This window comes from Plecotus auritus, assembly GCF_963455305.1.
Source record: "Plecotus auritus genome assembly, chromosome: 2".
NCBI classification, from domain to species: Eukaryota; Metazoa; Chordata; class Mammalia; order Chiroptera; family Vespertilionidae; genus Plecotus; species Plecotus auritus.
Window position 1 is genome coordinate 66,442,990 of NC_137771.1, and position 277,470 is coordinate 66,720,459.

Here is a 277,470-nt window from a genome sequence, read left to right on the forward strand (position 1 = left end):
GATATAGAATTCAAAACTACGGTTATAAGATTTTTCAAGAATTTTCTAGAAACTGCCGATAAATTTAGTGAGACCCTCGAGGATATGAAAAAGGACCAATTAGAAATTAAGCATACACTGACTAACATAAAGAATAATATACAGAGATCCAACAGCAGAGTAGAGGATCGCAAGAATCAAGTCAAAGATTTGAAATACAAAGAAGCAAAAAATACTCAACTGGAAAAGCACAAAGAAAAAAGAATCCAAATATGAAGATAGTATAAGGAGCCTCTGGGACAACTTCAAGCTTACCAACATCCGAATTATGGGGGTGCCAGAAAAAGAGAGAGAGCAAGATATTGAAAACCTATTTGAAGAAATAATGACCGAAAACTTCCCCCACCTGGTGAAAGAAATAGACTTATAAGTCCAGGAAGTGCAGAGAACCCCAAACAAAAGGAATCCAAAGAGGACCACACCAAGACACATCATAATTAAAATGCCAGGAGCAAAAGACAAAGAGAGAATATTAAAAGCAGCAAGAGAAAAACAGTTAGTTACCTACAAGAGAGTACCCATACGATTGTCAGCTGATTTCTCAACAGAAACTATGCAGGCCAGATGGGAGTGGCAAGAAATATTCAAAGTGATGAATAGCAAGAACCTACAACAAAGATTACTCTACCTAGCAAAGCTATCATTCAGAATTGAAGGTCAGATAAAGAGCTTCACAGATAAGAAAAAGCTAAAGGAGTTCATCACCACCAAACCAGTATTATATGAAATGCTGAAAGGCATTCTTTAAGAAGAGGAAGAAGAAGAAGAAAAAGGTAAATATAAAAATTATGGACAACAAATACTTATCTATCAACAAGTGAATCTAAAAATCAAGTGAATAAAAAATCTGATGAACAGAATAAACTGGTGAATATAATAGAATCAGGAGCATAGAAAGGGAGTGGACTGACAATCCTCCAGGGGAAAAGGGTATGGGGGCTGCAGGAAGAGACTGGACAATAATCGTACACCTATGGATGAGGACAGTGGGGGGGGGGGGGGGTAAGGGCATGGGGTCGGGTGGGAACCGGGTGGAGGGGAGCTATGGAGGGAAAAAAGAGGAACAACTGTAATAATCTGAACAATAAAGATTTATTTAAAAAATAAAAATTTAAAAATAAATAAAGCTTTATAATCTACCAGTCAAAATGCATTTGCTTGGCATGAACAGGAATTATTTGCATTGATATGAGTTTCTCTTAAGAGCTACTATCCTTTCAGAGTTGTAAAATATAGTCAATAGAAAGTCAATTAAAGGTGTACATTCTGGAATTAGACTATCACTGGAGGGTCTGTTGGACAATTACCAAGACTCCACAGAAAGACACTAGTAATCTTTGTCCATTCCCAAGCCCTCACATGTAGATAAAGCACACGGCAGAAAACACCTGCCACATAGTACATCCTAATTAAATGGTGGTTCCAGTTCTTGTTATTCTTGGGTAACATGATTATTTACCTAGAAAACTCAAGCAAATCTACTAAACGTATCAAGACAGATGTATCATTACTAGGACACTATGCATCCATGGTCTACATTCCTCCCTCTACTGTAAACATAGCAATGATAGATTTTTAATATAAATAAAAATCATAATCATATTCAAAAGCAGAATAATATGCAGGAGCTGAAGACTCAGACAGCCCAGAGCTGGACTCGTGTGGGATGACAGAGCAAGGTGTCCTCCCTAAAGTTGGACACAAGGACAGTGTTACCCTTTGCCAGATCAATGACTGCTTCTCCTATCTCCAGGCAACAAGGGACAGGAGCCCCAAGCCACCAACTAAAACCATGCCCTGGACTAGAAATGGTGAGGGGAGGGACAGTAGCAGCAACCAAAAAACTGATAGAGAGGAAGATTTGAAGGGGAGGAGGATGGAAATTCCCATATAACATTAAAATTTCAAAGAAAGTGAGGAAAATTAATACCAAGACAACAGATAAACTTAAAAATCAGAGATTAATAATAGAGTATAATGCAGTCATTAATTGTGGAAGAATAGAGACATAGAAAATGTATAAAGGAAGGAAAACATTTCAAGGGAAGGTAAATGTTCTGAAGACTGGTTTGTTCCCTGGCCATTTGTTCTCAGCTCCATTTCCACCCTTCTGCACTATCTATTCCCCTTTAGGTAAACACACCTTCCCTTTTTGGCTCCTCCAATTATATTCGTAGCACTTTTCTGTACTACATCCCCTGAATTGGTTCTGATTGCCTGAGTGGACACTGATAAGAGTTGGCTACACGAGCAGAATATGGATGACATTCAGCATTCTCATATAGGCTGAAATTCAGAGGAGCAATTAAGGAAATGTGAATGCCAGCAGGAACTGACCAATTATACTAAGAGATTAAACCACTTATCTATAGAAAGGAGGCCAGTTTTCTGTTTCGTATGATTGCAGGTGATTTTAATGTGGTGAGAGGATCACAAATGCTCGAGCCAGCCTAACTACGCTCGAATCTCAGCTCTGCCACCTCATAAGTGTCCTTGGGCAGAATTTTTTAACTTCTCTGCCTCAGTTTCTACAACTGCAAAGTGGTTGTAATACCATCTCAAAATGTCATTTGAAGAAAAAAACATGAGCTAATGAAGTAAAGAAACATAACGAGAACCTGGTATATATTTTCTAATTTTAATAAAGGATATATACTTTACCAGGAAACATGTCAAGATGAAAAAGAAAAATTTGACAATCTATAAAAAAGAAATATAAATGATCTTAAAGTTGTTACATTTGTAATTTTTACAGTGTCACAGGGCTTTAAAAGCCATGTTCTATTGGTCACACAAACTGACAAGGGTGTGAATGAGGTGGGGATCATTGTGGGCTATCTTGGAGACTAGCCAACAACATTGGGAATATGAAGATCATTGTCATACTTATTGCCAAATTAATTTTTCCCTGAGTCAGTTAGTAATGCATGCAGAAAGAGTAACAGGGGCCCTAGCAAATGGTGATTTAAACAAGAATCCTGGAGTAGGATGTCCACACTAGTATGGTGGTCAAGGACACCTACAATGACCCAGGCTCCATCCGGCTTTCGGCTTTACAGCCAGCCATAACAGCGGCCCTTCTAGAGCCCCCAGGAGACACCATGTGGCACCAGCGACCCTCGCTTTACAACTCATTGGCCAGAATCTCCACATGCAACTTCTAGCTGAAAGGCAATTAAGCTTTTAGACTTTATAGCACCTGCAGTAGATGAAGGCAAGAAAACAAAAAAAAAAAAACAAAACAAAACAAAACAAAAAAAAAACCACAAGGAAAACTGTTGATTGAGCCTACAGTTCCTGTCACATTTCCTAAGTGCTGATTTTGAACAGTGCATTTTCCTGAGGAGGATCATGAGTCAATAAATTATTGGAGCTACATTATAACATAAAAGAAGTACAGAGCCTTAAAAGTAACAGATTCTCATTAATTATTTCTTGAATGAATCCATTATATCGTATTAGGTATTTAGCTTCTCTTATAAGCATTAATCTGTACAAACATTTCTTAAAATGACTTGGTATTGTATTTGGGGAAAAATTTTTGCCACTACTTGGAAGTAAAAGGATTATAAAACAACACAATTCTATGTAGTTTACTTTTCTCTTAATGTCAGTGTTTGTATTACAGTTTTGATCTGTGCATGAGATGCTGAGCCCAGCTACACTTCAGCTCTCTGCTTCCTCTGCCACCCTCTGTGCCCCCAACCTTTCCCCTACATTCTTGCTCTCACACATAAGTTCTTGTTCTATCATTTTTCTTCTTGGTTCAGATTTTTCTTTTTTAAGGAACTTAAAAAAAGTAATAGAGCAAGCTGACTAAATATATTCCCTTTAAAAAAAAAAATGATGTTATAAGAAACTTTGTGAAAGAGACAACCTAAAAAACAAACTGCATTCTGAAAATACCATGAAATGCCAACATAGCATTTCTGTACTTCAAAAAAAGGTCCAACTTTTATGCCAAAATTGACTTTAAAATTGAAGCTGTTAAAAATACACACTTAATTTAGTAGCTTTTAATTCACAGGGCTTTTTCATGGGTGGGGTTGCAAAGTGGTGAGTTGAAATCTGCCACAGAGGAATATACTGCCTCTGTAAAAGTCAGACTTTTTACTAAGAATAGACTTGTGGGCTGCAAGATAATTAAAAAGTGCTTGGCATAATTGAAGTTCTGGTGAGGAAATGATTAAAGTCATGGCATTGCCTGTTGGGTGTATACAAACTACTTTAAAACTTGGATACTGGAATGTATGGCTTTAAAAGTACTAAATTAAGATGAAAAATATATAAAATGCCACCAATACACCATACTTTCATTTTCCAATAGAACTAGAATCACTAAAATATTATATTGATTTTACATGAATAATGAAACTTGCTATACCTATTATAAATATAGAAAAACATCTCTCTCTCTTTTTTTTAGGATAGCTTATTCTTTTACTCAAAAGAGACAATGGAAAATAAATTTCAGAAAAATGTTTACTTTGCCATTTTAGCATTAACAAACATTTTTGATATTATTCAGTTTTCCTACCTAGCTTTGTGAGACACTAACATTTAAAAGTACTGAACAGTAATTCTTATTAGTATAAGAACCAGATACTATTTCTTCCTTGGACTAAATTATTTGAAGTTAAAGAATTAATCTTTCTTTTAAAGATTAAGCAATATGCTTAGGTAACTATTACCATGACTACTTTGGAGAGTGGGATCTGGGGTGAGAAGCAGCTGAAGTAATACTTTTCACATCACATTTTTTAGTATCATTTGAAATTGTTTTAAAATAAATATTTATTAACTTAATAATTAAATTATTAATTATAAAATTAGGGTGAAACTTTATAAGATCAAAAATCACAAAGAAACTGAAACATAAGTTGTGAAAAAAGAATTACCTTGACTGAAACTTGAAAAGTAACTTTATATATATGAACAAGTTTCAAAACAGTAAGATTCAACCTACACCTAGAATTATCATCTTAAAACCAAACAGGGAAACTGAAATGATTACATGTTTTTGTGTTCTAGTGTTTTTAAAAAAATCTATCCTAAAAAGCAAGAAACCACAAATTCCTTCTCATTACCAGGTAACTTGTTAACAAAAGGAAAGACCACCTTCCTTATCTTTCTATTAGTAATTACGAAGTCTCATTAACATGTTTTTATTTTTAGTCTCAGGGTTCCCAGGCTAGGTGTGAACTCCATGAAATCAGTTAAAGATAAATATATAAATTTAAATGATTATGTTATACATAGTTACAACATTAACTTTCATTTTAAAGTAATATTTATATTGCACTTTATAAAACCAATAAATGATAGGACTTACAATCCCAGACTAACTTATTAAGGACTTGGAAGCGGAGAGGATGGGAAAGTAGCAAATTCCTTATCTCCACGAAAAGGCACCAAAACAAAATAAAAACAGTGAAATAGGCACAATTTATCAGGCAAATGTGAAGAAAAAAGTATGCAGAATGGGTAATATTTATACCATCCAATTATAATTCAAGGCAAAAAGCATAAAATAAGACAATAAAATCTATTTAAATAGCATAATTTGTAATAAAAACAGAAGGAAACTTTGTGGCTACCCACAAAGGATTAAAAGTTCAATAGCCTTGGATAGCTTTATGACAAAGTAGATAATATCTAAATAATAACACATCAAATTCTGTAGAATAAAAGTACTGCACGTAGAGGGGGAAATGGGCAGAAACACACATACAGTGGGAAACTTTATATATACCAGCATTCATCCATGACAGAAAAAATGGACAAAATAAGGAAGGTTTACGAAATTAAAAATGGAGTAGACAATGATACTCAATAAATTCCCAACAGCAAGAATTTACAAAGACCATATTTTTACTATAACATAAAAATTAAAGCAAGAAAATCTTTGAAAACAAAAATACAAACCACACACACACACACACACACACACACACACACACACACCTCACTAGTATTATGGGAAGTGGTCAGATATAAGCTGAACACATCAGAGTCTCTCATTATCTAAACGGGATAAAAGTAAATTACCTCAATGGGTTAAAATAGACATACAGATATGTATCATCTATGTGTCAGTAAAGATATACCAAAAAACCCAAACAACCTTGTTTGTTACTTTGGAGACTGTTAAGCACTCACTCATTATTCTAAAAATTGAATCGAGCATTTCAGCATTTTATGTCAGGATAATCAAACAGTTAATGAAGTAAAGTGTTTTTTTTTAATAGAGAAGTAGTAATGAATAAATGCAGAAGAATAAGAATTAGAAAACCATTTTAAGATTCCCAAATAAAATAATGGATCTTGGCAAAGAGCACCAATGGTTGCTTAGAAAGAACCATTCAGTAAGAAGTTGACGTGATTCTTTTTAATGGATAAATCAGTCTGACATCCACTGATCTGTTTTAATGTTAAAAGATAAAGTCTGTGGCCCCCATAATGAAACCTTATGAGATTTCATAACATATGTGATACCTTTAAGAATAAAGAATTAAAATAAAAATTTTAAAAAAGAACCAATGAATGTATAAATAAGTGGAAAAAAAAAAAGGACAACCAGCCATTATATTAGCTCCTAATGTGATGCTATTGAATATACAAAGCAACACTTGTGCAGTATTCTCACCAAAAAGATTAAAAACTTAATTCAATCAAGATTTTTAACTTAACTACTGGTTTAGAGAAAATATGATAGAGAAACATGTTAAACAATGCCATAAAGATATAATCATCTAAATACAGACTGTATGAAATTCGATAGGGCAAATTATATGATTTGTTCTATAAATAAATGTCATGATAAGCTAGGGCCGTGGTCAGCAAACTGTGGCTCGCGAGCCACATGCGGCTCTTTGGCCCCTTGAGTGTGGCTCTTCCACAAAATACCACGGCCTGGGCGAGTCTCTTTTGAAGAAGTGGCATTAGAAGAAGTTTAAGTTTAAAAAATTTGGCTCTCAAAAAAAATTTCAATCGTTGTACTGCTGATATTTGGCTCTGTTGACTAATGAGTTTGCCGACCACTGAGCTAGGGGAACTGTTATAGATGTAGGAGACATGTCCACCAAATGCAATGTGTGGATTTTGTTTGAATCCTGATTTGTAAATATCATTTGTAAAAATATATTTTAAACACAAATGATATTTAATAAAAGTACAATGTTAACTATTAATATTTATAATTATAATCTGATACTGCCTATTTAGATAAGTCAAGAGAATCAACTGGAAAGCTAACAGAATTACTTAATAATGTTATTCAATATAAGATTAAAAATTATAGTATTCATATACACTGAGTGGCCAGATTATTATGATTTCTGAATGCATAATAATCTGGCCACTCAGTGTATATATTAGAGGCCCATTGCATGAATACATGCATGGGTGGGGTCTGGCCAGCTGGCCAGGGGGAGGGGACATGGGCAGTTGGCTGGCCTGCCTGCTGGTTGAACTCTGGGTCAAGGGGACAATTTGCATATTAGCTTTTTATTATATAGGATATACACTGAGTGGCTAGATTATTATGCGTTCAGAGACCATAATAATCTGGCCACTCAGTGTATACTCTTAACCACTAGTAGAAGCTAACAATTCTAGATAGCTACACAAAAAAATCCAAAATACTTAGAAATAAATTTACAAAGAAATATTTATAAACAGTTGAAGAATAATAGAACTTATATAGATAGATACCAATACTTAAATTGAGAACTAGGGTTAATAAACTCTATTTTATAACTGTCCCCCATTGCTTTAATAATTATTAAACTTTAAATGTGCTTTCACCCACTTATAATAAACCTCATTCTTTACTCTCTTATCAATCTATTTATCAATAACATATGATAGGTAACTTGATTATTTGTTAATATTAGCAAAAATGTCTCTACTGGGCAATCCCAAAATCATTAGCTGAAGTATGTGGTTATAGAATCGCCCCATCAACAGTTAGAGAATTAAAACTGGATCTTTGTTTTAATAATTTGGGGTTTGCTAATTCATTTCTAAACTATTTGGGAACAGAAAGTTGTTACAGCCTCATAAGGTTTCATTATGGGGGCCACAGACTTTATCATTTCCTATGGCCTAGCCTCATTAAACAAAGTTCTGCAGTCACTACTAACATACATACAGCACCACCAGCAGCAACCTGATGATTATAAAACAGCTTAGGGAATCTTGTTGTCCTGGCCATTCCAGTTTCCCTAATCTGAGCATTCAGTGATTAAACTGTCCAATTAAAATCTAATCCTAGCAGGAATTAGTGCCATAATCATAGGCTACTGCTCTCGCTGCGTATTTATCATACCATCAAAGGATATCACGTTGAATCAATTAAACTCTAATGTGTGAACACATTCTAATAATCTTCCACATCATCCCTCAGCTAAGTATCACAGTAAACTCTCAATTTATTATTGGTTCAACTATTCTGTAATAAATAAAACATGTCAGTAAACTAGACCAGACATAAGTTTACATGTTTAATAAACAAAGAAATTTTCTGAGAACTGTAGAGAACCTGCACTTATCAACTGAAATATACTAAGAAAGTTATCCACAGACTTAGAATTTTTAAAAGTCCGTAAAATTACAAATAAACCACTCAACCACAGATATCATTTTGCTTTAGTCATATTCCCACTGCAAATGACATTATCTCAACTATTGCAAAACCAAACACTGCACCACACACAGTGTAAATTATGTGTCCCTTTCTATGAGAAAAAATATGTGATGCACAGAGAACAGAAGAGAAACTGGGGTGCTAAACAGGCTAAAAATACTACTTTCTGCTCCCATAGAACTGATTATGAGTAGTCTAGGTGAGCCACCCAAGAGATCAGATGGAGGAAGGTATGGGGATTCTGGCTCACATACATGTTATCTCAAGAGCCAAAGGCATCTGGAGTTAGTACCACTTCTCTCCCCAGGGCTGTGAGAAGATATTCAGAGTCTTTCACAAGTGATATGCTAAAACATAGTAGATATGCTACCATACTACGAATTGCTTAAGGCAAAGGTTCCCAATCAGTGCCATGAATGGGTTACAAATACGAAGATGCCGATCTCAAATTGTAAAGTGAAGTGATTTCGTCAAGACCTATGTGGCTAGAGCTCTGGGCCAGACATTTCTGGCTATGAAGTAAGCATCCGCCTACATTTAGTATAGTTTAGCATTAAAAAATGTATTTTCTATGTGCCATGGTTTTTAAAAGGTTAGGAAGCACTGTTGTCAGGGACGGAAATAGGTCTTAATCATCTTGGTATACTCAGCATCTAGCAGCTGCATTTTCTGAGGGAGCAGGTGCCAATGCTAGACATGGCTAAAAGCTGAGAATTCAGGCTTGGCACCTGGTAGAAGTCTGCTTCTGTGGGTCAGAGAAACGGAGCCTTTGGTGGCTTGTAAGAAATGGAGGGAAAAATAGGAGACTGAGCATCTCAAACACTGAGCATCTGTCCTCATCAAGCTATTTTCTGAACTCTGACGCCTGTGTTAGGCAACTGTCCAAAATCTTAATCTATAAACCTGTGAAAAGCAGAATTACTTGCAATCAGTGCTGAAGAGCAAAAGACCCAGACTCAGTTCCAAGTTCAAAAGAGAAATGCCATGGAAAAGAGGTGACCAGAAGTAGACTGAGTCTTACCTAAACCATAACAAAGCCTTAAATCCCTAACTGGATTAACCAAACCAGCCCACCCTTAACCTGCTTAAAGGCAAAAGGGTAGACCCTCTCTGTCAAAAAGTAAGTCATATTTAGCTTCGACAGCCTTTTAATAGAAGGAAATTTGCAATAAAAATATTTGATTGACTTAGATGAATCAAAAGAGAGAAAAAGGAGCATAAAACAAGTGGATTATTTCTGACACTCATTTTTTTAGATCCATTTTTCTAGCACACTTGCACTGAAAAACATTTTAAGACTTTCATATATAAGGAGTATGAAAAATGAATCTAAAGTAAATAAATAAAGAGTTCCAGAAACGGTAAGAATGGGAGTAGTCCAGCCAGTGTGGCTCAGTGATTGAGCACTGACCCCTGAACCAGGAGGTCACGGTTCAAAATAGGGTACATATCTGGGTTGCAGGCTCAATCCCCAGTGTTGGGGTGTGCAGGAGGTGGCTGATCAATTATTCTCTCATCCTTGATGTTTCTATCTCTCCATCTCCCTTCCTTCTGAAATCAATATATATATTTTAAAAAGGGGGCAAACATAAAAGACTTTTTTCTTATTTTTAATCAATTTGAAAGACAAGCATCAAAGCAAAAATAGTAACAATGTATTGTAAAGTTTATAAAATATGTAGGAATAAAATCTTGTAACAACAGCAAAAAAGATGGGAGAGAGACAGTGAAATTATACCAATTGTAAGTTTCCTAGAATATATGTGAGGTGGTATGCTATTACTTGAAGGTAGACTATGATGACTAAATATGTATTTTTAAACCCTAGAGAAGTCACTAAAAAATAAAAATTAAAGGAAAACATAACTAATAAGCCAATAATGGAGATAAAAATTAAATAAAATGATATTTAATTAATCAAAAATAGGCAGGAACTGAGGTAAAAGTGAAAATAAAGTAACAAATGGGAATATTAGAAAACAATTAGCAAAATAGATTTCAATTCAATCGTATTATTAATTACATTAAATGTAAATGGTCTAAACACCCCAATAAAAAGCAGAGATTGCCCTAGCCAGTTTGGCTCAGTGGATAGAGCATCAGCCTGCAGACTGAAGGATCCCAGGTTCAATTCCAGTCAAGGGCATGTACCTTGGTTGCAGAATCCTCCCCAGTCAGGCCCTGGTTGGGGCGCATGCAGGAGACAACCAATCTATGTGTTTCTCTCACATTGATGTTTCTATCTTTCCCTCGCTCTTCCACTATCTCTAAAAATCAATGGGAAAATATCCTTGGGTGAAGATTAAAAAAACAAAAACAAAATAGAGATTGTCAGATTAGTTTCTACAAGAAAATTATTTTAAATATAAAGGCATAGATAGGTAAAATAAAAGTATTAAAAGTAAAAGTCATTGCATAGAATAATTAAAATAAAGCTGGAATGACTCTATTAATATGAAATAAGTAGACTTCAGAGCAAGGAATATTACTAGAGATACAGAGGGACATTATATAATGTTGAAGTGTCAATTCACCAAGTCATAACAAACCTAATTGTAAATACACCTAATAATAGAGCTTCAAAATATATAAAGCAAAAATTGATCCAACTGAAAGGGAAACTAGACAAATTCCCAATGATAGTTCAGCTCTACTCTTTCAGTTACTGAAACAAGTTGGTAAAAATAGAAAAACCTGAAAAATACAATCAACAAATTTGTACTAAAACAAATCTCAACAAATTTCAAAGGAATGAAATAATATAATGCATATTCTCTGATGACAAAAGAAACTAGAAACCAATTACAGAAAGATATATATATGAAAAATCTCCAAGTGTCAGGAAATTAGAAAGATAATTAGAAAATCCCCAACTGCCTCAGAATTAAAAATAAATTGATATGTAATGCATGAATTAAATATTAAATCAAAATAGAAAGCTAAAAATATTTGAACTAAAATATAATGTAGATGTGATATACCAAACCGTAGATAACCAGTGCTTAAAGGGAAATTTCATATATATATACTAGAGGCCCGGTGCACGAAATTCATGCACGGGGGCGGGGGTGTCCCTCAGCCCAGTCTGCACCCTCTCCAATCTGGGACCCTTTGAGGGATGTCCGACTGCCCGTTTAGGTCCGATCTACGGGGATCGGACCTAAACGGGCAGTCGGACATCCCTCTCACAATCCAGGACTGCTGGCTCCCAACTGCTTGCCTGCCTGCCTTCCTGATTGCCCCTAACCGCTTCTGCCTGCCAGCCTGATCAACCCCTAATCACTCCCCTGCCAGCCTGATTGATGCCTAACTGCTCCTCTGCCAACCTGATTGCCCCTAACTGCCCTCCCCTTCAGGCCTGGTCACCCCTAACTGCTCTCCTCTGCAGGCCTGGTCCCCCTCAACTGCTCTCCCCTACAGGCCTGGGTCCCCCCCAACTACCCTTCCCTGCAGGCCCGGTCACCCCCAACTTCACTCCTCTGCCGACCTGGTCACCCCTAACTGCCCTCCCCTGCAGGCTTGATTGCCCACAACTGCCCTCCCTTGCAGGCCTGGTCCCTCCCAACTGCCCTCCCCTGCTGGCCTTCTTGTGGCGGCCATCTTGTGTCCACATGGGGACAACCATCTTTGACCACATGGGGGCAGCCATCTTGTGTGGAGTGATGGTCAATTTGCATATTACTCTTTTATTAAATAGGATATAAAGAAAAAATGCTGAAAATCAATGACCTGAGACAACAATAGCTGCTCTCACTATTTCTATTTAAAATTATATGGGATTTCCTATTCAATGCCATAAGAAAAAGAAAAGAAAGGTATAAAAATTGGAAAGGAGAATAAGAGTGTCTTTATTTGCATATGATATAATTATGTACATAGAAAATCCAAAAAGACATATAAACAATTAGAATTAAATGATTTCATCAATACTGAATACAAAATGAGTACAAAAAATTAATTCTACTATTACAGTATCACAGCAACAAACTGAAAATGAAACTTAAAATTAAATAATGCTGATGATAAGAGTATAAAAAAATCAAAATATGTGCAAGGCACTTAATTAAATAGTATAAAACATGATTAAGAGAAAATTTGTAACAAAATATGTGCAAGGCACTTAATTAAAAAGTATAAAACATGATTAAGAGAAAATTTTCTAAGAATTCTAAATAAATTGAAGGATATAGAATATTCATGAGTAAAGATGTTGATCCGTCCATCATCGCTCCCAAACTGATCTATAAAGACCTATAAATTCAACACAATCCCAGTTAAAAGCCCCAATATTTAATTTTTTTAGATGGACAATGACAAACTGAATCTAAAATTTACATTGAGATAAAAAGAACAAAAAAATGGCTAACGTGATCTTAAAGAACAAAGCTTGGAGACAGAGTGGTATTGGTGCAAAGACAGAAAAATTGAACAATGCAACAGAATGGAGAGTTCAAAAAGAACCCACACATCTGATTTATGACATCTGATCTGCCTCATGACAAAGATAACTCATGGGGAATGAATTTGATTTCCACATGAATTTGTATATCCACATGAAAAAACAAACAAACATATGCCCTAGTTTGAACTATACACAAAATATATTGAAGGTGGATTGCAAATTGAAATGTGAAAGGTAAAAAAACAATAAAGCTTCTTAGAAAAAAGCATAGACCATCTTCATTAGCTTGGAGTAGGCAAAGATTTCTGAAATGGAACACAAAAGGTATCAACATAAAGGAAGCAACTACTGAACTATATTTGTGATAGTTAATGTTATGTATTAATTTGGCTGGATTACCATATGCTGTGATATCTGAGTAAACATTAATTCTGGGTGTGTCTGTGAAGGTTTCTGGAAGATTAGCGTTTGAATAGATAGACTGAGTAAAGCAGATTTCTCTCCCAAAGTGGGTGGGCTTCAGGCAATCCACTGAAGGCTTAAATAGAACAAAAAAGGTGGAAGAAAGGAGAATTCTCTGGCTTCTGCCTTTCCAGATGAACTGTGACATCAGTCTTCTCCTACCCTCAGCACTTCTGGCTTTCAGGCCTCGGACTCACACTATAATCTATACCATTGACTCTCAGGCCTTCAAAGACCACCACAGGCTTTTCTGGGACTCCAGCTGGCAGACAGTAGATCATGGAACTTCTCAGGCTCCATAATCATGTAAACCAATACCATATACATACTGTTTCTCAGGAGAATCCAGACTAATACAATATTAAAATTAAGAACTATGGTCATCAAAAATTACAATTAAGAAAATGAAAAGGCTATTCACCAATAAGTTTTTAAATATTTTATACATCTATCTCTAATAATTCATTTTATACTAACTATGACCTAACTTGACTTTTAACAACATAAGATAATTTTAATACAAATGGATAATCAAATAAACAGAGATGTAGGAAAACAAACATCAGCTTTAGGTACTACTTGAACTGCCATCAACTAAATATTAATCAGAATTAAAAATACAGGGTTTCTAAAATTAGGAACAATTATTTATATTACAATTTCAGAACTTCCAATTTTCAAGGTATGTTCACATTTCTACTTTAGAATTATAACTACAATTGAGAGATGACTTGACCAAATTGATATTCATCTGTAGATTAATAAGATTTAATTGTTCTTACTAGGTGCCAGACATTGGCTAAACAATGGAATGACATAACACAAGTATTTCCTGTGAGCATCTAATTATTACTTTAGGAAAAATGCTTAAGTTGAAAATTATTGTAGCAGTGGCATCAACAATTCTGTGTTTCAAGAACTTGAAATTTTTCATGGCATTTGGTAGAATAATTCACATCTAGGCATTTGTTGTAAAGTAATAATTAGAGGCAGACAAGGAATTGTGCATGATGATATTCATTGAAGAAAAATATATAACAGAAAACATGGAAACAACATAACTATCCAACAATGGAGCAATAATCAATATATTATAGTGTATTCAGAGATAATAGGATAATAGGTCCCACTGGTAGTGTGTGAAAATTCTTATTCTACCCCACCTTTTCAAAAGTAGGAATTACTTTTTTAAAATTATTGTAGGAAAATTAACAGAGATTAGTTTATTTACATTTTTTCATTATTTTATTTATATTTCTTTGCTAATAAGTCTGATTATCTTTTTTTTTAAAATAAATCTTTATTGTTCAGATTATTACAGGTGTTCAAGTCTGATTATCTTGTAAAATTGTTTATTGGGCATTAGTGATTCCTGAGTTGTCTTTTTTTATTCTTTGGCTCTTTTATCTGATGGACATTCATATTATATTAATTTGTAAGAGCTTCTTTACATGTCAGGCAGGAAAAAAAAGTCTATCATTGTGTCTATTATACTCCCAAGAATTATCCCAAGAGTTATGCTTGGTAGTTTATTGTAGAGAGCACCTGGGAAGGCACATGAGCATTTCTTTAATTATTGTCAGCTGAATTCAGTGGCATTGGCAGAGCCACATCCTGGAAACACACCTTGCCAGAGGCAGGTGTGTTGTCAGCCTGACCTTCAGCTCAGGCGCCAGGGGGTGGGTTTCATTATTTACATCCAGCCAAGCACCAGGAACAAACATGATTATCCGGGCCCACCCAGAAGTGATGGTTACAAAGAAGCCACAAGAATGCACATAATCTCCTTTGTCTTGGGCTTTAGTAAAACTTCCTGGTATTTTGCTATATAAAATAAATGTGCTGTATTGGCTATGGGTCACTGTCTCTCCATCAGAAGACAACTGTCCCACCCAGCCCCAGCTTTTTCCTTCTATCTCTGTGTCTGTCTCTTTCATTTTCTCAATCCCCAGCAGCCCCTACTCTGGAACCAGACTGTTCTCTAGCCACACTGGATGCAAAAAAGAGAAATATTTACAGTTTATGTCAGCTAATTTAAAATTAAAATTCTTATTTCTTGAAATGCTTCAAGGTCTGATAGTGTTCAAGCTAAAATATCATTTTCCAAGTAATAAAGGATCAAAATAAAAACCAAATTAGACTTGTAGTGTAGAAATAATTTTTTTAAAGTTTTAAGGTAATTGTGCTTATTTGTAGAAGTAAACACAAATCTTTTAAAAATAAAAAAAGCTTTAGATAGTATTATATTCAGGTGACATTAATAAGTTTTATTACCATTAATTATTAAAATAAAATCACTATTTTTAAAATATTTACATATACCTAACTGCCTTGGGTTTTGATGCCCTTTTTACTTAGTTCTTTTAAAAAAATTTGAGCATTTTTTTTAAATGATAAGAAAAGATATCTACTTTACAAAAAATGTTGCAAAAAATAAACTTTAAGCTTGCAAAAAAATTGATTACAGTATATAATTACAATGTTTCTAATCAAATAATGTGTGATAGTTAATCACAGGTTTAATTTTTATAGTTTAAACCACAATCTGTTGTCAATATTAACTTCATCTTATAACAACAAACTATATATAGAGGTTCCTAACAGTTCTTCCTCCCTTCAAGCCCCACCCCAAACTATGCAAAAGAAGAAAAGGAAGATACTTGAGTTATTTTTTAAAAGTAAAACTAAACACAATTTTAAGGTCTCTTAAAATTTTTATTTGTCTTTTGTGGAAGTGTTAAATCTTAAAGTACCACAACAAACTGTAATCTTATATAAGAAAGAGGTGATATGCAAATTGACCCTCATGCCCTCATAAGATGGCTGCCTATGACCAGGCTGGCAGGGGGATTAGTGAGGGATGACCAAACGACTGAACAAGCAGGCTGTGTGGGGCAACCAGGCCAGCAGCAGGGTTAGTGAGGGACGACCAAACGACTGAACAAGCAGGCTGCATGGGGCAAATAGGCCGGCAGGGGGGGTTAGTGAGGGATGACCAAACAACTGAACAGCAGGCTGCGGGGGGCAAACAGGCCGGAAGGGGGGTTAGTGAGGGACAACCAAATGACTGAACAAGCAGGCTGCGTGGGGCGACCAGGCCGGCAGAGGGGGCAATTTGGGGTGACCAGGCCAGCAGGGGGGCAGTTGGGGGCAACCAGGCCAGCAGGGGGGGCAGTTGGAGGTGACCTGGCTGGCAGCCAGGGGCAGTTAGGGGTGACCAGGCTGGCGGGGGGGGGGGGGGGCGAGGCAATTAGGGGCCATCAGGCCAGCACACAGAGGCAGTGAGGGGCAATCAGGCCAGTGGGGGCGGGGGGCGGCTGTTAGGGGTGACCAGGCAGGCAGGCAGGTGAGCGATTAGGAGCCAACAGTCCAGGATTGTGAGAGGGATGTCTGAGATCACCCAAGGGGTCCTGGGTTGGAGAGGGTGCAGGCTGGGCTGAGAGGACCCTCCCCCCATGCACAAATTTTGTGCACTGGGCCTGTAGTGTTAAATAAATCAAAACCACTGCCTTATACTTAGGATTTAAGCAACTGTCCCAATGCATAGTATCAAAAGAAAAGACAACACATGTGATTTGATTTAATTCTTAGAGAAGGAAAAGAAGAGAAATTCCTCCAACTATCTGAAGCAAGAGCCCACTCTACCTTCCTGACTCTCTCCTAGTACCGACTCCCTCCCATTTCCACTGTGGCCTCTAGAACATGTCTGATAAATAAGGTGCACCCTGAATCTCCTCAGTCTCTACCTCTGTTGGAAAGGAAACCCAACTCCTCACCTAGGAAACTGCCTCCTTGCAGCCCTCAAGAGTGAAAGATAGTCACTCTCCCAGACTGTATAATTTCCCTGCCTTTTTTAGGTGAGTACCCTGGTCCTGCTTTGAAGCTCAGAACTAAAGGCAATATCACCATTCCTCCATCTATGTATCCATTCAACACATATGTACTAGTGCCTGCTATGCACCAGACTACAGAACTGAAAATCCTCAGAGAGATCAAAACCTACTGAGATAATCACACTCAAAATATAATTGCCAATTATGAAAGAAAAGAATAAGAAGGTATATGAATAGTACAATTTAGTCAGGCCAAGAGTGGGGGGAGTGGGGAGCATTTCAGGATGAGAAAAGGAAGGAAAGAATGAACTGTTTTCAAGGAAGGAAGTACAACTGGACCTAGTGGGTGAGGAAGAGAATGGTATGAGGGTGAAGAGGTTTGGAGGGCCTGGAGGCCATGAATGTGAGGGCCAGAATGTGCAGAGTGTCGAGGGTCACGTTGAGGACTTTGGATTTTATTCTAAATGCAATCAGAAACCACCGTTAGTTTTTAGAACTTAATTCCTTATCACAGTCATCTACTTATCTGCTCACATTTAATCAGGATGCTTTTTCTTCAGCTCCACCCCAAATCCTTCCAAATCCTAGACAGTTTCAACATCTAAGACTTTTCAGTTACTCAACATCCTGGACTCCAGTGACTCATCTCCACCTCAAGCAGGCATCTCCTCATTTTTTCCTAGTCCAATACTACTCCACCTCTGAAATCAAATTCCAATACTATTTCATTCTCAGACCAAACCTTCACCAATCCTACACTTCCATTCCCACACCTTTCAGGTCTGTCATTCAAACTTTAAAATTTTATCTGAATAGGAAAAAAAAATGGAAAAGTAACAATTTCATTAGGACAAAAAGTTATTAGTATTTCTCCCATCCCCACCAAGGAATTTAGCATTTAGGCTTCTTTGTACCTACCTCCATGCTGATACCCACATATGTGAACTTATATACACAGATGCTTGTTTTGATTACAAAAAGTGAGGCATGCCCTAGCCCAGCCATGGGCAAACTACGGCCTGCGGGCCAGATCCGGCCCATTCGGCTGTTCTATCCGGCCCTCGGAGCCGAAAGAGTGGAGGGTTCTCTTGCTCTCCCCTCCGCTCCTTCACCAGCAGCAGTGTTAACATGGCAACATCGGGAAACACGGCCGCAGCTCCTTCTTCTGAGTGGGCGGATTTATATCCGCCCATTCAGTAGAAGGAACAACCTCTCAATCTTCCAGAGGCCCCTTGTAATGCCCGCGGACACGTCCCCCGACATCACCCTGGGAATGCGTAGACACGTTATCGTGGTGATGTAGGGAGACACGCCCCTGGAGAGCACAGTATCAGAGCATTAGCTAAAAAGGAGACCAACAACACTGTTCCCACTGAAGTTGATGTTTTAAAGACCAAAAACCTTTCAACCCAGTCTACATTGCCATCTACATCTACGTCCTGGGCATAATTTGGAAGTTGCACTAAAGAAAATGTTTCATTTACTGTTTATACATTTTGTTCTTTTCTATTTGTTTTAGTTTTAAATTATTTTATTATATTTAAGTTTAATTTGAAAGGCTTTTGTACCTTTCCTTTGTTAGGCAATTTTATTTTGCCTTTGCCATCTTCAATATAAGGTATGTTATTGTGCTATGATTCCTCCATTTTTTGAAGTTTCAAATTATAATAATTAGTGTTTCCATTCTTGTTAAAATGTTTGAAATGAATAAAACTATTGAAATAAATAAAAAAGGACCATACCCTTTTATGTAATGATGTTTACTTTGAATTTATATTAGTTCACACAAACACTCCATCCATGCTTTTGTTCCGGCCCTCTGGTCCAGTTTAAGAACCCATTGTGGCCCTCGAGTCAAAAAGTTTGCCCACACCTGCCCTAGCCAGTTTAGCTCAGTGGATAGAGCATTGGCCTGTGAACTGAAAGGTCCCAGGTTTGATTCCAGTCAAAGGTACATGCCTGGGTTGTGGGCTTGATCCCCAGTGGGGGACTTGCAGGAGGCAGCCAATCCATGATTCTCTCTCATTGTGGATGTTTCTATCTCTTCCTTCCTCTCTGAAATCAATAAAAATATTTTTTTTAAAAATGAATCATGCTGAATACATAATTCTGACTTGTCTTCACCTAAAAATAAAAATCATGAACAAATCTCAAGCCAGCAAATATACAGACTGAATTCATTCTTTAAATTGCTGCACATTGTTCAAGGTACAGTTGCTGCCTGTAGTTCCCCTCCCAAAGGGACTTCTCTTACTTGCTGCAAAAAAACTTGCTGATCCAGAAAAACCTTGCAGTGCCCTCTTCAGTGGAGCAAAGTGCTTCCAGTTTTTATAGGTGAAAAAAAACCCTCATGCTTGCAGCTGCAAGTCTGGGGACAGAATGGTTTCTCCTAGCACTTCAGTGGAGGATAATAGGTCTCAGGCCCATGAGAATGAAAGCCATCATGCATTTCACCACTTGGTTTGCTGTTGCCCAAGAAATACACAAGGCAGCCTGCTGGCAGGTACTGAGGGAACCACAAGCATGAGTGTGCAAGGAAAATGAAAACTCACTTATGGGGCTTGGAAGGAAAAGATGGCTAGCAGAAGAGAAACTGGAGATGCCTACTGACGTAGAACTAATGGAAGGAAGAAACAGGAGAGAATTTTAATGAAAATATAATGGAATTACAGCACTAAAAATGAACACTTTCAGGAACTAAAAAACAACAACATGATTTAATTATAAATTCAATATCTAACAGAAAAAGAGAACAACTGCCCTTGAGAAGCATATTCATGACACATACCATGAGAAAAAAGACAAGTTGCATAGAAGTCAGATCCAGCAGATTAAAGGAGAAAAGGAACATGTGGAGAGGTAATCTATATATATAAAGAGCCAGGATCATAACATCCACAATGACCGGAGGCTCGACCAAAAGCCAAGCAGTGTGCGCAGCAGGTGAGCGGGCTGAAGTGCTGACCTCTCGGAGAGAGAGAGAGGTGGAGTTGATCAGCAGTGGCAGTCGCTGCTGGCGAGGCTGAAGAGAGAAGCAGGGTGATCAGACCCTGCTTCTCTCTTCCAGCCTCGCTAGCAGCCAAGCCTCTCTCTCTCTCTCCCCAGAGGTCAGCAGTTCAGCCCACTTGCAGCTGCTGATCAGCCCCACCTCCATGATCAGGCCCAGAGATAGACCTGGAGATGCTGACTGGCATAGAAACTGACCAATCAGAACCAAATCTGGGTGAATTGTGAGGAGCCAATGGCGGCCTAGGAGGCAGAGCTTTTGATGCTGACTGGCATAGAAACCAACCAATCAGAACCAAATCTGGGTGAACTGTGAAGGCAGAACCTAAGGTCAGGGCTGAGGAGGGTTTTAAGGGCAACAGCTGTTTGGTGTAAGGTGTTAAGAGTGATTCAATTTTTTAATGACCAGTTTGGCAGTATAGTGCATATGGCTGGCTATCATTCCAGATACAGGGATTATGTGTTTTTGTCTGCCAAGAGCATCTCCTCCTGCTGAAAAAGGCTCCCCCCCAACTCCGCCCCATTTAAGCAATCCTATCCTATATAATCTATCTATACTAATGATCTATACTAATAAAAGGGTAATATGCTAATTACACCGGGTCGACCAGCCATCTTCCGGACGTCCGACTTCCTTACGGACAAAGCCATGGTGGTGGGGTCCGAGGCAGAGGTAGTTAGGGGCGATCAGGCCGGCACGGGAGGGCAGTTGGGGGTGAGATCAGGCCAGCAGGGGAGGCAGTTAGGGGTGATCAGGCAGGCAGGCAGAAAGGTTAGGGGCGATCAGGCAGGCAGGGGGGCAAGGTAGGTGCGATCAGGTCAGCAGGGGGGCATGGTAGGGGTGATCAGGCCAGCAGGCAGAGGGGTTAGGGGCGATCAGGCAGGCAGGCAGAGGGGTTAGGAGCCAGTCATCCCGGATTGCGAGAAAAATGTCCGTCGGACATCCCCTGAGGGGTCCCAGATTGGAGAGGGTGCAGGCTGGGCTAAGCAACCCCCTCTGTGCACGAATTTCGTGCACCAGGCCTCTAGTCTATAATAAAAAAAAGGTGATATGCTAATTAGACCAGATGTCATTCCAGATGTCCTTCCTGACAAAGCCAGGGCTAGAGGGAAGCCGGCCTGGGTCCCGGGTGCCTGCGGGCGGCCCGTGGAAAGCTGGTGCAGGAGGGAAGCCAGTGCTCGCAGCCGGGGGAAGGAAGGCCTACTCTTGCACGAATTTTCGTGCATCAGGCCTCTAGTAATCACATAAACAATAGAAGAAAACTTTTAGGACTTAAGAAAGTCATGAGATGTCGACTATCAAGGATGAAGAGAAAATCCTGCCAGCCAATAGCGGGAAACTGGAAGCAAAGACACTGCTTAGGGACACCAGGCACTGATTTGGGGCCTCCGTGACACTGAGTTTCATTCATACACGAGAGCCCAATGTCTGCTTAACGCTTCACATAAAAATATTAAGCACAGATATTGTTGAAGTTCTTCTAGGGTCTTTGTCATCCGTGTCGCTAGTGTCTGAGTACCAGCCTTAGGGACTTTGCAGTAGTCTTCTTCCTTCTAGCCTGTCTAAAACATTGCAGGTACCAATTTTTAAATGCCATATGCACAAATTACTTTGATACAAATTAAAAATATAAAAAAGAGAATGTATTCATAGGTGAGGTAAATGCATGACTGTTGGGCAAAAACATTACCTTTATTTATGAAATACACTAGAGGCCCATGCACGAAATTCATGCACGGGGGAGGGGGGTGTCCTTCAGCCCAGCCTGTACCCTCTCCAATCTGGGATCCCTCTCACAATCCAGGACTGCTGGCTCCCAACTGCTTGTCTGCCAGCCTTCCTGATTGCCCCTAACCGCTTCTGCCTGCCAGCCTGGTCACCCCCTAACCACTCCCCTGCCAGCCTGATTGATGCCTAACTGCTCCCTTGCCAGCCTGTTTTCCCCTAACTGCCCTCCCCTGCAGGCCTGGTCCCCCCCAACTGCTCTCCCCTGCAGGCCTGGGTCCCTACCAATTGCCTTTCCCTGCAGGCTTGGTACCCCCTAACTGCCCTCCCCTGCAGGCCTGGTCACCCCTAACTGCCCTCCCCTGATCGCCCACAACTGCCCTCCCTTACAAGCCTGGTCCCCCCCAACTGCCCTCCCTTGCTGGCCATCTTGTGGTGGCCATCTTGTGTCCACATGGGGGCAGGATCTTTGACCACATGGGGGCAGCCATCTTGTGTTGGAGTGATGGTCAATCTGCATATTACTTTTATTAGATAGGATAGAGGCCTGGTGCACGGGTGGGGGCCAGCTAGTTTGCCCTGAAGGGTGTCCCAGATCAGGGTGGGGGTTCCCTTGGAGCGTGAGGCGGCCTGGGCGAGGGGCCTGTGGTGGTGTGCAGGCCGGCCACACCCCCCGGCGACCCAAGCAGAGGCCCTGGTATCTGGGGTTTATTTATCTTCTACAATTGAAACTTTGTAGCCTGGAGCGGAGCCAAGCCTTATGCTTGCTCCGTGGCAGCAGCCATTTTTTGGGGGTTTATGTATCTTCTATAATTGAAACTTTGTAGCCTTAAGCAGAGGCCTGGGCCGGCCAGGGTGCATGGAAAGCTTGGCTTCCTCCATCTCCGGGGGCAACCCTAGCCTCCTGCTCTTTCCAGCTCCGTGGCTGCCGCCATTTCTGTTTGGATTTATGTATCTTCTATCATTGAAACTTTGTAGCCTAGGCCGGCAAGGGCAGGCGGAAAGCTTGGCTTCCTCCATTGCTAGGGAAACCCAAGCCTCCCTCCTGCTCTCTGTGGTGTAGCCATCTTGGTTGTGTTTATTTGCATATCCGCTCCTGATTGGCTGGTGGGCGTGGCTGGTGGGCATGGCTTTGTGGGTGTAGCGGAGTGATGGTTAATTTGCATATTACTCTTTTATTAGATAGGATACTGTGTGTCTTTTGATAAGTTACTTAACCTTTTTATGTTTGGGTTTCCTGAAAAGTAAATGGGAAAAAAAGTTAATAGCACTCATCTCAATCAGGCATAAAGATTAAATGTACCACACCTAGAATTTTGGCACGTATAAATACTCAATAAATTAGAGCAACGTTGCTGATGGACAGCTGCTCTTCCACTGCTCCCAACAGTAAAAGAGAACTTTAATTTTAGAATCAGAAGACTTGAGTTCACATGTGGACTTTAAAATGTAAAAGTTTTATACCACAACCATGGTGGTAACCCCTCTATGCTTGTATTTTTTCATACCTAAAACAGGAATATGAACAACTCCTCAGCTCAACATCTATCCATCTAGCTATCCACAAATATCAACTGAGTACCTACTATATTCCAAATATTGTGTAATGGCTGAAACAGAATTATGAATAAGATAGACTTCTACCCTAAGGAGCTCACAGTCTAGTGAACAATACTCAAGAACCTTAGTTCCTTTCACCTGAGTATTTCTTAAGGCTCACTTTGCCTTAGGAGATGAAAAAAGGACAACAAGGGTCAAGCATGTGTTTTAGTACATGTACTATGATTTTTTTCTTTTTTAAAAGCAACACTAACATTGTCAGCAAATGTTGGGAAATAAAATTACTATATTTTGCTATTTTCAGAAAAATACTATGAAGCAGTTGGGTCATTGGGAAGAAAGCCCCTGCAGATGATATGGCATTCTTAGGAGGGAGGGGACCGGAGAAAAGCAGGCCCCCATTTCTGATGGGAGAAGATGAAACATCTTGGGGAGATTGAGCTTTGTTCATAGGCTGGACTGCGTAGTACTTAGAATGATCTTTTGAGACCCAAGTGCCCTTTGAATAAACAGCTCCACTGTTTGAGAGGAATCACTATTATGTGATCCCTTCTCAACTACATCCATCCCCTTTTAGAGCATCCTGTTTTGGCACTTGTGGGAAGCAAGTTCTTGGTATCTCTATGTCATCTCAAAAATAGAGACCTTATCCTAAAGCTTCTTATTAGGGTGCTTATTTTGATCATCTCATGTAACTTGGCCTTGGGACAACGTTTTCAAATGTCAGTTTGCATTTAATAGCTATGACTTAAAATTGTATATTTAAACCTCACATAAATTATAATGGTATCTTAGCATATACCTGAAGCAATTTAAGTACATCAAGACATGAGGTATCTTTAGAAAGTACATAACTATCCATTATTAAAAATTCATATCCAGAGTATTTTCCTTTATTATATTAAAACATTTTTAGCTACACAATGTAAAACGATGATCTACATTATTTAAAATCATGTATTTAGCTCATAATTAACAGAGATTTCTTACAAATTCACTTGGATGGTGGCTACAGACACACAAAGAATGATTCTGGCTTCTTTTGTGTATGTATAAAAAACATTCGAAAAACCAATATAACTTAACTCGAAATTAAACCAGAGCTAAGTAAAAATTATCCAGCAAAAAAGAATGCTAACATCTCGTTTAAGTTTCAATTGGATAATAACATTTTTAAAAATCTTTACATAAAAATTCTAATACCACCACCCACAAATCATAAAGTATAACAACAGATAGTGTATTTTTTACTTAATCACTTTTTTGACTCACAATAAAAACCTGTTGCTTATAGAAAATCAATTCAACAATCTATCCAAACATTGTTACATAAGAAGTTTTAAGAAACTGTAAATAATTCTTAATACTCTCATTTTGATTCTCCGACTTTTCAAGACTATGTTGTATTTCTTTCAAACATACTTCCTGATGTTGTGTTTTCTAAATAAAAAAGAAATAGGTAATCAATAATGACATTCATATCAAAGGATAGTCATAATATAACATTTATATATACAATAATTGACTACATGAATTTTAATTTTTTTAAGACTCCTAACCATCTGATGTGTTTGTTAATAACTTATCTTAGAGCTCACTTTTCTTTAAAATACAGAAAAAGTAAATGGATGATATTTACTATGATATACTTTTTTGTACTACATATTCATTTAGCCCCAAATTATTACACATTTAACATGATTAACTTAATAAGTGGGTTTTATTTAAAGCTGTCCTAATTTCTCACATCTAACATGACATTTTAATACTAGTTTTTGCCATTTTCTCTACCTAAAAATTCGTATTTTATAACATTAAAATGACTTTTGCTGTCTTAAAAATGACAGAATTCCAGCTTTGATAATATAAACATTTTATTTTTAGAATCTTTAATAAATAAAATGAACTCTTAATATTATAGGTATTCTTTATTTAAAGAAAAAATTAAAAACATAATAAAGTTTTAAAATAATCAGTTGCATATAAATTTCCAAGATATCATTTAGCTTCCAACTAAAATGTAGACACGTTGAGAAGAAAAATCTTTTATCTCCCTCCCATAAGGTGTTCAATAATACCTGACATCTTCTGAAACTGAGCAATGCTCAATGTCTCTCAAGTGAAGTAGGTGGGATGAAGAAATGTGCTAGTCTAGGCTATACAAAGTCACAGAATGAATATAATGCATCTTTGTAGAACATCAATTTTACTCAACAATTTAGAGGAAAAGATACTAATACAAACCACATATTGTGAGGCATAATGCAAAATGTGCATACATTTTAGGATAACACATAAAGACTCCAAAGTCATTTCAGGCTTCAGGAAGGTTGGCCTGAGTTAAGCTGCTGAAGACACCCTTAAGTCTGTGCACCCACTCTGCCCCCCAATGGAACACTTGGGCAAAAAATCTATGAAGGCCTGCTACATGGGCAGGGCACTGTGGCAGACACCAGATACAATCAATTATGAGACAGGCTCTCTGGGTGTTTATGATTCAGTTGGAGGTAAGGTATGTATATAAAATAAATACTGAACTGCCCACTGAAAGGGACAGAATACATAAACTTTTTTAGCAATGTCTAAATCTATGCTTCGAATTCTAGATTTTTACTACTGTAAAAATGTTCAGGTTTAATAGAGTATCAAATATTAAATCTATTTATTTTGGCAGCTTTAGCCAAGTACTGGGAGCATTAAAGCAAAACCCATCTCATCTTAGTGTACTTATTTTATTTTTTCAGAAGCTTTAACTATACGAAGGACTTGACATTTTACAATATCAGCAATTCTGATGGTGGGTTAAAAAAATTAGAAATAAAGGGAAGGCCTATGCTAAATTCAAAGTGAAAAATGTTTTGTTCTATGGCAGGCCCGTCCCCCTGGGTCTCTCATGTGCCCCATGCCAGAGCAAGCTGCAGCCTTGAACCATTGCCCGGCCTCTGCTCATAGGCTGCAGGCACTGAAGCAGGTTGCACAGTGGAAAGGAAAAAAAATGTTTTGTTCTGATTAAAACTGCCATGGAACTTTTGATGGCAATACAATTAAAGTAATATTACATGCCAAAAAGTCATTTAACTTTTTAACCTTTCAGGTTTTCAACTTTTTAGACACTTGGGAATAAAAAATTAGTTTTCATGGAGTCTCCAGCTCCTGGAATAAATTAAGTATCATTATTTTATGTGTCATTGTTAAGTAGACAGTTTTCAAGTAATTTAGTCATGGCTAGTGCTAGCTTTCATAATATCTTATGCCAGTTGGCTATTTCAGGAATATTTAGGAAAAAACATTAGAAGATTAATTAAACACAGACAACTTGGTAATCTCATTTCATGGCTGAGTGGACCAAAGCAGCCATCTCCTATGCAGATATAACAATAGTGAATATTTACTTAATGCCAACTTATAACTTTCTAAGGTAGAATATTCATTATTCAAGACAAGTATCAAAATCTAACTCATAATAATTGTTTAAATTGTGAAATGAAATGAAAAATTCATAACAGAAAGAAAGTAGAATATCTGTAACTTTCATTAAGCAGCTGTCATGCTAAAATAATATGTACGGAAAGGGCCCAATGAAACTTCGGGAAAAAAGGTAACAGAAGCTACTGAGGATGAGGATAATAATTCTTTGGCATAACCCTGACATTTTTAATTTGTGTGATTTAAATTATTTGTTATTTGTAATATTATCAATAAAGAAATGGCCCTGATTTCCCTCACTTTATACTTTAACTGTTTAAGTAAACTAACTTGGTAAGAATGTTAAATGCTAATTTATTTTTTATGAAAATACATAAGCTATACTAATACTTACACTGTTTATTTTACAAACAAGTTGATTTTGTTCTTCATTTTTCTTCCTAAGTTCAGTTTCCAGATCTAATATTTTAATTTGTAAAGCCCTCTCTCGAGATGACATTTTCTCTATTTCTTCAGAAACCTGTAATTTTCATTAAAAAAGTAAAGTAACTAAATGTACTTTCTTTGAAGTATAATGTCCTGACATAGTTATATTATAGCTCTTTTTTCCAAGTAGATTATTAATTGGATGCTAGACAATTTAATTAGAAAGTGTTTAAAGTTGTTGTATGTTAAGGAAGCACATGTAGTATAGTATCTGAAAAATGGCTTAAGATACAAGAGGTATATGCATTTGCACTATTCTGTAACTTCAGTAGGTTTTCTCCCCAATACTATATTTTTATATCTTACTGAGACCAATTTCCGCTTTACAGTATTTATATTCACCGGGGTGTCAGGACTGGTGCTGGAATCTAGGAAGTTCTCATTAAATGCTTGGATGGATAGAATTAGGAGAGGGCAGGTGATATATACACTTCATACACAAACAAAAGAGATTGAGTTTTCATTCATTCACTTTCCAAGTGGTCTGAACTTGAGTTCTCACATTTCTCTAACTGCTTATTTAGTAGAAAGTCTAACTTAGCTATGTTCTTCCAAGGATTCAGATATGTGGGAGCCTATTTGCAAAAAGGTAGGGCTGGAGCCACAAAAATGAGAGTGGAGGCAGGGACTACTTAAGGAGCAAGGAACAATGGGAAGAGCTATCCTCTAATTTAATTCCTATGGACTAAGTTCTAAGTTATTGTAAAGTGATCTACCAAGATGACTTGTGCACAAATTCTGAGGGCAATTGTGCCTGAGGCATGCTGGCAGTTATGGGAGAAAGCTGTGAGAGAAAGAGCCTTCAGAACGAATATCCATGTCCATGACCATGTCCTGCAGTGTGGACAATGGTGACAGTGCAGTGACAGCATGCCTCATGAAGCAGGAACTAGAGACAGACCCACAGTCCACTGCAGTGGAGGGAAAGGAAAGAGCACACACATCTCTGGGGACTCTGAACACTATGAGCAGGAATCTGAGGTCATCTAGCATTTCCAAAGTCCACTTAGGCTGAACCCAAGATAAAGTCACTTCTTGTTTTCCTCCTACAGGTTGGTTGCGCTGAGAAACCTGGCTTACAATTCTACCAATGGCAATACATTTTATTACTTAGCTTTTATTCAATGATGTGTCCTTCAATATCCATTTAAATTGGTTTCCCAGAGTTAAAAAAAAAATAAAGTATGTGATATAAGAGCCACATATCAAGGATACTGGATTTTATCTGACTCTTGTGGAACTGCCATTAACACACTTTGGAAAGACCATGGGTGGAAGAGAGTTTAGAGGGAATGATTCAGAATCTGGTTTTGGACAGGTTAAGTTTGAGATGCCTCTGTTAAGTGGAGATATCAAATAAGTACCAGAATATCTGAGTCTAGATTTCAGGAGACAAAGAAGTCTGGAGTAGAGAGAGGTATCTGAGAATCAGCAAGGTGTAGATGATCTCTTTTTAGCATCATACAATCCTATGAGGAAACTCATGACCCCCATTTTATCAATTAAGAAACTCAAGTTTAGGGAAGTAACTTGTCCTGGGTCAGGGTATAATGTACCAGAGACAGAATTCAAATATGATGGACACCAGAGCCCACCACATGTCTTTTCAAATCATTTCATAAATTTACCTCTTTTTTGAGATCTTCCTGAATCATTTCTCCTCACCCCTTGAATTACCTTGTACCCGCCCCCTCTACTGTAGCACCTACATGCTGGATGGCATGTTTGTTCACCTGTCATCTCTCTCCTGGACTGTGAGTGTCCTGAGAGCTGAAGCCAGGTCTTACTCATCTTTGCATCTCAGGACTAGTAGAGACACACAGTGAGATATTTACTAAATGCTAACCAAATGAATTTAACTAGAATTTACTTGTTGCATGTATTTATGCATGCAACAATGTTTGCCCAAAGAAAAGGGAGTTGAGCTTTGCAGCTCACTAGATCCTGATCAAAAACAAAATGTTCAATAATTTGCACATTTGTTTTGTTTGTTTGTTTGTTTGTTTTTTAATGGGAGGGTAAAGGTGAGAGGAGGAGAATACTCCTTCAAAGTGTTTTCCATCTCTGCCCTTTACCCTGCCACATCATCATTATCTGGTAAAGAAATTCTGGTCCAGTAAGATATCTGTTTAGATCCAAAAGGCAAAAGTAGGTAAAAAATAAAAATGTACTTGCTCTCTTCACCCTGTCATCAGGATAAAAACAATAACTAACTGTAGGTTTGGCAAGATGAGATATTGTCTGTTTAAAGAGGACTCTTTGGTAAACTAATTAAAAAGTTTCTAAATAAAGGCCATCTGTACCTTTTGTCTTCCTTCTTCTAAAGCAGCTTCCAGCTGTCTAGCCAATGCTGTATATTCTGCAGACTTCTCTTTAAACTTAAGATTGCTGTGCTTAAGACATTCTTCTTGGTTTTCCAGCTTCTTTTCAAGCTCTTTATTTTCTGCATCCATCTGTTCTAATTTTCTTTTTACAGAAAACATATATTTTAAAATTAAAGTGTATAGAGAAAAATGTAACACCAATTATAAGTCAATTTAGTACTTACTGTTTAAGGTTTTCGCACTTTAACTGAATAAGATAATTTTCCTCTTCCAGAGAAAGCTCTGTCAGAAGATTGTGATTTCCATCAAACTAAAAGAGAAAAAAAATTTTCTTGGTTATTTTCTTTATACTCAATTTCTAAAGAAATCTGCAATTTTTATTGTTAGAAAAATCATTTTTAAAAGTATAAATACTATTATTACTCCTACACAGAGAGACACCAAGAAATATTACATTGGTTAAGTTTTTAAAAACTATGCTGCCTTATGAAAAATCATTTACTACAAATTTTTCAAAAGATGGCTATTAAAACATTCTGAAAAAATGTTTCATTGCAAAGGTCATTTATTTTATTAAGTCAGTGTGAAGATTTTAAAAACTGTAGAATACTTAGACTTACTCTTATAGTTTTTGTTTCACTTAAATAGTGATTGATAATTGAATATCTGTGAAGTAACTATGAATAAAAAACATATTTGTGAAAAGCAAATTAAATTAACAAGGAAATTAATGAAAATACACTTGCCTACACCAAGACAGAATGTTCTTCCCAATGCTTAAAAAAGCTGTATTTAAATTGTTTCAGAATCTTTGAAATAAATACAAAAATTTTCATAATTTCAATTAGTAATTTAGGTTATCTGTGTAATTTGACATTTTCTTAGAAATCTCTTATCAGGAATTTAAATTCAGCAACGTTTGTTTGCATGTTTTTAAAAACAGGATGCATTTCAAAATTAAAATCCAAACTACATTTGGAAGATAGGGAATCATTCCTAAAATTATTCTGCAAATACGGAAAAACACTAACATCCTTGGACATGCTTCTTTGAAAAAAAAAGTACTTAATTAAAAAATATATTTATTAAGTGCTTACTATATGTGGTAGGCATTGTCTTAGAACAGTGGTCGGCAAACTGTGGCTCGTGAGCCACATGTGGCTCTTTGGCCCCTTGAGTGTGGCTCTTCCACAAAATACCACATGCGGGCACACACGTACAGTGCGATTGAAACTTCGTGGCCCATGCGCAGAAGTCGGTTTTCGGCTCTCAAAAGAAATTTCAATCGTACTGTTGATATTTGGTTCTGTTGACTAATGAGTTTGCCAACCACTGTCTTAGAAGATGGCTATGTGGTGCTAACAGGGCATCCTTGATCCCTGCTCTAATGAAGTGAAAAAGTATATGTTCAAAAAAAATTAGAAATAATCCAAGTAAACTTGATGCACAATTCTAATTAAAATACACTCTAAGTTTTGTGAGGTAAATGACAATAATTAACCTTATCCTGACATCAAAAATTATATATGTAAACATAGCATTGCTCCTTCTCTTATGCTATTACCATGCCCTCAAATATCTAAATATAGATTTATATGAATAAAACAAGCAATTAATTCTGATTACAAATTTTTTACTATAAAATACTAGCAGAATAGCTTGCAAAATAATAGTACTGTATCTGCATAAACTGGTATTTTATTAACTGATATAGATTCGAGTAAAATAAATCAACCCCTGACATGAGTGCCCTCAACTGGTGAAAACATTCATAAGTGTTCTTCAACACAGGTAGCAAAAGTGAGAATGACGGCTGGACACCTGGCCCTGAAGCTCCCTAATGGTGTGCGCCTGGTCCGCACATGTCCCCTTGTAGTGCTGCAGACTCTCCTGACACTCCTGAAGCCTCCATTCCGCCGCCTTCAGGGAATCGCCAGCGTGTTCTAACTCCTTCAGATGAGACTCCATCTGGCCTCTCATCTGAGGTGTGGCATTAGGGAAATAAGTTTAAGATCACACAGCATTACTGCTTTCACTACCTTAAAATACTAGATACGCTTATAACATAATATGTATTTTAGGAATAATGGTTTTAAACAAAAAGATTCCATCAAATAAATGTGAATTAACATTAAGTTAGACTCTGCTAAGTAAGAACATATAATTCAAAAGTGGGTTATACTTTAGTTTTCAAAAAGTTTGTTGAATAAATGAATATAGTAATACTCGAGGCCCGGTGAATGAAATTCGTGCACGCGGGGCGGGGGCGGGGAGGTTGTCCCTCAGCCCAGCCTGCACCCTCTCCAATCTGGGACCCCTCGAGGGATTTCCGACTGCCCGTTTAGGCTCGATCCCAGTGGGTTCGGGCCTAAATGGGCAGTTGGACATCCCTCTCACAATCCAGGACTGCTGGCTCCCAACTGTTCACCTGCTTGCCTTCCTGATTGCCCCTAACTGCTTCTGCCTGCCAGCCTGATCATGCCCTAACCACTCCCCTGCCAGCCTGATTGATGCCTAACTGCTCCCCTGCCAGCCTGTTTACCCCTAACTGCCCTCCCCTGCTGACCTGGTCACCCCTAACTGCCCTCCCCTGCATGCTTGGTCACCCCTAACTGCCCTCCCCTGCAGGCCTGGAACCCCCCAACTGCTTTCCCCTGCAGGCCTGGGTCCCCCCCAACTGCCCTTCCCTGCAGACCCAGTCACCCCCAACTTCCCTCCTCTGCTGGCCAGGTCACCCCTAACTGCCCTCCCCAGCAGGCTTGATCGCCCCCAACTGCCCTCCCTTGCAGGCCTGGTCCCTCCCAACTGCCCTCCCCTGCTGGCCATATTGTGGTGGCCATCTTGTGTCCACATGGGGGCAGGATCTTTGACCACATGGGGGCAGCCATCTTGTGTGTTGGAGTGATGGTCAATCTGCATATTACTCTTTTATTAGATAGGATTAGTGTGGAGGGAGAATGTTTAACCTCCTTAGGAAAAGAAACTTTTGAATCTTGTAATTTATATTCCAGCGTAGATAATACTGATAAAGCTGGCATGGTAATTTTCCAGCCCTCAGTCTAAAATAACTGTCACTTTTTGTCATTCCATCTTCTAATTCAGATATTTCAATTAGAGTAGCCTTGCTGCACTCATCTTAGTCCAAATCGGTGGGCTTTACTGTGTATTATTTTAAAATAGCTAATATCATCAGTCCTCAGTAGACTATTTGATCATTAATGGTACTATGAAGTAAATCTCTCTAATTTTATCTATGTTAATCTATCTGACTACTGCAGTTACTTATAATAGCACTTTTGTAGAGTTTTGACAAGAAGGTGTTAATTAAGGAAAAATAACCATTTAGGATGTTCATAGGGAGGAAAAGCAAGCACCACCTGTTTCCCTGACAGAGCGACCACCTAGAGCTACTATGCAACATCTGGCATTCTTAATCACAAAAGGTAAAAGTAGAACAAAGCACATCTTCCAAACATCTAAAAGCCCATGAGAAAACCAGGAGACTTAAAACTGTGGAAAAATAAAATGAAGAAATTCACTTAAAAACAAAGAATTTTCTGGTTTAATACAAGTAAGAAACCACTGTGACCTCACAGTATCTGAAAAACTCAGGCTCCTGCTCCATCTGCCTTTTGAACAGGTTTTTAAAATGGGCTTTTATTCACAGTGCTGCCTAGCAAAAACAGAATACAGTTGCATTGGTATGTCTCATGAGAAAAGGAGACCAAGAGATATGAAATGATTTTTTCTCTAGGGTGCTAAAAATAGGAAGAGTAATTCTAGGAAAGTAGTAAGCTGCACATTTGGTGGGTTATCTATCTCTGTCTAAACAGTAGAATGCCTGTGCTGGCTGAACTCTCACACTGATGCCTCATTTGAACTTCTCAGTCCCAAGATATGGAGAAAATCCAGAAACAGAGACTGTGTTACACTCAGTTGGAACTGAACAGTAACATTCCATGACCTCTCCAGCCAGGAGCTAGCGTCCCATGGCTTTCACTGCTGCCTTACCAAAAAAAACATGAAAAGACCCAAAAAGGGATGTGGTTTCATTTAAAATTTTAAAAATATTCACAAAAACATCATAACTTGCCAACATTGGCCTTCCTCTCATTCTGTTGCAATAGGGTGAAAAAAAGGAAATGATGTGGGGTTTTTTTCTATGATATCATTTTTCTTCCAACAAAGCATTTGGCAGAAAATATTTACTTTGCTTTTTTAGACACAAAAGCTTTACTGTCAGAAAAACAAGGTGAGATTAAAAATAAGAGGTACTCAAGTTTGCATACTTATGGTTGGTGAAGCTCAGTGATAACCATTTATTTAGCTATTTAAGTCTGCTCTTGAGTAAAAATAATTAAGTATTATGCGATTTTCCAAATATTAAAGAAAAAGTGAAAAAACATTCATACAAACAAACATGATTTCAAGTCTGGAAGAAACATTATTTCCTCAGAAAGTAAACTCCTACAGAGACTGAGAACATAATTCCTAGGTCTAAAATAGAGAAAATAACCACAGTGAAAGACATTTGTATAATATTCATAAAATCTAAAGCATAAATATTATTTTATTATTTAAAATGTCAAGCTTACCTTCTCTAATTTTTTATTTTTGTTTTTTGTTATAAGGTTATTTTCACTTAGCAAATTTTCACATCTGCTTTTCACCATTTCAGCTGCTTCTTGTAATTTTTGTATCTGGTAATAGAGTATTATTAGAGTAACATCTATTATTTTATTATTAGGGCCATAATATGAAATTGAAAGCCAAAGTTTGAATTTTCAATTTTAAACAAATAATTATTTCCCTGTTAATATCTCAGTAGGTTTATCTAATGTTACTCCTTCTTTAAATATAGGACTCACTCAGTGCTCTCCTCTAATTCACAATCCTTTTCTGATTTACCCATCTTTTCCCATCAATACTTCTAGACTCTTCCCTTGAGCTCTGAATATTAGAGAGATCTTCATTTGCAGGTCAATGTCACTTTAAAGAATCAGCCTCTGGTTCAAACTAGTTCCCATACCAATTATTTTACCCTCCAAATCAAAACCTGCTAAAAAAAATAACTGACTGAGCACTTTGTACAGGGCCCAGAGCCTAGAATAAGGTAACTCACCCATAATATTCCTACAAAGGAAGTAAACCCAAACAACCAGTTGGGATGACATTCTTAGTAACATGTGCCACCAACTACCACAGCCTCCATTTCTACCTCTGGCCTGGATGACTAACTGGATATCTCAACTCCATTTTCCCATCTAAGCCATCCAGAGGCAGCCCCTTCCTACTTACCTACAATATGCCCCCTTTAAGCTTTTATTTTTTGTTCATTACTCTTTAATTCAAATGTTCTCTTCCCATAAAATCAAACCCTTTATTAACCATTGTGTTAACCATCATTCACAGACCTGCATAAATCCCATCTTTCTCATGAAGTTTTTCTTGAATACTACATTTCCCAAACCTAAGATTTTATATAAGTTACAATTCAGCACATGCTCTACTCCATATATAATGTCATATGTACTTTCCAGGCATTTCATAGGAGTAAGTCTGAATGAAACTTTGTTTATTGGGAAAAAGGGAGTCTTGGGCTTTAATGACCCTAGAAAGGAGTCATATTCCAAATCAATACCATTAAATATACAAGATGACAAATACTGTATAAATAAACTAGATTAGTAAGATTATACATAAGGTTTACATTACATCTATATAATTAATTTTAGATCTACTTTTAAGAATATCCAACACATACATAGACAATGAATGTTTGAATCAGGAATCAGCAGAGTCATCTATTAATAAAAATATTTGGGACTTTAAGAAACACTTGGGACATGTCATGTTCTATCACAAATAATAGCTCCACCTTTCTTCAGTTCTATTTATTTAGATCATAAACAAATGCAGTGTTTTAAATTGTCTACCAACAAACATTAAAGTAACTGCAGTGGTCACCTGAGTTTTATACACTTCAATAAGATTTTTCTGTTGTTTTTCTACTTCTTGCAGTTCTGAGAGTTCATTTTCAACGGAAACAACCTCATCCTTCAAAGCAGCAAATGTAGTCTAACAAGAAATATATAAATAGGAATTATAAATTATTAAAATTCATTTGTCCTCCAATGCTATATGATTATAAAAACATAACTCATTTATTAACCAAGCTAATAAAATATTTTTGATTGAATATAATTATCATCTAAAAATTCAGAAGTTTAAAAAAGTTAGTAATACTTATAAACAACTTTAAAAGACTTTTGCAAGACAAATTTTTAAAACTTTCAAAATTTACTGACAAAAAAGACTTGGAAAATAGACGAGGTTCCTAGATGGGAAGACGCATACCAGTTTTTTCCAAATCAATAAAACTTTAATGCAATTTCAAACAAAAGTACTAGGATAACAATTTGGGGAAGGTAAATATGACAAAAATAATTTAAAATTCATATAGAAAAATAAATAGGAAAGACTAATGAAATTTTGAAAGAAATACTAAGTGGAAAATCTCAGTACTTATTAGATATTAAAATGTATAAAGAACTAATATTAAGATGCTAATATAAGAAATATACAGGTTGGTTGAACAGAAAAATGCACTAAAATTATATTTAGTATACGATAAAAATTAGATTTTTAAATCAATAGGGAAAATATGGATCAGTAAATAATGGTAGTTACACGATTGTTTAACTATTAGAAAAAATAGATTACTTACCTCCACCCAACACTATTTTTTATATGTACTAAAAATAAAAAAACAGCACTGGCCAGTGTGGCTCAGTTGGTTGGAGCATTGGCCCGTAAACCAAAAGGTCTAGGGTTCCATCTCTGGTCAGGGCACATATCCAGGGTGCAGGTTCCTCCCGGTTGAGGCTTGTGCAGAGGTAACATATCAATGTTTTGCACATTGATGTTTCTCTCTCTGTTTCTCTCCCTCTCTCTCTCAAATCAATAAAAACATATCCTCAGGTGAGGATTAAAAACCAAAAAAACCCCACAAAGCTATAAAAATTTTCACAAAAAATTTTATTGAATCTGAGGATAGCAAAAACCCACTAAACATAAAATCAAAGGAAGATATCAAAAACTATAAGGATCTGAGATTTTACCCTCCAGGTTAACTTGTGCTATTTTACAAGTTAACCTAGCACAGTTTCATGGATGCCAGCAAAAAGCATGACATTCCTAGGTTAGAGATACAGGACTTTATTACTCCCAGCAATAGCAGTGGCCATATATCCGCATTTGTGTTAGTTTCCTAAGCCCCAGTTCCCACAGGGCAACATAAAGAAGGCTGCATGACACCTGTACATATAGTGGAATGCATTACAGAGGAGCAATGCTGAATTCAGGGAACTCAAATCTCTTATAACAGGCAGCCATCACGCCTGCCCTTTGGTAGAAGGAAACAATGCTATCTTCCAAGCATTTGCAAGCAAGCATTGCTATTTTTCTTTATACTAACTGAATGCTTATTGAAGGATCAAAGACAGAAGCAAAGAGAAGAGTTAGGAAGTCAGTGTAGCAACCAGATGATGGTGGCTTGAACCAGGATAATGGCAGTGGTGCTGGTAAGAAGAGACCAAATTCAGGGTATATATGAAGTAGATTTGCTGACACACTGGAAGCAAATGTGAGAGAAAGGAGTCAAGGAGAACACCAAGTAATATAAAGTATGATTGGCATTAACTGAGCTGAGGAAAGTGTAGGAGGAACTATTTTGAGGAATGCAGGAGGTCTGTTTTGGACATAATTTTGAAATACCTGTTAAACATCCTAGTGGAGATTTCAAGTAGGCAGTAGAATACATGTACGGAATTTAGGGTCAAGGTCTAGGCTAGGGACATAAATCTGAAGCCTTAGGATGTAGATGGTATTTAAAGACACAACACTAGATGAGATCACCTATCAAATCTGGAGAAATTTGTTTTAAAATTGCCTAATATTACCAGAAATATCTGTTTTAACCAAACCCCTGTTTCCAGGCATAATTCTGCACATAAATCTGATCTACATAGAGCAGTAACAAATCCCAAATTTTAATCTGGAATGTATTACTCTCTTTGAAAGGTAACTCTAACACTGTGATACAGGGTGGCATCCATTCAGATCATCAAAGGATAAGGTCAGTTGAACTTATGTTGAACTTCTGAGGAACTAGTATGTTTTTAAATAGAGAGAAAGAATAATAGACATTATATGTTGAAATGGGGTAATCTCTAGAAGGATAGACATGAAACTGTGAGCAGTGGTTATCTCCCAGGGGGTGGGACTTAGTACTATCTATGTTTCTGTATTGTAGGAATTTTTACAATGAAGCATGCATTGCTTCTATAATCAGAAAATGTAAGAAAGATATTTCTACTTTGAACAAAACTAAATAAAAGGAACAGTTATGATTTTCAAAAGCAAAAATAAATAAATAAATAAATATATAGATACATACATACATAAATACATAAATAAATAAATCAAATTACCTAATACTGGAAAAAGTATAGGGACCCATTATGGCTGATAATTTAGAAAAGTAAAACACCAACATTAAAAATGGGCCTCCCTTTGACCACGTAATTCCAATTCTAGAAATTTATCCTAAGAAAATAGATATACTAAAAGACTAAAAGAAACTTTTAAAATTTATAACTGCAAAAAAATGGAAGGAGTCCAAAATCCCAAAAATTATATATATGCTAAAATAGTAACTTTAGTTATATTTGTTCTGAGGTTACAGGTGATTTTTAAATGTTTTCCTTTTGTGCTTTTCTGTTTTTCCAACTTTCTGTAATAAATAAAAAAACTGTATAACCCTCTAAATAAACTTGTGTTCTTTTCAATAGAGGGCTTGGAAGCATTAGAAACTTTAAAATATAAAATTATTCTAAAGTAATTAAAAGTAACAAAACATAGACTTTTAGGCAAGTATACATTATAAATAACATATGCCAAACATACCTAGATTTTTTTCTTAAGTAAAATTCAAAGACTAATGCATTAAAAATACATGTTTCTGCATTATTGATAAAATATAATGAGATATAAACTTCAACTCAATGACTTTATACCTATGTAATATAAAATAGAATTTCCATGTAATTCAAAACTAGATCTATAATTAAGGAAATATTCATCTAATCCTTTCTCTCTGAAAGATATCAAGGAAATTAAGAAAATAAACATAATAAATAAAATTTCCTGTTCCTGGATGAAACATTTAAAGCATTCTTCAATAAATATTCACTGATAGGTAAGTATATGCCACACCTTCCCTGGGCATCCTATGCTGACAAAGATAAGAGTTTATAAGGAGAGATTCTTCCTAAATGAGAAAGTTTGGGAGTGGGGGAAAGATTTTGAGCGGACCTGTAAAGAAAAGGTTAGATTTAGATACTGAGAAAAATAGAATTCTAAACTGTAAAGCTAATCTATACTAATAAAAGGGTAATATGCTAATTAAACTGGACATCTTCTGGACATCCTTCCAGACAAAGCCACGGTGGCGGGGGCCAAGGCAGGGGCGGTTAGGGGCAACCAGCCCGGCAAGTGAGGGCAGTTAGGGGCGACCAGACTGGCAGGGAAGGGCAGTTAGGGGTGACCAGGCTGGCAGGGGAGGGCAGTTAGGGGAAACCAGGCCTGCGAATGTTCCACGTCCCACATGGTTCAGGGTTCAGGTTCAGGGTTCGGGTTCGGGCTATGGAGGAGGCTGAGTGCAAATGAAAGAGACAAGAAATAATAATTTGGAAATTGGGGGCCAGGCAGAAGCCCAAGGACCAGCCTCACCATCCTTTTATTCAATTTGGGATCCACCCATAGCCCTTAGGCAGGCAATTTCCAATAACAGGCAGACTATCTTGTCAGTAAGAATTTACATGACTGTCTGGTGGGGAAGTTGCTTCAGCTACCATTGTCTGGACTAAACAGTGGGTATACAGCCCTGACCTTTGCCAGAGCTCAAAGGAAAACGGCCTTCTCGGTTCCTTGTCCACACCTCTCTGCTAGTGAAGACAATAGGCAGCTTCCCGCACAGGCCGGCAGGGGAGGGCAGTTAGGGGCGACCAGGCCAGCAGGGGAGGGCAGTTAGGGGCGACCAGGCCAGCAGGGGAGGGCAGTTAGGGGTGACCGACCAGGCAGGCAGGCAGAGTGGTTAGGGGCGATCAGGCAGGCAGGCATGTGAGCAGTTAGGAGCCAGAGGTCCTGGATTACGAGAGGTCTATCCAAGGGGTCCCGAAATGGAGAGGGTGCAGGCTGTGCTGAGGGACTCTCCGCTCCGTGCACGAATTTCATGCACCGGGCCTCTAGTAAACTATAGGAAAAGATACAGAAAAACTTGAACAAATTGCAGACTATAATGAGTATTCAAATTTGGCTAGAGCTAAGAAGAACCAGTATAATACATCCCCTAGTTTCCTTTGCAGCTATGTGGGACCATATGTCTAAATAAGTAGAAAAGTCGAGTGATATATAGCTTGAAACTTGACTACATGGCTGGAGCTCCAGTAACGATTTTAACTATGAGGATGAGCTCCACAACCTCTGAATGGCAAAAAAGTAATACCTAACAGAGACTAGCTTATCTGATGCCATATCAGCTTTGAACTGCCAACACTGGCTTTGTTTTACATAAACAGATTATTTTCTGTTTTCTACTTACTGTCCTCCAAAAATAACATTATGAAATTGAAAATTATACCATCATTTTTAGTCAAGTCTCATCTGGTTACATGTATCTCTGATTGAGAACTCAAATATCCTTTTTCTCAGAAAACATAAAAGCTTCTTCCTCATCTTTTCTCTGGTACACATACAAACCAATCACCCGTTGGATTTGATTAAGTTGGAAAATTCTTTCTGGTTATGAAGCAGCCAAGAACATACTTTCTGGTTTCAAACAGACCACAGCAGAGGTTATATCATATCGTAACCATGACACCTAGAAATAATCTTATGCATTAAAGTTCATGTAATTTTGGATGGTTCACTTAACAGCTAAAATTGGAGAATAAGTAAAATGTTTAGGCTGAGACAAAGAGATAGTCATTCAACTTCTTAAATCTTGTTTAATACTGCTAAAACCAATTTTAACATGTATCTTTGCATACAACTATAAAACTTAATACCTATGTACAAATATGTGTATATAAATATGTATATACAGACATGTAGATAGATGTAGATTTTTAGAAGTTTCTTATTATAATACACTTTAATACTCTGAGAAACATAAAGGACAAAATGATATAACAGCATTATTCTAAACATACTGTTCTTTTAAGTTACTTGTACTAAGTAGACTAAGTTGTCATCACACAAAACACAAACAGACACACACAAACACACAGTACCTTTAATTTTGTATTCTCGAGATTCAGAGTTTCATTTTCATATTCAATTGATTTAAGTTTTCTAAGAATTTCTTCACATGAATTTTTTCCCTGGTCCTCCATTTTCTTCAGGTCTTCCAAAAGATTATTGATTTGCCTTTATAAAATAAATTATATATTTTATAAAAGCTATTAAAATTTCAAAGAATACATTTTAAGTGTTTCTGAAATTATTTTGGTAGGGTTTATTGTTTCAAAAATTAATAGAAGTCATAGAACAAGGGAAATAGGAAGCATTCATCTATATAAAGTTACTACTAAGTAACCTTGAAAATAACAATGAAAAATTATACAACATTCTCTTTGCTATTCAATAAAACAACTAAACTGTCATCCACAGATATGTCTATCTCTCTCATTCACACACATACAATTTCAGGACAAGATTAAATAAAAGGATCAAGTCAGGCAATAACTAATCTTTAGAAGCAAGTTATATATGATAGTTTTCAATGATAATACTGAAGAGAATATACAGAAAATAAGACATTTAAAAGCAAATATTCAGGGTTTATTTTCTTACTTTTTCATTGTTTCGATCTGAACTTCCAATTCGGTTTTTTCTATTACGATTTTCTCATAATGACTTTTCCAGGCATTGGAAGCTGAAATTGCTTCAGACAACTTGGCTTCCTAAAAAATACATAAAGTACTCATCTTGTAATTTAGTAACACTCTGGTTTTGTACAGGGCCCTAAACACAAATACGTTATAAACAAGGAAAAATCCTATAAAGCATGGAACTATTGTTATAGGAAATTTCAGTATACAACTCTGCATACAGAAAAGAATAATATCTTTATGTTACTATTATTTTATATGCACGTAGTGGCAGTTCTAACTTAACATTTTAAGGATGTTGTTGAAACTATTTTCAAACATTGTTTCCTAACTAAACAAGATAATTCTCTTTCTATTTACTGTAGTTTTCATTTTGCATTCTATATACAGAAGACACCAGCAACCACATCAACATCAGAGGAGAAAGAAACTACTGTAATTCCATAATTCCATAGCATTTAATAATGCAGCCTTATTTTATAATGATGCCAAGATGTTTTGTAGAGGTCACCCCCACTGGCCTTCAAACACTGTTACTATCAGCAAAGAGATGAAAGTGGTAGTGGTGGCTTATTCACTTTGAATGTGAGTTCCCAGAGGTAGAGATTTTTGTTTTATTCATTGCTAGGGCCTTGAACAGTGCCTGGCATAAAGCAGACTCTTAATGTCAAATGAATCCACTCTTTACAAATCCAGTGAACTGTATAGCCATTGTACCCCATCTACATTCTATAGAAAATCAAATTCACTGGAATGACAACAGTGCCAGTAATCACTAATCAGAAGAACCAGAAGTAAGTAGTCCCTCCTTAGTTGCAGGGGATCCGTTCCAAGACCCTGAATGAATGCCTGAAAACACAGATAGTACCAAACCCTACATAGACTATGTTTTTCCCAACATACATATCTCTGATTAATTAAATTATATTTAACTTATAAATTAGGCACAGTAAGAGATTAACAACAACAATAATAAAACAGAACAATTAAAACAATGTCCTATATAATAAAAGGGTAATATGCAAATAGACCAAACAGTGGAGCGACCAGTTGCCATGACGTGCACTGACCACCAGGGGGCAGACGCTCAATACAGGAGCTGCACCCAGCCCACAGGCCCTGATCACCCAATCGGGGCCTGCCGGCCAACCTCTCGGTTCCTTCCCCTGGCCAGCAGGCTCCAATTGCCCAATGGGGAATGGGGAACCGGGGGGGGGGGGGGGGGGGAGGGTGGCAGTGGACGCGGGCAGTGCCAGGCCAAGGCCCCCGCCCCGCCAGTTGCCCAACACACACAGGGCAACCAGCATTGGGGGACAGGGCTGGCAAGCGGGCAGGAACAGCCAACCTCTTGGTCCCTGCCCCTAGCCAGCAGGTTCTGATCACCTGATGGTGAACGGGGAACTGGGGGGAGGGTGGTGGCGGGGGGCGGGGCCGGCTGCCAGCATTCAGGGAAGATGGCCCAGATCTCAGGCCAGGCCTAGGGACTGTACCTGTGCACGAATTTCGTGCGCTGGGCCTTTAGTACTGTAATAAAAGTTATATGAATGTGGTCTCTCTCAAAATATCTTATTGGACCATACTCACTCATCCTTCTTGTGATGATGGGAGATAATAAAATGCCTTACTGAGTTGAGAATTTCACCTTTTCATTTAAAGGAAGCACTTTATGGTTTCTCTTTGGAGTACCAGAATTGCTAGCATCACTCCTCTTACACTTAGGGGTCATTATTAAGTAAAATAAGGGTTACTTGAACACAAGCACTGCGATACCACAACAGTCAATCCAATAACCAGGGCTAAATTAGTGACTAAAAGGCAGGGAGTGTTTACAGTGTGGATATGCTAGACAAAAGGATGATTCATATCCCAGGTGAGACAAAGCTGGACAGCACAAGATTTCAGAATGGCATGCAACTTAAAATTTAAGAATTGTTTATTTCTGGAATTTTCCATTTAATATTTATAGACCACAGTTGACTAAGGGTAACAAACTGTGGAAAGTGAATCAACAGGTAAGAGGGGGATGACTATAGTAATGGTAACAGTTAACACTTATTGGGTGCTTACTCTTTTCCTTCCATCATTCATCCAATCACTGAATAAATACTTATTGAGCATCTACTGTGCACAAGACATTTTTTGTTTATATTCTTACAGTTATATTTTTGCTATATTGAAGATGAGTATTCTGTTTTCAAATTCTATGTAAATAAATTTTAATATGCACTGTGAAGTATAAGTTGGGTAATTATGTTATATTATAAAGATACTTAGAAATTTTACATATAAAATAAATGCTATGGAAAATTTAAGACATGATATGATTAATTGTTGTAGGGCTACTTCAAAAGAAGTAGTCAAGGAAGGCTCCTCTGAAGAGATGTCAATTTAAAAGATACCTGAATAAAGCTGCAATGAACATAGGGGTGCATATATATCTTTGCTTATAAATGATTTAGAGTTTTTCAGGGTGGGGTTGTTGGGTCATACGGTAGCTCTGATAGAGGACTGGATAAAGAAGATGTGATAATATACACAATAGAATACTACTCAGCCATAAGAAAGGATGAAATAGCATCATTTACAACATGGATGGACCTTAAGAGCATTATGCTAAGTGAAATAAGTCAGACAGAAAAAGCTAAGAACCATATGATTTCACTCATATGTGGGATATAAAACTGAAACTTATGAAACCACAGTGTGGTGGTTTTTGGGGAGTGGGGGGAGGGGGTCTTAATATAAGGTGACAGGAGAAGACTTGACTTTGAGTGATTTTGTAACTTAGAAATCCACACATGAAACCTATATGTTCATGTTGATTAATGTCACCCCAATAAAATTTATTAAAAACGATAAATTAATTTTTAAAAAAAGGATACCTGAATGATTAAAAAAAAAAAAGAACCAGTTAGTGTAAACCAGAGAGGAACATTATAGCCAAAGGCAACAGCAAACAAAACAGTGAAACAAACCAACTCCACACATTGGAGGGGTAGAAAGGAGGCTAACACTGCAAATTATAGTATGGCCACACACTGTGTTTTGACATATATTTTCTCATTGTTTTCCTCCCTATAATCATATGATAGGCAAAATTATTATCCCCTATTTTACAGATAAGAAAAGTAAAGCCTAGAGAGATTAAGTACCTTACCCAAAGTCATAAGGTTAACAAGCAGAGGAGCCTTCCTATATTATTACCTGGGGCCTGGGTGATATGACACTAGTTAAATAGGAAATCCCAAGAATGTTAATGACTTGATTGGTTTGGTTTTTATCACTCAAGAATATTTTCAGGCTTTCAATTAGGTCTAGAATCATTTAGATTTTGAACCTAGTCTTCAGTTCTTTCAATTAGTTAAATTCTTCTGAATGTAGGTAGGTTAACTATTAGTCTTAAAATGTTAATACTTTAGTTTATAAAATATTGTTTTGTTTACATAAGTGTTTGTGCAAGTCTGTTTTCATTTCGAAAAACCTCTAATATTCTGTAAGTCTTAACATAAGGTTCTAAGAGGTGGGATACCAATGAGACATTAAAAAGTAAATATTTTATTAATTGGTATCTGAGTAAATATAATAATTTGTTAAAAACAACAAAGCACTAAGTCCATTTGCAACTCTGTACCTCACGCAAAGATAACTTTCACATGGTGCTGTTTACGTCAGAGAATGGTTTTAAATGCATTACAGAGGTTAAATGAATTACTGAATAAAGACATATGGTCAAATAACATAAATCAGCATTTCCCAAACTTGTGTTCCTCAGAAGCAGTTCCAAGAGTTGTTTTGTGGGTAAAAGAAGAGTTCTGTGGTTAAATAAGTGGTGGGAAATTCTGAGTTCAATACCCTTCATTCCACTGCTTCACTCTTACTGAGTCTTCTCAGGGCCTCTAATATGCTAATGGGCACTGTAAGTTTCCAAAGGGAAATATGTATGAAATGTTACCCTTAGTTGGACATAGAAGCTCTGGGACACACTTAACATAGCCTTTAAGTTCCCAAGGAAACGCTGATATAGTTCCATGTGTAAATTTGACATTTTATGTAATCTTTCAAAAGAAAGACTACAGCAAAAAAACTATGAGTACAGTTTTTCTAGTATCAGTAACCTTAAGAGAAGAATAAAATTATTATATTAAGCATCATGACATTAACTGCATAAACTAAGTACATAAAATAGTTCAGTAAGAAAGAATCTAGTATATACTAACCTGGTTTCTAATCTGGGAACTAAGGTTTTCAATGTCTCCAGTAAAATGTTCAAGCCTTTGTTTGTAAATTTTAGATGCCTTTTTCAGGGCCATGGCTTTTTGCCTACTTGATTCTTTCATTGCTGCTGTCTCATGCTTATTCTTTTTCAATTGCAAGTTCCATTGGACTATCTTGGTCTCTAAGCTCTAAAAAAATATCAGCAACAATTAAACTTTTAAAACTCCAATGTTTATGTAAACATTGCAATAGTATGTAAATAATGTACCACATGAGATTAAAGGATTCATCACACGATTAATAAAAAACAAAAGATTAAAGATAGATGATTTCACCAGTGTTTATCTCTAACCAGTTATAGAATGCAAATTTAAAATACACAATCTACATAAAACAAATGCTACTCTCACTATGGATAACAATATTGCTGATTACAGTACAAACACTAACTTCCTTGAAACTGTTGTGATTAACTAGAACTTCACATCTAGACTATTACACATAGGACTAGTTACCTTGAATAAAAAACAATAGTTGAGCTAGAGACAACTCAAACAATAGGTATACAAAACTCAAAGGAATTAGTAGTTCACCAAAAATATGATCAAAATCTATAGATCATGAAGGGTATGGATGAGATAAACATACAGGTATTTACCAAACTTAAATTTAGTAGAATTAAGGGGCATGCCTTGACACTTAAAAGAGTTCATCAAAGACAATAAAAGTACTGCTTTACCCAATGAGTAGTAGTGGAAGTTATTATCCCAAGACTGAATGAGGTTACATAAAGGAATGACTACTAGTTCTAAAGAGTGAGGGTAAAAAGATGTCTGAAGGCATGTTTCAGTCTATTGAGTTTGATGGTGTTAAACAGCATGACTGTTTTCTTGACATATCTCTTGATGACATAAGGAGAGAGGCTACTAGGCTGGGTTAATGATGAATATGATTTAGTGTGACTACTCTCATGTTTTTCCCCCAAAATTATTTTAAGAGTTTGTATGTAAAGTATTTGAGTACTAAGCATCTAAGAATTTAAAGACCTAAGATTTTAATGCTTTTACATTTTCAGAAAGTTGTGTAATACTTAAAAGAATGTAAAATTATTACAGAATTTAAGTTTTCATCTCAATAAGACAATCATTTTAATTTTTTAAAAAGCAAAGAAGTCACAGTAGATAATGGGGCTTTACTACTTAACTCTACGACCAATAACTAACTACTTTATAACTTCTAATAAAATTGAGATCTTAAATAAGATTTAAAGGCTTTATTTCTTTGAAGAGTGACTAGGTAGATAGGAGAAGCAAAATATTCTTAAGCTGTCTTTAAAAATCTATCTTAAACTAAAGACCCCAGGGAATGTTTTAATAAGTAGTTGGGGGGAAACATGTAAGAGCAGTACGGTGTCTCCTTAAGAGAAACAGACACCATAGGAAATACAGCTGTCATTCCTCTATGAGACCACAGGATGTCATCATCACACCATGAATAACTGCTATACTATTAACCTTTTAAAACACCAAAGGTGAAGCACATTTTCTTTTAATAAGGTTCCAGTCAAAACTTTCTCACTAGATTTATCAAATCCTACACTTAAACACTATTATGGAGTATAATGAAACTATCGAATTATTTTTAGTTTCAGAAAAAACTAACCCCTCACAGTCATTTGCCAAATGAATAGACACATATTTAAAATCAACTATTTGCCTTTTCACAATTCCAAAGAACTATTAACACTGCATATTATAAAGATAATTATTCTGTCTCTTCTAAAATATGAAAATATTCTAATTGTTATAATAAAGATCTAGAAAAAAAATGAGTTCAAAGAATCTTTGGGGTAGTTCTCAGAGAATTATAATGTAATTTATATTTTTAAAAGGCTCAATATAATGAATTGCATCAACAATACTAAAAAAAACTGAGATTTATGTTGCCAGAGTTCATTTAGAGTTGTTATTCTAAAATAAGAACTTGTTAAACCTAAATCAAAGAACTGAATTCTGACATGCAATTACTTCTTAATGTCTTAAATTCCAAAAGTGTAAGATGGAATGTAGAAAAATCAGTAACCAAATGCAACTTCTTTTAATCATTTATAAACAGTTTAATTTTTAAAAAGTAAATTGAACTTCAAATATTAGACAGGAGGCTCTCATTGCAAAATCTTAGGAGTTTGGCCTTATATTTTTTCCTCAAATTATCAGGAATATAAAAAGTAACTGTTAACTTTTAAAAATCACTTAATAGTTCATTTCTGAATTGAAGAAAATAATTTCAAAAACTTCCCCAACTGCTATTTGAGGACATAATTAAAAATTGTGTAAGTAAGGTAAATTATAGTAGATGATTACTTGAGATATTAAATCACATGTAGTCCCTTGTATTTACCATCATGAGCAGAGCAATGCAATAACAACTCTTAATTCATAGGCAGTGCCCCAAGACACTGATGCAGAGGACACAGGGCATCTATGCGGAAAGTGCTTAAAAGCACATGTTGGGGGAGAGAGGACAAAGTTTTACATCCCCTATAAGCCTGTTAATGTCCCTTAAATGGGCGAAAGCTCATTGAAGGGAAAAAAAGAAACACACCAAGTGTCCTCTTGAAACATGTGCCACAGATTGCAGATGTCTGCTAAGATTCAGGAGTGCAAAAGCAAACTAATTTAACCCAGAAGTCCTCACACTCAGTAGGGGTTGTCTTTGTACACTTCTCTTCTGAAATTGAGAATACTACTTAGTTTCCTTTGGCAAAAATAATGGCAGCAAATCCAGATAGCTAGTGTCATATCATAGCAACCTCAACTTCTTATAGCAAGTGACTGTGAGGCTTCCTAAACAATATTTAAACCATCCAGTTTAAACAAAAAAATGTCTCTTATTTATACTGCTAAAAAACTATATAACAAGGAGATTACTTGATTATCTAAACACCAAACCTAGGGTAACTGATTTTATATTTTAAAATATATTTTATTGATTCTACAGAGAGGAAGGGAAAGGGATAGAGAGTTAGAAAAATCGATGAGAGAGAAACATCGATCAGCTGCCTCCTGCACACTCCCCACCAGGGATGTGCCCTTGACCGGAATCAAACCTGGGACCCCTCAGTCCACAGGCTGACGCTCTATCCACTGAGCCAAACCGGTTAGGGCAGGGTAACTGATTTTAAAGTTATTAACATTAGTAAACACAAAAATAATAAACATTTATTGGCTGCTTACTAAATATGTGTGAAAGTATGTATGCATGCATAGATGTGCCCCCCACCCAATAAAGACCAGAATACTATATACCAAAATATAAACAATTGTTTCAGTTTTTGAATTATTTTAATTTTTTTCTCTTTAATGTTACAAATGAATCACAATAAACATAAATCAACTATATAATGGGAAAGGATTTTTAAGTAATTCAAGCTCTACAACCCTTCCTAGAGTGGTACTAAAAAGAGATAGCATTTTAATATGAAGGCAAGTCTTTAGGCAGCCCAGAAATCTTAAGATTCAGATTTGCCTCAAATATACATTTCCCGTAGCAACACTTAAGTTGAATTCTTTCAAAACCACCAAATTCCAGAATTAAGGAAAGGCTTTAGAATAGATCATTAATTTAATCACAAACTATAAAAATGGATGAATATTTATAACCTTTATGTATTCTCTTAATTTATCATTTTCTGCTTCCTTTTTATGTATTTGGAGCTGTAGTCGTTCATGAACTACTTTAACTGATTGTGAAAAACGGCTGGCTTTCAAAGCATTTTCCTAAAACAGAGAAAAGAAATGTGTTATTTGATCTATTTCTCCACAATCTTTAACTTTACCTGTAGTTAAACATGAACTAAAAAACTGATAAAAAGCAAAGTAACACTTTACATAAACCATATTACACACACCCCATTACATATGTATTTTATGTACAGCTATTAGGGATGTTTTCTCCTGCCTCCTTTTATTTAATTATCTCTTTTTAAAAATTCCCATATATGCTCCTAAGTAAAATTATGGGTATACCTAAAATGCTCTATAATACAAATTTATACAAAGTTCCTAACATACAGTAATTTAAGCCAAGTACCCCGACAAAACACCATAAAAATCTAACAGAAAAAAATTTTAAAAATTAAGATAGGCTATTTGCTATGTAAAATATCCAAATAATCTAAAAATCTTTTTGTGTCTATTTCTGAGGATATGAGAGCCAGGATGGAAAGAAGGGAAAGGAGTCAATTTTAAGAAAATAAATGAATTGAGCTCAAAATCTGCTTACCTTTTCATTCTGAAACAAACATAAAAGTTCTTGGATATAGGTCTCCTTTTCACGTACCTTCTTCTTAAGATCCTTCAGCAAATATAATGTTAGAGTTAGGAATATCATAACTTAACATTAGCTAATTTTATAAAGCCGAGCAGCATATAAACAAAAATGTCAGGAGAATAGACACAAGTGTAAAAGACTTACAGTATTTTCACTTTCATTATCAGTTAGCTCCTCTAATATGCTGGATAAACTGTCACCTATCTGTGAAAAAAAGGCTATAATCAGTGTTCACAAATTACATTTCTCCATATAAAAAGTAGAAAGTGGAATAAGCATCAACTAAGAAATTAATATGAACAACAACAATGCAGTGCTGATTTTTAAAAATGTTAACATCAGAAGAATTTTTGCCTAAGTGTTCCAAATCATGTTTTGTCCACAATTCATGAAATTAATTTACTAAATTAATCTCTAAATAATGTCTCAGAAAGTACAAGCCAATGACATAAAAATCACAAAAAATCTTGAATGCAGAGGAAGCTCACAGTGCTATTAATAAATAGGTAAAAAGTATTAAAAACTAATTTTACCAATAAGAATTATTTTTAATTATGGTAAATCATAACAGAATCCTATGTAGACATCTGAAATGAGAACAAAGAATGTTTATTCATTTGAGTATTATATTCCTGCTGGAGAATGTGAAAAAGCTATGTATTCCTTGCACCTATAAGCACATATGCTTTGTAACTGTAATGCAAACTGTATACACAATTTCAGAGAGTTCATGGACGTTCATGAAACCCTCCATATGCTCTATAAAGTCACACAGTGGAATTGCTTGGTACACGTTTTCATTCTCTGGGTGTACACAATTTATAAATGAACTAGAGGCCCGGTGCACGAAATTCGTGCACGGGGCAGGGGGTTGTCCATCAGCTCAGCCTGCACCCTCTCCAATCTGGGACCCCTTGAGGGAGGTCGGACATCCCTCTCACAATCCAGGACTGCTGGTTCCCAACCGCTCACTTGCCTCTGCCTGATTGCCCTTAACCACTTCTGCCTGCCAGCCTAATCACCCCCTAACCACTCCACTGCCAGCCTGATCGACACCTAACTGCTCCCCTGCCAGCCCGACTGCCCCTAATTGCCCTCCCCTGCTGGCCTGGTCACCCCTAACTGCCCTCCCTTGCCAGTCTGGTCGACCCCAACTGGCATCCCCTGCAGGCCTGGTCACCCCTAACTGCTCTCTCCTGCCAATTTGGTCGCCCCCAACTGCCCTCCCCTGCTGGCCCAATCACCCCTAAATGCCCTCCCCTGCTGGCCTGGTCACCCCTAACTGCCCTCCATGCAGGCCTGATCGCCCACAACTGCCCTCCCCTGAAGGCCTGGTCCCCCCCAACTGCCCTCCCCTGCAGGCCTGGGTCCCTCCAACTGCCATTCCCTGCTGGCCTGGTCCCCTCCCCCAACTGCTCTGACCTGCAGGCCTGGGTCCCACCCCCCCAACTGTCCTCCCCTGCAAGCCTGGTCACCCCCAACTGCTCCCCTGCAGGCCTGGTCCCCCCCAAACTGCCCTCACTTGCAGGCCTGGTCCCCCTCAACTGCCCTCCTCTGCTGGCCCAGTAACCTCTAACTGCCCTCCCTGCTGGCCTGGTCCCCCCCAACTGCCCTCCCCTGCAGGCCTGGGTCCCTCCAACTGCCATCCCCTGCTGGCCTGGTCCCCCACCCCAACTGCTCTCCCCTGCAGGCATGGGTCCCGCCCCCCCCCAACTGTCTTCCCCTGCAGGCCTGGTCCCCCCCAACTGTGCTCCCCTGCAGGGCTGGTCCCCCCCAACTGCCCTCACCCGCAGGCCTGGTCACCCCCAACTGCCCTACCCTGCAGGCCTGGTTGCCCCTAACTGCCCTCCCCAGCAGGCCTAGTCACTCCTAACTGTCCTCCCCTGCAAGCCTGGTCCCCCCAAATGCGCTCCCCTGCAGGCCTGGTCCCCCCCAACTGCCTTCCCCTGCAGGCCTGGTCCCCCTCAACTGCCCTCCTCTGCTGGCCCGGTAACCTCTAACTGCCCTCCCTGCTGGCCTGATCACGCACAACTGCCCTCCCCTGCAGGCCTGGTCCCTCCCAACTGCCTTCCTCTGCAGGCCTGGGACCCCCAACTGCGCCCCCCCCCCCTGCAGGCCTGGGTTCCCGCCAACTATCCTCCCATGCAGTTCTGGTACCCCTAAACTGCCCTCCCCTGCAGGCTTGGTCCTCCCCCAACTGCCCCCCCTGCAGGCCTGGTCCCCCCAACTGCCCTCCCCTGCAGTCCTGGTCCCCCCTAAACTGCTCTCCCCTGCAGGCCTGGTCCCCCTCAACTGCCCTCCCCTGCAGTCCTGCCCCCCCCCCCCAAATGCCCTCCACTGCAGGCCTGGTCCCCCCACAACTGCTCTCCTCTGCAGGCCTGGTCCCTCCCAACTGTCCTCCCCTGCAGGTCTGGTTTCCCCCAACTGTCCTCCCTTGCTGGCCTGGTCACCCCCAACTGCCCACAACTGCCCTCCTCTGCCAGCCATCTTGTGGTGGCCATCTTGTGTCCACATGGGGGCAGCCATCTTTGGCCACATGGGGGCGGCCATCTTGTGTCTTGGAGTGATGGTCAATTTGCATATTACTCTTTTATTAGATAGGATGTTCACAGCAGCTTTATTCATGACAGCAAAAAAGTAAAAGCAACCTAAATGGCCATCAACTGAGGAATGGGTAAATAAAAATGGTGTATCATAAGCACTGATACATGCTCTAACATGGATGAAACTTGAAAACACTATTGGATGAAACTTGGAAACACTGTTAAATGAAAGAATGCAGTTATGAAAAACCACATATTAAATGATTACATTTGTATGAAATATCCAGAATCAACAAATCCATAGAAACAGAAAGTAGATCATAGGCTAAGGAGGGCTGGGAGGTGAACTTCTAAAGGGCATGAGTTTTGTAGTGATGAGATGCTCTAAAATTGTGGTGATAGCTACACAATTCTGTGAATATACTAAAAGTCATTGAGTTGTATATTTTAAATGGGTGAACTGTATGGAATGTGACTGTTATCATAAAAAGAATACATGAATGTATAAATGTAATGTACACGAAGCTTAAATTCTATGAGTACTTTATTATAATTGGCTGAAATGAATTATAACATAACAAAGTTTTTGAGAGAATGAAAATATATTTCTACAAAAATATGCTGCTCTCACATAGAACTATTTATGAAACATTAAAAGGGTTAGTTTAATGATTGTCATTTCAAACAAAAATTCAAAAATTCCATCTCAAATATACCAACATTTTAATTCCTACAGTTTGAAAAATAATATAGCCTTCAAGTGAGAAATATCACTTTTAAATTAGTGATTAACGTTCCTTACTTGTTGGTATTCAGTCTTTCTAAGAAGGTGTTCTAAAGCTTGTTTCACACGTTTAAATGTATCTAATTCTTTTGTTAATATTTCCTTCTGTTTAAAAGTCTTCTTCATATTGGATGCAGAAAGATTAGCCCGACAAAATATAAGAACCACATACGTAGTTAAGACATAGTATTAAGACACTCTAAAATATATTACTGTTATCAAAGAATACACTTTTTCTTAGTAATAAAATCACTATTTTGTACACAGTAATAGTAAATACTGCCAAGTTTATTAAGACTAATAGACTCTATTACATAGTACATTAAAGTAAAATGAAATCAAAATAAGAGCTTAAACTATAAAGTATTTTTGGCATTTATTTTGATAAAATTAATATTATACAATCTATTTTTTGTCCCTAACTCAAACTTTAGTGCACTGAAATTTTAGAGATTTCTATTCCACAAAACATTATAGAAAATAGATATATTTCATCTTTCAGAATATTTTGGTTTTAAATTCACTCGTGAGAAAAGCTGACTCTCTAATTTAACTCCAGGTAAATTAAGCACCAAGGTAAACAGTTTCTAGCTTAGCCTCTTATCACATGCATGCCTGATACTATCTTTGAGGAGAAGAATTGTGGAATAAAGAACACTGGTAAGACTACATTTTTTGATGTCAAATACCAGTATATGAGCATAACTACTTTAAGATATGAGACCTCAGTTAGTGCAATCTGAATATTATGCTAACTTTTCATTTTTTTAGATGTTCACAAGTCAAGTACTCACATTTTCAAAACTAATTTCTTCAATGGTGTCCTTACATGGTAGAAGTGATTCTACAGAATAGGTTGCCAACTCAGCTTCCTTAAATGTTGCTTCCAACTCAGTCTTTTCATTTAGGATGTCCTGCTTTAGACTAATTAGATATGCACAAACAAAATTTAAGTTAAATGTGTCACATAAATGACGTATATTTTTATGCATATATAACATAGCTTACCTAAATATTACAGTTCCATAAATTGCTCTGCAAAGTGTAACAGTAAATTATCACTGGAAATGTAATGAACTTTTCAATACTCCCATATTTTTTCTACATTTACTATAAACAGAAAGACAGCTTTTTAAATGATCTACACTAATAAAAGAGTAACATGCTAATTGACCGTACCTTTGTGACACCCACCAGCCAATCAGGAGTATGCAAATTAAACCAACAAAGATGGCGGGTTAATTTGCATACACAGGTGCCAAGTGGCCGGGGGCGGGGCGGGGCGGGGCGCTTGCATCATCGCCATGGCAAATGACGCAGGTGTTCCGCACCACCCCAGCCGCTCCGGGCCTCTGGGCAGTGTGGGAAGGCGGAAAGGCAGCTCCGGCCAGAGCGAAGGCAGTGCTGGCAGCCAGGGGAAGGAAGGCCCATTCTTGCATGAATCTTTGTGCATCGGGCCTCTAGTAAGATATATAAAACATAAAGAGCAACAACAGCAGTGTTTTCACTGTACCATTTGATCATTACTCAACACCCCTTTTCTGGTTTGTAAAACCATTTGTGGGAGTGTTTGTCTTTTTTTTCTTCCCTTCCTTCTCCTTTATTTCAAACCCAAAATATTTCTCTTTCTTGACCTTATGCCCAAACACTTTCTTGAAACTTAGTACGCATCAAAAAAAAAAAAAAAATTCCCGAGAATGAATAATCTAAACAAGTAGAAAACAAAGAACTAAAGCTCTCCATATACCTAAAAATCCTTTACATTTGGCTTTATAATAATTATCATTCAGGACAAAACTGATAGTATTTGCCTTCTTCATTATGTTTTACCTAAACACTACTGTGTATCACTCTAAATTTTTTTGGTGGGGGATGTCACATTGTTATATTCTGAAATCAGGATGCTTTTTACAATCTCTGTCACTCAAGAGGAAGTCTTTAGCTGTCTATCCTGCACGTGCCTCATACTTATAGAATAAGTGTCTAATGCTTTGCTGAAATATCCCAGAGATGGGTTGCATCACTTTTTTAACCCGTAGGAATGAAGGGTCATGGAAAAGGGCTGAGGGAGCTGGTGAACTAGGAATCTAGGAATGTTTAGCAACATTCCAGAAGCAAGACTCCAATGTAGGCTTGCTGTATATTGTAATTAAGAGTCCAGCAGCAAGAAATTTTATTTCAGTTAGAGATGCTCCTAAAAATGCCATTATCACCAATAATCTTATTAGCAAGAACAACTCTTGAGTCAAAAAGTGACCTAGAAGAGTTAGGCTTAAGTATAGAGAAATTTTGAGAATACTTTACCTCGTTTATTATACGTAAATTTATTTTTATGTAAGCACAGTTATTTGAAATAAAAATCTATGTATAATTAAGGAGCTTTTTCAATATTTATAAATAAAATTCCAAGTCCTTCTTTAATTGGCAGCTTTTCTCTTTCTTTATAGAACACATAATGGCTCATCAGCATTTGATGGCATCTTAGAGACTATGTCAAAAAGCAAATTGTGTTCTTAAAGCACCACTGGCTTAAAGTGATGGGCCTAAGAACATGCTGGCTATGAATGACAATTGTCCATTATTAAAAACCATGGGCAGAAAGTCAAGAATGATTATATATGACTGAATATTTTCATTTATAACAAGTTAAACTAGATGCTGGTCCATACCATCCATACTAACAATATTGGTATTTTAAGATTGTCATTTTGGGGAGCAATAAGTCATATAAATAATGAGTATATGCCTCATTCTAAAAAAGCAAAATATGGCAGGTATTTGTTAAATAACAATATAGCAAGTGACAGCGAACTGGTGCTCATGAACTACATTTCCAATATTTCAGAATTTATATCTCCACTTACCTTAGTTAAAACACTTTATACCTTATAAATTCTTAATAAGTAAGGTTTTCGTTTTTAATTTTATTCCCTGAGATTCCAAAAAACTAGTCAAATTCTGCTAAATGAGTATATTGTAATAAGATTAAATAAATATGTTAACTATAAGAGTTGAAGAAGATATTCTAGAAAGAATGCTGTATTTGATTCAAATAATTTACAATATAGGCAAAACATGAAACCCTGAAATCAGAAAATTAGATATCCCCTATTGTTGAGAATACCAGCTGAGATGATTTTCACTGATGTGCTGTGGTAAATGTTCTTTCTCTGGTATACTTTTAAAATGGGAAATCAGTTCTGAATGACTTCCATCATTTGCAGGCTTCTCCATAAATTCGGTCAATGAATTTATAGGTGGCATCCACAACAACTTCTCCACATAAGCTGAAAGTTAGGAAATAATTTAGTTATTAAGCTTATCATTTCATTAGATTCTTTTTATGTCATTACCCTAAAATAAAAATCTAAAGATGTGTAAAAAAAATATTTCACAGACGAAACTCAACAAATAGGGATTTTAACTGCTACTAATTGTGATACTAATTCAAAATAGTATCAAGATTGCACAACACAACCATTCAACAATTGTCAATATCCATACACAGTTTCCAAAAGGTCCACTATTTGCTATATGATCACAGAATGTAGAAACTTTTAATTAATTGACTTCTTGAAGTATTATAATATCTTAATCCAGTCAGATTAGAAAACAGATATAAAAAACATGGGTTACATACCACACAAGTTACCACACATTAATGAAACTCTAAAAAAATATCTTTGGAGCATATTTATATTTATAAAAAACATTTATTAAAAAAAAATCCACCATGGGTTAATGATAGTTCTGTATCATTAGATCCATGCAATAAGAAATGTATGTTATTTATGCCTAGGACAGTAAAATCAACATACTTTTGAAAGTATTTGACAATAATAGCTACAAAAAAAGGTAAGTCATTCCTTTGAAAGTAGACCTTTCAAAATTAAATTCATTTACTCCTATTTCCAAGCTCAATCTAGGATAGTCTTTGGAGATAATGATTAGAGAGTTGTCATTACTTCTAAATTTTACTAATCTAATTGTTTCACCCAAACTTGGAAATGTCATTTTTAAAAGTGAATATTAATTCCTTTAAAATTGTTTCAGTTTAAGTAATGTGTTAGTATTTCAGCAATCATTAAGGCTGTGTTTTCAAGAGAACCAAAATGGCGGTGGAAGAGAAAGACCTGTCCCGAGCCTTGTCCCGGAGCAGATAGAAAGAACAGCTGAGGGTCGCACAAGGAGTGTCTGTTGGAGAGTTAAGGGACAGCTATACTCCAGGAGAAGGTGGGGGACTGCTGGACGGGGTTCCCCTAACCGGGCAGCCCCCACTGCTGCTGGGTTCCCTCCTGGAGCCACCAGCTCGGATGCGGAGACCGCGCCATCTTGAAGGGGACAGTGGATGTTATTGGAAGCCTGAAAATCTACAACTGTGGCACCCACCAAACAGCTGCGAACCCCAGAACACTGGTCCCCAATTGGCGCAAACACACAGATTCAGAGGAGCTCTACACTCCACCACGGAAAGGTCAGATTTCGCCTGGGATAAGGTGAGGTCTCTGGTCCCGGTGGGACAGAGAAACGCGCGCACTGCGGAAGCTGGAGGACCAGGGGAAGTCTGAGCCTAGAAAAATCCATGGCTGTTGGGGCTGGCATGATCTGTGAATGTGGAAGGGGGTCCTCAGAGCTGCTAACAGAAGGGATCTCTTAAAAACAATCCATTTTGATCTGACGCAGAAGGACAGCCTAAAAACTCTGGGAGTGTGCCAGCTGTTTGGACACAAGGGAGGAAAGGGGATTGCGCAGGCTTAGCAGCAAACCCGGAGTTTGCACACTTGCGCTTTCTCCTCTTTGAATCCTTGTTTCTGATTACTGAGTCCAATACATAGGATCACCCAGTTGGGGACACCCTAAAAGACTGCAGGGGAAAGTTGTGTTTCTGGAACCTGGGGATCAGAGCAGGGAGTGACCATCAGAGAACCAGCTCTGGGGCAGCCCACTCCCACAAACCGGTACTGAGTGCCATAGGGAAAGCAGGATCTAAAGCAGGGGCTAGAAAGAACCCATAGAACCAGAAGTCAACCCAGAAACACTGCCACCCAGGGGCTGAATCACAAATTGACTTCTGTGTAATCACAAATTAAGGAATACCAGAAAGTAAGACACACCACCTACTTAAAAATCAGGACTGCCTTACAACACCGAGGAGCAGTGGAACGCAGGGAACTGCAATACTGTCCTGACTGGGAAACATGTGTGCCAAACAGAATAGAGGAAGTGAATGACCTTCACTACTGCACATTTTATTTTTATATTTTTTATTTATTATTTTTTTCTTTTTCATCTTTTACTTAAACTAATTTTTTCTTTTTTCATCACTTGATTTTACCTTTTTAATTATTACATTTTTATTTTCAATCAGTATTATTACTACTACTATTTTACTTTTTTTAAAAAAAAGTGTCATTTTATTTTCCCTTTATTTGACTTTGAGATTAGTGTTCTACATTCTACTTTCATCTTTCCTTTAGCATCATTCTACTCTATCTCAACTCTATCTTTATGCCATCACTCTCTTCCTAACTTTTGCCCTTTGTTGTCCTGTTTCTCTTACCCTTTTCCTGCCTTAGATTTTCCTGATTCCTTCTTTTTACCCCCTGTTAAAATTTCACCCTACTTATATATCTAATTTCCAATCCCCTACTCCAAGTTTATGCACACCTCTCTCTTCTCTGTCATCACTATCCAAAAATTTTCTCTCTGTCCTTTTGTTGTTGTTTGCTCGAATGTTGACTATATCATTTTTTATGCTTGTTTGTGAGATTGTTTTGCTTATTTTTTGTTTTTTGTTCTTGTTTGCTTTGTTTTTGTTTGTTTTTTTGCATCTGTTTTACCTTGCCTCACTTGATATTAATTGTTGTTTGTAGTTTGTATTCATCTCCAGGTACTTGTTGCTGGCATTTGCTGGGATTAGTGGCTGTTCTATTGGAGTTTTCCCACCATATAGACAGTTTGTTCCCCTTTTCTTCTTATTCTTTTTCTTTTCTCTTTTACTTTTTTTTTTCCTTTACCCAATTTCATTTTGGCACTCCTTTCCTTTTTCTTTTCCCCTCTCCTCTTCTTTCTCTCCTATCCCCTAATTTGCCTTTCTCTGGTGGTCACCTTAATTTGGGGTTATTAATATTGTGAATACATTTCTGTTCAGTGCCTTGTGTGTGGAACTTGGTTGTGTTGTATTGTGTGCCTTTATATCAACACAGGAGAGAGAGAGCTACATAACCAGACACCCGGAGAAGCAGAGACCATGGGGAGACAAAGAAACAGCCCACATATGAAAGAAAAGCAGGCATCACCAGAAAAGGAAGTAAATGAAACGGAGGCACAACCTGCCAGAGAAAGAATTGAGAGAAATGGTCATAAGGTGGCTGAAAAGAATGGAAGACAAATTTGACAATATGAGTAAGAACCAAGAGGAAATGAAGAAGAACCAAGAAGAAATGAAAAATGACATCACTGCTGTAAAGAACTCAATAGAAAGCATCAAGAGTAGACTAGAAGAAGCAGAGGACCGCATCAGTGAGCTAGAAGAAAAGGTAGGAAAAAATACCCAAGTAGACCAGCTTCTAGAAAAAAAAAAATTAAAAAGCAGGAGGAGAGCCTAAGAGAACTTTGGGACAACACGAAACAAAACAGCATCTGCATAACAGGGTGCCAGAAGGAAAGGAAACAGAGCAAGGAATAGAAAACTTGTTTGAAGAAATAATGACAGAAAATTTGCCTGATATAGGGAAGAAAAGACCCACACAAATCCAAGAAGCTCACAGAGTCCCAAGCAAAATGAACCCCAAAAGACCGATGCCAAGGCACATTTTTTTAATAACTCTTTTTTCAGATTATTACAATTGTTTCTCCTTTTTTCCCCCATAGCTCCCCTCCACCCGGTTCCCACCCCACCTTCTGCCCTTACCTCCCCCCACCCCACTGTCCTCATCCATAGTTGTATGATTTTTGTCCAGTCTCTTCCTGAACGCCCCCATACCCGTCTCCCCCTGAGAATTATCAGTCCACTCCCTTTCTATGCCCCTGATTCTATTATATTCACCAGATTATTCTGTTCCTCAGGTTTTTAATTCACTTGATTTTTAGGTTCAGTTGTTGATAGATATGTATTTCCTGTTCATAATTTTTATCTTTACTTTTTTCTTCTTCCTCTTCTTTAAGAATACCTTTCAGCATTTCATATAATACTGGTTTGGTGGTGATGAACTCCTTTAGCTTTTTCTTATCTGTGAAGCTCTTTATCTGCCCTTCAATTCTGAATGATAGCTTTGCTGGGTAGAGTAATCTTTGTTGTAGGTTCTTGCTATTCATCACTTTGAATATTTCTTGCCACTCCCATCTGGCCTGCATAGTTTCTGTTGAGAAATCAGCTGACAATCCTATGGGTACTCTCTTGTAGGTAACTAACTGTTTTTCTCTTGCTGCTTTTAATATTCTCTTTGTCTTTTGCTCTTGGCATTTTAATTATGATGTGTCTTGGTGTGGTCCTCTTTGGATTCCTTTTGTTTGGAGTTCTGTGCGCTTCCTGGACTTGTAAGACTATTTCTTCCACCAGGTGGGGGAAGTTTTCAGTCATTATTTCTTCAAATAGATTTTCAGTATCTTGCTCTCTCTCTTTTTCTGACACCCCCAAAATTCTTATGTTGTTACGCTTGAAGTTGTCCCAGAGTCTTCTTACACTATCTTCAACTTTTTGGATTTTTTTTTCTTTTTGCCTTTGGTTGAGTGTTTTTTACTTCTTTGTATTTCAATTCTTTGACTTGATTCTTGTGTTTCTCTAGTCTTTTTTTGGGTCTCTGTATAATATTTTTTATTTCCGTCAGTGTATGTTTAATTTCTAGTTGGTCCTTTTTCATATCTTCGAGGGTCTCGTTATATTTATCGGCCTTTTCTAGGATATTCCTGAAAAGCCTTATAACCATGGTTTTGAATTCTATATCCAGTAGTTTGTTTTCCTCCATTTCTTTCGTTTGTGATCTGTTTCTTTGTCGCCGCATTTTCACTGCTTCCCTGAGTTGGTAGGGTAGCTTTCTGTGCTAGGTATCTTATATGGCCCAGTGGGTTGGCCTCCCCAGTTAACCTGAGGTGGATACTCTTGGTGCACACCTTTGTGGACTGTGTGTACAGCTTTGTTGTACTTAAGTCTTGATTGTTGTTGGTATGACTGGGAGGAATTGACATCCAGGCCAGTTCGCTGTGAGGATCAGCTGTGTCTACACTGGGAGAAGTTCGGTGCTGGAGACTGCCTTATAGGATTAGACTTGCCAAATTGCAAAAGCCTCTGTGCTCAGCTTGGATGGGGTGGAGTCTCAGGGCGGAGCAGACAGTCTTGGCTTCTTGTCAGCCTTTCCTTGCACACGCGCCTCCTGACCTCTGTCTTCCCCAGCACCCGAGTCTCCGCCTGAGAGTCCAGATTCCCCCCACAAGAGCGTGGGTCCCCAGGGGCTCACCTGGAAATGGGGTTCAGTGCAGTAAGAACTGGGGCTCAGTGCAGTCAGGAGCTTCCGATTCCCTTCCACTAGGGAAAGCTTGTGGCAACCACTGCAGTCTTTGTGCGCACTGCCACGCACGCCTCCAGACCCTGCCTTCCCCGGCTCCCGAGCTTCCGCCCAAGAGTCCAGATTCCCCCCCGTAAGAGCCTGGGTCCACAGGGTCTCGCCTCAAACTGGGGTTCAGTGCAGTCAGAATTGGGGCTCAGTGCAGTCAGGAGCTTCCAACTCCCTTCTGCTAGGGAAAGCCTGTGGCAACCTCTGCAGTCTTTGTGCACACTGGCGCACTCGCCTCCAGACCCCTGCTCGCCGGGGCTCCCCCGGGTCTCCGAGTCTTCGTGTGCCTTTCTACCTGACAGTCCAGACTCCCCCTGTATGAGCCTGGGTCCACGGGGTTTCGCCCAGAACTGGGGTTCAGTGCAGTCGGAACTGGGGTTCAGTGCAGTTGGGGGCTTCCTTCCCCCTCCCGCCAGAGAAAGTCAGCCAGGATCTCAGCCGCCATTCTTCTCTGCGCACACAAAGACCCTTTGCCATACCTCCAATTCTCCGTGAGCTTTCCTCTTTCCTTCTAGTTGTAGAATTTCCACTCAGCCAGCTTTTCTGTGGTTCTGGATGGTGTCCGTTCTTTTAGCTGTAGTTTTGAAATTGTTGTGCGAGGCAGCAGTTTAGGTGCTTACCTATGCCACCATCTTGGTTTCTCCCCCACCAAGGCACATTATAATTAAATTGGCAAACACCAATGACAAAGTAAGAATCTTAAAAGCAGCCAGAGAGACAGAAAGATACCTACAAAGGATCCCCCATCAGACTAGCAACTGATTTCTCAACAGAAACTCATCAGGCCAGAAGGGAATGGAATGACATACACAAAGTCATGCAAAGGAAGGGTCTGAATCCAAGAATACTGTACCCAGCAAGGATATCAATCAAAATTGAAGGTGAAATCAGGACCTTCACAGACAAAAAAGGACTAGGGAATTTATTACCACCAAACCAGTGATGCAAGAAATGCTAAAAGGTCTGCTCTAAAAAAAAAGAAATAGGAAGCGAAGAAGGAACACAGGGGTAAAGAATAAAAATGGCGACAAGTAAGTACCTACCAATAATAATTTTAAATGTAAATGGATTAAATGCCCCAATCAAAAGACATAGGGTAACGGATTGGATTAGAAAAAAGACCCATATATCTGCTGTCTACAAGAAACCAACCTCAGAAAAAAAGATGCACACAGACCGAGTGTGAAGGGATGGAAAAAGGTTTTCAGGCGAATGGAAATGAAAAAAAAGCTGGGGTAGCAATACTTGTATCTGAAAAATTAGATCTCAAAGTGAAGGACATAACAAGAGATAAGAAAGGCCACTTCATAATAGTAAATAGGGAGCAATCCAAGAAGAAGAAATAACTCTGGTAAACATACGGACCCAATACAGGAGCACCCAAATACATAAAAAAAAACTCATGGAGGATATCAAAGGAGAAATTGACAGCAATACAATCATAGTAGGAGACTTTAATACCCCACTATCACCATTGGACAAATCCTCTAAACAAAAAATCAGCAAAGAAACATCAATCCTAAATGACTCACTAGACCAGATGGAATTAATTGACATCTTCAGAACATTTCACCCCAAAGCCACAGAATATACATTCTTCTCAAGTGTACATGGGTCATTTTCAAAGATAGGCCATATGCTGGGTCATAGGCAAAGTCTCTTCAAATTCAAGAAGATAGAAATCATATCAAGCATCTTCTCAGATCACAGTGGCATAAAACTAGAAATCAACTACAATAAAAACAATCCAAAAAAATCAAACACATGGAGACTAAACAGCATGCTATTAAAAAATGACTGGGTTACCAGAGAGATCAAGGAAGAAATAAAAAATATCATGGCAACAAATGACAATGAAAACACAACAATCCAAAACCTATGGGACACAGCAAAAGCAGTCTTGAGAGGGAAGTTCATAGCTGTACAAGCCTACTGCAAAAAAACAAGAAACAATGGTAATAAATTACCTAACCCTACAACTCAAAGAGTTAGAAATAAAGCAACAAGAAAAGCCCAGTGTACGCAGAAGGAAGGAAATAATAAAGATCAGAGCGGAGATAAATGACATTGAGACCAAAAAAACAATACAAAAGATCAACAAAACCAAGAGCTGGTTCTTTGAAAGGATAAACAAGATTGATGAAACTCTAGCGAGGCTCACCAAGAAGCAAAGCAAGAGGACCCAAATAAACAAAATCAGAAATGAAAGAGGTGAAATAACAACAGACTCCACCGAAATACAAAGGATTGTAAAAAAGTACTATGAACAACTCTATTCCAACAAACTGGACAACCTGGAGGAAATAGACATATCCCTAGAAAACTACAACCTTCCACACTCAATCAGGAAGAATCTAAACATCTCAATAGGCCAATAACTATGGAAGAAATTGAAGCAGTTGTCAAAAAGCTTCCAGCCAACAAAAGCCCAGGGCCAGACGGCTTCACAGGGGAGTTTTACCAAACATTCAAGGAAGAACTAAAACCTATCCTCTTCAGACTATTCCAAAAAATTCAAGAGGAAGGAACACTTCCAATCTCATTCTATGAAGCCAGCATCACCCTAATACCAAAACCAAATAAAGACAACACAATGAAAGAGAATTACAGGCCAATATCCCTCATGAACATAGATGCCAAAATCCTCAACAGAATTCTAGCAAATTGAATCCAGCAGTACATCAGAAAGATCATAAACCATGACCAAGTAGGATTTATCCCAGGAATGCAAGGATGGTATAATATCTGCAAATCAATAAACTTCATACATCACATAAACAAATTGAGAGATAAAAATCACATAGTCATATCAATTGATGCAGGAAAAGCATTTGACAAAATCCAACACCCTTTCTTGATAAAAACTCTCAACAAGGTGGAAATAGAAGGATCATACCTCAACATAATAAAAGCTATATATGATAAGCCCACAGCTAACATCATACTCAATGGGCAAACCTAAAACCATTTCCCCTAAGAACAGGAACAAGACAGGGGTGCCCACTCTCACCACTCCTGTTCAACATAGTATTGGAAGTATTAACCATTGCAATTAGACAAGAAAAAGAAATAAAAGGCATCCAAATTGGAAAAGAAGAAGTAAAGCTGTTCTTATTTGCAGATGACATGATATTGTACATAAAAAAAACCCGAAAGACTCCATCAAAAACTAATAGACTTAATAAATGAATTTGGCAATGTAGCAGGATACAAAATTAACACCAAGAAATCTATGGCATTTCTATACACCAATAGTGAACATACAGAAACACTAAAAAAGCAATCCCAGCCCTAACTGGTTTGGCTCAGTGGATAGAGCATCAGCCTGTGGACTGAGGGGTCCCGGGTTCGATTCCAGTCAAGGGCATGTACCTTGGTTGCGGGCAATTCCCAGTAGGAGGTGTGCAGGAGGCAGCTAATCGATGTTTCTCTCTCATCGATGTTTCTAACTCTCTATCCCTCTCCCTTCCTCTCTGTAAAAAATCAATAAAATATATTTAAAAAATAAATAAATAAATAAATAAATAAATAATAAAATAAAAAAGCAATCCCATTTACCATCGCACCAAAAAAATTAAGATACCTAGGAATAAACGTAACTAAGGAGGTAAAAGACCTATACGTGGAAAACTACACGACACTGAACAAAGAGATAGAGGAAGACATAAACAGATGGAAGAACATACCATGTTCATGGATTGGTAGAATCAACATCATCAAAATGTCCATATTACCCAAAGCAATCTATAAGTTCAATGCAATTCCCATTAAAATACCAATGACATATTTCACAGACCTAGAATGAACCTTCAAAAAATTCATCTGGAATAAAAAGAGACCCCGAATAGCTGCAGCAATCCTGAGAAAGAAGAACAAAGTAGGTGGGATCTCAATACCAGATATCAAGCTGTATTACAAAGCCACGGTTCTTAAAACAGCCTGGTACTGGCACAAGAACAGACATATAGATCAATGGAATAGAATAGAGAACCCAGAAATCGACCCAAACCACTATGCCCAATTAATATTTGACAAAGGAGGCATGAACATACAATGGAGTCAAGACAGTCTATTCAACAAATGGTGTTGGGAAAAGTGGGCAGATACATGCAAAAAAAATGAAACTAGATCACCAACTTTCACCATACACAAAAATAAACTCAAAATGGATAAAGGACTTAAACATAAGACGGAAACCATAAAAATACTAGAGGAATCCACAGGCAGAAAAATCTCAGACATATGCCTAAGGAACTTCTTCACTGATACTGCCCCTAGGGCAATGGAAACTAAAGAGAAAATAAACAAATGGGACTACATCAAAATAAAAAGCTTTTGCACAGCAAAGGAAACCATCAATAAAACAACAAGAAAGCCCACTGCATGGGAGAACATATTTGCCAATGATATCAATGATAAGGGTTTAATCTCCAACATTTACAGAGAACTCATACAACTTAACAAAAAGAAGATAAACAACCCAATCAAAAAAATGGGCAACTGATCTAAATAGACACTTTTCAAAAGAAGACAGAAGGCCAAGAGACATATGAAAACCTGTTCAAAGTCACTAATCATCAGAGAGATGCAAATCAAAACAACAATGCGTTACCATCTCACACCTGTCAGAATGGCTATTATCAACAAATCAACAAACGACAAGTGTTGGCTAGGATGCGGAGAAAAAGGAACTCTTTTGCACTGCTGGTGGGAATGCAGACTGGTGCAGCCACTGTGGAGAACAGTATGGAGTTTCCTCAAAAAACTAAAAATGGAACTCCCATTTGACCCAGTGATCCCACATCTAGGAATATATCCCAAGAAACTAGAAACATGAATCAGAAAGGATATATGCACCCCTATGTTCTTAGCAGCACAATTCACCATAGCTAAGATTTGGAAACAGCCTAAATACCCACCAGCAGATGAGTGGATTAAAATACTGTGGTATATCTACACAATGGAATACTATGCTGCGGTAAAAAAAAGGAGTTCCTACCATTTGAAACAACATGGATGGAGATGGAGAGTATTATGTTAAGTGAAATAAGCCAGGCAGAGAAAATAAATATCACATGATCTCACTCATTTGTGGAATATAATGAACTGCATAGACTGATGAACAAGAACAGAACCAGAGACTGAGAAACGTTGATCAGAACCTCAAACCTCAGGGAAGGAGGGGGTCAGTGGGAGTAAGGGGGAGAGATCAACCAAGGGACTTGTGTGTATGCATATGAGCCTAATCAATGGACACAGACAACAGGTGGGTGCGGCATGAGTGGGGGTTGGGGGGTAATGGGGGAATAAGGACACACATATATAAAAATAATAAAATAATAAAATAAAATAAAATAAAATAAAATGGCTGTGTTTTCACAACTCTTACCACACATATATATTTGACTTCAGTTTATACAAAATCAAATATTATATTTAAGACTTTCTGCATTTCTTCAGAAATAGCTCTTTGTAATTTATTTTTATATATTTGTGTTATAAAATACGTATGTTCAAGAATTTTCAATACTTTCGGTAAATGGAAGATTACAGGTTAAGAGTTATTCACAATATTTTATTAGCAATTCATAAAACTTCCAAAGTGTCTGTAAAAATGTACCTACTTTTGTGTGAAGATTCTATATATATCAGAAAGGCAAATATTTAGGATGTAGACCAATGAAAAACATGATCATATTTTGGAAATACCAGAAATGCATGTCCAAATTGAACTGCTGAATAAACCTACAGATAGTCTAAGATGATCTACTGGAATGCTGCAAACATGCAACATCCATTATTAGGGAGTAACAATATTTGAGCTATCTATAGTTTAGAAGAATTAAAAATATACACATACACAAAATTAAATAAACCAATTTAAGGATGAAGAAGAGTATGCTCTGGATAAGTCACTGCAATCAAGAGAATTTTATCATCTACTGCTTTGTTCAGATGCAATAGTTACTCCACTCAGAGAGGAACTATACATTTCAGTCATTAAGTATTTGCTTCTCTGTACACTAGAATATAAAGAAAGAATGTCTTATTTATATTTGAATCCTCAGCACCAATAAGCCTTGTACAAGTTAAGCAGTAACTGAAGGAGAGGACACAAAGCTTAAAGCAATTAATGAATAGGATGAATAAAGACTTTTTACTTATTCACCCTTTGATTCATCTTTTGGGGGAATCATTAAAAAAATGGTTCCTATATTTGGAATAAAATTTTTAAAATCATTGTGAGGGGTTAGGGATCTTCAATTTGTAGGAAATATTTTATGAGGTAAGATTCAGTTTGGTATCTGTACTAGGTGTACTGGTTAATAATGGTGGATTTTGTAATCAAAGAGAACATGATAATTTCAAGAGAAACATCAAAAATGCTTTATTTAAAGTAATGTCCACCGCTAGCTACACATTTCCCCCAACTTTCGGGTAATTTGTGAATACCGTCCCAAAAGAACTTTTCTTGTTTTGAGGCAAACCATTCAGAGACCCAATTTTCCACTTCTTCGTACGTTTTGAAGTGCTGCTCAGAAAGTGTGTGTGCCATCCATCAGAACAAGTGGTAATCTGAAGGAGAAAGGTCTGGTGAATACAGCGGGTGGGTTAATATTTCCCAGGCAAGATCTTTTAACGTGTCTTTAACTGGTTTTGAAGTGTGTAATGGTGCGTCATCATGAAGCAAAATTACTTTGCCATGTCTTCTGGCACATTCTGGTCGTTTCACAATCAAAGTGTGGTTCAAATTGATTATTTATTGTCAGTAGCAATCAGTACTAATGGTTTCACCTGGTTTCTAAAAGCTCATAATACACCATACCTCCTGATCCCACCAAACGCAGAGCACTGTCTTCTTTCTGAAGTGATTTGGCCTTGCAGTCGATGTTGATGGTTGACCTGGATCAACCCATGATTTTGTGCGTTTGGGATTCTCAAAATAAATCCACTTTTCATCCCCAGTCACAATTTGATGCAAAAAAAGATTTTCTTTTGTGCCACTGAAGCAACATTTTACTGATGACTTTTCGGTTTTCCATTTGTCTTTCATTCAGTTGATGTGGCACCCATTTTCCTTCCTTTAAAATCTTTCCCATTGCTTGTAAATGATCAAAAATTGTTTGCTGAGCAACGTTTTATCTTTCTGCAAGTTGTTTTGAGTTTGACACACATCTTCATCCAATAATGCTTGTAATTGTTGGTCTTCAAACTTTTTCGGTTGACCTGGATGTTCTTTGTCTTTCTCATCAAAATCATCACTTTTAAAGCGTTTAAACCAGCATTCACAAGTATCTTGAGATGGAGCATGTTCACCATAAGCTTCCCGAAGTATATGACAACTTTCAGCAGCACTTTTTTTCAAAATAATGAATTAAAACTTCCTACAAATGCTCTTTTTTTGGGCACAAAATTCATTTTTAAGCGTAAAAATACCTACGTTAACACCTTCAGTAAATTTGACATATGAAGTTTTGAAACTCACTGTCAATACACAAAATAGCATACATATCAAATCGCATATATATCAACATATGTGTAACTCCATCTAATGAAAAAAAATCCGCATTATTACACCTAGTATTTTTAATGAGTTTTTACATGGTTTTGTTGGCTACTGACAGCTACTTACACAATTTTTCTAAGTTTTATCACAAGATAAAATAATACAACATTTTTCTGCTTTATCACTTATAAAAGTAATTGTGTCTTATTTTAAAGGGTAAACAAATAAAATTAAAATACTGTAAAAATAGGGATTTTAGAATGACTTTTAGCCCAACATTAAAATGGTTATCTTCATTACTAATTCCTCAAAACATGAAAAATATAAATCAAATCTCAGATATTTCCACTGAAATCATCAACAATCACAGTCTTACAATCTAGAAGTATTTTCCAGGATAAAAATTGTTCAGAGGTTCCAAGGCACTCCACTATTTTTGTGTTGTGACAATACTATAACCAAAAACATATGTGTGCTGAACAACAATGTAGTAATTTTCTTTAGCATAAAAAGTCCTATCTTCATTAAAAATGCTATCATCATAGTGGCCCAAATATATTCTTGTATGGAAAAGCAGATGTTTCAAAAGAAAATGTAGAATATACTGCCAATTATGTAGAATATACTGCCAATTGACAAATGTATAAAGAATACTTTTGAACAACTTATGGTGAAACAAAGACACATATTCTGCACATATACTTAATGATCAAATCCCTAAAGATTAGTAATTTTAAAATATTTTTCATGTTTAAAGAATTAAATTTCCTATACAGAAATGAGTTTACCAGTCCTCTACCAAAAAGGCATGTTCTTAAAGCTTTTTCCAGGAGTGGTCATGGATTTATGCTGATCCAGCTACACTCACTAAACTATGTTCCATTTTGGCCAGTAACAAACATTTGAGGGATGGCTGTTCAGGGACTGTGAGGCTGGCCATGGTCAGAAAAAAGCAAGATCACAGTCCATGAGACCTTCCTTAGCACCTAGATTGTTCTAACTAAACTAACCATCTGCAGACAAATATGCATTTAAAACTAATCCCCCTGGTGAAAAAAGCGTATTAATCTTGCAGATTTTTTCTTCCAAACATTAATTCTTGGAAATTTAGCTCCCATTGGCTTCAAACAAAGGCATACAAAGCTTCTACAGAAAATTCATTATGAAATATTCAACAAGGAACACTAAGTAGATCCAGGAAAGGTTCTCCTTTCTCTCACTATTCTAGACACTAGTCAAAAGCTTACTAGAGAAATAATTGTAGGGCTTTTTAGACTCTATAATGAAAAAAAAAAAAGGAAAAGAAATTTGAAAATAGGCAAAGAGTAAAAAATAACGCAAAGTAGAAAATTGATCTTATGAGTAAAGGCTACTATAAATAGAAAAAACACTTCCTGATACAGAGAATTTAACTTAGATACGTTCATGCACCACTTAATGATGGGGATACATTCTGAGAAATGCATTAGGTAATTTTATTGTTGTGTGGACATCATAGAGTGCACTTATACAAACCTAGATGGTATAGCCTACTACACATCTAGACGATATGGTATAGCCCATTGCTCTTAGGCTACAAACCTGTACAGCATGTTACTGTACAAAACAACATGAGATTATACCAGACACAAGAGAACTGATATAATCAAGAAACATGATAAATAGATGTATGAGGCTGCTGCTGGCATAACATGGCATACTGTTTTACAGCAAATTTTTTTATAAGTAGAAAGAGTACACTCTAAAATAACAAAAGTTGTAGTACAGTGAATATATAAACCAGTAACATAGTCATTTATTATCACATATTGTGTACTGTGCAACATTGTATGTGCTATACTTTTATGTAAATGACTAGAGGCCCGGTGCACGAAATTCGTGCATGGGGGAGGGGAGTGTCCCTCAGCCCAGCCTGCACCCTCTCCAATCTGGGATCCCTCTCACAATCCAGGACTGCTGGATCCCAACTGCTCGCCTGCCTGCCTTCCTGATTGCCCCTAACCACTTCTGCCTGCCAGCCTGATCACCCCCTAAGCACTCCCCTGCCAGCCTGATTTATGCCTAACTGCTCCCCTGCCAGCCTGTTTGCCCCTAACTGCCCTCCCCTGCAGGCCTGGTCCCCCAACTGCTCTCCCCTGCAGGCCTGGGTCCCCCCCAACTGCCCTCGCCTGCAGGCCTGGTCCCCCCCAACTGCTCTCCCCTGCAGGCCTGGGTCCCTCCCAACTGCCTTTCCCTGCAGGCCTGGTCACCGCCAACTTCCCTCCTCTGCCAGCTTGGTCACCCCTAACTGCCCTCCCCTGCAGGCTTGATCGCCCCCAACTGCCCTCCCTTGCAGGCCTGGTCCCTCCCAACTGCCCTCCCCTGCTGGCCATCTTGTGGTGGCCATCTTGTGTCCACATGGGGGCAGCTATCTTGTGTGTTGGAGTGATGGTCAATCTGCATATTACTCTTTTATTAGATAGGATAGAGGTCTGGTGCATGGGTGGGGGCCAGCTGGTTTGCCCTGAAGGGTGTCCTGGATCAGGGTGGGGTTTCCGTGGGGCGTGAGGTGGCCTGGGTGAGGAGCCTGTGGTGGTTTGCAGGCCGGCCATGCCCCCTGGCGACCCAAGCGGAGGCCCTGGTATCTGGGGTTTATTTATCTTCTACAACTGAAACTTTGTAGCATGGAGCGGAGCCAAGCCTTCTGCTTGCTCCGTGGCGGCAGCCATTTTTTTTTTGGATTTATGTATCTTCTATAATTGACACTTTGTAGCCTTAAGCAGAGGCCTGGGCCGGCCAGGGCTACAGAAGCTTGGCTTCCTCCATCACTGCGGGCAACCCTAGCCTCCTGCTCTTTCCAGCTCTGTGGCTGCCACCATTTCTGTTTGGGTTTATGTATCGTCTATCATTGAAACTTTGTAGCCTTGAATGGTGGCCTAGGCCGGCAAGGGCAGGCGGAAAGCTTGGCTTCCTCCATTGCTGGGGAAACCCAAGCCTCCTTCCTACTCTCTGTGGCCGTAGCCATCTTGGTTGGGTTTATTTGCATATTTGCTCTTGATTGGCTTGTGGGCGTGGCTTGTGGGCGTGGCTTGTGAGTGTAGCAGAGTGATGGTTAATTTGCATATTACTCTTATATTAGATAGGACAGCACAGCAGGTTCGTTTCACCAGCATTATCACAAACATGTAATGTGTTGTGCTCCAACATTAGGATGGCTATAACATTACTAGATGACAGAAAATTTTCAGCTCCATTATAATCTCACTAGGGGCCCGGTGCACGAAATTCGTGCACTGGGGAGGGGTCCCTCAGCACAGCCTGCCCCCTCTCACAAACTGGGAGCCCTCAGGGGATGTCCTACTGACGGACGTCCTTCTCCCTTTGCGGGAGGCTACCGGGCTGATCAGGGGAAGGTGCCAGCCCCATAATCCCACCAGCCACTGCCAGTCACCGCAGCCACCAAGATATTTTTATCAACACGGACTCCAGTACATTCACCATGAAAAAATGACAACTTTCTTTAGGCATTTTCAAGATGTGTCTTTCATAGGATATGACATTTCTTTCTTTCTTTTTTTTTTTTTTTATCCTCACCTGAGGATGTTTCCATTGATTTTTTCCCCTTCCCTCCAATTGCAGGTTCGGCCCCTGCCCAAGCCTAAAGCCTTGGCCCGAGGCTTTAGGCTTGAGTAGGGGGCTCCCGCCCCTCCAATTGCCAGCTTGGCCCGAGGCTTTAGGCTTGAGCAGAGGGCCCCTGCCCCTCCAATTGCCAGCTCGGAGTGACCTGGGTGCCAAGGATGTTCCTGGGACCCACGTACATATGCAAATTAACCACCATCTTTGGCTGGTGGTTAATACTCACTCTGATTGGCTGTGGGCATAGTGGAGGTATGGTCAATTTACATGTTTGTCTATTATTAGGTAAGATGAGACCAACATTGTATCTGGGGTCCAATATTGACTGAAATTTCATTATGTTGAACATGACTGTAAATAATTACCTAACTCCTCTGTCCAATAAATAAAGGAATCTATATATATAAAAAGCCAGCAACCAGAACCATCTGTTGCTATGACGCCCACTGCCAGCCCAATCGGGGGGTGGGGCCAGCCAGCCAACCTCCCATGGCCCCTCTCCCCAGCCGGCCCTGCCCCTGCTGGGCCCCCACCACCCCAATTGGCCTGCGGCCCCTTCCCCAAGCCAGCTCTGCCCCCGATCGTCCCCCCACTCCGATCAGGGGCAGGGCCTGCCAACCAACCACCCATGGCCCCTTCCCCAGGCCACTTGCCCCCAATTAACCCCCTACCCCATTCAGGGGTGGGGCCGGCTGGCCCACTGCCCACAGCCCACCCCACAGCCAGCCCCACCCTGATCAGCTTCCACCACCCCAATCAGCCCTCGGCCCCTTCCCCCAGTCATTTCTGCCCCTGATCGGCCCCCCCACCAATCGGGGATGGGGCCCGCCAGCCAATCGCCCACGGCCCCTCCCCCCAGCCAACCTGGCCCTGATCAGCCAATCGGGGTGGGCTGGCCAGCTAACCTCCCGTTGTCTCCTCCTCCCGACAGGCCCAGCTCCGATCTGCCCTGATTGGGGCCGGGCCAGCCAGATCCCACCCATGCACAAATTTGCGCACTGGGTCTCTAGTTTAAATATAAAAGGGTTGCAGACTTGATAATATAGGGAAAAAGTTGACATCAAGAGAGACTGATTTGTAAATACTGGATTATTCCTTCAAGGCCCGACCCTTCTCCTTCCCAAAATATCCCTGATTGCTCCAAACCACCAAGAATCCTAAACATCTATTAGTATTTCAGAATCATACAGTTTAGAATTTAATTGCTCCATAAATGCTCATATTATTGTTTTCTTTTAACTTGCAACTAAGTCTGTAGGAACAAATGTCATATCCATCACCTTCTGCCCTAAAAAATTACCTAACACACTGAAGGACATAGGTTAGGATCTAATATATGTTAGGTGATCAAAAAATTTAGTACTCCAATGGGAACACTTTTGAAAAGAAAGAAGCCCCATATAAAACCCAATTATCTGGTAGAATACTGGCCCAAAGTTGTTCAGGACATTGTCTAATACCAAGTAAAGTCAGCATCCTTTACCAGATAAACAGAAAGCATTTTCCATTTCTTCAACACGAGGACAACTTCTGTCATTTATTAATGGAGCACTGACTGACCTTTTACACATCATCTCACAAAAATCCTAATCAGGTTGCTATTAATTTCTAAAAGCTACAGATGAAAAAAAAAAAAAAAGTTTTAGGAAAGTTAAATAGCTTGCCCAAGATACAAATAAGGAAGTGGGAGAACTTGGTTTTCAACCAAAGCCATAACATACTAAAATATTAATAAATGTAAGAATCTACACAGCAGAAAATAACATACAAACTTGCCTTAATCCAGTCAGGTTTTAACAACACTAGTATTATAAATTCTGTTTATATTAAAAAATAAAACATGGTCTGTACAAGGAAATGAAGGATGATTAAGACTGGGCTCCTTGAAGGCAGAGAATACAATCTAAAGAGAGTGCAGACAGTGAGCATACCACTAAACTCCAGTGTGCTAAAGGCTGTGACAGGGAACTCATGGGATACCATAAAAACATGTAGGAGGATACCTAGCACCAGCTGGCAGGATCCTGGGAAACTTCCCGGTAGAGGTGGAACCCAGTTGAGTCCTGCAAACCAGTTTGAGGTTGGCAAAACAGAACAGCAAAAGTCATTCCAGGTAGAGGGTAAAGTACCAACAAAAGCAAGGAATCGTGAGGGAACATGAATTGCAAGGGCAAGTGGCAAAAGATGAGACTGGACACACGGAAAACAGTAACTGCATACCAAACTCAAGAGCTTGAATTTCTTCCTAAAGGTTAAAACAAACCATCAAATAATTTCAAGCAGGGGAATGACAGATCAGAAGTGCATCTTTAAAAGACAAATACAGTGGTATTTTGGAGAATGGAATTAGGCATATGAAAGGGAGGAGAACAGAAGCAGTGAAACTGGTTATTAGGGTCTCAGAGAGATGAAATTTCAACATTCTTTCTCTATAAAAATTTTTGAAGAAATCAAAAGTTGTTTCCACTGGTGATAAAAATATGAACAGCAGAGGGATTAGAATGAGAATGCCAGAATAGCAAGAGATCAGTACAGAAAGAAGTGATCAAATGTAACACCTCATTTACCCATAACTATCTGAATCAATTGCTCCACTTTTAGAAAATGATAGCTTATCCCTTTAAGTACCAAAATTAACTTAGACCAGACTGAAGAAAATCTTTTAAAAGTATTATTTCTTCCTTTTCAGAGTACAGGACAGAATGTAATTTAACCATTCCTTGATGACCCAGATGCAGCATACTAGTATTAAAATGAAAACATATTGAGCAAGATTCATCAGTTTTTTTGTCCTTGTGAGCCACCTGACATGGGCAATCCTTAGCGACAATGTGCCTTGGTATTTTTCTTCTATAAAATGAGACTAACCTTTGCCAGCCAAAGCTGTGGTGAGGTTCAAACAAAATGAAGTTGAAGCACTTACAGGCGAGGGTTTTTGTGTTTGTTTTATTTAGGACCTCTTCGGCTCATTCTGTTGGGGCTGCTTTCCCACCCAGTCTTCCCTTTAAATGTTTTCTTTTTATATATAAATATAATCATCCCGAGTCAATCAATAACCATTCCTGAAATTACTTGCAGGCCTGAATCATCTGTATAGAACCAACTCTATCTTTAAAACCATTTTTGAAACCTATTCTTCGCAGAATTATTACAAATCATCTTCAACGTAGTCATAAACTGACTGACTACTACTAAACCAGAGCCCAGGGGAAAACAATTATTGACTTCCCAAAGAATTGTGTCCAGTGGGTAGATGTTATGTCACCCTCATTGCTATACCCAGATTTTTGGGTTTCATCATTTGTACAGACCAAGCACAATGATTAATAATAATACAAACAAAGCCATTTTCTCATACCTTTGGGTGTTTGGGATACAAAACCACATTATTAATACACTTCAATTGCAAAATCAAAGGAAAGAGAGAAAAAAAAATGGACACCAAAATGTTAAAGAATTACAAACATGACCATGGCATTTTTATCGCAAGCAGAAGGGAACCAAACTAATTTTACAAGCAAACAGGCTCTCTGAGGTTTGTTCCTTTAACCACAATGAACCCAGTGGTGCTTTAAACTACTCCAAGTACTTCATTCAAAACCACCTGAAACCTTACTAAGCATGAGGCTATAGGGAAACTTTGTCTCCTCAACAGACTTGGATTCCCAGCACCAGCCACCTCTGGTTTCTCAGTCAACAAGCAGCACCACTTACTAACCACCTGCTCTCAAAACCTGGCACTGGTTTAATCTCTTGTATTACAACCACTCCAAAGCGGCTGTTTTTCCTCATTCTACAGAAGAGGAAACTGAAGCAGGGACCGTTAAAGACCTGCCCTAAGCCTGGGACCCTGTTGAAGGAATTATTTCCCGAGGCTTCCAGGAGTATTTCTCACGCACAGAGCCCAGGGCCTTCTATGCACGTACGGTCTGCTACATCATAAGGCGGGCGCTTAAAAATCAGCCGCAAGACTACGAGCGCTGTTCCATAAAGAAATCCCACCGTGGCCGGCCGGCCAGGCCAGGGCTTCGTTCTCAAGGCCGCTCCGCTGTCCCAGGGACCACACCCTTCCTAAGACAAGCCTCCCGGCCCTTCTCCCAGCACAGGCAGCCAGTCTCGGGGAGCGGAGGGCGTGGGCCCAAGGGGCTGAGGTCTAGCCCTGGGTGAACGCGAGGGCCTTCCACTTCCAGGAACCACCACTGCCCTTGGCCCTTGGCCCTTGGCCCCAGCTCCCCCGACCCCCCAGCCCCCCGGCCCCCCAGCCCCCCGGCCCGAGCAATCGCCCACCCGCCTCGCAAACTCAAGCTTCCCTCCCGGACAAGCGCGCCTACGCCCCCACCGCTGCGTCAGCACGTCGCTGTGACGTCAGCCCGCCGCCCCGCTATGAAAGGGGTCCCAGAGGGTGGCACCGCGAGTGTTGGGGAAACCGGACCAGAGTACCTGTGCTCTCCAGCCCCGGGTCGACTGGGAGGGGGCAGGTCGCAGGGGGCAGTGGAGCTGGTGAAAGCTAGGAAGGAAGGCAAGGCACCTGAGCGGAAGCAGGCGAGCTCCTAGAACCGCTTGCGGTGGAACTGTGCCCGCTAAGGTTCAGAGAGACCAAAGCCCAGCTAGTAACCAGCCTGTGGCTTCTCTGGCAACCGCCGCCCCGCCCCGCCCCGCCCCGCCCCGCCCCTTCCGTCGGGCCCGCTGCCGGCGCAGCCCATTGGCCGGGCTCAGGAAAATGGGCTCCGGCGCCTGTTGCTATTGGCAGGAGTGAGGGGCGGGGCCTGGGAGCGGCTCTTTGTCTCTTTGTTGCTTCTCAGCTTAAACACTCTGCTCCTCCTTCTCCCCCACCCCCGCCCCGCTCCCCAGTCTTTTGTCTTAGGGAAGGAGTTCAGGTAAGACTTTCAATAACAAATTACTGAACTCAGCCAGAATGCGAAATAAGGCTGACAGATTCCGAATTTTCTGCTTGGCCTCGAAGTGTCCTGCTTTTGCTTGTTAAAGGGAAGATTTGGAAAAGCCAAAGCAACCACCACTGGAAGACATCTCATCTTAAACATGTGGAATTGTTAACTGAGACAAAGAGCCACTCTTTGGGCCTCTGTTTTCTTCAGTTAAGTGAGAAAACAGGGCTGTTATCTCCAAGACGCCTTCACGTCTCAAATTCTTTCTATCTGTGCAACAATCAGCTGCTATGGTTTATAAACACCAGAACAAGCAAGCTAGATTTTATTTGGAAAAGTATAAAACTTTATCCAACACTTCAACTTAAAATTTATGTTAAGGATGTATGCCATCATATTCACAAATAGAACACTATCAGCTGAGCAGTTTAACTGTGGTATTGCTCATTACTGATTTTACTAAAAAATATTTTCCATTATTCCAGCAACACATTTTTCCCCAGCAGCCAAAAATTCATGAGAATTACCAGTTCATTCACAACACAACTTTCATATATGCAACTGGTAAAAGCACTAGGGACTGGCGATATAAGAATCTACTCTCTCACTAATGAGAAGTTAACTAACTTCTCTGGGCCGAATTTATCACAAAAAAATAAAATAAAAATAAAGACAATGGCGTTGGGGCAAAATATATAATTCTGAGGGCCTTTCCACCACTAACCTAGGATTCTAGCTAACCTTGCTAATTCGTCGCAATTAGAAAAATAATTATATGTCTCTGGATATATTTTGTTCATTAGTTTATTTTGTTCATTAGATTCCACATATGAATAAAATCATGTGATACTGATATAGAGACATAGAAGCATGGAATAGACTGTCGCATCACAGAGGGAAGGTGGAGGTGGGAAGAGATTAACCTAAGAATTTGTATACGTATATGCATAACCCCAGGACACAGACAATAGTGTGGCAAAGGCCTGGGGGTGGGCTAGAAGGGGCAGTGGGGAAAAAAGGGGGACATAAGTAACACTTTCAACAATAAAGTTAAAAAATAATAAATGTAAATATAAGTTAGGCTAATCTTATGAAAACTACTTATTTTAAAATGGCATTAGAGGAAACATTCACAAAATCTCAAAAAGATTCCATAGGATTCACAAATTAACTATTTTAACCAAATTGTCCAAGTAAATATGGGATTCCTCATCCTCTAAATCTAATCTTTTCCTGAGAGCTGATTGGATATGAATTTTTCTAAAGACCCCTTTTTCTATTGTTATTTAAATGAGCAATAATTCATTTCAGCCCATCCAAAAACCCCAATGAAGAGACTTAGCAGGTTCTGCTTTCCTTTTGGAATCCAGGTACCATATAAGAAATCATCTGATTATCTTGCTGTAGAGCAAAATGCAGCCAGATCCCAGCTATTTAAGCCACTCACCTGAGGTGCCAGACATGGGAGCCATTAACTTTCCAGACCCAGCCATGTTCCCATCGAATGTACCTGTGTTGAGTGACCCTAGCCAAAGCCATGAGCTAAGGGGATGACAAGTGAAATAGCTTTCATTTTGAAAGGACAAACTAATATGTCCCAGACCACTGAACCCAAGAAAATTAATTAAGGTACCAGAACCCTAAATTTTCATAGGGTTAATCCCCCATTATCTGAATTACATGTGTTTTTCCAATATGTTTTCATTTTATTTTAACAAACTTAGTGGTGTAAAACAACAAATTTTATTTATGCTTCTGTGGGTCGGAAATTCAGGCAGGGTTCAGCTGGGTGGTTTTTTTCCTCCATGTGGCAATAGCTGGGTTCTCTCATCAGGTTGCAATAGATTGCTGCTGAGCCTGGAGTAGCAGAAAATAACACTGCCTTATCCTTATATTTTAAGCTCAGTATTCAATTCTCTAGATATTTACTTGGCTGACAAAAAAAAAAAAAAAAAAAAAAAAAAGATGCATGGGTATGAAAATTCCTTTTTTAAATATATTATTGTTTGGCTCTGATTAGGTATTAAAGGCCTTAAGAATATAATGTAAGAGATTTAAGTCTCATGGCATAAAGATACTATGTGGTCAGAGAGTATAGACACTATTTTATTCTTGTATTGTTTGAAAATCGACTAATGTAACTAGAAATTAATTTGAGAATTAGTTAACCATTTAAAGAAAACTCAGAAAATGATGGCCTCCCAAGTGTCAAATATGAAGAAAAAATATTCATTAGAAGATAGAATATGGTTCCTTGGGGACAGAAGATTAACAAGGCAGGGACACAAATATAAAATTGACATTATGGTCTAGTATATCTTCCAAAAAAATCTTAAGAAAGATAAAGCATTCACTTTGTTGTCTGCTTTCTAAAATTTTATGTTAGACTTGTCTACTTTGGATAGGCATTGTTCAATAGGTCTTTCTCCCCTGCATTATTGAAGCTAAGCATGATTCTTTTGTCTGGAAGAAAATCTCTTGGTCATTTCTCAAAATATCATGTCTACCTAATAAAAGAGTAACATGTAAATTGACCATACCTTCGCGACGCCCACCAGCCAATCAGGAGTGAGTATGCAAATTAACCCAACAAAGATGGACGGTTAATTTGCATATGCAGGCACTGAGCGGCTGGGGACAGGGAGGGATGCTTGCGTCATTGCCATGGTGATGACGCAGGCATTCCTCACCACCCCAGCCGCTCAGGGCCTCTGGGCAGCGTGGGAAGGCAGAAGAGTGGTGGCTCCGGGCCAGAGTGGAAAGGCTGCTCCAGCCAGAGTGAAGGCAGTGCCAGCTTCCAGGGGAACGAAGGCCCATTCTTGCACAAATCTTCATTGGTGCATTGGGCCACTACCGTAGTAGTTTATATATTAAACCACTTTATGTACATTCCCAAACATTGATTAGCACTTTTTAGAAATGTCAATGCTATTTTCTGAAGTGCTTTTATCAGTTGTAACAGTTTTGGAAGTAACCAGATACCTAATGATGGCTTAAAGAGGTGAGGCTTTCATTACTTCACACAGTGAGAAGCCTGGAATGAGGCACTGCCAGATTGGCTCAGCTGTCACCAGTGTCACCAGGGACGCAGGTTCTTTATAGCTCTACTACCTTCACTCTTTGATTGCCCTCCTCACCTTCCATAGCCTTCACAGAGGCTCTCTCAGCTTTTGACACCCTTATTGAAGAGCAGTGTGGGGTTTTTCTAGACATTTCCTTTTTTTTCATGGAGGAAAATGTTTTCCATAAATCAGGGGTGGGGGACCTTTTTTCTCAAGGACCATTTGGATATTGATAACATCATTCGCTTAATATAATTCACTTAATATAAATCTATGTCGCTATTCTAAAAAAGCCCCTAGATTTATTGAATTTTGGAGTCCCACCTGTGGTTGCCTTGGCAGGGCCAGACCAAATGATTTCACAGGCCTTATTGGGGGAGCGGGGGGAGAAAGACAGTCCCCACCCCTGCTATAAAGGATCCCAACAGCACCGCCTCCTTCTCCTCCATCTGCCCACTGCTAGCAAACTACTCCTTGGATTACTGGCTGGAGTCAGGATCACATAGTCATACCCCAGTATGAGGGAGGCTTGGAAAAATGTGCATCAGACATGTTTGATCCCTGTCATAAGATGGGTTCTGCCAGCATGAAAGAGGAAGGCTGAGTATTGGGTAGGAAACTAACAGTGCTCAAGCAGGAGCCACACACACAGGAGAAAGGCCATAATTAATAGGGATTAATATTTATTAAACTGTTACTCTGACCTTGATGCTGTTTCAATCACTATGTGCTCTTTAAACTTTACATCAATTTTACAGATGTAGAAACTGAGGCATGGAGATATTTAATAACTTACCTCAGGGGCATGCAGTCATTAAAAAGCAGAGCTGGGATTTCAATCCAGGCCATCTAACTTCAAAGCTCAATCATTTAACCACTGCTTCTACATGATTATTATAACACAGGATTAAAGGTGAATGCCAGTAAAAATTTATATAATTCAAAGCAAAAGTGGCAGAAAATGTTAACATATTCTTAGACTCTGACATTTTAATATTTTGACTTTATCCCCTGCTTAGTAAGTAATCTACAATGTGTGACATATTGCTATAATCTGTGATAACTCATACATGGGGAGATAAAACATCTATGTGATTTAAAGGCATTTAGGATAAATCATGACACACACAAAATTCATTTATTTATTCTTGGCTGAAAAAGGCCAAATGCTCCTTGAAAAGTTTCTTTTTCTTTTTATTTATTTATTTTTAATACTAGAGGCCTGGTGCATGAAATTCATGCATGGGGGGGTGTCCCTCAGCCCAGCCTGCATGCACCCTCTCCAATCTGGGACCACTCGAGGGATGTCCGACTGCCCGTTTAGAGATCGGGCCTAAATGGGCAGTTGGACATCCCTCTCACAATCCAGGAATGCTGGCTACCAACTACTCACCTGCCTGCCTGCCTGCCTGATTGCCCCTAACTGCTTCTGCCTGCCAGCCTGATCACCTCCTAAGCACTCCCCTGCCAGCCTGATTGATGCCTAACTGCTCCCCTGCAGGCCCGATTGCCCCTAACTGCCCTCTCCTGCCAGCCTGGTCACCCATAACTACCCTCCCCTGCTAGCCTGGTTGCCCCTAACTATCCTCCCCTGCAGGCCTGGTCCCCCCCAACTGCCCTACCCTGCAGGCCTGGTCCCCCACAACTGTCCTCCCCTGCAAGCCTGGGTGTCCCCCAACTGCCCTCCCCTGCAGGCCTGGTCACCCCCAACTTCCCTTCCCTGCAGGCCTAGGTCCCCTCCAACTGCCCTCCCCTGCTGGCCTGATCACCCACAACTGCCCTCCCCTGCTGGCCATCTTGTGGCGACCATCTTGTGTCCACATGGGGGCAGCCATCTTTGACCACATGGGGGGCAACCATCTTGACCGTGTTGGAGTGACAGTCAATTTGCATATTACTCTTTTATTAGATAGGACTAGAGGCCCGGTGCACAAAATTCATGCACGGGGGGGGGTGTCCCTCAGCCCAGCCTACACCCTCTCCAATCTGGGACCTCTCGAAGGATGTCCGACTGCCCGTTTAGCTCCAATCTAGGATCAGGGCTGAACGGGCAGTCGGACATCCCTCTCACAATCCAGGACTGCTGGCTCCCAACTGCCCTCCCCTGCCGGCCATCTTGTGGTGGCCATCTTGTGTCCACATGGGGGCAGCCATCTTTGACCACATGGGGTCAGCCATCTTGTGTGTTGAAGTGACAGTCAATTTGCATATTACTCTTTTATTAGATAGGATAGAGGCCTGGTGCACGGGTGGGGGCCAGCTGGTTTGCCCTGAAGGGTGTCCCGGATCAGGGTGGGGGTTCCTTTGGGGCATGGGGCGGCCTGGGCAAAGGGCCTGTGGTGGTTTGCAGGCTGGCCACGCCCCCCGGTGACCCAAGCGGAGGCCCTGGTATCTGGGATTTATTTATCTTCTACAATTGAAACTTTGTAGCCTTGAGCAGAGGCCAGGATCAGCCAGGAAGCTTGGCTTCCTCCATCGCTGGGGAAACCCAAGCCTCCTGCTCTCTCCAGCTCCATGGCTGCTGCCATTTTTGTTAGGATTTATTTATCTTCTATAATTGAAACTTTGTAGCCTTGAGCAGAGGCCAGGGCCGGCCAGAGTGGGTGGGAAGCTTGGTTTCCTCCATTGCCGGGGAAACCCAAGTCTCCTGCTTGCTCTGTGGCTGCAGCCATCTTGTTTGGGTTAATTTGCATACTCGCTCCTGATTGGCTGGTGGGCGTGGCTTGTGGGCGTAGCTGAGGTATGGTCAATTTGCATGTTTCTCTTTTATTAGTATAGATATTTTTATTGATTTCAGAGAGGAAGGGAAAGGGAGAGAAACATCAATGACAAGAGAGAATCATTGATTGGTTGCCTCCTGCACGTCCCCCACTGGGGATTGAGCCTGCAATCCCGGCATATGCACCAACCGGAGTGGAACCCGGGACCCTTCAATACGCAGGCCGATGTCCTACCCGCTGAACCAAACCAGCTAGGGTGAAAAGTTTCTTTTTAAAAATTTGTCAGTTGCTTAAAATTATTGGTTTTTAAAATACTCTTTAATACTTTTAGAATACAAACCTTTGATCTTGGCTACAATGTATCATCCATTGTATACTTTTTGTCGTTAAAATTATTATCTTATAGGAACCAATTCTAGCATTATATTACAAAATTTATTTATTTTTTTTCTACCTTTGTGACCTGAAAGAATCCTTACTCAGAAACATCCCATTACTTTTTTTAAAAAAATTCTTTATTGTTGAAAGTATTACATATGTCTCCTTTCCCCCTCATTGACCTCTCCCAGCCTGCCCCTGCCCCCACCCCCCAGCACAGGCCCTCACCCCCCTACTGTCTGTGTCCTTTGGTTATGCTCATATGCATGCATGCAAGTCCTTTGGTTGATTTCTTAATCCCCGCTCCCCGCCCTTCCCCCCCATCACCACCCTCTCATGCTTTCCCTCTGAGGTTTGACGGTCTGACTTGGAATTTAGAGGAGAAGAAATAGAGAGGAGCTGGAGTGGCTTTTGAAGCCATCCAGGAAAACGAGTGCCTAAGCCAGATGGTCTTTAAAAACTCTCATGGGCCAGATCCCTCTTGGGGAGAACACTTTAGAAATGTTTGAGGTTGGGGGGTGCGGGCTGGGGAAGGGGGGTCCATCTAATCCTCTCACCCTGCCTGCGTGGTGTGCAGGATTGAGAGGAGCAGGGACCTGGCTCTGTCTGAGGACAGGCATGGATTTTGTTGGTGATAGCTGGTTGATTATTCTCCTGAAGGGAAGGGAAAGAGAGAAAGAAGGAGATGAAGATCCCTCAAGATAGAAAGGTGCTGAGGTAATTTGGAGTCCAGAGCCGGGGAGGGGGGGGGGGGCGGTGCACAATCGTAGAAAATTATTTAAAGAATGCTGATACCTTCAGTGATGTAAAAGCTTTGTTTTATTTTTCTGTCACAAACACCTCTTTAGCTTTCCCTATGAACTCTTCAATGAAGTCTAAATTTCTCACAAACAAAATTTGTACATGTTTCTTTGGAAAACTCTAAACAATACCTTTGAAACAATGTGAAGCACAGAAGCAGCACATGTGGATCTAGGAAACAGAAGTTTTAATATATCAGGTGTCCAGATAGTTGCAGGAATCTGGGAGGGGGACTTGGTCTTCCACAGGCCATGGAACCAACATGGGTAAAAGCCAAGTATATGTAGGTCTCTGAGGAGCAAGGGGACCCCAGCTGACAGTAACTGATAATTATATTGATAATATTAACTATAGCTACCATTTATGGAGCACCATGCCTTATCCTCTTGGACTACAGTATATTTTTTACATCATTTTGTTATTGGTGAAAGTGAAGGATACCCTTCCCCATTGGGTGCTAGTGGTTGGGTCCTTATGATATCTTGAGAAAAATAATTTTCTGAGACTCACACAGGAGGATGAGTCATTTTTATTAGCATGGAATTACATCTCTGGGTCTCCAAAATACAATTTTCCTTAATCCAGTCTGGGGATTCAGCAGTGCTAGAAGCGAAGCCAGTGTCCAAAGTTTCCTCTCCATGATGGAGCTGGGTCCGATGCAGCATTAGGCTAGTTGTAGTCCATCAGTCCATTGTGTGGGGTCCACATGGCTCTGAGCCATGTGGGTGAATGCAGGGAAGCCAGAGCAACGCCTTTGTTTAGTAGATTAAATATCTTAAATCTTCTGGTGCTTGCAGTGGCCACTCCTACTCTGGCCAATGACCTGTTCCCAGGTGTGACTGACAGACAAGTTCCTTTCTTATGTCACCCAGACTTTACTGGGCATGCATCTAAACAGTTTCCTGGCAAAGCTGCACAAATGAATGCCTATAATATCTGGCCTTCCCTTTGCTCCTTTCCAGTTATTAATAACTAGGTTAAATTACGTGGTATTGCTCAGTGTGGCTCAGTAGTTGAGCATTGACCTATGTCCCAGGAGGTCACGGTTCAATTCCCAGTCAGGGCACATGCCCAGGTTGCAAGCTCAGTCCCTAGTAGGGGCTGTGCAGGAGGCAGCCAATTAATGATTCTCATCATTGATGTTTCTATCTCTCTCTCTCTCCCTCTTCTCTCCTCTCTGAAATCAATAAAAATATATTATTTTTAAAAATTGCAATGGTATCAATTTGACTACAGATAACTACAAATTTCAGATTATTTTCCTGTCATTGTTTCTAATTTTATCTCTGTTGTCAACATTATACCAGGCACCTTTGGGCAGTCAAATAAATACTTAATGATTTTTCTCTTATTAAGCTTATGAGCTGAAAGGTTTTTATTTCACGTCCACAGCAAAATTAGTTAGTGCAGATGGAAAAGAAACTCCTAGAAAGCTGAAGAAAAGCTAAATGAAGATAATCAAAACTGTTTGCTGAGCTCTGAACATCTTCGCTGAGCTCTGAACATCTTCACTGTCTCACCTGCATCCAACAATAAGCCCCTCACTGGCCCCTGCTTCTAACCTTGGCCTCCTCGCAAAAAATTGGAAGTCTGAAAGTCAGATCAAATCTATTGTGTCACTCCACTGTGCACTAGACAGGACCTCCATGCCATTGCTCCCTCCAGTCCCAGGACCCTCTCTTAGGCAACTCTCAGGGCTCTCTCCTGTGCTGACTCCCCTCCAGAAACCCTCCAGCCTCAGGGCCTTCCCACTTGCTCTTCCCTCTTCCTGAATTATTTCTCTCTCAGATATATGTATGGTTCCTTCCTTCACTCCAATAATCTTATCTGTGAGGCCTACCAGACCACCTGATACAAAATAGCAACCCCCAACTTCCACTCTCTCATTTCCTCCTGCCCATTACCTGATTTCTTATTCTCCACAACACTTTCACTACATATTCCATTATATTTGTTTGTTGTCTCTCTCCCTTCTCTGGGAAGTAAACTTCACCAGAACAAGGAGTTGGCCCATTTCATTCACTCTTATATCCAGCACTTAAAACAGTGCCTGGCATCAAGTAGAAACACAGTTTTATCTTTTTAACAGCTTTCTTTGGGTAGATTGGACACAATTTAATTTTTGAATAAATGAATGAATGAATAAAAAAAAGAGAGAAATAAAAGTTAAGGAAGCATTCCCCAGTTGTGTAATATACAACCTTGGGAATTACTTGCTTGAGGCTACAAACTGGAGGTCATTAAAATAATCTTATCATGGCTCACATATGATCAATATTAGCAAGAAAAAAGCTTGAATTTGAGGCAGAAGCTTTAATAATAGTGATTGTGACTTTTGAGATTTAAAACCTATATGTGTTGTTGGGTGTTGTTTTTTTAAGTCTACTCTGTAGTTGTTTCTTTACAAAGAATAAACACTGGGGTCACCATATGATGCATAAGTAATAGAATATTTTTTCCCTGAGTTCTAAAGAAAACACAGGCCTTTCCCATCAGATAAAAAAAATATACTTAAAGACTACAAAGACTGCCACTTTTTGGTGAAAGTGCTGTGATCACCAAGTACATCCCTGAATGTTCCCTGGGAGCCCTTCTGATAGAGACACTCCAACTGTGTGGTTCAAGGACCAGCAGCCTGAGCAGCACCTGGGAGTTTGGTAAACCTGCACTATATTGGCCTCACCTTAACCTACAGAGTCAAAATCTGCATCTGAACAGGTGATTCTTAGATACTTTAAAACTCGACTCAAGTATAAGCCCTGACCTGGTTGCTCAGTTGGTTAGGGCGTTGTCCCCATACACCAAGGTTGCAGGTTTGATCTCTGAAAGCAACCAATGAATGCATAAATAAGTGGAACAACAAATCAATGTTTCTCTTTCTCTCTCTCTCCCTTCCTCTCCCTAAAAATCAATTTTAAAAATACTTTAAAAACACTACTCTAAATAGCACTCTTGAAGGGAAGCTCCTGCAGATTAATTTTGTCTGGAGTTTTTTCTGGAAATTCAGAGCCCCAGGTACCTGCACCCCAAGAACAGAAGGGGGAGCCCTAATGCCCCAATTGCCAGATCTTTCAACTGGTTGCTGTTGCTTTCTGCTTTGTGTGGTTAAATGGAGTATCAGAAGTAGCAGAGGAGAGGAAGGAAAACCAAAAGACCTGATGCCCTTTGGGGGTGGAGTTGGGGCAGCGGGGAATTCTGGCAGAACCCGTGGGCTTCAGAGACTTACTGAGGTCAGAATCAGAGCAGGAAGAAAACAGGAGGGGAGACTAGGAAAACAGTTCAAATTCTGTGCTTCTGCTTTCATTTATTGATCTCTGAGTCTCCCTGGTTATTTTTCATCTCTTTAAAAAAGTTCCCTTACATTTCTACTTTCTCTTTCTTTTTTTCTCTGCAACATGATGATAGGAATAATGATAACATCTTATCTCGACATGATGCTATTACAATCCGATGTAACAGATAAAGGATTTTATAGGAGGCAGTTTTATGCCCATTTGGCAAATGAGGAATATTCCACATTTTCTTTATTGGCTTATCATTAAAAGTAGTTCTTGTTTCCCATTTATTTTGGCAAACTTTGGAGGGTTTTTTTTAATGTACAAAGTCATCTGCAGAGTTATTGCCACAGTGAGGGTGAGGAGGAGGCTTCATAGCAAAGGCCTGGAGGTAAAAGGCTGCATGGGGAGAATTCAAGAAACTAGAAAGGAAGTGTAAGAGCTCCATGCTTTGGCATTGTGGTGAGTGAGGAAACACAAAACACTTCCTGAATCCCATCTGGACCATGCACTTCACTCCTTTGCTTTGAAAATGAGTACAGTAGTCCCCTCTACCCACAGGGTGCAGCCAAGCCCTCCCTCCAGTGGATGTCTGAAACTGGGAACAGTACTGAACCCTAAGTATACTGTGTGTTTTTTTCCTATCCATGCATATCTGTGATAAAGTTTAACTTATAAATTAGACATTGTAAGAGATTAACAATAACAATAAAATAGAATAAGTATAACACTGTACTGTAATAAAAATTAGGTGAATGTGGTCTCTCTCAAGATACCTTACTGTACTGTGCTCACCTTTTCATTTAAAGGAAGCACTTTATGGCTTCTCTTTGGCATATCCAGATTGCCAGAATCACTACTCTTGCCATTGTGGGACCATTCTTAAGTAAAATACGGATTACTTGAACACAAGCACAGTGATACTCTGACAATCAACCTGAAACCAAGATGACTCCTAAGTGACTGGAGGGTAGGTAGTGTACACAGCATGGAAACACTGGACAAAGGGATGATTCACCATCTGGGCAGGCTGAAGCGGGACGGCATGAGATTTCATTACGCTCCTCAGAACGGAGCACAATTTAAAAGGTATCAATTTATTATTTTTGCAATTTTTCATTTAACGTTTTCAGACCAAAGCTGACTGCAGGTAACTGAAACCGCATAAAATGAAACCATGGATGAAGAAAACGGGTAAGGAAGGTATGAAATGTGTCTTCTGGGTCCTTGGCAAACTTCAGTTTTTAGATTCTTAGTCTTAACAGTTTGTCTCACTTCCATTTTCATTTCTTTCAAAAACTAAAGTGGCCATAAATCTTGTAGCCCAGCTACACAAGTCCAGCCTCTCCTCTCCTCTTCTGAGTGGGATTGCTGCAAGAACTGTAACAAAAGCCTGAGAGGTAAAAATCCACAGCTTTTTTTGGATTCCTCAGGACGTGAAATTGCCTGACTTCCCTGACACCGGATACATATTTTACTCACTTTGGTTGTGGGTCTCCCCCAGCAGACTCTATAAAAAGAAACAGACAGAGAGGCCTTTTGGGAACAGGTTGAACTGCGCCATCAGAGAATGAACAAAGATGTGCTTTAGATTCTTTAGTTACTGAAACTGAATAACTTATTTTCTTAAAATCAGATAAGAACAGAGCAAATGCCTATAGTTTCTACAACATTGAATAAATGCTTAACATTGTATTCCCATTTTTTTCACTTCAAGCATATTTCATTTCTTCGATATAAAATCTAAGGACATGAGCATTCAGATCTAAGGGCGTGAATGTTTTTTGAATGAAAGGATAAGTTGTTCTTTCTGTTCTCAAAGTCACACTTTATCAGAAGTGGATACTCTGCTCAGGAATGACGCTTAAGTCACTTAGTCAAGTCAGTTTTCCCCTGCAGGGTCAGCCTGGCCAAAGGAGAAGGCAGTAAGAAGAGATCTTCAATAGGCCTGGTTGCTGACAGCAAAGAAGGGTTCTGAGGGTAGGTCAGAACAGAGGTGGTGGGAACAGGCTTTCAGGAGTGAACGTGACTCTCCCAGGGAATAGGTCAGTGACTGGGAATCTTGTAAGGGACAGATGATGAAAGTGGAATACAGTCAAGTGGCCAGACCTGGGGATTGGGTTCCAGAACCAAGGAAGCAAAAAGCAGATAGACAGGAATGAATGTCTCCACCCAGGATAAGCAAGGCCTGAGTAGCTTGTTTAGGTTTCAATGCAGGTGGAGTTGAACAAGATTGTTCACTTATGTCTGTTCCTTTTAAAGCTGCATGCACTCTATAGCCAATATTCTCACACCCACATTTTAGGGGAGCCATTATAACTGTCAATAAGTGAAGAGCCCAGGTGACATGGCTCAGTGTTTGAGCCTCTCAACCTATGAACCAGGAGGTCAGGGCACATGCCTGGGTTACAGGTTCAATCCCCAGGGGGGACGTGCAGGAGACAGCCAATCAGTGATTCTCTGTCATCATTGATGCTGCTATCTCTCCCTCGCCGTTCCTCTCTGAAATCAATAAAAAAAATATTTTTTAAAAGAGAATAAGTGAAGAGGACTCAGTCCTCAATGACTCCTCAACCAGTTAACTACTTACACAAGTTGTCATGGTGGCAAGAAGGAACTCTTCCCTTATTCTTGGCCAAAAGCTACTTTCACAGTGTGGCTTACGAGTTGAATATTTAAGCATATTTCTTAATAATAATGTTTTCTTAAAGTCACAAGAGATTGGCATAAGAAAATAAACTGCCAAGGAAAGTTGAAAATAAAGAGCGTTGTTCCATTCATTGAGTCACAGTTATAGGTAAAGCCTTTGGACTTGCCACACCTGTGGATTTCCATTCTGCAGACACAGTGAGTGAGCAGGAAAAACCCACAGCTGGGAATTAGCCACTGAAAACAAGACAGCTAAGCTGACTTCTGAGCTGCAGAGTGAGCAACTTTGGCAGCAAGTGATGACCAGCGACATTCCATTCTCCTCCACACCCAGGGGAGCACCAGTACCAAAGAGCTTCTGCCAAGAGGGAGCAAGAGAAAAGGTCCAGAACAGAAACACCTTCTGGAAGGGATACCATCAAATAAGGGCAGGGGGAGTATTGTCACACTATAATTCATGGCTCCTTCATAATCTGGCTTTTATTTACTTCTCCTGACTCCATTTATTCAGTCAACACATATTTACTGCGAGTTTACTGAGCTAGGTGCTGAGGAGGTAGCGATCAAAACAGAGTCTCCTCTCTCACATGCCCTTCAGCAGGAAGCAGACAACCAACTGCACAGTATAAATGTGACATCATAACCATAAACATGCTTCAAAGAAGAGGGGTCTGATGCTATGAAAGAAGGGGTTTGAAAGTTAGGGAGTTCCGGGCCAGAACTGGAATTTGAATGAAAGCAGGTGAGAAGCGCTGAGAGAAGAGGTTCTAAACAGAGGGACAGCAAGAGAAAAATAGCCTTCAATACCCGTCAACATTACAGCTCTTAACATTTCATTTTTAGTTTCTTGAGAACATGAGTGAACCATGATATAGTAAAAAAACAATGGAATTTAAAGTCAGTTGGTCTCATTCTTGCACTATGGCAACACTTTTACAACCTTGCACAAGTTACTTAGATTTTCTGAGCCTGAGTTTTGTCATAAAATTGGAGCAATAAGACCCATCACACAATAAATGCTAGTCCTGCTCCCATTGGCTAATTTTCATAATCCCCATGAGACGGTGCCTTCATTGAAAAAGTAAAAACTATACCTGCATCAGGGAATTTACATTGAAGTGTGTTCATTTGTAAACTCTAAAGCATTATGTAATGATCAGGCATTATTGATCACTCATAAAATAGTTGAGAGGCCTACTTCAATCCAGAACCTGTAATAGGTACTGGAGAAATGGAGGGCTGACTGAGGCAGAGTCTCGCCCTCAGGAGAGAGTTGCTGAAGGAGAAATTCATTCTTTTCCCAGCTTCAGAGGAAAGAAGGCAGCCAGGGCAGAGGGACAGGCCTCTGCGGTCTGCTCAGGCATCCAAGTTCCCGGCACTTGGCGCTCCCTGGGGGGATACCTGATACCCTCCCCCAGACATTAGCTGAGAGCTTGCCCAGACTATCTGACCCAAGGCCCTGGGCACAGGGCTGCAGAATGGATTTCTAAATCTTCAAAATAACCAGACAAAGGAATCTTAACAACAAACAAAATATGGCTCGAGTGCAGCGGTGAAGTAGTTGCGCTGACGGATGGAGAAGGCTGTCAAGGATAAGGAGAGGAAAATCATTATAGATTTTTGTGTTTCTAGAGAAAGTGGATTGAACAATCCAGATTCTCTCATTTCCAGCCCAGCCACCCAGGCCTCTCTCTTTCAAGCTCCTTTTGTCTTATTTTCCTCTTCCTTCAGAGAAATATAAAACAAGTATGAGGTGGAAGACTTATTGCCCAACTATGATTCAGGAGAAAGCTCAGCCACAGAACAGGCACGTGTGGCATTGCCTAGAGAAAAATGACTTGTAGAGGCAGGTCTCAGATCCACCCCTGATTTGGCATAGAAGGCACCTCCTTCACTACAAGTTCTAGGACCTTCAAGTTCAGAAGGAAACTATTTTGCCCTGTCATCTGGCACAATGCATCTAGCAGGACCAGTGTGAGTAAACCAGTTGGAGGCTTCTCTACAACATGACGCACAGGGACAAAGCAGATACTGTTTGCCGCCTAAAGATTGCGGCTCTCCTGGTGGCTCTAAGTCCAAAACTCCTATTCCTGGGAGCTGGAGTGCAGCTTCGAGACAACGGATATGACGGGTTACTCATTGCAATCAATCCTCAGGTGTCTGAGGATCAGAACCTCATCCAAAATATCAAGGTGAGTGGCAAATATGAAGTCAAATTCATTATCTCATTAGAACAGACCTGTAGCCTTCTGTAAGGAGCTAACAACTTTGTCTAATTTGTAATTTGAGCCGTAAAGAGAGCAGTGTTTCTGAAAGATTGCACCAAACGTTATAATTATGGGCACGCCAGTGTGTTCACCTAATTCTGTGCAGTCTCAGTTCACACACTGTTGATCTAGTCCTCTTTTATTTTTTGTTGTTGATTACTACTAATTTTAGTGTTTTTGTGTTCCTGCATGACTGTTTTGGGGAGCAACTTAAGAAATAATGTACTGTGACAACAACGACCAGATGTTTGATGAATAAGCATGGTTTCGTGCTTATTAAAATCATGTGGTTGGATTCCCTCCTGAGGGTGAGAATTCTCAGACAGAAAGAGTGGTAGTCTGGATAGAGTGCCAAAGAGCAAAGTTCTTTCTTTTTACCTGAATGTTCTCTAATTGACTATTTTCACCTTGCAATCAGGAAGGATCACAACTCCATTACTCATGAGCCTCCTTTCGTTAATGCTTTAGTGAAATTAGTAACATTTATAAGGTGTGGTCTTGAACATGTCCACAGGTGTAACATGAAAAGGATTTGTTTGGTAAAAGCTTAAAAACCTTTCACAAAGTTGGAAAATTATATAGGCAAGCCCAGACACCTAATTACTGTCCTAAAAATCTCTTCCAGACAACCATTTAAGTTTAGTTTGTTCCTAAGCTTGCACAGTCTAATGCTGTCTCTAATAGAAACAGGCTCCTTCAAAATATTTCCATTATTTGTTACTATTACTTTATTCAAGTATGACCAGCAAACTCAAACATAAAGGACTTACAATGATAAAGGATAAAACAAGCTTTTCTTTTATTTGGTTATAGGAAATGTCAACTGAAGCTTCTTTTTACCTGTTCAATGCTACCAAGAGAAGAGTGTTTTTCAGAAATGTAAAGATTTTAATACCTGCCACATGGAAAGCTAATAATTATAGCAAAGTTAAACAAGAATCATATGAAAAGGTAAGAATTCAGTTTCATTAAATGAGCTTCAATCAAGGGTGGGAGGGTGAAACAACCAAAATATACTGTGTTCAAACTTTAAAAGTGAGAACTTAAGCAAAAACAAATCATTGATATTAATATGCAAATAACATTTTGGGAAGATTGTTAACCACAAAATATATAGATATATAATAAAGGAGTACAAATTTTGCACTAAAAGGTAAGCAAAATGCCATTGCTCAGGTAGCCTCTCAGATTTCCTTACTTTGTAACCTACAGGATATTTCCTGAAATTTCTGGTTAAGGACCCAAAACTACCTTTGAGCTGTAAAGGGAACAATTCCAATTATGGCTATCTTTATAATATGTTAGGGCAGTAAACATGCATGTCCATAGAGAAACATTGGCCACCCATGCACATAAAAATATGACCGTCTTCTGCCAGAGTGTAAATTAGGAAAATTTCACATTACCTCATATCTAGGACAGCTTTCAAGGAGTATGTTGATAAGAAGGAAGGCAGAAAGTGGGGAGAGGTGGGATGGCTATTTTCTCTTTTCCAACCAAAAAAGGACTCTGATAAGCTATAAATTATAGTTAAACATCCATGATGATGACTGGCATATACTGGTGTGCATGCTATAAATAAATGGTAAGTAAATCTGGTAAATCACTGAAGTTATTGTGAACAAGAGCCATGGCAACTGCCAGTAGGCGCAGAAGCGGAGGCATTGAAAACATAGCTCAGGGCTCCAGCAATGGAGTGGGTTCGAGATCTGTAACTACAGCTCAAACAGAAGGACTGGGACATATGCCACCATTTCCCCTCTGCTCATTTGTGTCATTGGTATGAAACTTCCTAAGCCTGTTTTAATTCTTAGCCCTCCTTTGAAGTTACTCTCTCCGTAATGGAATGTTATAGCAATCTAGATAGGCACCTCAGCGTCCTGAAGAGGTTACAGAGGCTCTGAGAAGCATTTGATTTATGACCAGAGGAAAGCATTTTGCAATTCTTGAGCATGAATGTACGAGAGATGGAGGACCTGGGATAAACTAGAAAGAGAGCTACTGTTTTTTAAGCTGCAACTAAGTGCCAGGAATTCTACACATACATATTGTTTAATTCCCCCACACCCTAAAATTGGTTGCTGTTATCACAAATTGGGAAATTGAGGCTCAAATAAATTAAGGATTTTGTTTCAAGTCAAACAGCTAGTAAATTTCAGAGCCACAATTTGGATCCATGTCTATTTGATTCCCAAACCCATGTTCTTCGCACTAAGCTATGTTGTCTCTAGCTTTCTATACAGATGGCATTAACCAGTTTGGCCACCTGTGGAACAAAGAAGTATTGGAGATAATCAACCCCTAAACCAGGTAGTATTCCTGATCCCAATGAAGAAATAAATAACGAAAGCAAAAATGAGAATATGATTGAACAGAAAGATAAAGAAAATAATAGTCATTGAAGGCTGTTCATATATCTGTTGGATACCAATTTCTTTAACCTCATAATATCAGTTAAGGCAACACTTAGTGGATAATAATTATGCGCAGTATCCGTTCTAGGCACGATGGAGGACTCAAGGACAAGCAAGGTGATTCCTGTGAATCTAGTTTCATGTAGGTAGGAAGGAGGGGAGGAGAGAAAGGGTTAGGAATAGTAGGGAGGCGCTGGGTTACTATGGTCTACAAGGTAGAAAGTTAATCCTGAACAGCCTGAGTATTCCATCCTATGCAAAGCACTTTCTCTTTTGCTTCAGGACAAATTTCAGGAAATAGGAATGAGATTTTGTCCAAATGACAAGGGCATGACATCTGTTGCTTTTTTGTAGGTGTTGCCTTGCATCCCCATGACATGTTTTATATTTGAAAGTTTACACCTTGATCCCCTTTATCCATTTCCACATCCCAACCCCCCTGTCCTCTGACAACCACTAATCTGTTCTCTGTGAGTCTAGTTTTGTTTTTTAGATTCCACATATAAGTGAAATCATGCAGCATTTGTCTTTCTTTCTGACTTCTTTCACTTAGCATAATGCCTTCCAGGTCTATCCATGTTGTCGCAATGGCAAGATTACATTCTTTGTTATTTCACTGTGTGTGTGTGTGTGTGTGTGTGTGTGTGTGTATTATATATATATACTAGAGGCCCAGTGCATGAAAATTCATGCACTGGAGAGGAGGTCCCTCAGCCTGGCCTGCCCCCTCTCACAGTCCAGGAGCCCTCAGGGGCGGGAGGTGATCTGGCGATGAGGGGAAGGCGATGCCCCATCACACCTCTGCTGCTGTAATAACATCTATAATAACAAAAGCCTAATGCATGTCCTTTCTTCCAGACAAAGCCACGATGGCGGTGGGGGCCAAGGCAGAGGCAGCCCCCACATCAGCGGGGGCCAAGGCCCTTGCACGAGTTGGGCCTCTAGTATATATATAATATCTTCTTTATCCATTCATCCTTTGATTGACACTCAGGTTTTCCCCCCATATGTTGGCTATCCTATCTAACAAAGAGGGAATATGCTAATTGACCCTCAAGCCATCCAAAGATGGTGGCCCCCACAGCCAATAAGGAGGGAATTGCTAATTGACTGCCATGCCCTCAAAGATGGCAGTGCCCACAGCCACAAGATGGCAGCACCCATTCCCCTCAGCCCTGCCAGGGTGGCAAGCATGTGGCAAGGCTGGGCCCACCCCCAGGCAGGCCTGGCCACTCCACATGCCTACCTCTGGAGTCCCTCAGTCCCCCCTCAGTCCCCCAGCCGGCTCAAGGCTCAGGCAAGCTTCGGATGGCGGCTACCCGGCTGCCCAGGCCTGCCTGAGGCTCAGGTAACCAGGGCTGGCCGAGGCTTGCGCTGCCAGCAGTGGCGGCAGCAGAGGTGTGATGGGGCATTGTCTTCCCCTGATCGCTAGGTCACCTCCTGCCCCTGAGGGCTCCCGGACTGTGAGGGGGGCAGGCCAGGCTGAGGGACCGCCCCCCCTCCAGTGCATGAATTTTCATGCACCAGGCCTCTAGTTGTAAATAATGCTGAAATGAACTTACAGTTCATCTTTCAATTTAATTAGTGTTTTCATTTTCTTCAGATAAATATCTAGAATTGGAATTGTTTGATCATATGCCAGTTTTAGTTCTCATTTTATGAGGAAACTTAATACTGTTTTCCATAGTGATTCCACCAATTTATATTCCTACCAACAGTGCATAAAAGATCCCAGGTTTTTAGAGCCGCATCAATTGTTATTTCTTGTCTTATTTTATAACTAGAGGCCTGATGAATGAAAATTCATGCACTCAGGAAGAGGTCCCTTAGCCTGGCCTGTGCACGCTCACAGACCAGGAGCCCTCAGGAGTGGGTCTAAGCCGCAGTCTGGCCTCACTCTGTAGGAGGCGACTTGTGGGCCAATCGGGGGACAGGCGCGGCTGGCGAGTGGCCAGCCTCATTCCCTGATCACCTCTCTGCCACCGCTAGTTGCTGCTGCCCGCTCCCCCGATTGACATCCCCTCCCTTTGCCGCTGGCACCTGCCTTGGTTGGCCTGGAGCCACCTGTTTGCTGGCCCCATCCCCCGCTGACTGGTCATTCTGCCGTTTGGTCAATTTGCATATTAGGCTTTTATTATATAGGATGACCATCTGACAGGTATGAGGTGATATCTCATTGTGGTTTTGAATTGCATTTTTCTGATAATTAGTTATGCTGAGCATTTTTCATGTGCCTATTGGCCATCAGTATGTCTATGGGAAAATGTTTATTCAGATCCTTTGCATATTTTTAATCAGATTTTTTTTGTTATGGAGTTGTATGAGTTATTTATATATTTTTATATTAACCACTTATTGGATATACTAGAGGCCCGGTGCACGAAATTTGTGCATGGGAGGTGTCCCTCAGCCCAGCCTGCACCCTCTCCAATTTGGGATCCCTCTCACAATCCAGGACTGCTGGCTCCCAACTACTCGCCTGCCTGCCTTCCTGATTGCCCCTAACCGCTTCTGCCTGCCAGCCTGATCACCCCCTAACCACTCCCCTGCCAGCCTGATTGATGCCTAACTGCTCCCTTGCCAGCCTGTTTTCACCTAACTGCCCTCCCCTGCAGGCCTGGTCACCCCTAACTGCCCTCCCCTGCAGGTCTGGTCACCCCTAACTGCCCTCCCCTGCAGGCCTGGTCCCCCCCACCTGCTCTCCCCTGCAGGCTTGGGTCCCTCCCAACTGCCCTCCCCTGCAGGCCTGGGTCCCTCCCAACTGCCTTTCCCTGCGGGCCTGGTCCCTCCCAACTGCCCTCCCCTGCTGGCCATCTTGTGGTGGCCATCTTGTGTCCACATGGGGGCAGGATCTTTGACCACATGGGGGCAGCCATCTTGTGTGTTGGAGTGATGGTCAATCTGCATATTACTCTTTTATTACATAGGATAGAGGCCTGGTGCACGGGTGGGGGCCAGCTGGTTTGCCCTGAAGGGTGTCCCAGATCAGGGTGGGGGTTCCCTTGGGGCGTGGGGCGGCCTGGGCGAGGGGCCTGTGGTGGTTTGCAGGCTGGCCACACCCCCTGGCGACCCAAGCAGAGGCCCTGGTATCAGGGGTTTATTTATCTTCTACAATTGAAACTTTGTAGCCTGGAGTGGAGCCAAGCCTTCTGCTTGCTCTGTGGCGGCAGCCATTTTTTTTTGGATTTATGTATCTTCTATAATTGAAACTTTGTAGCCTTAAGCAGAGGCCTGGGCCGGCCAGTGTGTGCGGAAAGCTTGGCTTCCTCCATCTCCGGGGGCAACCCTAGCCTCCTGCTCTTTCCAGCTCCGTGGCTGCTGCCATTTCTGTTTGGATTTATGTGTCTTCTATCATTGAAACTTTGTAGCATTGAGTGGAGGCCTAGGCCGGCAAGGGCAGGCGGAAAGCTTGACTTCCTCCATTGCCAGGGAAACCCAAGCCTCCCTCCTGCTCTCTGTGGCCGTAGCCATCTTGGTTGGGTTTATTTGCATATTCGCTCCTGATTGGCTGGTGGGCCTGGCTTGTGGGCATGGCTTGTGGGTGTAGCGGAGTGATGGTTAATTTGCATATTACTCTTTTATTAGATAGGATGGTTTGCAAATATTTTCTCCCATCTTGTAGGTTGCCTTTTGTTTAACTGACGGTTTCTTTCCTTCACTGTGCAGAAGCCTTTCAGTTTGATATAATTTATTTTTGCCCTTGTCTTTAGAGTGAGATGTCCCCTCCAAAAAAAACACCCAAAACTACTATGTATTACATTCAAGTCATTAATCAATGTTGAGTTAATTTTTCTATGTGGTGTAAGATAATAATTCAGTTTCATTCTTTTGCAGGTAGCTGTCCAATTTTCCAACACCATTATTGAGAGATTGTCCTTTCCATTGTATATTTTTGCCTCCATTATCAAAAATTTATTGACCATATATGCATGAATTAATTATGGGCTCTTTATTCTGTTCCATGGATCTATGCGTCGATTTTTATACTGATACTATTTTGATTATTACTATATCTTTGTAGCATAGTTAGAAATCAGGATGCATACCTTCACCTTTGTTCTTTCTCAAGACTGCCTTAGCTATTCAGGGTCTTTAGTGATTCCATACAAATGTTAAAATTATTTGTTCTAGTTCTGTGAAAAATGCTATTGGAATTTTTATAGGGATTGCATTGAATTTATAGATTGCTTTAGAGAGTATGGACATTTTAACAATATTAATTGTTCCAAAGTATGAGCACAAAATAGCTCTGCATTTATTTGTGTCTTCAGTTTTTTTTGTTTGTTTGTTTGTTTGTTTGTTTGTTTTTATCATTGTCTTATAGTTTTCAGTGTACATGTTGTTATCCTCTTTGGCTACTTTATTCCTAGGTATTTTATTCTTTTTGATGTATTTGTAAACGGATTATTTTCTTAATTTATCTGATAGTTTGATAGTATATAGAAATGCAATCAATTCTTACAGTAATTTTGTATCATGCAACTTTATTGAATTCATTTATTCGTTCTAACAATTTTTGGTGGAATCTTTAGGATATATATATATATATATATATATATATATATATATATAGTATCATGTCATCCACACATAGTGCTAGTTTTACGTTTTCCTTTACAATGTGGATGCCTTTATTTCTTTTTCTTGCCTAATTGCTCTGGCTGGGACCTGTAATAGTACTAGTATGTGGACTAAAAATCGTGAGTGCAAGAATTCTTATCTTGTTCCTGATCTTAAAGCAAAAGCTTTTAACTTTTCACCACTGAGTATGATGTTAGTTGTGAGAGCTTATTGTATGTGGCCTTTATTATGTTGAGGTACATTTCCTCTATACCAACTTTATTGAGAGTTAATGTTTATCATAAATTGACGTTGAATGTTGTTAAACATATTCTTTGCATTTATTGATCATGTTATGATCATACGATTTTTATCTTTCATTTTGTTTTATTGTGGTGTCTTACATTGATTTGTGGATGTTGAGAAATCCTTGTATCCCTGGAATAAGTCCCACTTGATCATGGTGTGTAGTCCTTTTAATATATTGTTAAATTTGGTTTGCTGATATTTTGTTGAGGATTTTTGCATCTATGTTTATTAGGTATATTTTCTTTTTTTGTGGAGTCCTTGTCTGGTTCTGTTATCAGGGTAATGCTGGCTTTGTAAAGTGTTTCCCCCATTTCAATTTTTTTTTGGTAGTGTTTGAGAAGAATAGTTATTAAATCTTCTTTGAATGTTTGGTTGAATTGATCCATTAAGCCATCTGGCCCTGGATTTTTCTTTGTTTGGAGGGTTTTGCCTACTTATTCAATCTTCTTACTAGTAATTTGTCTATTCAGATTTTCTATTTCTTCATTGTTCAATCTTGAGAGATTGTATGTATCTAAGAATTTATCCATTTCTTCTAGGTTGTCTAATTTGTTGGAGTATAATTGTTCATAGTAGTCTCTTATGATCCTTTGTATTGTATTTCTGTGGTATCATTTGTAACTTCTCTTACATTTCTTATTTTATTTGAGCTTTTTCTCCCCTCTTGCTATCTTTCTCTCTCATCTCCATCTCTCTTTCTCTGGTAAGTCTAGTTTAAGGTTTGTTAATTTGGTGTATCTTCTCAAAGAATCAGCACTTAGTTTTATTGATTTGTTTTTATTTTTATTTCATTTCCATCTTATCTTTAATATTTCCTTTCTTCTAACTTTGGATTTTGTTTGTCCTTCTTTTCTATTTCTTTTAGGTGTAAACTTAGAATATTTATTTGAGGTTTTTCTTGTTTCTTAAAGTAGGCTTGTATTGCTGTGAACTTCCCTCTTAGAAATGCTTTTGCTGCATCCATAGATTACGGGATGTTGTATTTCTGTTTTCACTTTCTAGGTATTTTTTCATTTTTCCATTGAGTTCTTCAATGACCAAGTAATGCTTCAGTAGCATGTTGTTTAACCTCCACATGCTTTTTCCAATTTTCTTCTTATAATTGATTCCTATATTTATACCATTGTATTTAGAAAAGATGCTTGTCGTGATTTCAGTATTCTTGAATTTATTGAGAATCGTTTTGTGGCCTAACATGATCTATCCTAGAAAATGTTCCATGTGTATTCTGCTTCTTTTGGATCAAAAGTTCTGCACATATTTATTAAATCCATCTTAATAGATCTAAAATTTTCTTTAAGACTGATGTTTCCTTATTGATTTCTATATGGATGATCTCTCCATTGATAAAAATGGGGTGCTAAAGTCTCTACTATTATTGAATGCTGTCAATTTCTCCCTTTAGGTATGTTAATATTCACTTCATATATTTTGGTACTCCTATGTTGAATGCATATATATTCACAAATGTTATATCTTCTTGCTGGATTGGCCTCTTTATCATTATGTAATGCCCTTTGTCTTGTATTACAGTCTTTGTCTTTTTAAAGTCTTTGTCTTTTTAAAGTCTTTGTCTTATATGATTTGATTTTTAAATTTCTATTTATATGAAACATTTTTCCCATCTCTTCACTCTCAGTCTGTGTGTCTCCTTACATCTGAAGTAAGTCTCTTGTAGGGAGCAAATAGACACATTTTATTTATTTACCCATTTATCCATTCTATGTCTTTTGAATGGATAATTTAGTCCATTTACATTTAAGTAATTATTGATAGATATGTAATTACTGACATTTTGTTAATTTTTTATTAGCTTTTTTATAGTTTCTCTGTGTTCTTTTTCTCTTCTCTTGCTCTCTTCCCTGTGGATTGATCACTTTATTTGATATTATGCTTACACTAGAGGCCCGGTGCATGAAATTCATGCACAGCCGGTGGGGGGTGTCCCTCGGCCCAGCCTGCACGTTCTCCAATCTGGTACCACTCGAGGGATGTCCAACTGCCCGTTTAGGCCCAATCCCGATCGGGCCTAAACAGGCAGTCGGACATCCCTCTCACAATCCAGGACTGCTGGCTCCCAACTACTCACCTGCCTGCCTTCCTGATTGCCCCTAACTGCTTCTGCCTGCCAGCCTGATCACCCCCTAACCACTCCCCTGCCAGCCTGATTGATGCCTAACTGCTCCCCTGCCAGCCTGCTTGGCCCTAACTGCCCTCCCCTGCAGGCCTGGTCACCCCTAACTGCCCTCCCCTGCAGGCCTGGTCCCCCCCCCCAACTGCTCTCCCCTGCAGGCTTGATTGCCCCCAACTGCTCTCCCTTGCTGGCCTGGTCCCTCCCAACTGCCCTCCCTTGCTGGCCATCTTGTGGTGGCCATCTTGTGTCCACATGGGGGCAGGATCTTTGACCACATGGGGGCAGCCATCTTGTGTGTTGGAGTGATGGTCAATCTGCATATTACTCTTTTATTAGATAGGATGGAGGCCTGGTGCATGGGTGGGGGCCAGCTGGTTTGCCCTGAAGGGTGTTCTGGATCAGGGTGGGGGTCCCCTTGGGGCGTTGGACGGCCTGGGCGAGGGGCCTGTGGTAGTTTGCAGGCCGGCCACGCCCCCCCGCAATCCAAGTGGAGGCCCTGGTATCTGGGGTTTATTTATCTTCTACAATTGAAACTTTGTAGCCTTGAGTGGAGGCCTGGGCCTGCCAGGGTGTGCGGAAAGCTTGGCTTTCTCCATTGCCGGATAAACCCAAGCCTCCTGCTCTCTCCGTGGCTGCAGCCATCTTGGTTGGGTTAATTTGCATACGCGCTCCTGATTGGCTGGTGGGCGTTGCTTGTGGTGTAACAGAGTGATGGTTAATTTGCATATTACTCTTTTATTAGATAGGATTCCTTTCTCATTATCTTTTGTGTATCTGCTATGGGTTTTTGTTTTGTGGTTACTATTAAGCTCACATAGAGCAGGCTATATCCATAAAACAGTCTGCTTTAAATTCATAGCAAGTCATATTTGAGCGCATTCTAAAACTCTACTACCCTTGCCACATTTTATATTTTTGATGTCACATTTTATATCTTTTTATTTTATGCATACCTTAACTAATTACTATAATTTTAGTTAATTTTACTACCTTTTTCTTTTAACTTCATAATACCTTTATAAGTGATGACTCCATTGCTTCAAGTATATATTTACCTTTATCAGTAGGATTTTTACTTTCATGTGTTTTCTTGTTATTAATTAGTGCCATTTCTTTTCAGCTTAAAGAAATCCCTTAACATTTCTTATAAAGATAAATTAGTGGTGACAAACTTCTTTGGATTTGCTTTCCTGGAAGACTTTATTTCTTCTTGAATTCTGAATGATAACCTTGCCGATAGAGTATTCTTGGTTGAAAATTAATTTTTTTCAGCACTTTGAATATGTCTTGCTGCTCCCTTCTGGCCCATAAAATTTCTGCTAAAATATCTTCTGATAGCCTTATGGAGTTTCCCTTGTATGAAATAAGTTGTTTTCTTTTACTGCTTTCAAAATTGTCTTTATCTTTTGCCACTTTAATTACAATGTGTCTTGGTGTGTATGTCTTTGGGTTTACCTTATTTGGAACTCTATGGGCTTTCTGGACCTAGATGTCTGTTCACTTTCCCAGGTTAGGAAGTTTTCAGCCATTATTTCTTCAAATACTTTTCTGACCCATTTCTCTCTCTCTTTGCCTTCTGTTTTAATGCAAATGTTATTCCTCTCAATGTTGTCCTATGGGTCTTTTAAGCCATATTGACTTTTTAAAAATTATCTTCTCTTTGTGTTGCTCTGCTTGTGTGAGTTCCAATGCTTTATCTTACAGATCATTGATCTGTCATTCTGCTTTATCCAATCTGTTTTTGAACCTCTCTAGTATATTCTTCAGTTCAGTTATATATGCTTCAGTGCTATATCTTCTGTTTGATACTTTCTTTTATTTTCTCTTTCTTTGTTGAAGTTCTCACTATGTTAATTCATTCTTTTCCCAAGTTTGTTAAACAACTTTATGACCATTCATTTGAATTCTTTATCAGGTAGATTACTTATTTATATCATTAAGATTTTTCTGAGGTTTTGTCTTATTCTTTTATGTGGAATATATTACTTTGTTTCCTCACTTTGTTTAACTCTCTGTTTCTGTGTATTAGGCAAGACAGCTACTTCTCTCAGTATGGAATGAGTGGCCTTGTATAGGTGATGAACCTTATTATTTAACTTTGCCCTAGCTCTTGGTTGTCTCTTAAACCTTTGTGATGTTTACACAGACTGATTTATTCTTAATAGGTCCCCATTGTTGAGGGGGTGGCAAGACCTGTCAGTATCTCAAAGATAGGAATCTTATTTAGCACCTAGTTTCAAGTCCATTGGAAGCCAGACTCTCAGGCAGCAGCTTTTAAAGTACTTGAATATATCCACAATCATTAGCCCTGTTGGTCTCCAGATCAGGAGATCTGGAAGTGTTTCCTAGGTGATGCTGGCTGTCTTCAGTAAGGCAGCAAGAAACCCTTAACTGTCATGCCTGGGCTTCAGTGATGCCTCGAGAAAATGTCTTGTCTGTGTGTGCACATACACACATGCTGCCTTTAGGGAGGGAGCAGGAGGATGCTGTGATTGCTAGTGCCTGCAGGCCCCAGCCAGGGAGTGGGAGAGTGTTGCAACTGGCTTTGCTGGTGACTCTCTGCTCATTTTCCCCAGCCAGGGAGTGGTTGAAGGTTGCAACCCCACTCTCCCATTTCAGCAAGGTGGTGGGACAGTGTGGAAACTACTCACCCTGCCTGTCCTAGCAATGCAGTATGTATGTGTGTTGGGGGGTGGGTAGGGGGTAGGGTGCAACACCCATTCTCACCACTTGTGCTAGTAGGGCAGGTGGAGAATGCAAAAATAGGATCTTCCAGTGCCTCCATCTCCAGAGAGAGTTTCAATTATTCTCTGCTCCATCAGCAGGTGCTTTAAGATTAGTAAATGACTCTCCTTCTCATATAGTCTAGGCACTTTTCAAACTTCTTCTTTTGCACTGGGTCCCCAGACAAATGAGACCTCACGTGAGCCCTTTAAAAGAAGAATCTCAGTTCCCTAAAGCCCTTTGGGCCCCTTGGACATCATCCCCGTTGGTTTTCTAAGCCAGACATATGTGGGGCTTGTCTCTCCAGTGCAGATCCCAGGTGCTGGGGGTGTGATGTGAAGCTCTTGCCTCCAGGGGAAGTACCAGATTGGTGAGATCTTCCCTATCGTGTGTCACTACATTAGAGATGCTTGTCTCTGCTTCCCTACCCAGATCAACGTGATCCTTTTATCTTTTCTTCATGGAGGAGCAGTTTAGTTTGCAGATCTTTTTGGAGGAAAATGGCCCATATGTAGCTATGATTCTATGTGTCCATGTCCAAGGGAGGAGGCTAGTTCTGCATCTTCCTGTGCTGCCATCTTGGACCCCCATCTGAAGGTGGCACAGCTCAGTGCAATTTCAGAAAATTTTAATCTGGGAAACTGGGAGGGCAAATGGAAGAAATTAAACTCTCTGGAAATTTGATAAACTTTTAAAATGTAGATTTTAAAAAAATTTTATAGGGGTGACATTACTCAACATGAACATATAGTTTTCATGTGCATGTTGATTTTTAATTTACAAAATCTGTATATAGGACCATGTGCCCACCACCCAAAATCAAATCTTCTCCTGTTACCACATATTAGGACCCCTTTCTTCCTCCACCCCCCTCTCCCGCTGGCAACCACCACAATGCTGTTTATGTTTATAAGTTTCAGTTTTATATTCCACATATGAGTTAAATCATATAGTTCTTAGCTTTTTCTGTCTGACTTATTTCACTTCGCATAATGTTCTCAAGGTCCATCCATGTTGTAAATGATGCTATTTCATCCTTTCTTATGGCAGTGTAGTACTCCATTGTGTATATATACCACATCTTTTTTATCTAGTCCTCCATTGTAGGATACTTTGGCTATTTCCAACTTTTGGCCACCATGAATAATGCTGCAATGAACAAGGGATGCATGTATCTTTGCATATAAATTATTTCGAGTATTTTGGCTATATACCCAGGAGTGGGATTGTTGGGATATATGGTAGCTCTATTTTTAATTTTTTGAGAAATCGCCAGAGTGCATTCCCTAGTGGTTGTACCAGTCTACATTCCCACCAGCAGTGAATGAGGGTTCCCTTTTTCTCACAACCTCTCCAACACTTGTTGTTGCTTGTCTTGTTGATAATGGCCACTCTAGCTGGTGTAAGGTAGTTGAACATTTTATGGACTTGACCCCAAAGGCAAGGGAGGTAAAGGCAAAAATAAATGAATGAGACTATATCAAACTGAAGAGCTTCTGCACAACAAAGAAATGGACAACTAAACAAATAGGCAGCCAACCAGATGGGAGATGATATTTGCAAACAGTATCTCTGACAAAGGTTTAATTTCCAAAATATGTAAAGAACTCATAAAACTCAACACCAAACAAATAAGCAATCCAATCAAAAAATGGGCTGAGGACCTGAAAATACACATCTCTTAAGAAGACATACCAGGAGAAACCAAGATGGCGGCATAGGTAAACATGTAAACTGCTGCCTCGCACAACAATTTCAAAACTACAGCTAAAAGACAAAACGGACATCATCCAGAACCATAGGAAGGCTGGCTGAGTGGAAATTCTACAACTAGAAGGAAAGAGAAAAGCACACGGAGACTCACAGGAGCTGCAGAAGGCAGAGGTACAGAGGCATGCGTACAAGGAGAGGGCTAGCAACTAAGTACAAGGCTGGCTTTCTCAATCGGGCGGGAGACAAAAGCTCCCGACTGCGCTGAACTCCAGTTCCGGGCGAGACTCTGGGGACCCAGACTCATTCGGGGAGAAACTGGACTGTCTGGCAGTGGGTGAAACTCGAGGGTGGCTTTCTCTCAGAGGTACTTGCAGTGATTACTGTGGGACACTGAGACCCAGGGGCCTCCTACAGCAGGGCAGATGGGAAGCCATTGATGTTTGCTCTGCCCTGAGACTCCGCCCCATCCAAGCTGAGCACATAGGCTTTTGCAAGTCTTGTCTCATAAGGGTGTCTCCAGCACAGAAGTTCTCCCATCATAGACACAGCTGATCCTCACAGCCAATTGGCCTGGAAGTAATTTCCTCCCAGTGATACCAACAACAATCAAGGCTTAACTACAACAAGACTGTGCACACAGCCCACAAAGCGGTGCACCAAGAGTGTCCACCTCAGGTAACTGGGGAGGTTGAGCCACTGGGCCCTATAGAACACCTAGCATACAAAGCCACTCTATCAACTCAGGGAAGCAGCCAAAATGCAGAGACAAAGAAACAGGTCACAAATGAAAGAAATGGAGGAAAACAAACGACTGGATATAGAGTTCAAAACCATGGTTATAAAGTTTTTCAAGAATTTTCTAGAAAAGGCCGATAAATTTAGCAAGAACCTGAAGGATATGAAAAAGGACCAACTAGAAATTAATACACTGACTGAAATAAAAAATAATATACAGAGATCCAACAGCAGACTAGAGGATCGCAAGAATCAAATCAAAGATTTGAAATACAAAGAAGCAAAAAACACCCAACCAGAAAAGAAAAAAGAATCCAAAAATACGAAGATAGTGTAAGGAGCCTCTGGGACAACTTCAAGCATACCAACTTCCGAATTATGGGGGTGCCAGAAGAAGAGAGAGAGCAAGATACTGAAAACCTATTTGAAGAAATAATGACAGAAAACATTCCCCACCTGGTGAAAGAAATAGACTTACAAGTCCAGGAAGCGTAGAGAACCCCAAACAAAAGGAATCCAAAGAGGACCACACCAAGACACATCATAATTAAAATGCCAAGAGCAAAAGACAAAAAGAGAGAATATTAAAAGCAGCAAAAGAAAAACAGTTAGTTACCTACAAGGGAGCACCCATACGATTGTCAGCTGATTTCTCCACAGAAACTATGGAGGCCAGATGGGAGTGGCAAGAAATATTCAAAGTGATGAATAGCAAGAACCTACAACCAAGATTTCTCTACCCAGCAAAGCTATCATTCAGAATTGAAGGTTAGATAAAGAGCTTCACAGATAAGAAAAAGCTAAAGGAATTCATCACCACCAAACAAGTATTATATGAAATGCTGAAAGGTATTCTTTAAGAAGAGGAGGAGGAAAAAAAAGGTAAAGATAAAAATTATGAACTGCTATTACAAATACATATCTATCAACAAGTGAATCTAAAAATCAAGTGAATAAAAAATCTGATGAACAGAATAAACTGGTGAATAGAATAGAATCAGGGGCATAGAAAGGTATGGACTGACAATTCTCAGGAGGAAAGGTGTGTGGGGGGTGTGGGAAGAGACTGGACAAAAATTGTACACCTATGGATGAGGTCAGTGGGGGGCGGTGTAAGGGCAGAGCGTGGGATGGGAACCAGATGGAGGGGAACAATGGGGGGAAAAAAGAGGAACAATTGTAATAATCTGAACAATAAAGATTTATTTTTTTTAAAAAAAGAAGACATACCAACAGCCAATCTATACTAATAATAGAGGAATAAGCAAATTGTCCAGGATGCCGTCACATAACGACCAAGCAGGACGGGGGTGGGGCCGCGACAGCAAGCTCTCAGCATGCCTGTGCCGGGGGTCCCAAGGGCACGGAGAGGAAGGGAGAGCAGATAGGCAGTTAGTGGGATCAGTCCAGGAGGGGAGTGCAGATAGGCAGTTAGAGGGATCAGTCCAGGAGGGGAGTGCAGATAGGCAGTTAGGGGGATCAGGCCAGGAGGGGAGCGCAGATAGGCAGTTAGGGGGATCAGGCCAGGAGGGGAGCACAGATTGGCAGTTAGGGGAATCAGGCCAGAAGGGGAGTGCAGATAGGCAGTTAGGGGGATCAGGCTGGCAGGGGAGAACAAATAGGCAGTTAGGGGGATCAGGCCAGGAGGGGAGAGCAATTAGGCAGTTAGGGGAATCAGGTCAGCAGGGGAGCAGTTAGGGGGCATCAGGCAGGTGAGCGGTTAGGAGCCAGTGGTTCCAGATTGCTAGAAGGATCCCAGATTGGAGAGGGTGCAGGACGGGCTGAGCCCGCCCCACTCTGTCATGAATTTTATGCACCGGCCCTCTAGCAGATATATGAAAAGATGTTCAACCTCACTGGCAGTCAGAAAAATGTAGATGGTTTTTAAAGTGCCAGATAATTTTGTTGATATTTAGTTATGAATGCATTTTAAATTCCATCTATAAGGCACTTAAAAATATATTTTTAAATTTGAATATACTTCATACAGTAAAATGTACTGTTAAAAGTATTTTAATGTGTATATGTTTATGTCACCAACATCACAGTTGAGCTATAGAGTGTTACAAGGCATTTCTTTTAATTTAGGCAAATGTTATAGTGACTGCTTGGTCTGGGGCACATGGAGGTGATCCATATACCCTACAATATAGAGGTTGTGGAAAAGAGGGAAAACACATCTATTTCACACCTGAATTTCTACTGAATGATGACTTAACAGCTGGCTATGGACCACGAGGTAAGAAATAGACATTTGCCATTACTTTTTACAATATTCTGGGCTTAGTGCTGAAAATGACTCAGAGAACCTGAAATTTGCTGAAGATTTACCCTATGGTTGGGAGATAGATCACACACTCATGAAAAAATGAGGAACAAAGTGGGCCAGAAAGAATTAAGCACCAGGTTAATGCCCCCGACAGTTAGTACTGTAAAAAATTAGTGAAAGGAGAAAACATTTTGAACTAAGGATGGTCAGAAATGGCTTCATTGAGCAGAGGATCTTCAAGGTTGAATGTCATTTTGATAAAAGGAAAAGGGGGAGAGAACAGTGGAAATAGTATGGATAAATTTGTTCTAGCAGAAGAATCCATGGCATATTTAGACATGTGAACAGCAGATCCTATTAATGGGGCAGAGTGACTGTGGCAGTGAAGTAGCAGGTGGAAATGCTGAAATACACATGGGAGTTAGTGATGGAGAGCTTCAAGTGCCCAAATTAGTAAGTCACCACTGAAAGCTTATACTAGTAAATACAGGAGTGCCAACATCAAAGCAGTGTTTTAGGATGATGAACCGGGCTGTGAGGATAATCTGTCTTCCTCATGTCAATGAGGGAAAACTGGATAAAAGGAGAACAACTAGAGAAGTTCAGGTACAAGGCCATGAGACTGGAATGTGGAGGCAGTGAGATGGGAAGGACAGGAAAGGTAGTAATAACAACAATGAGAATTTTCCATGTTCTAGGTGCTGTGCTGTTTGCTTTTCAAATGTTATCGTGTTTAATCCTAACAACTCTACATGATGAGAGATGTTCCAGCAGGGAAAAGGAGAAATAGAGGTCTGGAGTGCTATAGTATGAAAGATAAGGGGGATGTATGTGAGCAGCATTAGGAACACACCATGTTTTGGGCAGAAATGGAAGGATCCAACTTACAAAGGAGCAAATCCATAAGTATGGATTAAGGCAAGGTGATTGTGAGGAACAGTGAACTATCCTGGTGGAAAAAAAAACAGCCTGTGGTTGAATGTGTGTGGCTGGAGTTTGGGAGAGTAGTCAGGTTTGGAGACTGGCATTTAGTGGGTGAGATCTGAGGGAGAAACTATGGTGAGAAAAGATCAGCAGGTCAAGAACTAACCATCCCAGTCTTAATTTTTTGTTTTTTATTTTAACATATAGTATTTCCTTCCAATGATGCTACTATGATTACCCCCATTTAAATCTAAATAGATTCTGTTATCCTCTATATAGCTAGCAGGAGTTGGGGCAACACACTCTATAAAACACATTTTATAAGACACTTAAAACTTTGTAAGAGTTTTTTCTGGTAACTATGTGTTGCTGATAATCTCTGCATAAACATATAATTTTATCAGCACTTCTAAATTCCATGAGTAGGCACAAACTTTTCCTTAACATTTTCAGCTTACACTATTCCCCTCCCTTCCTTTGTCCCAAGGTAAAAAAAAAAAATGCACAATATGCCACAGCTTGAGTCAACTGAGCAAACACTTCCTGGGTTTCCATAACTTGAACAATTTTTTAAAAGTGCACTTTGAAAGGGGAGTTAAACTGGAAAGCATCATGGAGGGAGAAGTCAGTTTTGATCTGAATGTTGAAGAAAATGCAATATTTAGAGAGGTAGAGAAAAAGTTATAAAGGATTGCATGCTAAGGATAAGGGTTTCCATGAGCTAAGAGTTGCAAATAAATATAAATGTGAAGAATCAGGGATTTTAAAAAAAGAAAAGAAAAAGAACCATCTATGTTAAAGAGGAGGGTCTATGATTTCTTTGCTCCTTCCTCCCTCCCTGGCCCCAATGTTTTGTTCATGGTTCTGGATAGTAGAATTATTTCCAAGGAAAAAAAAGCAGGCATGTTTGGATAACACAGACTGAAGAATAAGAAAGGTTTATTTGCTTATTTGGTATCTTAGTCTGTCTGGGCTGCTATAACAGAATATCATAGACTGGGTGGCTTTTAAACAGCAGAAATTTATTTCTCACAGTTCTGGAGTCTGGAAGTCCAAGATCAAGGTACCAGCAGATTCAGTGTCTGCTGACACAGAATATACCCTTCCTGGTACATAAACAGCCATCTTCTCATTGTGTCCTCACCTGGCAGAAACAGGAAAGGAGCACTCTGGATTCTCTCTCTCTTATTTATTTACTAGTGGCCCAGTGCACGAAATTTGTGCACATTAAAAGGGGATTAATTAGAGAAAATATTTTAATATTGCTATTTGCCCCTTCTCTATAATAGAAGTGTCAGAGATGAAAGAAAATTAGTAAAATGTATATGAAAATCTTTCTCCTGTCAGAGTCTGGGGTGCACCACGGGATCCAGAGTCAAGTCCCCGCCCACCCACGTGCGCCTCAAAATCGTGCGAGACCCACACCCAGCCAGCCCCCCCTCATTAAACTAGATTCAGACCTGGCCAGTTCCACCCTTGTCAAGCCCCGCCAAGTGGGGGGCACAGCCTCAGGTCCCCTGGCCCGGTGCCGGGGCTGGGGGCACGGCCTGAGGTCCCCCAGCCCGGGCCGGGGTGAGGAGCGCACCTTGAGGTCCCCGGTCAAGCCCTGCCGGGTGGGGGACATGGCCTGAGATCCCCTGTCAAGCCCCGCTGGGTAGGGGTGTGGCCTGAGGTCCCCCAGCCTGGTGCCAGGGCAGGGGGCATGGCCTGAGGTCCCCCATCAAGCTCTGCCAGGTGGGGCACCCGGCCTGAGGTCCCCTGTCAAGCCCCACGGGGGTTGGGGGACATGCAGCTTCAGGTCTCTGCTGATTGCTCATTAAGGCTCGTCATAGGAACTCGGCCTCTGCTGTGGGTGCAGCCATCTTTGTGGCGGAGTGATGGTCAATTTGCATATTCCCTCTTCATTATATAGGATTCTTTTTGTTAATCCTCACCCATGGATATCTCTTGTATTGATTTTTTTTTTTTTTTTAGAGAGAGTGGAAGGGAGGGAGTGGGAGAAGAGAAAGAGAGAGAGAGAGAGAGAGAGAGAGAGAGAGAGAGAGAGAGAGAGAGACATTGATGTGAGAGAGTCATATCAACTGGTTGCCTCCCTCACATGCCCCAACTGATTCAGGGGATGGAATCTGCAATCCAGGTACATGCCCTTAACTGGGAATCAAACCCGTGAACCTTCTGTGTGCAGGCCAACACTCTAACCAAAAGGCCCCTACCTCCTAATACCATCTCACTGGGGATTAGGATTTCAACATCTGAATTTTGTGGGCATGTAAACGTTCAGTTCATTGCACTTAAATATGCTTCTTTTCTTTTCCCCAAATCCTGATGTTATAGGCCTATATGAAGCTAAATAGAAGCCTGTTAGGCAGCTTCATTGAGGAAATGAGAAGATGTAGGACTGCTCACTAGTTTCAAATAGATGTACAAGTAATCACCAGTTTGCATTTATGGGACTAGACATATGGGACTCTGCCTCTTTTATGATGGTAGGGTGTAAAGGAGAGGTGATGAAAATGGGGTGAGAAAGATGAAAGTGGAAGAGAGAATTGTACTTCAACCCTTTGGAATGAGTATATATAGTCAAGTACTGTTACATCTTCACTGATTAGCAAGTCTATTGCTGAGATTTTAGGAACTCAAAACAAAAGCTCTCTCATCCACAGGCAGAGTGTTTGTCCATGAATGGGCTCATCTCCGTTGGGGTGTGTTTGATGAATATAACAATGAAAAACCTTTCTACATAAATGGGCAAAATCAAATTAAAGTAACAAGGTTAGTAATTTTCTCATGCTAAAAATTCAGTTTATTTTTTTACTCTACAGTTAAGTTTATAATGGCAGCTAAAACTTAATTGACAATTTTCAGTTTTGTAATGTTATTACATTTTTAAAATGCTTACGTGACTCAAATATCCAAAAGTTATATTCTTAGATATCTCATGCCCACCATTGTCTTTACCCTGTGCTCTCTCATTCCCTCTAGATAACCATTTTTATTAGGTTCTTATTTTTTCAGGATTTCTCCAGAAGATTTTTTAAAAATGTGTATTTTCCTTCATTCTTTTTTTTTATAATTATGTAGTGTTTTATTATGTGGATGTAACATAATTTTTCAGTCACTCTCCTTTTTACAAGTGAATTGTTCCCAATCTTTTACTACCAACATTACTACAGGTGAAAGTGCTATATATGTGCCATTTCTCATGGACGCAGGCCGATCTGTATATCTATTAAATAATCCCCAAGAATTACTGACTCAAAAGGTACAACGAACTGTAATTTTGGTAGGTGTTGACTGATTCCTCTCCTAAAGGTTATATTGTTTTTCACTCCCTTCAACGATTTGAGATTACTTATTTAGGAAGGAATCCTTTTACATATCATCATTACGTGTCCATTCTCTTCTTCCTCCGATGTCCAATGGCAATGAGCTCAAAGGAGCCTTGACTCGGAATACTGCCTCTCATGCTCTTCTATTGACCTCCAAAAGTTCACATTGATTCCTGGTAACTTTTGCTTTGACCTTGCTTAGTTGGTAAAGCCCTTGGCAATACAAAACCTCTCATCAAGATCAAATTCTTTAAAATAAAGTGGAGTCCATTTCTAAATTGAACTTTAACAGAGTAGTTTTTAAAATATTTTATGTGTTTTTAGCAAGCTACAGTCTTTGCAACTCATTATTATATGAGCTAGTGAAGAGGAAATACAAGTATTTCTAAAATAGACCTAATTTTTCTTTCTATTTTCAGATGCTCATCTGACATCACAGGCATATTTGTGTGTGAAAAAGGCCCTTGCCCCCAAGAGAACTGTATTACTAGTAAGCTTTTCCAAGAAGGTTGCATGTTTTTATACAATAGCACGCAAAATGCAACAGCATCAATAATGTTCATGCAAAGTTTATCTTCTGTAAGTATGGCCTTGGAATAACAAACTTCTACAAGATCTCATCTCTTCCCAAGACAGATTGCTATGTTTTAAATATTTAAGCAAAAATATAAGATTCACTATTTTTTAGAGCTTGGGGGACCTTAGAGTTCATCTACTTTTTATTTTACAGGTTATAAAGTAACTGAGACCCCAAAGGTGATCACCAAAAATAGCTTCCTTAAGAAAAGTGATTATTTGCTTTCCAGAGAAGGTGTTTTAACAATGAGAGCCCTATAAGCCTAAAAATAAATTGCTCATATGGTGGTGTCCCTGTATCTTTTCACAGGAAAGTGAACTGGGTTAATGAGGGATATAACACAGGATCGCTGCTCTCATTTGAGGTAGCAATCCACTCTTATTTTAATTGCACTAATTCTCTTTTCATTGTTTTGCATAGTCTAGAACTTAAAAAGAAAATTCAGGTTCTACCAAGGGAAGTCAACTAACCCCTGGCTTCTTGTCATCATTACACACCAATTGGCATTACACTAGTGCCGTGGTCGGCAAACTGTGGCTCACGAGCCACATGCAGCTCTTTGGCCCCTTGAGTGTAGCTCTTCCACAAAATACCACGGCTTGGGTGAGTCTATTTTGAAGAAGTGGCGTTAGAAGAAGTTTAAGTTTAAAAAATTTGGCTCTCAAAAGAAATTTCAATCATTGTACTGTTGATATTTGGCTCTGTTGACTAATGAGTTTGCTGACCACTGGACTAGTGTATAAATCCAGAATACCATTTTAAAAATTATTTAAAAAGAGTACTCTGCCATGGGCATCCAATCCTTGCCTCCTTAGTCCAGTCCATTTTCTCTCTGAAGGAAGCAGCATGGAACAGTCAAGTTCTCACCAGAAGCCTGCTCTCAGAGCATGGAATCTCTCAGAAAGGAGATACAGGGTTCAGTGGCATCAGCCTTCCTGACCAGATGTATCTATCCATCTTCACAAAAACCTGAAGGTCAAGTCTGTGAGTCCTCTCTGCTCCACGGAGCTTAAAGCCCTGTGGGCATGTGTCTCTGTGAAGTTGTCTGTTCCCACAGCCGACCAATACTCCTTGGATTGACACACTGTTTTTTTAGATAACTTTTTTCTTCAGTCTGGTTTTAGTCAAGACTGAGTCATTCCTTAAATCTGAAGTGATATTTCTTAGTTTCTTGTCCAATCCATTATGTTTTTAATTTATAGCTTTAGTGTATGAAGCCAACCTAATTCCATGTATTTCACCCACATTGATGTGACTAGATATTCCATGTATTTCACCCACATTGATGTGACCAGATACTGTCCTTATGATCCTTTGGAAGACCAACTCCTTAATACCCAGTCAGATAAGCTTCACAATCATCTAACCACAGTCATGAAACAGAGAGTTAAAAACAAATAACAACAAAGAAAGTAGGTTCTACTCCTGTCTCCCCATTCCACTAAGAAACTTGTGTTCTTAAGCAGTCATTAACCCTCTGAAACTTCCGTTTCTTCTTCTATGAATTAGAACTGGGACTAAGAGATTCTTCTAGCTCTAAGTGCCCCTGGTTCCATTAACAGGAAGCAGCCATTCTTTGTAGGAATATAGCCATTGGGAATAGTTGGTAATACATTACCTTAAAATGCAAACCCTTTAAAAGGGTTGTTAACACAGGTCTAGTATTATTAAATGAATTCTACCTATATTTCCAAATAAGGAGAAAGATCAGGAAGTAGATTTAAGTTGATTTTCTCCTTATCCTGTTCTTACAGAGATCAATATTTGAACTAGGTCAATATATGTTGACTGATCAATAAAGGAGCAGTTGTCACTAAATATGATTTCAAGAAATAAGCTGACCAAGATCTCATCTCCAGGGGTGTTTTCTTTAACACAATATCATGCTAAGGAAGGTGGGAGATAGTTTTGTGTGTTTTTTTTAGATTAAGATATATATATGTGATCTGCTCTCTGTTATCCAAGTGCAAATAAACTATAACAGAGCTTGATCTCAGCACCACAGGGGTGCCAGTATTTCAAACAAAGGGTGGCAAAGGTTAGGTCTATTTGATGTCAGCTTTGAAGGAAAGAAGGACGTTGCTGTGGCACTTATTTCCCATGTTTCAGCTTGCCTTCCCTTTTACCTTTAGTTGCTTGAGCACGAGGTAAAGCTCTTCTAGCATGACAGAAGAGCTTCAGTCTCTCACAGTCTTTGCTCCTCTTCCAGGTGGTTGAATTCTGCAACGCAAGTACCCACAACCAAGAAGCTCCAAACCGACAGAACCAGATGTGCAGCCTCAGAAGTACGTGGGATGTAATCTCAGACTCCACTGACTTTCATCACAGCTCACCCATGAACGGGACTGAGCTTCCGCCTCCTCCCACCTTCTCCCTTGTCCAGGCGGGAGACAAAGTGGTCTGTTTAGTGCTGGATGTGTCCAGCAAGATGGCAGAGGTAACATTTTTGAACCACAATGGTTGTAAAACATCCATCATTTTTTTCTATCAGTTTTTAATTCTTTTTTTTTTTCCAAAGGCTAAGGGCAGAGGAGGGAGAGGCCAAAAGTTTAGAATAGTCATAGACATCATCTTTTCTTGGGGACAAGAGGAACAAATTCAGAATGTATCCCAGAAATTGAGATAATGTAGATAAATGAAATATATAGATAATTCCTAACCTTTATTTTTATTACTAATAGCAACATTTTCCAACCAAGACCTTTTCTAAAACTCTTACATGTAACGAAAGGCTCTGATCTGTCCACATTCCACTCACTAGTAAAGATCCTTGGTGGAGGCAAGAGACTGTGAATTGGCAGTGAACGTGCATATCCATTATGTGTACATTTTCCATGTCACTGTGGACAGAATACCGTATCTCAGTTGTCTGACTATATAGCAGCCCTCCAGAAACCCACTCTCTAAAGCGCCAAAACTCTCAGATACTGGCTTACGTCTTAGTCTCTGAAACCAAGCCTAAAACATCTACTCCCTACCCTTTTGCAAAAAAATGTCAATTGACCCCTGATCTATGCTCCTGAGGTAATTTCTGCTCTATTAAATATCTGTATGGGTCTGCCACACATCTCTTCCAACTGTGCATTCAGTGACATCACATGGACAGCTTGACATCAGCCTCAGTGGTAGTATTTACTCCACAGAAATTGTCAACTGCAACAAATCAGGGTTTTCCATTTTCTCTCTCTCCTTCTCTCTCTTCTCTCTCTTACACACACACACCAGAAAGCCAGTTTTTAAACATTTACCAGCACACCACTATCTACTTCATAGGGTTGTTGAGGTGAAATAAATGAAATAATATTAAATTTTTGGTTCATAATTGGTAGCTATTATTTTATTATAATATTTGTCCTAAGGGAGAGTTTGTCCTTTTTTATTGTCTGAATCAGTAGTCCTAGAAAATTTGCCTTTCCTGGCTGGTCTCTGAAATATTAGGAACACCACTAATACATTAAGCTTCAAGGTAATTTTGCAATCTTGCCTACCTGTAGTTTGACAAGGGCACAATCTTCTCAAATATGGTCTCAGGGTAATTTATATCAGCTATCTGCCTGTGTTACGTAAGCATGGATTTAGTGAAAGGGTAAGATAGTTGTACTTGAAAGAAGCAGATGAGAAATAAGCCTAAAGTAACAAACTCATGGGAAAGCCAGCTTCCCTTCCTTTTCCTGATAATACTGTCATTGATATTAATTTACTTACCATGCTGGCTTGGGAGATACAGAAATGACAGAATAGGGTCTCTGCTTTGAAATACAATGTAGTGAGGGAGCTGTGACACGTGGGAATAAATACAATTGAGTGTGAAGAAGCTCCACAGAGTTGTGAAGCAGCACCTAGTTCTGTAGAAGAAAGGGACTGAGGAAGACTTCACTGAGCAAGGGAACTTAGCGTTGAACCTTGAAGGATGTGAAAGTACCTGCTAGGTTGGGTGAAGTGAGGGAGGTGAGGGAGGAGGACATTCCAAGGTAGGGAAGAGTATGTGCAATGACTGAGAGGCGAAATTAGAAGGATTTGTTCAGGGAAGGGGAACCAACTGGTATGGTTATAACTGACATTGGGTGGCCCTGAGGAATTGGCTCTGAGGAACTGGCAGATAAGATGGAGATATGGTATGAATTTGAGAGAAACTGAAGACATCGAGTTGATAGGACATGGTCAAGGATGTGGGGGCTGGCTGGTAACAAGGGACAATAAAAGAGAGTTCCAGCTTGCTAGTTTAACTTGTTAGGAGTAGAGGCCATAATTGAGAATAATGAGATGATGACTGTGTGGTGAGCAAGGGCAAATTTACTAAGTGGTTACTATGTATCCATTTTGCAGATAGAAAACTGAAGCTAGCCGAAACCGGTTTGGCTCAGTGGATAGAGCGTCGGCCTGCGGACTGAAGGGTCCCAGGTTCGATTCCGGTCAAGGGCATGTACCTTGGTTGCGGGCACATCCCCAGTGGGAGGTGTGCAGGAGGCAGCTGATCGATGTTTCTCTCTCATCGATGTTTCTAGCTCTCTATCTCTCTCCTCTCTCTTCCTCTCTGTAAAAAATTAACAAAATATATTTAAAAAAAAAGAAAACTGAGACTTATAGTGTGGGGGGGAGAATAATGGCGGCGGAATAGACAGACGTGTTCCGAGCCTTGTCCCGGAGCAGAAAGAAAGAACAGCTGAGGGTCGCGCAAGGAGTGTTTGTTGGCTGGTTGGGAGACAGCTGAATTCCAGAAGGAGGTGGGGGACTGCTGAACGGGGTTCCCCTGACCTGGCAGCAAGAACTGCGGCTGGGTCCCCTCCCGGAGCTGCGGGCTTGGACGCGGAGTCTGCGCCATCTTGATCCGGAAAGTGGAGCTTATCTGAAGCCTGAGAATCCACAACGGCGGCACCCCAGGAACAGCTGCGAGCCCCAGAACAACGCTCCCCAACTGGCGCAAGCACACGGGTTCAGAGAAGCTCTACACTCCACCACGGAAAGGTCAGATTTCGCCTGGGATAAGGTGAGGTCTCTGGTCCCGGCGGGAGAGAGGAACGCGCGTTTTGCGGGAGCTGGAGGACCAGGGAAGTCTGTGCCTAGAAAAATCCGTGGCTGTAGGGGCTGGCGTGATCTGTGACTGTGGAAAGGGGTCCTCAGAGCTGCTAAGAGAAGGGCACTCTAAAAAGCAACCCATTTTGATCTGAAGTGCAGGGACACCCTAAGAATTTCAGGCAGTCCAGACTTACGCGCAGCCCGTGCGCTCCCTGGGTGCCTGGGCTCACTCGCAGTCCCGGAGTTCGCACACTTGGGCTTTTTCCTCTTCAAATCCTTGCTTCTGATTACTAAGCCCAATACATAGGATCACCCAGTTGGGGACACCCTGGGAGACTGCAGGGGAAGGTTGTTTTTCTGGAACCTGGGGATCGGAGCGGGGAGTGACCATCAGAGAGCCAGCTCTGAGGCAGACCACTCCCACAGGCCCGAGTGCCACAGGGAAAGAAGGCTCTAACACTCCCTAGAGAGGCCATAGATAGACCCGGAAGTCAATCCAGAAACACTGCCACCCAGGGGCTGAATCACAAATTGACTCTTGTGTAATCAAAAATAAAGGAATACGAGAAATTAAGACACACCGCCTGCTTAAAATCAGGACTGGCTTACAACACCGAAGAGCAGTGGATCGCAGGGAACTGCAATACTGTCTGGACTGAGAAACAGGCGTGCCAAACAGAAAAACAGAGGAAGTGAATGACCTTCACTACTCCACATTTTATTTTTACCTTTTATTTTTTTTATTTTTTTATTTTTTTTTAATTTTCATTTTTTGCATCTTTTAATCAAGAAACTTTTTTTTTCTTTTTTCATCACTTGATTTTGCCTTTTTAATGATTACATTTTTATTTTCAATCCGTATTATTACTACTGCTATTTTATCTTTTTTTTTTTTTTTTTTTTTTTTAAAGTGTCATTTTATTTTCTCTTCATTTTATTTTGGGATTAGGGTTCTACATTCTATTTTTTATCTTTCCTTTAGCATCGTTTTACTCTATCTCAACTCTACCTTTAGGCCATCACTCTCTTCCTAACCTCCCCCTTTTCAGTGTCCTGTTTGTCTTACCCTTTTACTGCTTTAGATTTTCCCTATTCTTTCTGTTTACCCCTTGTTAAAATTTCACCCTACTTACATATCTAATCTCCAATCCCCTGCTCCAAGTCCACATACACCTCTCCCTTCGCTGTCTGAGTTATCCATAAACTTGTCCTTATCTCTGTCCTTTTGTTGTTGTTTGCTTGAATGTAGATTATATCCAATTTTTATGCTTTTTTTGTGAGATTGTTTTGCTTATTCTTCTTTTGTTTATTCTTTTGTTTGTTTTGTGCTTCAGCTTAACCTTGCCTCACTCCATATTAGTTGGTGTTGTAGTTTGTACTAATCCCCAGGCACTTGTTGCTGGCATTTGCTGGGATTAGTGATTGTTCTATTGGAGTTTTATCCCCAATATATATATAGTCTGTTCCCCTTTCTCTCTTAGTCAATTTCTTGTCTCTTACTTTTTTTTTTTCTCTTTACTTTCCCTTTTCCCAATTTCATTTTCACACTCCTTTTTTCTTTTTTTCTTTCTTTCTTTCTTTTTTCCTCTTCTTCTTTCTCTCCTATCACCTAATTTGCCTTTCTCTGGTGGTCACCTTTATTGGAGTTTATTAATATCGTGAATACATTCCTGTTCAGTGCCTTGTGAGTTGTACCTGGTAGTGCTGTATTTTGTGCCTTTAAATCAACCCAGGAGAGAGAGAACTACATAACCAGACACCCAGAGAAGAGAGACCATGGGGAGACAAAGAAGCAGCCCGCATATGAAAGAAAAGCAGGCATCACCAGAAAAGGAAGTAAACGAAATGGAGGCAAGCAACCTTCCAGAAAAAGAATTCAGAGAAATGGTCATAAGGTGGCTGAAAAGAATGGAAGACAAATTCGACAATATGAGCAAGAACCAAGAGGAAATGAAGAAGAACCAAGAAGAAATGAAAAATGACATCGCTGCTGTAAAGAACTCAATAGAAAGCATCAAGAGTAGACTAGAAGAAGCAGAGGACCGCATCAGTGAGCTAGAAGACAAGATGGAAAAAAATACCCAAGAAAAGCAACTTCTAGAAAAAAAAATTAAAAGGCAGGAGGAGAGTCTAAGGGAACTTTGGGACAACACGAAACAAAACAACATCCGCATAATAGGGGTTCCAGAAGGAAAGGAAGCTGAGCAAGGAATAGAAAACCTCTTTGAAGAAATAATGACAGAAAATTTCCCAGATATAGGGAAGAAAAAACCCACACAAATCCAAGAAGCTCACAGAGTCCCAAGCAAAATGAACCCCAAAAGACCGACGCCAAGGCACATTATAATTAAATTGGCAAACACCAACGACAAAGTAAGAATCTTAAAAGCGGCAAGAGAGAGACAGAAAGTTACATACAAAGGAACCCCCATCAGACTAGCAACTGATTTCTCAACAGAAACTCATCAGGCCAGAAGGGAATGGAATGAAATATACAAAGTCATGCAAAGGAAGGGGCTGAATCCAAGAATACTGTACCCAGCAAGGCTGTCAATCAAAACTGAAGGTGAAATCAGGAGCTTCACAGACAAAAAAGGACTAAGGGAATTTATTACCACCAAACCAGCAATGCAAGAAATGCTAAAGGGTCTACTGTAAAAAAAAAAAAAAAAGAAAGAAAGAAAGAAAGAAAGAAAGAAACAGGAAGCGAAGAAGTAACACAGGTGTAAAGAATAGGAATGGCGACAAATAAGTACCTATCAATAATAACTTTAAATGTAAATGGATTAAATGCCCCAATCAAAAGACATAGGGTAACAGATTGGATAAGAAAACACGACCCATATATCTGCTGTCTACAAGAAACCCACCTCAGAAAAAAAGACGCACACAGACTGAGGGTGAAGGGATGGAAAAAGGTTTTCCAGGCAAATGGAACTGAAAAAAAAGCTGGGGTAGCAATACTTATTTCTGACAAATTAGATCTCAAACTGAAGGACATAACAAGAGATAAGGAAGGCCATTTCATAATACTAAAGGGAGCAATCCAACAAGAAGAAATAACTCTGGTAAACATATATGCACCCAATACAGGAGCACCCAAATACATAAAAAAACTCCTGGAGGATATCAAGGGAGACATTGACAGCAATACAATCATAGTAGGAGACTTTAATACCCCACTATCACCATTGGACAAATCCTCTAAACAAAACATCAGCAAAGAAACATCAATCCTAAATGACTCACTAGACCAGATGGAATTAATTGACATCTTCAGAACATTTCACCCCAAAGCCACAGAATATACATTCTTCTCAAGCGCACATGGGTCATTTTCAAAGATAGACCATATGTTGGGACATAGGCAAAGTCTCTTCAAATTCAAGAAGATAGAAATCATATCAAGCATCTTCTCAGACCACAGTGGCATAAAACTGGAAATCAACTACAATAAAAACAACCCAAAGAAATCAAACACATGGAGACTAAACAGCATGCTATTAAACCATGACTGGGTTACCAGAGAGATCAAAGAAGAAATAAAAAACATCATGGCAACAAATGACAATGAAAACACTACAATCCAAAATCTATGGGACACAGCGAAAGCAGTCTTGAGAGGGAAGTTCATAGCTCTACAAGCCTACTGCAAAAAACAAGAAACAGGGGTAATAAATTACCTAACCCAACAACTCAAAGAGTTAGAAAAAGAGCAACAAGAAAAGCCCAGTGTAAGCAGAAGGAAGGAAATAATAAAGATCAGAGCACAGATAAACGACATAGAGACCAAAGAAACAATACAAAAGATCAACAAAACCAAGAGCTGGTTCTTTGAAAGGATAAACAAGATTGATGAACCTCTAGCCAGGCTCACCAAGAAGCAAAGGGAGAGGACCCAAATAAACAAGATCAGAAATGAAAGAGGTGAAATAACAACAGATCCCGCCGAAATACAAAGGATTGTTAAAAAATACTACGAACAACTCTATTCCAACAAACTGGACAACCTGGAGGAAATGGACATATTCCTAGAAAAATATAACCTTCCAAAACTCAATCAGGAAGAATCTAAACAGCTCAACATGCCAGTAACTATGGAAGAAATTGAAGCAGTCATCAAAGAGCTTCCGGCAAACAAAAGCCCGGGGCCAGATGGCTTCACAGGAGAGTTCTACCAAACATTCAAGGAAGAACTAAAACCTATCCTCCTCAGACTATTCCAAAAAATTCAAGAGGAAGGAACACTTCCAAGCTCCTTCTATGAAGCCAGCATCACCCTAATACCAAAACCAGATAAAGACAACACAATGAAAGAGAATTACAGGCCAATATCCCTCATGAATGTAGATGCCAAAATCCTCAACAAAATTCTAGCAAATAGGATCCAGCAGTACATCAGAAAGATCATACACCATGACCAAGTAGGGTTTATCCCAGGAATGCAAGGATGGTTCAATATCCGCAAATCAATAAATGTGATACATCACATAAACAAATTGAGAGATAAAAATCACATAGTCATATCAATTGATGCAGAAAAAGCATTTGACAAAATCCAACACCCTTTCTTGATAAAAACTCTCAACAAGGTGGGAATAGAAGGATCATACCTCAACATCATAAAAGCTATATATGATAAACCCACAGCTAACATCATACTCAATGGGCAAAAACTAAAACCATTTCCCCTAAGAACAGGAACAAGACAGGGATGCCCACTCTCACCACTCCTGTTTGACATAGTACTGGAAGTATTAGCCACTGCAATTAGACAAGAAGAAGAAATAAAAGGCATCCAAATTGGAAAAGAAGAAGTAAAGCTGTCCTTATTTGCAGATGACATGATATTGTACATAAAAAACCCGAAAGACTCCATCAAAAAACTAACAGACTTAATAAATGAATTTGGCAATGTAGCAGGATACAAAATTAACACCAAGAAATCTATGGCATTTCTATACACCAACAATGAACTTACAGAAAGAGAGACTAAAAAAGCAATCCCATTTTCCATCGCACCAAAAAAATTAAGATACTTAGGAATAAACCTAACCAAGGAGGTAAAAGACCTATATGCGGAAAACTACAGGACACTGAAAAAAGAGATAGAGGAAGATGTAAACAGATGGAAGAACATACCATGTTCATGGATTGGTAGAATCAACATCATTAAAATGTCCATACTACCCAAAGCAATCTATAGATTCAATGGACTCCCCATTAAAATACCAACGGCGTATTTCACAGACCTAGAAAGAACTCTCCAAAAATTCATCTGGAATAAAAAAAGACCCCGAATAGCCACAGCAATCCTGAGAAAGAAGAATAAAGTAGGAGGGATCTCAATACCAGATTTCAAGCTGTATTACAAAGCCACTGTCATCAAAACAGCCTGGTACTGGCACAAGAACAGACATATAGATCAATGGAACAGAATAGAGAATCCAGATATCGACCCAAACCAATATGCGCACTTAATATTTGACAAAGGAGGCATGAGCATACAATGGAGTCAAGACAGTCTCTTTAATAAATGGTGTTGGGAAAATTGGACAGATACATGCAAAAAAATGAAACTAGATCACCAACTTACACCATACACAAAAATAAACTCAAAATGGGTACAGGACTTAAATATAAGACGGGAAACCATAAAAATACTAGAGGAATCCACAGGCAGCAAAATCTCAGACATTTGCCAAAAGAACTTTTTCAGTGATACTGCCCCTAGGGCAATGGAAGCCAAACAGAAAATAAACAAATGGGACTACATCAAAATAAAAAGCTTTTGCACAGCAAAAGAAACCATCAACAAAACAACAAGAAACCCCACTGTATGGGAGAACATATTTGCAAATGGTATCACTGATAAAGGTTTAATTTCCAACATCTACAGGCAGCTTATACAACTTAATAAAAGGAAGATAAATGATCCAATAAAAAAATGGGCAACGGACCTAAATAGAAACTTTTCGAAAGAAGACAGAAGGAAGGCCAAGAGACACATGAAAACATGCTCAAAGTCACTAATTATCCGAGAGATGCAAATCAAAACAACAATGCGATACCATCTCACACCTGTCAGAATGGCTATCATCAACAAATCAACAAACGACAAGTGTTGGCGAGGATGCGGAGAAAAAGGAACCCTCGTGCACTGCTGGTGGGAATGCAGACTGGTGCAGCCACTGTGGAGAACAGTATGGAGTTTCCTCAAAAAACTGAAAATGGAACTCCCATTTGACCCAGTAATCCCACTCCTAGGAATATATCCTAAGAAACCAGAAACACCAATCAGAAAGGATATATGCACCCCTATGTTCATAGCAGCACAATTTACAATAGCTAAGATTTGGAAACAGCCTAGGTGCCCATCAGCAGATGACTGGATCAGAAAACTATGGTACATCTACACAATGGAATACTATGCTGCCGTAAAAAAGAAGGAATTACTACCATTTGTAGGCACTTGGATGGAATTAGAGAACATTATGCTAAGTGAAATAAGCCAGTCAATGAAAGAAAAATACCACATGATCCCACTCATTTGGGGATAATGAAAAACATTATAAACTGATGAACAAAAAGATAGTTACAGAGGCAGTAAAGCATCAAACAGACTGTCAAATTACAGTGGTAAGGTTAGGGAGAGGTGGGGGTAATAAGAGATCAACTGAAGGACTTATATGCATGTATATAAGAGTAACCAACGGATGCAAAACATTGGGGGGTGAGGGCATGTATGGGAGTGGGGTGGGGGTGGGGGGCAATGGTAAGATATGTACACATATAATACCTTAATAAAAATTTGAAAAAAAAAAAAATAAAAAAATAAAAAAAAAAAAAAAAAAAAAGAAAACTGAAGCTAAAAAAAAATAAGTAATTTCTCTCTGGTCACATAGTTAGCAAAAGTGGAAGGCAAGTCCTTGTTTTATCCACTCTACCAACTTACCTCTCAATATTGTAAGAGAAATAATTGTTGGGAAAGAAGGCAATGAAGTCACAGTGTGTAGAGTTTGAGATACCTGTGGGACATTAAATTGGTGACGTTTCCTAAGCGGTGCGAAGTGCAGGTACAGATGTTGAGAGAGATGCCTGGATTGTAGATGGAGACCACGGTTATCTCTGAGCAGGTGGTTACTGAAGCTCAGCTTCTGGTTCACGGCCATCAAAACAAGTGACCCTAATGAATTAATCAGCATCATCACCTGCCCCAGACGGGACACTAATATTGCTTTATACTTGGTTAGTAGTCCAAGGAGTAACGGTACAGTCGTACATATATCTCAGTTGGTCCTCACAGCAATTCTATTTCAGTAAGTAAGAAATACATTATTATTCCCACTTTACGGATGATGTGCCCAGCCTAAGATGAACATCATAACAGAAGTCAGTGCCAGGATAGATACTTCTGAGTACCACTCTCCACTTCTTTGCAATATTTTCTCTTACCCAGATTGAATTTTAAAAGAAACAGCTGAGTTTTAAAAGAATTCTGTGTTGGAGAGAAATAGTGAGGATGTATATTCTGAGAGAGTGGTAACTATGAACAGCTTGTCAGGGACAGAATTCCAAACCACTGCCTCCTCCCAGAAAAGCATTCATTTTTGAGTCTGCAGTTAACCTAATGATATTCTAGCATAGTGTCACTCTTTACAACTCAAAAAACTTGCAAATCAAAACCCTAAAGAATTAGCAGAGATCTGTGCTCATTAGGTAACTTAATCATACTTTTGTTTACCAAGCAAATGTTGTTCCCTTTTTTTCTTTTGGGGACACAGGCTGACAGACTCCTTCGACTGCAACAAGCGGCAGAATTTTACTTGATGCAGATTGTTGAAAGTCATACCTTTGTGGGCATTGTCAGTTTCAACAGCAAAGGTGAAATCAGAGCCCAGCTACACCAAATTAACAATGATGACGACCGAAAGCTGCTGGTTTCACATCTGCCTGCCACTGTGTCAGCTGACGCAGAAACCAGCATCTGCTCAGGGCTTAAGAGGGGATTTGAGGTACAGAACCCCAAGTCTGGGATCACTATCACATTTCTTTCCTTCGTTTTTTTTATCCGATTTGGGCTAATCTGTTACAATGTGGTCATACAGCCTCACTATAGGAGAGCAATGATGGATCATTGTTAAGGTCAGGAACCATATCTTGTTCATCATTGCATTCCCTGTGCCTAACAAAGTACCTGACATGTAATAGTTGCTTAATAACTGCCTGTTGAAGGAAGGAGTAAATAAATGAAAAGAATGGCCCAGGCGGGGAGACTTCAGCATCATCTGGACACTTGCTGAAACTGTCCCTGTCAATTCTGGGACTATCCTAGCTGTGGCCATTGTTACCCTTGGGTTTTCCCGTCAAAATCAGCATATCTGGCTCCTGCCTGCAGTCATACCAGTCCTCAAGCATATAAGACTCAAGACCAGAGATACGTTTCAGGAATGTTAGAGTTCATCTAAGTTAGCATAAGTTTGGATTCAGCATCTGAGATGCAGCGATCAATCAAACATCTGGTATCAAGCAAAACACATCAATTGCCATTGTTGCTGCCTACAGGCAAATGTTGCTCAACTTTGGCTGCCCATTGAAATCACCTGGGAATTTAAAAAATCCTGATGCCTAGGTCTCATCTCCAGAGAGTCTGATTTAATCGATCAGGGTTGTGGTCTGGCCACTAAAAATTTTAAAGCTCCCCATCTGATTCTAATGTGAGCCATAGCTGAGAACCACTGTTCTCGGGCCCTTCGATCTCACACGGTCAAGTTCCCTCACATCCTCCATGGGAGACTCTATTCTGAACTAGTGGCACATCATGGTGATTGGAACAGAAAGAGTCCCTGTGCACAACAAGCAAACGGGCAAGGGTGTGTAGGATGACCAGTGCTGGTGGGGTGGTGAGGACTACATGGGGATGGGCATGGAGTGCAGGTGCTCCAGAGGACCTCAGAGAGGCACGTGCCCACTGGTGGGGAATTTCAGAATGAATTTTTCTGCTCAATAAGACAATTTGAATTACATTTCCTTCCGAATGACCGATGCTCCCTGTTCAGGTGGCTGAAAAACTGAATGGAAAAGCCTACGGCTCTGTGTTGATATTGGTGACCAGTGGGCATGATGAGCATATCAGCAACTGCTTGCTCACCGTGCCCAGCAGGGGTTCAACCGTTCACACCATTGCCCTGGGTGCATCTGCGGACAAAAACCTGGAGGAACTTTCACATCGTACAGGTAAATGAATTCCTAGAAACTTACGTTTTAGAGCATTTCCGTTCAATTTGAATATTCAAAGCACAACAGTGAAACCAGATTATGTCCACAGAATACATGGCTGAATTGAAAAAAATACAAACCGCTTTCTTAAGGAAAAATACACACGAATCGTTGCTAAAAGTTGCCTAAATTTTGCTGAATATTTTTTTTCCATTTACTTAGAAGGAGATAATTATACTCAACCAATGAAAATATTTTTTATAATTTCTTTGTTAAACTAGCCTGAGCATGTATGATCATGGAACTAAAAATATGTTTAAGATGAAATGCACTAACTTCCATGATAAAGACACATATAATATTGTAAGCCACATGTCTTTTTCTAAATGAGGCACAGAGTAATCTTATCTTATATTCTTATATTCAGTAAAAATGGGTATGCTGACTTGAAAACTGAAAGTTAAGTCTTACTGAATTACTTTTGAAAATGATGTTTTCAAAATGTAAATATAAATATATAGCAGTATAGATCACAATTAACCTAGATTATCCAGGAATTATATTAGACTAATAAACATGTATTTATTGAGTTTTTACCATGTACGGAGTATAGTTCTAGACCCTCACGTTACATCTGTGGACAGAAGAGACAAAACCACCCCTTTGTGCTGCTCACTATGTGATTGTGAGGGCGCCATGCAAACAAATCAAGCACTGCTCCTAGTTCTCCCGAACCAACCCTCTTATGCAAAGAAAAGTTGTTGGAAACGGCCTAGATTTTATTTTTGTATTCTGTTATACATTTTAAGAGTTAACATCCAAATCATGTATTTCAGGAGGTTTAAAGTTCTTTGTTCCAGATAAATCAACCTCCAATAGCATGATTGATGCTTTCGGTAGAATTTCCTCGGGAACTGGAGACATTTTTCAACAATGTATTCAGGTCAGAATCTCCTATATGTTATAGTTACAGCTGGCGGAAGAGGGGGAGGGAGACAAGGAAAATAGATGAATTGGGTTAATTGCCTCATTCACCTTATTTGAATATGTGATGAGCTTCCTGGCATCACCAGAGCCAGGCTTCATTTCTACCTGAGGTCTGTACTTCTCAGCCCTGGGAGTCATTTTCTGTAATTGCTTTTCAAGCTCTATAAGCAGAGCTTGCTCCTTCCTCATGGCTCAAAATGAAGGTGGGGTGGGGATGCAGTGGAGGGAAGGCCCAGAAGAAAAATTAAAAACTATGTATTTAGTTTCAGTTCCATAATAACTTTCCATAAATCAGAATCCATTTTACTTTAGCTTATCCAAAAACTTTTTTTGAAGCTCCTCTCGAATATGAAAAGTATCAAGCCCTAGCCAGTTTGGCTCAGTGGATAGAGCGTCTGCCTGTGGACTGAGGGGTCCCAGGTTCGATTCCGGTCAAGGGCATGTACCTTGGTTGTGGGCACGTCCCCAGTAGAAGGTGTGCAGGAGGCAGCTGATCGATGTTTCTCTCTCATCGATGTTTCTAACTCTCTATCCCTCTCCCTTCCTCTCTGTAAAAAATCAATAAAATATATTAAAAAAATAATAAATAAATAAATACATAAAAAGTATCAACTATTCCATTAAATTCTAAAAATTCCTAAATATCTTTTTAACAACTACAGTTTATTTGACTTTGCTCACAAAAGCATCCTCTAATCAAGCTAATTTTTAAAAGGGTCCAAATTTTTCTTCTAATTAGTTTAAAGATATTTTGAACATAACTGAACAAAATTTCATCTGCTGTTTCCTCACAGATGGTAAGTGAACTTGCCAAGTTAATGGCTTCACATGAAGTCAGTAAATTATTCCTAGGAAATTTTTAACATAATTATATGTACACAGTAGAGGCAATAACCATCATTCCATGATTAGAAGTGAAGAAGGGAGGGGAGGTTGGGGGTTATCTGTAATACTGTCAACAATAAAAAAAAATTAAAAAGAAATGAAGAAAGGTGAATTATAAATGACAATATATACTAGACTGCAATTGGCTTTCTGAATGATCTTTCTACCTGTGATTTCCTCTTTGATAATCCTATCTAATAAAGAGGTGATATGCAAATTGACTGTCACTCCAACACACAAGATGGCTGCCCCCATGTGGTGAAGGATGGCCGTGCCCATGTGGACACAAGATGGCCAGCAGGGGAGGGCAGTTGTGGGTGATCAGGTCAGCAGGGGAGGGCAGTTGAGAGGGACCAGGCCTGCAGGGGAGGGCAGTTAGGGATGACCAGGACAGCAGGGGAGGGCAGTTAGGGGCAACCAGGCTGGCAAGGGAGGGCAGTTAGGGGTGACTGGGCCAGCAGGAGAGGGCAGTGGGGGTGACCAGGCTGGCAGGGGAGGGCAGTTAGGGGTGACCAGGCCAGCAGGGGAGGGTAGTTAGTGGCAATTGGGCCGGCAGGAGAGCAGTTAGGCATCAGTCAGGCTGGCAGGGGAGTGGTTAGGGGGTGATCAGGCTGGAAGGCAGAAGCGGATAGGGGCAATCAGGCAGGCAGGCGAACGGTTGAGAGCCAGCAGTCCTGGATTGTGAGAGGGATGTTGGACATCCCTCGAGGGGGTCCCAGATTGGAGAGGGTGCTGGCTGGGCTGAGGGACACCCCCCCCCCGTACACAATTTCATGCACTGGGCCTTTAGTTCTACATAATAAAAGGGTAATATGCAAATTGTCCTCTCCACTGGGAGTTCTACCAGAGTTCGACCAGGGGGCGGGGCCAGCCCACCAACCACGCAGGTCCCCTCCCCCTGACCTGCCGCACCCCCAATCACCCCCCAAACCCAATTGGGGCGAGGCCGGCCAGCCAACCTCCCATGTGCCCTCCCCCCGGCTTGCCCAGCCCTATTGGCCCCGATCAGTGCTGGTCGGCTGGATCCCACCTATGCACGAATTTGTGCACCAGGCCTCTAGTATGAAATAAAAACAAATGTGTTAAAAAGTAACAAAATATTATTTATATGGCTCAAATCAAACTTATGTTCCCAAATTTGGCCACCTCTCCCCACTTGCTTTTGTCATTAGCCCCACTAGATTGTGAGCAGAAACCACATCTAACCTCCTCCAAGAGCTCAGGGCCCAGCACAGAATGTGGTATAGAGGTCAGCAGTTCACAAACACTTGTTAAACTGATTTTAGCAAATAGTCCACAATGTCTCTGCTGTCATCCACCAAAAAAAGTTTATATGCTTTCCAAGTTTGAGAATTTTACAGTGTTACTAATGTATTTATTGAATAAATATAATTTTTCAAAGTTATTTATAAACTTGTATCCATTGTGACTACACAATTATTAAATGCTGTTGAGCGACACTTGTATTAACTGTAACAAAATATTTTATATCTACTGCACTTATATAATACACTATATTTTGCTTTGGCAACAGATTTTTACATGAAAAATGATTTATGTAGATATAATACATGTTAGCATTAAGTGATTATTGTTTACTATTCATTTTTGTCACAAAAGAAAAAGATGGAATGATTATGTATACACTAGAAACCTTCATATATATATATATATATATATATATGTATTCTTTTGAACAGCTTGAAAGTATGGGTGAGAATGTTAAACCTCACCATCAATTGAAAAACACTGTGATTGTGGATAGCAGTATGGGCAATGATACTACCTTTCTAGTCACATGGCAGACCAGTGGGCCCCCTGAGATTGAACTGTTTGAACCTAATGGGAGAAAATACTACACACATAACTTTATCGTCAATCAAGCTTTGAGGTCTGCTCGCCTCTGGATTCCAGGAACTGCTAAGGTAGGTGTCCTGAGCTTGTTCATAATGACACCATTTAGTCAAATAAATACTTTCCGTTGAATCACATAATTAAATGCATTGTGTAAAGGAAATCCTATTCTGATGTAGCAAAATTTTACTTTAAATTTTATGAGGGCATTTTGTGAATGCTAAAATTTTAAGGGGAACAATTAATGTATGTTCAAAACTTTAACAAAGGAAATTAGTATGTATGCAGTAAAAATAATTTATTTTTGCTTACTTCCTTCTTTACAAAACCTACATAGACATACTTATCTGTACACTTAGAAAAAACCCTCTACTTAGAATTTATAATATGAATACATGCAATACATACTTTTTGAGCACCTACTATATGTTGAGTCTTGTTTTAGGTGCTTCATAATAAAATGCCATGATATGAATAAGAACAGGGTTTCAGAGCATACAGGAGGGATATGCAGATGGGATGGGATGTGGGGGTGGGGAGAATGCTTCCCGAAGTGAAAATATAAAACTGGAAATATGGAGGATAAAGGGGGCAAAGGTGTGAATGACATTTTGAGCAGAGGGAAGAGCACACAGAAAGGCTCAGAGAAAAGGAATATAGCTCTTCATGGAATTACAAGTTGTTTAATATGGATGAGCTACTGAGGAGCATGTAAGGTGGGGATTTAGGGGAAGGAAAGTGGAGGGAGTGATGAGGCTACAGATAGATACACAGGAGCTACGTCAGCAAGGGCTCTGCAGGACGGTAAAGGGAGTAGGAGTTTGAAGGGAATAGAAGTTTGAATTCTAAAGGTAAAGGGAAACCACTCAAGGTCTAAGCAGGGTGGTGAATTGACCAGATTTACGCTTGCACTACCTGGATGCCGTCCCGCCTCATCCTTCCCTTCCCCCCAGCCTCTGCTCTGCCTGCCTGCCTCTGGGCTAGCCTTCGTCATCTCTATCGGGTGATTCTTCTGAAGCACTACCCAGGTCAAACCTGCCTCCTATTCAAAACTCTTTGGTGGTCTCAGGATAAAACCCATGTGGTTACTTTTATATACCAAGCCCTTCATATTCCGGCTTCTGCTCAAGTTTATCTCTTAACCCTTCTCCCAAACCTCCTGTGCTCTGTTCCTACTTAACTTTTCTTCAAACTCATCATGTTCTTTACACACCTGTGCACAAGGGCCAGGAATACTTTACCTCCTTCTCGCTGCCTTTGCCCAACCTCTTCGTCTGGATTAGGTGCCCTATAAGGCCTATATGAACACACTTATTACACCCAAAGAGAAGTTTTTGATGTGGAGTTTCCTGCTATGTATCTGTTACTAATTTTATGGTTACAATAAAGATAGGTAGATAGATATAGATGATCTTGATGCCTAAAATGTGACTTCACTGGAAAGTGGTAAAGCACATGGATCTCACAAAGAAGGCTGGATAAGGTGTGGTGGCATCTTACCTTTCCACACTGAGTCACAGTCACACCCCAAGCCATTGTTTCCTCTCCTGTTCCTTCTGCTCGATTGTGTTCCTCCTCTTAACTTCCAGGGTTTAAGGAGCAGCAGCAGGAAAGAGAGGAAAAGGAGCATTTATGTACAGTTTAATCAAAAGAACAAATTTCTGCTACATTGCAGTTTAAGCTTTTTTCCCCAGACATTATTTTGTACATCTCCCCTGCCCCCCCAACCCCCATAGTTTAGATAAGCAAAAGAGGATGACATTTAGCAATATTTTATAAAGTACTCAACAAAGATGTTATAGAATCCTGACCAATTAAAAAAGAGTATTCCTTTTCTTCATCCCTAATAGTGTATGTGAGTTTTGCTGCTTGAGATTTTGGGGTATGTTGAGGGTTTGGGGGAAGTGGAGGAAAGGTAGGATACTATTGCCTTTAGGAAAGGTTATCCATGTAAATCACAATTGTCTGCTTAATTTACTGTACTTTTCTCCTTTACATAAAAGGAATAAAAACATTGACTATCCTTTTGGGTGAAGGGGCTCAGATTAATAGTTGCAAAGTACTTTAAAGCTTTGAAAAACTGTTATCATCTTCTAAAATGTGACTCAAGATGTATTCTCCTCCACAGATAAATTTCAGGGCATAATTCCTTAAAGAGGTACCGAATGATGTAAATGGGTTGTGCTGTCAGAGCCATGTAAATACTGAATTTTAAGCAGTTTCACTATTCCTGACATCCTTTTGTAGTATTTTAGAAAATGCAACATCAATAAGATAGGAACAAAAAACTCTAGGATCCTAGGTTTATGATTTAAAATTAAGGGTTTACCTTTTTCTTCACACCTGACGAAGCAGAACCCCTTTGTTTTGCAGCCTGGGCTCTGGACTTACACACTGAACAATACCCACCATACTCTTCAGTGCTTGAAAGTGACAGTGACCTCTCGTGCCTCCCATTCAGCCGAGCCTCCTGCTACTGTGGAGGCCTTTGTAGAAAACGACAGCACCTCTTTTCCCCACCCCGTGACGATTTATGCCAATGTGAGAAAGGGGTTTTACCCCATTCTCAATGCCACTGTAACTGCTACTATTGAGCCAGAGACTGAAGATCCTGTTATGCTGACGCTTTTTGATGATGGAGCAGGTAACAAGCAATGTCATGTCACTTTTCATGTGCTCAAGAGCTGCTGTGATGCTGCAGTATCCTTATCAAGCTTATCTTTAACATTCTTTCAATTCAATCGTTTTGCTCACCCAATCTTGTGAGGTTCTCAAATTCTCATAGAATCACTGATCTACAAAGTAGCTACAGGTTACATTTGCACAAGGAAAGCGAATGTGAACTTGGAAAGGGGGAGTATCCATGAAGCTCTGAAGAGTGTCTGTGCGTGAGCAAACTGGTGGAGAGTCGCTAGGTCTCGGCTTCCACCTGCCCAGTGGAGCTGGCCACACTCAGTGAGGTCACACGGGAGCAGGTCCTGTGTTCTTGGGACATGCCCACATTCTGCCAAGACTCACCAGCTTCACTATTCACTGAACTCATCAGACTGCACAATTAAAAGAGCAAATGAAAACCTAAGAAGGTGGATGCAATGACAGTGAATCCATTTTTCTCTCCTTGAACCCAATAGCGAAGAGAAAATTCCAAGTTGAACTTGTGACCCACAAGATGACCCTCGACTTTCTTTAGCCCAGTAGCTGGGTCAATAAGAGGGCATGGCCAGTGACTTTTGCACATGTGATTTGTCACAAGAAGGCCAAACCAGCAAGTCTCCTGGAATCCAGATAGAGATTTTGCCACTGCTGGGAAAATACAGTAAAGCAAAACAAAAGCCTACTTTAAAGCACTCCCTCCGCACAGGGAGAGTTCAGAGCTTCCTCCTCACACACAGACAGCACAACATCTAGCTGGCAAATGGCAGCCTCTGGGGCTCTTCCTGATGAACTTTTCTGACTTCTAAAAACAAACTCCTTGGCTGTTTTATCTTTCCTGTTCTGTTTTTCCCCCTAAACTAAATTCTCAGAATGACAATAGACCTCAAGTCTTTGTTAGCAACACCAAGTGTATGATCTACTGATAAAATCATGTTCCTTCCCTCTATTGTTTCAGAGAAAACCCATTAAAATGTTGCCATGGCAATCTTGTATGCCACTTATGAAACAAACATCCATTTAAGGGATTTTAGTTCAAGTCTGCCTCAGAGGGATACCAGAGAAGTCCTCCTGTTTTGTCTGTTTGGAATGGATCCAAATGACCTTGCATACCCTTGATTGCTTACCCTTGGCCCCACCTTTCATTTTTTTGTATAGAGTCCAAAAATGCACTTTGCAGAATGTTCCCACTTTGCCTAGCCTGCAGGCTGGCCTCCAGGAGGACGTTATCTTAGGAAAGATCACTTGAATAGACTCAATAGGCTTTAATATTTATTCCCTGGAACCATTTTATTTGGTGTCTAAATTTATACGCTAATAAAAGAAACAATGAAAAAAGATTGTTTAGGCATTAAAGTGTCAATTTAGATTTTTTTCCTTAGCACACATGTATTGTTTAATACTTATTTTTATATTGGAAGTGGTATTTATCTGCTAAATAAAATGGATAAATAAACCAAGGCTTAGAGAAATTTTCCATTATCGTTTCTCAACAAAGATAGACCTTATTCATCATTAAATCACTAGTCAGTACACAAAACAATTTCTAAACCTACTATGATCACAAGTTGCTTAGCACTTTCTATTTTAATTAAATATAACCTTACTTTTCTCGGGCTAAGGAGCAGCCCTCCCTCTGCTGTAGGGACTCTAGAACACTTACTTCAGTGAAGATGCAATGTCAGAGTGCGGGCTGGGTGTGTGGTATGGGGACAGAACAAGCTGCTTGGCCAGTGTGGCCACTACACTTGCACAGGGAATGTGATCTGCACTTGGGCTGAGCTGTACCTCCCTGCTGCCCTGGAGTCTAGGCCTTCCTGCCATTCAGTCCTGGACTTGGTTTGGAACTGAACTGCTCTCTGAAGTTCCATGCAAAAGGAGAGAAGTCTAGCACGGGCCAAGCTTTCAGCGTGTCTCCTGAAGCAAGGCAGCATTGGGCGGAACCAAACCCTGTCAAACGCCAAGTCAGTGAGCCCCTTCAAATCAGAACAGCAGTTCCATGTACCCTCTAATGAAAAAGTTAAATGATTTCACACTTTTTAAAATCAACCACAAATATTTTTTTCATCAGGAATATTTTTCTTTTTTTTTTTTAATCAGGGCTTCAAGGACATTCATAAACTCCTTGAAATTATGTGAAAATATACATATGTGCATGTATATTAATTTCCTGGGTACACATCACTTTTATCTTAAAAGGATCTATGACTGGTAAACAAGCTTTAAAATATGCTTGGTTTCTGTGGGGAACTAGTATTATTCAGGGATAGGAAAAAGAGCTCTAAAGGTGATAATTAAATGCTTTCTTAACACTGAAGCAGGTACAACTCATTTACCTTTAGAAAATAATTTTTCATAGGTTAAGGAACCACAGGGAGAAATTATGGAGCCATTAGATTTTTAATCACCTGAAGATATCAAAAATAGTTGTGACCATTACATCATAAGCTAAATTGAGAAGAATAAGGGGAGTGAATCTTATTTCCTTTTTTTAACATATTTTTATTTATTTCAGAGAGGAAGGGAGAGGGAGAGAGAGAGATAGAAACATCAATGATGAGAGAGAATCATCGATCAGGGCTTCCTGTTGTATGCCCCCCCACTGGGGATCTAGTCCGCAACCTGGACATGTGCCTTGACCCAAATCATTCAGTCCGCAGGCCGACGCTCTATCCATTGAGCCAAACCAGCTAGGGCATGACTCTTATTTCTTAATGATTTAATTAAATATTAGTATTCAGCTGTGATGACATGTTGACATTGAGTTTTTTTATATACCTACAGGTGCTGATGTTATAAAAAATGATGGAATTTACTCGAGGTATTTTTTCTCCTTTGCTGTAAATGGTAGATATAGCTTGAAAGTGCATGTCAATCACTCTCCCAGCATAAGTGCCCTAGGCCACCACACTTTTCCAGGGAGTCATGCTATGTATGTACCAGGTTACATAACGAATGGTAAGAATCATTAGCACTGCTATTTGAATACCATCATGTAATGTGTATATAACTGATAAGTGCGTGTGTGTGTGTGTGTATACTTGAGAGAGGGGGGGAAAGAAGTGAAAGAAAAAGAGAGATGGAATTTCAAACTTCATACTTAAGTCAGTGCGTAAGTTGTTGACTATCTCTTTATTCTTCAAAGAGTCATGGTAGTAGATTACAGGAAGGGAATAGGTAATTACCACAGATGTCTCCTACCTCCATTTTAGTCATTATTTTGACCCCCTTCTTGTGACTGTTTCATCAGAATTACTAAGAGGTAAAGAGATTTATTGAGTTTTCTCAGTTTCAGCTCCTGCATTTCCTCTACAGAGGTTTAGGCAGGGGAAAGAGGCACTTAGTAGTTAGCAGTTAAAAGAGGGAAGCAAATAACCCAAACAATCCACACAGGAAATGAGTTCCTGAAAAAATAAGAGTTTGGATATTACAAACAACTGAGTGCTTCCTGACGATGCTATGTCTTCCTTCAAGATAAAAGGGCCAAATAAATAGAAGATCCACATCTTTTCAACACCATTATTATAGTTCCTGATAGGAAACAGTGAATAAAGTATTACAAACAGAAATATGCTACATTATTTTATAAAATAAATCTCAGAAACATTTCTAAGTGTTTTTATTTTCAAAACTGCAGAATGTTTACGAATACTTTTCATGTATTTTATCAGCTATAATGAATTATTTTGTGTCTAAATATAATACTTCATTTGTAAGTAGATATTCCCTCTTTCATTTATAAACCAAAGATTTTTGAAGGCCTACCAGGTGACAGGCTCAGTCCTAGGATCTTGGGATACCAGGTAGAATAAGACTTGATTCCACTCAAGGAGTTTACAGGTTACTGTCTGGTCTGAGAATCTTTTTAAAACTCATACGCTTAAAGGATAAAAATATCATCATCTCGTGTACAGTGAAATTAGAAAAGTAATATTCATCTGTGTTTTTATCTGTGTCCTTCTTATGGGCCCTTGATAGCATAGAAAGAAAAGTTAGGGTTCCCTAGGCATGGCTGCCATACACAATATTCACTTTATCAGCGAATTTTCAGATGATGTCCTTGAGCACACACTTCACTGAAGAGTGAGAGCTGCTGTTTACACCACCAAATCTCCAGACAGCAGCATCTACTCCTTTCCTCCTCCCCAAGGGCTGGCTCTGCCTCGTGTATGCTCCACGCATCCCTCTGAGCAGCAGTCAAGCATGATTTGTTACTTCCCATAATAAAATACTTTTTATTGGTCCCTCTTCAGCTACTGTACACCTTTCTAGTCCCCATCGTCAGGTTCCTTGAAGTAAACCTGCTGTCTATACTTTCTCACCTCCAATTTACTACTCTGTTCACTGCAATGACTTCCATTCAAATCACTCTTCTATTCAAATCACTCAACTGGACTAGCTCTGGCCCTAGTCACCAATAACCTTCCTACTGTTAAGTTCAAAGGACACAGTTCAATCTCTTTTTACCTGACTTTAGTGGTATCTGACACAACTGATCGATTTTTCCTTTGTCATTTCCTGGTTTCTCTGATAGGACACTCTCTTGATTACCTCTTATGCGCCTGAATTCTTAGCTGTGTGACTTTGGGCACATTACTATGCTTCTGTGTACTTCAGTTTCATCATTGGTAAAAATGGGGATAATAATTATAGCCTCCTCATAGCATTGCTAGGAAAATTAAATATTTGATATACATCAGATACTTAGAAAAGTGCCTGGCACATGGTAAGCCAGGCACTCAATAAATGCAATTTGTCATTATAGTTGAAATTCTTATTAGATAATCTCATTAATCTATATAGCTTTAATAATATCTATATGACTATAACTTCCAAATTCATAACTTCTAAATTATTAAGTCCAGCTAAAACTTCTTTGGGAGATTAAAATCCATCTCTAACTGAATGACATTTCAATTAGATGTTTTTCAGGAATCACAAACCTTGTAAAACTTACAGTTTTAGTCTCCTTCACTTTATTTAGCCTGCTTCTCCTCCCAAGTAGCTCACTCTTTTTGTTGTTTTGTTAATCCTCACATGAGTGCATTTTTTCCTTTTTTTTTTTTTTAAGAGAGAATAGAAGGGAGGGAGGAGGGAAGAGGGGAGAGAGAGAGAAACATGATGTAAGAGAGACACACCGATGGTTATCTCCCACACATGCCCCTACCAGAGTCGGGGATTGAACCTGCAACCAGGTACATGCCCCAAACTGAAGTGAACCTACAACCCGTGGGTGTGTGGGCCGATGCTGCAACCACTGAGCAACACTGGCCAGGGCCCAAGTAGCTCACTTTAAAAACCTGGGAGCTACTTTTTTGTTGTTGTTGTTCACCAGTTTTCTCTTTTGACATATTCAAATCCACTACCAGCTTTTGCTGATTTCATCTCCAAAATACACCTCAAACTGCCTACTTCTTGCCTCCTCTCCACGGCTCTCGTCCAGCCCGACCTGCCATCTTTTCTCGTCTGGACTGTTGGCAATGGCTATCTCTGTGGCCTCTTTACTTGCTGTGCTTGAATCCATTCTCGCCCGAGAGAAGCCAGAGGGACCTGTCAGAGGACAGCTGTGATCGTGTTACTGCTCTGCTTCTGCAGCATGGAAGATTAAACTCTAAAACCACTGCATGGCCCACAGGTCCTACATGAACTTTTCTCCTGTCTCATCTCAAACTACTATCCTCCTCACCTTAAGTTTTTCTAATCTGCATATCTCTTCTTCACCTCAGTCTTTTATACAACCCCTTCCCTCAGCCTAGGATATTCTTACCTCCACTCTTTACCCAGCTGACACATACTCATACTTTAGAAAACCTTTAAACATAACTTCCTTGATAACACTCTAAATTATATACTTGTTTTATTTTATTTTATAGTACCCTGCCTTTTTTCCTTCTTACCTTTATCACAATTTATAAACATATGTTTATTAATATGACTATAAATTCCATATGGTGCTGTTTTGTCCATGATTACTGGCACAGGATATGCCCTCAAAAAAGTTACTGAATGAATGGATGAAAGAATGAATTGTGGAATAAACAAACTCAGTTGTTCTAAAAATGTAGTAAAGAAAAAAAGTTTTAAAATATCAACAATCTGTCAAAAACAAGCTATTCAGGAGGTTGTAATTTGTTGTTTTGTCTCTTCTTTTCTTCGTTGTCCCAGGTAATATTCAGATGAATATCGCAACAAAATCACTGGGCAGGAGTGAGGAGGAGCAAAAGTCGGGCTTTAGCCGAACAAGCTCAGGGGGCTCCTTTTCTGTGCTGGGAGTTCCGGCTGGCCCCCACCTTGACACGCTTCCACCATGCACAATTATCGACCTGGAAGCTGTACAGGTGGAAGAGGAGATGACTTTGTCTTGGACAGCGCCTGGAGAAGACTTCGATCAGGGCCAGGGTAGGTTTCTTGGTTTCATTACCTATTTTTCTACCAGGAGGCATTTCTAATAATCACATCAGGTGTTAATTGAATAAGAATAACTTTGGGAGTTTAGAGTGACAAAGTGACAGAGGATTGTCATGAAAAACTTTTTATTGCTAAAGCTTCACATCGTGGAGTCCAGGAATGAGTGTGTGCCAGCTCCCCCCGGATTGAAGAGGCCTTCGTACACTGACCAGCGCTAATCAAACAGAAACCTTGACTGGAAACATGAATACCACATGCAATGGTGGTCTTAATCAGCAGAAACAGAATCTGTATCGCAGAGCATGGACCACAGGAAATTAGTTTTCTGAAGATTGGATAGTGACTACTTGTTCAGAGTTAGAAGATGGGTTTAAGACAATGATTTCCCTAAGTCATGTAAACTTGGCACATTTTCCTCTCCCACTTCTGGCCATCGTTTTGTTGGGAAGGCTGGGACCAGTTCCCTGGCTTGGGGCTTTCTTCCCTTGCTTGGGCGAATGTTGATGAAGTTCCTTTTTAACTTTCTAGCATTCAGGCTCCAACCTACCTCATCTTTTGATCTCCATGGTAATTCAACAGAATAACTTTTCTCAAAAAATAATCTTTCCAATAATTTTCCCATCACACACACACAAAAGGTTATCATTGATTACACATTAAATGGTTTATTTCCTGATGCCTCTGATTGGAAGCCTAGAGGAGCCAATTTTATTGACTGCTGGTGTGTTGTTGTTTTTTTTCAATATCTGACAATAATAGTGACCACCTTGGACCTTTGCCAGTCTTGCTTCCAACTTGGACCATCTTTCTTTGGCTTATAAGTCTCTGTTTACTACACTGCTGAAAAGTCTCAATTACAAATAATTCTGTGCCACTGAAACAGTCAATATTGTTGGTTTATCCTCTATTCTTTTATCAAAATCTCTGTTCTTGCCAGAGAAGAAAGGAGTGAAACTGTAGGAGGGACATGCCCCTTACATAGTGGAAATAGCTATAACTTAGATGTAAAGGAAAAAAATCATTCCCACTCTGGCTTTAAGTTCAGCTGTTTCGTCTTTGGCAGGTTGCTTAAATTCTATTGGCCTCGGTTACCTTATGTGGAAAAGAGGACTAAAGCTATCTATTTCGTAAGGCATTGCGTATAAGAAATGAAATGATACATATGAAATCAGAAAAGGAAGAGAAAGTGTGCCCAGTAAGTTCCCTGGGCTTCTAGTTTGCATTGCTAGAGACTTCTCTAGTTTCTTATTTGGAGTAAGGGCCACAAACACTCAATCCCATTTCTATTTAAAGATAAGAGTGAGCCCAGCTGGTGTGGCTTAGTGGTTGAGCATTAACCTATGAATCAGTAGGTTATGGTTCAATGCCCAGTCAGGGCACATGCCCGGGTTGCGGGCCAGATACCCAGTGTGGGGCATGCAGGAAGCAGCCAATCAGTAATTCTTTCTCATCATTGATATTTCTATCTCTCTCTCCCTCCCCCTTCCTCTCTGAAATCAATAAAAATATATTAAAAATAAATAAAGGGAAGAGTGATGCCTGCTATCTACTATTTCCCCTTTTTCTCCCTGCCCTCAGAAGCATGGTAGTGTGTCAAAAGAGACACACAGAAGCTCAGACTCCCATTACTTAATAGGAACCTTTTTTTTTTTTCAAAACCCCCAACAGTTTAGACTACACCACTGAAAAGAGAAGAAAGAAAGTGAAGATGTGGAATTAGTGGTTATTAATGGCTTGAAAAGAATAACTACAACCAAATCGGAATTTAGTATATAATTGATATCATAAAAGACATTAGAAGGGAATAGAGAGAACTTCGCTCCAATAGAGAGACCTCATTGATGAACATGATGATTCAAACTTGTTATGCAAAACCTCAGAACACAAAAGATAGTTGGGGGAATGGCTGGATTAAGTTGCTGAGATCACTCAGCTATAACTGATTTAATGATCAACAATTCTAAAATTAACCAACTAGCCATGAGTAGACCAACTAGCAAGAAGGTATCCATTTAACTCATAAATATGTGCTTTTGTCGCCTCTTTCTTTTTTTCACTAATTGTTGGCTAGTACTTTTTTGGTCTATATTGGACATGTGGTTTCAAATTATAGACTCTGGAATCCGATATTTTTCTAAAGAGTTTTGCAATTTTTCTAACTTGGCAAGACTCATACTCCAAACTCCGTATCTCCCCTGTTGTGGGCATTAGCATAAAACTCTGCTCAGTTCTCAGCCTTCCAGCTATTGCTTTTCCCTTGAGCCCTTGATATTTCACCCACACATGCATAATATTGAGTCTTCAAATGATTTGCGAGAAGTTAGTACACATATTTTGAACTTGTCCTTCTCGGCCTCCTTCCATTTTCAACCAGTCTGGTCATCCCATACTTGGTTCTCTGACTTCTTAGCCCAATAAGATAGTGGCTTTTTCTATCAGTGTCAGTTATATGTGCTGACATGGTAAGTGCCCTCAGAAGAAAAGCTACATAAATAGAAATCATTTCCGGTCTGGTTCCCTTCTTTTAAAGGTTATCTTTCCTCTGGTTTCTATCTGCTTTTTATGCAAGTCCAGTGCTTCAATAGATTTTTTCTTTTCTTCAGAGTTTATGCCTGTTATCTGCTGGACAGTTAGTCCAAGAGAAGCCACTCAGCTGTTACCAGAATTAAGCTTTAGATTTAAGTTGTAAATATTTTTGTGACTTAACATTTATGTTTATATTTTGCTTAGGAGGTAGGAATTTTTCCCCATGCAGAAGTTTTTCATTTTATATACTCAAATTTATCAATTTTTTGTTTATGGCTTCTGAATTTTGAGTTTTAATTAGAATATACTTTCCCATTTCAAGAATTACTGGAATTCATCTATGTCATCTACTAAATACTTAATATTTTTATATTTTTAATCAAACTCTTTGATCACTTCAGAATTTATCCTGGAAAAAAATAGTTTATAGTATAGGTCATATTGTTTTTCCAGCTTTTTATCCAGTTATCACACCACTATTATCAAGAAATTTGTATTTCTCCCATTAATGAATTCTATCTCTATTATTTATATACTAAATTCCTGAATGCATTTGGCCTGTTTTTTGGTATGTCTACTCATGTACCAGTATGACAATTTTTTAGTTATTAAAGCATTACAGTGTTTTTATATCTGATAAGGTTAGTTCTTCAACATTGCTATTTTTTAGACTTTATATGGCCCATCTTGATTATTTATTTTCCATTTAAACTTTACAATAAGCTTGTTAAAATAGAAACTAGAGGCACTATTAATAGAATCATATAAAATTCAAAAAATAAAAGAAAAATATCTTTATTATGCTGAATCTTACCATTCAAAAAAACAATGCCTTTCCTCTTGTTTAGGTTTTAATCTGAGTTTTTAGATAATGCATTAAAGTTTTGTTCATGTGCATATTTCTTGTTATGTTTGTTCTTAGGTATTTTGACTTGTTGTTGCTATTCTCATTAGTCATTTGTACCAAATTAAAAAAATGTACTCAAAGTGACTTAACCTTCCCATTTATATTTTTAATTTCAGCTAACAGCTATGAAATAAGAATGAGTAAAAGTCTACAGAATATTCAAGATGATTTTAACAATGCCATTGTAGTGAATACATCAAAGCTAAATCCCCAACCAGCTGGCACCAAGGAGATATTTACATTTTCACCAAAGTTTTTCATAAACGGACCTGAACATCAACCTGATGGAGAGACGCAAGAAAGCCACAGAATTTATGTGGCAATACGAACCATAGATAAGAACTCCTTAAAATCTGCAGTATCTAACATTGCCCAGGCATCATTGTTTATTCCTCCAAAGTCTGCTCCTATACTTGCCAGAGATTATCTTATATTGAAAGGAGTTTTAATAGCAATGGGTTTGATAGGAATCATTTGCCTCACTATAGTTATAACACATTGTATTCTAAACAAGAAAAGGAGAGCAGACAGAAAGGAGCATGGAATAGAACTACTATGAACAAAATTACCTTGGTTCTTAGATGTAAAACCCATGCCCTTTGCACTTTACGAAAACACACCAATAAAAACAAATTGACATCAAAACTGTTAAAAGTGCTTTGAATTTTGCATACTACAGATACCGATTTTACATAATAAAAAGACAAAAATTCTTTTATAACCTCATTTTGAGGGTAAAGTAGAAAGCCCTTAAGCTTAAGCTATGAATAAAATAATAAAAAGTATTTTCCAAGATAATTCTTTAAAGACAGACAAGGCAAGGTCAAAGTCAAATCAGAGTCAAGAAAAAGCTCCTTTTATTGGAGAGAAAACATAGCCCAACGTAGAGAAAGGAGGTTACATCTGAATGATATAACTGTCTCTATGAAGCAATTGTTTAGTTACTTTAATTTTTCATTCTCTTTATCTCTTCAGAACAGATTGCTTGTTTATGACTAAAGATCAATGTGCATTTTATATATGGTGCCTCTTGTAAAATTCTTTATCTCTAACCATTTTGTTAACTATACTACAGATCACTATAAAAATTAACCTTAAAATGTGGGTATTATCCTTTTCCCCTGACACTGGTTTTGTAACAGAGGTCTATTGAATTTATTGTTTATCAGTTTCTACTCTCATCAAAGTAGCTTTCCAAGTTATTGTCTTAGGTGTTATTCAAAGCAAAAGGTTATAATTTTCATAAGGCTTTAAGTAAAAAATAAAAGACATAGTTCTAAACTTATTTTAATACATACATAGGCTACATAGTTTTGTTCAATTTCAACCCAAGAAGAGGTCACAGGAGAAAGGCCTTTGGAAATGACTAACTGACTCTGTTTTTTGTTTAACTAAGACTCCAGGAATCCTTTCTTGATCAGGGGTTATTTATATTGATCAAGGGGATGGGGAACAAATTGAGAGAGGGAAGCATAGGTCAGAAGGAATTGAAAATCATCTTTCATTTAATCTTATTTCTCTTATTTTTTTTAAAAAAGATTATTGAACAATAGAATCACTTGCTTTATATACTAAAGAACTGAAAACTTTGTTGGGTAAATACAGACAACAATGTAGAATAGATATTTTACAATCAGGACCAAATAAAAGAAAAAATTAGATTAAGTTTTGGGGATGGGGAAGAAATTGTGGTGAATTGGGACAAGAAAAAGCAACAGAAAAGGTGAAGCCTTGAGTTAAGAGCCTCAAAGCAGCACTGGCGGAAAAACAACCAACAATTCTCTCTACCTAAGCTGCCTCCTTGCAGTTCATACTACATCCCAGGTCTGGCCTTTCACATTCTAAGTCTGTAGTGCCTGCATTATTGCAGATGGGAGAGTTTTAAGTACCCACTTGGCAGTCAGTCTCTCCTCCCTCTAACTTGGGATTTGCTTCTCTGTAATCAATAGGCTGGTAAAATATTGAGATGGGGTGTGGTAGGTTTTATGTCCCCAAATGTTTTCCTTATTTCACAGACAGGAAAATGAAGGCTTAAGTGAGTAATCCAAAATATTGTGCTGATTAATGGCAGAGCTATATAAGAGTACTGCCAGGTTCTCATACTGCTCCTTCACTCCTGTATATTTAAGAAGGTGTGGGCCCGGCCTATGTGGCTCAGTGGTTGAGCATTGACCCAGGAACCAAAAAGTCACTGTTTTGATTCCTGGGCAGGGCACATGCCTGAGTTATGGGCTCGATCCCCAGTAGGGGGAGTGCAGGAGGCAGCCGATCCATGATGTTCCCCTTATCCAGGTTTATCTGTCTCCCTTCCTCTCTCTCTCTCTCAAAAAAAAAACAAAAACAAAACAATAAAAATATATTTTAAAAACAGAAATTGTGGGAAGATGCCGGGAATTATGACTAGAAATATTTAACCTTTTCAAGATCAATTACTAGGGGAACGGGTCTGGCTTTAAGGAACTAGGTTGTTGTTGTTTTTCTTTTCCATCTTGGTGTCGGAATGAAAAAAAAATGAACTTAAGTCTATGAATTAGTGATTTGGAAGAGGCAAAACAAAGTAAAGGATGCTAAGTGACAAACTAAAGTATATTACAGCAGGATAGAAAGGGGATTGTACCAAATGCATAGGCCAAACAATATTCAGTAGTTGTGAGGGAATGAAGCATTATAGAACAAAATAAATATATGGTAAATGTGGAAAGCTATTGATTTAGAGAAAAAGGAAGTTAACTTTCAATGAGAGGGAGATGGAAGCAGGAGATACGAGATTTTTTTGGGGATGAGTTAATATAGCCTATGCACTGAGCAGATTGCTGTTTATGGGTGCACTGTTGACTGTTTTAAAATTACCTTTCCATCTGCATGTTAGTACAAGAAAGCCTACAAAAAATATATATTATTTGCTTTTGGCTTTGCCTTCTGCTATAATGTATTTTTTTAATTTAATAAATCTTTATTGTTCAGATTATTACAATTGTTCCTCTTTTTTCCCCCATAGCTCCCCTCCACCCGGTTCCCACTCCACCCTCTGCCCTTACATCCCCCTCCACTGTCCTCATTCATAGGTGTACGATTTTTGTCCAGTTTCTTCCCGCACCCCCCACACCCCTTCCCACCCAAGAATTGTCAGTCCATACCTTTCTATGCCCCTGATTCTATTATATTCACCAGTTTATTCTGTTCATCAGATTTTTTTTATTCACTTGATTTTTAGATTCACTTGTTGATAGATATGTATTTGTTGTTCATAATTTTTATCTTTACCTTTTTCTTCTTCTTCCTCTTCTTAAAGAATACCTTTCAGCATTTCATATAATACTGGTTTGGTGGTGATGAACTCCTTTAGCTTTTTCTTATCTGTGAAGCTCTTTATCTGACCTTCAATTCTGATTGATAGCTTTGCTGGGTAATCTTGGTTGTAGGTTCTTGCTATTCATCACTTTGAATATTTTTTGCCACTCCCGTCTGGCCTGCATAGTTTCTGTTGAGAAATCCTCTGACAGTCCTATGGGTGCTCCCTTGTAGGTAACTACCTGTTTTTCTCATGCTGCTTTTAATATTCTCTCTTTTTGTCTTTTGCTCTTGGCATTTTAATTATGATATATGTCTTGGTGTTGTCCTCTTTGGATTCCTTTTGTTTGGGGTTCTCTGCGCTTCCTGGACTTGTAAGTCTATTTCTTTCACCAGGTGGGGGAAGTTTTCGGTCATTATTTCTTCAAATAGGTTTTCAGTATCTTGCTCTCTCTCTTCTTCTGGCACCCCCATAATTCAGATGTTGGTATGCTTGAAGTCTTCCCAGAGGCTCCTTACACTATCTTTATATTTATGGATTCTTTTTTCTTTGTGCTTTTCCAGTTGAGTATTTTTTGCTTCTTCATACTTCAAATCTTTGACTTGATACTTGCGATCCTCTAGTCTGCTGTTGGATCTCTGTATAATATTTTTTATTTCAGTTAGTGTATGCTTAATTTCTAGTTGGTCCTTTTTCATATCCTTGAGGGTCTTGCTAAATTTATCGGCCTTTTCTAGAAAATTCTTGAAAAACCTTATAACCGTGGTTTTGAACTCTATATCCAGTCATTTGCTTTCCTCCATTTCTTTCATTTGTGACCTGTTTCTTTGTCTCCACATTTTGGCTGCTTCCCTGAGTTGATAGAGTGGCTTTGTGTACTAGGTGTCCTATAGGGCCCAGTGGCTCAGCCTCCCAAATTACCTGAGGTGGACACTCTTGGTGCACCCCTTTGTGGGCTGTGTGCACAGTCTTGCTGTAGTTAAGCCTTGATTGTTGTTGGTATCACTGGGAGGAATTGACCTCCAGGCCAGTTGGCTGTGAGGATCAGCTGTGTCTACCATGGGAGAACTTCTGTGCTGAAGACACCCTTATGAGACAAGACTTGCAAAAGCCTCTGTGCTCAGCTTGGATAGGGCGGAGTCTCAGGGCAGAACAGACAGCAATGGCTTCGTGTCAGCCCTGCCCTAATAAGCCCCTGTGTCTCAGTGTCCTGTGGTAATCGCTGCAAGAACCTCTGAGAGAAAGCTGCCCTCAAGTTCCGCCCGCTGCCAGACAGTCCAGTTTCTCCCCGAATGAGTCTGGGTCCCCAGAGTCTCGCCTGGAACTGGAGTTCAGTGCAGTCGGGAGCTTTTGTATCCCTCCCGATTGAAAGTCAGCTGCACATTCAGTTGCCAGTCCTCGCGCGCGCACGTGGGTTCGCGTCTCAGTACCTCTGCCTCCTGCAGCTTCTGTGAGTCTCAGTGAGCTTTTCTCTTTCCTTCTAGTTGTAGAATTTCCACTCAGCCAGCCTTCCTGTGGTTCTGGATGGTGTCCGTTTTGTCTTTTAGTTGTAGTTTTGAAATTGTTGTGCGAGGCAGCAGTTTAGGTGTTTACCTATGCTTCCATCTTGGTTTCTCCTATAATGTAATTATTCTTAAAATAGCATTCATTTGAAATTTAATGTGACAAATAATGATAGCATTCATTTAAAACATAATGTGACAAATCCAATTGCAATAATGGCAGAGTTGCTCATATCAAACTAATCCTTTTGCTGGTAACAGTTATAACTCTCGAAAAAATATAAAACATACTCTTGGAAGGCACTGGACACCAACAAAAGCAGGTAGAAACTGAAGGCAATATGGCCCTTGAAAAAAGGCAAGCAATCTCAGTGAGATCCACATTTAATCAGCTTTCCACTTAAAGGCATTCCCAGTTTACTTAGAACATCTGGATAAGCTCAAGCGGAGTACAGCAGTCTTACAGGGTTGACAAGACAAAAGTAAGAGTTCTGGGGCACCAAAGCACTTGGAAATCCCAGAAAGAAAGCAACTGCCAAGGGGAAACTTCCCTAATTATGTTTGCTCAATCCTTGGGTGAGTCCTAAATTGCAAATGAATCTAAAGGAAAACAAGAGATTGGGGGCTAAAATTGCTGAACAGTGATTTCAGCAACTGCCTAGTTCTGGAGAGAAAAAGTTTATTTTTTAATCCTCACCCGAGGATATTTTTTCATTGCTTTTTAGAGAGATTGGAAGAGAGAGGAAAAGACAGCGAGAAATATTGATGTGAGAGAAACACATTAATTGGTTGCCTTCTGAACGAGTCCTGACCAGGGCCCAGGCCAGGGAGGAGCCTGCAACTGAGGTATGTGCCCTTGATCGGAATCGAACCTGGCACCCTTCAGTCCGCAAGCCAATGCTCTATGCATTGAGTCAAACCAGCCAGGGTGAGAAAAAGTTTAAGGTTTAATTTCACCAAAGTTAGAGAGCTTGATAAGCATCTTGTGTTTCCACTGAAACTCCATAAGGGTCACATTAGGGGTAAGAACCATGTACCCAGTCTAAGAATTATACCCTAGAGTAGGGGTGGGCAAACTTTTTGACTCGAGGGCCACAATGGGTTCTTAAACTGGACCGGAGAGCCGGAACAAAAGCATGGATGGAGTGTTTGTGTGAACTAATATAAATTCAAAGTAAAGGAGCGGAGGGGAGAGCAAGAGAACCCTCCGCTCTTTCGGCTCCGTGGGCCGGATAGAACAGCCGAACGGGCCGGATCCGGCCCACGGGCCGTAGTTTGCCCACGGCTGCCCTAGAGCCAATGGCAAAACTGAAATAGATTTGCTTTGACAAAATCTAAAACCACATCTCCACAAAATCAAGATGATTTACCAATAATTTAACTACTACTATAACATAACTCAGGGAAGATAAAATAATACAGTCTCTATAACATATCATCTAGTATATAATAAAAATTTAATAGACATGCCAACAAGAAGGAAATGAGTCACATTATTTAAAAGAATAACCTAATTAACACAAAGGAGGTAGGTAAAAAGCAATAAAGGCACACAAAAAAAATAGAGGGAAATAAGAGAAATCAAATAGCAAGATGGTAGACTAAAGCCAGCTAATCCTATATAATAAAAGTGTAATATGCAAATCAACCGAACAGAACGATCAGTCGGCGGAGGGAGGGGACGGCAATATGGCGGGGGGAGGCGGCAGCAACCAGCAGAGGCAGAGGGGCGAAGTCGGGGCGGCGGGGGGGGACCGTGCCTGTCGGTGCCATCTCCTAATTGGCCCACCTGGTCGCCTCCCGCAGAGGGAAGACAGACTGTGGCTTAGGCCTGCTCTCTGGGCCTAAGCCGTCAGTAGGACATCCCCTGAGGGTTCCTGGACTGTGAGAGGGCCCAGGCCAGGCTAAGGGACCTCCCCTCGAGTGCACAAATTTTCATGCACCAGGCCTCTAATATAAATGAATTAAACACTTCAAATGAAAAGCAGAGATTTTCAGATTTAGTAAAAAGCAAGACTCCAAATATGGAATTTATTACAGATGCATTTTAAATATACAAAGACATATAAGTTGTGCCCTATCCAGTTTGGCTCAATGGATAGAGCGTCAGCCTGCGGACCGAAGGGTCCCAGGTTCAATTCCAGTCAAGGGCACATGCATGGGTTGTGGGCTCCCTCCCCAGTAGGGGGTGTGCAGGAGTCAGCCAATCAATGGTTCTCTCTCATTGTTAATGTTTAAATCTCTCTCCCTCTCCCTTCCTCTCTCTGAAATAAAATTAAAAAAAAGACATATAAATTGAAAGTGAAAAAAAATAAAAATGGTATGATATGCAAAAACTAAGGATAAGAAACCTGGTGTTAGTGTATTGTTATGAAATAAAATAGACTTTGAGAAAGAAGAGACAAAGAGGTCATTCCATAATGATAAAAATAAATTCATCAAAAAGATATAACAAACCTAAATGTGCATATACCTATTAACAGAGTTTTAAAATGCCAAAAACAAACGAACAAAAATCCATAACTAGAGAGAAATAGACAAATGAACAATTGAAGTTGGAGATTTAACCCTCCCACTGTCAATAATTGTAGACCATCCAGATGGAAAAACTCATTAAGATTGGAAAATATTTTAACAATATTATCAACCTATTGACCTTGACATTTACAAAATACCACACCCAATTAGTGCAGAATACACATTCTTTTTAAGTCCTCATGTAACATTTACCAAATTAGATTGTGTGCATAAAATACATCTTAGAATATAAAGTCCAGAAACAGACCTGCACACCTATGGTCAATAGATTTTCTATAAAGGCATGTGCAAGTCAGTGGGGAAATGCAACCCATTGACAGAAAGAGTTCTTTTGAATAAATTATATTGGAACAACTAGACATATATTTGGGAAAACAATTTTATTCCAACCTTAATAAAATATGAATTCACGGTAGATCATAGAAATAAATGAGTTAAGATATAAATTTCTAAAAAATATAAAATAATATCTTCACAGTTATAGTGTAGAAAGACTTCTTAGAACAGAGGAAACACAAAGCATAAAAGAAAAAATTAATTTGACTGCATTAAAACTAAATATTTGTGCTCATCAAAGGGCAGCATTAATGCCTGGCCAGCCTGGCTCAGTGGTTGAGCATCGACCTATGAATCAGGAAGTCACAGTTTGATTCCCAGTCAGGAACACATGTGGGCTTGATCCCCATTAGGGGTCATTCAGGAGGCAACCAATCAATGATTCTCTTTCATCATTGATGTTTCTATCTCTCTCTCTCTCTCCCTCTCTGAAATCAATAAAGAAGTATTTTTTTAAAGGGCAACATATATAAATGAACAAGGCAAGCTACAGAGTGGAAGAAAATATTTACAACACACATATCTGACAAATAAGTCATAACCAGAATATATAAAACTATTATAAATCAGTAATAAAAAGACAAAGAAGCCAATAAAAACAGGCAAAAGATATAAACATCATACTAGTGGCTATCTCAGAGCAAGAGTGTGAAAGTTGACTAGAAGGGGCACAAAAAACTTTCTGGATCAATAAAAATGTTATATTTATTGATTGGGATGTTGATTACATGGATGTATATATTTTTCAAAATTAATTTATCTATGTATACTTGCTAAGTGCATTTTATTATATGTAAATTTCACTCCAAGAGAAACTTAATATGAACAAATTTATTGTATCCTTATCTGTTAGCAAGGTTTATAGCAATGGTTGACTTTATTTTCCAAGGGGACATTTGGCAATGTCCGCACACCTACAGTGGTTATCTAGTGAGTAGAGGCCAGGGATGATGATAAATATCCCACAATCACAGTAGGGTCCCAACAAAGAATTACTTGGACAAAAATGTCAATAGTGCCAAGATTGAGAAATCTTGCTTTATAAAGAGGAAGAACAAGGGGTCATTTATAAGGATATTTGATTCATGAAAATAAAGTGGCCTTAGTGAAAGGAACAAAGGTCTCACAATACTGAGCCTGATTTAAATGAAGATGAGAATACAAGAAAGAAGAGAAAGAAAATATTTAGGTAAAATGAAGATGGTCCATGTTAAAGAATTGGATTCATAAGGCTGGTAGAAATTCCAACTGATGAAAAAATAAAGACAGGGAATGGATATAAAGTTGGGTTGATGCTGCATTATGTGTTAAGATCCGTGTTATGGCCCAACCAGAGTGGCTCAGTTGATTGAGTGTAGTCCCTGCAGCAAAGGGTTGTGGTTCGATTCCTGGTCAGGGCACATACCTGGGTTGCTGATTTGATCCCTGGTTAGGGAGCATGTGGAGGATGGCTGATCAATGTTTCTCTCTCACATCCATGTTTCTCTCTCTCCCTTCCTCCCTCTAAGCATGTCCTCAGGTGAGGATTATAATAGTAGTAGTAGTAATAATAATAATAATAATAATAATAATTAATAATAGATCTGTGAATGTAAAATTCAGGGAAACGGGAATAGAAGCAGAGAGGAAGTCAGATGAGTAGTGGGCTCTGAAGAATTGAGAATCTGATTTACTGTGTATGTATCATAGGAAGTGGAAAAGGCATAGATCAGGCACAAAGAAAAAGACAAAATAAAACATGATACAGATGATGGTAGAGTGAGAAGCAGTCAAGGACACAGAAACAGATGATCATACCCAGGAAGGTAATTAGAGCTTGTCCCCAAAGGTCAAAAGGAATGGCACCCTCTATAAATCCCTCCTGTGCGTAAATGCCTAGCTCTTATCAGCAAGAGGGTTTCTGGGATGGGTGGGGAGTGACCCAGATGGTGGCCAATTTCATTTCCCACTCCCTCTCAGCTACAAGCTGATGAGTCTTATCAAAACACTGCTTTCTGAGATCAATTGCCTCAAAGCAATTGACTCAATTGCACAAAAAGGAGAAAGCTATCCAGTACAGTGGGCAATTGCTTTCTATCTCCTTGACACTGGGGAACAAAAGCAATATAAATGAACAAACATCCAAAAGAAACATTTCTTAAAATTGACATGACCTTATTATTCACCAATATAGGAAAGAAGAAGCAAGAGCCCAAAGAAGATAAAAGGAAAAGAAGAGAATAAAATGGAAAAGAAGGAAAAAAAAAAGATTAGAAATTAAAAGTAGAGAAGACAGGACCACCACTCTTACGTTAATATGTTAGGATTTCAAAATGATGGCCATCAGCCCACTATTTTTATTTTTATGTATAAATTTATTTCCATTATAAAAGTAATAAATGCTATTATAAAAAGTACAGGTGTTTAAGTAAGATGTGACAAACAAAATAGATATGAAATAAATAAGCTTACTTATTATTTTATTAATGGACATTTGGTAATTCAGTTTCTTATTATTATAAAGTAGGCTTTGAGAGACAAATTATATTACCTTTTTACATATAATTGTATGTTCCTATGTTGTCCCTTGTATATGTAATCTTGTGTACCTGTGTGAGTATTATCTGCGGGGTAAATTCCTACGAGTAGCATTGCTATGCTAAAAGATACACATCCTTGCCTGACTGGTGTTGCTCAGTGGTTGAGCATTGACCTATGAACCAGGAGTTCATGGTTCAATTCCTGGTCAGGATACATGCTCAGGTTGCAGGCTCAGTCCCTACTAGGGGGCATGCAGGAGGCAACTGATCAATGATTCTCTCTCATCTTTGATGTTTCTATCTCTCTCTCCCTCTCCATTCCTCTCTGAAATTAATAAAAATATAGTTAAAAAAGATACTCATCCTTAAATATTGATAAGTATTTCCCTCTAAAACATCTATACCAATTTTTCTTCCATCAGTAATTATGAATACCTGTTTCCTCATGGCCTGAAACACGTAATGAACTGAGGGTTGAACATCAATGTCCTTAAAATATACCTTGGTCATCCTTACATGTTGCCAACTAATGTAAAGTCCCAGCTTTCTCCATTTTGATGGATTCTCTCCTATCTCTCCCTTCAAGGCTAAGACTTGGATAATTGGGAAAGAAGGGGAAGTGTAAAAATGTTTTGGTTACTGAATGAATTCTGTGTGTCAGGCATTGTATTAGCTGAGCTGTATTTGTTTTGTTTTAAATTTTCAACCTTCAAAATACCAGTATGCCATAGCTAATATCCTAAAAACTAGATTTTGATACAAGTGATATTATTGGAGATAGAAAGACATTTTGCAATGCAATCAAAAATTTGCATGCACCAAAAACAAAGCTTTAAAATATATAAAGCAAAAGTTGATGGAACTAAAAAAAAAAAAAAAAAAGAAATGAACAAATTCACAATCATAATTGGAGATTTTAACACACCTCTCAGAACAGAATAGGGAGTCCAGAAAGACTTGAACATCTGTGGTCACATCGTTCACAACAAAAGCACAACTGCAATTCAGTGGAGGAAAGGGTTGTCTTTTCAATAAACTATCTGGGTCTATTGCTGTCCATAAAGGAAAACAAAACAAGACACAAATCCTGAATTTACATAATACACACAAAAATAATTTGAGGTAGATCACAGACCTGAAAGTGAAAGGTAAAACAATAAAGCATCTAGTACAGAATATTGTATAATATCTTTATGGCCCTAACTGGTTTGGCTCAGTGGATGGAGCGTCGGCCTGTGGACTGAAGGGTCCCAGGTTCGATTCCAGTCAAGGACATGTACCTTGGTTGTGGCACATCCCCAGTGGGGGGTGTGCAGGAGGCAACTGATCGATGTTTCTAGCTCTCTATCCCTCTCCCTTCCTCTCTGTGAAAAATCAATAAAATATATTTAAAAAAATACATCTTTATGAACTTGGGAAAGCTATCTTAAATATGACCGCATAAAACATTACCCATAAAAGAAAAGATTAAATTGGACTCCATTAAAGTTAAGAATCTCTGCTCATTCAAGGGTACCATTAAGGCAAGACACAAATTTGAAAAAGATATTTGCAATACATATATCCAATTAAGGACTCAATACTAAGAATGTATAAAGAACTTCTATAAATCAATAAGATAAAGACAACCTGATTAAAAGTTGGGCAAAAAAACTTGAACAGTCACTTCACAATAGAGGATATCAAAATGAAAATAAGTATATGGAAAGGTATGTAACATCTATAATAATAAAAACGTAATATGCTAATTAAACTGGACGTCTTTCCGGACAACCTTCCAGACGAAGCCACTGTGGCGGGGGCCAAGGCAGAGGCCAGCGGCCACTGCGGTGGGTGGGGGTTGAGCCCCTTGCACGAATTTCATGCATCGGGCCTCTAGTTAGTTATAAAGGAAAATGTAAATTAAAACCACAGTAAAATATGATTGCACTTGTACCAGAGTAGCTAAAATAATAAAGACTGGCAGTACCATGTACTGGTAGAAATGTGGAACAACTGGTACAATCACTTTGAAAAGAATTTGGCAGATCAACTAAAGTTAGGCATAGATACAACCTGTAACCCAGCAATTCCACTCTTGGTACATACCCAACTAAAATCAATGCTTGCACCTATGGCAGTTTTATTTATAATAGCCCAAACAGGAAATAATACACATGTTCACGAACAGGAATTGGTAAGTAAATTGTGGTATATTTTTACGACGAGGTACAATGAAAAAATAACATATTACTGCTACCTAAAATAACATGGCTGAACTTTATGCAAAAAATGTTATGTGAAAGTAGCCAGACACAAGAAGACGTACAGTATATTTCTGTTTATATGAAATACAAAAACAAATAAAATTAATCTATGTGGCAATGGAAGTCAGAATAGTGATTACCATTTGGGGGTTTTCACTAGAAGGAAACATAAGAGAGATCCGGCATATCTTTGGTGAAAGTTTGTCTTTCAGGTTGTTACCTGCCTTTTCCTCAAGTTTCCTCCCTGTCACCTGGCCCATCTGAACTGCCTCCAAGAAAGCCAGATTCCAGGTGCCATGGTGCAATGCTTTATGTGAGCGAAAGCCTCCGAGAATCTGTTTAAGCTGGACTTGGGCACCAGAGATTGTGGCGCTGCCACCACAGCCTGCCCAGTGGAGGCCATGCCAAACTAGGCCCTCTCCCCGGGGAAAAAGAGACAAGCCCATGGTGTTACAAGACGAAGCAACTGTGGCAGCAGCCAGGACTCTCCATTGAGCAAGCAGCAAAGGCCTAGCCAGCAGGGAAGGCCAAGCAAAGTTGAGGAGGCACCTAAACTGGTCCATCACACCAGGTGACCCCTGCCACAGGCAACTGCAGCAGTTACAGCCCAACAAGGTTCAGAGTCCTCAGAAATGAAGGGTTGAGTTATAGCAACAGGCAAACAAACAACACAGATCAGCCAAAATGCTGACTAAAAGAGGGAGATTGGTGATGAAGATGAAGGAAAGAGGTAATAAATATCTGTAATGGCCTTGATTCATGCTGTAGCATTAGGCACTATAATTTATTTCAGTAATTCTTGCTCTAGGTTTCTCAGGAGATTGCAGTTAGCCACCACCTGGCAGGATATTCTATGAATGATTGGACCTGTACTTTCTCTCAGAGTATAAGTGAAACTGCTTGTACACACACACACACACACCCACACACACACACACACACACACACACACACACACACTAACCCAAACTCTACATTACAATATTGGAGCTAGACATGAAGGAAGGGTATGAGTGGATCTGAGCAGTTCAAGCAATGGGTTATATTGGACTCATCTCCTGGAACTTCCCTAGGCTTGGCTTCCTCTACTGGATACTCAGTCACTTGCTCCACCTCTGTCACTACACACTCCTTGCAGTTCTGAGTGGTTCCACTGCCAGAGATCAACCAGGCACCACTTGGAATCCTTGACTCCTCATACACCACAGGGCATGGAATTTGTCTGTACAGTAGCTATTTGAAGGACTGGATGACACAGCCAGTAAGTTCAGGGGAATTGATCACCTGTAGGATATGAGAAGGAGCCAAACTCTTTCCCTTCCTCCCTCCAATGGACTGTCCCAAGGCATGGTTTCTTTGTATAGCCTGTTAGGAGACATCCCAGATGGTAGGGCAGGTTCACCAGCAGCTTGACTGCATTGTACCCCAATAGTCAGCTTAGTAACACTTAATCTTTCATTGCTTCTCAGCCTTCCCTGACTCATTTCCCCTTTCCCTCATTCTCACTGCTCTGGGATCAAACTCTCAAAACATTAACACATAAGCTTGCCTTATGTTTTTTAGAGAACCCAGGAAAGATACCTGTGGTTGGGGGTTTGAGATATTTTGGAATCTAAAAATTTTATATCATCCTAATATATAAAAAGCCAGGGGCCGTCATGACCAAAACAACCGATGGATGACTGAACAGCAGGCTGCGTGGGGCGACCAGGCCAGCAGGGGAGAGCAGTAAGGGGCAACCAGGCTGGTGAAGGGGGCAGTTGGGGGCAACCAGGCCGGCAGGGGGGGCAGTAAGGGGTGACCAGGCCAGCGGGGGGGGGGGCAGTTAAGGGCAACCAGGCCGGCAGGGGGGGGCAGTTGGGGGCGACCAGGCCAGCAGGCAGGTGAGCAGTTAGGAGCCAGCAGTCCTGGATTTTGAGAGGGATGTCTGATTGCTGGTTTAGGCCCGATCCCGAGGATCGGGCCTAAACCAGCAGGTGGAAATCCCACAAGGGGTCCCAAATTGGAGAAGGTGCAGGCTGGGCTGAGGGGACAGCCCGCCGTGCACAAATTTCATGCACTGGGCCTATAGTATGCATAATAAATGCATGCATTTATTGAATAAGCATTGAATAAATTGTTTTTATATAAAAGCATTTTAAGATTATCAGGACAACCACTTTAAAATTTAATACATCTACTCTATTAAATGCTTCACTTTTGATTGCTTAAATATTAGATACTTAAGCAATAAGTATTAATTATTAGTGATAAGTAATAATTTATTTTTTATGAGCCAATGTCAACAAAAAGGGACAGACAAGTTGAAACTGATGCTTAGCATCATGTGAAGACCAAATAAAGTGATGGGATGAAGGGCTATTTCAAGTAATCTGAATACTACAGGAAAGTGGTGAACCAATTTGAGTTTTCATCTGAAGATTGTATACATTTATTGATTGTGGATTATTCCACTAAGGCAAAAAAATGCATCTAGGTAGTAGCTAGCAGCCCATAGTTCATGTTCTGAGAGACATTTAGTTTCAGTAAAATAATGGTGTTAATTTGAATTGCAGTAAAATAATGCAATATCGCTAATTTGAATTTTATTGAGCAATAGAGGTCTGATGAGGAAACTTGAGTTTGCTTTGCACAGTGATATATAAATTTTTATCTATTTTCACAAATAGGAAATATTCAATAACATCTATGATGTTTGCTAATGCTTTTGGTACAAGTGGATTATCTAAGGAAGCACCAAGAAGTGCTAAGGTTATGTCAAGATCAATGAGGATAAAAATAATGACCACCTTGAGGGATAACTGGATATATGACTTACACTTAATGAACAGTTATTGAATGCATAAAACAGCCAGGCCTCCCCTGGGCAGGCAGGGGTTGGAGGGTGACCTTGTGTGGCCAGTATCCCTGATTGGGCAATCATTTATAAGAAGTAAACATCTTTCAGTGGCTAAGCCGCTTGACACCTGTGAATCCCTCTAAGGAACCGGATGTGGGCTTCCCACCCTCTTTCCCAGCATCTGGCAAAGGTGAAGGCAAGGCTAATGATTCTTTCAAAGAAAATATTTAAAGTACACAAAATTTAAGACTAAGGTATTGTTCCTCATAATGGAGACAAGTGCAAAAGTGAAACAATTCTGGGTCAAGGGGTTAAAGTCCTGTGATAAAGCACCTCTGATAACTTGGAAAAATGTGTGTCTCTATAGTCATATAAATAGGGGTAAAGAAAGATGCCTCAAAAACCAAAATTTTTCCAAGAGAATAATCAAAGGGAGATGTATAGTAATGGGGTCGTTTAAGACTTCTGTTTTCATCTTGGTCCTTCACCTTCTGGAAGGGGCCCTGAGCAATTCACTCATTCAGCTGAATAACAATGGCTATGAAGGTATTGTCATTGCAATTGACCCCAATGTGCGGGAAGATGAAACACTCATTCAAAAAATAAAGGTAAGTTGGAAACGGTAACTACCCATGCTTTAAAAAAATTAAATATAATGTGTGGAAGGGCAAACATGAGTTCTCTAACTCCATCTGTGTGATATTGGCAAATTATTTTTATGTCTAAGTCTCAGTATCTTCAGTTGCAAAATGAAAATAGAATAGTTAACTATTGGGATTTTTCTGAGGGAGAAGATAATAAATGTAATGCACTTAACTAAGAGTTTCATACATTGTTGGTGCTTCATAAATGATTGTCTACATTGATTGATTGTGGATGATTCCACTAAGGCAGAGCCAGCTGTATTTGGTAGATATTGTGAGATGTACAGAGAATAATTCCTTTGCCTGGCTCGTATTAGATTCTCCTTTTATTCTTCTAATTATAACTCTTTTCTCTGTGATCCTAATAGAGAAGCCCAGGATGCAAATCTCAAACTTAAGAACAACCCTGATCCTTTCAATGGGAGGAATCTCTGCATTTTACCAGCCCCAATGCAAGGGATCCTCTTACATTGCTGAGCGGCCTTGCCTTACTTATTACTTCTTCTGTGTGGGAAGGAAGAATTAGGGAGGAAGACACTTCCTGTCCAGGGCAGAGGTGTCTAACTGTTGTAAGGTGGAGAGGTCATGTACAACAGGAAACAACTAAGAAAAAGAGGGAAATGCCTTATAAATAACCACCCCGGGGAACTGGCTGTAGCACATCCAGAGGCAGTAGTGTGTAATGAGGAAAAGTACCTGTGTGTAAAATGGGACAATAAGTACTTCCCCATAGGATTTTGTGAGGATTAAATTTAACAAGGCATGCACACAAGGGAAGCTTGGTGAATGGTATATGGGAACTTTGTACAATGTTTGCATGTTTTATAAGTCTAAAATTAGCTTGAAAATTTTTAAAGAACTTTAAAAATGCATGCATAGTGTCTGGCACATAGTAAGAGCTCAATTAATGGTAGGCATAACCATAATCCTTCTAGATGGAAAGGGTTCAATTTTTTAACCAAGCCCAAGTTCCTGAGTGTGAGCCCAAAAGTTAATATCACAAGAGTCCCATTGGTTGTCCCCAAGTGTTCCTTGCTCTGAGCAGAAACAAACCCAGAAAGATGGAGTTTGGAGAGAGAACCAGAGGAGGAGTTTGGGGCTGGAGAAGTGCAGTGGTTGAGGAAGGAGGGGAATCTTACCTGTTTAACCTATCAGATATTACTGCCACTGGTGAAAGGGAAAGCTTTACCTTTTGAAATCTCTCAACGATCAGAGAGCTTGGGTAAGCTTTTGATTGCATCTAACCTTAGAAATGGCATCAGCAAACATGGAAGTGCCCCTTGGAGCAACAGACAAGGAAAGTGTGGGAGAAAAATGTAGCCAACATGTTTCTGTTTCTGGCTAGACAGTCAGGAATGTGCCAGAAGAACATAAATTCCTTATCCAGAATGGCATGCTAATTCACATTTACATGGTGCTTTAGAGCTTCCAGATGCTTACACCTCACTCTTGGGGGTTTTCCCTCTGAGAAATCTACTTCTTACCACAATTATTAAATTGGCTTTCTGGTATGGGTCCTACTAAATGAGTTGGGTTTGAGATAAGTTGGTTTCCACATATTGTAAAGTATGATTGTCTAACCACTGTGCTATACATCTTGAATGTACAAAACAACATTGAATGTACACTATAATTGAAAAATAAAATTAAAAAGTTAAGGGCAATAGTGTACTCAGAACCGCTAACTAAGTAGTTAATAAAAGTGAGTTCCTCACTACAAAGGTTCAGATCTGCAGAGTTAAGGACCTTAATTGTGAGCTTGTCTGCCTTTCCTGGCCACCCCTCACTCTTTTCTGAGGGGATACTCTCCCCTGGTGCTCTTGTGGGAACAGAAGCCTTTACATCAGCTCTTAAATACTTGCTTCTGTTCAGGGCATTATGCTAAGTGAAATAAGCCAGTCGGAGAAAGACAGATACCATATAATTTCACTCACATGTGGAATCTAATGAACAAAATAGAAACAGATTCATAGATGCAGAGAACAGACTGACAGCTGTCAGAGGGAGGGGGGTTAGGGGACTGTGTGAAATAAGTGAAGAAATTAAGCAAAAAACCCACATAGACACAGACAACAGTACAGTGATTACCAGAGGTAAGGGGGGATGGGAGCAGAGATGTACACTTGAAACCTACATAGTTTTGTTGACTAATGCTGCCCCAATAAATTTAATTTTAAAAAATTGAATGACAGTCCCTAAGGTTTCATCCACTGCAATTGCCCTGTCAGTGTGAGCTGTAGAGGCAGAGAGAGCACACGCCATAAAATGAGGGAGTGAGAGTCAGGAAGAGACACTCTCTGTCTCTAAAACTCTCTCTTCTCTCTCTCTCTCTCTCTCTCTCTCTCTCTCTCTCTCTCTCTCTCTCTCTCTCTCTCTCTCTCATACACACACACACACACACACACACACACACACACACACACACACTCACACACACACACACACACTCACACAATACACAATGGGAGCAGTGTATCTTGGAGGTATCCTCAATGTATGCGAGTCCAGGAACCTCTTGTCTTGGCACTCCTGGACAATTTGCCATTCATCACAACCATTTCATTCATTCATTCATTCATTCATTCATCCATCCATCCAACAAATATTTACAAAGCTGGTACCAGAGGAAAAAAGGACCATTTATTTACCATTATGTCAGGTACCAGAAATCCAGTGATGAACAATATACCATCCTTATCACTAAGGAATTTCCAGCCAACCCTATAAGCTGTCATCCTTGACCTCTCCAGGCCTCAAAAATTTAAATGTCTATTTGGATATGAGGTTGCCTTCTCAAAATCAGCAACAGAGGCCAAAGCAAAAAAACCATTATTGATGTTTATGTTAAACCATGGAAGACAAGAGCATTTCATGCTGCTGCTTCTTCTTCGTAGGAGACACTGAAAATTCACGTTTCACTAGTCAGATTCTAATATAATATTCTAACACAGAGAGCTTTATACCCATTTTTTTTAACTTTTTGGTGATTTTGACTCCGTGTTTTTATTTTAAAAATGATACATTGTTAAATCTTCCAGTGGTTGATAAAAATCTCGCTTTTTGGAATAATGAAATGTAAATCATTATAAGAAGATTTTTTAGAAGGAACAAGGCAACCATTATTACTATCTGAAAAGAGGGAAACTGAAGCTCGGAAAAATAATACAAATTCCCCAAGTTTATCCCCTTGGGAAGTGGTAGAGAGGGGTTCACCCAGCATCAATACCCACGTGCTGCTTCCTCCTGTGAAGGGGAACTGATTCTGTGCCTCATGCCCACCTCATGTATAAGTGAAACTGCTTGTGCACACACACACACACACACACACACACACTAACCCGAACTCTACATTATAATATTGGAGTCTAGGCACTCTGGTCTGCTCCGGGAAGGACTTCCCTCCTGCAATGGTCCCTTTTTTCTCTGGCTTTACCAGCGTGTTTTTCCCCCCAATTATCACATGCTCATGTTATAATACTTCCCATTAAAAAAAAAAATTCCCTGGCCCTGAAGTGCTCCTTCAGCTACTTCATCATGTCTCCATTCTCCTTTAATTTACAAAAAAAAACATGCTTGAGCTGTTGATATTCACTGCCTCCATTTCGCCTCCCATTCTCTTGAATTTACTCATGTGGAGCTGTCATCTCCATTCCACTAAAATGACTCATCCAAGTTGTCAAATACTTTGGTCAGTTCTTATCCTCGCCTTTCTTTTTTATTATTATTAAATTTATTGGGGTGACATTGGTTAATAATATTACATATGTTTCAAGTGTATATTTCTATGGTGTATGATTTGTATATTGTATTGTGTGCTCACCATCCAAAGTTAAATCTTCTTGTCACCATATATGCAGTCCCCCCACCCCCTTTCCCTCGTAACTACCATACTGTTGTCTGTGTCTACGAGTTTTTGTTTGTTTGTTTTTCCTTTCTTAATTGCTCAGCATCATTTGACACCGATAATCACTCTCTTCTCCCTGAAACACCTTTACCCCATGCCTGCTGATTTCCTTCCCATGCACCAGCTGCTCCTGAGTCTCCTTGGCTGACTCCTCCTCTTCCTATCACTAAATGCTAAACGCCTATGGCTCCCAGGACTCAGTCTTCAGCCCTCCTTTTTCCTCCATCCACACTCACTTTTGAGAGCAGTGATTTTCAGTCTTAATAGACTCCATGCCCTTTTCAATAGTAAATCTCCTATAATACCCTCTCTACTGTCTTCATGATGCAGGGCATTTATAATTTAACACTACAGCTCCTTCATTTTAGAGAAATAAAGTTGTGTGTAATTTGAAAATAAATTATATAATTGTGCCACTTCCTTATATCTGACACTTAGTACTATACTAAAAATAAATACTACCATAACATTTAGCTAGTCCTAAAGTAACTGCAGGAGCCAGCAGGTGAAGTCATATTCATTTTAATTTGAGTTTCTCTTCAGTATTAGTTGGTGTGAGACCTTGATACTTACACTCTCTAATTCTCAGTTTCTCCCTTAAAGGTTTATTTATCCTCATAGGATCAAATGAGATGACACTCACAGCTAACATTTCACAAGCATTTGTGCTAAGTAAACATGGTTCCCAGGACTTTCTTGACTTCATTTGATCCCCACAATATCTTATGAGCTAATCACCATAATATTTTCCGTTTTATAAATGGGATAACTGAGGCTCAGGAGGGCTCAAGGAAATTGCCAGATGACACACCATATAAGTGTTGGAGCCAGGATTAGTGTCAGCCTCTGAAGTCTGCATTGTCATTCATCACACTCTGATGAGTGACAATGTAGACTTCTGACACAGAGCATGTGATAAGTGCTCAAAAAAGGTTAGCTAGACTAGACTAGGGACCCAGTGCATGAATTTGTGCACCTTGAAAGGAACTGTGGGCCTCGAGGCTGTGGTGGGCACAGGGGTGGGTCTGGCCCATCCTCTGCGCCCACGCCTGGCTCCTCCTGCCATGGCCCTTGGTCCCCTGTCTGCTGGCAGCCCCGCTCCCGCCGCCACCACTCCCACATGCTGACAGTACCAGCCCTGCTCACACCCGCTGATGGTGTGGAGCAATTGTGGCCGGCGCTGTCAGTGGGTGCAAGCGGTGGCTGCAGCCCCAATTGTCCCTCAGGAGCAGGGAGAAGTGGAGAAGCCCTCAGGGGCGATTGGGGCCGGCAGCCACCGCTCACACCCGCTGATGGCGCTGAGTGATCAGGACAGGCGCCAGGCGCCAGCAGCGGGTGCAAGAGGCAACTGTTGGTCCTGATCACCCCTCAGGAGCAGGAGGAGGTGGAGAAGCCCTGAGGGGTAATTGGGGCCAGCAGCTGCCACTCACACCTGCTGCCAGTGCCCAGCACCAGCCCCGATCGCTTGGCACCATCAGTGGGTGCGAGTGGTGGCTCTAGTGCCATTAGCTGGTGTGAGCGGGGCCGGCACCCGTCAGCCCGTGGGAGTGGCAGTGGGAGCAGGGCTGCTGGCAGACAGGGACCGAGGGCCGCAGCGGGAGGGGCAGGTTGGGGGTGCAGAGGATGGGCTGAGAACTGCCCCTGTGCGCACCGCAGCCTCACAGCCCACAGTTCCTTTCAAGGTGCATGAATTCGTGCACTGGGTGCCTAGTATAGATAATAAAAGGCTAATATGCAAACTGACCGAATGGCAGATCCACCGGTAGCTATGACGCACACTGACCATCAGGGGGCAGATGCTCAATGCCAGGAGCTGCCCCCTGATGGTCAGTGTGCTCCCACAGGTGGAGCGCCGCTCAGCCAGAAGCCGGGCTTATGGCTGGTGAGCACAGTGGCGGTGGTGAGAGCCTCTCCCCGCTCCGTGACAGTGCTAAGGATGACCTACTGCCAGCTTAGGCCCGCTCCCTGCAGACATCCCCTGAGGGCTCCCGGACTGTGAGAGGGTGCAGGCCAGGCTGAGGGACCCCCTCAAGTGCATGAATTTCGTGCACTGGCCTCTAGTTATCAATAAAAGGTATTTCTACATCTCCCCTTCCAGTCTTGATAAATAACTGGTCTTTACTAACTAGTTTTTCTAATGTGAAATACAAATGTAAATTTGAATGATTGGTAATTTAGTCTACAGTCCTAATTGTGCTTGCTAGATATGTTTTCTTTTTTCCACCCCAGGACATGGTGACTCAGGCATCTCCGTATCTGTTTGAAGCTACAGAAAAAAGATTCTACTTCAAAAATGTTGCTATTTTGATTCCTGAGAAATGGAAGACAAAACCTGAGTATATGAGACCAAAACTGGAGACCTACAAAAATGTGAGATTATCAAGTTCTTTTTTCAAGTTCAATTTCCTTCAGTGATTTAGATTTTTTTTTCATCATAATATTCTAGAACCAAATGAAATTGTTTCACAATACTCCAGTGTGAATAAGGTCAATTCATTTGTTAAAATTTTGTAATGATGAAAACATTTTCTTGAATTTCAGGCTGATGTTCTAGTCGCTGAACCTAATCCTCTAGGAAACGATGAACCCTATACTGAGCAGATGGGAAATTGTGGAGAAAAGGGTGAAAGGATTCATTTCACTCCTGACTTCATAGCAGGAAAAAAGTTGTTTCAATATGGACCACAAGGTATGGGTAGAGAAGAAACATTCCGCTGTGTTCCTCATAACTTAATCATTTTATATTCACAGTAGATCAAAATAGCATTATCTTTCTGAGTTAAGCACATATAAGCCAAATAACGTACAGCATTCATTTTCACTTAAAGCAGGGTTCAGAATAGTGTGTTTCTCAGTTAGAAATTTAATTTATTCATATTCTGCAAAAAATATGTAACTATAGTGTTTTTAATTTTAGAAATTATTAATAACAGAAAATAGCTGTAATCATTTATTGAAATGTTATTAGGTTTCTATGGATCTGTTAAGGAGACTGCTGAACGAATTAAACCTCCTGCCTGTAATTCACATAGTAGCCAGCAGATGGCGGAGACTCACAGTGCTCTCAGACTTACGTTCAAGCAAATTGACAAGGAGGACTGTTAATCTGATTCAGTAGGTGTGGGGTGGGACTCAACAATTTGCATTTTTAACAAGCTCCCAGGTGATGCTGATACTGCTGGACTATGGACCACACTTTAAGTAGCACAGAGAATATCCTTGCAGTTCAGCTCGCAAAAAAACTGTAACTAAAGAAAAACATCCATTTTTCCTTCACAAAATGAACTCTTTATCATGCCCATGGGCTACATAGAACAATCTTTGGAGAAAAATATTAAAACAAACAAGCAAGGAAGTATATATAAAATATGTACTCTCCAGGTATAATCAAATGTGATTAGTATTAGCTAGTTAGCTTACTTAATAACTGCTCCAGGTATCTTTATTATCTTCAAAGTATTAGAACCAGCTAGATTTTCTTCACTTAAACAAAAGAGCCATGGTACCTCCATGCCCCACCCTGCATTCACTGGAGCACTACAGACTTATCAGAAAGATGTATCAAACATATCTCTTGTGCTTCTACAACCCTTTATTTCACCTCCATAACAGGACCAGAAAATTCCCAATGTATGGCTCAATCAATATGTGCTGAATTGATATACTAATTGCCCCATCTCACTTCTGGGCCCACTCCAGCCATCTTAGTCACCACAGAGAATGGCATTCCTTCATAATCTCTCCTTTCTATTCTGTGACTCTACTTATGCTCTCTCCCAGTCTTCCCTTACCTCTAAGAGGCCATCCTCTGCTCCCAGCACCTCCAGAATAGGGTCCAAACCCTCAGTGTGAGATACTAGCATTTCCTCAGGTGTACCCCCTCACCTAACCCTCCAAATTCAGCCTATCTAGGAATTTACATTCCAGGAAAACTGAGCTGTACATAAGTCACTAATTCCTCTAAATTTAACAAATACTTGTGAGTGCCTATTAAGTTCTGGGCACTATGCCCCCAGGCATAACAATGACGAAGTTATGGAGCCTGTCCTCATGGAGACAAGTGGTTAGTGTGGGAGACGGGCAAGAAAGCAGCAACTATAATAGAATGGAAGTGCCATAATGGAACATAATGAAAGAGTAAAGGAGGGGTACTGGGCCTAGTCTGGGGATGTCAGAGAAGGCTTCTAGGTGGATATAAGCTTGATTTTGAATGAAGAGAAGCAGCTATCCAGACAGAGCTAGGGAAAGTATCCCAAGCAGAGAAAGAATACATGAAAAGCACCAGAGATGAGAAGGGGCCGCGAGTGGCTCTGGAAAGTAAAAGCAGTGCAGGAATTCATCGTGATTATAGAGTTCTGGAAGTAGGTGGAGAACAGCAAGACACATGGCTGCAGGGAAGAGCAGAGCTGGGGTCATCAGGGACCCCATATTAAGGAGCGAACTTAACCCTGAACACCATAAGGTAGCCACTGAAGACTGGAGACATGGAGGGCAGCTGGGTGGCTACGGTAGTAATTCAGGAGTAAGTGGCAATAAGACTGGAAAGATGGGAATAGAGCAGGGGTGAAGTAGGCAGACCTTGGGGTTTGAGCCCCTGGGGGAGCTGCCTGGCTGCCCTACCAATGCTCCAGACCCCACAGCAGCATGTGCCGCCCTCCATCACTGCACTTGCACCAGTAAGGATTTTAGTTATCTGATTGGCATGTCATCCACTAGGCTGTAAGCTATGCCAAGGACAGAGCAGTTGTTCTTTCTTTGTATAAAAACTCTGGCACTTCCTGTGTTCCTAATTACCATTTGGTGAGCTAAAATAAGTAGTTATATTTTTCAGAAATGTGGAGTTGTCATATTAGAGTTTTCTTTCTAAGGAAATCAAAACGTTGAAAAATTAACATAGCAAAGCATAATAAAAGTCAGGAGAATTACTTCCTCCCAGCATTAGAAAGTAATTTTACCATTCTTACTGTAACCGGGTATTTAAAACATTTTATCACAGGAAGGGTATTTGTCCATGAATGGGCACATCTACGATGGGGAGTATTTGATGAATACAATAAAGACCAGAAATTCTACTTATCTAATGGAAGAAATAAAGCAATAAGGTAAGGATATGTTGACTTTTCTCAAACAATTTTAAATCACAACCCATTTTTTCTTGATTACTTTAAAAATGTCCATTTTTTTGCCTTGTTTTCTGTCTCTCATTCTCTGTTAGTGCCTCCTGTTGCAGAGTTCCACAAAACTACCACTTTTGCTCAGCTTACAAGCATTTCAATTAGTTGAGTTCTCTATTCTTCAGTTACAAACCATTTGCCTTTGTGAGTGTGCATATACAATTATAAGAAATTCACAGGTGCTATGTTCAGTGACTCCATCTTCCTGTATGTGAGTCAGTGAAATAAACAAAGCTATGGGGGCTATTCAATGCCTTGAAAGCAGAATGATATCTGTGTGGACTTTGTCAGTATGAATGGGCCTGGGAGAGATTGTGGAACTTACCTGAAAGACAATCCAAATATTAAAAGAAAGCAGAAAACTTCTCCCAGTTTAATTAACTATGTGATGTCAATAGAAAGCAAACTGAACACTTGGAAAGTACCCTTGGCTGCCATGATTGTATGGGTGAATTCTTGCAACCAACAGTTCCAGTGAACTGTATCAGTACAAACATAAAAGATAGGGAACTTCACAATTTATTTAAAAGAGCTAGCACAATTCAGATACTAAAACCTGACAGAAGACATGAAAAAGAATTCTGCAGATCAGATACAGCTTTCTAAAAATATTTCAAATAAAAGAACAGTAAGTTATATCTGGCAGAATCAAAGGAATAACAAACATACCGAGCCCACATAAGAAGTCTTCCAGAAATCCCAAAATGCTGTGATATTAGGTAAGTAATTAATATAGTATATTGAGTCAAGAATACAAATAAACATTTTTTCCAATAGATTCTCAGGAGGACCTTGAACACTTATGCCTGAGTCAGGAAATAACAACCTCTTTTTAAAGACTGGAAATTGGTACAACACCCTTCTCCACTTTTGCTTCCAGTTATCTTGCCTGAAGACCCCGTAAGGAGATGTGCTCGGCTTTGGTTTGGTCACTCTTTTTTTTTTTTTTTTTTTTTTTAATATATTTTATTGATATTTTACAGAGAGGAAGGAAGAGGGATAGAGAGTTAGAAACATCGATGAGAGAGAAACATCCATCAGCTGCCTCTTGCACACCCCCTACTGGGGATGTGCCCGCAACCAAGGTACATGCCCTTGACCGGAATCAAACCTGGGACCTTTCAGTCCGCAGGCTGACGCTCTATCCACTGAGCCAAACCGGTTTTGGCAAGGTTTGGTCACTCTTTATTTGGTGCTTGCTTCCACGCAGAGCGCAGCCTTGGCTTAGAGCTCAGCCTTGGCTTCCCATTCTCCCAGAGCCGTGGTCGGCAAACTGCGGCTCGCGAGCCACATGCGGCTCTTTGGCCCCTTGAGTGTGGCTCTTCCACAAAATACCACGGCCTGGGCGAGTCAATTTTGAAGAAGTGGCGTTAGAAGAAGTTTACGTTTAAAAAATTTGGCTCTCAAAAGAAATTTCAATCGTTGTCCTGTTGATATTTGGCTCTGTTGACTAATGAGTTTGCCGACAACTGTCCCAGAGGGACATTACTGCTCTCCACTTTTCCCTTTCTTCATTACATTCAGACTCTGTCAGCTTGGTCCAATTCCATTACATTTTCCCTCATGGTTATATCACCTCAGGCATAAATAGACTAAGGGCCACGTAGTGCCATGCACAGTGTACCAGATTCCTTGAGCTGTTCCCTCCGCTATGTAAACTCCAACCCAGGGTGACTTCCCTGATGTGATCATTCATTGGATTAACCTCTCAAATCTCAGCCAATGGATGTTACTCCACATCTGACACGTACCTTTCCCACTTCTCTTTTCTAAATTTCTATTCAGTTAGACGCTATAGATTCCTTCAAGAGAAAAGCGGATTAATACATATTCCTTCCTAGAGATATTCTAGAAATATCTACATCTGTAACATGTTCTTCCTTCCACAGACAACATTAGCAAATTTGGCTAATTACCATGTCCCCTGAAAAGGAAATTTTATTGTAACATATTAATAATTTATTCATTATTATCTTCTAAATTTAAAAAATTATTTTAAGGCCTAGAAGCAATTACAAAATGACAGTACTGCCCACAATAGAAGGCTATTTCCTTAATATGACACAAAACAGTAATTGAAAGCCAACAGCCTACATCATATTTAATAGGAAAATACTAGAAACATTACCAGGGATAACATAGGATGGCCACTACTAGCACAGTTATTGAACCTTTTTTAGAAAGTTGTATCCAATGCAATAACACATGAAACTGGGGTGGTTAAAAATGGGAGGGTGGGGGAAAGCTATGAGAAAGAGAGAAAACTGCTTTTATGCAGATGCTATGTGGTCCACTTAGAAAATCCTGGGGAATAAATAGAAATAAAAGACAGGGGAAGTCAATAGGGTGACCAGATACAAAATGAAAATTCAAATTTTCTTCCCAAATATTAACAATAACCAGTTCAAAAATATAATGGACAGAATACTCTATTCAAGATAGCAATTAAAGGTATAATGAAGTGTAAAACTCTAATGGTAGATGTCATATTTTAAGAAAACAATAAAATCCTTCTAAAGGCTTTAAAAGAAAATCAGGAAAAATTGAGAGATTTTTCCATTCATGAATGATTTAAATTCAACCCAAATTAATATATAGGTTTTATAAAACTAGTCAAAAGCACATCAATTTTACCTCATTTTAAAAACTATCAGAATTCACTCAATAGATAGTACCTAAGGACATTTAAAAAAAAAAGTAATAAAGGGAACTTTTACTTACTGAATTTTAGATACATATAATAAACTATATTAACTAAAGCAATGTGAATTGACAGACACATATATAATAATTTACTCTTTAATACAGCTAGAATTATAGATGTATGAGAAAAACAGAATTTCTTAAGATATCAGGACAATTTGAACTGTGTGGGAAAAGCATTAACATATTCTTCCAATTGAATAAACTCATTAAATATAACTATCATAATCATAATGACAATTAAAGAAATATTAATAAAAATCATACTTCTATGTGGTGAAGGTCTTTCTATGCATTCAAGAATTATAGAAAGATATAACTAAGAGAATAATAAATTTGGCTACATAGTCATTAAAAATTTTGTTGCATATAAATTAAACAAACTAAATAAAAAGGTAAAAAAATTTAAAAAACATTATTTGCAAAAATTAATAAAAAACACTTTTTAAAAACAGTATTGTAACACATGAAGAACCTTTGAAAACCAGTAGGAAAACAATAACATCATAATATAGAAATAGATACAGGAGGAGAATAAATAATCCACAGAAGAAGAAATAAAAATGGTGAATAAACATATAAAAAATGTTCAGACTTACTAGCGATCACAGTGGTGCAAATTTGACAAAGATGAGAATCATTTATTACCTAGTAAGTAACTGTCAGTGGGTGAGAGCTCCCACAGATGGTTGTTAGAGACATAAATTGGCACAAGTATGGAAAACAATTTGGTGACACATATCAAATCTCCAAAGTATTTCCTTTTTCTTGATCCAGTAATTTCATGTTTAAAACCCATTATATGGAAAATGGTAGAATAAGCTGTATCAGCAATCTATAAAATATTCACACTTTTGATCTGATAATTTAGTCTGTGAACCAATCACGTTGCAAACTTGGAAATAGAGTCAAAATTTTATGTGAAATTTTATTTATTCATTGAAGTTTTATTTTTAGTTCTGACAAGTTGGGGGAAATCAAATGAAATAAATTAAGCTAAACTTATTTTATAGTATGAGAACATGCGATTTTTAAAATCACAGTTTGAAAGAATTTTATAAATTATAATAAGGTATTAAATTTTTAATTATACTAACATACTAAGTTTTTTAAAAGCCTGAAGCAAAACTCTAGGTGCCATGTATGCTGATACAGAGAGAGGAAAGGCTTCAACAGGTTAACAGTAGTTTATTTCTGATGTGGAACATGATGTGTGTTTTTTTTTTCTTCTTTGTACTTTTTTATAATTTTCCAAATTTTCTATAGTGTTCATATATTATTTATATACTAAAATAATAAGATGTTAGAGAAAAGCATTCCACTTATGATAGCAACAAGACTCACAAGCATCTATATATATAAAGAGGTAATATGCAAATTAGACCGGGACACCGTAATGGTTCACGACCGGACAGCAGGAGGTTGCGTGCACAGGTGAGGCCCTGAGCAGAGACGGAGACAGAGACAGGGGGGCCTGCCCAAGCCAGTGCAGCAGCTTGGGCAGCCCCAGAGCAGACACAGGCAGGGTGGCCAGGGGACACTGCGAGTCAGGCGTGTGTCCCGGCCCACCGTGGTGCCGGTCCGGCCCCCCCGCGGCACTGGTCCGGCTTGACTCCCACGGTGGCCGGCGCTGCGCAAGTCAGGTGTGGGTCCCAGCCCCTCGTGGCGCAGGTCCGGCCTGAACTCCTGAGGCGGCCGATGCTGCCCGAGTCAGGCATGGGTCCCGGCCGCCTGCGGGGTACCTCCTCATGTGATTTCAATCGCGCACTGGGCCTCTAGTATAACATAAAGGAAAATCTAAAATACTTAGGAACATATAAGAGCTATGTAAAAACTGTATGACATAAACTAATTAGAAACACAAAACCCAGGAAATGTCCACAAGCCTTTTGAGCAAAACAGAGGCCAGATTTTCTAGGAAGGTGGGGACTACATTAGGCAGTGCCTCAGGTCTGCAACCCTTGTTCATTCTAACAGCAACCATAAACCAGACTTAGCTTTTCTGCTGCATAGAAACAATTTCTGATACCATTTTGGTACCCCCTCAGATACATTCTGGCAAACAGAAATAATTTTTCTATTTAAGGATATATTTGTCTCTTGAATTATGAGAGGATATCGTGGACAAGGTCATCTGTAGAACTCGACCATAGAGTCTAGCCCTTTGAAATAATTACATCACTTAAATATCCAACCTTACTATATTTTCAGGTGTTCGGCAGATATTACTGGTAGAAATGTAGTAAAGAAGTGTCAGGGAGGCAGCTGTGTGACCAAAACCTGCAAAATCGACAGGGTAACAGGGCTGTTTGAAAAAGGATGTGAGTTCATACCTGATGGTGAGCAGACGGAGAAGGCTTCCATAATGTTTTCACAAAATGTTAATTCTGTAAGTATCTTTTTTTCCCCCAACACTGTGAATTCAATAAGGTTTTTATCCCAGATGCTGCAGGAGAGGATCAGATTTTAGGAAGGCATCACTGAGTAGCTGATTCTCTGTGGGACCAGCCAAGAGTGCACAATCAGGGTAAAGTCCTGTCTCCCACTTCCTCTTCTTCAGGTCCGTTCTTGCTTCTCCATTCTCTCTCTCCCACTAGCTTTTAGTTTCAGTGTTTGGAATGACTTCAAATATCCTTAAAGGCAGACAAACACAATTTTTTTTCATTAAATAAGAAACTTACCCAGGGGGATTCTTTTAATTAGTTAATAAGGACAAGACCAGTAGCCTTTAATTTAATTTTCAGAGATCTCTTTCAGCCTGCCTATTTACTTTTAATTGTTAAGTAAAATTTTCTCTCTTGTTGTTGGTTTTTTGTGTTGTTTATTGTTGTTGTCATTGTTTTTTATGAGTTTACTAGAGGCCTGGTGCATGAAATTCGTGCACGGGGAGGGTGTCCCTCAGCCGAGCCTGCACCCTCTCCAATCTGAGACCCCTTGAGGGATGTCCGACTCCTTGTTTAAGCCCGATCCCGGTGGGATTGGGCCTAAACAGGGAGTCGGACATCCCTCCCACAATCCAGGACTGCTGACTATCAACTGCTCGCCTGCCGGCCTTCCTGATTGCCCCTAAACCGCTTCTGCCTGCCAGCCTGATCACCCCCTAACCACTCCCCTGCCAGCCTGATTGATGCCTAACTGCCCTCCCCTGCCAGCCTGCTCACCCCTAACTGCCCTCCCCTGCAGGCCTGGTCCCCCCCAACTGCTCTCCCCTGCAGGCCTGGTCACCACTAACTTCCCTCCCCTGCAGGCCTGGTCCCCCCCAACTGCCCTCCCCTGCAGGCCTGAGTTCCCCCCAACTGCCCTCCCCTGCAGGCTTGGTCACCCTTAACTGCCCTCCCCAACTGCTCTCCCCTGCAGGCCTGGGTCCCTCCCAACTGCCTTTCCCTGCAGGCCTGGTCACCCCCAACTTCCCTCCTCTGCCGGCCTGGTCACCTTTAACTGCCCTCCCCTGCAGGCTTGATCGCCCCCAACTGCCCTCCCTTGCAGGCCTGGTTCCTCCCAAATGCCTCCCCTCCTGGCCATCTTCTGGTGGCCATCTTGTGTCTACATGGGGGCAGGATCTTTGACCACATGGGGGCAGCCATCTTGTGTGTTGGAGTGATGGTCAAGCTGCATATTACTCTTTTATTAGATAGGATAGAGGCCTGGTGCACGGGTGGGGGCCAGCTGGTTTGCCCTGAAGGGTGTCCCGGATCCGGGTGGAGGCTCCCTTGGGGCATGGGGCGGCCTGGGTGAGGGGCCTGTGGTGGTTTGCAGGCCGGCCATGCCCCCTGGCGACCCAAGTGGAGGCCCTGGTATCTGGGGTTTATTTATCTTCTACAATTGAAACTTTGTAGCCTTAAGCAGAGGCCTGGGCCGACCAGGGTGTGTGGAAAGCTTGGCTTCCTCCATCACCGGGGGCAACCCTAGCCTCCTGCTCTTTCCAGCTCCGTGGCTGCCCCCATTTCTGTTTGGGTTTATGTATTTTCTATCATTGAAACTTTGTAGCCTTGAGTGGAGGCCTAGGCCGGCAAGGGCAGGCAGAAAGCTTGGCTTCCTCCATTGCCTGGGAAACCCAAGCCTTCCTCCTGCTCTCTGTGGCCGTAGCCATCTTGGTTGGGTTTATTTGCATATTCCCTCCTGATTGGCTGGTGGGCCTGGCTTGTGGGCATGGCTTGTGGGTATAGCAGAGTGATGGTTAATTTGCATATTACTCTTTTATTAGATAGGATCTGAGCCAAGCTGACAACATATGCAAGGGAGCAAGATCTTAAATGCCCCTGAAATTTTCTCTTTTTAAGAGTGTCAGTGCCCTTATGGAATTTGTACATAGTTTTAATAGCTTTAAATAGTTTACAAATATTTCTCAGTGGTTTTTTAATGACCAATTGGCCATAAGATATACTTGAAAAATTATCCTTATTAAAATGCTAAATATATACATCCATGAATTTGCACAAACTAAGATTAAATGCATCAGTTAACTGACTTTAGTGAGGAGTCCCTCTTATCTTCCAATCTCTTACATAAAGTGATGTTTTCCTTTTGGAATAGAGGGTGAAGTAACTTGTCAATAACAACGTGATGCACCATGGTTCCTAGGCCCATCCTTCACTCTGGTTTCGCAGTCCACTTCCAGACTTGCTCAGGATTTTCCCAGAGGCTCCCAGAGTATATGTTCTAAATTAACCAAGCTGGAGTTGAAGTTGATGCACAGTGAAGTCTGGGAACCTCTGCCTGGGGTTTAAGCAGGAGTTTTTCAGATTCCCTTGCTAAAAAATAAACAGAATGATAACATGGAAACACTACCAAAACAATCTGAAAAATGCAAAGAGAAAATTGTTTTACAGCTAATGATTACATTCTAAATTATAGAATCCCAGGTATTTAAGATTTTTAATAGAATGATAATACTATAAAATCACTGAGAAGGAGGACCTAAATTATACCTACTTTAGGTATACTATGCCTCCTTTTTTAATCCCCCAAATGCTAGGAATGTAAATCCTATCTAATAAAAGAGTAATATGCAAATTAACCATCACTCCACTACAACCAACAGTCACGCCCACCAGCCACACCCACCAGCCAATCAGGAGCGAATATGCAAATAAACCCAACCAAGATGGCTACGGCCACAGAGAGCAGGAAGGAGGCTTGGGTTTCCCCGGTGATGGAGGAAGCCAAGCTTTCCACCTGCCCTTGCCGGCCTAGGCCTCCACTCAAGGCTACAAAGTTTCAATGATAGAAGACACATAAAACCAAACAGAAATGGCGGCAGCCACAGAGCTGGAAAGAGCAGGAGGCTAGGGTTGCCCGCAGTGATGGAGGAAGCCAAGCTTTCCACACACCCTGGCCAGCCCAGGCCTCTGCTTAAGGCTACAAAGTTTCAATTATAAAAGATACATAAATCCCAACAGAAATGGCTGCCGCCACGGAGCAAGCAGAAGGCTTGGCTCCACTCCAGGCTACAAAGTTTCAATTGTAGAAGATAAATAAACCCCAGATACCAGGGCCTCTGCTTGGGTCGCCAGGGGGCGTGGCCGGCCTGCAAACCACCACAGGCCCCTCGCCCAGGCCGCCCCACGCCCCAAGGGAACCCCCACCCTGATCCGGGACACCCTTCAGGGCAAACCAGCTGGCCCCCACCCCTGCACCAGGCCTCTATCCTATCTAATAAAAGAGTAATATGCAGCTTGACCATCACTCCAACACACAAGATGGCTGCCCCCATGTGGTCAAAGATCCTGCCCCCATGTGGACACAAGATGGCCACCACAAGATGGCCAGCAGGGGAGGGCAGTTGGGAGGGACCAGGCCTGCAGGGGAGGGCAGTTAGGGGTGACCAAGCCGGCAGAGGAGGGAAGTTGGGGGCGACCAGGCCTGCAGGGAAAGGCAGTTGGGAGGGACCCAGGCCTGCAGGGGAGAGCAGTTGGGGGGAACCAGGCCTGAAAGGGAGGGCAGTTGTGGGTGATCAGGCCAGCAGGGGAGGGCAGTTGGGAGGGACCAGGCCTGTAAGGGAGGGTAGTTGGGGGCAATCATGCCTGCAGGGGAGGGCAGTTAGGGGTGACCAGGCCTGCAGGGGAGGGCAGTTAGGAGGGACCAGGCCTGCAGGGGAGGGAAGTTAGGGGGGACCAGGCCTGCAGGGGAGGGCAGTTAGGGGCAAACAGGCTAGTAGGGGAGCAGTTAAGCATCAATCAGGCTGGCAGGGGAGTGGTTAGGGGGTGATCAGGCTGGCAGGCAGAAGCAGTTAGGGGCAATCAGGAAGGCAGGCAGGCGAGCAGTTGGGAGCCAGCAGTCCTAGATTGTGAGAGGGATGTCCGACTGCCTGTTTAGGCCCGATCCTACTGGGATCGGACCTAAACGGGCAGTTGGACATCCCTCGAGGGGTTCCAGATTGGAGAGGGTGCTGGGCTGAGGGACACCCCTCTCCCCCATGCACGAATTTCGTGCACCGGGCCTCTAGTATATAATAAAAAGAAGAGAAAAAAAAAAACCCATCACTTATTGGCTGTGTTAGTAGTGACCCTATTGCATATGTTTTTATGTAATTCTTACATAGTAACTACTGCCATTTTGTAGATTAAAAAACTACAAAATATTGAGCTTTTATATGTGTCAGATATAGGACTAGGTTTTGAGGAAGCAAAATTTAATAAGACAGGTTTCTGTCATAGAAAGATTTACAGCTCAGTAAATGCACTACAGTGTTGAAGGGGCCTTACTAAAGTTTCTATAGAGCACTGTGAGGCCACAAGGTTGAGTGAAAATTCCCCTTTTCTTTGGTGGAAAGGTAGAAAATGAGAAACTATTTTGAAAATGAACTTATGGCTGAAACATGAAGGTGAGGTTCACAATGCAGGGGACGGAAGAAGAGGCACTCCTTTACAGATGGGGATCATGAGCCAAGTCAAGATATACAACAGCCTGGCAAGGCTACAGTGGGGGAAATCAAAGACTTGGACTGCACAGCCAGAGTGAAGTGGAGAGTGAAGGAAAAATGCATTTTATAGAGATTGCTGTTTGCTATGTGAAGTAGTACAGACTATCTTGAGACCAATTAAGAGCCACCAAAAGGTCTTAAATACAGGAGTTAGAAGGAAGATGCCTCTGGCAGCTGTGGAGTGGACCAATTGGAAGGGGAGCAAGGGAGAAAAGTCAGATAGGAGACTGCAGTAGTGTGAGGAGGGACTGTGAGGGCTTGAATGATGGAGAGTCCATTGGAAAAGGAGAAAAGATAAACTGGAAAGACAGTGAACTGTGTTGATCTTGGCTATTTTGTAGGGGGCGGGCAGCTAGGAAAACTCTCAGGTTGCTGAGTTAGGGGACTGGGTGAATAGTGGCGGCATCAAGCTAGGAAATACATGCGGAGGAAGAACAAAGTTGGAGGAAAGGTGATGAGTTCCATTATGAACATGTGCGGTTTGAGGAACTGGTGGAACACCTAAGTGGATTTGGAGAGAGCTGAATGTTGGGTGTTAAAAGTTGGAATGTGAGGTGTTGGCAAGTGATTGGGAAGGAAAGAAGTGAGTGGTAAGTGAAAGGATGGAAAGGTAAGATGGTACCAAGAGAGAAATGTTGAAATGCAGGTGTCTTGGTGATAGTGGTGATGGCCCAAAATAGAAAAGTAGGATAGAAGCCAAAAGCAAGCAGAGGATTGCTGTGAAGCCCTAAGGTGTCCACAAGGTTGAGCGCATGTTTGGAGACAGGAATTCTAATTATGACTGTGATTTTCTCCCGCAGTGCTCTGCAGTGATTTGGAGATTGGGCCAAGATTAGGAGTTAACAAAGCAGACTGGGGAGGAGGGCAAGGAATTAACATATTTTAAATTAATCAAATCATTAAAGATTTTAACCAGTAGTTTATTGTTATCTATGTCATTTTTATTGACAATTTCAGGTGGTCGAATTCTGTACAGAAATAAACCACAACAAAGAAGCCCCAAACCGGCAGAACCAAAAATGCAACCTCCGAAGCACCTGGGAAGTGATTCGCGGCTCTGAGGACTTTAAGAAAACCACTCCTCTGAGGACACCACCACCCAAACCCACCTTCTCATTGCTGCAGATCGGACAGAGAATTGTGTGCTTGGTCCTAGATAAGTCTGGAAGCATGAAGGTATGTGCAATGACTCTCAATCTCTGGATGCAGATCTCACATTTGCATACAATATAATCTAGACAGCCCAGAGGGTCCGATGTTACAGTGCTAACACTGCCATCAGGAATGCCTATGGCCACTTTATTCAACAAACATTCAGCATCAAGTGTCTCATTGGCCAAATTAAATTAGCTTTCGATTTATGAATTACACAGCCTTAACATATATGTTTCACTGACAGTGCGTAGGTCTACAGACCTGTTTCTAAAGCCTCATGATTGAACTAAAGCTTAATCTGGTTTTGTCTTTTAGGGCTATTTTTACAAAGGCCCTAAACTTCTAATCCAAAATACTACTAAATATAAAGGAGAAAATTTCTCCCATAAAAGGATATGCCTTGAGTAAGCTTGCTGCCACTTACTCTCTGTTGAGACAATCCTGTTCAAATTCCCTCTGGCCTGTTCTGTTATTAGTCTGACCACCTAACCACAACCTGACTGCCTGTCTTCTGCTTCTCCATTCAGGTTGGTGACCGCCTAAAACGAATGAATCAAGCAGGCAAACTTTTCCTGCTGCAGACGATTGAGCAAAGGTCCTGGGTAGGCATGGTGATGTTTGACAAGGCTGCCCATGTCCAAAGTGAACTTGTACAGATAAACGGTGGTGCAGAAAGGGATGCGCTCATCAGAAAGTTACCCACAACGGCCGGAGGAGGAACATCCATCTGCACTGGACTTCGATCAGCATTTACTGTGAGACAAGTTCCTCTGTTGTAGTTCGTCAGTGTTTACAATTTATGGTTAAAAAATTCTTCCTTTCCAGTGTTTCCATACATGCCTCATACCTGGTTGAATTAGACCATTAAGGGTAGAGCAGTGGTTCAAATGATACAAAGACACAGCCCTGCAAAACTATTGTTAACTAATTCATTCATGCTTTTGTGTTTTTCTACATCAATGCATTCCTGCTTTTCTACATGCATGCCTGCATTCAAAATATTCATGTGTGCCTGCTACAAGCAAGGCACTGTGTTGGGCATTAAGAACACCATAAGGGCCAAAGAGAGATCACACATCCTCCTGTCACAGAGCTTATAATTAGAGGCCCATTGCAGGAAGATTCCTGCAAGAATAGGGCTTCCTGTGGCTGTCTCTGTCACCCCGCCTGCTTCCCTCCCTTCTCCACCACCCCACTTGCTTCTCCGCAGCTTCGCTCCCTTCTGCAGCACTTGGCTTCCTACTACACTGTCTTCAGTCTTCGCTCTGGGCCTGGATATGCAAATTAACCGCCATCTTGGCTGGGTTAATTTGCATACATGCTCCTGATTGGCTGGTGGGCGTAGTGGAGGTACAGTCAATTTGCATGTTTCTCTTTTATTAGATAGGATTGGGCAGATACATTAACCACATAGTCACACAAATAAGTTAATATGCATAAACTATAATGATTGCTATGAAGGAAGGTACACAGGGACATAACAGAGTACCTTCTATGAGAAAAAAAACATGAGCTCTGAGTTATGGTTAAACTTTGAGGTAGCTTAACACTCCAAACTTCTGGGTACAGAAGGACCTCCTTTTGTGCAAGCAAATGGTTTATTTATGGAAGCAGGAGACCTTAGGAAGTATAACTATAAATGTATTAGGGGTATACCCAAAGGTCCCATCTGACCACATCATCCCTCTACTTAGATATCAATATCTCACCATTTTTAATAAATTTAAGTAAAAATTTCTCCATCTAATATTTAAGGCATTCATAAAATAACCCCTAATTCCCTCACCAGTCTTAAGTACCAGGGACTCTCTTCCAGATATCCTATGTTTAAGCAAGTTAGACCACCTGTCCTTCAGAGCTCCTACACCTTTGCCAGGCTAGCTCCCTACTTAGAGTACTTTCTCCTCCCTCCTGTGCACCTCAAAGCACTCTTGTTCTTCAGAGAACCATAGTTCTTGCCATCTTTCCTGATCCTTCTAACTGTGTAGAATTTCTCTTTCTGAATCCTATGACCTTTAAAAAAAATAGTTTTTATGACTTCAGGCTCTTCTCTCTCTTATTTTCTAATCACGTGCTTCACTTAAGCAAACTTTAGGCATAAGATTTCTCTTTTTACCTCCGAGGAAGATGGCACAATATCTTGTATGCAGGAGGTTCTCAAGAAATAAAACTGAATTGAGTTATTTGATTGCTCTAAATATAGAATATAAAATTCTGTATTATTTAGAGGCTATTTAGCTCCATGAAACAAAGCTGGCAGGCCTAAGGGCTGAGAGTCTCAGCAACGTCTCAGGCAGGTCTGCCTTGTGCCTGCTGTGGACACAACATATCATTGGGGCTGTTCCAGATTCCCAGGCAGCAGCAGAAACATTGAATTTCATGTGGACAATGGATCAAACATTCCCTCAAATGCAGTCTGTCCCTCTGGCCTTTTTATTCTACCTTGAAGGCCGGTTCCCTGAGAATAGTTTCTATTGTGTACACAGTCAGCTGGAAAACCCTTTGCCAGATGCCTATGTGCATCTGGGTTCTCTTGCCCTGCCACTCATTCAAGCTTTGATTAAAGAAGTAAACAGGGAGGGAAACTGACAGTGAAATCACTGACATACACTGAACTCCTGTTATGCAAACCCTGAGGGAGATGACTAATGCCAGATGGCCTGGCAATGAGGAGAGAATGTCTGGTTCTGCATTTTCCACTCAGATGGGTGAGAGAGTGTGAGGGGTACAGTTGGAGTTTAAATGCTTCTCTTGCCCTATGGAATCTGAATGGAGCGTCAGAAGGAGCTTGTGGGTGACTTCAGGGTGATGAGGTAAAGGGCCTTGGATCCTACACTGTCCTCAAGATCCCCCCTGGTCTTTGCTAGAGGACCCTGGATAGGTCTGTCCTGGGCTCCTGGTAGTGGTGTCTGGTGAGGTGTGGCCACTGTGCTTTGCTTGTTTTCTTGGCTTGATCAGGGCCCAGTGGTCCTCCCTAGCTAACTCAGCCCTACCCTGACTCTCACTGTCCTCCCTACCTATGTCCTCCATTCAGCCTCTAAGGAAGGCTGTGCACCTTTTTTCTCCCCTTTATTGATTAAGGTATTACATATGTGTCCTTATCCCCACATTGTCCCCCGACCCCACCCCCACTCATGCCCTCAGCCTCTAAGGCAAGATAACCTGTTCTCTTGCTTGCCGACTCTTACGTCAGCTGTCTTCTATCTCCCCAATAGTGTGTGTGGGAATGTCTGCATGTTTTCCGTGACCTGTAGTAGTGATGGGGAGTGTTGACAAGGGAATCCAAGTTAAGCTCTTTCTCTAGCTTCTAAGATCCTGCAGCTCAGGCAGACCAAGGCCATGGCCATGGCCGATAGGCTCCTGGGCTCTGGGCTCCTTCACATGACAGCAGTCACAGTTCTGCTCTCTCCCCTTGTGTGGCTGCCCCTCTCAGAGTTCAAACAGAGTGGGGTGAAAGTCTTCTCTGCTCCCAGCTTTCCTTTCAACCTACTTAAGACGCCTTCCCTTTCTGAGAGTCTGATTCAGAGAAGGGAGGCTTGATTGCTTGTTTCCCCTCCTTCTGGGTCTTCCTTCCACTCTTTTTAGAAGAGTGGGACTCATGCCTTCCTCTTCTTAAGTGGACAACACTGTTCTTTTATGTTATTTTCCTTCCATCATCATCTGATTCAATATTGCCCTCTCTACACCACATAAAAAACTATAGTCCTAGTTACAATATAGGTGTCATAGGACAAATAGGAATTGGGATTACTAGGAATAAAATGTTTTGCTTTAATCACAGGATACTTTAATTTTTTATGGCTACAATTTCCTTTCTTTCCTTTTATTGATTAAGTTATTACATATGTGTCCTTATCCTCCATTGCCCCCCCACCCCACCCCACTCATGCCCTCACCGCCCCCCCTCCCCGGTGTCTGTGTCCATTGGTTATGCCTTGCATGCATACAAGTCCTTTGGTTGCTCTCCCCTAACCCCCGTCCTCCCCTACCTTCCCTCTGAGGTTTGATGGTCTGATCGATGCTTCTCTGTCTCTGGATCTGTTTTTGCTCATCAGTTTATGTTGTTCATTATATTCCACAAATAAGTGAGATCATGTTATATTTATCTTTCTCTGCCTGGCTTATTTCACTCAGCATGCTCTCCAGTTCCATCCATGCTGTTGCAAGTTCCTTCTTTTTTACCATAGCATAGTATTCCATTGTGTAGATGTACCACAGTTTTTTAATCTACTCATCTGCTGATGGGCACTTAGGCTGTTTCCAAATCTTAGCTATTGTAAATTATGCTGGTATGAACATAGGGATGCATATATCATTTCTGATTGGTGTTTCTAGTTTCTTGGGATACACCCTGAGTGGCACAAAGGATACATTAAATTTTTTAACAGCTCATGTGAGCTGGGTATTGACCAATGTCAGAACCAATGTCGGCCATAAACCATTGGTATGGTCAGACAGGTTAATACCATACAAGCTAAAATCTAACCCTAGGTCTAATATTCCCCCCAATATTATCCCCATTAAATGAGGATGGTTTCTGAGGGTTTCTTGGAACCCCTGAAAGCTCTTGAGGAGAGATTATGGGAAGGAAACTTCTTTCCTGCTTCCCCAGGGCTGCTCACCCCTGGAACTGCCCTGAGCCACACTTTATAAAGCTCTCACCGCAGCAGGTTACTCAAGAGGAAAGAGCACAGCCAGTCCCATGAATGTTTCCCATTTAAGGGTGTTTCATTTCAAAGCAGAGAGACATTTGACCATCCCTAGACACTTTTGTTTGTTCTCTCTGGAATTTCTTTTCTTGTTCTCTATACATGCAGTTTTCACAAACACTTTGGCAGCCCTGAGTTTGGTAACTCACACTCTTAATTATGTCCTTAGGTGATTAGGAGGAAATACCCAACAGATGGATCTGAAATTGTGCTGCTGACTGATGGGGAGGACACCTCCATAAGCACATGCTTTACTGAGGTGAAACAGAGCAGAGCCATCATCCACACAGTTGCCCTGGGGCCCGATGCCGCGAAAGAACTGGAGGAGCTGTCTAAAATGACAGGTGAGGGGCAATCTGCTGAGCCCCACCGTGTGGTTGCTTCCACTGGACTGCGAGCTCCAGTGAACTGGGGAAGAGGGGAAAGGTGGGATAGGGAGAAAAGGAGTCATTTTACTGGCCATGTGACTGACTTATCCCCAAATAACCACTATAACCTACTCCACCCGTTTATTGTAAGGCCTTGGTCCTAGGATTAGGGCAGTCTGGAGAAGATGGAACCAGCATGGCACCCTACTGAGGACCTGGGACTCTCTTCCCAGGAACTTTGTAGGAGCTGGAAGGAGTCTACTAGGTTAGCCAGGAACCACTCACTTCCAGCTGGCAGCTGCCAAGAGACCCATGGGAGACACCCATTACATTATACCATGATACATGCTCTGCTGGCAATAGAAAGTACAACGAGGCACAAAGAAGGGAAGGAGAGGGTCCAGAAAGATGACATCTGAGCTGGGACTTTTAACAAGGAGTAGCAGGGGGAGAGCAAAGGGTCTGCTCAGCCACATGGAAGGTCACTCTGAAAATGTGGAACACAATGCACTTCTCTGTAAAACATTAATCAATTGTGCTTCTAACACAACAGATGGTAAAAATAGATCCCATATGCCCCTGGCTTCTTTAGCAGAATGGATGGGCACGATTTATTTTTATGTATTTATTTTACTTAGGACCAGCATTATGGATAGCAATTATTATGCTGCGTTTCCTTCTGAGGCAGCTAAAATGACAGGGCAGTTTGCTCCTAATACCAGCTGTCTTCGGCTGGGTTTCCTAGAGGCAGAGACTGAGGCAGGGATTTAGGTGCATGTAATTTACAGAGGGAGAGCTCTCATGAGAGGGAGCGGAGAACATAGGGTAGGACAGGGGAAGGAGCTAGGTATGGATCCGACTGGACTTGGAGTCCAGCTGAAGCCTGACTCCACAGAAGACTCGGAGCTGGAACTGCATTGCAAGCTTGATCCAATTTTAAAGCAAGGACACTGGCCTTTTGTGCACTGTGTCCATCAGTCCATGGCTGTGGACTGTCAGGGCAGAGCAGGGGTGAGAGGGCAGGTTATTTCCTAGCTTGGGGCTTGGGTCTCTCCTTTTGGTAAGGCCATTCTCTGGAAAATGGGGCAGCTATATGCCATTAGCAGCTACCAGAGCAGCTGAGAAGGGATGCACTCACCCAGATAAAGGATCTAGGTAGGGCACCAATTGTATTATCAACACGATTATCAAAACACTTTCCTTAGACTGGATGACATTAATAGTTTAAAAGTACTTTTAGATCAACTATCGTAGTTACACCTATTCTAAATAGCCCAAAACTGCTTGGTGTAGAATAGTATCATTTTTATTACATATTGTACTTTTCTATAACTGTTCCTTGCCAGTTGTTATTTCTTCCTTTGTCACATGCACAGCTTTCCTGACTTAGGAGAAAACTCAGAAGTCATCCTTCTTAGGATTATGTCTAAAAAAATAATAAATCAATAGGCTTAGAGTAAGGCTTCATGGATTCTCTCCCATGAAAGTGCATGGTCCATAGGTCAATGCTCAACCACCAAGCCACACCCGCTGGGCAAAACATGAATTTTATAATATCAGTTTGGGCTTGTCAGATTCATGGTTGCTTGCATATAGTTGAAGTAGCCATACAACTAAGATGTTGCTGGAGTTATTATTTAGTATGATTAAAAAGCTAGTATCAACTTCTGAGTTAATCTGGATACTTATTCGATGCTTATCTGATAATACGTAATAACACAGTAGAATATTTATTTTGTGTATTCTGTTACCTTAAGAAGAGCAAAAATGTTGCACATACTTGATTTCTACCAAGTAACTTCTGACAATGTAATTTCTTCTCAGGAGGTTTGCAGACATATGCTTCAGATCAGGCTCAGAACAACGGCCTCATTGACGCTTTTGGGGCCCTCTCATCAGGAAATGGAGTTCTCTCCCAGCGCTCCATCCAGGTCAGACTTCTTCCTCTGTGATTTTTTCATGTTTATAAATAATGCTAGCCAAGATGGAGAGTTTACTGGTTAAAAGTTTTAAGTTCTACTTTCTTCTACTAGTGACTTAAAATTAAAATACATGTTTCAGGCTAAAACATTATTCCTAAAATGCAACACTACTCATTTAAACAAAGCAGCAGTGTTTACTTGTTTGGAAATAGTACTAAGTGACTCCTCATAAAAACCAGCAACATAAAATATAATGGGTCCAAGAATTCTTTTTTTAACATCTGTTAACAAGCACCCATAGCAATATAATTGGCTCAGAATTTTCTTCAGAGTAGATCATCTCAATACAAATTTTCCAGGAAAAGTGTTCAGGGATTACTTGCTCTATTTTTCCATTACTGCAAAGTCTCTGATATTGGCCAAGATTTTCATATAATGGATGGAAAGTGCTTTGTTCTGTGAAAAGCCCATGCCGTCAGTCCAGACACCTGGAGTCTTATCCAGGGTCAGTCATTAACTCTATGACCACGGGCAATGAACTTCATCCATCTGGGCCTCAGCTTCTCGTCAGATCTGAACCAGAAAACTCCTGGTTTTCTGAAAAATCAGGCCCTTCTGATTCTAAAATTTCAAGAAAACAAAGTTTTCTTTTAAAAATCATGGTACTATTTTAAAAAAAAACTGGACAACCATATTTTAAAATGCTCTTCTCTAATAGTGCAAAAATTACTCACATGGTTGTTTTTTTAACTAGAGAGAGTAAACAATCAGTACTCATACCTGTGTGAATTATAACTTTTATTGTGAAAGTTTGGATAAAAGTAAAGGAATGCCTGATGTCAAAGCCAAATAATGATAAGAGCACAAAACAACAGGCTTTCTGGCCTACCAATATAGCAATTATTCAGTCAAAGAAAAAAGCAATTATACTCCTTTGGGTTATCCTAGTTCAAATTTAGAAAATTAAACTTGAGAGCCTGGTTTAGAAATGGGAGGAACGTGTCTTAGAAAAGTAATTAAACTGATGAAAGGGCAAGTTCACAATCAGGCCATTTCTGCCCATTCGTATTTTATTTAAGAAACCTAACAGGAAGAGTGATGAAGAAATGAGTGTGATTCATTTACCCATCTGTCATAAGAATCAGATCCAAGATCATAATCTTTCTATGGAACTACAAATTCTGGCTCCATGACTAGGCCACCCTATCTTCTAATAAGAGTTCAATTTAAGGACAATAAGTAATAAACTAGGCCATAATCCTCAAAATCACACTTTTTACAAAAGTCTTTCTAACCCTTCCCCATCTTAATCCCATCTTCTCAGCTCCATTCTACTCCAAGAAACAGACAGCCTTGGCAATTGACTTACTTATTTTCACACGGACTGCAATAATACTCAACCTAACACTTAGTTATTTGCAATCCAAACTATCCATATATGGATGAAAATAAGTCCCAGTCATGGTTATAGTGTATGTAGTAAATAAGATGAGCTCTGTGTACCAGTAGGTATAACGCAAAACACAATGTGAGAATATCGAAGGACTGACAGAAACAGTCCTCTGTGGGAGCTCACAGGAGGGAGCAGTTACTCTCAGCTGGTAAGTCAGAGAAAGCTTCTTGGGAAAAGTGACGTTTGAAGTGAAATTTGAAGGATAGGTAAGGTTTAGACAAATAGAGATGAGCACACATACTTCCGGGAGAAGTGAGAGTGTGATAGTCGTAGAGTCGCTTAGGGAAGTGGTCTGGTTTGGGTGCAGGAATCAACATTGTGGAAGCTAAAGCTGGAGAGGTAATTTAGAATTAGATCATAATAGCAAAATACCAAACCAAGGATGTAAGCACTCAGGGCTTTTTAATGGGACAACTGAATGTTGGGGGGCAGAATGGAAGAGACCCTGTGATGGGAGCTGTAGTCTCCAGAAAGTAAAGAGTTATTTTTTTCTGAACAGCTTGAGAGTACAGGAGTAACTCTCCAGGCCAGTCAGTGGATGAATGGCACAGTGATTGTGGACAGCACTGTGGGAAACGACACCTTGTTTCTCATCACCTGGACAGTACAGCCTCCCCACATCCTTCTCTGGGATCCCAGCGGAAAGAAACAAGATGGCTTCGTAGTGGACACAGATACCAAAATGGCCTACCTCCCAATCCCAGGCACTGCCAAGGTATGGACTCAGCATGTCCCTTTCTCACAATTTGACAAGGTAAAGTTTTTATAGAATAACCATAGCTCTTTAAATGTGGTTAGTTGCTAAAAGGAAAGTCAGTATTCAGTGAAAGAGAGAACCAGGAAGAATCTCCATCCAAAGGAAATCACTCAGTATGACAGCAAGTCAAAAGAAAGGAAAGCGGTGTTGTTTTCAAGTACTAAAAGGAGACCCTTCAAATTACAAGGTGGACAAGATGCAACATCACCCTTGAAGAGTCAGGTTCATGAAAACTGTTTCTTCTACCCCAGGAACCCCGCCATTTGATGCTGCCCTTGAGAAACCAAGGCAAAGATAAGAACAAAGTTTTCAGACTTCATTTTCCCCAATTAGGGCTTTCTTGACAATTAGAACCTTGTAGTTAGCTCAAGCATACCGAAGTTTCCCTTGGCTGCGAGTAGCAAAAACCATTTCAGATAGCTTTACCATGCTTGTATCAGACAGGCTCCTCACAGAAGTCAGGTCTGTGTCACCTAGACCCTAACTGGAAGTGTCTCCATTTGTTTTGGTCAGGTTGGCATTTGGAGTTACAGTCTGCAAGCAAGCTCCCAGACCCTGACTTTGACGGTCACCACCCGCGCATCAAGTGCTACCTTGCCTCCAGTTACAGTGACCTCTAAAATGAACAAAGACAAAAGCAAATTCCCTAGCCCTATGGTAGTTTATGCAAAGGTTCACCAAGGAGCCTTGCCAATTCTGGGGGCCAGTGTCACAGCCCTGATAGAATCAGCGAATGGAAAAACAGTTACCTTGGAACTATTGGACAATGGAGCAGGTAACCACCCAAGAAATTGCAAAACACATCTTCCTTTTCCAAGAAGCAACAACAGGAGGGCATGGCCTGCTGAGGACCCTTAGAAACAAGGAGTGCAGCACTGAGGGTCTGGTTGGGAGAGCTTTCTGTTCCTCCCACCAATTCCTGTATTTCTAAATGTTGGACAACATGAAAAAGGGCCTGCTTTTAGCTTTTGCAAAGCCCAAACATAGTGGTGGCTCAAGCTCAATAGCTCAGAGATTCTAGGGAGTTATCAGAGGGTATTCATATGCTCCAAAAAATTAATACCTATCTTACATTAGGGTTTTGTGTGACCAAATATATATACATTTTTATCTGTACCCCACACAGTTGAGATTTCACTATCCCTACATTACAAATGAAGAAACTGAGGCTTTTGGAAAGCAGCGGAGATAAATTCAAGTACAGGTATATGTGACTCCTATATCTATGCAGACTCTATATTATCTTGTTCCCAAAGTGAAAATCTTGCCCATTATTTTTTATTTAAGAAATATAACAGGAAGAAAATAAGAAAAAATTCTACATTTCTTTTTAGGAGGAACTTTGCTGCTTACTGTGGTGCAAGTAATCTTTTTAGGACAAAATCTATAAATGAATTTCCTTCCTAAATCCACCCTGGGAGAAGCCATGAATTTTTGAAAAATAAGCATATAACATTTTTTCTCCTCAGTAACATACAGCGATTCAATTCAATACAACAGATACCTATCGAGTAGTTAGCCTGCACTGTGTTGGATGTAACAGAGACACATGACATGATCTCTGATTTCAAAAAGAAAGACAACAAACAGTTCAGGAAGAAAAGGTGTACACACATGAAACTATACACACATACACATCACACCCACGTGAAAAAGAAGTAGACCTCATCCTTAACATAGTCAAATCCTAAACTCTCTTGAAGATCATGCTGGGTTCTCTTTACTTTGAAAAATTTAACCCACCTTTGATTTGGAAATATACAAATGCCCAGATACTTTTAGGATATTCATTAATTCCTTCATCTCCCTATCAGGTGCTGATGCTACTAAGGATGATGGTATCTATTCGAGGTATTTTACAGCTTATGACACAAATGGTAGATACAGTGTAAAGGTGCGGGCTCTGGGAGGATTGAACACAGCCAGACGGAGAGTTATGCCCCAGCAGAATGGAGCCATGTACATACCTGGCTGGATTGAGAATGGTAAGTAATCTGTAACAATACACCTGACTTGAGTAAAAGGCTTGCGATCAAGAGGAAACCATTAAGCCTGCGGGGAGAATGGCCCAGGATTAAATTAGGGTTTCTCGGCCTTGGTACTATTGATCTTTTGGGCCACATAATTATTTGTTGTGGGGGGTTGTCCTGTGCTTTGTAGGATGTTTAGCAGCATTCCTGGCCTCTACTCACGAGAAAAGAAAAACAACCCGCACAGTCATAACAATCAAAAATGTCTCCAGACATCATCCACTGTCCCCTGGGGGCAAAATAGCCCCAGTTAAAGACACTAGATTGAATGTATTTTTTCACTGCCTCAGTTCAAATTCCAGCCCTCTATCAAGTCAATTATTTTAGTTCATCTCTTTATTCTTCATTTTCCTCAGTTGTAAAATAGGGATAACAATGGTTACTACCACATAGAATGGTTATGGTTATAAGGAATAAACAAGGAACTATATACCTAATAAGCTATTGCCAGTAAACAGTAAGTATTCAATAAATGTTTATTATATCTAATAAGTTTAAAAACATTTTGTAATGAAGCTCTTTCCACTGACATAGGCATTCCCAAAGAATAGAAAAAATAATAACAATTTAAGGCTTGTTATCTACATCAATGTTTTCATAAACCCATCTTCTCCCTTTCTTCTTCTCTTCTGTTCAGACCAGCAAGAATAGTAGATGAATGTATGCTTCTCTTCACTTGGATGTATGCTTAGGAAAGGGAGAATTCTGAGCCATGTGGTGTCTCCTTATGCAAATGTGATCATAGGAAAAAATGCTCTAAAAGATACCGCTGCTTGAAAAGCTCTGTCTAAAATGTTAGCTTATTTTATTCCCATGTGTCCTTCTTTTTGAGTTAGGAGAAGGCAGGAAGCGACTGATTTAGTGCCTGTATCTGACCTAGGCTCAGTATCTTAATTACATTATTACATTTCATTCTCCTAATCATCCCATTTTACAGATAGAGAAACAGAGGCTAGAGAAGTTATTGATTCACGTAACTAGTAGTAATAGCACCGGGCTTGGCATTGGGAAGCCATGTTCTTCCCTCCATACCTTGATGAGCCTTAATAACAAGAGAGATGGTCTCTACTGGTGAATCCAATACTAACCCTTCACCTGCCAAGGTACCTACTTCATGTTTGCCCAAGACCAGATTAATGGGTATGAAGATCAATTTGTCTTTACAGGCAAAATTTTTAAGGGTTGAAAGTAGAGTTTATGAAAAGTGAATTTGCTTCAAGAACTAGGTTTCCATGCATTCATTGAGAAAACCAGAAGTCGTTCAAATGCATAAAATTTTAGAATCCCTAACACAGAACATTTCATGCACAGAACAAATAATCAAGGCAATTCTTAAAGGTCCAGGTGATTAATTACCAAATAAATAGAAAAGATAATGGAACCCACAGTATTGTTTAGGTGGAAGAGACTTCTTGAGGCAATCTGAGGAGGTTTAAAACAGAACTAGTATTTATACCACTTGTGGAAGGGTACAATCAGGATAGGCTAAAAGTTGGAAAAAGAAACAATTCCAGGACAAATGTCATGAAAATAAATTATGAACGTTATTCCACTAAATATCTGTGAGATAAAGAACTGGGACTCACTCTTTGCTTCTTTCTCTCTGATCTGGTATCTTTACACCAAATAATTAAAATGAATTTTGTGTGTGGGAGAAAAGAAGGGGAAGGGTAAAGTAGGAAGAGGGTAATCCAATAACAAAACAGAAAAAAGTATAGCCAGTTTGTGCAGCTTACCATGTATTGAGGAATATTTTAATGCAGGTGAAGTAAAATGGAATCCACCAAGACCTGAAATTAATAAGAATGATCTTCAAGGCAAGCACATATGTTTCAGCAGAACATCCTCAGGAGGTTCTTTTGTGGCCTCTAATGTCCCAAAGGCTCCCATACCTGATCTCTTTCCACCTTGCCAAATCACTGACCTGAAGGCAAAAATCCAAGGGGACAATCGTATTAATCTGACATGGACAGCTCCTGGGGACGATTATGATCACGGAAGAGGTAAGCGGAATGCGGTGTGGACCCTGTGAAGGAGTTTAGCAGCCCAGCAGAGGTGCAGAAGGGAGAGAGGCAGGCAGGTGTTTTGTGATGCATGTGGAAGACAGGGGGCAGGAAGGATTTTGATTGTTCTCTGAAATTAAGGGGAGTGAGGCAAGGACAAAATGGGTAAAGGGGCTCCAATATATGATAAATAATGGAAATTAGACTTTTAGTGGCGAGCATACAACAGAGTATACAGGTGGAGAATTATAATGTTGTACACCTGAAATTTGTATAATATTATGAACCAATGTTACCTCAATTTAAAAAATTTATTTAAACAAAGATTTAAAAATGAGAGGTTTAGAATCTGAAAAGCTAGCCTACTTTGGGTGTCAGAGGTTTCAACCAGGAAAAGGCTATCTTCAGTTTTTTCCTGAAATCTTGCCAAAGTGCCCTTTAATAAGCCCCATGTTTAGTAATGACTCCTCGAGAGGACTGAGAATAAAGCACAGATATCTATGGAGCAGAGCTCTCCTTTGGAAGAAGCCTGTCGAGGCATGATCTTCAGGCTGCAGCCTGGGATCACACCAATCCTTGTTATAGACTGTACAATTTCAGCCCTGCTCCCTGCCCCCCAACCGAACCAGAATCTGCACTTCAAGATCTCTGGGTGATTTGTATGCATTTAGAGTTTAAGAAGCACTGGTACCAAAAACTCCTGTAGAAATAATAAAATAATAATCAAACAACCTCCTGTCTTGGCCAGGTACTATGCCCCAAAAAGACTGACTAAACCTGACCCAGTTCACATTTATTACTCGGTGGAGATACACAGACAAGAATGTAAAAAGATACTACTGCTTGTAAAAATGAAGCATCAATTGCATTTACCCATTGAAACTTTATGCGATGGTGATATAAAGTTTCTAACAGCCTTTTAAAACTTGAGAATTGCAAGTTATATCCCCCCCCTTTTTTTTATTTTTTAGCTTACAAGTATATCATTGGAATAAGCACAAATATTCTTGATCTCAGAGACAAGTTCAATGAATCGGTTCAAGTGAACACTACTAATCTCATTCCAATGGAGGCCAACTCTGAGGAAGTCTTTGTGTTTAAACCAGAAAGCATCCCTTTTGAAAATGGCACAGATCTCTTCATTGCTGTTCGGGCTGTTGATAAGGTCAACCTGACATCAGAAATCTCCAACATTGCACGAGTATCTTTGTTTATTCCCCCACAGACTCCTCCTGAGGCACCTAGTCCTTCTCTTCCTTGTCCTGAAATTAATGTCAACAGCACCATTCCAGGCATTCACATTTTAAAAATTATGTGGAAGTGGCTGGGAGAATTGCAGCTGTCAGTAGCCTTGGGTTGAGTTTTCATGAGGTAAATAAATCATCCATCCTTTGGATCATAAAATTTTCTAAAGTTTATTTTAGACTTCCTGCAGGGGATGAGTTAATGAAATAAACATCTAAACAACTGGGTATGTATGTATAAAAACTATCCATTCACATCCAAAAGTTTAATCATCACTTTTGAATACTAGAAAGGAATGCTTGCATTGATAAATAAAAGTAAGTTTTAATTCATTTTAAGGAGCTTTGCCAGTTAAAAAGAACAAGTAATTACATATGAAAGATGCTATAAATGTCCAACTAGATCAAACTATCCTATATAATAAAGGCTAATATGCAAATTGTCCCCTCAGGAGTTCAACCAACCGGGAGTTTGACTGCTCACTATGACATGTGCTGACCACCAGGGGGTGGCGTGGAACAAAGGAAGGCCCTGGCCGGCAGCCTGGCCGGGGGAAGGTCCTGATCGGCCCTGTCACTGGCCAGGTCTAGGGACCCTACCCACACATGAATTTCATGCACTGGGCCTCTAGTTTAAATATGTAAGTCATAGCTTGTTATAGAGAAAATTTGAACCAACATCATCAGGAATATGTATTATTTTCTCTAAATTTGAGCAAGAATGATGCATTTAAGGAAGAGACTACATGTAGAAAGAACAGCATTTATATTCCATGGTCATAGAAATGTATGTTATGTGCATAAAATTATGAATCATTGATGATTAAAGTCACAGTGGTGGGAGATGAGGTGGGAAAGGTAGGTTCCTGCCAAGCGTGAAGGGAAAGAGGTTGAGTAGTAAATATTTTTTGTGCCAAGGGCTCTACTAATGCCTTACATGTATTATGTTATGTAATGCAATTCAGTTCATTCAACAAACATTCATCAGCTGCCTATTATATTCCAGGTCTATGCTAGGTTTTGAATACAAAAAGATGAGTAAAACCTGGCCTTTTTCCTATAGGCAATAAAAAAATTTGACGATTTTATTTTTAAATCAGGGGGCATATATAATCAGAACTATGCTTGAAAAGGGGGACTTTGAGGGCCACATGAAGGACTGAATAAAGGTGGGAGAGTCTAGAAGCATGATAGATGGAGGAGGAAAGAGAAGAAAAGGAAAAAATGGAGCCAAACAGACTTAGCAGTATAGTAGTCCCCAACAGAAAGTATTCAGATGAAGGACTTTTCAAATTCTCCATTTCAGCCTGGCCAGTGTAGCTTTCAGTGGCTGAGCTTTGACCCATGCAGCAAGAGGTCACCAGTTCAATTCCTGGTCAGGGCACATTCCTGGATTTCAGACTCGATCCCCAGTAGGGGGAATGCAGGAGGCAGTCAAATGATGTTTCTGTCTCTCTCCCTACCCTTTCCTCTCTCTCTAAAACTCAATAAAAATATATACTTTTAAAAATTTCTCCATTTAATTAGCATAATGAGTTCAAGCTGTGGGTGACTCTCTGAAAACAAAATAGGAGATTGTTTCTGCATATACCCCAATTTTATTTCTTTATTTATAGACTAGAGGCCCGGTGCATGAAAATTCATGCATTGGAGGGGGGCGTCCCTCAGCCCAGCCTGCCCCCTCTCACAGTCTGGGAGCCCTCAGGGTTGGGAGGAGACCCAGCAATCAGGGGAAGGCGACGCCCCCATCACACCGCCGCTGCTGCCACTGCTGGCAGCACAAGCCTCGGCCAGCCCTGGTTACCTGAGCCTCTAGTAGCCCTAGGTGGCTGGGCAGTTGCCATCTGAGGCTTGCCTGCGCCTTGGGCCAGCCATGGGGAGCTGGGCAGCCAACATCCAAGGCTTGCCTGAGCCTTGGGCCAGCCCTCGGTGGCTGGGGGGCTGAGGGGCCTGGGGGACTCTAGAGGCAGACATGCAGAGTGGCTGGACCTGCCTAGGGGCAGGCTTGGCCATGCCACGCGCCTGCTGCCCCAGCAGGGCTGAGGGGACTGGGCGCCACCATCTTGTGGCTGTGGGCGCCGCCATATTTGAGGGCATGTCAGTCAATTAGCATATTCCCTCCTTATTGGCTGTGGGTGCTGCCATCTTTGTGAGGGTGTGGCGGTCAATTAGCATATTCCCTCTTTATCAGATAGGATCTTCCTTGTTTCCAAACAGGACTTGAGGTACCTTACAGATACATACAATAAACATAAAAAATTAAGAAAAAAAGGAAGTGGAGTGAAGTAAATATATAATGAAAACTAAAGGAAGGTTCAGCACATCCAATGCCTAATATAATGTTCTGTACAATTGCTACAGCTTTGTCACACATTTCATTTTGAGCTTCCCAGCTGGCATAACAAAGGAGACAAAAGAGTAACAAGATTAATTACAATGAAAAACAAACTAGAGGCTTGGGAGGAGAATGGCTTTTTCTAGTTGAGACCCATGTGAAGTTTCATCTATAGATCCTCAATAAATTAGGGTACTGTGATGTTAAAGACTGTAGTCTGAGCAACATCCAGCAATACTCACAACAACAAGTTGAATATACTGATTACAAATTCCTTCACTGTAACCACACTTCACTGCAGGGTTACAATGGAGTGACACCCCAGCACTGTGCAGAAAAGACAGTTATACAGGGGGTCAAACAATGCAATTCTAGCAAATAGCTCTTAAATTTGCTCCAAAGATAAAATTTGTAGTGAATGGATTACATGTCCTTCAGGCCATTTTCTATGACTAGTTTTTTTTGTTTTTTTTTTTTAATGTACATATCTATATCTACACTAATAAAAGAGAAACATGCAAATTAACCATCACTCCGCTATGCCCACCAGCCAATCAGAGCGAGTATGCAAATTAACCCAACTAAGATGGCAGCCTCCACAGAGCTGGAGCAAGCCGGAGGCTTGGGTTGCCTCCGGCGATGGAGGAAGCCAAGCTTCCCGCCCGCCCTGGCCTGCCCTGGCCTCCGCTCAAGGCTACAAAGTTTCAATTGTAGAAGATAAATAAATCCTAGACACCAGGGCCTCCACTTGGGTCGCTGGGGGGCGTGGCCAGCCTCGCCCAGGCCACCCCATGCCCCAAGGGAACCCCCACCCTGATCCGGGACACCCTTCAGGGCAAACCAGCCGGCCCCCACCCGTGCACCAGGCCTCTATCCTATCTAATAGAAGAGTAATATGCAGATTGACCATCACTCCAACACACAAGATAGTGCCCCCATGTGGTCAAAGATGGCTGCCCCCATGTGGTCAAAGATGGCTGCCCCCATGTGGACACAAGATGGTTGCCACAAGATGGCCAGCAGGGGAGGGCAGTTGGGAGGGACCAGGCCTGCAAGGGAGGACAGTTGGGGGTGATCAAGCCTGCAGGGGAGGGCAGTTAGGGGTGACCAGGCTGGAGAGGAGGGAAGTTGGGGGCGACTGGGCCTGCAAGGAAGGGAAGTTGCAGGGGGACCCAGACCTGCAGGGGAGAGCAGTTGGGGGGGACCAGGCCTGCAGGGGAGGGCAGTTTGGGGGGACCCAGGCCTGCAGGGGAGGGCAGTTGGGGGGGACCAGACCAGCAGGGGAGGACAGTTAGGGGCAATCAGGCTGGCAGGGGAGCAGTTAGGCATCAATCAGGCTGGCAGGGGAGTGGTTAGGGGTGATCAGGCTGGCAGGCAGAAGCGGTTAGGGGCAATCAGGAAGGCAGGCAGACGAGCAGTTGGGAGTCATCAGTCCTGGATTGTGAGAGGGATGTCCAACTGCCCGTTTAGGCCCGTTCCCAGTAAGATCGGGCCTAAATGGGCAGTCGGACATCCCTCGAGGGGTCCCAGATTGGAGAGGTTGCAGGCTGGGCTGAGGGACACACACCCCCATGCACGAATTTCATGCACCAGGCCTCTAGTATATATATGTAAAATGCTAAGCGACCAGCTGATCAGCTGACAGGTATGACGCGCACTGACCACCAGGGGGCAGATACTCAGTGCAGGAGCTGCCGAGCAACAGCAACTTTGTAGAGTGCCCTCTCGCACTCCGGGACCCCTCAGGTGATGTCGGACTGCCAGTTTTGGCCCAATCCCCGCAGGCCAGGCTGAGGGACCCCACCTGCTGGAGGGACCCCGCTCACTCCACAGGTGCCCTTTGAGCCCCAGCACTGTCCCAGGTGTGGCTGGCCAGGGAGGAACCAAGGGAGGTTGGCTCCAGGGCATGTCCGGCCTGTCTTACCCAGTCCCGCCCTGCTGGCCACCTTCTAATTAATTTCCTTTCAATGTGCATGAATCCATGCACTGGGCCTCTAGTTTATTATAACAATGAAACAGCAGAGAGTTCTGAGGCTAGGAAGACACTGATATCCTAAAATGTAGTATTGTTTGTTGAGGGCACATCCAGGTGGTTTGCCAACAGATGGACAGAGGATCAGATTAAAACCTTCTTCTGAAAGTTACAAAACCAAACTAGAAGCACATGCCTGACTAGAGAGCCATTCACCTGACCCATGTGGACAAATGAATCTGAGGCCCCAAACTCAGCCCCATGAATATGGCTGCCATGAGTTTTGCCTTGAAAATTTCTAAGTCAGAGAGAAGGCAGGGGAGCATGGGTGGGTGTGAGGTAATCAACCAAAGACCTTGTATGTATATATGCATAATCTATGGACATAAACAATTAGGTGGTGAAAGCTTGGGGCAGGGGGAGGAGCCAGGCTAGAGGGGGTTAATGGGGGGAAAAGGGGAACATATGTAATACTTTCAACAATAAAGATTTTGAAAATAATAAAATAAAATTTCTAAGTCAATAATTGAGATTTTTAATTTCCATTTGGGTAAACTCAGTGGAATGTACCTTGGGATATCATGAGGAACTGCACAGGGATATATAATGTTACTTCAGAGAAATGAGGTAAATGTCAGCATAAAGATAAGACAGAAAGTAGATAATAGCAAAGGAAACATTCTTGTGTACTCTGGGTTAAAGACCAGCTTGTTGCAAAGTGAAAATGGGTTGTCACATATGATAAAATAAACCAAGGTTTTGCTTTAAGCCATCATTACTGCACAATGACCTTAGTTTTTTAGTGTCTGATAGGTCAATTAAGTAAATGGGTAAATCTGGTGAATAGATCCTATGCATTGGTAACTTAACATTTTCAAATTAAAGCTTCTCTCCTACCTAGGCTCTCTCTTCTGGAAACACAGCTTTGACCTCCTTCCTTTGAGAATGTCTTCTCTGCCTCCTTTACTTAACTGAGCCTGAACTTTGTTTGTTTGTTAATCCTCACCCAAGGGTATTTTTTTCATTGATTTTTAGAGAGACTTCAAGGGATGGGGAGAAACAGAGAGAGGGAAAAATCAATGTGAAATAGACACATCGATTGGTTGTCTCCTGCACACACCTCAACTGGGGCTGGTGATGGAGCCTGCAACCAAGGTACATGCTCTTGACAGGAATCAAACCTGGATCCTTCAGTCCATAGGCCAACACTCTATCCACTGGGCCAAACCAGCCAGGGCTGAACTTTTATTGGAAGACTCCCTTTCTTCTAGAAGAGTCTGCTGGGAGAAATATTCTGTAAGCTCTCCTTTGCAATTTCCAAACTAGGCATATGCCTATGGTCTCATGGCTTTGTTGGTGCTGTTTTCAAAGCTTCTATCCTACACCATTGAACTATTCCATCCTTCATCCCTCTCTTCACTGTCATCTAACAATCTCCCCCAAGACAGGCACCTGAATCACAACACTCCTCCCCACTTAATCTCCTAAAATCACTCTACCTGGTGTCAGAATCTATATGAATAAGTTTATCAATTTTTTTAATTTAAAAATTCATGATATTCACCCCATCTACACTAGATTTCATCAAACTATTGGATTTAATAATAAAAGGGCCATTTATAAATAAAAAGTGGGAGAATATTAGCAACTCCACATGGTTTGACCTCAATACCTCCAAGGCATACTACAATCTAGACGTAACAATGACCTAAAATAGCTCCCCCAATGAAATCTTAAAATCCAGTATCTTACTCTGGCCACAACCTCCTCTGAGTTGTTCACTTACTACGCCAGTGAACTGGTTTTTTAATTTCATGATGACGTCTCATCATTTGATTGCCTCTTTTTACCCTGTCCATAATCGCCTCCTCTATAGAGTCCCTACATATCTTAGTGTGTCATTTCAAGTCCCTTCAACTGTCCAATAAACTTGTATTCTTATGACACCTGTCCAAAACACCCCTAGCTTTGCATTAAGCTTATTGTCTATGTACTTGAGGCAATTATTTATCCATTCAGCCAAAATTTTAAGTATCCACATAGTACTGTGAGTGCTGTGTTAGATGCCAAGAACACAATGGGTAAATAAGCCAGGTATGGTTTCCACTCTCAAGGAGTTTATATCCAGTTGACCCATAAACAAGCAAGCAGGCAATTAACAATGCAAGTAGGCACTATTTTATGAGAAGAATCTATTTCAAGAGTCCAGGGTTTGGGAGACTTTTACATGTGGTGTCTGCCAGAGAAGTGCTGATTCCACTTTCATGATGTCTGCCTATAATTATAAAACAAGGAGGTGAAACCAAGTGGAAGAAAATAAACAAAATGACCTTAATCAAAACTCCACCTCTACAAATATTACTACATCTTACATGTCGGGCAAAGTCTACTGCCAAACGTCCTCTGGAGAGATCCTAGAGATCTAATTCTTTCCATTCACTCAATGATAATTGGTGATATCAACAGCAGCAAAAGAACGAGAGAGAGAGAGAGAGAGAATATAAGCACTGTGTTTTTAAAATTATACTTTAAAAAACTACCTGACATATGGGGGGGATGAGCGGGGAAAGGGTATGTGCTGGGGGTTGGGGGTGGCCGAAGAGAGGACAATGGGGGGAAAAGGAGACTGATGTAATACATTAAACAATAAAGAACTTAAATTGAAAATCTACCTATATAAAACCCTAATATGCAAATCGACGGAACAGCAGAACAACCCGGGAACGACCGGTCACTATGACATGCACTGACCACCAGGGGGCAGATGCTCAACACAGGAGCTGCCCCCAGCCCGCAGGTCATGACCGGCAGCGGCGGGGGGTGGGGCTGGTGAGCAGGCAGCACCAGGCCAGCCAAGGTGGGTGTGAGTGGGGGACCCAAATCATCCCGCTGGTCACCCCACAGATTGGCCCTGATTGCCGGCCAGGCCTAGGGACCCTACCCGTGCAAGAATTTTGTGCACTGGGACTCTAGTAAATAAATAAAAATAGAAAATAAAAAACTACTTGACATATGTCCTAAAAGGATTCTACCTATCCCCAAATAATTCTACATGGTTTCAGACTTTTGAAGAAAGGCCAAAATCTTTCCAAAAAATATACTTTTCAAGCATGTTTGTCAGAGGGATTCATAAAACAAAGAAAGAGAAGGTAAATCAACAAAACAGTGTTCAAGGAGGTTCACATTAAATTGTCACAGAAGCCATCAAAGATGACAATCTAGGTGAGAAGTAAATAATGAGGACAGGAAATTTACTGAATTACAAAGCCTAAGCAATGCATAGTTATTGTAATTCAGAAAAATCTTTTTTTAATATTTTTATTGTTTAAAGTATTACATATATTAGTACATATATCTCCTTTTTTTTCCCCATTGAACTTCCCCCAGCCTCCCCTACCCCCTGTCGCATACCCTCATCCCACTTCCCCAGTGTCTTGTGTCCATTGGTGTGCTTATATGAATGCATACAAGTCCTTTGGTTGATCTATTTCCCTCCCTCCCCAACACTCCCCAGCCTTCCTGCTGTAATTTGATAGTCTTTTTGGTGCTTTACTGCCTCTGTATCTATCTTTTTATTCATCAGGTTATAATGTTCTTTATTTTCCATAAATGAGTGAGATCATGTGGTATTTTTCTTTCATTGCCTGGCTTATTTTACTTAAAATAATGCTCTCCAGGTCCATCCATGCTGCTGCAAATGGTAAGAATTCCTTCTTTTTTATAGCAGCGTAGTATTCCATTGTGTAGATGTACCATAGTTTTCTAATCTACTCATCTGCTGATGGGCATTTAGGGTGTTTCCAAATCTTAGCTATGGTGAATTGTGCTGCTGTGAACATAGGGGTGCATATATCCTTTCTGATTCATGTTTCTAGTTTCTTGGGATATATTCCTAGAAGTGGGATTACTGGGTCAAATGGAAGTTCCATTTTTAGTTTTTTGAGGACATTCCATACTGTTCTCCACAGTGGCTGCACCAGTCTGCATTCCCACCAGCAGTGCACAAGGGTTCCTTTTTCTCCACATCCTCACCAGCACTTGTCCTTTGTTGATGATTGCCATTCTGACAGGTGTGAGATGGTACTGTATTGTTGTTTTGATTTGCATTTCTCAGATAATTAGTGACTTTGAGCATGTTTTCATACGTCTCTTGGCCTTCCTTCTGTCTTCTTTGGAAAAGATTCTATTTAGGACCGTTGCCCATTTTTTATTGGATCATTTATCTTCCTTTTATTAAGTTGTATAAGTTCCCTGTAGATGTTGGAGATTAAACCTTTATCAGTGATAACATTTGCAAATATGTTCTCCCAGACAGTGGGCTTTCTTGTTGTTTTGTTGATGGTTTCTTTTGCTGTGCAAAAGCTTTTTATTTTGATGTAGTCCCATTTGTTTATTTTCTCTTCAATAAATAAATTATTAAATGTATTGTTTAATACATTAAACAATAAAGAACTTAAATTAAAAATCTATCTATATAAAACCCTAATATGCAAATCAACCATTGCCCATTTTTTTATTGGATCATTTATCTTCCTTTTATTAAGTTGTATAAGTTCCCTGTAGATGTTGGAGAATAAACCTTTATCAGTGATAACATTTGCAAATATGTTCTCCATTGCCCTAGGAGCGGTATCAGTGAAGAAATTGCTTCGGATGTAAGGATTGAGAAACCAAGATGGCGGCATAGGTAAGCACCTAAACTGCTGCCCCGCACAACAATTTCAAAACTACAACTAAAAGACAGAATGTACACCATCCAGAACCACAGGAAAGCTGGCTGAGTGGAAATTCTACAACTAGAAGGAAAGAGAAAAGCTCACGGAGAAGGAGTGGCAAAGAGCTGAGGTACGGAGACATGTGCGCGCAGAGAGGAAGGGCGGCAGAGTGCCTGGCTGGCTTTCTCTGGAGGGAGGGAGAAGGAAGCCCCCAACTGCACTGAACCTCAGTTCCGGGTGAAACCCTGTGGACCCAGGCTCATACAGGGGGAGTTTGGACTGTCAGGTAGAGAGTCGGAGACTCAGAGACTCGGGGGAGCCACGGTGACAGGGGTCTGGAGACGCGAATGCACACAAAGACTGATTAAAGAGGTTACCACAGGCTAGCCCTAGCGGAAGGGAGTTGGAAGCTCCTGACTACACTGAACCCCAGTTCCGACTACACTGAACCGCAGTTCCGGGCGAGCCCCTGGGGACCCATGCTCTTACGGGAGAAATCTGGACTGTCAGGCAGAAACTCGGGAACCGCGAAAGGCAGAGGTCTGGAGACTCACGCACAAGGGCAGGGCTGATGGGAAGCCAAGACTGTCTGCTCTGCCCTGAGACTCCACCCCTTCCAAGCTGAGAACAGAGGATTTTGCAATCTGGCAAGGCTAATCCTATAAGGCTGTCTCCAGCACCGAAAATCTCCCAGTATAGACACAGCTGATCCTCACAGCCAACTGGCCTACAGGTCAATTCCTCCCAGTGATACTAATAACAATCAAGACTTAACTACAACAAGGCTGTACACACAGTCCACAAAGGGGTGCACCAAGAGTGTCCACCTCAGGTTAGCTGGGGAGGCTGACCCACTGGGCCATATAGGAAACCTAGCACACAAAGCTACCCTACCAACTCAGGGAAGCAGTGAAAAATGGGGAGACGAAGAAACAGATCACAAATGAAAGAAATGGAGGAAAACAAATGACTGGATATATAATTCAAAACCACGGTTATAAGGCTTTTCAAGAATATCCTAGAAAAGGCCGATAAATATAACGAGACCCTCGAAGACATGAAAAAGGACCAACTGGAAATTAAACATACACTGACTGAAATAAAAAAATATTATACAGAAACCCAACAGCAGACTAGAGTAACGCAAGAATCAAGTCAAAGATTTGAAATACAAAGAAGCAAAACACTCAACCAGAAAAGCAAAAAAAAAAGAAAAAAGAATCCAAAAAGTTGAAGATAGTGTAAGGAGCCTCTGGGACAACTTCAAGCGTACCAACATCTGAATTATGGGGGTGCCAGAAGAAGAGAGAGAGCAATATACTGAAAACCTATTTGAAGAAATAATGACTGAAAATTTCCCCCAACTGGTGAAAGAAATAGACTTACAAGTCCAGGAAGCGCACAGAACCCCAAATAAAAGGAATCCAAAGAGGACCAAACCAAGACACATCATAATTAAAATGCCAAGAGCAAAAGACAAACAGAGAATATTAAAAGCAGCAAGAGAAAAACAGTTAATTACCTACAAGGGAGCACCCATACGATTGTCAGCTGATTTCTCAACAGAAACTATGCAGGCCAGACGGGAGTGGAAAGAAATATTCAAAGTGATGAATAGCAAGAACCTACAATCAAGACTACTTTACCCAGCAAAGCTATTATTCAGAATGGAAGGTCAGATAAAGAGCTTCACAGATAAGAAAAAGCTAAAGGAGTTCATCACCACCAAACCAGTATTATATGAAATGCTGAAAGGTATTCTTTAAGAAGAGGAAGAAGAAAAAAGTAAAGAGAAAAATTATGAACAACAAATACATATCTATCAACAAGTGAACCTAAAAATCAAGTGAATTAAAAATCTAAGGAATAGAATAAACTGGTGAATATAATAGAATCAGGGGCATAGAAAGGGAGTGGACTGATAATTCTCAGGGGGAAAGGGGTATGGGGGATGCAGGAAGAGACTGGACAAAAATCGTACACCTATGGATGAGGACAGTGTGGGGGGAGGTAAGGGCAAAGGGTGGGGTGGGAACCGGGTGGAGGGGAGCTATGGGGGGGAAAGGAGAAACAATTGTAATAATCTGAACAATAAAGATTTATTAAATTTTTTAAAAAAGAAAGAAATTGCTTCGTCATATGTTTGAGATTTCTCTGCCTGTGGATTCCTCTAGTATTTTTATGGTTTCCCATGTTATGTTTAAGTCCTGTATCCATTTTGAGTTAATTTTTGTGTATGGTGTAAGTTGGTGATCTAGTTTCATTTTTTGCATGTATCTGTCCAATTTTCCCAACACCATTTATTGAAGAGACTGTCTTGACTCCATTGTATGTTCATGCCTCCTTTATCAAATATTAATTGAGCATAGTGGTTTGAGTCGATATTTGGATTCTCTGTTTTATTCCATTGGTCTATATGCCTGTTCTTGTGCCAGTACCAGGCTGTTTTGAGAACAGTGGCTTTGTAGTACAGCTTGAAATCTGGTATTGAGATCTCACCTACTTTGTTTTTCTTTCTCAGAACTGCTGTGGCTATTCAGGTCTTTTTTTACTCCAGATGAATTTTTGGAGAGTTCTTTCTAGGTCTGTGAAATATGCCATTGGTATTTTAATGGGGAGTGCATTGAATCTATAGATTGCTTTGGGTAGTATGGACATTTTAATGATGTTGATTCTACCAATCCATGAACATGGTATGTTCTGCCATCTGTTTATGTCTTCCTCTATCTCTTTTTTCAGTGTCCTATAGTTTTTCATGTATAGGTCTTTTACCTCCTTAGTTAAGTTTATTCCTAGGTATCTTAATTTTTTTGGTGCGATTGTAAATGGGATTGCTTTTTTAGTCTCTCTTTCTGTAAGTTCACTACTGGTGTATGGAAATGCCATAGATTTCTTGGCATTAATTTTGTATCCTGCTACATTGCCGAATTCATTTATTAAGTCTATTAGTTTTTTGATGGAGTCTTTTGGGTTTTTTATGTCATCTGCAAATAAGGACAGCTTTACCTCTTCTTTTCCAATTTGGATGCCTTTTATTTCTTCTTGTCTGATCGCAATGGCTAGTACTTCCAGCACTATGTTGAACAGGAGTGGTGAGAGTGGGCATCCCTGTCTTGTTCCTGTTCTTAGGGGAAATGGTTTTAGTTTTTGCCCATTGAGTATGATGTTAGCTGTGGGTTTATCATATATGGCTTTTATTATGTTGAGGTATGACCCTACTAACCCACCTTGTTAAGAGTTTTTATCAAGAAAGGGTGTTGGATTTTGTCAAATGCTTTTTCTGCATTAATTGATATGACTATGTGATTTTTATCACTCAATTTGTTTATGTGATGTATCACGTTTATTGATTTGCGGATATTGTACCAACCTTGCATTCCTGGAATAAATCCTACTTGGTCATGGTGTATGATCTTTCTGATGTACTGCTGAATCTGATTTGCTAGAATTTTGTTGAGGATTTTGGCATCTATTTTCATGAGTGATATTGGCCTGTAATTCTCTTTCATCGTGTTGTCTTTATCTGGTTTTGGTATTAGGGTGATGCTGGCTTCATAGAAGGAGCTTGGAAGTGTTCCTTCCTCTTGAATTTTTTGGAATAGTCTGAGGAGGATAGGTTTTAGTTCTTCCTTGAATGTTTGGTAAAACTCCCCTGTGAAGCCGTCTGGCCCTGTACTTTTGTTTGCTGGGAGCTTTTTGATGACTGCTTCAATTTCTTCCATAGTTATTGGCCTATTGAGATGTTTAGATTCTTCCTGATTGAGTTTTGGAAGGTTATATTTTTCTAGGAATATGTCCATCTCCTCCAGGTTGCCCAGTTTGTTGGAATAGAGGTGTTCATAGTATTTTATAACAAGCCTTTGTATTTTGGTGGGGTCTGTTGTTATTTCACCTCTTTCATTTCTGATTTTGCTTATTTGGGTCCTCTCTCTTTGCTTCTTGGTGAGCCTGGCTAGAGGTTCATCAATCTTGTTTATCCTTTCAAAGAATCAGCTCTTGGTTTTGTTGATCTTTTGTATTGTTTTTTTTTGTTTTTGTTTTTATTGGTCTCAATATCATTTATCTCTGCACTGATCTTTATTATTTCTTTCCTTCTGCTTACACTAGGCTTTTCTTGTTGCTCACTTTCTAACTCTGAGTTGTAGGGTTAGGTAATTTATTACCATTGTTTCTTGTTTTTTGCAGTAGGCTTGTAGAGCTATGAACTTCCCTCTTAAGACTGCTTTCGCTGTGTCCCATAGATTTTGGATTGTTGTGTTTTCATTGTCATTTGTTGCCATGATGTTTTTTATTTCTTCTTTGATCTCTCTGGTAACCCAGTCATTGTTTAATAGCATGCTGTTTAGTCTCCATGTGTTTGATTTTTTTGGATTGTTTTTATTGTAGTTGATTTCTAGTTTTATGCCACTGTGATCTGAGAAGATGCTTGATATGATTTCTATCTTCTTGAATTTGAAGAGACTTTACCTATGACCCAACATATGGTCTATCTTTGAAAATGACCCATGTGAACTTGAGAAGAATGTATATTCTGTGGCTTTGGGGTGAAATGTTCTGAAGATGTCAATTAATTCCATCTGGTCTAGTGAGTCATTTAGGATTGATGTTTCTTTGCTGATTTTTTGTTTAGAGGATTTGTCCAATGGTGGTAGTGGGGTATTAAAGTCTCCTACTATGATTGTATTGCTGTCAATCTCTCCCTTGATACCCTCTAGGAGTTTTTTCTTATGTATTTGGGTGCTCCTGTATTGGGTGCATATATGTTTACCAGAGTTATTTCTTCTTGTTGGATTGCTCCCTTTAGTATTATGAAGTGGTCTTCCTTATCTCTTGTTATGTCCTTCACTCTGAGATCTAATGTGTCAGATATAAGTATTGCTACCCCAGCTTTTTTTTTTTTTTTTCATTTCCATTCCCCTGAAAAACCTTTTTCCATCCCTTCATCCTCAGTTTGTTTGCATCTTTTTTTCTGAGGTGGGTTTCTTGTAGACAGAAGATATGGGTCGTGTTTTCTTATCCAATCCATTACCCTGTGTCTTTTGATTGAGGCGTTTAATCCGTTTACATTTAAAGTTATTATTGATAGGTACTTATTTGTTGCCATTTTTATTCTTTACCCCTGTGTTCCTTCTTCGCTTCCTATTTCTTTTTTTTTTTTTTACAGCAGACCCTTTAGCATTTCTTGCATCGCTGGTTTGGTGGTAATACATTCTCTTAGTCCCTTTTGGTCTGTGAAGCTCCTGATTTCACCTTCAATTTTGATTGATAGCCTTGCTGGGTACAGTATTCTTGGATTCAGACCCTTCCTTTGCATGACTTTGTATATTTCATTCTATTCCCTTCTGGCCTGATGAGTTTCTGTTGAGAAGTCAGTCGCTAGTCTGATGGGGGTTCCTTTGTAGGTAACTTTCTGTCTCTCTCTGGCAGCTTTTAAGATTCTTACTTTGTCATTGGCGTTTGCCAATTTAATTATAATGTGTCTTGGCATCAGTCTTTTGGGGTTCATTTTGTTTGGGTCTCTGTGAGCTTCTTGGATTTGTGTGGGTCTTTTCTTCCCTATATCAGGGAAGTTTTCTGTCATTATTTCTTCAAACAGGTTTTCTATTCCTTGCTCATTTTCCTCTCCGTCTGGAACCCCTATTATGCAGATGTTATTTTGTTTCGTGTTGTCCCAAAGTTCCCTTAGGCTCTCCTCCTGCTTTTTAATTTTTTTTTCTAGAAGCTGCTTTACTTGGGTATTTTTTCCTACCTTGTCTTCTAGCTCACTGATGCAGTCTTCTGCTTCTCCTAGTCTACTCTTGATGCTTTCTATTGAGTTCTTTACAGCAGCGATGCCATTTTTCATTTCTTCTTGGTTCTTCTTCATTTCCTTTTGGTTCTTCCACATATGGTTGCATTTGTCTTCCATTCTTTTCAGCCACCTTATGACCATTTCTCTGAATGCTTTCTCTGACAGGTTGCTTGCCTCCATTTTGTTTACTTCCTTTTTCTGGTGATGCCTGCTTTTCTTTCATACTCAGGCTGTTTCTTTGTCTCCCCATGGTCTCTCTTCTCTGGGTGTCCAGTTACGTAGTTCTCTCTCTCCTGTGTTGATTTAAAGGCACAAAATACAATACAACCAGGTACAAGACACAAGGCACTGAACAGAAATGTATTCATGATATTAATAGCCCCAAATAAAGGTGACCACCAGAGAAAGGCAAATTAGGGGATAGGAGAGAAAGAAGAAGAGAGAAAAAAAGAAAGGAGTGCAAAACTGAAATTGGGAAAAGGAAAAAAAAGTAAGAGAGAAAAGAAAGAGAATAAGAAAGAAGAGGGGAACAAACTATATATATGGGGAGAAAACTCCAATAAAACAGCCACTAATCTTAACAAATTCCAGCAACAAGTACCTGGAGATGAATACAAACTACAAACAACAACTAATATCAAGTGATTTGAGGGAAAACAGAAGCAAAAAACAAAACAAAACAAAAAAGAATAAGCAAAACAATCTCACAAACAAGCATCAAAAATCAGTATAATCAACAATCAAGCAAACAACAACAAAAGGACAGAGAGAAAAAAAATTTTTGGATAGTGAAGACAGAGAAGAGAGAGGTGTGTATGAACTTGGAACAGGGGATTGGAAATTAGATATATAAGTAGGGTGAAATTTTAACAGGGGGTAAAAGGAAAGAATAGGGAAAATCTAAAGCAGGAAAAGGGTAGCAGAAAAAGGACAACAAAAGGGGAAAAGTTAGGAAGAGAGTGATGGCATAAAGGTAAAGTTGAGATAGCGTGAAATGATGCTAAAGGAAAGATGAAAATAGAATGTAGAACACTAATCCCAAAGTAAAATAAAGAGAAAATAAAATGACACTATTTTAAAACAAAGGTAAAATAGTAGTAGTAATAATACTGATTGAAAATAAAAATAGTAATAATTAAAAAGGTAAAATCAAGTGAGGAAAAAAGAAAAAATAGTTTAAGTAAAAGATGAAAAAAATAAAAAATAAAAATAAAAATGTGCAGTAGTGAAGGTCATTCACTTCCTCTACTGTTCTGTTTGGCACGCCTGTTTCCTAGTCAGGACAGTATTGCAGTTCCCTGCGTTCCACTGCTCCTCAGTGTTGTAAGCCAGTCCTGATTTTTAAGCAGGCAGTGAGTCTTAATTTCTTGTATTCCTTTGTTTGTGTTTACACAAGAGTCAATTTGTGATTCAATCCCTGGGTGGCAGTGTTTCTGGATTGACGTCCGGGTCTATAGGTCCTCTCTAGCCAGTGCTTAGATCCTGCTTTCCCTGTGGCACTCAATACCGGTTTGTGGGAGTGGGTTGCCCCAGAGCTGGTTCTCTGATGGTTATTCCCCGCTCTCATCTTCAGGTTCCAGAAAAACAACTTTCCCCTGCAGTCTTTTAGGGTGTCCCCAATTGGGTGATCCTATGTATTGGGCTTAATAATCAGAAGCAAGGATTTAAAGAGGAAAAAGAAAAAAGAAAAAAAGAAAAAAGAGCCAGAGTAAGTGTGCGAACTCTGGGGCTGTGCGTAAGTCTGTGCAGTCTTTTTTCCCCCTTGGATCTAAGCAGCCAGCACACTTTTAAAATTTTTATACTGTCCTTTCGCGTCAGATCAAAATGGGTTGCTTTTTAGAGTTCCCTTCTGTTAGCAGCTCTGAGGACCCCTTCCACATTCACGGATCATGCCAGTCCCAACAGCCATGGATTTTTCTATGCGCAGACTTCCCCTGGTCCTCCAGCTCCCGCAGTGTGTGCATTTCTCTCTCCTGCCGGGACCAGAGACCTCACCCTATCCCAGGCGAAATCTGATCTTTCCATGGTGGAGTGTAGAGCTCCTCTGAATCTTCATGTTTGCGCCAATTGGGAACCATTGTTCTGGAGTTCGCAGCTGTTCGGTGGGTGCCATATTGTAGATTTTTAGGCTTCCGATAACATCCACTTTCCCCTTCAAGATGGTGTGGTCTCCGTGTCCGAGCTGGTCACTCCGGGAGGGAACCCAGCAGCAGTGGGGGCTGCCTGGTCAGGGGAGCCCCGTCCAGCAGTCCCCCACCGTCTCCTGGAGTATAGCTGTCCCTCAACTAACCAACAAACACTCCCCGTGCAACCCTCAGCTGTTCTTTCTATCTGGTCCGGGACAAGGCTTGGGACACGTCTATCTATTCCACCGCCATTTTTTCGATCGTTCTATAATGTTTTGATCACTGGTCATGTTATAAGAAGGTGGCTATTTGAGGCCCCACCAGGCACTGTCAAAGATTACCTTCCCAGCATACTAGAAAGTCTTCTTTGCTGGCAGAGAGGCCCCTTCTGCCATCTCTGTGTCTCCTGTCCTATGGGGGATGCTGTGTGACTCTCCCTTTTTCTTCAAAGGTTTTCTTCAAAGCTGGCCTTCTGGGTCTTCGGCAGGTCCCACCATCAGGTCAGACCGTCCCAGCATGGTGGCACTTCCTCAGAAAAATCTTTTTTAACTCAGTTCCTGGCACCCAATTAAAAAGTGAAACATGATAAATGGTTCTTTTTAGCCTATCTTAACTGTCATAGAGATAAATCTTTCCTAGATTTCAAAAATAATTCCAAATGCATTAGGAGAAAAACAAAATGGAGGTGATTAGCTGCAGAATGGACAGCACAATTCAAATTGCAGAGGGCATGCTGGGCTCATGCATAATTCAGGCAATCACAGGACCCAGCTAATCCTACTCATAGGGCGTGGCTGTGGGACTCAGGGCAGTACTTTAAGGATCCAGGCAACCCATCTAGAGCAAGGCCTTAGTAACTGGGGATTGGAAAGCAGAACACAGTACTACCACTACCACTATAACCCCACTGACTGGAAGTGAGGAAGAAGTGTAGAGGGGAGAGAGGTAAGTAGAGTTTCAGGACCTTGGCCAAAGGAGAGAATGTATATTCCGTATCTTTGGGGTGAAATGTTCTGAAGATGTCAATTAGTTCCACCTGATCTAGTGAGTTGTTTAGGACTGCTATTTCTTCATTGAATTGTTTTGTCTAGAAGATTTATCTAGGGGTGTCAATGGGGTATTAAAGTCCCCTACTATGATCGTATTGCTGATGATCTCTCCATTGATATCTTCCAGAAGTTTTTTTATGTATTTGGGTGCTCCTGTATTGGGTGCATATGTATTTACCAGTTATATCCTCTTGTTGTATCGATTCCTTTAGTATTATGAAGTGGCCTTCCTTATCTCTTGTTATGGCCTTCACTTTGAAGTCTATTTTGTCAGATATAAGTTATAGCTACCCTAGTTTGGTGTTACATTATTATCATCGTTATTTGTTATATTATCTGATATTGATAGTGGCCAACATTTACCAGGTTTTTACTAAGTGCTAGGTACTAGGTGCTCTCCACACTCACATCCAGGCCCTTCCATGAAAATAAGAAGCCCCTGGGGCAAAGTACAAATAGAGATCCATATACCGTAGGTCTAAGTATGCAAATATTATAAATCAGGTTAATGAGCTGTTAAAATGTGTAATCTCCTATTTTGACAAATATACCCTCATAATGACTTGGAAGGCCAGGTTCCAATTTGAAACTCTTGGACCCCTCCCATATCCTGTTGGAACATGGTAGCTGAGGGACAGATGAACCATGGAGCGCCATCTTCTTCTTATCTTCCCCGACTCCAGTCCTCACCCTCACTGATCCTCGGGTACCTCACCTACACGGGTGTGGCCCCTTCAGTCCACATACTACATCAACAGTTGCCCTTTATCCTCTCTCCTGCCTTGGCATTTACGCACCATTAGTAATCAGCCCTAGGCAGGACTGACCCTGGCATCCAAGTCAGTTCTAGTCTATGCAGTCTGGAAAGGATCATGACTTATCAGGGAATGTCAGGTATTTGCTGTGTGTTCTCGAAGGGATGAGAGGTCACTCACTAGATGGGCACAACCCTTAGCCCTATGGACTGCTCACCCCATAGAAAGAGGATAGGGCCAACTCATTAACTTGGGGGACCCAGTACAAAATGAAAATGAAGGACAACCTTGTTCAAACAGCATTGAAAATGCTGTGATCAAAGCTACTAAAATATAAAGACTTTCCTTTCTTCCATAGTGTTTCTCAGCTTGTCATGGTGTTTTCTATTTGTTCTTTAAAGTTGTTCTAAATAAAGAAAAATTACTAAAGTATCCATATGACTTTTACTATTCATCTTTATATTGTGCAATGCCAGTTTAAATATGAGTATAAGACATTTAACTTGTATATGGAATTCATAATTTATATATTTTTATAGCTCATTCTTGCATGTGTATTTCATTCTTGCCAAAGCAGTGAAAACACTGCACAAAACTGACTCAAGTGTTTTTATTTCATGTATTGCTACATGCTACTTACCTTAAACTCACTGATAAGGAAGGAAGGACTGAAAGAAAAAGAAACTATGGGTTACCCTCGTTCTCTCTTTTCTTCTAGGTCATCATCTTCAACATAACTAGTTGGATACAAAGGGAAATAGCATACTATCTAATAAAGAGGGAATATGCAAATTGACCATCACTCCATCACAAAGATGGTGGCACCCACAGCAGAGGTGGGGGGGGGGTGGAGGGATTGTAACACAAGATAGCTGCACCCACAGTGGAGGCAGGGCTTCCGTAACACAAGATGGCTGCACCCACAGCGGAGGCCAAGTTCCCCTAACGAGCCTTGGCGAGCAATCAGCAGGGACTTGAGGCTGAGCCCCCTGCCCAGTGGGGCTTGACAGGGGACCTCAGGCCCCGCCCCCCACTGGGCAGGGCTTCGCGGGGGACCTCAAGGTGTGCCCCCCAGCCCGGTGCTGGGCCAGAGGACCTCAGGCTGCTCCCCTTGCCCCAGGCCAGGGGACCTCAGGCTGCTCCCCCCGCCCCAGGCTGGGAGACCTCAGGCTTCACCCTACACCCCGGCGCCAGGGGACCTGAGGCTGTGCCTCCCACCCAGCAGGGCTTGCCAGAGGACCTCAGGCTGCACCCCCTGCCCAGTGGGGCTTGCCAGGGGATCTGAGGCTGTGCTCCCCACCAGGTGGGACTTGACGGGGGCCCTGAGGCTGTGCCCCCCCTGCCTGGCAGGTCTTGACGGAGGATTTCAGACCATGTCCTCCACCCAGTGGGGCTTGACGGGGTACCTCAGGCTGTGCCCCCCCCCCCCACCAGGCAAGGCTTGACAGGGGATCTCAGGCCGTGCTCACCACCTGGTGGGGCTAGACGGGGGACCTCAAGGCATGCCCCCCACCCCGGTGATGACCAACCTGGCACCGGGCCAAGGGACCTGAGGCTGAGCCCCCCGCCTTGGCACCGGGCCGGGGGACCTGAGGGTGTGCTGGGGGACCTGAGGCTGCACCCCCTGCCTGATGGGGCTTGACAGAGGATTTCAGACTGCGCCCTCCACCCGGAGGGGCTTGATGGAGGATCTCGGGCCATGTGCCCCACCCAGCGGGGCTTGACAGGGGACCTCAAGACATGCCCCCGACCCCGGCCCGGGCTGGAGGACCTCAGGCCGCGCCCCCTGCCTGGCGGAGCTTGATGGGGGACCTCAGGCCACGTCCCCTGCCCAGCAGGGCTTAAAGGAGGACCTCAGGTTGCACCCTCGGCCTGGCAGGGCTTGATGGGGGACCTCAAGGTGCACCCCCCGCCCTGGTGCCGCCTGCCCTGGCACCGGGCCATGGGACCTGAGGCTGCTCCCCCTGCCTCAGCACTGGGCTAGGGGAGCTGAGGGTGTGCTGGGGGACCTGAGGCTTGCCCCCTTCCTGGTGTGTGCCAGGGGGCCTGAGCCTGTGCCCCTGCCCCGGCTGGCGGGGCTTGATGGGGGACCTGAAGCTGTGGCCCCCACTCTGCGGGGCTTGACGGGGGCCCTGAGGCTGCACCCCCTGCCTGGTGCCGGGCCAGGGGACCTGAGGCTGCACCCCCCCTCCCAGTAGGGCTTGACAAGGGTGGGGCCAGCCAGGTCTGGATCTCACCCAATAGGGGTGGGGCCAGCTGGGTCTGGGTCTTGCGTGATTTTGAAGCACCATGGGTGGGCAGGGACTTGACTCTGGGTCCCATGGCACACCCCACACTCTGACAGGAGCAAGATTTTCATATACATTTTACTGATTTTCTTTCATCTCTGACACTTCTATTATAGAGAAGGGGCAAATAGCAATATTAAAATATTTCCTCTAATTAATCCCCTTTTAATGTGCACGAATTTCATGCACCAGCCACTAGTAAATAATAAAGGTTACAATACAATTTCTGGGTTATTTGTGTTTCTCAGAATGTCACTGCCTTCTTCTACATTCAAACAAAGTTCTTGATCAAACTGGAATCACAGCCTCTCTAGGCTGACAGGGAACTGCTTACTCAGCCATAAATGCAGCAGGTTCACTTTGTACTCAATTCGAGTCTCACTGACCTCCAATATGTTGTGGGTCCAAACACATTCTGTAGTCATGAGACATCATGAATGTTATTATATGCAAATGGAGAGACAAGAAATGGAAGACATACTATTGCATGTATCTCCTCTACTTAAATGCATGATGCACCTTGTGGGGGGGAAGGAGACATATATAATACTTTAAACAATAAAATATATACATACATACATACATACATACATGATGCATTATCTCATCAGACCTCACTTACAAACATCAGCCAACATACAAAATCATTAAGAATTTCAAGACAACTACAGCAGAGCATTAAACCAAGCACAGGATCGTTCTGAGTGCAGGGCCGTATCTAACACGGGTCTCTCACCCATGAAGCCAGGCCTGGAAGAGGCACAGCCAGCAAGGCGCCAAACCAGAGCCCTCTAAAGGGAAGACATGTCACCCTAAAAGGCTGTAGAGATGGGCAGCTAAAGCTCAGAGTGGAGTAATCTGCCTGAAATCTGATATAAGTATTATTTAAAACAAAGTTATTCGAAATCTTGAGATCAACCTCTTTAAGGAGAAACCATACTCCCTCTTGAAACAGAAGCCCTGCTGCAAGGACTGGGCCAACACTGTACAAGCCTCAGATGTTCAGGTGTTCTTTTCGCCATGGCCAAGAAGCACGTCCAGGTTGACTTACCGGCATGCTGACTCCAAACACATAGTTGCAATTATGCTAACACTATTTATAAAGCATTAGCCTGATGAAAAGGGAGGAGGCAAGAAACTTTCCTTAGTAGTAATAGTTGGAATACATAGAATAACAATATCAAAATTACTTCTTATTTAGTAGTAATAATAAGAATAGATGATATTTATTTAGCACTTACGGTGTGCCAGGTACTAAGAGCTTCTGCTAATTATCTCATTTTTTTCCTCACAGAAACTTCATGAGTTTGATAATGGTATTATCTACATTTTACAGATGAGTAAGCTGAGGCAAAGAGTAGTCCAACAAATTGAGTAAGGTCACACAGCTAATTAGTGACAAGTCAGCATTTTTAACACAGGCAGTTCTGCTACTTTGAACAATCTCTCTCTAAACATAAATCCATCCCTATATTAACGACATCGACTTTAAGGCAGTTGAAACTAAAACAACTGACCCAGCCAAAATGGTCAGGGTACCTGAGGCTGCGTCCCCTCCCCTGCCCCCCCCCACCACCCCGCCACCCAGCAGGGCTTGATGGGGGACCTGAGGCTGCGTCCCCCTTTTGGCGCTGGGCCAAGGACCTGTGGCTGCACACCCTCCCCCACCCGGCAGGGGTTGATGGGGGATTTCAGACCGTGCCCTCTGCCCGGTCTAGAGTAATAATACAGGGAACTTTAACAACATTTTAGTTTAACTGACATAACTACAACCTCACATTAACCAGTTTTTTCTTGCATATTATATAGGCCCAAGTTTTATCAGGTAGCCAACATTCTATATACAGGAAACATTGTATATTTAATTGCATTTTCTGTGTACCTTCCTTATCTACACTTACCGTACAGCCAGGAACCAGAAAATAAGGGGGAAACCCTGCTGCCTAACAGAACTGTTACAAGGGACTCTTCTCAACATCGCTATTAACTTTTGAATTGAGTGCCAATCAAATTTGCTAACAATGTACAGAGTTCATTGCCTACCTTGCTTGCTTGCTTGTTTTTCCTGTTTTAATGCTGAATAATGTGTGTATCAAACTTAATGTAATGTAACCTAGTTGTCTAGCTAGGTTGTTTTGTTACTCTATTTTACTACTAGATAGGGTTGGATCTACGTAGAAATTCGTGTATCAAATATGCATTCCTGGGTAGTGAATCAGTGGTTGTGAATAACAAGCAGTGACCATGGTTACCAAGAATAATAAACAGAAGATACTAGGCTCTAGAACTGATTGACTCATTACATTTTCTCATCTGGGAATGGGGGTGTCGTCCATCCCTAATTCTCTGTGTGCTCTGAGCAGTGCCATTGACTGGTAATGACAACAACAATACAATTCATGTTACTAAATTTAAAAAATATATAGGATATATTTTTCTTTTCTAACTAATGAAGATATCATTAAATGTTAATACTTCTAAAGTATAATAAGATATATAGCCTCATATACTATCTCATGGACTATAAGTGGAAACTGTCTTTCTAGAAAGCAATTGGCAATGACAAGGTCCATAAATATCTTCACCCCTTGGCACATCAGTTTACGTCCAGATATCTATCATGAGGAAATAACTAAAACTGTCAACAAAGATGTTCATAACAGCATTACCTGAAAGGTACCCAACTGGAAATAATATCAATATCTAACAATTATAATGTATTCATGCAATAAAATTCTACTCAGGCATTTAAAATGAGATTTATGAAAAATTCAATATCATAAGAAAATGCTTTAACAGTATCCACTCACTAGTTATGGAACATTGGGCAAGTTACTTATCTGGCTATCCTACTACTTCCTCATCTGTAATAGAGGAAAAGGCATCATAGGATTGATATGGAATTTAATTGAAAAAATACGAGCAGAATGGTTAGAACAGGGCCTGGCGCAGATGAATCACTAAGTCAAATTATTTATCTCATCACCTCCATCATCTTCATCCTCATTCCAAAAAAGTCTTTCAATAGAATGCTTATAGGTATCCAGTTTTTAAATGTATGCAAAAATAAACAGCGTAGGTAAATACAGTACTCACAATCTCCCACAACCCCATCAAAATGATAACTAAGTACAGAACAACCATTATTCAGAATTGCCTGAAATCTAGAACAGCAGTCCTATAACTGAGGCTATAAGGAAGCAGCCACATCGAGACTGATAGGAGGAGTGGAGACAAGGAACAGTCTGGTCCCACACCCACAGGCGGCCGTTAAAAATTGGGAGGGTTATCTTGGTTACAGAGGTCCACTCTGAGACGTGAGGGGTCCCAGGCCCACTGCAGGCTCCCCACCCAGAGTTCCAATGCCAGGAAGAGAAGTCCTAATACCTGGCTGGGTAGTTCAGTTGGTTGAGCATCATCCCATACAGCAAAAGGATTGAAGGTCAATCCCTGGTCAGGGCATGTATTGGAGGCAACCAATTGATATTTCTCTCGCACATCAATATTTCTCTCTCCCCGCACCTTCCCTCTCTCTCAAATCAACAAAGACATATCCTTGGGTGAGGCTTAAAAAAAAAAGATAAGTCCCCATAACTCCTGGCTATAAAAACCAGCAGGGATTATGGCTGAGTGATATGGAGGGCTGCTGGAATCTCAGGCATTCTTCTTAAAGGGTCCCACACACACATGAACACAAACTCAGTAACTCTGAACTCCAGCTTTGGAGCAGCAGCTCAAAAGGCACCAGGGACACATGGGAAGGAACTGGATTGTCTGGCTTTGGGATAAGAGTTGGAGATGAAGTTTTTTCCCAGACAGAGAAGTTCTAGCAGAGGCCATTGTTCCTTGATGAGCCCGCCCCACACAGAGATGAAAGGCTAACAATGCCCCCTCACCTTGGTGATTCCCTGAGACCCACCTCACCTAAGTTATGGGCCCAATAGATCTTTTTCCAGTGGCTTCTCCATACAAATGGCCAGTCTTGGCTCATGCTGTGGACTTTCCTAAAATCTCTCAAAGGTTCATAAACACCAAACAAGCAGCATCTGGCCTCAATATGCCCCATTCCTCTTGCTAAGTGACCCCATCCACAACACCAGTGTCAGCCTGCCTTGGTTCACAGTTTGGCCTCACCTAGGCACCTCTAAGCCCCAGCACAAGTAGCAGCCAAATGCAGATCACTCTGTAGCTCATGCTGGGTGGCCCTGAGCTGAGCAGAGGTGGCAGATGATCTTGGTCTGTACTTCCCATGAGGCCCCAGAACCAGTAGTCAGCTACAGACCACACGAGAAGACCACCCAACCACCTCCACAAGTGACACACTCAAGGGGCAGACTCACTGAGTACCAGAACCCCACTGAAGCAGTCCTGCTCTATAGGGTCGAGCAGTTCCTCTCCTGAAGTCACAGCCAGTTCTCCCAACCTATCAGTCTGGGGGGTGGGGTAATGCCCTCAAATTGACATGCCAACAGCTATCAAGGCTCAACTATAACAGGAGGGTGCACACAGTCCACAAGGGGACATATCTGGAGTGCCCAGCTCAGGTAACGAGGAGTGTGACACTGGGCTCCATAGGGTACTTATTACATAAGACTACTCTACCAAGATTAGGAGATGTAGTATCTCTGCTTAATAATTAGAAACAAACATAGGGAGGTAGGCAAAATGAGGAGACAAATAAACATGTCCCAAATGAAAAAAACAAAAAACAAAACAAAACAAAAAACAGAACAAGCTTCCAGAAAAAGAAGTAAATAAAATGGTGACAAGCAATCTACCAGAAGCATGGGGCCAAAACACTGATTATATAGATGTTCAGTAAACTTAGGGGAAGAGTAGATGCACTTAGTGAGAACTTCAACAAAGAAATAGGAAACAACAACAGAGGATAGAAAATATAAAAAAGAACATGTCAGAAATGAAGAATACAGTTCCTGAAATGGAGAATATATTACAGGGAATCAACAGTAGGTAGATGAAGCAGAGGATCAAATCAGCAATTTGGAGGATAAGGAAGCAAAAAATACCCCATCAGAAAAGCAAAAAAGAATCCAAAAATATGAGGACAGTTTAAGGAGTCTCTAGGACAACTTCAAGCATACCAACATTTGCATCATGAGGATGCTGAAAGGAGAAGAAAGAGAGAAAGAAATTGAAACCTATTTGAAAAACAATGACAGAAAACTTCCCTAACATGGTGAAGAAAATAGACATACAAATCCAGGAAGTGAAAAGAGTCTCAAACAAGATGAACCCAAAGAGGCCCACACCAAGGCACATCATAATTAAAATGCAAAAGGTTAAGGACAAAGAGAGAATCTTAAAAGCAGCAAGAAAGTAGCAGTTAGTTATCTACAAGGGAGCTCCCATAAGACTGATTTCTCAACAGAAGCATTTTAGGCCAGAAGGGATTGGCACAAAATATTCAAAGTGATGAAAAGCAAGGACCTACAACTAAGCTTACTTTACTTAGAAAAACTATCATTTAGAATGGAAGGACAGATAAAGAACTTCCAGACAAGAAAAAGCTAAAGGAGTTCATCACCACCAAACCAGTATTACAAGATATGTTAAAGTGCCTTCTTGAAGAATAAGAGTAAGAATAAGAATAAGAATAAGAATAAGAATAAGAATAAGAATAAGAATAAGAATAAAGAAGAAGAAGAAGAAGAAGAAGAAGAAGAAGAAGAAGAAGAAGAAGAAGAAGGCAATAGATACATATCTATCAATGATTACTTTAAATGCAAATGGATTAAATGCTCCAATCAAAAGACATGGGGGCTTAAATGTATAATAACATAAGACCCTCACACATGCTATCTATTAGAGATTCACTTCAGATCAAAAGACAAACACAGACTGAAAGTAAAGTAATGAAAGAAGATATTTCATGAAAATGAAAATAAAAAGAAAATCCTGGGGTAGCAATACTTATATCATACAAAATAGACTTTTAGACAAAGGCTATAATAAGAGATAAAAAAGGACCCAGCAATTCCACTTCTGGGTATTTACCCAAAGAAACCCAAAACAGTAACACAAAAAGACATATTCATTCATATGTTCATTGCAGCATTATTTACAACTAGAGGCCCAATGCATGAAATTTGTGCATGCATGGGGTCACTAGTGGCTGCCGGCTGCCAGCCTGGGCCTCCCTTCTCCTGGCTGCCTGCCACTGCCAGCTGGAACCTCCCTTCCCCGGGTGGCTGCCTGCTGCCAGCCAGGGCCGCCCTTCCTGCAGTTGGCCAGCCGGCCCCGCCCCCTGGTCAAACTCCCGGTTGAGGGGACAATTTGAATATTAGGCTTTTATTATATAGGATAGCCAAGACACAGAAGCCATTAAAAAAATGAAATCTTATCATCTGCAACATTGATGAACTTAGAGGTACTGTGCTGAGTGAAATAAGTCAGATAGAGAAAGACAAATAACATATGATTTCACTTATATGAGGGACCTAAAAAAAATAAAATAAATGAACAAGTGGACCACATAGATACAGAGAACATTTTGATGGTTGTCAGATGGGAGGGGGCTTGGTGGAATGGGTGAAAAAAGTGAAGAGATTAAGAAGTAGAAATTGAGGACGAATGCAAATCCCGGAGGGGTCAAGTGACACAAACAGCTGACTCCTGTAGAGGAAGACACTGTGGCTGGGTCTGTGGCAACCATGACTGCCAGGCCAGGAACTGGAGCTGAACAAGTCATCATCACAATGTCAGACAAAAACCAAATTGAAATCTTTCCCTTGCAAATGGCACAGACCATCATGAAGGCTCGATTAAAAGGAGCACAGGCAGGTTGAAACTTCCTGAAGAAAAAATCTTATGCCTTAACTCTTCAATTTCAACAGATTCTAAAGGAGATCATAGAGACTAAAATGTTTATGGGTGAGGTGATGAGAGAAGCTGCCTTTTCATTTCCTAAGGCCACGTTCACAGCAGGGAACTTCAGCACCACAGTTATCCAAAATGTAAATAAAGCCCAAGTGAAGATTCAAGCAAAGAAAGATAGTGTAGCAGGTGTTACTTTGCCAGTATTTGAACATTATCATGAAGGAACTGACAGTTATGAACTGACTGGTTTAGCCAGAGATGGGGAACAACTGGCTAAATTAAAGAGGAATTATGCCAAAGCAGTGGAACTACTGGTGGAATTCACCTTGCTACATACTTCCTTTGTTACCTTGGATGAAGCTATTAAGATAACCAACATGTCATCATTGAACATGTCATCATTCCCAGGATTGAACGTACCCTTGCTTATATCATCACAGAGCTGGATGAGAGAGAGCGAGAAGCGTTCTATAGGTTAAAGAAAATACAGGAGAAGAAAAAGATTCTCAAGGAAAAAACTGAGAGGGACCTGAAGAAACGGAGGGTAGCTGGAGAGGTGATGGAGCCTGCCAATCTTCTGGCTGACGAGAAGAATGAGGATCTTCTGTTTGAATAATTTTTCCTGCTCTGGTTCTTTCAGAAGTCCTAATGTGACACCATTTTAGTTCAGTGTGTAAGTTTGGTTCATGTAGCTATTTATAGTTTGGCCTAATTTCACTGGTGGTAAAATTTCCCTAGATGTCCATTTAATGGGATTATTTTTGCAGAATCCTAATTTACCAATCATGGATTGCAGATGAGATTTAGAGAACCTGTCCAGGAACTTGTAGAATTTATTCTGCAGAAGTGTCTCCCTACCCCAATTATAAATGGTTATAAGTGATCGGCTTACCAAGCATATTAGGAAATTGCCCTTAGGAACCAGCAGTGGTCTCAGGCCAATACAAGTAGGCCAGCTACTCTAGGAGCACCCTCCATTCCTACCACACCCCCTGGTGCTGTTATCTGAGGAAGCTGCAGCCATCCTGAGTTTCTGTGGGACTTCTCCAGCTTTAGGAAAGCCTTCACTTAATTTTACTTTGCATGACAGGTCTCTGTTCTCTCTGTCATGGGACAGTTTGAATGTGACTGTGGTATAAACAGTAAAATGATTTTTTTAAAAAGAAGTTCAAATTGATAGTTACAAAATAATCATAGTGATGTGAAATATAGCATAGGGAATATAGTCAATAATATTGTAATAACTATGTGTAGTGTCAGATGGGTACTAGATTTATTGGGGGGAACACTTTGTAAGTTATATAAACATTTAATCACTGGGTTGGACACCTGAAACTCTGAAACTAATATAATATTGCACATAAATTGTGATTGAAAAATAAAAATTATGTCAAAATAAACATACAGTATGGTCTTAATGATTCAAGAAATTATATATATTTACTAGGTAATTAAAATTTACTTCTCTAAATGTTGTAATGTCTTCCAATTTTTTACAAATAAGCACATATTATTTATAAGCAGTACAAAGATTTTCACATATGAAAAAGAAACAATCTCAGTAATACAAAAGCCAAAACATAAATGGGGGAGAAGGGGGAACCACAGAAGGATAATGTCAGAAATTCAAAATGGCAACAAAAAATGGGTACTTAGAAGACAGAAAAAAAGTAATAAATGAGGAAAAGGAGAATATACAGGTCTGCAGCATAAGGACAACATTTCAGCAGTGCCTTCAGGGGCCGATGTGTCATGCTAAGGCCACATGGGACACCACACACCTCTGAGATTAACTAATTTTCAAGAATATTGTATTGGTCTCCAGAGGAGACCCCAAACATTGATATACAGAATAATGATTCTGGGTTTGCAGATAAACTTATTCTACCATTATATAGATGTGGCCACAGAGGGCAAACTTAAGAAACCCTCAGAGAAAAGAGGTTTTCCACCCCTTTTCCCTATAACTGATTACCACATAAATTTACTTGAAATTGATTATGAAAAAAATTTTTTAAATCTGGCACTTTTCTTCTGTGAAAATATTTGTGTATATCAATTAAAATTCATACTTTTGGATAAAGATTTGGAATATATAATCCTGGTGCCTACAGGACAGCATTCATGTAGCCTCTTGCCACCTGTACTTACTCTTAAGTCCCATTACATTACCCAAGTTATCTTCAAAATGTCCTACTCCAAATATTCTCCTTCAGATATATAGGCATGAAAATAAAGTGAAAATTAAGTTTTCAAACTAAATGAGTTAGGCTTCAGTTATCTGGAAAAGTCAGTGACATTATTTATCTTTGATTGATACCAGGCAATCAAGGCTACCATAAACCCATACAAATAATAACAAGGCATACCAGATTGGCTGAGACTGGTTACCTCAGAACAATCCTAATCCCCAGCAGCCTAATGCATCTGCCAACCAGGCCGTCTTCACCTGGGACCATCTCAGGCTTTAGAAAATCATCCCCCAGATAGTTTCTGAATCTGATCTAGATGGAAAAAGTTGCCAGTGAAACTAATCTGCATTGGTTCCTGGGTAATCTGCAGTAGGACCGGTTCCTAGTTCTCTCAGGGACCTACTTCCTGAAGGAGAAACAATTCAGCTGCCTCCAGTACATCTTTGGACCACATGGAGGTAGCCTTTGGCTATTCTAGTTTCATTACAATTCAAATGGATAGTTCCGGCTTTGGAAACAGTACAGCCATGTGTTCAGAAAATGAAAGGAAAATGCTTTAACATAGATAGAGAAGCCATATTCCTTAAAATTATTGTGCTACTAGAATAATACAGTCAATGAAATTGCAGGTCATGTAATAATAATAACAATCCCAGAAAGTGTATTGATATCACCACAGGACCCTGACTTAGAAGTTACCATGTTCAATGTCCAACAGTTTAATAAAGACCATCTGGGGAAAACATAATGAGAGTGGGGAACAAGGAGGAAACAGGTCACTGGTTTAGAAAATGAGAATTTCTAGGAGCCAGTAATCAATGTTTGAGCTATGAAATAAGAGTAGATGAACTTGTTATAAAAATGATGGGACAGTAAAGGAAGTTGAAATGTCTATTCCTTTGCATATGTGACAAGCTATTCCAGAGAAAAATAACGAATAATATTTCTCTGCAACATTTGCTCAAAAAGAAAATTCCAAAACTTTTTAAAAACATTATATTTTATGTTTTAAACATGTAGGATGATCTTGCAAATATTTCCTTGAAATGCTTTCTGCTACAACCTAAAACCAGGTCTAATTCTCCCAACCTCTGAAGAAATAGAGAACAATTGTCTCTGGTTAATGTGTCCCATGCTCCTCAAATTTGAGTGTGTACATAAATCACTAGGGGAGCAAAATGCAGATTCCGGTTCAGTAGGTCCAGGGGCCCAAGGTTCTTAATTTCCATCAATCTCCACATGATCTGGAGGACCTCACTCTGGGTGGCAAGGATTGAGACGGTCCCCACTTCTCATGTCTTTGCTATTTGACCCTGCCCTCCTTGCTATCGTGGATTCACCCAGGATAGGCACCTGACTCAGGCAGATCGGGGTGTTCTCCTGGCTGCAGATGACTCCTCAGGATGGCCACTTGACTCAGAACAAGCTCAACAGAGCTCTTCTCCAGGACTTTTGAACCCAAAGTAGGGAAGATGATTAATGTCTCTGTGGCAACAAAGCTCTCTGTTGTGAGGCTCAGGACTGGTCTCTGTCCATTTTTTTCCTGCTGAAAGAGGGAAGCTGGTATGAGATGATGAGGCCAACAGGACAAGAAATGAGCATATTCACATCCCTAGCATCCCCAGTTCCCAACTTCACCTAAGTAAATAAATATGTAAATAACTTGAGTTGGTTTTCTGTCACATACAACCAGAGTGCTGCTTAAAATACTCATACAATACAATTAAGATTTTAAAAAATAACTGGTTCATTTGATTCCCTTTTTTGGAACTGGAAAAAAAAACCCACACTCATTGTAGACTTTATACACAGAACCTATTTTTTAAATTTTTGTTTCTTGCCTATTGGTCTGAATCTAATATCGTCTAGTGCCTGGGCGATATTTGTTGACATGGATGCCTTTAGTCATTGTATTTTATTGTATGACAGGCATCATGCTGGAGACTGGGACCACATAGTCCCTGCTCTTCCAGTGACATACAGTTTAGTCAGGGAAACAGACAAAGTAATTTAATGTGATATGATGAGATATGATATCATATACATAATTATAGGAGAATGAGGGAGAAAGCATCATGGAAGAGATTATACCTTATCTAAGTCTTGAAGGACAAGTATAAAAGAAAGAAGGAAGTTCTAGTCAAAAATTGCCAATAGACAAAGGCATAATGTTCAGTTTGGAAAAATGTGAACCCTTCTGTTTGCCTAAGGCAGGAATTGTAGGGGGCAGGTGCCTGTATTGGGAGGCAATGGGGAAGTACCTAAGCTACAAATCAAGGAAGGTCTTGAATAAAAGATTTAGAACTTTACCCTGTGGGGGAATGATAGTAAAAAAGTTACAGCAGGACAACTTAATGCTGCATAATATATTGGGATCAATCAGAATAGAAATAAGGAGTTCTATAAAAACATAGATTGCAGTCTTTGAGTTAGTGAGTTATTATGTAAAGTTATAATGAGGTAAAATAAAATCAGGGTCAACTGATTTTTTCTTTTTTATTACTTACTCTTACAAGTGCCCTATCTTTGTTAGATTTTTCTTTTACACATATATAATGCAGGAATTGTTATAACATTACCATTTTACATATGTCTCTATGGATAGCATATTATTTCATCTTTTCAAAATCTAAGCTGAGAGTGTCTTACCAAAAGAATTTAACCAATTCACACAGGTTTAATGATTTGTTAGAAATTATTTGCCATCTTTTTCCATTTCACATATTTCTTTTTGTGTCTTCTGGTCCCCTCCTTTCCTAACTTCCATTGAATAGATTAAATTTGACACTGCTGTTTTAAAAATTATACATTATGATTTTTGTCTTCTGATCATTATCTCAACTTATTAAGATCCATTCTTATATGTACTATTCATTTGTTTATTTCCCATAGTAATAGAATTCATACACTTATCTATATTCCCCTTATCCCCTTCACTTCCAATAGAAATGCCTTAGCAAGCTCTTGTCTCTAACTGGATTCTAACACCAACCTCCCTCATGTTGGCATTTTCTAGTTTAAATTGTGAATTAATAAATGTTTGTTGTTTTATTTATTGCTTATTTAGATAATAAATTTTACTAACTTACTTATTTCTCATATCTTCTTATTTTTTATTTATTTTGCTTCTTGCTGGAGAATTTCCTTCAAGAGTGTTTTTAGAGTGTGTATTAGATGGTCTGAGTCTAACCTGAAATATTAAATTTAACTTTTTTCTTTCAACACTTTGAAAATGTTATTCCATTTCTTCTTTCACCTAGGGTGGTTGTTGAGGAGTCTGAGCTAGATGTGTATTTGGTCATCATCAGTGTACAGAGGATAATTAAAGCCATGCTAAGAGTGAGATCCCCATATAGAACATAGAGAGAAAGAAGAGAAGGGAGCCAAAAATGAACTCTTAAGAAGAGTCAACACTCAAATGGGGGATAAAGAAAGAGGCATTGTTGCCCTGACCGGTTTGGCTCAGTGGATAGAGCGTCAGCCTGCGGACTGAAGGGTCCCGGGTTCGATTCCGGTCGGGGGCATGTGCCTTGGTTGCGGGCACATCCCCAGTGTGGGGTGTGCAGGAGGCAGCTGATGGATGTTTCTCTCTCATCGATGTTTCTGACTCTCTATCCCTCTCCCTTCCTCTCTGTAAAAAATCAATAAAATATATTAAAAAAAAAAAAAGAAAGAAAGAAAGAGGCATTGTGAACTAGACTGAGAAGGAACAGCCAGAGATTTACAAAGATGATCAGGAGTCTGTCGTGTAAACCAAGAAAAAAGGCAGTTTCAAAGAAGAGGGAATGATCAACATCAAATATTACAAAGAGGTCAAGTAAGGGGAAGTACTCCAAACTGTTCACTGCATGAAACACTATATCTAAGTTACTAGATTCTCTCTCTTTTTTTAATATATTTTATTGATTTTTTTACAGAGAGGAAGGGAAAGGGATAGAGAGTTAGAAACATCGATGAGAGAGAAACATCGATCAGCTGCCTCCTGCACACACCCCACTGGGGATGTGCCCGCAACAAAGGTACATGCCCTTGACTGGAATCGAACCTGGGACCCTTCAGTACGCAGGCCAACGCTCTATCCACTGAGCCAAACCAGCTAGGGCTAGATTCTCTTTTTTTTTTAAATGAAAAGGGATTGGAGTAAGAAGGCAGTAGAGAGGGAGATACAGAAAAGAGAGTGGACAAATGATGGATACAAGTCACTAGTAGTAAGGAAAGAGAAACTGGTTTCCAGATCTACCTCTACAAGGCAGGACAGGAGGCTTAGCACAAGGAATCTAGGATAGATTAAACACACCATGGACTGGGAGATCCAAACGAGAAGGAGGAGGAAATGAAGTCTCACCCAATGAATCCCAACCTATTTATACCCCAGGTTCTGTGTTAATAGTGAAATAAGTCAGTCAGATATGTGGAATCGAATGAACAAAATAAATTGACAAACAAAATAGGTCCAGAGACATACTAAGGATCCTCAGAGAAAAGTGGGGGCGGAGGGAGGGGTTAGTGGGGAAGAGATCAACCAAAAAACTTTCATGCATATATGTATAACCCATGGACACTGATAATAGTGGGGTGAAGGCCTGGGGAGAGGACAGGAGTGGGGGGGAAGGAGGGACATCTGTAATACTTTAACAATAAAGATAAATTTTAAAACTAGTTAATAACTCATAATAGAATTCAGTGTTGCCTTCAGAAAATTAGATAAGGATGAGTAACTGCTTTGCAATTCAAAAAGAAGCTTTCGTTTTTTTAAAATGAAAATATTCCAAATATTTTTTCCATGAAATCATAGACCATATTCCTGCCTCAATAATAGTAATCCAAATCCTCTTTTCATAAGAAAAAACAACAACAAAAAACTGGCTATTATTACTCTATTAGCATGTTACTGACCCATGATTTAAAAGTCCCATGATAAGAGACCTCTGTGTTGCCATAGTAATCAGAAGTCTGACCCTCCCTGGAGAATTCAGTTATTCAGCTAAATTCTTGGAGAAGAGAAGAATCTGAGATGGGATGTTAAAAAGAAAAAAACCATAACATTAATATCCCATTTTCTTGACTTGCCGTATTCATTCTCTCTGTGAGGAATACAAGATCCTTCTCCAGTTGATAGATTTAACAGGGGAAAGGACAAATCTCATTTTTTGTGGCTCTTGAAAAAGTGTTACTCATTCAGCTGTGAACTCCACCCTTCCTTATCATAGCAATAAAACATCCATTTGAGACAGAAAGAAAGTATCCTCCTATTTGAATTTTTAGTTTAAAGATATTTTCTTTCTATGATTCTATTTTTTTGGTTAGTTCTCTTTGGAGTTTCTAATGAGTCCTAGTTAATTTTGCTTTAGGACTAGACATTCTTAATTCATCATCACAACTCTTAAAGTGACTTCCTCCTTTTTTAAAAAGTCTTATTATATTATTTGTCATATAAAACAACATTGCCTTATTGTGAAGTAATTAAATCCAGGGTTCTGGGGTAGGAATGCTGGGTACAGAGCCTGACTCTGCCATTTATGAGCTACCTGATCTTGGCAAGTTCCTGAAACTCTGTGTGCCTCAGTTTCCCATGCTTAATGAAGATCATATTCAGGCTTAACCTTAGAAAGTTGTGGTGAGGATTAAGTGAGAGAATCTCTGCCCTGGTTGGCACCAAATAAATATTAGCTATTAACATTATTCATTCTGCTTTAAAAGAAACCAGCACACTACCAGGCTCTTTTTTGTTGTTGTTGTTTAATTATAATCCACATTCTATCAGACTTTTTTGACATGCTTATATGAAAGCAAATTTTATTCATTATTTTCTGGGCAGGAGTTGTTAAAATTTTGCTCTAACTTTATCAAATCTTCTTTAATTTATCAAAGTACTTCAAGTTTTTTAACTTATATTTCAAAGACATCTTACCTAATTTGGTGTTATTTACATTTAATAATCTTACATTTTCTTCCATTATTTATACTTCCGGTAAATAATCAAAATAATTAAATTGTTTTGTAAAACTGAAAAAAAAATAGCATTATTGCTTCTATTCCTTTCATTATGAAATTTTATTAATTTTCACATTGTACTCTACAGAAAATACAAAGTATATGTCCATATTTAGGAAATTAAGCAAAATTAGAAAATATAGAAAAAACTTCGTTTTGTACTTTTATACTGTTGGATACTTATACTCAAAACTTTTACTAGGTTATTGAATAAATTTAGTCTTATTAGAAAATAAAAAAATTCAGTATGTATTTTATAAAACAATCTGATTACTTCTATTTTCCTGATCCCTTTTACAATAACGTACAATAAAATGATTATGTAAGTTCAAATATTTTCTCACATATGTAACACTGATCTTTGTGCAGTCTGCAACCCATAATCAGCCACACCTATAAGGATTAGGAGTAGAAATACACAGAGAGAAGGGGCTAGCAAAGCCTCTTGCGGCCAGGAACAACTGGAGAGGAGCAATGGTGTTATTCAGAAGTTTTGTCTTCCTCTTAGTCCTAAACCTGCTGCAGGGGTCTGATACTTCCCTTGTTCGGCTGAATAACAATGGCTATGAAGGCATTATCATAGCTATAAACCCTGGTGTGCCAGAAAATGAAATACTAATTGAAAAAATAAAGGTAAGAAAGAAATGGGATCTTCTTCTGTTGGAATTATAGAAAAGGATAAAAAGTTAGTAGTTAATAAATATTATGGAAACTTCTGAATTGGAGGCTGTATACAGGGTTTTCCACTGTCTCAACATAAGACCAAAGACAAGGCACAGGACCTCCCTGATCCTGTTTCTTCATGTGTAGATAAGCAGTTGGACTTGTCTGTTCTGTTTTTGTTTTGTTTTTTTAATGTATTGATTTGAGAGAGAGAGAGGAGGGGGTGGGGAGAGAGAAAGAGAAATATTCATATATTTGTTGTTCCACTTATTTATTCATTCATTGGTTGATTCTTGTATGTGCCCTGACTGGGTATTGAATCAGCAACATTGGTGTATCTTGACAATGTTCTAATGAATTAAGCTACCCAGCCAGGGTTTGGACTTGTCTGTTCTTTAAACAATAATTGAATGCTTATAGCAAGACAACAGTGAATGAAAGAGCCGCTTCCCTTATGCAGTGTACATTCTTTTCAGATACAGATAATTAAACAAGTAAATGGATAGCAGAACAGTTGGTGGTGAGTTGCTATGGCATAAAAATAAACCAGCAAAGGGGGGTAGGCACTGTTGGTCGGGGTGGGGTAGGGGGAGAATGTAGGGAAGACATGGAAAGCCTCGCTGTTGATGTGACCTCCAAGCAGAGACCTGAGATGAGTGGGGGAGGGGGCCCATTGAAAATCTTGGGAAGGGAATAGAAAGAGCAGCAGCATGGAGGTGATAGCATGCTTATTTGGACCAAGGAAACAACTGTAAATGAGCAGGAGGAAGAGTGGGAGAGCTGAAGTTGGAGAGGTAGCAGGGCCCAGACCCATGGAAAAACTTGGGCTTTTACTCTGCATGGGACAGGAATCCATGGAAGGATTCTGAGCAGAGGAGAGGTGTGCTCCCTCATACATGTTCTAAAATCACACTGACTGTAGTGTTGAGGAAACTCGGTAAAGAGCTTCCACTTGTCACTAATCCTGAATAAGCTCTGCATAGCATGGAGGTGTAGAGGGACATCAAGTAGAAAGCTGTTGTAGTGGAGAAGTGATGGTGATTAGGAACAAGGATATTCTGGTAGAGATCTTGATTCTGTGATGTGATGTGATGTGATGTGATGTGATGTGATGTGATGTGATGTGATGTGATGTGATGTGATTCTGAACATATTCTGATGGTGTCATAGACACATTTGTTGGTGATTTAGATGTGTGTGGAGTAGGGGAAAGTAGGAAAGAAAGATAGGAGTCAAAGAAGACTTCAAGGGTTTTGGCCTATACACTTGGAAAGATGGGATTATCATCAACAGGGAAAGAGAAGACTTCAGTGATCATCTGGCAGCTGAAATATCAGGAGTTAGTTTGGGATATTTTGAACTGAGATGCTTATTAGATACCCTCGTAGATGGAGATAGGAATCAGAGTTCAGGAAGAAAATCTGGGTGCAGATAAAAATTGGGAGTCATTAGTGTGTAGGTGAGATTTAAAGCCAGGAGAACCAATGAGTTCATTAAGCAGTATGGACAGTGAAGAGAAAGACAACAGAACTGAACCAAGAACTGTATTTCTAAAGATTCTTTTAACGGTAACATTCCTTGTAATAAAGAGATTTGTGTTATAGCCAGGTAGATTTCCCCTGCCCCTGACATCAGCATCTACTAATTCCTTATATTTAATTCCTCCACTACTGTGTCCTTATGCTCACTGTTTTAGCCTTTTGCATGGGTACTGTTATCCACCAAAAGCTGATAGGCATGACCTGAATTGTGAGCAGGTGATTCTGTAGGTGCCATTTATCACTCATTCTGTATAAACTCTTTAATCTACACTAATAAAAGAGAAAGATGCAAATTGACTGTACCAGCCAATCAGGACTGAGTATGTAAACTAACCCAACAAATATGGCAGGTTCATTTGCATACGCAGGTGCCGAGCAGCCAGGGGCGGGGTGGGGTGGGGCGGGATGCAGGCATTCCACACAGCCCCAGTAGCTCCAGGCCTCTGGGCAGCGTGGGAAGGCGGAAAGGTGGCTCCAGCCAGAGCAAAGGCAGTGCCAGCATCTGGGGGAAGGAAGGCCCATTCTTGCATGAATCTTTGTGCATCAGGCCTCTAATATATATATATATATTGATTTCAGAGAGGAAGGGAGAGGGAGAGAGAGATAGAAACATCAATGACACAGGCTTGAATAGCAGTTAATGCAGCTGATTCTGAATGATGGCTTCTTCATGTCCAGGGACAGTAGATCAGTTTCAAATACTTAGTGCACATTGAAAAGAAATTTATTATAAAATGTCCAGTAGGGTGGGACCAAGCGAGATGGGCCAGACACACCCTGGAGCCAACCTCCCATGGTCCCTCCCTGGCTGGCCGCACCTGGGGCAGCGCTCAAAGGGCATCTGTGGGTGAGTGGGGTCCCTCCGGGAGGTGGGATCCCTCAGCCTGGCCTGCAGGGATCGGGCTCCCTCCTCTCTAGTTCCAAGGTGCATCATCTGAGAACCACTGCTGCCGAGTCACGAGGAGCTCAGCAGCTCGTGTTGAGCATCTGCCCCCTGGTGGTTAGTGAATGTCATACCTACCGGCCAGTCAGACGGTCAATGGTTGCTTAGCCTTTTATATATATAGATAGTCGTCACCAAGCTATGCATTTTATTACCATGACTTATTAATAACTACAAGTTTATAACTTTTGACCCCCTTCACCCATTGAGCCACCTCTCCCACCCAAAAGCATCTGAAAACTACCAATTTATTCTCTGTACCTATGAGCTCAGTTTTTTATGTTGTTGATTTTTTCTTTTTATATTCCACATATAAGTGATATCGTACCATATTTGTCCTTTTCTGATTTATTTTAGGCATAATGCCCTTGAGGTCCATCCATGTTGTTAGAAATGGCAGGATTTCTTTCTTTTTTGTGGCTTACTAATATTCCACTATTTATATATACCACACCTTCTTTATCCATTTATCCATCTATGGACACTTAGATTGCTTCCATGTCTTAGCCACTGTAAATAATGCTGCAATGAATATGGGGGTACATATATCTTTGCAAATTAGTGTTTTTATTTACTTCTAATAAATAACCGGTAATGGAATTTCTGTATCAAATGTTAGTTCTATTCTTAATTTTTTTCAGGAACCTCCATACTGCTTTTCATAGTGGCTGTACCAACTTACATTCCAACCAACAGTGCACAAGGGTTCCCTTTTCTCCCCATCCTTGCCAACACTTATTATTTCTTATCTTCTTTATGACAGTCATTCTTACAGGGGTGAGGTAATGCCTCTTTGTGGTCCTGCTTTGTATTTCCATGATGATAGCGATGTTGAGCAACTTTTTATGTACCAGGTGGCCATTTGTATGTATTCTTTGGAAAATTGGAAAATTGTCTTTTCAGATCCTCTGCCTATTTTTCAATTAGTTTGCTTTTTGTTTCTTTGTTTGGGTTTGTTTTTTTGCTATTATCTTTGCTTTTTATGTAAAATTTAAAAAAATCATTGCCAAAACCAATGTCAGAGAGCTTATGTTTTCTTCTAGGAGTTTTATACTTTCAGATCTTTAATGCACTTTGAGTTAGTTTTTGTATATAGTGTAAGATAGTTCCGTATCCTTCTTTCATGCAGGTATGCCCAGTTTTCCCAACACCATTTTTTTTAATTTTAAAAAAGTACTTTTTAAATCTTTACCCAAGGACATTTTTAGAGAGAGCAAGGGAGAGAGAGAGAGAGAGAGAGAGAGAGAGAGAGAGAGAGAGAGAGAGAGAGGGAAATATCAATGTGAGAAACATCGATCAGTTGCCTTCTGTACATGCCCTGGGATTGAACAAACCAGCAACCTTTTGGTGCACAGGACAATGCTTAACCAACTGAGCCACTCCTGGCAGGCCACAACATCAATTATTGAAGAGATGGTCCTTGCCCAAGTGTATATTCTTGGCTCCTTGATTATAAATTAATTGATAATATATGTGTGGGTTTATTTCTGGACTTCTGATTCTTTTCCATCGAACTATGTGTCTGCTTTTATGTGAATGCCATACATTTTTATTACTACTGCTATCTATACTAATAAAAGGGTAATATGCTAATTAGACAGGACATCTTCTGGACGACCTTCCAGATGTCCTTCCTGACAAAGCCGGTCCCAAATGAAGCTGCTGGTGGTCCTGGGCCCGTGTGGCCAGTCCGGGCAAAGCTGCCCATGGTTTCGGGTGCCTATGGCCAGCCCGGGCAAAGCTGGCCTGGGTGCCAAGTGCCTGCGGCCTGCCTGAGGGAGGGTAGCCTGGGTCCCAGGTGTGGGGGCTGAGGCAGAGGTGGTTAGGGTGATCAGGCCAGCAGGGGAACAGTTAGGGGCAATCAGGAAGGCAGGGGAGCAGTTAGGGGTGATCAGGCAGGCAGGCAGAGGTGGTTAGGGGCAATCAGGCAGGCATGGAAGCAGTTAGGGGTGATCAGGCAGAGGTGGTTAGGGGTGATTAGGCAGACAGGGAAGCAGTTAGGGGTGATCAAGCCAGCAGGGGAGCAGTTAGGGGTGATCAGGCAGGCAGAGGTGGTTAGGGGCAATCAGGCAGGCAGAGGTGGTTAGTGGCAATCAGGCAGGCAGGCAGGCGAGCGGTTAGGAGCCAGTGATCCCAGATTGTGAGAGGGATGTCTGACTGCCGGCAGTTGGACATCCCCCAAGGGGTCCCGCATTGGAGAGGGTGCAGGCTGGGCTGAGGGACCCCCCCACCCCATGCACGAATTTCATGCACCGAGCCTCTAGTGTAGTATAGTTTGAAATTAGGAAGTGTGATTATTCCAGCTTTGTTCTTTCAAATTGCTTTGGCTATTCAGGATCTTTTGTGGTTTCACACAAATTTTAGGATTAGTTGTTCTAATTCTGTGCAAAATACAGTTGGCATTTTTCATAGGGATTTAATTGAATCTGTATTGGCTAGTATGAACATTTTAACACTATTGATTCTTCTAATCCATGAGCAAAAAAAAATCCATTTTTTTCATCTTCAATTTCTTTAATCAATGTCTTATAGTTTTAAGTGTACAGAAATTTCACCTCCTTGGTTAAAATTATTCCTAGGCATTTTATTCTTTTTGATGCTACTATAAATGGGATTATCTTAATTTCTCTTTCTGATAGCTTGTTATTAGTGTATATAATTGAAACATATACTGTATATTGATCTTGTATCCTATAACTTTACTCCCCATTTATGAGTTCCAACAGGTTTTTTGTGTGGGGTTTTTTGTTTTGTTGTTTTTTTTTTGGTGTATTCTTTAGGGCTTTCATATATAATTTCACACCATCTCCAAATAGTGGTAGTTTTACATCTGCTTTTCTGATTTTGATGTCTTTTATTTCTTTTTCTGGCCCAACTGCTCTGGTTAGGACTTCCAATACTGTGGCAATAGTGGGCATCCTTGTCTTGTTCCTGACCTTAGAAGGAAAGCTTTTATTTTTTCACCATTGAGTCTGATGTTAGCTGTGGACTTGTCATACATGGCCTTTATTATTTTGAGGCACATTCCTTCTATACCCACTTTATGGGGAGTTTTATCACAAATGGGTGTTGAATTTTGTCAAATGCTTTATCTGCATCTATTGATATGATTATATGATTCTTATTCTTTATTTTTTTAATCAGGTGTATCTTGTTATTTGATTTGCAAATGTCAGACCATTCTTGTATCCCTGGAATAAATCCCAATTGATCATAGTGTATGATCATTTTAATGTATAGTTGAACTCAGTTTGCTAGTAGTTTATTGAGAATTTTTACATCTATGTTCATTAGGGATATTAGCCTGTAATTTTCTTTTCTTGTGTCATCCTCATCTGGTTTCAGTATCAAAATAATGCTGGCCTCATTAAAAAAGTGTTCCTTTCTCCAATTCTTCTTTGGATGTTTAATATAATTTGCCAGTAAGGCTGTCTGGTGTTGGACTTCTGGGCAGGGGAGTGATTACTGATTCAATCTCCTTATTACTAATTGGTCTGTTCAGATTTTCTATTTCTTCATGATTCAGTTTTTGTATGTTGTATATTTCTAGGAATTGTTTCTATTCCTTCTAGGAGGCATTACCCTCACCCAGAAGTTTTGACTTCAGGTTAAAGACATTAGTACATTATTAAAATGTTTTTTTAAGTGTTTTTCCCTAAGGCAGTGGTCGGCAAACTCATTAGTCGCGAGCCGCAGTTTGCCGACCACTGTTCTAGGTTGTCCAATTTGTTGGCATTTAATTGCCTCTATAATCCATTGTATTTCTGTGGTATCAGTTGTAACATTTCCTCTTTCACTCTGGTTTTATTTCAGTCCTTTCCTTTTTCTTCCTGGTGAGTTAGACCACCATTTACATTTTTATCTCATAGGCTCAGAGAGAGCCATCACTTCAAGCAGAAGATAACAATCCATTGAGACCTAAATATCCCAAAACACAAGGAAAGTGGGGGGGGAGGGGGGAATCCTTAGGGAACAGGTAGAGAATTCTTTCATCTGCTTTCTGGCCAGTGATGAGGTAACCTCCAGCCTACCATGGGAGCTCTTCAAAGCTCTTTTCCTGACTCCCAGGTAGTCCTCTGGGCCTTCTTGAACTCATGGCTCTGAACCCAATCAGTTTGCTGTTCTTTTCAATACATATGAGTCAGCACCCTGGCCTGTCTTCCACAGAAAATAAAATAGAGTCCTGGAATTCCTGAAGAAGGACCGTGCTATCCTGGGCTTATGCTAGGTCAGGAGTATCACAGAAGACAAGATCCTGCCTTGAAGAAAACATCAGTATAGACTGGGATGTTACCAGCAAGATGAAGAGGTTGACATCATCATTTAGCACCCAGGATTTCTTAATTATTCAGTGGGTTTGATCATGTAGATTAAATTACCATAAATCCCTTTTATCATCTATTTCCCCCACTCTATAGTAAGCTCTAGAGTGGGACTATTTCTCTTATTAATCATTGCATTTTGAGGTTCAGAATACTGAACAATATGGGATGATATTATTTTCACCTCGATAACAGAGGAACAAGTTATGTCTATGATCAAAAAACTCTACCTATAAATTTTTCCATCACCTAACCCCTAGGCTCCAATTCAACCCAGCTGCCTCTGTTAGGGGAATGGAATGTGGTGAAATACCTCTCCTATGACTCATGCCTACACACTGTTCTAAATTTGCATCAAATAAGGCTATTCTCTACTAGATTTATAAACAATAATGATATCAACCAGTTTTATGACTATGTGTAAAGCACTTGTTTCATGCTTATGCCAACCTTAAAGATAGGTAGTAATAGTCTATTTGAGAGATAAGGAAACTAAGCTTCAGAGCATTATATAAATGGGCCAAAATCTATCACCCAGAAAGTGCTAATGCCAGCATTGGAACCAAGTAGATGACCTAAAGTCTATCATAGTATGCAATTTCTCTTAACACCAAATAGAAACATTTGCCTTTCGATGCAGAATTATACTCAAAACCTTTAAATGTGCAGGATTTAGCTATAATTTTGGACTGAAAGGTGGTAGGGTTGGAATTCTGAGGCAGAGACTCTGCTCACTAATCAGTGGCTTTTTCTATCCACTCTTGATCTGAGAAACGCCTGTGATGAACCTCTGCTCATTCAGTTCACTGCCATATATTCTTTTATAATAGGACATGGTGACTGCAGCTTCTACTTACCTATTTGAAGCCACAGAAAAAAGATTTTTTTTCAAAAATGTATCAATATTAATTCCGGATACTTGGAAGGAAAAGCCTCAATACAAGAGACCAAAACACGAAAGCTACACACATGTAAGAATAAAAAAAAGTCTCTTAAAATATTATATTTTCTGGTGCTCCTCCATTGAACTGCAAATTGATTGTTTTAGAGTTTTTCTGACTAAATGTTATCATTTCTATTTCTGATGTTTTAAAAAATCTTTTTAAAAATTCTCAGGTTGATGTTTTAATTGCACCACCTACCCTACCAGATAGAGATGAACCATACACCAAGCAATTCAAACCCTGTGGAGAAAAAGGAGAATACATTCATTTCACCCCTGACTTTGTACTTGGGAAAAAACAGAATGAATATGGACCATCAGGTAAGGATTAGGTTAACATATATTTTGCAATGATTCCAATAAGTAGCTGTGTACCCAAGTTAAATGTACAAACCCTAGAGCCAGAGTTTATAGGTTCAAATCCTGACTCTCCTATTTATCAGCTCTATGTGACCTTGGACAAGTGAGCTAGACTCTCTGTGCTTATTTTCTGTAAAATGGTGACTAGAGGAACTACTACTGTATAGAATTGTTGTGAATATTAAATTAGATAATCCATGCAACTGTTCTCAGTAGAGTGTCTACAGAAATTTGAACACAGGGCAACAATAATAAATATTTTTCTTAAGCATACTTTTCAAAACTTAATTTTCCAGTTCTCCACAGCTGGATATTAATCAATCACATGCCACCTTAATGGAAGGAAGATGTGTGAAAAGCTGAAAAGAGACAAGATTACAGTTCCTGGCCAAGAAAAAACACTCAGGGGCTGTAGTTGCTGATATTATTATTCAACCTATTTGGTTGAACTAGATGTACTTGTCTGTTAGTGATCATTTTTACCTATAAAAATGGCAATTTCATCTAGTTCAGTCTAAAAGTTAAGGTCATTGGTTCAAATGAACTTAAAGCACATCATTTCACATGTCACTACACAGGAAAACATTCCTGAACACACATACCACAAGATCACCTCTCTTCCATTGTCCCTTCAAAGAGCATTCATTAAGACCCTTGTTTTTGTCAAACACTCAACCCTGGTTCTCATTACCTATTTCCCAACCAGTCTTGAAAGCTCCGTAATCTCATGCCATCTGAATCTTAACTCTTCCCCATACTTTAGTCCAATCATGCTTGTTCTCCTTGGCACCTCTAACCTTTGCTCCCTTCTAACTATAATTTTTTCTTTACATGGCAGGTCCAGCGAAGTGTAGATAGCTCAATTCCCTCACCACTCTTATCCTTATGTTTCATTCAGTTTGTCAAATCCTCTCTACTAAATTTCCAGCTAGTTTCCTTTTGCTCCTGTTAATGTTTTCAAGATTATGAAAGAAAATTACAAAGCTAATTGGTATCATTAAAAAAATACTTTTTTCAAACTTAGTGAAGCCCTCACAGCTACTCAGCAATGTTGTACTTGCATCTTCTCAACTCTTTCTCATTCCTAAGCAGCTGTTCTAAAACTTGTACCATTTTTCTAAAGATCTCTAGCCACTTTTTTCAATCCCATCAATCAACAGATGCCTTGATTGAGAAATAGAACCCCTACCTTTTTCTCTACTTCCAAATTCATGTCTACCTGCACCTATATTAGACAAGAAGGATTTTATCTAATTTTAAAACTAACATCCCCACTTGAGCTCTTGCTCTTTTATCATGTCCCCACCTCAGTCCTACTCCATAACTGGTAGCTTTCCCCTTTGCTCTTAGACAGGAGCTTTTCCTATAATGTGATATATGTGTTTGTGAAAATATCACATGCTGAAAAACAGTGTTCTAAAAACAACATGGCTCTTGAACAACAAGATTAAGAAGAGAGTCCTCAAAATATATGCAATTTGTAATAAATATAATAACAACAATAACAATAGGTACCTGGAAAGAACATTTAAACAATCTTGGCCATAGCTCAGTTTGGCTGGAAGTTGCCATCATAGTAGATATTAAAAGTACAGATGCAAGCACACACATAGAGTGAAATGCTATTAGAAATGAGAACAGGGCTAGTAGGGCTTGGGAGGCAGGGCAACCTGCCATGAGCTGTGAAGAAAGCAAGTGTAAGAATAGACCACTGTAAAAAGGAAGCCATAGGTGCAGGCAATTTTATGTTTTCTTAAAATTCACCAAATTTCTATGATCTGAGGAATTTAAGTGATATGAGGGATTTTTCCCTCCTATACTGAAGGTTATACATAATTCCAAAATCACTAATCTGACTCCAGTTGCTTAGAAAAATCTTACACCAGTGCTTTTAAAGTTTAATATGTAGAAGAATAACTTAGGAATCCGATTCTGATTCAATAGATCTAGAGTAGACCCAAGATTCTGCATTTCTTGTTAGCTTCCCCATGATGCTGATAGTGGTGGGTCAAGGAACACATTTTGAGTAGCAAAGACTTAAAGAAGAAAAAATGACTTTTGCATAATACTGACATTTTGCTCTAATTTTCAGATTTCATGAGTTCATTTGAGTTAGAGAAACACGTGGTAGCAGAACAGACTATATTTCCATCTTCTCCTTCTCCATTTCTATTCCTTTTAAGTTTTTCCTAATATTGACAAAGCAAAAAGTCTACTTGATTTTTCTTTCTGTATTTCAAGATATGGGTGTACCTTTATTCTTCCATTTACCCTGAAATTATTAGAAAAAAATTTTATTCTGACTCCTTCTCTCTAAGTCTATTCTAGTAAAGGAGTACATCCTACTTATTTTATATTTATATTTATAGTATAGTGTTGAAAATATAATTAATAATACTTAATTTCATATAATAAATTAACCACTTCATTTAGTTAGCCCCATTATATATAATCTATAGCTGTGTTTTCAGTCTTTATTTTTTCATTATCAAATCCCTAAGGAACATTTGTAGACATTTTTAAACATTTAATGGTGCCCTCATGAAATTTTAGCACCGCAAATTTTACATATCTGTTTATGTTAGTAGGAGTGAACTTTGTAGAACCAAAAACCATTGTAATATGTAAGACTATTTGTTCCCCACCCCCATTAACCAAAACCTAAAGCCCAGTATATTCTGTCCATAGCATATACATACATACACAAAAAATTTTTCATTGATTTAATGTTGTAGAATAAAAAGATAATATACCTTATACCATATTACAATTCAATATAATGTTATATGCTTTTTTACAAACAAAAATATAAATATTGGCAGTTATTTAAAACCTAAGTATAATTATTTTTTATTTAAAAAAAAAACACTGCTTAAAATATTTGAAGGGCAAATTTTGTCACTTGAATTATGATCATATATTTGAAATATTTTCCCACAGGCAGACTACTTGTCCATGAATGGGCCCATCTCCGCTGGGGAGTGTTTGATGAGTACAATGACAATAAAACTTTCTACAGTGCTTCGTCTAGAAGAATTGAAGCAACAAGGTATGATCATTTACATTTTTTCCAATTACCTCAGGCTGTAACTTCCTGTTTTCCTTAGTTTGATATATATTTGTTTGAAATGCCAATCATTCCTTTGTCCCAATGCAGATAATAGACATTATAACATAAAAACAGTGTCCTTTTTAAAAAAGAAAATGTATCTCAAAGTGGCTGGTTTCCCATTTAAAATACACGTAACTTCAAGAACATTTGGAAGCCAAGTTGACATATTTTTATACCTCTCCACCATGGCTACCAGAACTCATTTACATTGAAGTTGGGCTCTGTGTAAAGGGTTGTACTATATGCTAGGAGATCAAAACAAGAATGAGAAAATGGTTAATTAAATAGTAGTAACTTCAGGCTGAATAAAAAAATCAACCAGCTTCAAGGAACCATAACAGAAATTTCCCGAGATTTATAAAATTCACTTTAAAAATACCAATCTAACATCACAGTTAATAACAGACAATCCTCTTGGTTCTGAGGTCAAGAGTGCAGAATGGGTGGAGGAAATCTATCTAAAATTGTCTGCCATCAGTTTACTCAATCTTAAATGCCCTGCTGGGGCTTGGGACTTACCAAAAATGTATAAACTCTAAGATATATTATTTCAGTGAAAGCCCTTTATCAGCTATAGCACCACTTTCAGGACACATATTTTAGAGAATATTACATTGACTACATTTGTTTACATTATATTCCCCCTAAATGTCTAGTTTATAGTGTGCAAAATTCATCATGATTGTTAATGGAGATAACATCATTATATTCACTGAGTTTTGAGGCAATAGTAGCATACATATATGTGGGAGACTCCCTAAATTACTGAATGAAAGCTAGTCATTGTTTCTTAAATATGAACTGGAAACACATTGAATAGATGGGATATATTCACATGCCAGCATGTTTGTTATAATCACTGACACTTGTGGCCAATTCCATGCAACAAAATATATGTCTAAAATGCCTCCACCATTCTTTACTGTCCGAGGCAATACTTCAGTCTTTCCTTCAGGCCACATTTCACTTTGGATAAAAATGCTCCTTGAATAATCAAAATACTTATAGTTATGCCACACCCCATTGTTTCAGAGGTGGCTTTTTTGAAAAAAAAAAAAATCTATAAAGAACTTTAGGCTAAGGTGGAACCAAGAGTAAATGGTTTCACAAGTTTTCTTGCCCAGATGCCTACAATGCATTTACTTACATAAGGCTACCAGGAGAGATGTTTGGAAAAGGGGAGCCTAGAGTCATTAGTGTTAACAGGTCAGCAGCAACTTTCTAATCGCAGCAGATAGCTCAGCCATTGCATACACAGGCAGTCCACGGGTTACCTCGGACTCGACGTATGTCATTTCGTGGTTATGTCGCCATCTCCCATTTATTTATAAAAAAAAAAGTTCCGTCATTTCGACGTATGTACATATGTGCTTTATGTTTTTTATTATTTACTGTATTTACCACAAGTAAAGGTCGGGAATTGTTATCTTTCTTTTAAATTTTTTTTTACTGTGTCACTTCATTACTGCTGTGTATGTGCTCCATGTGAGTGACATAGATGCTGATGTAGGTGGGTTCCGACTTACTGTGAAAATCGTGTTACGTCGCGCCGTAGGAACGTAACCTGAGGACCTACTGTACTGGAAATACCACTTAAAATTTCCCTCTGAAATTTATTGGAGAGCTGCTCTGGTAGAAATCCTTAAACTTTACTGTCAAATAAGAATAAAAACCTTGATATAAGGATCATTGTGAATAGAAACACTTAATATTTTCAAAAAATTATTACTGGTTAGGTCGCCTCAAAGACTAACTGTCACTTATTTTCAGGTGTTCCACAGGTATTACTGGTATGAATAGAGTTTATAAATGTCAAGGAAACAGCTGTGTATTTGATAAATGTAAAATTGATCCTAAGACAAAACTATATGAAAAAAATTGTCAATTTTTCCCTGACAAAGATCAAACTGAAAAGATATCCATAATGTTTATGCAAGGTATTACTTCTGTAAGTATATCAATTATTTCTTCATATAGTATATTTATAATCAAAGGACATGTTATCATGTTTATAAAATATCTGTGCAGGTGACCTGAGGGATTAAATGTATTAATACAGATTTCTTTGAACATTGACTGGCACATAGTAAGCACTCAACTAGTGCTATTTATTATTATTACCATTGAAAATCCACCTTAGTATTCTATGATTCCTCAATGAATCAAATTTCATTGAACAAAATGCCTATTTGCATAGATTTTTTTATTTTTATCAAATTTTTAGTTGAATGTTTAAATGCATCACATATAATACTTTTTCATCTTATTAACCTTTTAGGTTGTTAAATTCTGTAATGAAGAAAACCATAATAGAGAAGCTCCAAGTCTACAAAACAACATGTGCAAATCCAGAAGCACATGGGAGGTGATCAGCAACTCTGAGGATTTTAAAAACACCACACCTATGGTGGAATCACCCCCTTCACCTGTCTTCTCATTGCTGAGGATCAGAGATAGAATTTTGTGCTTAGTTCTTGATAAATCTGGAAGCATGGGGGTATGTTCATGGGCCCATTTTTCCTAGATATAGTGACTAGTGGATGGTTGAATGCCTAAGAACACTCTGAACACTACCTGGCTTGTTCTAAATTGCATGGTGGGATAAATCCCATCATGTCCTATGATTACGACCTCAGGATGGGCAGTGAACATTTTAATGAAAGCAGGATGACAATACAGTTGAAAAGACTTAACATAAAAGACTCTTTCTTTTTTCCATAAAATGGAGGGTTTACTGAGGAGAACTTTTAGGCCCATTAGTAAAGATTTAGTTAGAAGATCAGAAGGAGAGATTGAAATATAGAAATATTTTCTTACCTGCCTCCTTTATCAACTGGAAATACTTGACAGACATGAGGATACAGTGGATCGCTGAACTCCATTCAGAGTCAATCTTATTTATCATCTATGTAAGTCATTCTTTATGGTCAAAGATACAAACAAAAAGCATCACCATAAGGAAGCTATGGTCAGATTCAGCCACTTATTACTTCTATCACTTAGTAAACGGTAGGCATTGTGCTAGGCTCTAGGAGTAAAGACCCATATCCTTGAAGGGTCCACAGAAAAAACTTTCCCTTCCCTATTACCACATTAACTCACACTCCTCCTTCAAAATTTGGTACAGGTGCCCACCTCCTACAGGAGATCGACTGGTCTTCCAGGCTGGACTAAAGGCCCTTCTGCTGGTTTCCCACAATAAACTGTGCAAACCTCTATTCTATATATTATATTGAAATTACACATTTCTCTCCCACTAAACTGGGAGCTTCTCTAGTACTTGGAACCATATCCTCTAGAAAATATGTCCTCTAATTCCTTATTCATCTTCATCTCCCTTTTGTCTAGAACAGGGTTTATTACATATAGGTGCTCAATAAATAACTATTGAAATGAATAGATTATTAAAGAGCAGGCATAATGTGATAAGGCATCAAGAAGAATAGCACATTTGAGACAGGACTAAGCATACTGAAGATCAAAAAGAGTATTCAACAAATGGGGAATTGCATGGTTACAGAAAGGGTAGAGAATCATCCACAATAACACAGGGTTTCAGAAAGAGCATCAGTGCTAGACACCAGCACATAGAAGTGTTCTAGAAGGTGTCGTTGGGAAGAGATGACAGAGCCTGGTTTACAGGTAAAGCAAAGTGGCAAAGAGAGCCCTCAACGATGGGACTGAAGAAGTCTCTCGCTGTGATTTGGATCTAGGGAGTTTAGAAGGAAATTTGGGCATGTGTTAAGGGGAGGTACTACAGATAAGTTAGTGTTGAGGGATTGGAAAAGGCAAATGTATGAAGAGATTTACTTCCTGGGCATTCACCTAGGTAAGAAGGATGTGAGTCTTAATGGGTTACCACAGAACCAGTGCCAATTTATCTACTGGTGGAGAAATGTTGGGGAGAGGTTAGGAACAGAAGTAGGAACAGAGTCTCTCAGAAATTTTTAACTTTTGAGTTGTCTAGTCTCCAATGGGTAGGGAGATTTCAGTTTCTAGTTGGAGTCCATGACAGTCTGGTTTGATATTGTGGGACATAGGGAGTGGTTTCATCTTGACAACACCCCAGGAGTAATTAGGAAGTCTCTAAGATGTGCGTCATCACCCCTCAATTCCAACCCAAACCCCTGAACCTGCACCTGTAATTTAGGTGCTAAGCAGCCAAGAATCAATTCTAGTTAAAAAGCCTGTGTTCCTTACCATATGTTCCATAATACATGTAACTATGTTTTTAAATTTTATCAATTAAAAAATTGCTTTCTTTAATGACACCAATTACTAATGGAAAATTCTTAATAAATTCTGTTTACTCATTTTATGTAATCTACTATTATTTTCCAGTCAAAGCCAACTGCTTGTTTTTCTTGTCCTTTTTCATTCAGGATGATAACCGCCTAAATCGAATGAATCAAGCAGCAAAATATTTCCTGCTGCAAGCTATTGAAAATGGAACCTGGGTGGGGATGGTGCACTTTGATAGTGTTGCCTATATTAAAAGTGAGCTAATCCAAATAATAAGCACCAACGAAAGAAATATGCTCTTGAATAGCTTGCCTACAGCAGCTAGTGGGGGAACATCCATCTGCGCTGGAATTGATGCAGCATTTCAGGTGAAAATCATACTGCATATATAGTTTGTTTGTTTTTTATCATTAGAACATTTTTCTATTAGTACTGCTGCACATACTTACTAATTTTAACATAACTAATTCTAAGAAATACAGAACTAAGAACTTTAAAAATTTACTTGATTTTCTAAATGGGTCAGTAAACCAATGAATAAACTGATAGATAAATATATTACTATAAGAATGCCACTAGAATATAAACAGGAACTTTATGGTTTGTTTACATGTTCTTTTACCTTGCAATAGTCAGTGCTCAATAAATGTTAAATAAATGAGTGATTGAGCATCAAAAGTCATCAACTTTTAAGGCAATTAAACAAGTTAAATGGTGTGATTCCACTTTGGGTCAATCCTCGTTTCAGTCTCTGTGACATTCAGATAAACTGATATTTACCTACTAAGCAGATGTAGCAGGGACTTAGTCATAGGGTAAAGAATAGTGGTGAGTACATGAGTTTTGACATCAAAGTACTGACTGCTATTTACCAGTTTTGTGGTCTTAGGCAACATTTTCAGTATCTTTGGACTCTCAATGCCTTATCCATAAAATATAGGCAAATAAGAATGTCTACTTCATAGGATTATCATGAGAATTAAATAAAATGATATATTTACATACATAGAACAATACTAATTATATTACATAGTAAATATATAATTTACAACTATTATTACAAACCTTCTTTTCTTCCAAATTTTATATTGAGCTTATAATTAATATCAAATGTGTCATTTTCCTGCTTAGAAATCTTCATGCTTCCCTCACAGTCTATAAAATTATATCTGAACTAGAGGCCCGGTGCACGAAATTCATGCCCGGGGCCTATCTGTTAGCCCAGCCTGCACCCTCTCTAATCTGGGACCCCTAAAGAGATGTCTGACTTCCCGTTTAGGCCCGATCCCACCAGGATCGGGCCTAAACGGGAAGTCAGACATCCCTCTCACAATCCAGGACTGCTGGCTCCCAACCGCTCGCCTGCCAGCCTGCCTGATTGCCCCTAACTGCTTCTGCCTGCCAGCCTGATCACCCCCTAACCACTCCCCTGCCAGCCTGATTGACGCCTAACTGCTCCCCTGCCGGCCAATTGCCCCTAACTGCCCTCCCCTGCAGGCCTGGCTGCCCCCAACTGCCCTCCCCTGCTGGCCCAGTCACACCCAACTGCCCTCCCTTGCCAGCCTGGTCACCCCTAACTGCCCTCCCTGGCAGGCCTGGTTGCCCCTAACTGTCCTCCCCTGCAGGCATGGTCACCTCCAACTGCCCTCCCCTGCTGGCCCAGTCACCCCTAACTTCCCTCCCTTGCCAGCCTGGTCGCTCCTAACTGCCCTGCCCTGCCCGCCTGGTTGCCCCTAACTGCTCTCCCCTGCTGGCCCGGTCCCCCCCCCCCCAACTGCCTTCCCCTGCAGGCCTGGTTCCTCCCAACTGCCCTCCCCTGCAGGCCTGGTCCCCCCCAACTGCTCTCCCTGCAGGCCTGGTCCCCCCACCAATTGTCTTTCCCTTCAGGTCTGGGTCCCCCCCAACTGCCCTCCTCTGCTGGCTTTGTCACCCTCAACTGCCCTCCCTTGCAGGCTTGGTCCCTCCCAACTTCCCTCCCCTGCTGGCCTGATCGCCCCTGCCAGACATCTTGTGGTGGCCATCTTTGAACACATCGGGGCAGCCATCTTGTGTGTTGAAGTGATGGTCAATTTGCATATTACCTCTTTATTATACAGAATTCCTCAACCTGATGGTATTCAAAATGTCTATCACCCCCTCAGTAAAACTGCTCTCATCTCTTTCTTCAGCCTATAATTCTCAATTCTCCTTTCTGATGCTCTATGCTTTAACCCAGTGGTTCCCAATTTTATTTTTGGCCATGCCCCATCTAAGCATCTCTGAAAATCCCAATGCCCACTCTGTGATATATAATTTTTATTATTCAGACAGTGAACTCATATTTACGTGGAGGAAGTTTAAAGGGCCATTAACTTGGTCTAAACAAGCTTCCAAAGAATATGGCATTCATGAAAGAGAAAAATAAAAGAACAAAAGGACAGCTGAGGAAGAAATCACTAAGAAATTATTAAAAAGAAGAAGAATAATATGAAGTGATATGAAAAGATAGCAAATAAAGTTTCAAAACATATAATAGAGAACTGAAATGCATAAATATGTCACAATATATATTTACATACTGTATATGAGGCCCCTAGAACCATATGCAAAAAACTTACTGTTATAACTCATTCTCGAATTGGCCCCTTCAAAATCAAATTGTTCCCCTGTGGGGCATGTGCCCCATGTTGGGAACCACTGCTCTAACCCAGTTACTGCACACATTGTTCTCCAAGCCCACCATGCACTAACAGCCTCTGTTCCTTTGCCCAGTCAATTCCTCTCCCTAAAATGTTTCGTTCTTTCCATTTTTGCATGTTAAGATTCTACCAGTTTTTCAAAATCCTTACTCCTTCATGTAGCATTTCCTGCTATTCCCAACCCTATTAAATCTCTCTCATTTATAATTTGCATGGCATTTTAGTGTACCTTTCTAACATGAAGTCCTGCTTGAAACTCTAATTATCATTACTAGTTGTAATACTAAGCATGATTCTTCATCTCTATAGTCATCAATTACCTCATTAGTAATAAATATATGTTTATAATGGAGTAATAAATATATATTTGTTCATTTTTTAATTTATTTAAGATACTAGAGGCTTGGTGCACAACATTTGTGCACTGGAAGGGGAGCGTCCCTCAGCCCAGCCTGCACCCTCTTGCAGGGAGTGGGCCTAAGCTGGCAGTCAGACATCCCCCGAGGGGTCCTTAGTGCTGCCATAGAGGTGGGAGAGGCTCCTGCCACCACCACTGCGCTCACCAACCATGAACTTGGCTTCTGGTTGAGCAGTGCTTCCACCAGGGGGCAGCTCTTGCATTGAGCATCTGCCCCCTGGTGGTCAGTGCGTGTCATAGTGACCGGTCGTTCTGCCATTCGGTCAATTTGCATATTAGCCTTTTATTATATAGGATATTTATTATATTAAGTAGAGGGCAAACATATAATTTATTCAACATATATTTATGTAGCAAGCAAAGCTTCCCTGTTCTTATGGCTCATGCAATTTCAGTGGGGAACCAATAGTGTATAGGTAGATAAGTGAATAAAAAAATAACTGTAGATTGTGAAAATATGTAGTATTGTGAAGAAACCAAACAGGGTGATGTGACAGACTAACTGGGAAAGGAGGGGCAGTGCCTACTTTAGGTGAAGAGGCCATTGAGACTTTCTCTGAAGAGTAACATTTAAGCTATGATTTGAAGGCTGAGAAAGCCATTGGTTCAGGCAGAAAGGAAAGTGCAAAGTCCCTTAAGAAAGAGCTGGAAAATAACTGTATTATTCTAAAAATTGATAGAGCTAGTGGCACTGGTGTTTGACAAATGAGGGCGTATGAAATGTAGTTGGCAGGTAGATAATGGCTAGATCTTTCAAAGCTTAAAAAAAATAAGAAGTTTTATTTTCTTTTAAGCACCACAAAAGGGTTTTAAGTATCAGAAATTGATCATTTCCCTAGCCAGTTACACTCAATGGATAGAGCGTCGGCCTGCAGACTGAAGGATCCCATGTTCTATTCTGGTCAAAGGCACATGCCTGGGTTGCAGGCTTGACCCCCAGTAGGGGGTCTGTAGGAGGTAGCTGATCAATGATTCTCTCCATAATTGATGTTTCTATTTCTTTCTCCCTCTGCCTCCCTCTCTGAAATCAACAAAAAAATATTTTTAATTGCTCATCAATGATGATTTAGGAAAATGATTCTGGTTGCCCTGTATAAAATGAACTGTGGGGAGTAAAAGCAATAGTAGGGTAGGTCTAACGACAGATTGGAAGCTTGGACTTGGATTAAATTACACATTATATAAAAGATATTTAACACTTAGCAAATGTTCCAGACAATGTAGCACTATAATAGTGTGTTTTTTTCTATTGAACTATGGGATATAGTAATTGTGTCTTCATCAGTCATCTCTATATCTCCTTAGTCGCTCACCTCAATACATATTTTTTAAATTTAATTCCATTCTTTCCAAGAATGCAGGAACCATGTAGTTACAGTTGAATCTCCAGCAGCCAGGACAGTGACTAACATATATTAAATGCTCAGTGAATAACTAATACAAGAAAGGAAGAGGTGAACAAGAGAAATCTACTTCATCTTTAAATATTCATTTTTCAATGAAATGTGTAGGGGGAAAGTGATGAGGATGCGATATAAATATTATAAATATATAAAAACATTTCCTATTTCTCAGTTTGGTTTTAGTGCATGTCAGAGCATATTTCCCTCAAAATTCCGTGTGTGTGTGTGTAATTATTTGCCTCAAAACATGCAAAAATTTAAACGAGGATGTTCATATTGTTCCCCGACCCCAAGTTTATTGGGGATTTCTACATTCCAAACCTTTTCTGCAAATCTACTCACACCTCCATTCCAAGTCCATGAAAGCCACTGATAAGTCAGTCATATTCATCTCTTGGCCTGCACTCAGTTTCTCAAAATGATACACCAAGAAGCCACTGCCAATTAAATGTGTCAGAGAAGATGAAATGTAGCTGCTATCCTGTAACAAATTCTCTTTATCCTTTTCTACATGAGCCTAGATTCAGAAATCTGAGTGTAAACTGATTGGCTCTATAGGAAAAGGGTTCAAGCTACACATAGAATTCCATCTCAGTAAATATAATTCATGTATTTTCAGAGCACCATCAATATACTTAGTTTTGTGCTTGTTAAATTTATAAGTAAAATAAAAGTTATATAACAAGATCCCTAATCTTGACCTGCTTAGAACTTCCTATACTCTTTTTCTATAAGTATACTGAGGGTTTCCTAATTTGAAATCATAATGTGTTGTTTTTTTTTAATGTTGAAATGGTTTCTTAATGCATTTAGCTATCTATGCAACAGATTTTATACACTGAAGCCTTGTCAGAGGGAAGTCTAGTCAAAGAAAGAAGAGAAATATTTAATGCCACACTCTGCAATTATATTTTTGTTATCTGGTTGACCTGACTTCCCAGACTGGGATATCATTGATACTTAACCCAAGTAAGATGTTCCAAAGCCCTGCTCCCTGATAACTTCATTTGAGCAAACATTCCCTAAAGCAGAGGACAAAAAATAGAGCCATGTTGAAGTTACCTTGGGGGTTGCTGCCTGCAGATCCTACAATTTTAAAACAGAAGGTTTCTATTCTTTTCTGGATACTTTTGTTTATTTTCTCTGTACACCTTTTCCTAATCTCCCATAAGTCTACTTGATTTAGGAACCTGTGGTAATTATGCTCTGATTATGTTTACAGATAATAAGAAAAATATACTCCCAAATAGATGGATCTGAAATAGTGCTGCTGACTGATGGGGAGGATAACTCTGCAAAAAATTGTCTTGATAAAGTAAAAGAAAGTGGGGCCATTATTCACTTCATTGCTTTGGGACGAAATGCTGATCAAGTAGTCATAGAGATGAGCAATGTAACAGGTAAAATATGACCTATATATTCTAGCCCTTTAATAGCAATGTGTAAGTGTAGAGACTGACAACTTAACTTCTCTTGAGTTCTAAGGCACTGTGCCAGGAACTAGGCACCAGAGTTAAATCAGACCTGATCTCTGTTTTCAAGATGCTCAGAGTCCTGCTAGCTAGAGAGACAAAGGAAACTACTAATCAGGTACATATTCAGATAACATTCCTCCATAACAGGGGGAATCTATAAAGTCGAGCAACATGTGAGCCAAAGAAGCCATTAATTCTCCCAGGGTTGTATAAAATCTGAGAAAGAAGGCATGAGAGACAAAGTGACTTCTGAGCTGGGCCTTGAACAAGATATTGAATTTCTCTGGAGGAAAAAGGGGTTAGAAAAGATGATCAGGTCATGAGTAAAGAAATCATGTTGGGATGACAATGCAAGGCACATGGAAGGATAGTAAGAAATCCATGAGATGAGAGATTACTTTGGCTGCAGGTGTAGGGGGAATGGGATTCACAGAGGCTCAGAATGAATAGATGTTAACAAATAAGTTTTTAGGTAAACATTTACACTGGTAGCTGTTATCTTAGATACAGAGACAGATGATGAAAATGGACTACATGTGCCTTCTTAAATATAGTAGCGAATACATAATTTACAACTTTATGAATATTAATTATTATATATTGAGTTGGCTTCTATTGTTACCAAATATACATTTGCTTTTGTAAAAAATCTTTATTGTTTAAAGCATTTCATATGTTTCCTTTTTTCCTCCCATTGACCTTTTCCCGGCCGTTCCCACATGCCAGCACATGCCCTCACCCCTCTACTGTCTGTGTCCATGGGTTCTGCTTATATGCATGCATGCAAGTCCTTTGGTTGCTCTTTCCCCCCTCTCCCCACTCCCCTGACTTCCCTCTGAGGTTTGAGGGTCTATTAGATGCTTCTATGACTCTGGATCAATTTTTGTTCATCAGTTTATGTTGTTCATTACATTCCACAAATGAGTGAGATCATGTGATACTTATCTTTCTCTGACTGGCTTATTTCGCTTAGCATAATGCTCTCCAGGTCCATCCATGATGCTGAAAATGGTAAGAGTCCCTTCTTTTTTACAGCAGCATAGTAATTTATTGTATAGATGTACCACAGTTTTTTAATTCACTCATCTGCTGATGGGCACTTAGGCTGTTTCCAAATCTCAGCTATGGTGAATTGTGCTGCACATATCCTTTCTGATTGGTGTTTTTGATTTCTTGGGATATATTCCTAGAAGTAGGATTACTGGGTCAAATGGGAGTTCCATTTTTAATTGTTTGAGGAAACTCCATACTGTTCTCCACAGTGGCTGCACCAGTCTGCATTCCCACCAGCAGTGCACGAGGGTTCCTTTTTCTCCACATCTTCGCTAGCACTTGTTTGTTGATGATAGCCATTCTAACAGGTGTGAGATGGTAACACATTGTTGTTTTGATTTGCATCTCTCAGATGATTAGACTTTGAGCATGTTTTCAAATGTCTCTTGGCCTTCCTTATGTTCTCTTTCCAAAAGTGTCTTTTTAGGTCCTTTGTCCATTTTTTTTATTGGATTGTTTCATCTTCCTTCTGTTAAGTTGTATGATTTCCCTATAAATTTTGGAGATTAAATGCTTATCGGAGATAACATTGGCAAACATGTTCTCCCATGCAGTGGGCTCTCTTGTTTAGTTGATGGTTTCTTTTGCTGTGCAGAAGCTTTTTATTTTGATGTAGTCCCATTTGTTTATTTTCTCCTTAGTTTCCATTGTCCCAAGAGCTGTTTCTGTAAAGATATTGCTATGACATATGTCTGATATTTTGCTGCCTATGGATTCTTCTAAGATTTTTATGGTTTCCTTTCTTACATTTAAGTCCTTTATCCATTATGGTGTAAGTTGGTGGTCTAGTTTCTTTTCTTTTTTTTTTTTTTTTTTTTTTTGCATTTATCTGTTCAATTTTTCCAACACCATTTATTGAAGAGACTGTCTTGACTTCATTTATGTGGTCTTGCCTCCTTTGTCAAATATTAATTGAGCATAATGTCTTGGGTTGAACTCTGGGTTCTCTGTTCTGTTCCATTGATCTTTATGTCTGTTCTTGTGCTGGTACCAGGCAGTTTTGAGCACTGTGGCTTTGTAATACAGCTTGAAATCTGGTATTATGATCCCTCCAACTTTGTCTTCTTTCTCAGGATTAATACGGCTATTAGGGTCTTTTTTTATTCCATATGAATTTTTGGAGAGTTTGTTCTAGGTCTGTGAAATATGCCATTGGTATTTTCATAGGGATTACATTGAACCTATAAATTGCTTTGGGTAGTATGGACATTTTAATGATGTTGATTCTATCAATCCATGAACATAGTATATTCTTTCATTTGTTTATGTCTTCCTCTATCTCTTTTTTCAATGTCCTGTCATTTTCTGAGTACAGGTCTTTTACCTCCTCAGTTAAGTTTATTCATGGGTATCTTAATTTTTTTTTTTTTTTTTGCAATGGTAAATGAGGTGGGTTATTGTTTTTTTGTTTTGTTTTGTTTTTTAGTTTCTCTTTCTGTGAGTTCATTATTGGGGTATAAAACAGCCATTGATTTTGGAGTATTAATTTTGTATCCTGCTACATTGCCAAATTCATTTGTTAATACTAGTAGTTTTTTATGCAGTCTTTAGGGTTTTCTATGTACAATATCATGTCATCTGTAAATAATGGCAGTTTTACTTCTTCCTTTCCAGTTTGGATGCCTTTTATTTCTTCTTCTTGTCTGATAGTTATGGCTAGCAGTTCCAGTACTATGTCGAACAGGAGTAGTGAGAGTGGGCATCCCTGTCTTGTTCCTGTTCTTAGGGGAAATGGTTTTAGTTTTTGCCCATTGAGTATGTTGGCGGCTATAGGTTTGTCATATAAGGCTTTTATTATGTTGAGGTATGATCCCTCTATTTCCACTTTGCTGAGTGTTTGTATCAGGAAAGGGTGTTGGATTTTGTCAAATGCTTTTTCTGCATCAATTGATAGATTATGTGATTTTTGTCTCTCAATTTGTTTATGTGATGTAACACGTTTATTGATTTGTGGATATTGTACCAGGCTTGCATCCCTGGAATAAATATCACTTGATTATGGTGTATGATCTTTCTAATGCAGTGCTGCATCCAATTTGCTAGAATTTTGATGAGGATTTTTGCATCTATGTTCATCAGGGATATTGACCTGTAATTCTCTTTCTTTGTAGTGTCTTTATCTGGTTTTGGGATTAGGGTAATGCTGGTTTCATAGAAAGAACTTGGAAGTGTTCCTTCCTCTTGAATTTTTTAGAATAGAATGAGGAGGATAGGTTTTAGTTCTTCTTTGAATGTTTGGTAAAACTCCCCTGTAAAGCCATCCAGACCAGAGGTTTTTGTTTGCTGGAAGTTTTTTTTTTTATTACTGCTTCAATTTCATTGGTAGTTATTGGCCTATTCAGATTTTTTTATTCTTCCTGATTGAGTTTCAGAAGCTTGTATTTTTCTAAAATATGTCCATTTTGTCTAGGTTGTTCAGTTTGTTGGAGTAGAGTTGTTTGTAGTATTTTTTACAATCCTTTATATGTCTGTGGGATCAGTTTTTACTTTACCTCTTTCGTTTCTGATTTTGTTTATTTGGGTCCTCTCTCTTTGTTTCTTAGTGAGCCTGGTTCTTTTTGGGTTTTTTTGGTTTGTTTTTTTGGTTTTTTTTTGGTCTCTATGTCATTTATTTCTACTTTTATCTTTATTAATTCCTTCCTTCTGCTTACTCTGTGCTTTTCTTGTTGCTCTCTTTCTAATTCTTTAAGTTGTAGAGTTAGATAATTACCATTTTTTCTTGTAATGGGGCCTGTATAGCTATGAACTTCCCTCTCAGGACTTCTTTCACTGTATCCATACATTTTGGATTGTTATGTTTTCATTGTCATTTGTTTCCAGGATGCTTTTTACTTCTTCTTTGATCTCTTTGGTTACCCAATCATTGTTTAATAGCATGTTATTTAGCCTCCAAGTGTTTGATTTTTTTATTGTTTTTATTGTAGTTGATTTCTAATTTTATGCCATTGTGATCCAAGAAGATGCTTGATATGATTTTTATCTTCTTGAATTTGAAGAGACTTTTCCTGTGTCCCAATATGTGGTCTATCTTTGAAAATGTCCCATGTGCACTTGAGACAAATGTATATTCTGTAGCTTTGGGATAAAATGTTCTAAAGATGTCAATTAATTCCATCTGATCTAATGAATCTTTTAGGATTTCTATTTCTATTTCTTTGCTGATTTTTTGTTTAGAGGATTTATCCAGTGGTGTCGATTAAAGACTCCTACTATGATTGTATTGCTGTCAATCTCTCCCTTGATATCCTCCAGAAGTTTTTTTTTATGTATTTGGGTGCTCCTGTATTGGGTGCATATATGTTTATCAAAATTATATCCTCTTGCTGAATTGCTCCCTTTAGTACTCTGAAGTGGCCCTCCTTGTCTCTTATTACTAGTAGCCCTGTGCACGAATCTGTGCGCCAGTAGCTTTCTGTGGGGCCTGGCTGCTCCACGCCCACTGCCCAGAAGCTCTTCGTGGCCCAGAGCTCATCCGCAGCCAGGCGCAGAACGCTTGCCTCGTCGCTGGGGCAATGATGCAAGCGTTCCATGAACCGGTCTGGCCAGAGGCCCATCTGTGGCCAGGCGTGGAACATTTGCCTCGTCGCCATGGTGACGAAGCAAGCATTCCACCAGGCTGGTCACACTGCCCGCTCTCAGAGGCCGCCGGGGTTGGGGGACTCCAGCACAGCTGAGAGGACTGGGCACTGCCATCTTGTGGCTATGGGTGCCTCCATCTTTGTGACAAAGTGACAGTTAATTTGCATATTACCCTTTTATTATATAGGATGGCCTTCACTTTGAGGTCTATTTTGTCATATATAAGTATTGCTGCCCCAGCTTTTGTTTCATCTCCATTTGCCTGAACATTTTTTTCCCTTCCCTTCATTATTAGTCTGTGTGAGTCCTTTATTTTGAGGTGAATCTTTTGTAGACATCAAATATATGGGTCATGTTTTCTTATCCATTCAGCTACCATATGTCTTTAAATTGGAGCATTTAATCCATTTATGTTTAAGGTTATTATTGATAGGTTATTTGTTTGTTGCCATTTTTATGCCTGTGTTCCTTCTTCCCTTTCTATTTCTTCTTTTTACAGCAGTCCCTTTAGCATTTCTTGCATTGCTAGCTTGATGGTAATAAACTCCCTTAGCCCTTTTTTTATCTGTGAAGCCCCTGATTTCACCTTCAATTTTGAATGATAGCCTTGCTGGGTATAGTATTCTTGGATGCAGTCCCTTGCTTTGCATCACTTTGTATATTTCATTCCATTCCCTACTTGCCTTATGTGTTTATGTTGAGAAATCAGTTGATAATCTAATGGGAGATCCTTTGTAGATAACTTTGACTCTGGCAGCCTTTAAGATTCTTACTTTGTTGTTGATGTTTGCCAATTTAATTATGATGTGTCTTGGTGTCGGTCTTTTTGGGTTCATCTTATTTGGAACTCTGTGCTTCTTGGACTCGTGTGAGTATTTTCTTCCCAAAATCAGGGAAGTTTTCTGTCACTATTTCTTTAAACAGGTTTTCTATTCCTTGCTCAGCTTCCTCTCCTGGCACGCCTATTATGCAGATATTGTTTTGTTTCATGTTTTCTCAAAGCTCCCTTAGACTGTCCTCCTGCTTTTTAAGTTGTTTTATTTTTTCAGTTACTGCTCTGCTTGGGTGTTTTTTTCTACCTTGTCTTCTAACTCACTGATGTGGTCCTCAGCTTCTTCTAGTCTACTGCTGATACTTTCCATTGTGTTCTTTATTGCAGCTATGTCATTCTTCATTTCTTCTTGATTCTTCATTTCCTCTTGATTCTTACACATGTTGAATTTATCATCCATCCTTTTCAGTGTCCTTATAACCATTGCTCTGAATTCTTTCTCTGACAAATTGCTTGCCTACATTTTGTTTATTTCCTTTTCTGGAGATTCTGCCTTTCCTTTTGTATGGGGATTCTTTGTCTCCGCATTTTTGCTGTCCCTTTGTTATTGTTTCTATATATTAGATCAAACTTCTTTGTCACCCAGATTTTTTTGAGATAGCATGCCCCATACTTGGTATAGTTTTGTTTGTTTGTTTTTTGTTTATTTTTAATAAATCTTTATTGTTCAGATTATTACAATTGTTGCTCTTTTTTCCCCCCATAGCTCCCCTCCACCCAGTTCCCACCCCACCGTCTGCCCTTACCCACCCCCCCACTATACTTATCCATAGATGTACAATTTTTGTCTAGTCTCTTCCTGCACCCCCACACCCCTTTTCCCATGAGAATTGTCAGTCCACTCCCTTTCTATGCCCCTGATTCTATTATATTCACCAGTTTATTCTGTTCCTCAGATTTTTTTTATTCACTTGATTTTTAGATTCACTTGTTGATAGATATGTATTTGTTGTTCATAATTTTTATCTTTACCTTTTTCTTCTTCTTCCTCTTCTTAAAGAATACCTTTCAGCATTTCATATAATACTGGTTTGGTGGTGATGAACTCCTTTAGCATTTTCTTATCTGTGAAGCTCTTTATCTGACCTTCAATTCTGAATGAGAGCTTTGCTGGGTAGAATAATCTTGGTTGTAGATTCTTGCTATTCATCACTTTGAATATTTCTTGCCACTCCCATCTGGCCTGCATAGTTTCTGTTGAGAAATCAGCTGACAATCATATGGGTGCTCCCTTGTAGGTAACTAACTGTTTTTCTCTTGCTGCTTTTAGTATTCTCTCTTTGTCTTTTGATCTTGGCATTTTAATTATGATGTGTCTTGGTGTGGTCCTCTTTGGATTCCTTTTGTTTGGGGTTCTCTGCACTTCCTGGACTTGTAAGTCTATTTCTTTCACCAGGTGGGGGAAGTTTTCAGTCATTATTTCTTCAAATAGGTTTTCAGCATCTTGCTCTCTCTTTTCTTCTGGCACCCCCATAATTCGGATGTTGGTACATTTGAAGTTGTCCCAGAGGCTCCTTACACTATCTTCATATTTCTGGATTCATTTTCTTTTTGTTTTTCCAGTTGGATGTTTTTGCTTCTTTGTATTTCAAATCTTTGACTTGATTCTTGAGATCCTCTAGTCTGCTGTTGGATCTCTGTATATTATTCTTTATGTCAGTCAGTGTAGGCTTAATTTCTAGTTGGTCCTTTTTCATATCCTGGAGGGTCTCGCTAAATTTATCAGCCTTTTCTAGAAATTTCTTGAAAAACCTTATAACTGTGGTTTTGAACTCTATATCTAGTCATTTGCTTTCCTCCATTTCTTTTATTTGTGACCTGTTTCTTTATCTCTGCATTTTGGCTGCTTCCCTGAGTTGATAGAGTGGCTTTGTGTGCTAGGTGTCCTATAGGGCCCAGTGGCTCAGCCTCCCCAGTTACCTGAGGTGGACACTCTTGGTGCACCGCTTTGTGGGCTGTGTGTATAGTCTTGTTGTAGTTAAGCCTTGATTGTTGTTGGTATCACTGGGAGGAATTTACCTCCAGGCCAATTGGCTGTGAGGATCAGCTATGTCTATGCTGGGAGAACTTCTATGCTGGAGACACCCTTATGAGACAAGACTTGCAAAAGCCTCTGTGCTCAGCTTGGATGGGGCGGAGTCTCAGGGCAGAACAGACAGCAATGGTTTCCTGTCAGCCCTGCCCTAAGAGGCCCCCTGGGTCTCAGTGTCCCACAGCAATCACTGCAAGCACCTCTGAGAGAAAGCCACCCTCGAGTTTTGCCCGCTGCCAGACAGTCCAGTTTCTCCACGAATTAGTCTAGGTCCCCAGAGTCTCGCCTAGAACTGGAGTTCAGAGCATTCTGGTGCTTTTGTCTCCCTCCCGATTGAGAAAGCCAGCCACATACTCAGTTGCCAGCCCTCTCCGTGCGTGCGTGCCTCTCTACCTCTGCCTTCTGCAGCTCCTCTGAGTCTCAGTGTGCTTTTCTCTTTCCTTCTAGTTGTAGAATTTCCACTCAGTCCACCTTCCTGTGGTTCTGGATGATGTCTGTTTTGTCTTTTAGTTGTAGTTTTGAAATTGTTGTGCGAGGCAGCAGTTTATGTGTTTACCTATGCCGCCATCTTGGTTTCTATCCTTGGTGTAGTTTTTGTCCCATTCGTGGATGGAGTTTCCTACCAGGGTGTCTTTTATGTGGCTCACTCTCCACCTGACTAAACAGCACAAAATACAACTCAACAAGACACAACACAAAGGGAACAAAACACAAGTGTACTCACAACACTGATAACCCCAATAAAAGTGACCACCAGAAAAAAGAGAATTAGGAGAGAGATAAGAGAGCCAAAATTTTATTGAAAAATGGAAAAAAATATAAGAGAGAAAAGAAAAAGAAGAGAAGAAAAGGAAAAAAACATATGGGGAGAAAACACCACCAAACAAACAAATAAATAAAAAAATGCAAACAACACCCAGAAAACGGGGGAGGGACAGAATCTGTAGAGGCAGAGTTTATATACTGAAAGTAAGGTTAAGTAATTGAATGAATAGGGGAAGGACCACAGTTCAGAATAGAGTAGGTAGAAAGAGAATGAGTGGATAAGAAGAAAAGCAAAAAATCAATAAATAAAATAATAAAAATATTTTTAAAAACTTTTTAAAAATTTATCTATCTATTTATTCAATTGTTTTTGGAAAAGGAGAACAGAGGAGAGAGCAGATAGGCTTGAGTTTAGTGAGTTAAGCTAATTAAACCATTAGGAGAAGAAGAGACAAGAGAGGAGAGGAAAAACAAAAGCATTAAAAAGTTGACTTGGAGCAGGGGAGAGGAAATTAGATATATGAGTAAGCCAACAAAGACTACAATAATAATAACACATCAATAAAGCAAATAAAAAAGATAAATTTTTAACAAGGGATAAAAAGAAATGCGAGAGAAAAACTAAAGTGGGGACAGGAGCAGAGAAAACAGGATAAAAAGGGAGAAGTGAGGAAGGAAAGGGTGGACAAAAAAATAAAATAATGATAAAAAATTAAAATAGAATAAATAAAAATAATACAAAAAAGATAAAAAAACAAAAAATAAAGAAAAAATTTTTAATAAAAGATAAAAAAGTGAAGTGTTGTTCGCTTTGCCAAGTTTTAATGTCCCATGGGAACTGGTTTAAGACCCCACTCTTCTGTTCTGCCTGCCACTTCTCAGTTTCCTGTTGGGTAGTCAGCACCGTGTTGAAGTTCCAAGAGATCCACCACTCCTCTCTGTCAGTCTCCACAGCCTTGGTTGCAAGCAGGCAGGACCAATATGCCCACTTTGCCTGCTGTCTTAAGTGTCTTAAGTCTGCCTGCTGTCAGTCTTAATCACTCAAGCATCTTATACACTTGCTTTTTAAATGCCTAGTTGTACCAACTTGCATAGTTTCAAAGTGCTTTCATGGCCACTGTAAAATTTATTTCTGCCTCAAGCCCCCAGCAGTAGTAATTCTTTTGGACTTGTCTCCATTGCTTACTGTTTTTCTATCTCCTCATTGCCAGCTATTGAACCATCTCCTCATTTCTATCTCCTCATTGGTATCTCTTGAACCATCCTAGTTTTCTGTTCTGATCCACTGTGGCTGGAATACCTGAAGGCCAACATTGTTAAGAACCATATCAAAAATAAAAATGAATAATTCCTTTAAAGGGCTTTGTGAAGTCTGTGAGCTTTAATGTTTGGAATTGTAACATCTTTTTTTATTATTATTATTCCATAATAAAATTCCATTTTATTTTTTTATTATTTGATGCATTTCAACCAGCTGAAATTTCTATAAGTGAAGTATAAAGTTAGCTTACACTTTCTGGTTTTGACATTTTTAAGTTAACATTTCAGAGTTAATCTTTACACTTATCTGGTTTGGGTCTATTTTAGTAATATATACTAAAACTATTATTTTGTTTACTGTTAACCTTAAAAATCACTAAGTTGTAATAAGTACTTATTTTCTAGAAAGCAACCTAATAAATATATTTACATTTTAGGAGGAAAGCATTTGTTTGCCTCAGATGAAGCCCAGAACAATGGCCTCATTGATGCTTTCGGGGCCCTTGCATCAGGAAATGCTGATATTTCCCAGAAGTCTATTCAGGTCTGAGTTCCAATTCCTCAGGTTTTTGTGTTTATATTTAGCCATACCAAGAAAAATACTTCGGTTATTATAAGTTTTGAGTGCTGTTTTTCTCAAAGTAAGTTATTAAAATCAAAACTAAGTATGTAAAAGAAATTCATGGCCATTCTTCAGATATGACCAAATTAAGTAGTAAAAGAGTAGTGAAATAGCAGATTTTTTTTCTTTTTCTTCTTACATAGAGTTTGGTTAAGGAATAACATCAAAATGTTAAATTTTTGCCCTAGTCCGTTTGGCTTAGTGGATAGAGCATCAGCCTGCGGACTGAAGGGTCCCGGGTTCGATTCTGGTCAAAGGCACATGCCTGGGTTGCAGGCTCAGTCCCCAGTAGGGGGCCTGCAGGAGGCAGCTGATCAATGATTCTCTCATCATTGATGTTTCTATCTCTATCTCCCTCTCCCTTCCTCTCTGAAATCAATAAAAATATATATTTTTTAAAATGTTGATTTTTCATAAAATATAGACTTTGCCCAATAACACAGCATCCATTTTTCTATGAATACATAAAAATATATCATACTTTCAAGATTTCTCTAACCCTTCACTGCTGTGAAATAAATTTAGGTTAGATAAATGAACTCAAGAACCTGGATTAGAAATGGAAGGAAAGCATCTTGGAAAGAAATTTATCTGAAGAAAGAGAATGAATAGTCATTACAGATCCAAAAATTAGGGTTTTCTTTATGTGTTCAAACACTCTTTTCACTGGCTTTCTATTTTATTCACCTCTCTTCTGAACTGAACTCCCTTTTTTTACCTGTGTTTAAATAACACCCTCATTTTCTGTTACTTAAATTCAAAAACTTTGACTAAACTTTGATTCTTCATTCATGTCCAATGTAAAATGTTAACGCAGACTATTTCCTTGAAATTATTTTTTACAAAATTCTGTTTTTATCCCTATCCATTCCCACCAAATCTACATCATGTCACCTTATGTGAAAACTTGTCTTCCATCTTCCAGTTCATTAGGTCTATGCCTACATTAAAACTTGACATGATCACCTAAACAAACCTATTTTCTTCTGGTCTCCAACAATGAAGAGCACATAAATTATAGGATGCAGGATTAGGATTGCATGTGCAGACTGATGTTGAGATCTGGTTTGTAGCTTCACCTTGCAAACAGATTAAAAATTCATCTTGGATCTAGCTTGGTAATGTATGGAGAATAAATTGAAGGAGAATAAAACTAATTTCTGGTTGACTTAGAAAATGATGATACTACTATCTAAAGTTGACAAGTAAAGAGGGAGAACTGATCTTGAAGATATTGCTTTGTGTTCTGTTTAAACCTTAGTGATTTTTAGTGGATGGTGGGACATTAAAATGGAATATCCTGAAGAAATTTTAAATATAAGAATGGGACGTGGAAAATCAGCCAAAAAAAAGGTCATTTGCATACAGGAAGTGGTCAGAGTTTTAAATGTGGACTTCTTAAACTCTATGGAAGGGGCAGAAAGGTTTTGTTTCCTCACTTAAAATGGCAGCTGGAATACAAAGGAAAGGTTGCTTCCCACTCTTTACTCAGTTATTGTCCCCTAATACTGCTATGTAGTCAAAGCTTTCTAACTTTCTTACACGTTCTTGACAGGGAGTCTAAAAAAGTCACTCACATTCAGATTAACTTGATAATAATATTTTGTCCACTTAACATAGGACTGAGATTTTTGTCACTGTGATGATGTTTCAATGGTAGAATTCACTCTCTTATCTCAGTAGTGATATGGAGGTATTTTTTATTAAGGACTAAGTTAGAATAGAAGCTGAGTTTCCCATCATTTCCTGGAATGACACATCTGTAGAAAGCACTTTTTTGGTCAGTAGATAAAATTCGCTGTACTTTACTAAGAGCCATCCTCAAAAACTTGAAAAATTTTCTTTGAGGTTCCTCTCAAAGATTCTAACATGCACTTCTCAATATTCCAACTTCATAAATAACCTTTTGCCCTACTTACACTCTTGCTGAACATGTTTATTGTTCAGGGTTACTAACTCTAGGATGTGTGAAAAAGTATGTGAAGTTTTCACATCAGGAAAATATCCATGAGTGCTTGTCTCATTACTTGCTGGTCCTTACCTAACTATGTCTCTACTCAAATACTAGTACTGTAGCCACCATCATGAAGATGGGTAAACTGAGGATAACACACTCTCTCTCTCTCCCTCTCTACCTCTCTCTCACATACCCCCCCACACACAAACATACACACACACACACACACACACACACACACACACACACACACACTACAGCTAATTCTTCTTTGACATTGTAGCATCCTTTAATACTAAAATCTCAGGTGGGTGTATACAAAAACAAGTAGGAAAAAAAATAATTCCGTCATGTCTCCAACTGTAAAACCCATTCTCCTGCTCTAATGGTTTTAACTCAGACCCTTTATGTCCATACTTTCTGACTAACAACTTTCAGAGAGATCACAAGGCTATGGAGGTATCCCCTATATAAGCTTGTTCTCAGGCCAGAAATTAAGAACTATGTGTGTGTGTTTTTAAAGAAAAAATAATAAAATTACTCTTTTCTCCAGTCACTAATTTTAAAATATATATATTTATACAGATTGAAAGTAAGGGATTAACACTCAATGATAATCTCTGGATGAATGGAACTGTAATAATTGATAGCACTGTGGGAAAGGACACATTCTTTCTCATCACATGGGTAAAACAGCAGCCCATTATTTCTCTCTTGGATCCCAATGGAACACCAATGAAAAATTCCACAGTGGATGCTGCTTCCAAAATGGCCTATTTCAGTATTCCAGGAACTGCAAAGGTAAGCAATCAGCTTTTTTATTTCCACATAAATCTGTTTCATAGCTAAAAATACATTCTTTAATACCATAAATATGAGTACCAATACTTGTATCATCTTCAAAATTTAGATAAAATACAATGTACTTTCTATGCCAGTATGGTCCTGAAAATTATGGTGGCAGGAAAAGGAAAAAAGAATGTATGCATTAGGAGGAAGGAAGAGAAGGGAAAAAGTTAGATAGGCTAAGAATAACTTTAAGGAGGCAACGGAGGGAATCTGTACAGCTTATTAGTATTACCAGATCATAGAATAAAGAATTAAAAATCTCTGAACTCCATAAGGCCAAGACCAAGGAAAACTTTCCAAAACGTATTTTTCCCAGCTGAGATTTCACGAAATTTGGACACCATGCATGACAATAGCCAGGATGCCCTGTCCAAATTGCCTTGATTTTCATCCATTTACCTTAAAAAAATCTCAAAAATTTCAAAACCCTGTTTATTCTGCAACGCATTTCTAAGATTTATTTTAGAGTTAGATAATGGAAACACAGAAAATAGCTTGATCTGATACTCTACTTCCATTGAATTTTTAGGTGGGTGTTTGGACTTACAGTCTTCAAGCCAAAGCAAACTCAGAAACATTAACTATAACAGTTAATTCTCGAGCAGCAAATTCTTCTGTGCCCCCAATTACAGTGAATGCTAAAATGAATAAAGACACAAACAGCTTCCCCAGCCCAATGATTGTTTATGTAGAAATTCTACAAGGGTATATACCCATTCTTGGAGCCAATGTGACTGCATTCATTGAATCAAGTAGTGGAAAAACAGAAGTTTTGGAACTTTTTGATAATGGTGCAGGTAATTCACAGTGTTTTTCTTTTTTAAAGAATAAGCCTATATTTTCATAACTCAGGATATGTTATGGGTTCCGTGACAGTGTGGGGGAGTGAGAAACACCAAGAAAATTGATGCAGATTATGAACAACAGGGACAGCAGGAAATTCTATTCAGGTAAAATCTACAAAGTGATTAGCAAGTGTCTTGTACATAGTAATACTCAATTAATGTTATTTACGGTCATTATTGTTCGTCACCTAGACAACCAATGTCTATCACCAGATAGAAAGGTCTCACTCAACAGAGGACAGCATCAAGAATTCTGAACAAGTGTTTCTTTGGGGCACATCATCAAGAAAGTCTGGCCAGAAGAGTGAAACACGCTACCATAAGGGGTTAAGGGGTAGAACCTTGGCCCCCAGCAGGGAAGAGGGATAGACAAGAAAAATTCCCAAACTGCAAATACAGTCCTGGAAACTGAGGCCCAAGGGCAGGCAGAACTGCCATAAGACAGGAGGGAACATTATAACAGCATCAGATACCAGGTTTGACTAGCATGAAACAAGACACAGTGTGGGCCATCCTCTCTCCCTGGTGTGCATGGTGATCAGTGCTTAAAAATCTTTTTCACAGACTCTGGGTTACTCTGGGAACTGAATCTTCTTTTGAGAGTTTAGTGAGCAAGGAAAAAACAACAACAACACCAATTTGATAGACATCTGGATTACCATGGATTTCTATCAGTATCTTATGCAATGTAATTAATTCAGACTATTTATAACCTATCATCGAGAGTTGGCCCCGTGAAAAATAGGGAGCTCATTCTAAGGGATATGCTTACAAAGGATATATACTTGCCTTGGAAAATGCATAAATTTCTTTTTCTTTACAATAATAATTCATTCCTTAATTTCTCTAACAAGGTGCTGACACTTTCAAGAATGATGGAGTCTACTCCAGATATTTTACAGCTTATTCAGAAAATGGCAGATATAGTTTAAAAGTACGAGCTCATGGAGGAGCAAACACTGCCACACAAAACTTAAGGCACCCACCAAATAGAGCCATATACATACCAGGCTGGGTCGTGGATGGTGAGTAATTCATGATATCTGAAACGCAATGCTGGCTGGAATACTTGTAAGTTGATATGGTTGAGGCTGCAAACACTTTACAGCTCAGAGTATAGCTTTTCCCATTTCTGGAATGAAGTTCTCAGTCATACTGAGATTTGCCTTTAAATTAACCTATGCTTTGGTACAGTGTCTGGCATATGGTAAGCATTCAATAAATGTCAGCCATTAAATTAATTTGGAGCACCTTGCCTACAGCAATAATAATATGCCAGATTTTCAACTAAGGGTGAAGGAAACAGGCTAATACGTTATGTACCTAAGCATAAGCCAGTTAGTAAACATTTATTTTGAATATTTTTATTAAGTCAAAAGAAAAATGTATTGAGAAAGGTGACATAAGGATTAAGAATTTATTCCTTATTAATTTTCCTTTGTTTTGCCTCTTATCTTGTGGCTTTTCATGGGCTTTCTGTTGACAATTGGAATATAACCTGAAGTATTATCCCTTAGCACTTGCAACAGGGAAGAAGGGTAGAACGTGGTACAGTGGTTAGAGGGAAATCAGAAACAATTTACCCAGGTTTATTCCCAACTTAAAGATAAGTTGAGAAACAAAGAATTCCCATTAAAAGCATATATTGAATTTTATAGTATTATTTCTATTCAGGGCAGCCTTAATTCCTTAGCAATTCATTATCCAATTATATCCTACAATTCATTATCCTACAATATCCTGGTCAGGATACTAAAGAAAATAAGTTCTCCCACCAATTGGATGCTTATGACTTTGTCACTAAACTTAGTAAAACATATATCTAGTGGGGCAAAAGTAGACTTACAGTTGTTCATGTGGAAAATAAACCAATAATAAATAATTTAAGAATAAACTGTTTCGATTAGTAAAATATATAGTGGGGCACAAGTAGATTTACAGTTGTTCATGTGGAAAATAAGACAATAATAAATAATATAAGAACTCTGTTTCATATACTCACAACTGTAAAATTACTTTTGCCCAACCCTTTGATATATATACTAGAGGCCTGGTGCATGGATTCGTGCACTGGTGGAGTCCCTCGGCCTGGCCTGCACCCTCTCGCAATATGGGAGCCCTCAGGGGATGTTGGAGAGCCAGTTTTAGCCCAATCCCTGCAGGCCAGGCCGAGGGACCCCACCTGTGCACGAATCTCTGCACCAGGCCTCTAGTATGCATATAAGATCTTTGGTTAATCTCTTCCCGCCCTCTCCCCTCCCCCCTTCTCTCTGGGATTCATCAGTCTGTTCCATGTTTCCATGCCTGTGTGTTGAGCGTCTTCCCCCTGGTGGTCAGTGTATGTCATAGCTACTGTCGCTTAGGCTTTTATATATACAAATAAAAGGAGAGAACAAGTAGGATGCGGAGTCAATTGAAAATACTAGTAGTGCTGTGCTCATTATAAACAAGGAAATTTTTAATGCAGGGAAAATTGAAGGGAATCCACCAAGACCTGAAATTAATAAGGATACTCAGACAAATTTGGAGAGTTTTACCCGAACAGCAATTGGAAGTGCATTTGTGGTTTCAAATATTTCAACATTTCCCTTGCCTGACCTGTACCCACCAAGTCAAATCACAGACCTTGAGGCCACAGCTGATGGGGATATGATTAATCTAACATGGACAGCACCAGGAGACAATTTTGATGTTGGAAAAGGTAAGGATGAAGTGTCATGCAGCGTTGATTAGGTGAAATATGCTCATTCAAAAACAAAAGTATAAGGGTGGATGGGAGAACAATTTTTAATTAATAACTCAGTAAAGTATTAATTTTGTAATCTGACTAGAGGCCTGGTGCACGAAATTCGTGCATGGAGAGGTGTCCCTCAGCCCTGCCTGTATCCTCTCCAATATGGGACCCCTTGGGTCCCATATTGATGTTATTGTATTTGCCCATTTCTTGATGATGTGCCCCAACTGCCAGTTTAGGCCCGATCCCGCAGGCAGTTGGACATCCCTCTCACAATCCGGGACTGCTGGCTCCTAACCACTTACCTGCCTGCCTGCCTGATCTCCCCTAACCGCCTCTGCCTGCCTGCCTGATCACCCCTAACCACCTCTGCCTGCCAGCCTGATTGACCCCCTAACCGCTCCCCTGCCGGCCTGATCACCCCTAACCGCCTCTACCTCAGCCCCTGCCACCATGGTTTTGTCCAGAAGGAAGTAGGATGTCCAGAAGATGTCCGGTTGACCCGGTCTAATTAGCATATTACTCTTTTATTAGTATAGATAATCTAAATCAATCAAATATAACACATTTTAACTGGTCCCATTTTCAAACAAAAAAGGTAGCAATGGCAGTTTAAAAATAAGAATTCAGTTTATATTGAAAAATTATTAAAGCTTTGGATATGAGTATAACTCAGAATAACTAAACAATATTTTGAGGAGAATGAATAAAAAGAAATTTAACATGGTATGATCTAGTTTCTAAACTACATGTACTTTTTTTTTTTTTAGTTAAACAGTATATCATAAGAATAAGTGGAAGTATCCTGGATCTAAGAGACAAGTTTGATGATGCTCTGCAAGTAAACACTACTGATCTGCTGCCAAAAGAAGCCAACTCCAAGGAAACCTTTGCATTTAAACCAGGAAATATCTCAGAAGAAAATGCAACCCACATATTCATTGCCATTCAAAGTGTGGATAGTAGCAGTTTGACATCAAAAGTATCCAACATTGCACAAGTAGCTTTGTTTATTCCTCAAGGAGATCCTGATGAAATACATCCAAATCCCAATCCTGGAATTAGCATTTCTTCTTTGGTGTTGTTAGTAGTTGGATGTGTGGTCCTTGTTAGTATTATTTTAAGTGTCACTATTTGTATCTTAAAAAAGAAAAAAAATTCAAGCCGACCTAGAACAGCGTTTTAAAACACATCAACAACAAAAGTAAAGGATATTTCTGAATTTTTAAATTCATCTTGTGTGATCATGAACTCCTAAAAATAACTTCAGAAGTTCTAGAAGGGATACTTTAAGTATAAACACTCAACTTACTCATTATTTTGTTTATCAGAAAAAGTGATGAAAAATAACATTTTTAACATTAATGCCAGGTTGTTTATTATTTGATACAACAGCTGTCTAGAATAATACTTCAAATTTCATGAAAAAGTTAAAATTGCCTGTGTGAATAGTCAAATACAAGTGTAAGAAAGCAAATAAACTATATTTGAGTAAAAATTAATTTAGTCTTGGAAGTTTTAAGTGTAAATTGATGTTATTGTATTTGCCCAAAGTTTCCAATTATATTCTACTATATATGGTATAAATAAGGTCATGTTTGCTGCCATTCACTGACATAGAGGATACTCAAAAAATAAGTTACCACCTGTCAAACCATAGTCTCCCTTATTTTAGTTCAATATAATCATATATACTTCAAATAAAGAAAGAAAACTAAATTTTAAAAAATATTTAATTATCACTGCATCATAGCCTAAGATTCACAACCATAGTAATGAATGAGATCAATTAAAGAGAGAAAGTAGGTTGGGATGAGCAGGTTCACATGGTAGGCCATGGCCAACCCTGCCAGAGATCCTAAAGATGCAAACAAAATGAAACATAGAGCATATAACCATGGGCCTAACATGGTACTGAAAGAATTTTCATCCATGGAGTAGGTGGACTTATGAGTCCAAGTTTACAAGAATATCGTTACCTTGTTCCTCCAAATGATGGTTTTTTCACTTTGCAAATAGTTTTGCCACCAGAACAGGCACGAAGATCAGCATCATCACTTGTATCCTTGTCTACTGTAGCCTTGGCAGGAATTATTTATAGTTTTGGAAGTAAAGCAAAATGAAAGCCATATAAACCGAGACCTGGGGTCACTTTTAACAATCTTTAAACATGGAACAAACTTTTTGACCTGACATAATTATTTTGGTACAATTAGCAGGGCTGACAAAAAGGGCCTTGTGGTTTAAATTGAAGGTAGTAAAGCAAGGGAAGAGGAAATCAGTGGGAGACCTCTAATTACTGGACAGTTTGAATTACTCTCAAAGCAATCTTTGGAAAAGAAGCTGTGCGGTAGGGCACTGGGGCACAGTGCTGATGAAGCAGAAAGTATATTAGCACTTTAGTTCCTTTAGTGGGCTGGCACCTACTCAGCCAGTGCTAATGGTTATGGATGTACAAGTGAACCTGAAGAAAATGTAGAAAAGGGGTAAGTGTAGGACACCTGGACTTTTACTAAGAGGGGACTAAAAGCCTGAAATTTTGTGTTGGCAACAGAAATAATACGCAACAGCTACACTTTCCTTGTGTCCTTCCCACCCACCCACCCCACAGCTCTAGCAAAGCCTTCCAGCCTGGTTATTATTACCCTCCCATATGCTCTGGTGCAATAACTATGCTCAGGTGAGTCTCAGTAGTGGGCTCTCCCCTTCCAGGTCAGGCGTTGGTTTAGATCTATTTCCAGGACTGCATCTAGTAGCTAATTGTGAATTAGTAAGATTCAGAAAAATAACAATGACTATCATTGTTGTAGCCCCTGTTCAACAAGACTCCACGTTCAAAAATCAATAAGACTTTTAAGACAGCAACAGCAAAGTATCAAACCAAGTACAGGTACCTTCTAAGCACAGGATTCTGCACAAATGCATGGATCATGCCCACTAAGCCACCCTCTCTCACTATATCACAGGATCACTCATTGCTAGGATGTGAGGTACATTTCAATTCCATGAAAACCCCTTGCCACCACCCTACACTTCTAATTTCTACAGTCACATGGATGATACATGTTCATCCTTCAGTTCTTAGAAGAGGTGTCACTTTTCTGGGTAGCATTACTTAACTCCTCCAGTCCCTCTCTGACCAGGTTAAATTTCTTTCACAGTGCTGCCAGTGGAAATGGGGTCCTTTTATGGGGTTAATAAAAAAGCATTTCAGGAGACTCACACATGGGAGGTTGAGGTTTCACGGTAAGATTCATTGTAGAAGCTAAATCAAAGGACTACCCCTGGGTTCCCAGTGTTTCATCTCTGTCCCACCACGGAAAAAGTTCAACTTTGTCTTCATTAGGCCCAGAAATAGGGCCAGTGTCCAGACATTTTATGCCCAGAAATAAATACAAGCTTACATAGTCAATTAATATTTGACAAAGGAAACAAGAACATACAATGGAATAAAGACAGTCTAGTCAATAAACACTATTGGGAAAACTTGACAGATACATGTAAAAAAAAAAAACTATACCACCTTCTTACCTTCTTATCCTATATAATAAAGAGGTAATATGCAAATTGACCATCACTCCAACACACAAGATGGCCACCCCCATGTGGTCAAAGATGGCTGCTCCCATGTGGACACAAGATGGCCACCACAAGATGGCAGCCAGCAGGGGAAGGCAGTTGTGGGTGATCAGTCCAGCAGGGGAGGACAGTTGGGAGGGACCAGGCCAGCAGGGGATAGCAGTTGGGAGGGGCCAGGCCTGCAGGGGAGGGCAGTTGGGAGGGACAAGGCCAGCAAGGGAGGGTAGTTGGGGGTGATCAGGCCTGCAGGGGAGGGCAGTTAGGGACAACCAGGCTGGCAAGGGAGGGAAGTTAGGGGTGACTGGGCCAGCAGGGGAGGGCAGTTGGGGGCTACCAGGACTGCAGGGGAGGGCAGTTAGGGGCAACCAGGCCTGCAGGGGAGGGCAGTTAGGGGTGACCAGGCCAGCAGGGGAGGGCAGTAAGGGGCAATTGGGCTGGCAGGGGAGCAGTTAGGTGTCAATCAGGCTGGCAGGGGAGTGTTTAGGGGGTGATCAGGTTGGCAGGCAGAAGTGGTTAGGGGCAATCAAGCAGGCTGGCAGGTGAGTGGTTGGGAGCCAGCACTCCTGGATTGTGAGAGGGATGTCTGACTGACCATTTAGGAGGGATCGGGCCTTTAGTACAAGTCAGACATCCCTCGAGGGGTCCCAGATTGGAGAGGGTGCAGGCTGGGCTGAGGGACACCCCTGCTCCCCACCGTGCACGAATTTCGTACATCGGGCCTCTAGTACAAGAATAAACTGAAAATGGATTAAAGACTTAACTGCATAATTAATGGAGATATAACTCTGGAAAAGGCAGACATGCTCATGAAGGTTGATGGAAAAGAGCATTGAATACACCACTTTATTGTACACAGTGTTTTGTGTGCTTATATCAGGCAGAAGTAACCTCATCTAAGGGTCATAGAAAGTCTCTCTGAGAATGTAAAATTTTATCTAAAATGTAAGAGATGAGTAGAAAATCACCAAGAGGTTAGAAAGTAGTCTCCAAGGCAAAGGGAATAGTATGTGCAAAAAGTTTGGGAGAAAAGCCTCAGACCATTGAGAAACAAAAAGACTAGTCTGATCAGAGTGGGAGATGAGGCTAAAGAATTAAGTATGTTGGGTTTTAGAGGGGTGGGGACGTTGCAAGCCTCACTAAGGATTCTGAACGTTATCACAAAGTGGTACAATCCTAACTTGTTTTCAAAAGCTCACTATTGTAGGTGATTTAATATATCATTAAAAGCGTCTGTGGGAACACAGAAATGGGAAAGATCAACTGATTTGGGAGCCTTCCCAGAAAAGAAACATTAGAGTTGAGCTTTGAAACATTCATGAGATTCTACCAGGCAGCAAACGAGAAAGGGCATTGCAAAAAGAGGGAACAATATCAAAGGCACCAGTGTATAAAAAGAGCTGGGCATGCTGGGGAACCAGAAAAAGAGGGAACAATGAAGAAGGCACCAGCATTTAAAAAGAGCTGGGCATGCTGCGGAACCGGAAGCAACTATGCAGTACTATGGTAGAAAGTAGAGAGAAGACCGTGGAAAATAAGGCTAACGGGCACATCCATAACATTTATATATAAACGGTAGAATATGGAACAAATACCTTATGTTTAAACATTTAAAAGTTAAAATCATGCTAACAAATTATATGAAATTTGTTTTCCCTACATACTGTCATATTCAAAAGATGGTGAATGAGAGTCTGTATCGTGTAGGTAAATATGGTAAATTTACTTTCATATAGGCCTTTATTTACACTTAACAGTCTAAGTATTATCATATTTTAATGGGCTATTTGCCAAGTCATACAGTTCTAAAGCCAAAGTTCATCAACTTTATGACTAAGAAAATTACATAAATCTCGTCAGATCACAATGATTAAGAGTCACCTACCAGGTTCTACAGCTAGTTGTTTTTTTGTTGGTGGTAGTTTGTTTGTTTTTCAAATAATTCCAGTCATCACTGCATATCTGACATGAATAATTGGATACAGATATGAAATACCGAAAAGTTTGTGAAACTGTTTATTAAATGTAAAAATAAAAACTGTTCTTGAGTGACGTTAGCCCCACTAGAATCTTACAGTCTTGCAAGATATCTAAACAAATTATATACTATGCAAATCCAATTATTTATTTTTTTATAACAAAGTCTAACAATATCACGGTTTCTTTCATTACTTCTGTTGATTCTTCCTCAAATTCTCTCATATCTACCTATTGCTTTCCTTTCTTATTATTCTATTTCATTTACACCTCACTGATTACAATAGACTCATGTTTGATGTTTCTGTTGCCTAATACTCCACATCTATATTGAAGCTCATATATCTTTCCTAAAACATAATTTTTATCATGTCACATTTCTGCTGAAAATCAGCAAGCTTACCCTTTCCATATGATAAAATTCAAACTCCTTACTAAATGTCCATCTTATCTACCTTTTTTCCCTCCTTGTTTTATTTTCATAGCACAAAATTAGGTATCCGTCTTTCAAGCCTAATTTCAGTCATATCTTCTTACCTTATCCCTGAGTCCAAATTCATCTGTCCCTTCTTTGAATACTATCTGAATCACACATTTTATCATTTAAATATACAACATAAGGGGTGATATGTACATATATTAGAATTTAGAAAGTTGTAGATACAAAAATTATAAAGGAACTAAATTGCAGAGAGAAACACTTCCTGTTTCAGGCAGAGGGACTGTGCTGAGGTAAGGCAAAGCCACCAGAGCTTTTAACAGCCACGCAGGCTGGTGTGATCATTAGGAATCTGTAGGAGCACAAATACAAAGGTCATTCTCCAGAAAAATATCTTTCAGGAGAAAATGGCAGCAGGGAAAGCATAACAAAATCACATTTAATAAAGCTCATTTAAAGAAAGTTGGTTAGAGATTAAGTTTCTGATATTTTATGACAATATCATTTTAATCCTGATGTCCAATTCAATTTCAGATACAATTTAAGAATGATTTGCCCTAACCGGTTTGGCTCAGTGGATAGAGCATCGGCCTGCAGACTGAAGGGTCCCAGGTTCGATTCCGGTCAAGGGCATGTACCTTGATTGCGGGCACATCCCCAGTAAGGGGTGTGCAGGAGGCAGCTGATTGATGTTTCTCTCTCATCGATGTTTCTAACTCTCTATCCCTCTCCCCTCCTTTCTGTAAAAAATCAATAAAATATATATTTTTAAAAAGAATGATTTATTGAGCCCTAGCTGGTTTGGCTCAGTGGATAGAGTGTTGGCCTGTGAACTGAGGGGTCCCGGGTTCGATTCCGGCTAAGGGCCCATGCCCGGGTTGTGGCTCGATCCCCACTAAGGGGCATGCAGGAGACAGCCAATCAATGATTCTCTCTCATCATT

General features: G+C 39.9%; 4 protein-coding genes and 1 pseudogene across 12 annotated transcripts; 4 read left to right on the plus strand and 1 right to left on the minus strand.

Annotated features, from left to right (window-relative positions):
- Nucleotides 1-23,914: 23,914 nt before the first annotated feature.
- ODF2L (outer dense fiber of sperm tails 2 like) lies at nt 23,915-134,676 on the minus strand. 8 transcript variants are annotated; one of them, XM_080655185.1, is made up of 17 exons: nt 134,601-134,676; nt 56,864-57,026; nt 54,534-54,663; nt 53,758-53,886; nt 50,557-50,616; nt 50,365-50,436; nt 49,743-49,859; nt 46,083-46,268; nt 41,828-41,937; nt 41,266-41,401; nt 35,879-35,989; nt 34,507-34,611; nt 31,733-31,891; nt 30,136-30,221; nt 29,891-30,053; nt 27,496-27,621; nt 23,915-25,115 (listed from the first exon to the last, which is right to left on the minus strand). In XM_080655185.1, the coding sequence occupies exons 2-17, from the start codon at nt 57,001-57,003 to the stop codon at nt 24,987-24,989; spliced, it is 1,959 nt and encodes a 652-aa protein (XP_080511311.1). In that variant the 5' UTR covers nt 57,004-57,026; nt 134,601-134,676; the 3' UTR covers nt 23,915-24,986. The 8 variants fall into 8 exon arrangements, with proteins under 8 accessions (XP_080511311.1, XP_080511306.1, XP_080511304.1 ...); XM_080655180.1 differs by lacking the exon at nt 53,758-53,886; XM_080655178.1 differs by lacking the exons at nt 53,758-53,886; nt 134,601-134,676 and adding an exon at nt 77,854-78,068.
- Nucleotides 92,960-146,152, plus strand: CLCA2 (chloride channel accessory 2; the record flags this gene model as incomplete). The annotated part of the gene is given in 18 exon segments (XM_080655177.1): nt 92,960-93,023; nt 93,026-93,060; nt 93,064-93,094; nt 93,097-93,173; nt 93,176-93,376; nt 94,265-94,402; nt 110,129-110,279; nt 113,897-114,005; nt 114,982-115,141; nt 117,349-117,576; nt 127,940-128,170; nt 129,215-129,392; nt 130,211-130,317; nt 132,947-133,171; nt 135,474-135,744; nt 138,537-138,710; nt 141,918-142,151; nt 145,710-146,152. Coding segments are annotated over 18 exon segments (3,057 nt in total).
- A 15,159-nt stretch (nt 146,153-161,311) lies between these two features.
- On the plus strand, nt 161,312-195,969 carry CLCA1 (chloride channel accessory 1; the record flags this gene model as incomplete). The annotated part of the gene is made up of 14 exons (XM_080654265.1): nt 161,312-161,473; nt 167,643-167,783; nt 167,955-168,102; nt 170,410-170,515; nt 175,502-175,679; nt 181,170-181,388; nt 181,895-182,122; nt 186,246-186,420; nt 188,269-188,375; nt 190,319-190,534; nt 191,090-191,351; nt 192,391-192,561; nt 194,370-194,609; nt 195,581-195,969. The coding sequence occupies 14 exons, from the start codon at nt 161,312-161,314 to the stop codon at nt 195,967-195,969; spliced, it is 2,742 nt and encodes a 913-aa protein (XP_080510391.1).
- A 27,631-nt stretch (nt 195,970-223,600) lies between these two features.
- On the plus strand, nt 223,601-224,337 carry LOC308242181 (V-type proton ATPase subunit D-like; annotated as a pseudogene). Its single transcript has one exon. The product of its transcript is annotated as a V-type proton ATPase subunit D-like (transcript).
- Nucleotides 224,338-232,378: 8,041 nt separating this feature from the next.
- Nucleotides 232,379-271,721, plus strand: LOC308241559 (calcium-activated chloride channel regulator 4-like; the record flags this gene model as incomplete). Its single annotated transcript, XM_080655071.1, has 14 exons — nt 232,379-232,540; nt 240,207-240,347; nt 240,493-240,640; nt 243,620-243,728; nt 245,562-245,739; nt 246,070-246,288; nt 248,174-248,401; nt 253,755-253,932; nt 263,966-264,072; nt 266,693-266,908; nt 267,486-267,753; nt 268,656-268,826; nt 270,269-270,502; nt 271,306-271,721. Exons 1-14 carry the CDS (start codon nt 232,382-232,384, stop codon nt 271,719-271,721), a joined length of 2,772 nt encoding a protein of 923 aa, XP_080511197.1. The 5' UTR covers nt 232,379-232,381.
- Between the last annotated feature and the right edge of the window lie 5,749 nt (nt 271,722-277,470).

Bases quoted from the DNA above. Each gene is read 5' to 3' on its own strand.
- ODF2L (XM_080655185.1), bottom strand. From the start codon at position 57,003: ATGCCACCTATAAATTCATTGACCGAATTTATGGAGAAGCCTGCAAAT. The intron at 50,437-50,556 runs GTAAGTCTTTTA...TATTTGCTGAAG, and splicing joins ATAATGAAAGTGAAAATACT to GATCTTAAGAAGAAGGTACG. The intron at 30,222-31,732 runs GTGTCCAGCCGT...TTTCTCTTTTAG, and splicing joins TTAGGGAGCTTCAGGGCCAG to TTTGATGGAAATCACAATCT.